General features: G+C 36.9%; 1 protein-coding gene across 2 annotated transcripts; it reads right to left on the minus strand.

Annotated features, from left to right (window-relative positions):
- Window positions 1–21,356: 21,356 nt before the first annotated feature.
- Window positions 21,357–139,860, minus strand: TRPC6 (transient receptor potential cation channel subfamily C member 6). 2 transcript variants are annotated; one of them, XM_028517535.2, is made up of 13 exons: window positions 139,691–139,860; window positions 62,972–63,746; window positions 55,646–55,831; window positions 52,827–52,991; window positions 46,667–46,883; window positions 40,321–40,554; window positions 37,895–38,159; window positions 36,347–36,542; window positions 35,411–35,614; window positions 33,669–33,743; window positions 26,198–26,281; window positions 23,737–23,812; window positions 21,357–23,192 (listed from the first exon to the last, which is right to left on the minus strand). In XM_028517535.2, the coding sequence occupies exons 1-13, from the start codon at window positions 139,858–139,860 to the stop codon at window positions 23,041–23,043; spliced, it is 2,799 nt and encodes a 932-aa protein (XP_028373336.1). In that variant the 3' UTR covers window positions 21,357–23,040. The 2 variants fall into 2 exon arrangements, with proteins under 2 accessions (XP_028373336.1, XP_035884558.1); XM_036028665.1 differs by lacking the exon at window positions 139,691–139,860 and adding an exon at window positions 69,193–69,388 and having other exon boundaries at window positions 23,041–23,192.
- Between the last annotated feature and the right edge of the window lie 148,498 nt (window positions 139,861–288,358).

Below are 288,358 nucleotides of genomic sequence, written 5' to 3' on the forward strand. Positions count from 1 at the left end.
GTCAATCAACCTAGATGTGGAAAACCCATTAGGGCATCTTGGCCGTACTTCCTCTGCCTCCCTCTTCAGCTCACCACATCCCTGCAAGGAGGCCCCCAGGCCTAACCATTTCTTTTTCTAAGTTAATTAATGTTGGGGACAGCCACTGCTACTGATGGGAGGCGATTACACACGAGCAGATTTTATTATTAATCTCTCCCCCTGAAACTGCTCCATATTCAATTTTCCGTGGCTCGGTTTCACCCATTACTGCTAATTAGGGTCAGTTCCTACTACTCTATTCATCAGGTGTCTATGAAGCATCTTATAAGCGTAAGGCTGTGTCTGTAACCACTGGCAACAAAAGGACAAATCTAAACATCATCTACCCTTGATCTTCAACATAATCACTACTGATGCACTCGAGACTATGGCAGGGGGGTAGCTGGGGAAGGCGACTATCAACTTGTTACTCTTGAGGGTATTTAAACAGAGGTTTTACTAATTCATTCATTCAGTCAGTCAACAAGTAGTTATTAGGTGCTCACGGGGGACAGAAATCCCTTTGTTGTTCCATCTTACTCCCCTGTCAGATAAGGTGGCGGGGTGAGAACTATGAACTGCTGGTGGTGGTGGTGGTTGCGGGGTTGGGAGGTGAGGTTAGAGCTTATTCTATGTCAGTTTAAAGTCTCTGTCTCTCTGATAGAACTGGGCAAAGCTGCTTATTCACAAACTAATCCTCTCCACCAAAAAAAAAAAAAAAAAAAAAGGAAATTAAAGTCATTCCAAGAAGGACAACATGAACTATTACTATTGTTTTCCCTCCTGGGTCTCTTTTATTTATTTTTTTATGTATTTTCTACTAAGTTAAAAAAAAAAGCTTTAAAGACCGTTTTTAAAATATCAGATTAAGTGTATCCACAGCTCCCTCAAAATTTTCTGAGGTAAATTTTCTTAAACATCTGAATTTCGTGGGACACAAATGCAAGGGCCTTATGTCCTCAGAAGTTTGGGAACCTCTCCCTGAACCTCTTCCTTTGGGCAAGCTGGGCACTATTACCACACTACAGAGAGGGGCAATGGTACCCCCTAGTGGCTGACATGTCAAGACGCTTTTTGCTGCTATTCTTGCCTAGTAAATTGAAAGACTGTTTGTTCTTTACCCAACTTCACTGCTGATAGACAGGAGCAACTTGACCTGAGTATGATGATTACTTCAACACTCTTATGTACTTGCACACATAAAGTACTGGCCTTGGCTTTTAAAAAACGGTATTAGAATTAGAATCCTGGATTCAAGCAAGAATAATGGTTGCTACTTCTTTTTTCTAAATCTCAGTATGGGGACTGTTGTAGGGATTAAAATAAGCAAATGTGTTAAGGAAGCACAGGAAGCACATCGAGAGAAAAATAGGACATTAAACAAGTGTTCTCCAAGGGGACTGATGACCTATTTTTTTTTACTCTGCATATCAGAAATTCAACTTTAATAGTCAAATGAGATCCCAATATATGAAAATATAAGGGCACAGTGATTCTTAACAAATATTGTAACCATTTTTATAACTTATTGACTAATTAGACACAAGCTTACTCTACACACTTATTAGAGCCCTCTGTATACAGCTTTTGTATAGAGCCGGGTTTATTTTAACCCACATGATAAGAAAATGGAATAGAATTCAAACTGGATAAGCAGCAAGAGAATCTCACCCAAACAAGTCGCTCTCTATATGTTAGCTTTGTGTTGTGGGCACTGCCGAGCAGAAGCTCTCTCTGTGACCTGGGCTTCTGCTGACCTGAGTGGTCACAACCTCCCTGAGGAACCAGTGTGTTGATGGGCTGTGAGAATGTGTGGGGTGGCAACCGAAGTGGAAGCTGAAACATATTCCTCCATTTGTGGAACACTGTTACAGCCCCTGTGCAGCGCCGCTAAGCGTGCAAACCAGCCTCTGTGCACAAAAGTGGCCGCAGCTATGTGAATAAAGTCATTTTTAACTCCAACACCTGTGCTCTTTCCACTTCACTGTAGTTTTCAAACAGACCTGGGTTTAGTTCCTGACTCTACCACATAGTAACTGTATGGCTTTGGGCAAGTTATTTGATCTAACTGAGCTTGAATGTTTTTATCTCTGAAAAACAGTAATATCTAAATGCATGAAATAATGCATTTGTGTGTAGAATAGATGGCACTGCTGATTAATATCTACAAGAAAAAAAGATTTTGAACAACAAAAAATGTTAAATTATATAATTAAAAAGTTCTCATTAAAATATCTTTGTAATCTTAGATGTATTTTACGTTACATTTGAACAGTTACTTGCAAAATCCGAATATCACAGCACAGTCCCACTCATTGCTGGGGAAGGTGATGTGACGGAAAAACTTGTGCTTGGCCGTAATTGCATTTGCCCTTCATTCTTCGGGCTCCATCCCAAACGCCATGGTTATGAGCAGGGTTAACAGAGCCTACCAGCGACCTCATAAACGCTATCAAGCCAGCCAGCCCCTTGTCGAACTGCCCCGCGCCTCCTGGTAGGCTGCTGCAGAAGCTAGAACACACGCTGCTCCTGGGACCTGCCAGCCTAACGAAGAACTGCATGCGTCGCCCCTTCTCCGCCACAGAGCGGCGCTAGACAGCGACTGGGGAATGTGACTGGCACTGGCCCATGTTTGCCTCGGAGTTAAAAACGCTTTTCGTTTGCTCTGAAATGCTAGCAGAAATCAGAATTTGAAGAAGAAAAAAGAGGAGGTTTTAAAATTTCCTTTTTAAAACTAAATTCATCCCTTGGCCTATTATTCCTGAGGAAAGTACTATGCTGCTTTTATTGCCATTTCTTGATAAAAAACAGAGAGGAGGGCACGGAATCTTCCCACTAATCCCAAGGCAGCTTGGTGTCTGTCACTAGCTGCTCGTAGGTATTTAGAAAACCCTGAGGCTGATGCAAGTTTCAGGGCATGTTACGGGCAAAATAGTCCAATTCAAGGGCATTATGGGGAAAAGGTGGAGAAAAGGGGAGAAAGAAAGATTCACTTAGAAGATTGCAGGAATGAGGCAGAGTAGGGGCAGTGTATGCTGTGATCACAGTGTAAACCCTTGTGACGGATCCAGTTCCATTCCTGTAGGTATGTCAAGAGCAACGATCTGCAGAAACATCACCTTGGGGGTCTTTGACCCAGATGTTCTTATGCTCCCCACATGTCTGCACCAAACTGCCACTCAGGTGATAATGCTAATGGTAAGATCCAGAAAGCCAGGGCTCAGCTGCTGCAAAATGAGGGAAAGAAACAGGCCCAGACAGATAACTGGAAACCAATCTTGCTTTTGCTAACTTCAAGATCCTACTATGACTTCCAGTTTTACTATGAGTGAAAGCCACAGCCTTCTGTGATAAAAGTCAGCTCATATCTCAGCTTGGTCTTCATTGGCCCAGCACCTGGCCAGCACCTGTTTCCTGTCTGATCTCATCTCCCCTTAGTCCCCCTCCCCCTCCCTCTGGCCCAGTCCTACTCTCCTCCCCTTCTCCTCACTATTCCTCAAACACACCGGACACGCTCCTGCCTCAATGTTTTTGTACTCAGGTTCACCCTGCCTAGAATGTTCTCCTCATGCATCTGCTCAGCTCCTTCCCTTATCATCTTCAGGGCTTTTTATTTATTATTTTTTGTGAGGTCTTTTCTGACTACTCTATTTAAAATTGCAACTCCCTCAACTCTTCTTTATTTTTTTTGAGCATATATCACCTTCTTACACACTATATGCTTCACTTATTTATTTTGCTCAGTCTGCTTTCCCGTTCCTGAGTGCAAGTTCCATGAGGAGGCAGAGGTTTGCCCTGGGCTCTTCATCACCCAGAACAGAGCCCAGCACACATTAGGTCATTGGTGCCTATTTGTTGTTACAACAGCAGATGCTGGACTTACTGTTCTCAGCACCATATCTGTGGGCATAGAGGCTCCAGAAAGTCCTAAATCCTGAACACAGGAGGCTCACACATCTAGGTGGAGGTTCTAATCCAGCAGACTTCGGAGTGCCATTGTGTTTAAGATTCAGCAATGGAGTCCTTCTGGTCTGTGGGGTGGTCACCCAATTGACTTTGAAGAATAGCCTTAAGATAGGGAACCAATGGCTAAGCCCCTACCACCAGGACCCTAGGGCTGTCAGAAAATAAAGCCCAGCAGGAAACTCTGTCCCCATGAGAGAGAACAGACATACCGTGAAGCCAACATATGTGTGGTTTGGAGGCAAACCTTACAGTCCAGATTACCTTAGTGTTATAGGTAAGGTTAGTGTGTGTGCCTTGATGTGGCTGTAGACAACTCCTCTCCCCCAAATGGCTGGCAAAAATCAGCTCACATCTCAGCTTGGTCTTCATTGGCCTAGAAACACATCCTGGGGGTTGTTCTGGAATTATTTAACTGGCACAGATGGCCTCTCAAAATTAAGTTGGGTATCCAGGTAGACAAGAGGTAAAAGATATCTAAGGATTGTATCAACCAGTTCCTGAAAGAGATGCTCCTGCTTCTTATACACATTCTTATGTATCCTCACATGGACCCCAATGAGAGAGACATTTTTGAACAGCTGAGGAAAATGGGCTGCAGAAGGTTCTCTTGGGTCCAAGCTCAAATGGAAGGTGGCAAGTGGCAGTATGGGAGTTTTCCTCCAGATCTGTTTCTGAAGCTATGTGCATTTATCTGGACCACATTGCCACATGACATCAGTGCCAGAAAACTGGGCCATTCCTGCCTGACTCCTTGCAGTTCCCGTCATCAGCCTGACTGAACTGTGTCAATGTGACCACCCAGGTCTGGGTGAAATACCATGTGGTTTGGCCAGCAGCCAGGATAATGCAAACAAAAAAGCCCAAGTCCATTTTAATGTACAGCATGATGACTATAGTTAATAAGACTGCATTGTATATTTGAAAGCTGCTGAGAGTAGACTCTAAAAGTTTTCATAAGAAAAAAAGAATTTGTAACTGTATATGGTGATAGAGGTTAATTAGACTTATTGTGTGACCATTTCACCATATATACAAATATCAAATCATTATGTTGTATAATTGAAATTAATATAGGTCAATTATAATCTCAATTTTTTTTAAAAAATGAAGGAGGAATAATGAGAGGAAGAAGCCAAAGTGGTTGGAGGACCCAAAGAATATCTCTTTCCAGGAAGCCAGTCAAAGTCTGGGTTGATATGTGCTCTCCTTCCATTAGTTGTAAATGAGACTTTGGTAGATGAAAATCTTAGTTATTCCAGCAAGTGACAACCCTTAAGTGGTAGAATAATGTCACTTGAATTCCATGGCTGGATTTGTGTACAGGGAGCTGCCTGGCTCTGTGGAGCAATTTTATAACCCTTTAGAGACATCATTTTTGCACCATAATCTTGGGATGTCAAGTGCACAGCACAGACGACTCCCCCCTTCTTATGTTGACGGGAAACCCGGTAGTGGAGACAGAGGCTACTTCCTGCTGCCTCTTCCTTTCCAGCAGTTCAGATCATGCTGTATTGCCTGGGATGCCCTCTTCTCGTCCCTCCCCTGTGTTCCGGTGACGATCAAAGGTGATACCCAGATGGCAGAGACCAGAATAAAGTCCTCACAAAGTGAAAAAAAGGAACACAAGTTAAGCCAGATTGGTGTGTTCTTTCTACCTGTGGGTAGAGCCTACGGTAGATGGACAGAAAGAGCTTCCCCAAGCATTAAAGATCTGTGCTCTTCATTAGGTCTTGAAGCTGACTGAGCCTGAAGAAGGCTACTAAGACACCCACATCCAAGTGTTTGGCCACCAAGACTTGAAATGGTTTTCCTCAGGAGTTTCTCTGCCTGGGATCTGTCCTATTTTTCCTCTCCCAGAATTCAGCTGCAAGCCCTGTGGAGGAAGCAAGTGGCATCAAATGCAGAATTCATCCAACAAATGTATTCATCCAGCAAATACTTTTTGAGAATTCAGTGTGCTCTTGGAACTTTGAAAATGAGTGTGAAATAAATTTCTGGGTTATAGGTCTCCAGGAGTCATGGAAAGACCTTTTTGTTTCTGGTGTAAAAGGAATATGAGTATTGTGAACTGGGCCATGTATGAGAAAATTAGTCATTGGTGCTCCTTAATGCATTTTATTAAGGCTGCCTTTGCCTTCTGCAATCCCCATAGCTATCTACTACATTTCTGCTAGGCCCAGAACACTGCTGTGGTTATAAAGCAGCCTAATTGAATGGCTCCATGTTCTAGAATTTTTCTTAGACTCACCTAATCTAAAGTTACCAATTCTGGGTCTCATTATTTAGAGGTCCAGATAAATCTATTCAAGATAAAATTCATAATTGATTACTGTATGACTCTTATTAAGATTACTTTTCAAAGCAATATATTATACCCCCACTTAAAGAAATGACAGCTGATGGACAATGTGAAGGGCTTTGCTGCCTCATGAGGTATATTGGTCCAGGATGTGTAACTCCCAATGCATATCATTTAGTTTAATGGAGTGAGCAGCCACCTGTGAAAACAACCCTGTTTCTAGAGGGTACAGACATCACCTGGTTTAATCCCAAGTGACCCAGATGCTCTTGATTTCAAGAGGATCCCATCCATCTCCTCTACAGACAAAAAAAAGTTACTATTTCTCAAATTTCTCTAAAATGCTATTGGAAAAGCAGGTAGCGTTTTAGAATTCTGACACAATCTGCAGTAGCAATGAATACTGTCCTTGGCACTGGACACTGTGCCATCTGCAGAGTCTGTGACATCTGCAGATACCAGCAACCCCTGGAGAGCGTGTCCCTCCCTGACATCAGCTTGCTTTTGCTGCGAAGTGCCTGCCCCTGCTGCTCTCTTTGGAGGGTGCCCTCAGGCTGCTGGAGCCTTTCCTGAAAGTGCCTGGGAGGTTACATCCCCCCAGGTAGCCCATAGCCAAGGACTGATGAGCAAGGGGTATAAAAGTCCAGCTCAGAGGCAGAACTTCAGAATTCCTCTGCAGGACTTGGTGGAAGTTACCCTTAGCAAGAACCTGCCTGAGTCACACAGTTATTTGACAATCTACGCCACTGTTCTGCTTCTCCCAACTCTTTATCCTTTTCTCCTGGCCTGGGAGCACTTTCTCCATAAATCACCTGCATGTCTTTGTTTTAGGTCTCCTTCTGGGAAACTTTATTTAAGCCAGGGTACATGAAGACAAGCAGCATGCCAAGTCATTGTCCCAGGGAAAAAGTAACAATGCTTCAGTCTAAGTGCAGGCTTCTCCAAAATGCATGTTACTTCCAACCAGAAGCCTCTTTGACCTGCAGTTCATGTGCACCCTCCTCCAGATGCCCATCCTGGGGGCTTTAATAGCATTTAACAGGCTACATGGCCGACTCCTGTGCCTGACTCAAAACTTCTTGAGGGTAGGAACTGTGTTCTGAATATTGTTTGAATTTTAAGTGAAATGATTGAATAAAGCATGCATTGCTGAGTACCCACAAAGTCCCAGGAGCTCCCTTGGGCATGGAAAAGCCATTAGGATGAAAGTAACATTGAATACTCCTCTCATAAAACACAGGTCAAAACACACTGAATACTGCATTAATTTTCTGATAATGCATTTCATATGAATATTCTTTCCAATTTTGATGAGGTATTGTAAGATGCTAGCAGGTGACAGGCCTGGTCCCTGCTTGGAGGAGGAGGAGCAATGAGACGTTGCAGATTATCTCCTTGATTGCAACCAGCAGATAGGTTATAGTTAATGTCTAGATTATTTCTCTAACACTGGGCATTAGTGAATTGCTGGAAGAAATCATTACTTTCCCATAATGTCAAGCCTCAACCCACTGCTTATGGGATTTTCTGATCCTGTGACATATTAAATGCTCTTACCAACCACAAACAAGACTTCAGGACTTTTGATTTTTCCCAAGAGATGGTCTTTCAAAAGACTACAGAGCACCTTAATTGCCTCTCACACCAAGGTTTTCTTCATAAAAACTCTCTGAGCTCTTAAGTCATTGGTTTAAGAGAGAAAATCTTATATGTACCTCAGGGTCAGGACTGACTTGAGGATTTGTGAGAAAAATAATTAGGCCTCAGATTGGACAGCATCAGGTAGAATCAAGAGACTGAGTCAGTCACCTTATGTCTTTCTCAATGAGGCTAAATGAACTTATACTACCAGACAAAGGTTAACTCTAGCCTATCAGTCAGTCATGAAAGATGACTGGATCATGTCGGTGAGGCAACTTGATACGCTAAGCCAGAAATTTTCAACCTTTCCATCTCATGGCACACATAAACTAATTACTACAATCCTGTGGCACACCAAAATATATATTTTTTGCTTATCTCACCAAAAATAGGTAAATTTTGATTCATTCACACTGTCTAGCTATTATTATGTTGGCTTTTCTCATTTTTTTTATTTGACAATTTCAGGGAAAAGAGGTCAGTGCCCCTGACTCAATAGTCAGATATAGCATGTTAAAAATTCTTGCAGAGACTCCTGGCCAAGATGGAGGCATAGGTAAATACACTTTGCTTCCTTGCACAACCAAAAGAGAGACAACAACAAATTTAAAAACAAAAAATAACCAGACTTTCCAGAAAATCAAACTGTATGGAAGTTTGACAACCAAAGAGTTATAGAAGAAACATTCATCCAGATCAGTAGGAGGGGCAGAGATAGACAGTTGAGGTAGAAAGGACTCTCAAGCTAGAGGACTGGGCAGGCAATGCAGGGCTGGCAGAGGCAGGTGGTCCCACATTTGCATGCAGATAAACTAGGAAGAAAAAATGGGGAACAAGACAATGGGAAAGAAAACACCAAGGTTTTCTTCATAAAAACTCTCTGAGCTCTTAAGTCATTGATTTAAGAGAGAAAATCTTATATGTACCTCAGGGTCAGGACTGACTTGAGGATTTGTGAGAAAAATAATTAGGCCTATCAGATGCAAAGTTCAAATCAACCCAGACCAATCAACCCAGGGTTCCAGCATGGGAAAATAAAGCCTCAGAACTTCTGACTGAGAAAACCTATGGGGGTTGAGGCACTGGGAGAGACTCCCAGCCTCACAGGAGATTTCATTGGAGAGAACCACAGGGTCCTAGAATGTACACAAAACCACCCACCTGGGAATCAGCACCAGAAGGGCCCGCTTTGCTTATGGGTAGCAGAGAAAGTTATTGAAAGCCAGTCAGAGCTAAGCAAATGGCATTGTTCCCTTTTGGACCCCTCCCCCACATATAGCACCACAACATAGCAGAGGGTTACCCTGCCCTGGTGAATACCTAAGGCTCCACCCCTTAGTACCTAACAGGCACATTGATACAAAAAAACATGGCCCAAATGAAAGAACAGATCAAAGCTCCAGAAAAAAATACAACTAAGTGATGAAGAGACAACCAACCTATCAGATGCAAAGTTCAAAATATTGGTAATCAGGAAGCTCACAGAAATGGTTGAATATGGTCACAAAATAGAGAAAAAAGTAAACTCAATGAAAAGTGAAATAAAGGAAAATGTATAGGGAACCAACAGTGAAGGGAAGGAAAACAGGACTCAGTCAACAGTGTGGAACAGGTGGAAGAAACAAACATTCAACCAGAACAGAATGAAGAAACAAGAATTCAAAAAAGGAGGAGAGGCTTAGGAACCTCCAGGATATCTTCAAACGTTCCAACATCTGAATCATAGGGGTGTCAGAAGGAGGAGAGGAAGAGCAAGAAGTCGAAAACTTATTTGAAAACATAATGAAAACATAATTTCCCCAGTCTGGGAAAGGAAATAGACTTCCAGGAAGTCCAGGAAGCTCAGAGAGTCCCAGAAACATTGGACTCAAAGAAGCATACACCAAAGCACATTATAATCACATTATCCAAGATTAAAGATTAGGAGAGAATCTTAAAACCAGCAAGAGAAAAGGAGACAGTTACCTACAAAGGAGTTCCCATAAGACTGTCAGCTGATTTCTCAAAAGAAACCCTTCAGGCAAAAATGGGCTGGAAAACAGTATTCAAGATCATGGAAGGCAAGGACCTACATCCAAGGTTACTCTATCCAGCAAAGCTATCATTTAGAATAGAAGGGCAGAAAAAGTGCTCCTCAGATAAGGTCAAGTGAAAGGAGTTCATCACCACCAAGCCCTTATTATATGAAGTGTTAAAGGAAGTTATAAGAAATAGAAGGAGATCAAAAATATGAACTGTAAAATGACAACAAACTCACAGCTATCAACAACTGAACCTAAACAAAGAAACAAACAAACAATAAAAAACAAACTAAGCAAACAACTAGAACAGGAACAGATTCACAGAAATAGAGATCACATGGAGGGTTATCAGCAGGAAGGGGGACGGGGAGGTGGGGTGAATGGGGGAAAAGGTACAGGGAATAAGAAGCATAAAGAGCAGGTATGAAATAGACAGGGGGAGGTTAAGAATAGTATGGGAAATGGAAAAGCCAAATAAGTTATACATATGACCCATGGACATGAACTAAGGTGGGGGAATGATGGTGGGAGGGGGAGTACAGGGCAAAGAGGAATAAAGAGGATAAAAATGGGACAACTGTAATAGCATAATCAATAAAATATATTTTTAAATAACTCTTGCAGAACACTGGTTGAAAATCACTGGACTAGACACATAATTAATAAGAGGAGGCTGGCATGTGGTTAATTCATTACCTACTATTACTTCTTGAGTCAAATGATAAATTTCTTATTAAACACAAGTATGAAGTGAATGATTCAAGTTGCTTATCCTCCAAGAGGGAGATAAAAATTAATCAGAAACTACCCAATGACTAGGCAGTGCCCAGATTTCCTTACACAGGTTTGGTTCATCCTCTAAGAAATAAGATGAAGAGGGGCTAAGATGGTGTCAGAGTAGGAAGGAGCAGATTCAGCTTCCCTCTGCTCAGGGGAGAAAATCCTGACCGATCTATGAAGTAGAGAAGCAAGCAACCAACATACTTCAGCATATGTGAAAATAGGGGACCAAGAATTGTGGCGGAACCAAAAAACCAGACACTAAGAAGAGTGCTACAACAAGGTAGGGTCCCGGGGACCAGGGGACCAGCGTGTGGTCCGTGTGGTCCGGGGGCTGCAGCCCCAGGCCCAGGGTCCGCTGCTGGGTTTGCCACAGAGTCCTTGGGAGAGAGACGGGAAACTGCTCCCTCCCCAGCCAAACAAGGTCTGAGCAGCACTGGGAGGAATCCAGGTGCTAGCAAACACACAAGGGCTGTGAGCACCGTTGGAGCCTGAGGACACTGGAGAGGCTGGGTCGCACAGCAGGCCCCGATCCCCACAGTCACCGGTCTGGCTGGAGAGTTTGGCGGCGGGAGAAGCCAGGCCACTGTGGGGAGAGGCAGGCTTGAACAGGAGGAATTTCTCAAGAGGAAGGAGTGAATAGACAGACACTGTTTGGGGAATTCTCCTAAAGTGATCAGTCGCTCCAGCCTCACTGCCACCCAGCCAAGGGTACGCAGGTGGGTCCACGGAAGAGCATCCCGGCACCCCAGGCCACAGCAGTAACCCTGGGGAAAGACCTGATTCCCACATCCAGGGCGCAAGGCTGAGGAGCCAATGTGAGCTCTGCTGGCCCAGGAAGAAAAGCCATACCAATCACCCCTCAGCCTGCCACAGCCAGCAAGAGCAGAAAAACCAGTTGGGCCACTTTGAAACCAAGAGACTTTTTAATTTGATTCTATTTTTTTAACAATTTTTATTTTTGTAATTTTTATTGCTTTTATTCTCCTTTGATTTCTTTTTCCTCTCTTTCCTGATTCCTTGTTTTATTTCTTCCTCCTTCCTTTCCTCCAATTTTATCTCTTCTTCCTTTGTCTGCCTTTTCTATTTTTACTTTTTTAAATTTTTGCTAAATACCTGCAAGTGAGACAAAATCCTGGATCTGTGAAAAGACCAAAGTTGAACCCAAAGAAGGGGCATCACAACAGCTGGGACAGTGAGATAAATGTCACTCTGCTATTACAGAGAACCTGCAAGTTATTGCATATTTGTATTATTATTATTTTTCCAGTATTCCTACATCTTTTTTAATAGTATTTTTATATCCCTCTTCTTTTTGTATAGTCTGCTTTGCTAGGCTGGCTATATTGTATGACCTGACAGCTTTCCCCTGATATCTCTTTCCATACTGTATTATTAATCTACTGTCCTTTAACTCACCTGTGTCCCATTAGCACACTATTCGAGGTTCTGTACTCCCTATTCTTGTTACCTAGATCTTATACATTCTGTAATATGATTGTTGCCCTAATATTATTGTAAATAATTGCTGTTCCATGCAATTGTAATTACTTCACAACCCCTCCCCCCCAGATCTTAGCCCATTTCAAAGTTTCCTGAACTCTATTACTGTAGTGGTTAACTCTATTCTCTCACACACTACACCTATGTACTATCTTTTACTCTCACCTTACCTCAGAATCTGACCTCCCACAACCTCCCTGCTTTATAGATCCAACTCACAATCCTTCCTTCCACAACAAGAGTCTTACCTTCTCTCCATCCTTTCTAAAAATCAGCTGGCTGGGTGCAGGATCACGGTTAACACTATACATAGTCAAAGGATCTCCTATCTCTTCTCTATCGGCTACTACTGTAAATATAATAGAATTCTCTGTTGCTGTCTTAAACCATTTTTCTTTCCCCCTCCAACTGATGACAAAAAAGAATAGGTGGAGGTGGTGAACACCAGGATACCCACTGGAAGAGGAAACCCAACAACAAAGGAACCACTAACAGATAACAACAGAATAAGGTGAAGCAGGAAGTGGTAACCACACAAACCTCAATCCAGGATCTATCTGGAAATACAACTGAACGGTAGAGATAGTACCCAATACAAACAACTGAACAAGAGCAAGAGGGAATTCTTTAAACATTATACACGCGGAAGAACCAGCTTCAACACAACCTGCCCTCACCAGCACAACAAAATACAGGAGGTGGTAGACAGAGTGACCCACATTTAACCAGCTGGTGGGAAGGAACCACCAAAGAAAGACTCAACAACAATCAAAACACAAAGGCAAACACAAAGCCAACTGAATGACAGGTGAAGACCAGTGAGCTTGGGAGATCAAGGAAACTGCACCACTGAAACTCACTGCTATTCTACTAAAGAAGTTCACACCACAAACCCAGGGAGCCAGAACAGATCAATTTAAGAAGCTGAGGCTAACAAGAAGAGTCTCACAAACAATGGGAAGACAAAGAAACAATCCACAAATGAAAGGAAAGGAGGAAGCCTCAGAAAGAATGCTAAATGAAATAGAGGCAATTCAACTATCAGATATTGAGTTCAAAGAAATGATCGTCAGGAAGCTCAATGAGCTCACAGTGAGCTACCATAAACTACAGGGGAGCTACAATGAACTCATTGAAAACTACATCAGCATGAAAAAGGAAATAGAAACTCTCAACAAGGGCCAAGAGGAAATGAAGAATACAATTTCTGAACTGAAGAACACAGTAGAAGGAATGGAAAGCAGGATTGATGAAGCAGAAGATCAGACCAGTGAGCTAGAGGACAAAGTAGAAGAAATCACCCAGAAAGAGCAAAAAAAGGAAAAGAAGCTCAGAAATAATGAAGATGAATTAAGAGAAATGCAAGACAATATGAAATGTAATAATATCTGTATAATAGGGATACCAGCAGGAGAAGAAGAGCAAGGGATAGAAAACCTATTTGAAAAAGTAGTGATGGAAAACTTCCCTAATTTGATGAGAGAAAAAGTCACACAAATCCAGGAAGAGACCCACCTCAAGACACATTATAATTAAAATGGCAAAATACCAAGACAAAGAGAGAATCTTAAAGGCAGCAAGGGAAAAACAGGAAGTAACATACAAGGGAGCCCCAATAAGGCTAACAGCTGACTTCTCAATGGAAACACTCGAAGCCAGAAGAGAATGGCAAGAAATATTTCAAGTAATGAGAACCAGAGGTCTGAAGCCAAGGCTACTATACCCAGCAAGGCTCTCAATCATGATAGAAGGCCAAATAAGAAGCTTCTCAGACAAAAGAAGTCTAAAAGAATACATCTCCACTAAACGAGCTCTGCAAGAGATGCTAAAGGGACTGCTTTAAGGACAAAAAGGAAAAGAGAGAGTGAGAGAGGAACACCTGTACATAAAAGGCAATGAATAAGTACGTATCAATAATAACCTTAAATATAAATGGATTAAATGCTCCAATCAAAAGACAAAGAATAGCTGATTGGATAAGGAAACATGATCCACACATAGGCTGCCTACAAGATACCCGCCTCAGAATAAAATACGTGCACAGGCTGAAAGTGAAGGGCTGGAAACAAATTTCCCAAGCAAATGGACAGGAAAAAAAAAGCCAGGGTAGCAATACTCATATATGACAAAATAGACTTCCAAAAAAGGACCATAAAGAGACCCAGAAGGTCATTTCATAATACTCAAGAGAAGAATCCACCAAGAATACATAAATATTGTAAATATATATGTACCCAACATAGGAGCACCCAAATACATAAAGAAAATCTTAGAGGACTTCAAGAAAGATATTGACAGCAACACAATTATTGTGGGGGGTTTTAGCACCCCACTATCAAAAAGGGACAGATCTTCCAAACAAAATATCAACAAAGATATTGTGGCATTGAACAATACCCTAGATGAAATGGGCTTTACTAATATATACATAACCCTCCATCCCAAAGAAGCTAAATACATATTCTTTTCAAATGTACACGGAACATTTTCAAAGACTGACCACATGATAGGACACAAAACAAGCATCAACAATTTCAAAAAAATTGAAATCATACCAAGCATTTTCTCGGACCACAAGGGACTGAAGCTAGAAACCAACCCCAAGGAAAAAAACCCAAAACACTCAAAATCATGGAGGTTAAACAGCATGCTATTAAACAATGAATGGGTCAAGAATGATATTAGGGAAGAAATCAAAAGGTTTCTGGAAACAAATGAAAATGAACACACAACACCCCAAAACTTATGGGACACAGCCAAGGCAGTCCTGAGAGGGAAGAGCATAGTGATACAGGCCCACCTAAAAAAGTTAGAAACATTTCAAACAAACAACCTAACCCAACATCCACAAGAACTCGAGGAACAACAACAAAGACAACCCAGAGCAAGCAGAAGGAAGGAATTAACCAAGATCAGAGCAGAATTAAATGACATAGACACTAAAAGCACAATTCTAAGGATCAATGAATCCAAGACCTGGTTCTTTGAAAAAATAAACAAAATAGACAAGCCTTTAAGCAGACTCATCCAGAAAGAAAGAGAGAAAACCCAAATAAACACAATCAGAAATGAAAGAGGAGAGATTACAATGGATACCACAGAAATACAAAGGATTGTAAGAAATTACTATGAAGAACTGTATGCCAAGAAATTTGAAAACCTAGATAAAATGGACAAATTTCTAGAAAAATGTAACCTTCCAAAACTCAATGGAAAAGAAGCTGAAAGCCTGAACAAAGCAATAACAGCAGATGAAATTGAAGCAGTAATAAAAAAACTCCCAACACACAAAAGCCCTGGACCAGATGGTTTCACAGGAGAATTCTACAAAGCATTTAAGGAAGAACTAACCCCTATCCTTCACAGACTATTTCAAAAAATCCAAAAAGATGGAAGACTACCAAAGTCTTTTTATGAGGCCAACATCATCCTAATTCCAAAACAAGATAAAGACACAACAAAGAAAGAAAACTTCAGGCCAATATCACTGATGAACATTGACGCTAAAATCCTCAGCAAAATACTGGCAAACCACATCCAACAGTACATTAAAAAGATCATACACCATGATCAAGTGGGATTGATCCCAGGGATGCAAGGATGGTACAATATTCACAAATCAGTAAATGTAATAAATCACATAAACAAAAGCAAAGACAAAAACCACATGATCATATCAATAGATGCAGAAAAAGCATTTGATAAGGTACAGCACCCATTTGTGATAAAAATACTCAGCAAAGTGGGAATAGAGGGAGCATTCCTCAACATAATAAAGGCCATATATGAGAGACCTAAGGCCAACATCATACTCAATGGGCAAAAATTAAAATCTTTTCCACTAAGATCAAGAACAAGACAAGGATGTTCACTTTCACCACTTCAATTCAATATAGTACTGGGAGTTTTAGCCACAGCGATCAGACAAGAAAAAGAAATAACAGGTATCCAAATCAGAAAGGAGGAAACAAAACTGTCATTGTTTGCAGATGACATGATAGTGTACATAGAAAGTCCTACAGACTCCACCAAAAAACTGCTTCACCTAATAAATGATTTGGCAAAACGGCAGGATACAAAGTCAATATCCAGAAATCAAAGGCATTTCTGTACACCAACAATGAAACAGCAGAAGCAGAAATCAAGAAAAAAAAACCCATTTGAAATAGCAAAAAGAAAAATAAAATATCTAGGAATAAACCTAACCAAAGAAGTAAAAGACCTGTATTCAGAAAACTACATAACACTGAGGAAAGAAATCAAGGAAGACACAAACAAATGAAAACATACCTTGTTCATGGATTGGAAGAATTAATATCATCAAAATGTCCATACTACCAAAAGCAATTTATACATTCAATGCAATACCTATTAAAGTACCAATGGCATATTTCACAGACATAGAACAAACACTTCAAAAACTTATATGGAATTATAAACGATCCCAAATAGCTGCTGCAATTTTGAGAAAGACGAGTAAAGTAGGAGAGATCACAATACCTGACACTAAACTATACTACAAGGCCACTGTAATCAAAACAGCCTGGTACTGGCATAAAAACAGGCACATGGACCAATGGAACAGAACAGAAAGCCCAGAAGTAAACCCAAGCCTCTACAGCCAATTAATATTTGACAAAGGAAGCAGCAACATAAAATGGAATAAAAATAGCCTCTTCAACAAATGGTGTTGGGAGAACTGGATAGCTTTGTGCAAATAAATGAAACTCGAGCACCAACATACACCTTATACAAAAATAAATTCAAGGTGGATAAAAGACTTAAATATAAACCATGACACCATTAAAGTCCTAGAAGAGAACATAGGTAGGAAAATCTCAGATATTTCACGAAGAAACTTTTTTACTGACATGTCTCCTAGAGCAAGGGACATAAAGGAAAGAATAAACAAATGGGACCTCATCAAAATTAAAAGCTTTTACACAGCTAAAGAAAACAGTATCAAAATTAAAAGAGAACCAACTGTATGGGAAAACATATTTGCCAATGATACCTCAGACAAGGGTTTAATCTCCAAAATATATAAGGAACTTACACGACTCCACTCTAAGAAGACAAGTAACCCAATTAAAACATGGGCAAAGGACTTGAACAGACACTTCTCCAAGGAAGACATACAGAAGATCCAAAGACACATGAAACAGTGTTCAATATCGCTAGCTATCAGAGAGATGTGAATTAAAGCCACAATGAGATACCACTTTACACCAGTCAGAATGGCCATCATAAACAAAGCAACAAACAGCAAGTGTTGGAGAGGTTGTGGAGAAAAGGGGACCCTAGTGCACTGTTGGTGGGACTGCAGACTAGTACAATCACTATGGAAAGCAGTATTTCCAGAACTTCCTCAGAAAACTAAAAATGGATCTGCCTTTTGACCCTGCGATTCCACTGCTGGGACTATATCCTAAGAACACTAAAACACCAATACAAAAGAACCTTTGCACCCCGATGTTCATAGCAGCACAATTTACAATAGCCAAGTGTTGGAAGCAACCTAGATGCCCATCAGTAATGAATGGATCAAAAAACTATGGTACATTTACACAATGGAATTCTATGCAGCAGAAAGAAAGAAGGAGCTCCTACCCTTTGCAACAGCATGGATGGAGCTGGAAAGCATCATGCTAAGTGAAACAAGCCAGGCAGTGAAAGACAAATACCATATGATCTCACCTTTAACAGGAACCTAAACAACAAAACAAAGAAACAAGCAAAATATAACCAAAGACACTGAAATAGGGGACAGACTGACAGTGACCAGAGGGGAGAGAAGAGGGAATTTCAGGGGAGAATGGGAAGGGTTTACAGGAACAAAATCAAAGGACACATGGACAAAAGCTGGGGGGAGGGTGGTAATGGGAGGGAAGTGGGGAGGGTTGGGTGGGTGGGCTGGAATGGGAGTAAAAGGGAGAAAACTGTATTTGAACAATGATTAAAATAAAATTAAAAAAAAGAAGAAAGAAGATGAAACTGCAAACCGCATCAGGTAAACTAAATCTAACAAATGAGTCCAGGCTTGACTTTCCACTTCATGAATGTTGAAGAATTCCTTCTTAAGCATTGTATAGCTATCTGGGATGAATAAATTAAAACAGGTCTCATGGAGTCAGCTTGTATGAATTAGGTCTATGACTTATAAATTGACTACTTCTATTCTGTTTCTAGTACTGCTACTGACCTCACCCAGCACACTGCAATAACTATAATAGGCTTTAAATAAACATTTTCTAAGTGAGATCTAATATGTCCTAATCCATCTTATAATACAAAATGATATAAAATTATTACAATCAAAAGTAATAAATGTGTCTTGAAACTCTCCCAATTTTGTTCAAATGATTCATTTTCTTGAAGGATGAAGACTACATGGCCCAATATATTTGTTCACGGCAAGCACTGTTTATTGCCTCTATGTCATTCTTGTCCACTGATCCTGATGGGGGCCTTGGAATCTTTCTTAAAACAGTGGTCCAGACACCATGATCCAATTAATCAGAGAAATATGAGTTGAAGCCTAAATTTCATTAGATTTTATGAGGTTTAAGACAGAGTAGAAAAGGGAATTTGAAAGCCACATCTTTTCTCTACAAATGTTAACTGAGATACTTGTATAATACACACCAAGTGCTATTTTCTGATCCTAAGATGTATAAACTCACTTCATCCTCACAAAAACTCTATGCAGAAGATGACATTAGTTTTTTTTTTTTCCTGTGGAATGTGATCACGAGGCACTGAAATGTTAAGAAACTTAGTGAAGAATGTGCAGCTGGTAGTTGTTAGAGCTGGAACTCAAGCTCCAGATTCTACACTACAAGGCTAAAAAGAACTTAGCAGAAGAGGTGGATATTATATAGCGACTAGAAAAATGTTGAAATCATTGAAATTTTCAAAAACAGAAGGAAAAGGACAAATGAGAAAACCCCCCAAAATATATTCGTAGATTATGTTTTGTCCTTAGTATTATAACAGCGCTTTGAGGAATATCTTTGATTATATATATAACATACATATATGCATATGCATTATATGTCTATGTATTATACATCATGACAAACTATGTATGTATATATGTGTGTATACTTTTACATGTCAACAAATAGCAGCAATTAATAATAACTTTTCTGAAATATAAGGTAACACTAAAATTTGACCTTTCCCAATTATTCTGAGGGATTGTCAATTTTCTGAAAAGGAGTGAAGGGTAAATGTCAGACTGCTGAATCACAGAATACTGAAAAGGTTAAGGCAAAAGCAGAGCCTTGCCATCGTTCCTTTAGTCTGAGACATGATATTACGTAAACTTACTTTGTTCTGAGATTGTTCTTACGGTGCCATGAAAGTCTATTTTTATGGACAATGATTAGGACAAAAATTCTGGGCAGTGAAGTTCAAAACTTACTTCCTGAATGTCATCATCAAGGTTTTCTCTAATGAGTTAGGAAAACAAAATTCATGACGTCCTGTGCTTTTTCCTAGAGGACATGCCTGGCTGTCTACCTGTCACATGCTGTTCTGATAGTTCTTCAGGGGATGATGGGAAAAGCCTACGGCTTACAGCACAGGCATTAGAAAAAGAAAAACAAATGTGAGAAATTCTTGGATTCTATACATACCAATTTTTCTCTGGTATGAGAAAACCATCCTATACAACCTTTGATTAATTTGCCCACTTGGAAAGCTAATTAGATGTTCCCTGTGTGTAATACAGAGGTCTGAGTTGGGAATTCATGTTCTTTTCTGCTCCCTGGTGATTCAGTCTGCACACTGTACATCAAAGGGCAGAGACTCCAATGGCAGCACAGGAATTCATATCCAGCACCATTCAACAGAGTTATAGGGACAACTGGTATGACTCTAATTACCTTCCTGGACTCTGAGGACAAAGGAAGCTTTCAGAGTAAAGAAGGCGGCTGTATCTACTCATTAGAGTCAGAACATATGTAGGCCATTCTTTGAATGTGGCACACGGAGAAACATCTTTTCCTTGGCCTAAAGCTGGAAATTGGTCCTGACAGTGATTCTATTAGGGAACTCCTCAGGCAGTCTGCCTGGCAAATACTACCATATATTGTCCCCATTTTAATGAAGCATTTGGTTTGTTTTTTACTATTTAACATGGAGATAAAATTTTCTCATATTGGAATAATTTTAGATTTTGGGGATAGACTTCTCAAAGAGTTGATCTGTTTTCCTCAATGAGTCAGTCACTGAATATACTGTTGTCTCTGAAAAGTCTCCTTAATCATGCCCAGCTCTTGGCCTGGATTCATTGTATAGTTGCATCTTTCATTCTTTTTTATACCTACAATTCCTTTGAAGCCAGATCTTCTTTACCCATATCCTTGACTAATGCTATTGTTTATGTCTGGACTGGGCATGCAATGGAAATGATGGCTTTCAGATATGGCCCATTTTTTCTCAACTAGGGATTGAACAAGAAGTTTCACAATGAGACAACCACACTCTAGTGTGATCAGTCAAGGCCCCCAGTAAGTGTGAGGTCTCTGTCGTGTGGCAGGTCTGGGGTTTGTTCCTGGCTCTGACAGTTAACTCTTGGTACAAGTGACTTAGCCTCTAAACGCCTGTTTTCTCTATTTACTGAGGGAAATGGTATTTACCCCATTCAGTTGTTATAATTTACTGTAGAGTAAATTGCATAATGCATGGAAAGCATTCTCCATAGTACCTGGGCCAGGGTAGTAAACATTTCTTAGAGTTGTATTAACTCCCATTTCTTTACTTGGTGGCAAGTTCATTGGGGTCAAAAACTCATTTTCTATTCCTTTAAATACCTGGTAAAGTTTTAAGCAGACAATGCAGTCTGGTAATTCATTTTATATGCCTAGTAAAATCATATTGAATGTGTGTCATTTCTCAGTTTCAGAGTAATGAGAACAGCAGAGAGCAAGACTAGGCATTGATGTACAGAAACAGGGAGGTGGGTCTGCCATGAGGATTGAGCAGGGCTTGGCCCATAGGGAGCAGCTGAATGGTCTCCCTGCTAGGGATCTGTTGAGTCCTCCTTATGGTGGCCGAGCCTCCAGAAAGCACGACATCTGAGAGGAAAAATATGACAGAAAGACAGTAGTTTGGATCAATACATTTCAGCTTACTAATCACTTTATTTCGAGAGGTTAAGCTGACTGCGACAGGAATACAGGATTTAAAGTCAGTGGTCTTGAGACTTAGGAAGGTGGTGTTCATGACCATTCTTTGACAATGTGCTTTTAATTAAGCTCTCTAAAAATCTTTCTTAAAAATATGCTTGTTTTCTCTTTTCATCTTTCAATTAAAAAGAAATTGGAAGAGGTGTCAGTCCAACTGCACCCTGAGGAAAATCCAATGACTCCTTGGCACGGAGGCCAATCTTGCACACAGCTTGATGCACAAGCTTTGTGGATGTTCAATTATTTTAATTTGGTGATAATGTGTTTGGTATGAGGTTGATTTTCGCAACTTCTGATTCAAATATTGTCACAAAACATTTGAAAACAGACCTTTTCATGTATCACTAAATAACTTAATAAATAATATCCACAAATACAAGATCACTGAATACAAAATTTCAGCTATATTTTCTGCTGGTTGCATAAAAGTCCTTTCTTTGACTTAAATTCAGTCAAATTTGGTACTAAACAGATTTTCTGTGATCATTTTATCTTTAAAATGAAGTTACATTTTTTGTACTTGGAAACCTTCTTTATTGAATTTAAAGCTTCACTTTCAGTGAATGCTCAACATCAACTACATATCAGTGGTCTTTGGGTTGAACAGATGAAACTTCATTTCTCTTTTACTTGTTTTAGCTACTGACTCACATCAAGAGGTTAGTCGGTAATAATCTCTTGGTGAATTAACACGAATGCAAATTTCTGTTTTCTATATTTTGAGAGGAGAGTAGAACATACTTATAATAAGAGATAAGTATTTGCAAGCTCCTTCAGTACTTTTTTTCTTTATAGTTGATGCCAAATGTGGGAATTCAGCTGTAAAGCCCCTGGGAAATGGCACAAAATTGTGTTATAGTTGGACCAAATGACCACAATTCTTTGTGGCTTTGATTCTTCTCCATAAGGGTTCTTACTTGGTCAATAATTTTTCAGTCACAGTAAAAATTATAACATAAAGAGCTTCTGAGGGTTTATACTGGCTGCAGATAAAATGGGGTGAGCATTTCACATACACACATATACACTCAGAAGCATGTTTTAGGGTTTAGTGGAGAAAGCACTTTTTCACTGGTAGGTAGAATATTTTCAAAGAGATGAATCAAAAGATTTAGGAAAGATTTAACCCCATTTGCACAGACATTATCTGTTATATTCTGCAGGGGCTAAGCAGGATAGATGATTAAATAGCATTCTCTAAATGACCATAGATTTTTTCTTTTTTTTAGATTTCAGGGGATCCACAGAACAGGCAAGAAGGTGCCTGAAATCACCATCACAGAATGGTGTGTGTGTCCCTTGCCAGCTGAGCTGATTCCCAGGCAGATACTACATTGCAATCACACCTCATAATAGATATATCCAAGAAAGCAATCTATAAAACAAGCACCAAACGGGGCATAATTTTTATCATAATCTGAAAACTTTAACCTCAACAGTGAAGTTGGTCCATGAAAAATATTAAATGTTAGGGTTCCAGAAGCTAGTATGACCCAAGTTATCTTTGCACATTTTCTTGTTTAAAAGGTGGTTACATTGGCACTTAAAAAAATAAATCAGAAAATAATATGGTTTCAAGTGGACAAATAAATATGACTTTAGGAGAGTCTTTGCATTATCTGTTGCTTTCCTCTTGGTTTGGCTCCATTGATAATTTCTCCCCAAGTTTTCTAATAAGTTCTGCTAGATCTTCTGAATTCTGAGTTTTTTCTTCCAAGAGTTCATAGCGGAGACTTGAGATGTCCTGTTTAATTTCCTTCAGTTCCCCTTTGAAAAATAAGAGTTATAAGAAGTTAACTATAGATACGTAATGCAGAGAAACTAAGAGATTCTGGGGTAGAGTGAAATCAGTCTTAACTCCACACACATCTGTATTTTAAATTCTTCTGAAGAAAATAACTTCCTAATGAGCAGGTTTCTGTTTTGTCAGCTAAGTATGCTGGTTAATAAAAAAGGTTATAGAAAAAATATAACAACAGTCCTCTGAAAGTAAGTTAAATGAAAATGCAGGTGGCAAATATTTTGAGGGTTGGGAAGAACAGTCCTTCACCTTTCCCACCCACTTTCTCCTCCCTCCAAGCCCCCCATCAAAACAACAGTTACTTTAACTACTGGCATGTGCCCCCAGCTGTGGAGAAATAGCCTATTTCCTGAAAACTTAATGGTACTGAGGATTGGTGAGAACCTGTCTGCTCTTCCCCTTGAAGCTCACAGTTCCCAGCAGGCCCTTCTCTCCAGCTCCCGCTCAGCTCAGCAGCAGGCCCACATCTAGTTCACGCTCAGAGCTGACTTGTTCCCAGGTTCAACTCACCTTCATTCACTTCGTCACTTTCCTTATCCATCTGGGCTTTTAGGACATATCTTTTAATAAGCCTCTTCATTATTTTCTATAGAGAGAAAAAGTCCTCCTCAGTTCATGACAAATGTCATTTGGAACACATTTGAGTCATTCTCTTTTTAGTAAGCATTTTCAAAGTGCTGGCTATCAAAGATTAAGATGATCTACTCAGGGAATGCATACTATCTACAAATTTTAAAAGCAATTTTCACATTACTTGCACTAATGACTCAAAATTAATTCTTCAGAAAGCAGCAAGTTCAGAACAAAAATCTAATCCTTGATTCATTGCTTGTATTTTATTTGAAAAGCATTAGGGCAAGACACAGCATTTCTGTTGGAAAGGTTAAAGGTCTGTAGTACTGTAGCTAGAAATGGAAAATTAGGCAAACAAGCAAAAACTCATTTATATTTTTTCTTCCCATATCAAGAAATGTAGCCAGCTTTGATTTTATGCTTGCTAGTAATTTATAATGGTCAGTTACAATGTAACACAGTTCCTCCTGCACCATAGCTTCTTCCATAAGGATGTGTGTTTATTACATACTTTTCATGAAAAGTAGGAGGCTCAGCACATGTGCAGGAGGTCCTGAATGAAGATATAGCTTAAACAAATCTTATTACCTAAGCCCAAAAGAAATGGTGGACAGTAAAATTCCAATTGCAAGAACTTATTCCAAGGATGTAATTAGGTTCATGGACAAAGGTGTTCATAATAGTACTATACAATAGTAGAAAAATAAACCTTAAATGCCCATCAAGGTATTATTTTAATAAATTATAACATTTATGCAAAGGAATACTATATATCCTTTAATATTAATATTAATATTTTGTGAAAACATTGAATATTTTTATGAAAAATTATTGCTCATTATGTATTATTAATTCATTTATATATTTTATATATATGAGGTCTGTCCAGAAGGCATCCAGTCATGTAATATGAAAGAGACATTTACTGAAGAAGATGCAAGATACAAGAAACATTGTGCATAGGACAATGATGCCTCAGTCCCCTTCAAAGGAGGTACCTTGGGACCTCACTTTACTCAAAGCGAGGTCCCAATAAAGATCAGCTGACCCATCATATTTTCCTGAATCTCATCAATGATCTGAAATCTCTTCCCTTTCAAAAGTGATTTTAGTTTTGGGAAAAGCCAAAAGTCTCAGGGCACCAAATCTGGGCTGTAGGGAAGCTGAGTCACCTGGGGGATTTGATGTTTGCCAAAAACTCCACACGAGATGTGATACATGAGTGGGTATGTTGTTGTGATGAAGCTGCCAATCACCAGTTGCCCATAGCTGGGGACTTCTGAATCACCTGAATAGTTTCTATGGACGAATGTTCAAGCTCAATACAAAATTTGATGCAGATTCGTTGCTCCACTTGCTCAATCATTTTGAATGCGATGGCCACACAGTACACATGCTCACTCAACAGTATATACTGCCCCCAATGACTAGTACTGTGAAGCTGTCATTGTTCATGCATGAGCATTCCAGTTCAGTCTCCTTGGCTACCAGTTTACATAGATGTCATGCAAACCATCCTCGTTATATTAACAATGGCTGGACTTCTTCTGGACAGACCTCATACATTTATATACTAATATTAATATAAGTAAAATTCTATACATATATATATATATATATATAATAACCTGGAAGGATATTCATCAACAGAAGTAGCCTTTATTCCTCAGTGGTAGGGTTTGAGGTAAATTTTACTCTCATCTTTATGTTTTTAGTAAGGATAGACTTTTTACAACAAACATAGAGACTCTAAGTTCCATGATGCCAAGACTTCATCTATTTTGTTTACCTATGTATCTGCAGTACTTACAAAGTGCCTAGCCCAGGCTGGGGTGGCTCAGTTTGTTAGAGTGTCATCCTGTAAACCAAAAGGTTACGTGGTTCAATTCCCCCCTAGGACACATGCCTAGGTTGTGATTTCAGTCCCAGGTCGGGGCTTATACATGAAGCAACTGATCAATATTTTTCTCCCTCTCTCTCTTCCTCCCTTCCCCTCTAAAATTAATAAACATGTCCTCAAGTGAGGATTAAAAAATAGAAAGTGCCTGGTACATGGTAATTAATAAAAATGTGTTAAATTAATGAATTTTGATATTAAAAATGTTTATTTTCATGTACAGAATTGCATAGTTTGAGACTCTATATATTACAAGTAATTAGCCTCATTTCTTCAAATATTCATTATCAATCCTAGCTGGTGTGATTCATTTGGTTGGGTATCATCCTGCAAATGGAAAGGTCTCTGCTTCAGACCACCTGTCTGGGTTGCAGATTTGGTCTCCAGTCGAGGTGTATATGGAAAGTGACCGATCAATATTTCTCTCTCACATAGATGATTCTTTCCCTTTCTTTCTCCCTTCCATCCCCTCTCTTTGTTAAAAAAAAAAGAAATCTTTACCTGATATTGTCTTGGAGGATTATTGAAACTATTTAACTGGAAATCTTCTGAGCTTCTTATACTTGATTGTTTACTATGCCCAAGCTGTAATTTGAAAATAATTAGAAACTGATTTTTATCTAATTTTTTAAGAAATGTGATGAGATTTATTAGTTATATAAATGAAATAAGTCATCTTTTATATAAGTATACAAATTATTATATGTATAATAATATATACATATTATTATGTATAAATAATCTATATATAGCCATTTTAACCTCACTTGCTTAATATTCTGTCTTCCGAGGCAAATCATAGGCACTTTAGGTGCGTTCAGTCTCTCAGGGGCTATTAGAGGTTGCCGAGGAGGCTTTTAGACTTTGTGGCATCAATCATATCGTCACGACAGTCACACTTTAACCTTCCCACAGACAAATCTGTGGTAGAGGAAGACGCAAGCAAGTTGGGAAAATAATGTGATGACCTCAGAAATTCATTGATGATAGATCAACAGGCCAGTATGGTTAACTACATCACTGTAAGATACACCAGGATGAGGCTGCTGTGAGACAGAATTCAGATTCCAAGAGAACACTAATTAATCCATTTGACTTTAAGCATCTGTATAGTATCCAATTTGAGAAGCACTTTTGAAGTAATATATTTGCTTGAACAGGCAAATATTTAACAAAAAATTGAAGCAATCCACAATACATGTTTTAACATATCATTTAACATGCTAAGACAATAACTGCAAAAGACTTCAAGTCATTTTCTAAAGGGGAAAAGGACAACCTGAGTGAAACAGAGCAGCTCCAAATTTATATGTTTGGGTACACAACTGTTTACAGGGGATGAGAAACTTTAAGACTATTTCTTAAAATTCAAAGATATTTCCTGATGACATCTAAGTTGCTATAAGTACAGCTCAGTGAGACTCAATTAAAACCCTTGGCTTCAATATTTTGATCTTTAAATGCCTACATGCTGAATTAAAACACTTACATACACATTCATGCATTGAATTAGTATGTATTGAGGGTCTTCTATAAGTAAGGTGTGGTGCTAGGTTATGAGTACTAATGCAGGATATAAACAATTATGGTCTAGCTGATTTACAATAATAGGAAAATATGGTAAGGCTGACAAAATCCATAAAAGGATATAATTTTGGTGATATTGTTCAGAGAGCATCCTTTTTCACATAGCTAATTTCCCTTTTTCTTTCACCCTCCATAAGAATACCAGTAAAATGTACACTAATTTATTTTATATTAACTTCAAACAACATTAAGATGAAATTATACAATTGACCAAATTTACCAAAGAGTGGCGCTTAGATTTTTAAGAGCACTTGACAGAAGCCTGAAGACTCAAATCTGGTTCTGCCACAGGTTAGCTGAAGAACACTAGGCTAGATGTTAAAACTGGCTATTATCTCTTCTAAAAATGAAGAGAGTGCTCTAGTTGACCTCTATAATCCTTCAACTTCTTCTAATGTATGAACTTGTGAAATTAATGCACACTTAAACATATTTTAATAGTATAATTTATTTTAAAATGCTATAATTATTCATTTAGTTTTATAATGCTATAATTATTTCTCTTTCAAATTGTAATTTATACCTTAAGGACATCATTAAATGTCATGGCCAGGTTCAAGCTCACTTTCCTCCCCATCTGTTATGATAAAGCAAGGAGGGAGAGAACAGGTTCATAATCAGAGGGAGAAGATCCAGACAAATGGAATCTTTGCACACCCTGTACTACCCATTCATGAATCCACAAGCTCATGGCTGCAAATCGTTAGTATGATGTCTCATTATTATATTAGAGGCTACTGGTACATCCAAAGGTGTTCATAAAAATAGAAAGCGAATATGTTTACTTCCTAGAGGTTTTCTGAAGACAAATGTGTGGTACTTGATACCCAATAAGTATAACTACCCATCCCCTAAGCTTTAAATATTATTCATATTGTAAGTGGAATTCCCTTGACTTTCCAGTCTATTTTAGTAGTGTACATAGAAATAGCTATATATTAACCCAATCTTCCCCAGTTAAAGAAGCTCCATGATACACCATGCCTGTAGAGATAATTCTTTCTTTTTTGAAACAGCATTATAGCAATGTCACACAGGGATCTTTCCTAATTTAAGGTCTTTGTGTTTGCCATTTCCAATTCCTGAAACCCTCTTTTCCTGGCTTTTGCCTAAATGACTAACTCTGTCTCATCCTTCTGGATTTTTGCTTAAAACATAAGCTTCTCAATGAAGTTATTCCTGCCCACTCCATGAAAAAATAGCTCTTGAGCAAGCTAGGCCTTTTGTTTCCTTTATAACATACTTCACAACTGGCAATTATTATATTCACTACCTTAGTTACATGTTTATTGTCTACATTCTCTGGGCTGTGTGGAAGGATGCACTTCATTTAGTTCATCTCAATGTCCCTAGTTCCAGCATTGCCCAGCATGTAGCAACTGCTCAGAATTGTTGGCTGGTGAACTAAGTGCTGGGAAAAGTGCTCTTGGGTCACTAATGGACCTCAGTTGACTTCTGGACACCTTGCTACACAAGACATGTGCAATCTAGGTTCATGAACCAGTTGGTTGCCTCTCAGCTACATGATAAAGATCCATCTGAAACATGGTGAATTGGTTTTAGGGCATCAGGCAGATGCCTTAAAAGGACCATACTGGGTGACACAGAAGAAGTAACAGTGCTAAGAAAGCAGGAAATGATATTTTGTTCATTTGAGAAGGGGTATGATTGTGGGTTTTCCACAGTGTAGCTCTTAAAGTGCTAATGACTATAGCTATAGTTCATACAGTTTCAGCCCAACATGCAGCGCTCCTGCTTGTATACTCAATGGACTGAGTTGAAGTTTTCTCAATCAGGCTAGATAATTCTTTATTGTGGGGGGTTTTCTGTGTATTATAGAATATTAACACCACCATGCCCTCTACTCACTGGACACCAGTAACAGCCATTCTCTCTGGTTGTGACAACCAAAACTGTCTCCTGCTATTACAAATGCACCCTGGGGATGCTGGTGGGGGTGGGGGAGGGCAGAACAACCTCTGGCTGAGAACTACTGGTATAGTTAAATGGTATATAACTAAACAGTTGTAAAGTTATTTGGAACATTTTTTGCGTGACTAGTTCTGCTCTAAATCTGAGATACAAATTTAGAGGCAAATACATTTTTTAAGAAAAATTTCTAGTCATTTTCAAATATATAATAGGTATGCAATAAATACATGCTGAAATTGATTACTGCAAAAATAGTATGTAAGGAGAAACTTACCCAATGGTGCAAAGAAGCATTATTACCACTTGGTGGCAGAAAATTCTAATATATAGTTGTTTCTACATACACTACTAAAATAGACTGGAAAGTCAAGGGGATTCCACTTACAATATGAATAATATTTAAACCTTAGGAGATGGGTAGTTATAGATTGTATCAACAAGTATTAATAGAATGCAGTGGAAGTGGGAAGGGGAAGCTGGTTGAGGAGAAGCAGGAAGAATTAGGTATATGCTTTGTTCCTGATCAATGCATGAATATACACTCCAATTCTGAATGATCCATTGCCTATCCTCATTTTTAATATACTTTCTACCCCCATTCCTTCATTCTTTAGGTTTTTTTCTGTTTCATTCTCTAATAATTACTTTATTAACATTTCTCATCTCTTTGTAGCTTCATTCTAGAAATTAGAATGAGGAATACTAACTTGTTTGTTATTCATTCAGAGGAATAAGTAAGCTTCTTCAGCCTTTGGAATTTATTATGTTGTTCTGAACAATGGTTCTAAGAGTCTCCCATTCTCCACAGTATTAAAGACCCTGAGGCTGGGAGTGAAACCATGAACTGAAAAGGTGTAGCAGCATATTGAGGCAGCAGGAAATGCAGACATGAAATGAAGCCATGTGATGCAGGGCTCGTAAACCTCCTGCTTGGGAATCAACTAGGTGGGAATTGGAATTCGGGTTTTGTCACTTCTCTGAAAAGCAACTTTGAGCAAGTCATTTCACCTCTATTAATCCTCACATTCCTCATGTATAAAAGAGGGAAAATGGCATTACCAATCTCCTACAGCTAATGTGAGGATTAAAGTGACAAGGTTTGAAGAATATGTAACTTGGCGTACAGCAGGTATTCTACAAGGGTCAGTAGCTGTTATTATTATACAAAAGTTATAAATATCTACTATGTGGCCTTAGGTCTATTTCATGGTTTGTTTTAATCTAGTTTATTTATTCTAGAGATACTTTGCAAATATTGCTTTTTACTGATATGTCCAAACTCATGGTTAAGTTATTCAGGGAATGAAATATTCAGTGATTCCCACACCCAGATGAGCATAAGATCTCCCAAGATCTTATTAAAATACCCGTTTCCAGGCTTCATTGCCAAAGGCTGTAATTCAATAGGCCTGACGAGGGCTGGGAATTCATACAAAATCACCCAGAGAAGTGATCCTGGTGATAGTGACAAATTGAAACCACTACTTTATGTGATCCTTCCATCAGAGGACTTAAAAGATAGCCTCCAATTTGATTCAAAACTAAAGAATATAGTTCCTGGATATGTACCTCATTTTTAAAAATTACTACATCTCACCCAATCCAGTGTAGAACTGACCAAAAATGCTAAACTAACATGTGTGTGCTCCAGGCTGGCTTACTGTGTAAGGGGCAAACACCTGCTCTCACACTGACCACTTGAGAGGGATCGGTTCTGGAACTGGAACACAGCAGTTATTCAAGAAGTTACTTGGCATTTTCAGATCTACACATGTGATACAGTGTAATCAACTTTTAATGGATGCTGTCCTTTCCAATTGTGTATCTGAAGAGCTAGTGCTAGCAACAACCAAAGTCAGTGACTTCAGGAGGTTATGATTGAAAATAACAAACAGATCTGCTTGCTTTGCTTCGAAAGTATTTCTGTATGGCTCATCCTGCTGGTTTCTATGGTATACCTGAATCAGATGTGAAGGAAGAGTTTGTGCAGCCCAACCACATTAACCTTCAAAGAGTTAGAAGAACAGAGTGAAAGAGAAACTGAACTGTGTTGTTCTAGACATTGACTTAATGAAAAAGAATGAGCAAAAGTCACGTGAATTGGGTAAGGGAGAATGAATCATCAGAGTTTATTTTCTTAGGGCATGTCAGGGCCCTCTCAGTAACAACAGGCAAAAATTTTGGAAATGTAAATGACTGCTTTAAAAACATTTTCTCAGAAATATGTATAGTTGGTATATCACCAACAAAGGAACCTATGTGTCTCAACTTTTTTTCATCTCACCTTACATGGCAAGGGAAAATAAAGTAGACGCTTGTGTTGAGTTGGTCTCCAGGAATCAAACTCCAAGACAAAGTTAAAAGTATAAAATGTATTTAGAATTTTGCCCATGAAAGATAATGGGGAATGGGAGCAGGAGAAGGGCAGAAAAAGCTTCCAGACTATGAGGCTCAGGTTCCCTGTGAAAGAGGGAAAGATAACAAGATTGTTGGAGGAAGACAGACAGCCCAATGGGGAGCTCCAGTTCAAAGACTGCCCCAAGGGGTCCTGTGATGGCTAGAAATATCCAGGGCCTGAAGAGCATGGCCACTGTAGGAAAGCTGAGGGGGATCCTAAAGGTGCTGCAGCTGGAGGCTCTCAGCTGACCACACCTGGAGCAGGCTCTCTTCTGAAAGAAGGTGTGAATGGCACATCTCCAATGGTGCCACAATAAACAGTTACACAGACAGGTCTCCACATGATTAAACTGATATTGGAATCAACATTTTGTTGATCTACAACCAGGGAAACCACATGCTTGGTATTGCCTTAAAGAGATTGTTTTAATTTAGGATTATAGTATGTGCTATTGGAAAGTATAAGGTGATCCAAGCTTTGTTTAAGAGGTATAAAATGTATTTTCTCAGATGATTAAAACAAATTTTAATCTTGTTCATTTTTAGAGAAACTACAAAGAAAATAATATTATTTGAGAGGTACCACAGTTTCTATCATTTTAAAAAAGGCACTCAATTCTCCTACAATTTTTCTCATATTTGTCTAATGATTTTTGGTGTCATGCATTCATTCATCACAATTTCAGCACAAGTAGTTTCTTATTAGAAAATTATAAAATCCAACTTACACTGACCTATTTTTGCTAAATTTTATTGAGTTATTTATACCCAAATAACAAAAAGAGCCACTTCTCTATCACAAGTACTTATATTTGTACAGTGTTTATAATTTACAAAGCACCAATTTAGTCCACCCAACTGTCCTGTGTGATGGGTTGTATAACTTGTTCATCCCTATTTTATAGATGAGGAAATTGAAGTTCAAATAAGTTAAACAAATTGCTCAAAGGGAAGAGATGAGATGAGATCCCAATCTTCTGAGAACTCAGTTCAATGTTCTTACCATCAATATATCAATGTTTATGAGAATTCTTATTGCATTGAAGGAGGTAAGACAGCTTAAAAACAAAACAAAAAAGCATCCCTCCTCTGAATTTGAGTCCCACGAAGTGACTTTATAGCATAGTTCTGGCTAATGAGATACAACAGCAGCAATAGCTGGGGAGCAGTTCTCAGAGTGATGACAGATTCAGATGACATGTCCCACTTTTTTTTGCCCTTATTCTTCTTCATGTCTATAAATAGTAGGTGTGATGGCTGGAGATGAAGTTGTCTGTCATTGTACATCTACTATCACAAAAAAATTCCAAGGAAATCACAGAGACCCACCCCACACCACAGTTCTGGAGTGCCTAACTCTAGAGAGGTAAACAGAAAGGGGAAAAACAACTGTCTTGTAAAACTCCACGATTTGTTTTTTTTATGTGCAACTGAATGCAAGTCCTACCTGATACATTGGCCTTCTCATAGTTAACTAATATATAATTTCCCTTTATCAAAAAGCATTCCCTGTGCCTCTACATGCATTCTACAAGAAGGAAGCAAATGTCCTCATCATTAGGGATCCTGCCACTCCAAATTAGGCAGCTGATACATTTCCGAGGAACACTGCTCATTATGAACTATGCCAACTACAATAGCCATTGAATTCTCATGGTGCCCTGACAGCTTCTTGACTACTGACAAATGAGGAGGCTCTGCTAGATGCGCATACTCTCCACTTGAGCTGCCAATAGTTGAATCATATCTCCATCAATCTCTGACAAGCTCCCCTAGTATTTTAATTTTTCCTTTTAACATATTATTTCTATATTCTATCACTCATAAGTTTTCAAAAATATGTATTTAATGTCTTAAATATACACATAATTCCTTTTGCTGATTATTTGAATATACATTTATTTCCACCTCTCAGTAATATATTCTTTGAGTGTTGTTACAGTCTTTGATGTGTCTGATTTCTGTTTCTTGAAATTGCTTCTGAACATTCATTCTTTTCTCTGATAAGACAAGCCTGATCACGCATGTGATGTCATATTTTCAAAGGTGATCTTACCTGTTTTCTGTCAAATGATAATTTTGAAAGGTCTTCCTGACTTCCCAGAATTCCAAATTTCTTTTCTTCATTTCTCTTTCAAAGATAAATAGTAAAATTAGTAAAATTGCCAATTGTACAGTTGCAATTACAAAACCAATTTTACTTTTTTCTTTATTCCATATTTTAAAAGCCATCAGGTCTAACTCTCCAGCAAATCTCAGTAAGAGAAAGTACTCTTACTGGGGTCTTACCTTTGGAAGGTGCTTAGACATTTCCTTTGGACATTTAATTCTCTCAGACTGGAGTTCCAATCACAACTTAGTTTTATTAAGTAAACTATACACTTACTTTTATTAAGTAAAGTAAGGGCAATCTTTGCTACTCAACCCATTGAGTCCTCTATTATATATCTAGAATAATGCTGTAAATGGCATATTTTTCTCAAAATTCCAACACAAAATACTCATAATAATAATGATATTTAAAGAGGGCTTTGGAATTCACAACGCACTTTTCATATTTATTTGGTTTTATCTTCAAGATGTAAATCTAATTTTTATTCCCTTAATGCAGCTGACAAAACTAGAGCTCAGAGAATTTATCACTCACTTGAGAACCCCAAGTAGTAAGGGACAAATGGAGCAGAAATTAGAATACCAGGGTATAGAATCTTATAATCAATTGCAAGGAACTTTTACAATCATTTGGCTTAATTGCCCACCCAGTATAGGAAGATCTATATGTATTTCAATGTTCAATATTGGTCATCCAGCATATTGATTATTTTCAATAATGGGGAGCTTATTACTTCATAAGACAGCCCACCACCCTGCTGGCAGACTTTGTTACAAGTTGGTTTTTATGTAGAACTAAAATTGAACTATTTGCAACATTCACCCACTGCCTCTCTTCCTGTCTCTGAAAGAATAAAAACACTTGTACTTCTTAATCAAAAGTGGGAATGATAAAGATATTCATGTTTCCCTTCAATCCGCCTTCTTCAGGTGAAACCTTCAATTCCCCATCGTGTGACAGACATCTTATCTGTACCTGTTCCCATCAGAATACTTCTCTGGACGCATCTACTCCTCCTTGGTGTGGAGTTCAGCATCCAGCAGGGTTTTTTTACATAGAAGCACCCCACATACACAGTTATATTCAGCATTTCATGTGTGCTCTAAATATCTCTGAACATAACTGTGATCATTGTATGGTCTTCATCTATGCAAAATGCCTCTTTTATGGTTTTTTGAGATTGCACTGCCTCATCGGATTATTGTTTCCAATTAGTACCTAGATACTTTTTTGTTGAACTACATACTGCCAGACCTAAATTCCCATAATGCAGGTAAGCAGTTGATTTCTGAACTTTTCAATATAGAAAGTTACCTACGAGTCAAATTCCCCTGTCATGACCAGCTACTAATGCTTTGCCAAGGTGTATAAATCGAAGGTGAGGTGAGACATGTAGCCACAACAGCAAAAAATAAGTCCCAGAATAGCTCTCCTTTTCAGTATCTGCTCCAAATAGTGTATTATACTAGCTACATTTCATAATTTTTTCTTATATTCTTGTAAGTAGGACATGTCCAATGCGCTCCTGTTAAACAGACATAAGCCAAAGGCCCGTGCTGAGCTGACTACATAAGGAATAAACGGACATGTCATAATGAGCTGCTTCTTTTTAAAGGGGGGTAGTACAGTAGTTATAACAGCCACATCATTTAAAAATATAATTAAAAAGTATCAAGTCAAATTACCTTGTTCATCTCTGCATCCTCCTGGAAACCTTTTTTATGACCCCGGAACAGCTCAGAAGTCCATTTTTTAAGCTTCAGTATGAGATAGAACAGGGACTTTGGACTTGGCACCAGGTTGAAGGGAACAGGAAGAGTTCTTCCCTCCTCGAAGTATGAAAACCAAAGTTTGGCCCTTGCAAATTTCCATTCCACATCAGCATCACCCTATACAAATATGCATGACAGTTCAGCAAGTAAATGCATAAACAAAATTACTGGAATCTACCAACACTGTGTGCCTGAATGAAAGTAATGATGCAAACACTCTCAAAATGCCTAAGACTGCTCCAAGATTTTTCAGAATGTTGGTTCTACTCATACACTCTTTCCTAAATCTGTCTAAAATTTTATCAGGCTTACAGAACTACAGATCTCAAAACTTCCCTGTGTTGATAAACACACTGAAAGATACAGATGTATTTTCCTGCATTCTGAAAACAAATTATATGCAAAGTATTCATTCCTTTATTCTGCAACAAATCACTTATTTGATTAATTTAGAACAAAGGCCAAGGTTTCTGGAATAAACATTTATAATCACTCTAAATTTGAGAAAAGGTTAATGTTGAAAATCACTCAAAAATATTTGGAAAACAGCCATATTCATAAGAAATATTTTTGGATAAAATGAATTAAAACTGATATAATATTTCTAATTTTTTTACCAATAAAAAATTAGCATTTCTCCTCCTCATGCCTCACTCTCCCACCACACCCATCAACATTACATTTGGAAGCAAGAGTTAAAATTCTCTAGGCTACTGTCAAACAATTATATAAAACTGGGAAGGAACAAAGGAGGGAAAGCAGTCTGCATTTTCATCCCCACTACTGAGCTGATCCCTAGAAAAGTTAAAACATGTAGGCACAGAGTACACAAAAATATAGAGATTATACCTCAATTTCCTGGAATGAACTGTTGATCATTGCAATTAACATGTTTAGCAAAACAATGACCATTGTAACATTATAGACTCCATAAAGAACATAACCAATGTTTTCAATAAATTTATGATTACAGTTGATGACCACTGATTTCACTTCAGAAAGTCCAAATATAGCCCAGAACAGTGTCTTAAAACTCTCCTCAACTCTGGGAAAAAAGAAAGAGAGAAAAGAAATAATGAAGTGCCTAAATAAATAATGGTGGTACCATAGTAAAAGTGAGTTAATTTAATATTTTTGCAAATTACTAGGTATTCATGAGAAAATTCTCTAAAAAACCCTATACCTCAGGGTTTTTTTCCCTACAAAATAGGTACTTTTAATTCCAGGATTGTTGCAAGAATGCGCTAATATTGTGCATATAAAGCACATAGCTCAATATCTGGCACATAATAAGCACTCAATAAATGTTATTAACATAGCTTCATAACTATAGTGTTAACCTTTAAATAATCCATAGCTTTGGCAATAGAAATGTTAAATGTATTACTTAATTAAAATAATATAATTTGTTAGGGTCCCTTTAGGTGTCCTGCTCATCTATATGTACTTCCACTTACAGGCAATAGGTAATACTAGTATGTGTCTTAACCAAAATATGACAATATAAACATGTACTGTTATATATATATATATATATATAAACTGTTCCTAAAATCACTGATGCATCTTGGTAGCTATTTCAATGCTTTACACATAATCAATGACCAAAGCTAAGCCTCTCTGCTTAACCCAGGTGCTTTCGTCTCTCTAATAAACTGCACTTGACAAGAAAATACGGGTAGCAGTAAGTTATGCTTCAACAACGCTTCTGATTATGACACTGAAGACCTAATATTTGAGTAACCAATTACAAATATACTTTATCAAAAAACGTGTGTCTCCAATAAACATAAGTTGAAACTTCTGTCACTGTTGATAACTCATACCTTCTCAATAAGATCTGACAAACTGAATTAGGGAAGCAGCTCTTCCCACAGCACCCAGGCAGCTTAGAAGCAGAAGGTGCCGCAGTTCATGCCACAGATACTGAAGTCCATGGACAAGGGGCTATGTCCCAACTTTTCCAAATGCTCACAGCATGGTATTTAACTGTTCTAAACTTCAGTTTCCTCTTTTTGTGAAATGGAGGTAATAAAATAATTCATGTTAGTGATTTATTACAGTACCTGGCTCTAAAAATGTTAGCTATTATTACTTTATATTAGGAAGGTGCCTATATTTTTGAGTTCTTGCAACTCATTAAAAAATCCTGTCATTTTTTCTAAAAAAGAGCTGCAGACAAATCTTTATCAAAACATTATTTATCCTATGGACATATACAAACATTGTTAAGCCAACATTTATTTGATCTGCAATCTTCACCACCAAAATTTCTGAGAGCACCTATACCATGAAGGTCTTACTTTGTTTTACACAACAATATTAAATCTGTCATCATTTAAGCTCATATTTATTTAATCTGCAATCACCATCATCAAAACATCAGAGATCACATACGTTGTGAAGGCTTCATTTTGTTTTGCACCAATGTAGTAAGAGTAGAGGTTGAACATGCCAATCATGAAGGCCACAAACACCATGATGAATATGACCATGAACTTAAAGATGTCTTTTACTGTTCTTCCAAGTGATATCTGCAGAGGTCCAAAGCTTTCATTTGCTGGTAAAATATAAGCTATTCTGGAGAAACTTAAAACTACAGCAATTGCATAAAGACCTTCAGATATAATTTGAGGATCAGCAGGGTCCCAATTTATCCTGGCTAGGAAAAAGCAAAGACAAGAGTTATGATGAGTTTCTTTAAGTTGATGATTTAGGGAATGTCTTCTGGTTAAGAATGTAAATTATATTAGCAATCTAGTTCCCAATGGAACTCCCTGATCTTAAAGGGTTCTTTAAGTGTAGGTGTATTTATGCTTGTGAATTTATTGAGAAAATTACCCTTCTGGTTTGCTCAAACTATGGACTCAATATATATAAAAATTGCAGTAGATAGACTGGAAAAACTGGCTCAAATTGTGTAATTTCTCCTAGCCTTATTTTCCCATCCTTGAAAATGAGATAATATCACTTCTACCTCTCTTATCTGCTGTGAAAATTTAATAAGCCAACATACATTCTGTGGTTAGAAAGTGCTTGACCCTAAATAAATGGTATCATTTATTATTCCATTTTAAACTATAATTACACTATAATATAATTTTGGGCTTATGAAATACTTGCAGTTATTTAAATTTACTGAAGTAATTTTATGGGTCACTTAAGTCTACTTTTATTATAAAAATGAGCAATTACTCATTTATTAATTTTCTATCAGGTCAGAATTACTATATTATGCCAGATATAATAATTCTATCAGGTCATCAAAAACCCAATTAAAAAATATCATGAAGAAAATTTCAAAAACAATGTGTGTGAAAAAGGAAAAATATTATAAATTTGTCTTTGCTTATTTACTGAAAAGTGGAATTAGGAAAGGATACAAGGAACTAGTGAAAGCAACTAATCTTTTTTACAGTGCTTTGAATATAAGTACTACATATACACAGATAACTTTGACTTTATAAAATATAGTATATTTTTAAAGCTTTGATTAAATATTAAAATAAATACTAAAAATTAATAAGAGAAAAATAAATTCATATGTGATACAGCAAATAAACCTGTAGAGATGTCAGTTGAATGTGTTACCTGATTTCTTTTTTTCTTAAAGTGTACATTTTTTATTGTTGATCAATCACAGTTGTCCCCATTTTTCCCCCATTACTCTGCCCTGCCCTACCCACCCCCACCTCCCACATTAAACTCACCCCCCTACCCCATGGTGTTTGTCCACAAGTCCTTCATACATGTTCCTCAACTTGACCCTTCCCCTTCTTTCCCCTGTTATCCGCCCCCAACCCCAGTTACTGTCAGTTTGTTCTTTATTTCAAGGTCTCTGGATATATTTTGCTTGCCTATTTGTTCTGTTGATCAGGTTCCACTTATAAGTGAGATCATATGGTATTTGTTATTCACCATTAACTGATTTATTATCAGAGCATTTAAAATAAGCATTCAGAAGGAATCTAGTTTTCCCACCCTAGGTTTCTACAAGAAGGAATTTTTCCCTAGGCAAAGAGCTGAATCTATTTCCATCCTTTAGTCATTCTCCTCTTGGGGAGGTGGAACGACTTATCAGGCTGCTAAATTGCTACAGATAACTGAACATACCTGATTCAGCTCTGCCCTCTTGTGAATTCTCCTCTTTCCCTCCATGGAGGAGTCTCACATGGTCAGGCATGTGCTGCCATACCCCTCTTAGGGGGTAACTGTCCTGTCCTCTGCTGTGTGGAAATTGGAGGATTTATCTGCCTACTTCTGGGGTTCAGTACTGCTGAGCCCATTGAGTAATGACTCAGAACTATGTCATCTACCCTGAACTTAACAGGATAGACTAGAGGTGATGATCTGGTCTCCATACTAACTTTTGCTTTATTTCTGAACTAGTTCAAAGCCTGAGTGGGAAACAGTGGTGTTATTTACTGGGGGCCCATTCAGAGATTTCAACAATTCCCTTGCTTTCAAATAATTTATATGTCTTAAATGGAAATGGTACTCAAATGTGTACTTTTAATAGACAACAGGAAAAAAATAAATCTAAGACATAAAACAGGCATTCTCGATGGAGTTTGGTAGTCAGCCAATTGATCCAAGAGATAAGTGAGATAACTCTTGTGATTAAGAGAGGTTTCTAGCCAGAAGAAAAATAAAAGGAAGAAGCAAAACAATGCGCTTGTTCAGATACAGAGACTCTGAAGAAGCTGGAAACTTGCCAATAATTCAGTGAGAATCGATAGTAGAACCAAACTACTATTGACATATATTTATAAGAAAATTCTATATTTTTATTACCTTGTATTCACTGTGTACTGTAAACTCACCCAAATTGTAGTATTTCACATTGTCTCCCAGTGTGACTTTTGTTAAGTCCTTCAAAGTATCATTTGCATCAATGATGCTCTGAGCTTTGGAAGCATGCCAAAATGCCATGAATCTGGCAATGAATGATGCTGCAAAGATCGCTAACATACCAAAATCAAGCATATTCCACAATTCAAACAAATATTCCTTGGGGCCTTGAGTCCAAATTTCTTTACATTCAGCCCATATCATGCCTGCATTGGAAAGGGGTTAAAATATCAGTTCAATTTCATTCCAGCCTTAGCCATTCAATAAAACAAAATAAATGTGAAAGGTCTCATCCTGATATTCAAAGCCCCTCAACATTTGGTCCCATATCAACCATCCTCCATAATTCCCATGTCCCCCCAAATCCCATTGTCCAGCAATATCAGTGCATTATGCGAAAGCAATTTGACAAAGTTCATCAAGATGGTTAAAAAACATTCTTTAATCCATTAATTCTACACATAAAAATATATTAAGGAGATGTTCACTGTAGGATTCTTTATGACCCAAACATGCACATACACACACACTCAAAATACAAGTAATTATGGGACTTCCAGAAACCGAGTGGGATGCAGACATTTGGTATGATATTTTAATTGCCACGGAGTAGCGGCCACAAGAATGTAACTCCTAGACCTCCAACTACAGAATTGTAATCACCCATGGGCCTCAGCTCCTGCATTTGGAAAACAATGTTCACTTTTCCCGCAACCATGCTTCCCATAGGCAGCTCCCAGCCAATGCCTGAGGACACCGCTTTTTGGGAGACATGGTAGTCTTTGAATGGCTGATTCTGAATCAAGGATTTCCTGACAGCCTTACCAAACTTTCCTTGGACTGCATGGAGATCAAGGATACTTCTTTCAACTTTTCTTCCCTCTCTCCTTCCCTCATGGTCAGACTTGCAGCCCAGCAACAGCCCTGGCACCCTTCCTTAGCTCCCTTCCCATTTTTCTCTCACATGGAATTTCCTTTAATAGAGTTTCAACTTCCTTTAATAAAACTGTCATATATTTAATCCGGTCTTTGCACATGCATCTTGGAAGACCTAGGCTACCATGGTGGCAGATGTTTGTCATCAGCATTTAAACATGTTCAGTAAAAAGTGAAATATGCCATGTGTTGTCTGACTTTACATTTAAAACAAGCACAGGAAAAGACCAGAATGAATCTGGGATCTTTAATAGTTGTCTCCTTCTGGTAGAATTATTAATAATATTGCACATTCTTCCTAAAACTTAGTGTAACACTCAGGAACATAGGTTTTGGGATCAGACTGACATGAATTTGAGAACTTCTGTCTCTACTTGTTAATCATATAATCTTTTGCCAGTTGCTTAAATCTTCTAAAACTCAATTTGTGAAATGGGTATGATAGTAGTTTGCACCTATTTCATAGAGTTGTCATGAAACAAAAAAAATCATATTTTTAAATTGTATAGCACAGTATCTGGCAATTGGGAAAAATAATGACAAACATTTATTGAGCACTTACTATTTTTAAATTTCTATGATTGGCACATATATTCTTCCTTAATTTGAAGAATGTTACTGTATTATAAAGAGTGATTTTGCCCCTACTACCTTTAAGATACCCTATTCTCTGACATCCTGATTTCTCCAAGAGCCATGTGGAGGAATATAACCTTTGGATTCCAGCAATTGATCAAAATTTACCTCCATCAAGAAGTCCTTCATAGTCCCTTAGTTGAAATAATCTTCTCCCCTTCCTCACAGCAATACCTGCCCCAAATTCTCACATTTCTCATGAACCTCTAACAGAGAACCTGAATGTGAACGGTCTCTGCCAGCTAATTTACTATGTGCTTTTCTCAAAACTAGCATTCAGTGAAGCATAGAGTACATGGTTTTATAAGAAGACAACTTCATCACTCTTATTTGGAATTTTCCCACGTTAAGAGGATGCTAGGATTAAATTCATACATATTTTAGTGGATCAAATTAAAAACAGGAAATACTGAATTTGCACATTCAAACACACACCTCCTCCCCCACCCCCCAAAACTATGAGCAGGGATGAAAATACCTAAGGCAGCCTTTGTTTTGTGGCTCCTAGGTTCCTGCCTGCCTCCTCAATAGGAGACAAGGATAGTTTAGAGAACAGAAGCATAGGGGTTAATGGGACATTTGAATCCATCTAGTTGTTTTCAAAGTTTCCCCTCCTTCGTCCTCTCATTTCTCCACCTTCTCTTTCTCTTTCTCTCATAAAATTATTTGTAAAAATATCTTACCAAAGCTTAAAAAATAAAACAAATACAGTGAACTATTCTGCCTGAAGAAACAGTCCCTGTTTTATTTCCCCTGAGAGCCCTCAGGAGCTGCCAAGTGTAATTCGACATCCCCCCCCCCCCCCCCCCCCCCCGTCTAGTCCAACTTCTCTTGCAAGCAAGGGGCTTCTCCACAGGGACCAAGCCTCTGACTGAACATGCCTGGAGATGAGGTGCTCACTACATCTGAAGGCTGCTCACCCCAGTCCTGGATTTGCAGGACGTATCCTCCCCGAGTGGACCTGTTGGTCCTAATTCTGCTCTCTAGGGCAGTAGAGAAAAAGTCTGCTCCCCCTGCTTTAATTTTTTTAATAAAATAAAACAAAAATAGCAGTGTGCTCATTAAATCTATTCTTCTCCAGCAGAGACAGGTTTACCCCGAAGCTAGTGAAATTTAAGTTTCAACATGCCTTATGTGCCCAGGCTCCTCCTGAAGCTGAGTATTGTCTTCTTTTCCTCTAAGTGGGGCCCTCCAAACAAATGATCTTCAGGCCCCACAACCTCTGGATTCCACTCCTCCCCCATCATCCCAAGTAAGCCTCCTCACTCCCCCCGGGTGCAGACCTGTGGAGGGTCACTCACTCTTATGGATGCTTTCCCTGGGATGCTCCCCTGCATGTGTGGCCCAGTCAGAGCATGGATCAGCGGGCTAATGACAGCCCTTGATTGCAGTCCTGTCCTTTAAAGAGTCAAAACAACATTGCACTTGCTTCCTCGGCAGCTCACACTGAACACTAAGTAAAAAGTGCTCCTTTGGACCCTTTCATGTGAAGTGGCACCAAGCATGTCCCTTCCATGTCCCTGCCTCACCTCCTCTCACTGGTCTGAGCTCACCATTTAGCTTTGTCAAGATCTCCTGGAATCTCAAGTCTGCTGTCAGCCTTTTTACTTTTATCAATGAAAAAATTAGATAAATTAGCTTTCTGTGACCAATAATGAGAATCTTTTTCCCTCAAGACACTGGCATCTGACCTAAGAAGATCACTTATTAATATTTCCAGAAGGTACAACAGCTTTCTTTTAAGAATAACTTCAAAAAGAAAAATACCAGTGTCAGAAACTGAACCAGACATCTAATATATGCGATAAAATATCAGTCATCTATTCTGAGTTGTTAATTGTTTTCCCTTTAAGTAAACACTGTAAGAAAATCTCTCCAATCAAATACAAAGGTGAGCAACCAATAATTTGAATAATAATGTGTTTATTCATAAAATTGCAAGTTATTCCAGTATTCTTAGTTTAGGTTTCTATGTAAAAAAGGAAAAACACCTAATATTTATAATAAAATATCAGTATAAGGAGAATGAATTATCTGTGATAAAGAATAAAATGGACATTCATTATATCTAATCTTATATAAAGTATAATTTTTCAATGTTTCACATTAAAGAAGGAACTATCATTCCTATATAAAAGTAAAATATGAATTCTTAGTAAAGAGTTTAATAATAATTATCTGAAATTTATTGAAATTTTCCTGTGTGCTTTACATATCATATACTTTACGTATACTAGTACATAAAAAGATAAACTATAACACATAAGTTTTTAGTCTAATAGGATCAAGGCAATGTCTAAATGATTGTTTATTCTTTTTTATTTATTTTTTATTTTTAAAGATTTTATTTATTAATTTTAGAGAGAGAATGGGGGGAGATAGAAAGAGAGAGAAACATCAATGTGTGATTGCTAGGGGCCGTGGCCTGCAACCCAGGCATGTACCCTGACTGGGAACTGAACCTGCAACACTTTGGTTCGCAGCCCACTCTCAATCCACTGAGCTATGCCAGCCAGGCCTTGTTTATTCTTATTTTAAATCAAGTATTGGAGATGAAGGGTAATTTCTGTTACAGTTTAATGGTGGGAGGTAAATATTAATTAAATTAGAAAATAGTGTAAATTCCCAGCCCCTCTTTATCTAAGATACAATTTACAGTGTAAGCCACTATCCATTTGTCTCTTTGAAACATAGTCAAGGAATAAGATGATTCAAAAGTATTGAACAACAATGCTGTTGAATCACCTCAGGTGCATTTAAAATGATTACATGGTAATCTGCATAGTGCTTTGTAATTTTTTAATTGATCATACTATTGGGCTCCATTGTGAGGAAGCCAAGAAGACATGCCATGCCCTATCAGTAGACCCCCAGTTTTTTGGCACCAGGGACCGGTTTTGTGGAAGACAACTTTTCCACAGGCCAGGGTGGGAGGGGGATGGTTTGGGGATGATTCAAGTACATTACATTCAAGCTCATCTCCTGTCACATGGCCCGGTTCCTAGCAGGCCCAACTGGCACCGGTCCAAGGCTCAGAGGTTGGGGAGCCCTGTGTAAGTGATACAAAAACTGACTATAGATGTTTCTCCAGACCACTGGGGGAGAACCCAGCTCATGGTTTAATTAACTGAAGGTTTTGAATGAAGATTCCTTGAGCCCTCTTCTCTTTATACCCTGTATATTTCCACCATAGGCCATACCATGCACAATCAGGGCCTTACGTACCATCTAGGAAGTCAAGTTCCTGAAACTTTATCCACAACCCAGGCTTCTCCCAGGGGCAGTATTTTTTATTATTTAGTAGCCATCTTCACATGGAAATTCCATGGGCACTTCAATGTCAATCACGACCCAAACTAAATAGCGTTTTTTTACTCCCAGACCCAAGCATGATCTTCCCTCTACATTCCCCCTCAGAGAATGGTAGTCACCGACTAGTAATCCAAGGCAGAATCCACAGTTCTCCCTTTCCACTGAGTTTTCTGGAGGGTATCTTTTAAGGAGCTCTCAAGTCCTGTTGCCCATCCACTCAATTCCAGCCCTCATCCTCCTCACAAGAATCCAATTATCTCTCCCCTCCTCTAAGCCACCCTCTACCTCACAACCACTGTGACCTTTCTAAAATGTGAGTGACCTGGCCACATCACAAATGCCGGAAATCATCCTCTGGCCATTGCACCACTCTTCTCTCCCACCCTCCATGGCCGCAAAAGCGCCTGTGCCTCAGCTGGGCCTACCTCGGGACAGTTCAACTGTGCCAGGTGTGGCCCTAGACCCACATCTTCACGTCTAACATTTGCGTGCCTGCAGTGTCTTTACTCTCCCCCAGACACTAGACTTGGTTAACATTTCCTTATCTTCAAAGTCTCAGATAGAAGTACTGTCTAAGGAGGCCTTTCATACCCCTTCCACATTCCACCTCACTCAGCTTGAGATGCTCAACCTGTGTACATTCACAGCTTCCAAACTGTTCCTCGGTTATAGTATTCATCATGTTTTATTATTGACTTACTTATTGATCAGCCCTCTGATTTAACTTCCTTGAGTGCAAGGACTGTGTTTCATTCATCTCAGTATCCCCACTACTTAAAAAAAGACACTTAATAGCTATTGAATTTATTCATTCATAAATATCAAGTTGAATTATCTTCCATGTGTATTCTATGTAATGACAAGTCATAAGTATGACTGATTAAATAGTGTGGTAGTTAACACCGCATTCCCTCTGTTTCACCTGGGAGCACTAAAGCAAATTACTTAATCCTTACATAAATGGTGAAAGGTAGATATGATAATCATGTCACAGAGAAGAAAACAGAAACAGAGAGACTGTGTGATTTGATGTATAAAAAGTTCCTTGAACAATTTCATATACATAATGTTCCAAAAATGAGTGATTATTAGTTTCAATTCTTATTAAATTGTAACGTAAAATTACATGGTTGTTTTTAAGCTTTAAGTAACAGTGCTCCCAAAATATAAATAGTGTTTTCTTTAACCACTGATGGTATTTGATTAATACCTTCCTGTTTATTTTCTTCCTGGGTTTTTCCTGGAGCATGTGAAAAGACTAGGCACTGATGTTGAACCCAAGACAACTCTGCTTTAAAAACACAAAGAAAATCATGGTGTGTGGTGCATTGTATCATGCTATACACATTTGTATAACTGATTTGTGAAGAAATCTGTGTCATTCATTCCAACTGCCAAGGCTGCAAAAATACATGACAGAAAATCAGTCTTTACCTATTACCCAGGATATAATGAGCATCTCCATCCATGAGAAGCAGGATGTTTTCATCCTGAACAGCTGTTTTGCATTATCTGTGCTGGTTTCATTAGGAAGGAGTTTGGTGCCTTCAAATCTGTCAGCTGCGTTCATGACTAACAGTCCCAGAAAAATGGTGAAAGAGGCCGCATGCGCTACAAACTTCATGAATGGTCCACGCATTATCTTCCCCATCTGCCGCAACACACACCAAAGGAAGATTTCAGCTTTGTTTTGTATGCTTTGCAAAACCACAAGCATATACACAAGAATAAGCACATGAGGACTCCAATATTCTCCTAAGGTGATGGTGTATAATTACATGACTAGTAATAAAATAATTCTGTATGCTGTTATAAAATTTTCGTCACATTCCTCATTGACATATATTGATGTTCTAGATTGATAAATTAACCTTTCTATTAAATGATATTTAAATTCTTATAACATTACATAGCACTGACAAAATAATATTTTATTAATATAATAATGACAAAAGGCAGAGCATAGTATCATCATTATTCATAAAGAGCAAATTAATTTAGTGGGCATGAAGTATTGAGGAAGCAGCAATAAAAGTATTAAACTGAGTCTGCTTTGCAATGCGTAGATCCTTGGCTGGACGTCCGCCTTGCTTGTTGTCCTCGTGTATATTTCACTGCCTTGAGGACAATCAGGCCTGAGTGATGTCACTATTTTGGTGATGTTGTAAATAGGGCACAATTCATGGGCACCAAGCAAAGAACTTCCAGTTGAGGAGAGGACAGCAGGGCTGTTCCCATGATGTATTGGAACAATGTCCTGGAATGACACTGGACTTAAAGTCCAACATTTTAGGTTCAAGTTCCAGTTTCATTCCTTCATTAGTTAAGTGGAAATGAGTGAATTTCCTAAATTATGTGAAAATCAAATTTTTCCTATGAAATATGGAGAAATAAAAGCTCTTATGCCTCTGTAGTACAGGAGTCATTTCCATCTGGGACACACAGACTCTAGCTGGGGCAGAAGGATGGTGCATGCCCAGAGTATGTCTCAAGGGCTCTGGGCATCCCTGAATTCGAAGCAAAACTGTGTGTGTGTGTGTGTGTGTGCGCAGTGTTTTTCTTAGAAGAGGGCCCATAGCTTTCAACAGCCTTTCAAAAGAATTTATGATTACAGAAAAATTCATAAATTAATAAAAATACCAACACAGTATTTGTTATGTGCCAAGTATTATTTTGAGTGTTTTATTGTTAACTCATGTAATCATTATAATCCAAAAAGGTAGGTGAGAGTAAAATGCCTCTTTTACAGATTAAAAAACTGAGAAAGTGAAGTCCAGAAACTTGCTTAAAGGTCACACAACTCATAAATGGTCAAGCTGAAATTTGAACCCAGGCATTTTTGTTTCAGAGTTAATTTGTTTTGCAAAATAATTTATTATTTTATCACTAAAGTACATATATAGATGTATGTAAACTCTTAGAGAAAACAAAGAAGGCCTTTTTAAGTGAATAATAACTATGTATGGTGCCGGGGGGATACTAGACTTATTGGAGGGATCACTTTGTAAGTTATATAAATGTCTAACCAGTATGCTGTGCACCTGAAACTAATAAAATACTGAACGTCAACAGTAGTTGAAAAATTAAAAAATAAAAAAAAATTTAAGACGACTGAAAAACTAAACGCTATTATGGAAGGAATGCAATCAATGTTCTCTGTTCCTGTAAGTTTTATTTGTCTATATAATTTTCAAAATCTTGAAAGTTAAGTCTAGAATAAATCATATAGTTCAGTTCCTTGTCTCTTGAATTTAGAATCTCAGGCCAGACAGGACATCAGGCTATCTGCACAAGAGGATGTCCGTGTGTATATCTATATCTTTCCACATAGTCTTAAGCCAATGTCTCCATATATATATATATATATATATATATTTTTGAACCAATCCAAAATTGCTTTGTGAAAATTCACTATAAAAACCACATCTAAAAACCATACTTCCATAAGAATACTTGTTATTTGATTCAAAGAGTGTTTCTTGTTTTGTTTTGTGTTTTAGACCCTGTTTAAATATAACTCTCAAAAAAATCAAACGAAGGCAGGGTGAAAACAAATGGGAAACAAAGTAGGCTTCATGTTCCTTTGCACATTGTCCCTAGCTGTGCTTTCTTTAAAACACAGACTGTTAACAAATGAACATTAACATTACTATATTTTTAATGTCTTTTTCCATGGTGTATAGCATGTATGATTTTAATTCCACAATGTTTTAGATATGATTTATTTTAATCAAGTATTATAACAAATTAAAAATGTAGCACAAAATTTAATAAGTTCCTCATGGAAAAACTATTATAAAACTTTTTCATTTTTAAATTATTTATTTTTTAATTACAGTTGACATACAATATTATATTAGCTGGAGCTCAGAGGGAGTGAGTTTGAGTAAGTCTGTGCATGGGCCCTTTAAGAAGAAAGCCTCAGATTCCAGAAGCCCTCTGTCTCACTCAGCAACAATCCTTGCTAGTTTATATAGTCAGAGGTTTTTCTTTCTGGGATGGGGGGCTGGTGTGAGGCTGGAACCCCTTGTTGCTCAGCCAAGATATCCCTCCCAATTTTTAGCCACCACATGTGGGTGTAAGACCAGCTCATTCCACGTCTCCATTCCTCCTAATGATCTCAATGTGGCTTCTTTAATTCCCTAGTTGTAGGAATTCCAGTAAGCCAGACTTCCGGGCAGTACTGAATGATGTTATTCTGTAATTTAGTTATAATTTTGATGTGGTTGTGGGAGGAGGTGAGTATGGTCTTTACCTATGCTGCCATCTCACCCAGCTTTTATAAATCTGAAACCAATTTTTTAAACTTCTCAATTTATTTGACTGGAAAATTGTGATTGGAGCAATGACTGTTAGTAGTAAAATCTATGGAAAATTTATTTTCTTCCCTGTTCCAGAAAGAATCAGAGACAGCCTTCAAAATATTGTACAAAGTTACCCAAAACACAAGAGAGCACAAATCAAATAGGAGAAGGGGAAGGCAAAAGAGAAGCAGAAAAGAAAAGGTTGGGGACATAGAACAGGGCTGAGAATAAAGCTATCGACATTAGAGTGCACCACAAGCCTGAGAATGAAACTTGAGTTTTGCTATCCTGGATACATCCAGAGTGGATGTTCACTTATTCAGGGCATGGTCTCTGATCTGTGCCTCACTCCCAACCCGGCTGGCCAGCCTTCTTCATTGAGTTACTGGCCTTTATGTAACATTACTCCTTTATTTTATTGAGAAGAAAAAAAGGAGAATCAAACCAGGTGTTTTTGCTGCCAATTAAACATTCTAGTTCAAAAGAAATGCAAACAAATAAAAAAGAAAAAGTTTGCCTTGGCTGGTGTGGCTAAGTTGGTTGGAGTGTTGTCCCAAAGACCAACCTCATCAGGGCACATGATGTAGATTCAATTGCCAGCCAGGCATGTCAGAGAGGCAACCAGCTGATGTTTCTCCCTCCCATCAATATTTCTCTCTCTCCCTCCCTCCCCCCATCCCCCTAATCTTCTATGGCTCTCTTCTTCTACCTTTGTGATGTTCCTAAATAAACTTTCTCTTATGTGTGAATCTTCACTCTGATTCTTCTCTTAGCCAGAACTCAAGACCTGAGGTTGCTGAACTGAGGTTAACACCTGGTACCATCTTTCCACTAACAAAATCACTGACAGTAGTGCTTTTTCTTTAAACAAAGGCAGATTTTGGCATCATTTCATGGACTTTAGGAATTTAAATGCTTTTCCATTTTAGTAAAATTTGTCAATTATATCTTCTGAGATGAAACAAATATCTGAAAAATAACTCTAAAGGAGGGAATTTGTCAATTGAACAAGGTGAACAATTAATATACCTGGCAAACTATTGAGTGGAAGCATTGAAAGAAATATTTGCCTTTAAATATTGTATATAATATTCTTTGAAGTATTTATTGATGACCAAGTACCTAACTACAAAACACCAAAATAGAAAAATGCTGACACTAACTTAAACTAAAATAATTTTAAATCACAGCATGACCTATTTTATTGTAATGAGCATAAAGTAATTGATATTTGGGATAGACTGGGAAAAGAAAACAAGTTAAGACAAAAAGAGGGTTTCTGAAAGGAGAAGAAAGCAAATTTGAAAAAAGAAAACCAACTGCAAACAGAAACAAGCTTCTGTCAGTGTGCATAGGCCTCCAGTTTGATCTGACTAAACTTGAATGGATGTATTAGAAATTTTTAAATATTTAAAATAGTACTTTCAGTAAAAGCATCAAAGTACCTTAAGCAATCTTCTCCCATAAAAAATCAATTTTGTAGCCTATAAATAATGTTTATATTCATTGCTAAATGGAAAAACTATAAAATGGATTTTACCATCATGCTTCAAAGGCTAAATAACAGTCAGTAAAATAGATTTTACTATGAGAAGAAAATACCTCAACGGTGCCCTTTTAATTTGATTATTTGCCTCAGTGTTCATAAACGAGGATGGAAAACAGATGCCAGAAAGAAACATGGCCAGGGAAGAAGAAATATTGAAGGAAATCAGGTTAATTGGGATTCAATCAAAATTTAGGAAACGTGTAACTCTAAGGACTGCTAAAAATAATCTCCATCAAAACACCAAACACTCTGGAAGACATTATGCTTTTGAACTCACTGGATAAAGGAAAGAACAATTATTCGGTCTAGAAAACATAATGTACTTCATCACAGAATGATATAATTCAGTAACTCCTCCCCTTTGAATTCATCTTCTCTGAAGACTCAGGAAATGTTAGTAGAAGCAGAACAGAGACTATACACATAGATGCCTTTATTCCAATAAGAACAATTTAGAATTTTTTCAAATGGAATCTGTGATTCCTATGAAAGATGGAAAAAAAATTGTAACTTTCTAGAATAAAGTTTACACTACAAATTTCTCATTTAGCAAATCTCACTATTTTCATCATTTATATTTTATTTATAAGAGATGAATTTTGGGCCTTATATAGTTTAAGGGGAAAAATGTAGTGATAGGTTCTATACTCATAATTAAATGCCCAGTTTCCAGCAGTTTCTATCATACTCACTGGAAGTAATTATGAAGTCCACACTATATTTTTTTAAAAAAAGATTTTGCATCAGCTTTTTACCCAAAGCTGATGAGAAAGGTTCCTATAAGGCTAAAACACAAAATATGTGACTGAGTAATAAAACAGTATGTTAGTAATGGTGATATTTGTGTTTGTACCCACACACTTACAAATGTTTGAAAATGTGTCATGCCCATGGTTAAGAACAGCAAGTGTTCAGCTCAGAAATAGATGGTCCAACAGACATTTTGCCATATAACTTTAGAATTATTTCAGTCTGACCCTCAGAATTGTCACTTAAATAGGTCCAGAAATGCGGCTTCAGAAGCATGGAAAATAAGATTGTTGGCAATGCAGGACAGACAAACGTCTGTGCCTGTCAACAGAATTCAAACATCTGAACATTTTCAAACTTGTTCTGTCACACTAATGAAAGGCTAGGTCCATTTGAACATATTTTCACCAAGCCTGGGCAGATAGATTTTGGGGGGAAAAACAAGCTGTATTTGCTGTCAAGTTGCATTGTATGCCATTCCTAAAATAAATATTCTCCACTGAAACAACTATTACATTGGTTTTGATATGACTGCACCTTATTTAAATTAAGATTTATCTGGTCATACTAGCTATAAAAATTTTCATCTCAAATTTTGCCAGAGGAAAAATAAAGAGAGAAACCATGTTTATCTTTTAGGATGTTATTTGAAATATCTGCTCAATACATGTGGTAACCTCATTTAAACATATAAAAATGTATGCATAGAGGGAAGACAAAAAGAAAATACACTAACATAGTAACTGAGGCTTCCTTTTACATATTAACAACGATGGTATTATAGGCGAATTTTCCCTTCTTTCCATTTCTTTCTATATTTCCTAGCTAACATGTTATTTTTGCAACATTAAAAATAATATTATATAAGTTGAATGTGACTTTCATAAAATTTTCATTTGGGAAATATAATTTTCCATGCATAACTGGCTCTGATGCATGCAACTAGACATACTTCCAGCAGATAATAGAGGCCCAGATTTCACAGACATACCTTGCTGCATGGAGCAAACCAGTAAACGAGAGCCAGGAAGGGCAGTCCTACGGCAACGGCGAGCACCACAAGGAACTTGACTGCCATTGTCTGCTGCCGCAAACCCGAAAGGTTCTCATACCATATGGAGAGAAGCTGCTGTTGACAGTTTGGATGAGCTACAAACTAGCAAGAAAATGACAAAACATTTAACATCTTAATTAACGAAAAGTTCAACATAAGCTATTTTCTTTTATTCTGATATTTTGTTCTGTGCTTTCCCATGAAAAATATTGTCAGAATTAAGGTACAAGCATAACACATCTAGCTGACAGGCTCCAACCAGGGTGGCAGAATGTTCTAAAATGTATTATATAAATTTGATTCCAATTTATTAAGCTTTTCCTTTATAACAAATGGGCTTTCTTTCAAAGCATAGAACACTTTTTGAAATTTAATATTATAAAAATATTCATCAGTGTTTTACACAAGGACTTTTATAATTATGTTTTTTTCATCTAGAAAGAACAATGCAAAGACCCTGCTAGTCCAGATGTTTAAATACTTTTCACATGGAGGGTTATCACTGGGAGGGGAGGGGAAAGTGGGGGGAAAAATACAGGGAATAAGTAGCATAAATGGTAGGTAGAAAATAGATAGGGAGAGGTTAAGAATAGTATCGGAAATGGAGAAGCCAAAGAACATATATGTATGGCCCATGGACATGAACTAAGGTAGGGGGAATGTGGGTGGGAGGGGTGTGCAGGGCAGAGGGGAATAAAGGGGGAAAATTGGACAACTATAATAGTATAATCAGTAAAATATATTTTTAAAAAAGAAGTATACCAGTTTTCCTGTATAGTTTACATTCATTTGGCTGCCATCCCCAGGCAGGGCAAGAGTGACTCCATGATCCAGGGGGAGCCCACAGGAGGCTTCAGGTCAGGATTTAAACAAACCATGGAGAGCCATGAGGGATTCAGGCATGTGGCTTGAAAGGGAATAGAAGGAGTCATGCTGCGGGTAATGAAGTAGCAGCTCTACAGTTTGTAGGGTTTTGGCCATGTGGCTTGGAAGGGAGTAGAAGAGCCACAAGAGAGCCATGATGCAGCTGGTAGTGAAGGTAGATTCTGGCAGGCTGCTAGTAGTGAGATAGGAGCCATGCAGGTTGTAGGAGCTGGTCTGTCATGGGCTAGTAGAAAAGCAGGCAAGCTACTTTGGTTGTGCCCACTCTAGAAGACTTCAAAGCCATCAAGAATGCTTCCTTGCAAGATGCTGATCCACTGCCTTGCAGACCTGGACTCTTATCTGGACTCTTAAGGTTTGTGCCTTTCCTGGACTTCGCCATGATCCAGCATACCATGACGCATGCTTTCCTGGACTATTACATGAAGGCTGAAAACAACATACTCCAGATCCTGAAGGAGAGATCTGCTGCATGAGGATGGCAACTTTGGAACTTCCCAGAGAGACTGGGGAACTATTTGTGCAGCTGGTTTAAGATAAGAATATGGGGATCTATTGGGTTTGCTTTTGGCATGTAGCCTTTTGGGGAACAAAGGAAGTGCTGGACCTTGTGAGAAAGAAGGGCTCCAATCTGAAGTGCTCTGAGCACCTGCCCCAAGGCTGGAATATTGTAAATAAAAACCTGTTCCTTCCACACACAAAAAAGTGTACTATCTTTCCTGTACTGACATAAAACACTAAACTTATTTTATACTAAATTCTCATTTATATACATGGGTCTGTTTATGGACTGCCTATCCTATTTCTGTGCCATAAACTCTTCCAATAAAAAAAGCTTTTTTCTGATTTTTTAAATTCTTATATATTTAACTGATCAAATTAAATTTATTGTGGCGGTGCTGGTTAATGACATTATATGCTTCAGATGTATGATTCTTTAACACATCGTCTGTATGCTGCACTGTGCACTCACCACCCACAGTCTAGACTCCTCCCATCACCATGTATTTGACCCTTTTATCTTCTTCATCTTCCCCTGACCCCTTTCCCTTCTGGCATCCACCATACTGTTATCTATGTCCGTGAATGTGTTTCACATAATTATTTTAAAAAATGATCTCTACATAGGACAGATGACATTATTTAATACACAAAATGCAACAATGTAATTTTTTTAAATGATAAAGAATATTGAAAGATTAATAAAGGACAAGTTATATACAGAAACTACAAATGATTCCTAAGGATAGTTAATCTTGAAGATGAAACAAGATCCATTGTTTTCTTCTCAGAATGGTAAAGTTTAAGAATACCCGTTGTGAGTGGGAGAAATATGCCCTGTCATATGCCATTATTGGCCTGTGTAAACTGGCACATCTTTTTTGAAGGAAAAAACTTAGCTTCAAGAAAACATTTTCAAAGATATCATACATAACCTAAGAGAGCAGCCAAGGATTTGAGGAGAGGGGTACTATATAGAGACAGGGTAAAAATCTTCCACAAATAAAGATACAGTTGGAGGAGATTCAATTGCACTGAAGAAGAAATTGTAATGTAACAACAAACAAAGATGGGTCTTCAGTAATTATGTTCCCATCATATAACAAATGCCTTGTGATTTGTATGCACAAAAGTCATGGTTATGTCATTAGTTAAGTACAGGAAAGTGACATCACTGCATAAGGAAATCAAGATTTTAAAGACTGGTGTTTGGTGTAGGTCAGACACCTCATAACTAGGCTCTTAGGATTCATCTGCCTAATGCAACTGTTAATTAGAAACACCCAACTCATTTAGCTATGCCAACCCTTCATCCTTATTTAGCACCAATGCAAACTGAAGTAACATGAAATGGGCTTCATGCCTGACCTTACTTTTTTTACTTCATATTTAATGGCAAGTTTTAAACGGCTGAGATTTGGACGACTGTGATCTCCACCACCGTGGTGTGTTTCAACATCCCCATTCAGAATGGCCTCGACTTCCTCGGTATTTCTGCACAGATCAAGGAGTCCGACCACAAAATCTTTGCACTGCATTGACAGTTTCTTGTAGTCATTCTAGGAAACAGAAAGAACCAAAATAATAATGATAATGATAATGATAATAATAATAATAATAATAAAGAAGTAGCACCTTTTACTATGATACTCAATGGAATTTATCAGTACCTTGGTTTGCAGAGAAAACAAAGAGAAAAATAATTTTTTAGGTTTTAATATGTTTTCATTGCTATCCTTCTGAGTGATCTCTGAACTATCTTAGTACCTTAGTACCATAAGGATTTCCTTCATATTCTAAAAAAGGAAATTTGTCTACAGCATGATCAAATTCACCTGTTGATTCAGGAGAAATATAAAATAAGCAACTTTTCTCACTACTTTGCATACATCATATCTCTTATGTTCATAACTTCATCAGCTAGGCACTTAATAGGTACTTGGTAGGCCTTTGGTAGACTGTGTAAACAGTGTTGGTTAACTTGAGAAACAGGACATTTGGAGAGGTCCTGGAGAAATGCAAACACATATCATTTATATATTTAATAAATAGTTATTGAGGAACTCTACGTGCCAAACACGGGGTCAAAAAGCAAGTCTAATATAAAGTCTATAGACTCTTTTCTCCAGAGAAAGAAAAGTTTAATGAAAACACTTTCATTGTAATTTATTGCTGATGATCTAGTATATGCTGGCAAGATTTAGAGAATGCAGGTCTTATTTAAACACCAAAACTGACATACAGCATGAATTCACATGTTCACCCGGGTCTTTCTAATATTTCCTTTCTCCTTATTCTCTTACATTAAAATAACACCATTTGCAAGCCAATATTAACTGAGACAACCAACTAGCTGTCACTTGTTGCATTGCAAGTAGATTATACTATCTTATTCAACCTTCACAATCTCTTGCTCTGTTGGGTTAAATAATTTGCCCAACACCCTGCAGCCACTAAGCATCAAAATCAGGCTTTAACCCTAATTCTTTCTGGACCCAAACCCTTTGCCTTAAAGAATCATGCCACTTTGTCTCTGCTTTGTAAAATACTTTCTATTTTTATCTTGAAAAACCGGGAGGCAAGCAGGGCAAATGATATTCCCATTTTGCACATGAGAAAACTAAGGCCCCCGGAGCTTTACAGTTTCAGTGGCAGAGTGTTCTCTTAAGGCCAGCTTTGCAGATTCACAGTTAGCTGTTTCTTCTATCCTAAAGCCACCAATATATTTTGGAATGAAAAAAATCCCTTGGAGAGATCAAGAGAGAAATATGTTGGAGAAATATGATAAGCTCTGGGTGTCAGTCAATAGGGTAATATTTTGGAGAAGTCTGTGAGAACATAACCATATACTGGGTATGTGTACATCACCTCTCTGTAAATCATGACAAGTGACCTTTCAACCTGTTTAGGAACTTATAAACAGGCTATACTTTGCTAACTGCAAGCCCAAACAGTTTCTATAAAAGCAAATTGATAAAACAAATTATGTCTTAGCTGAGAATGGCTCAAACCAGTTTTAAAAAGGTATCTGGTCAGATAGTATAAGCAGAGTTACAAGGAAGCAGCTTCACCCTTTTCCCATAAAAGAGTCAGTTACGGTCGTGGGGACCAACATTGAGGAGTGGATGTTGTGCACCCATTGTATTCCAGTCAGAAACTTGGACGTTTAGAGCTAAGTATACCTTTCATTATATCCCAGATATTCCATTTTTTAGCCATGCAATCTTCAATATGTTAAAACTACTCTATGAGGCAGGAGCTATTATTGGTCTCATTTTAAGATGAGAAAACTGAAGCTTAGTGAAATTAAATAAGTGTAATGAATGACACATGCAAAGTCCACAGCATGATGATGAGCATTTAGCGAGCACTCAATAAAAGGTACTTATTTTATTTTATATCACCAAAGGCAAGATCTGAAAGGAGGCCATTTCCTGACATTCATAAGAACCCATGGAGCTATGACAAAATCTAAGGCACCTAATCTCTCTTCCATGTAGTGCTCAATCCTGGATCATTTTGAAGTAAAAGATGTAACAGTTGAAATCAATACTCTCTAAAATTGTAGAAAGGCTCATGGTGAAATTAGACATTGAAAAAGAGAGTATGACCCATCAACTGTGGAGTTATGCTTTTTAGGAGAAACCACATGGACTGAAACATTAAGTACAGGAGTTTTGTGCTGTTTAATACCATGTTTCCAATTTACTGCTAATTCTCAAGGAAATTAAAAACCTGAAACCCATTTTAATAAAAAAAAGGAAAGAGTAAGACTCTGTTTTTAGAAATATATGCCTTTTGCACATTTGGAATCCATTTACAAAGGTTTTCATATTTTAAGGTCTCTCAAATGGACATGGAAACCCATTTACAATGAAATGTTGGCAGAGGTTCATTAGCCAGATGCAGCAGTGATTTTGGTTCCTTGGAAAGAGAAGCGAAGCTGGTGTCTTGATTTAGTTCTGGGTCATGTCTCTGGTCACACACCCACACTATACTCTATAAAATCAGAAGTGGGTGCTTGCCTATTAACCTTAGAGTTGAAAAGATATGGCTGATAATGGGCTTAAAGGACAGAGTTTAGAAATTATAAGACATAAAAATGTCCTTGTTAAAATTATCTTTTCAAAGAGTTGTCTTAGCTGCACATTACACAGTAGAAGAGATGTTAAGATCTGTGACTGTAATGTCTGGCTTCTTTGTGTACAAAGAATGAAATTTGCTTCATAGAAATTACCAGGGAAAAAGGCATGCCTTACTTCTTTCACTAATCAACAGTCTGAGCTTTGGAGAAGGGCAGACCTGTATTCAAAATTAGGAGCAACCACTGTGAAACTAGTTGCATGGCTTTGGGCAAATGACTTAACCCCTTAAAAGCCACAAAATCCTTATGTGTAAAATGAGGATAATACCAGTACCCATTTCTGGGGTTGCTGTGAAGATTATACCATATATGAATGCCAACTTCCTGGTAATAATTAGGGTTATTGTTTTCATAAACGATATTCAGGTGCTCTCATTCCCTCAGCACAAAGCCGTGCTCACAAATATATTCCTGGGCAGCATCTTCATGCGTTCTTTACCAAATATTCTATGCACCAACTGTGTGACAGATACCATAGTCTTACTAAGACAGGTGTTACTAAGACATTATGTGCTTGAAGATTAAGGTAAATATTGAATATTACTACCTGTTAGCCAGCCACACTTCTTAAGACCACATGTAACACTGGGTCTTTCCTGTTCTTGGAATTATTGTCACTAAGTGTCATATTGATCACTGAGCTCTGTTACAGCAGATGTGAAGATTAGCAAGTATTTATGCAGAACCCAGTAGGTAGGGTTGTAAGGGGTATAAAAGTTACATGACGCTACAGAAAAGGTAAAGAGATGAGATGCAATTTCAAATGTGAACTAAAGATATTTTCTTAGATACAGTGGATGCTACTGACTTTCATGTTGATTGTTGGCCATCATCAGTAGCTATATATTTAATTTAACACAGTGTTTGACAACCAGCTTTTATTGTTCCCTTTCTGTAGAAATCCTCAGGTCCCACTGACCTGGCAGAGCAGCAATGAAGTAAACAAGGGATGTCAGGGGCTGAGGCCACTTACAGTGTAAATTGCTGCACTTAACTTCCGTCCCTAAGTGCTGACTTGCCTTAGATTTAAAATTCTGCCAGAAGGAGATTTTCTCTGTCCATTTATTTCAAATTAGGATAGGAAATTCAATGGTAACGACATACATGCACCCCCATACATTTTAGTCCATTTATTTGTTTGTGTATCTGCCTCTCTTGAGTAGATTCAAATATCCTTCAGAGCAAAGACTACTACAGATCTTACTCATCTCTGAGTCCTTACAGCCTAGCACAGGTGTGGCACATGGTAGACAATCAAAAACGTGTTGAGTGAAGTAAAGACAGGAACATGGCTGGAAACAAAACACACCTGGATTTTAATTTTTGCTTCGCTATTTAGTATTTCTATAATCTTAGAAAGGTCACTATATTTTCTAGCTTTCGGCTAATTTCTCCTAATTATGGAGAACTTAAATGTTGCTATATCTTAAAGTTAGAGTGTAAATCACTTAGAATAATCCATAAAGCTCAATAATGGTACATATCCTCCTTCTTCTTTGGTCTGGTTCCCAGCCCTGTGCTTCTGATGCTGTGATTTGCCTTGTCGCTACTTAGCACTGTCGCTACAAGGTGACACCCTTTGTCACTTTGCCTAGGTCTAACAACAGTCACACTGCCTTTCTGCAACAAAAATGATTTTTCAGCTCAATCAGTTTCTTAAAGGATATTTCTTTCAAACAAAGCCAGACATTTTTGAACATCTCAACACCAGAGCACAGCAACAGTTTAAAAACAGATGAAGCAGTAGTTGCTCTACCTTCCCCTTTCTCAAAGTCAACGGCAGAGGCATCCGGAGGGCCCTGTGCATGTTTGGGCACAGGTTCCTGGGAAGACATGAAGGACCTGCAAAAGCTCCAGAAAAGCTGCTTTTCCTGAGTGACAGGGAAGATGACAGTCCCTGAGGTATAAAAGAGGTGACTTTAGGGTAAAGAAAACATTGTTGCCACAAGCAACCTAAAAGTTCAAAAAGGGCTTAGGGACATAAGTTTAAGTACATAATGAGATGTTAGAAGGAAATTAGAAATTTGGGAGACTACATTTGCTGACAAAACCATCCCTGGTATTGATCTCCTTGTCTGTAAGATTATTCTACCTTATCTGAGCCTCATCTTCAGTCAAGGAGAGGAGCCAGCAGTCTTGTTCTCTTGATATCGAAAAGATAAGTTCTGGGTGTTCCATATTTTTTGCTGACTTGGTATATGTTGCAAAAATTAGGCTTAGTGAAAGTTTAAGGTGGCTGAAAAAGTTCAGTACAAAAATTGGACTTGAATGGGTGAAAATTTTTGAATCTGGTTTCTCCCCATTCTCTTTAAAGACATGAAATTCCTCAGGCCTATTTGTTTTCTTTTTATTCCTGTGGCTTTATCTAGCTATTAGATTTTTCTGCCGTGGTCTGGTTGTACCTCTACATGGAACCAGCTACAGACCTGATAAGTGCAATTTGTTTGGCCAAGGAGATTCGAGGAGTAAAATTAAAATTGCCCATAGAACTCAGTAGCAACTCATCTGGCTTCTTATTAATGGAAGGGGAGAAGCTGGGAGAAGCTTAGAGAAGCTATATGTTACATATTACAGAAGTCTTCATGAAGGGTCACATTCTCTGACTCACAAAATAGATTAGTTGCCTTCAGATATGCAAAGACTTTCCAAAGGACCATAGAATATAGATAGCATTAAGGGAATCGATTTCCAGATCCTCAACTTTCCTAAAACTGATTTCCTTAAAAATACATCTTTTGCCCTTTTATAAAAGAATTCCCCACTTCACCCATGTAGCCAGCAATAAGGAATCTCCCTTTAATGATTAATCCCAGTACCACACACTCTGAGGGGTCCCTAAATTTCCCTTCTCTCATATACGTTTCTGGCGAAGATAAAGCTTAGTGGTAGAAATACAATGTGCTGGTTCATGTTAGGATGTTCTGAATTTAGAAATATGGTACAGTGTGGTGATAGGAACCATGATAACTTTTGTTTAATATACTCTCCTCTTCATTATCCAACAGTCATTGCCAAAAAATGCATCCTTCTTGAGTGAGAGTGACAGAAAAGGAAAAGAAGGCTTCAGTAGAGAATACTAAATACAAAAATAAAATTTTCATGTACTTCAATGTGTGATTCTTTTAAACTAGTCTGAATACTCCTCTTTAGGATATATCATTAGTTAAAATGAAAGGCATCTCAAATGACCAAGGTACAAAAAAACTAGTGAGGATGATTCTTTTTTATGTGGCTTGGGATGTTTTGTAGGACTCAAAATTTTCATAGGACATTGGCTGACATACATACATAAAACTTTTATGTGATTTTTTTCAGATATAGTATGTGTAATTTACTAAGGTAGTTATCAAATCATATCAAAAAAATATTTATTCCACCTATAGTCAACCCTCTTAATTTTATTCCATAAAATTTTTAACGATTTATACAGCTTATTAACAAAAACTAAAGTATCATTCTGGCTTCCTTACCAAGATATTTTTAGCAGGACATACCTTTTTCTTTCATTAAATGTATAACAAAGGTGTAGACATGATTAATCCCACTAAGAACTTATTTCCAATAAGGATTATGTCATATGGTCAAATTTATTTTCAAAATTTGTATATATTTGTTATATTAAACAATAGTGTTTATGTTGCTTTGTTCAAATGCAAAAATAATAGATGTAAAGTTAACTTTTTCAGAATATTTTAATACCTAGAGTCTTAAGATCATAGGTAATTAAAAAGTCAAAAATTTCATATATATTTTTCATATATAAACATACATGAAATGTATGTATAGGTATATATATATATAATTGTGCATACATAGTGATTAAGAGAGACTACAATAAAAGCTATTACATTAGGAATCACATTTCTGGAGGAAATTGGACTGAAAAAGGAAAGATATAGCTATTCTGAATGTTAAAGATGGCATTGTTCACTTATTTTTAAAATAGGCATTAGGGGCATCACATCATTATAGCATTTAGAGGCCTGGATACACCTGACAAAGCAATTTAAGAATTCTATCTTTAAATGTTAATATTTACACCAAGCAGAAAGTATGCATACACCTCTCTCTCAAGTCAAACCATGACTTCCCTCAGCTTGTCCACCTTTCTGACCTCAACAGCATGGGTCACCATGCTCTGAATACAAAATCTATGCTTTATAGAAGAAAGAGCCTGGGTCTGAGGGTGCAGCATACCTGGATTCTGATCCCAGCTCTGTCATTTACCAGTTGTTGATCTCAGATTTTACTTAACCTTTCTATACCTCCATTTCTTCACCTGAAAAGGAACTAATATCTTCTCAAGGTTGTGATAAAGGTTAGACTAACCTTTTGTGATAATAACTGTAAAATATCTGGTACATAGCAGAATATCTCTAAGTGGTAGCAATCATAACTTACTACATATAATTAGAACAAAGAGCTTGTTGGGGAAAAAACATTAAACTACTTACTGACTACAGTAACTAGTACAATGCTGAGCACATAGTGGAAGCTTGCGAATATACCTTGACTTTGACTTATGAAGGATGAAGACCTTATATTAAAGACCTACCTTGAACTCTTTCTCAATGTTGGCCAGCACTGCTAGCTCATTACTGAGTTCTAAAGCTGTCATGACTGGATCTTCACTAGACAATGACAGATAAGCTGGACTTGCCAGACCTTTATAGGCATTGATCCTAGATCTGGAGTGGCTAAAGGAATCATGTTTCTGTTTCTGGTTGCATTCATTGCATTTGCAGAAATAATCATGAGGCCGTTCAATCCGAGCACCCTTCCGCAAGAGGGTGTGCACAATTTCATATTCCTGGCAGTGGGCAGCCAGAATGATTGGAGTCACATCATGGGAGAACCGTGTGCCATCCTCATCATAGGCATAAAAATCATCTTGCTGGAGTTCAGACTGGCTGGGGCTGGTTGCTAACCTCTTTCCTTCAGCAAAAGCTGGATGATTGAGAATGGCTTCCACAATCCGAACATAACCTTTACTAATAGCTAGAAGTAATGCATCCCCAACACGAGAGAGATTTTCTTTCTTGAGTAGAAGTTCTGTAATTTCCAGGTGCTCATTGGCCACTGCCAACTGCAGGGCATTCTGGCCCATGTAATCTACACAGTTAACATTGAGTGACAGGCATTCTTCCAACATCTTTCTCACCACTGGGATGTTGCCATATTCAGCTGCATCTAAAAAGCGCTCCTCTTCAGCAGATAGGCTTGTTGAGTGATCATTAAACATGTATGCTGGTCCTCGGTTAGCTAACCTTCTCCCTTTCTCACGGAGAATTGTCTGCCGCCGGTGGGCCAGTCTGTTGTCGGTGCCTCGGCTGTAATAAAATAGAAAAATTGTTAACAAATCATATTAAGAGCAATTTAGTGTGCCAAATGACTTACCATCTAATTGCAATCTTCCAATATATTAGATGTTGTCTCATTGTCTCTAGACCAACTCTAATATAAAATGAAGATGCATTTATTTGTTAATGGATTCCTAGAACTTTTCCTTTAAGAAAGCCAAGTACTTTGCATATTTTAACATTCCAGTTTAAGAGGAAGACTGGCAATTCCCCTAATCTCTCTGTGCCATTCACATAGAGATTAATATGTGTTTCTCAATCACAGATGGTATAAGACATAAGAAAGACCCAGGATCAGTCACCATTACGATATGGAGTATGAAAATACTTTTTAAATAGTAGAAAAATAGCAAATCCATTCATATCAACACATACTTATTGAGTCCAGGGCCAGATATTATATAAGGCCCAGAATAACCAATATCATTAGTTTAAAAAAAAAAACACACAAAAAACCTTTTCTGCCTTTATAACTCTTGTAGTCTAAAGGGAAAATGGACAATTACCACAATACCTTGTTATCGGCTGTTTAATTGTCATGATAAACCTATAGCAGGGTCAGCTAGCTTAGCTTGTAGGAGAAGCTGACTTGTCAAAAATAAAAGGATGAGTAGGAGTCAGGTGAGAGTGTGTGTGGGAAGGTGAAACAGGGGTCAGATGCAGGTGGAGAGCTTTCTCCAGGAGAGGGATCAACTATATGCTATGACATAGATTTCATTAACAGGAAACGTTAATGCTTCAACTCTGCTAGGCATTGTTCTAAACATTATTGGAAATTTAAAACAATTGTGATCAGCACTGTAGGTAGGAAGGGATTCTGCTGTGATGGAGACAGTTTTCCAAGTGTGGCCAGCCTTCAGTGTGGCCTCTAGTCTGTGATATGACAAGAAAGTGATTCCTCCTCTGATCAAAATTCCACAATGTTTTTTTTTTCCTTATTGAGTCATAACTTTATGTCTTAGCATCTTTTTGAGCTTGAAGGGCTCAAGGCTTATTATTACCATTAACTGGAAACCCAAAGAGGACAAGCTCCTATAGAATAGAAAACAGTCCAGTTATAGGACTGTTTTCCTTCTTTTTTAAAAGAAGGAACAACTGTGATTGATTATTGATGTGATTGATGCACCCTCTCTTTACAAGAGCCCTCTCACTTTAACAATAATCACAAGCTCCCCAGCATGAAAAGACTTTAGTTGACCCACAGACTCCATAAACCAGAACCCCCTACAATATGGCCAGGCCTGGAGAACCTAACTCTCTTTTTCTCCTAGCCCTGATCCATCCTGATACCAAATCACCAGGCAATGCTGTCTATGGTACAGTGATGCCCAAATAAATTAGCAAAATTTCAGCAACTCAGAAGTAGGTTATGGTACACCAAGGAGCTTGAAGAGTGTGCTGCCATATTCACAAATGTTTTCTGTAGATTTTCATTCAACATTGAATCCTTTAGCCATCCAAGGTCTCTTCAAAACCAACCAGGCTTTTAAAAAAGACAACTTTATAAATGACATGAAGAGCTAACAGCCAGACAATAATTTCTAAGGTGAGTCTTTAGATAATGTATATTTAACTTTTACTAAGGAAAAAGGCAATCATTTCTACAACTATTTTTTCTCTAGCCACTCTTTGTTTTTCAATTCCATTTTTAATTTTATCAGTTATGCATGTCCTTATTTTAAGGACTCTATAAGCTTGCTACAAAATCCAAGAGTACTTTGTTCTTCATTTCTCTATTTCCAGATGCCTGGTGACAATACATTTGAACTACTTTAGCTGATTATTTGATCATTTAAACCCTTATATCAATATGACTTGCTAATATTGCTATTTCTTAATTTTTCCAGGTTTGGCATTATATATGGACTTCCTACTACAAGAGTTCAGAATTCAGCTCGCTTTCCCAGTCTTTCACCATGCCTTCACACTCACAGAGACACATACAAATCAGCTGCACGGTCCCTTATCATTCCAGTATAATTACATTATAACTTTTATTAGATAACTATTTACATTATGACAATGCAAGTGCTCATCATAGCAAGTAGTATACCATTATGTCTTTTCGGGTATAGCTTCCCTATGTCCTGAAACCCAGTAATTAAAAATTCTCTTTCTATATTCATACACTTAATGTTCTAGATATTTACAACTAATTAAACAAAATTCTCTCCTTCAATGTAAATCTTCCCTTAATACATTCAATATACTATGTGTTTTTTCAGTTTTAGCTTCTTGAAGAATCTCTTCTGTAATCTTCTGATGCACTGCCAATCTGGACTAGTTGCTATCTACATTTGAGGAATGTATGTTCTCTTTGAATCTTCCTTTTAGCTTCATCCCAAGGATTCTCTTTGTTTTGCTTTTATGTTGGGTTTCTTGTTTTCTGTATCCCAGATCCTCTTTTTTTCTTAGTTTATTCTTGTGTCTAGTATAGCATGTCCTCCAGGAGCTGACTGAGAAATATACATGGGAGGTAAATTTCTTGAGATTTTGCATGTCCAAAAATGACTTTGTACTATTGCCAACCTTAATTAGTAATTTGCCTGGGTAGAGAATTCTAGGTTGACAATAACTTCAAAAGTCTTGTTCTGCTGGATTCTAGTTTTTGTAGTTGCTATTGAGAAGTATGATACTGGATATTTTCTTTGTGTTGATCTAAAACTACATGATTTTTTATCGGAGGGAATCTCTTTTCCTCCATAGTTCTGCACATTAAAAGTAAACCTTTTAGTCTGGGAAAATGTGTTCTTTTCTGTGAAACATTATTTGCTTATTTTCTGATAATTTTGTGTCTGCTTTCAGTGTTGTTTCTGGAACTCTCTTTTGGATGTTGGATATTCTGGATTTATTTTTTAATTTTTTATCTTTTTTCCTATTTTCTAATGATGTATTGCTTTGCATTATATTCTGGGGTATTGCTTTAATTTGATGCTCTAATATATCTTTTGAATTTTTTCTGCTATTATGATTTTAATTTTCAAGAACATATTTTTGTTCTTCAAATATTTCTTTATATAACACCAGAAACAAGTGTTATACAAAGAAAATATATAGCAGAAGAAAAGCAGAAAAGCCTTCAAAACATAGTATCTTGTTTTATCTAATTCAGGAGATATTGTGATACAGACTATACAGATCAGAACACTTCAGAGAATTTACTCCTAAGTTGCTTTTCTGTTTGCTTGCTTTGTTCTGTATATCATTCTTTCCATTTATAAAAAATAATTATTCATTCTAATATTTTTCAAAGACAGTGGAATTTTCCCTCAGAATTAGCCAGACTCTAATGTTGACTTTAGCAGGTGATATTAGAGTTGACTTTCCAGAACAGCAGCATTATTTCTGAGTTAGCTGGATGAATGGGGTAGAAGAAACGAGAGGTCCCCCAATATTTGTTATATAAGCAACTATCCATCATCTTCCTCCTGAGGAATTCTGAGCTGTCTTCCTTTTTCTCTGTCAATCACTTTTCTAATAACCTCTTTAGCCTTTCACTTCCTTTTGTCTCCTTTCATATTACATTCTATAGTCTGAGTTGTACACAAGAGGAAGTTCAATAATTAGTGGGAGGGGAAGTGTCTGGTGAACATAGATAAGGCTTTGAAAAAAAACATTAAAAATTAAGGGAGAAAAGAGCAAGTATTAGGGGATTTATAAAAGTGAGATGAAAGTGCTAAGAATGAGAACTTGCAAGAAAAGTTCTCATGTAACTAAAAAAAAAAGACATAAAATTGACACAAAGTAGTACCAAGTACCAGAAGACCAAGAAGCAACCCTTTTTTTTGCTCTCTTTCTTCCTGAAAAATAGAAGGAATAATTTTTCCAGCCTATGTCACAGGATTATTTCCAGGGTCAACTGAAATTATAATATGGAAAGTGCTTAAATTTAGGTTTCATTGTTTTTTTTATAGCTAAGAGAATGTGCATTTACATAAACAAGAAGACACTGACTTTATCATTTTTAGCTGTTATTCAATTGGAAACCGGATAAAAAGGCAAGAATTGCAATTATGTGTAAACATAATTAGTGTAAATGATTTTTGTCTTTTTATAGAGAGAACAAATATAATCAGTAGCTTTACTCATTTCTCAATTTTTAATCTGGTTTCCAAAGTTTTATTTGTTTATATAACACCTCAAATTTTATACTGAGGTAGAATAAGCCTGAATTGTGACATCTTTAATTCTAAAATCTTAAAGTAACAATTTATGATTTAAATGCCTATTTATTTGAATAATGGCAAGTTCTCTTTTAGCAAGCCATTAATCTTAATGGTCTTTCCTATTTCCTTTTAAACTATCATGGCTTTCATATCAATAATTTCCATCCTTTTGAAGAAACAACAAAGACATTTCCATAGAAAATGTTATCCTCAGTTTTAAAGCATCTCTTGCCTTTCTCATTGGGACCACAATATTTATCATATGCAGGGACATCAGCATTTTTTTTCAAAAGGACCAGATTATCATCCTCTCTTTAGCACTGTCAACAGTAAAGCAAGATGCAGAGTGTTCATGGAGGTGGTTACAGTTGCATTAGGAAGACGACTAAGGCTTGCACAATGACGGCGGTACCAAGAGAACAGCAAGGCTGCTTGCCTGTTGACAGAATGAAATGCATGCTTGGCCGCCTCCTTGTCTTCCCTTAGAAGAGCAAAAGGCTCCATGTATTCACAGGACCCAGTGAATGTTTTATTCAGTTTTTAACTTATATTTGTACTTTAGAATAGTTTAGTATAAAATCTATAGATTTGTTTTAAAGTTTAGAGTGTTTATACTATGATGAAGTTTTAAATAATCGAGTTTCAGAATAGTCAAACTATAGTTCTAAAATATTTTCTTACTGAATTTGTTAGACTAGTACTGTAGCCCTATAATCTGTACAATTTTAGGCATTAATTACTTAATCCCCAACTTTCAGATGCAAAAGCAAAATATGTAAAACAACTTCATAAGTAACAAATACGTGAAAACTTTCAAGAAAAATACTAGATGTTGCTAGGTTATATTACCTCTCTGAGAATGGATTTCATAAGTCTATGTATTATAGCATTCTACATTAACTGCCTATGTAACCTAGAAAAATCATCTGTTCTAGATGAGCACTAGAAAGAATACACAAAGCACTATGTCAATAAAAGAGCTAGTACCATTCCAGCTCAAGGCACATTTTCGCAAAGTCAGCTCTTGTATTTAAGAAAAATATTTACTAAGCATGTTTCCTCATCCATTTAGCCATATTCAGCAAGGTTGAATGTTTAGTTACTCACATTTAGATGTGTGTATTTTTAAAATTTGTTTAATCACACACAAAATACATATCAATACCAGTTCTAGAACAGAGAGTAACTAGCTACTGCCCCCATGGTACTCAAATATTGATGAGGTCATGAAATCAACAGTTTTTACATACCTCATTTTCCTGAATCTTTTTGCCAGCAAAATAGTAGTGCCTGCTGTCCCAGAGAGTGAGAGATGGAATAATCCATCTCTATTAAAAATGCCAGCAACACCAATTAGCTTTTGAGTCGAATAGACTGTGTGCTTGAGTCCAGAATGTGTGCAGTAATTTCCTGTACTTCCTGTTCAAAATATGAGGCATCTTTACCAAATGGAGCTGCTCCTATACAAGCTAAAGTCTTTATGAACCATCCAGTTTAATTTTTGTTCTTTCCCTTAAGAATACTTGAAAATATTTCAATCAAACCACAATTCTACTAAAGCAGAGTGTTAGATATATGGCATATACTTATTCTAGACAGCATGGAAGAGCCAGAAGAGTAGGCTTTTAAATTCATCCTAGGAAGGTGAAATATAAAGGAAGTCCCAGAATGTGTATTTTATTATATACACAATTATCCATGGGAAAAATGGACTTGGGTATTTAGAAATTAACAATCACAATGGCTAGCAATTACGTAGACTACTTTAGGGGGATGAATGATAAATGGAGTTTTACTCTGATTTCATAAAAATGAAACCATTATTACTGTCTACTTAATCTCTGATCACATACCCATCTCCCTTCCTCCACAGCTGAGGAAGCACTAACCAATATAGTGTTTTTCATTCGCCTCATGAGAGCAAGGACTGTTTTTGCTTTATTCACCACTGGATCCTCAGGGCTCTGCAGAAAGGCACATTGCAAGCACTTTGAACATACCTGTCAAATGCATGAACACCTCTTGTCAAAGGAATAAAGTTCACTAGTAAGCCAACAGGAAATCACTACAATGTACAACCATACAAACAAAAAGAAACAAAACATAAAATTTGAACCATAGTGTTCCTTGTAGTAAACATAGTATTTTATATTCATTTCAAGTTAAGTAGCAAGCTCAACAGGGCATGAAGAAAGTTAAAAGGTGTATTTTTTAACGACATCCTTGTGAGTTGTCTTTGATCCAGAAGTGGAGATTTTCTTGTCCTTAAAGGCAGAACTAGTATTTTCTCATCTCTCCTGCTCTCTCTGCCTTCCCTTGACATTGTATATACAGCATTATCGCCCATCTTCACAATGCATTACTAAACCCCTTTAACTCCAGATAGTTTTCTTGATAGCAATCATTTATTTTGACTCAGTCAGCTCTGATTTTGCCCAATGGACTCCTCTCATTCCATCATTCCATTTGATCCATTGCACATCACACCGCTGCCTCTTTACTTCACAAGAGAAGTAGCCTGAACTGTTTGTCACCTTTAGCTGGAAACCAGCAGAAGTGTAACTGGAAAATGTCTTATGTATGTTACATGTTTTTTCCTTGTTTATTTTTATCTCCAGTTTGTGCATAAACTAGAAACCTAACTATGTGGAAGAATAAAAACATGAGTAAGTAATGGAATGGTTATAGAAACGTGACTTTTTATAAAGCAACTAAGTCTGAGATATCATTTTTTCTTTTCAGGCTGCTGTTTGTGGTTTAATTTCACAAGTTGCACCTTACTTCTTTGAGATGCCCTTGAGTAGATCTCCAGGTGCATGCATTTATTTTAATCTACTTTAATTGAGTACTCAGGAATATTAAAAAGTTTGTGTGTAATACAAGGAAAATGTATCCCAATTATGTCATCAGAGAAAGAAGTTTAAACCCTTTGCTTCTATTGTCAACAGCCATCATAAAGCATATTTTCCTACTCCACAAATAATTTATGTGTAAGACAGATTCCAGGCAAGAAAAAGATAGCATACTTAAATTAGGTAATCTAAGAAGTTTAATGACGAGGTTCTAGGAAATGTGGGCAGGAGTTAGGGAAATTCAACATGGTAGCCTGCAAGACCCAGGTCTAGGCCAGTATGAGCTTAGACCTAAAGAGGCATATGGAGGTAGCAGTTACCAGAAGTTAAACAGGGTAACTGTAAGGCGAGGGCCACTTGACAGAGTGTCTGGCATTTAATAGAGGGAAACAGCCAACGCTCAAGGAGAGAACCAGGGGAACCGGCACCCTGACCTCATTCTCCTGTCCTCTGCTATCCCACAGTGGCTCCCGTGAACTGCGTGCACCTAACCAAAAGCTGGGGACAGAGGAGCATATTCACCTAGTCCACAAAGGTCTAAAAGGTATATTTTTAATAACTTCTTTGCAACTTGTCTTTGATCCAAAAATGAAGATTTTCTTGTCCTTAAAGGCAGAACTAATGCCCAGGCAGAGGACAGTATGCAAATGGTGGAGACTGGACCAGGAAGCCAAGAAAAGAACACCCAGCACACATTCTATCAATGAATTTGTCTGCCATGATGAATCCCTTCAAAATCGCTGATGAAACAGTTACACAGAGAAAATGGTAAGTATATAATTTTTTTATTATGAGTCACTGATGCATCACCAGTTCTCACCTTTCTGAGCTTATTTTTCCCTTCTCTAAGCTGTCAAGAAAGACACCCACATTCAATTTCAGGCAGTCCATTATCTTTAAATAATGCACCTTTAAAATTCATCTATCTGCATTTTATGTTGCAACTCATGTGAGACTTAGAATGAACAACACTGATTCTGAGGGTGAGAAGGAGGGTGTGATGTCACAGAAACATTCAGAATTACTAAAATTGTGCATATAGCACAAGCCAAAGCTGCTGACTATTAGAGATAATGTTGCTAAAAGAATGGATTTAAATAATGGCTCTGGAACATGCTCTCAACTTCTAACACAGGCACTAGATCCAACTGTTCACAGTGCAGGTTTCAGTCTATACGAGCCTGGCATGTTTAAGAGAGTACAGATGTAAAGAAAGAGAAGGTTTGGAAATGCAGGGCATTGTTTAATTAATTAATTTGAAAGATTTTATTTATTTATTTTTAGAGAGAGAGGAAGAAAGGAAGAGAGGAAGAGAAACATGAGTGTGTGGTTGCCTCTCACGTAGTCCCACTGGGGACCTAGCCCGAAACCCAGGCATGTGCCCTGACTGGGAATCAAACCGGTGACCCTTTGCTTTTCAGCCTGCACTCAATCCACTGAGCTATACCAGCCAGGGCTGTTTAACTTAATTAGAAATAAAAGTTGTGGCATGCCTTTCTTTTCTGATGAGGTATGACTTTAGAAACCACTATCAAACCTCACATCCACCATCAGAATCTTAACAGTTCATTCATTCATTCAATCTTTTGTGTATTTATTCATTAATTTATTAGTTCAAACATTTACAGTTCTAAGCACTGTGCTAGGCATGTGATGAATACAGTGGGAAAAGACACTTAAGTATGGCAGAAAAGAGAAAAGTAATCAAAAGAATGCAGGGCAATAAATGTTATCAAAGGAAAGGTGTCATACACTACATAAATGAATAACAAATACTTTTCAATACAGTCTACGGGTCAGGGAAAGCCTTCTGAATGGATGTTTCTTATTCCAAGAAGGAGGGAGAAGTTAGCAGAGAGGAAAGAGAAGTGGCCCTCTAGGCAGAGAGAACCACACTTGTATAAATCAATAATCTAGAGAACACAGAAAAATGTCCATTACAGCAGGAATGTACAGGAGTTCTCTCCCACAAGGGCCTTTGGATTCCTGGTTCAGTTTAACTGAAGGTTGAAGGCTCAGGATTAGACACTGGAGTCTGGATTCTACTGTTCTTAGTTCAGCACTTATGACTTACACCTATGGCTGAAATGGAAAAATTTAGGTAACTCTCAAAGAGATAAAGATTCCAGTTTAGGAGATTCAAACTTCAGGAGTCAAGTATTGGGACTTCAGCTCAAGGAGTTCTGTTCTGAGGCTTTGGGGCTTATATAATTCAAAGTCCTGAGTTTAGAAAAATTAAAAATAAATTTAGGGTTGCTGAGAACTGAGTCCTTAGGGATCTGGACTTGAGGCAACTCTGGGGAGCCACAGGAAATACTGAGAGGAATGTAGCTTTGAAGAAAGACAAACTTCACTGGGAATCCTGACTCAGCCATGAACAAGCTGTGTCATCTCTCTGAGCTGCAGATTTCTTAGTTATAAATGTATGGGTGAGGCAGGGAAGGGATAGTAGTTAGTTACTTTGCAGGGTTACTATGAAATGGGTGAGTTGTGAAATTCAGCTTAAAGTAATTTGATCCCTTATCTATTACGGATTTCAAATCCTTCTTAATCATAATTGTTCACTGCTCTCCAGTTTGAAGATGTTCTGCTTAATAAACAAAATGAAAGCTAAGTAGCTATTAAATAGATTCTCTTTCCCCAATACCATCTCTTGCATTTGTACCATGTGCCCAAAACAACAGATTGGCTTTCTTTCTTTTTTTTTTCTTTCTTGCTCTGTACATCAATATGGCTAAAAAGGAATTTTCATTGCCTTAGTGTTTTTTTTATCTTCAGCATACTCTGTGTTTCAGCCTTGCTAGCATTATTCTTAAACCTTGTTCTACTCTTTTCTCTTCATCCCCCAACTGGGTATTAATATTTCTGTGACACTTCCTGTATACATGGGCTTTTCAAATCTGAACTTTTTTCTTCATATGCCAGTACCAAGTACAAGACCAGGTATCAAATGTCTTAGGAATCTGAACATGGATGAAAAGTAATAGAAAGAAAAGGGTTTGAAAAGGAAAATGAGAGATCTTGTGTTTGACATTTTTAGGAGTTTCCCAAACTAGTGTTTCCTGTATCAAGAACTTATTTTTTAAAGATTTTATTTACTTATTTTTAGAGCAGGGAAGGGAGGGAGAAAGAAAGGGAGAGAAACAGCAATGTGTGGTTACCTCTTGTGTGCCCACAACTGAGGCATGTACTCCAACAGGAAGTCAAACTGGCAACACTTTGGTTCATAGTCTGGTGCTCAATCCATTGAGCCACACCATCCAAGGCTCAAGAACCTATTTTTTTACTGTACAGTTAGAACATCACTTACCATCAATAACTAATGTGTACCAACCATAATACACAAATATCTCTGCTATCAGAGAGTTAAATTTTGGGGGGAAAGTGTATCTTGTATTTATGAAGTATAGGGGGCAGGATGTGCCTTAGTGGAGTGATGGTTATTTTGAACTAACGGCAAATGAGACCTGAGGGGTTCAAGAGAAACATGTGCCCCCTACCTTATCTAGAAGAATTAAATTAGAAGGCTGGCCTTCTCATTTAAATTAGAAGGCCAGCCCATGATAAGAGTTATAACCAAAAATGACTTTTAATCTATCTGTATGGCAGGGCCAACTAATAATTTCTGAACATGTGCCCTCCCTGCAGTGACCTTCTGAAATCCCAAGACACCTTACCTCATTCCTTATGCAGAATGTCTCATATGCCCACGTTCCTTTTTGTTTCTGAACTTTTTAGGTATGTGGGGTCTCTGACTCTTGTACTAGGGTTTACTAGGGTAAACCTGTTGGATTGTTCCCTTTATCATTAAGTAGTGTCCTTCTTTGTCTAATAATACCACCTTGGTTTTAAAGCCTATTTTTTCAGATATAAGTACTGCTACCCCAGCCTTTTTTCTTTTCCATTTGCATGAAATACCTTTTTCCAACCCTTTACTTTAGTCTTGTGTGTATCTTTCTATCTGAGATGGGTCTCTTGGAGGCAGCATATATATGGATCTTGTTTTCTTATCCATTTAGCTCCCCTACATCTTTTGGTTGGAGCATTTAAGCCATTTACAGTTAAGGTGATTATTGATAGATATATATGTAAAGCCATTCTATTGTTAGACTGTTTTCCTCAGTTTTTTTTTCTTTCTCTTGTTCTTCTCTTTCTTAAAGCAAGCCCTTTAATATTTGTAGCAGAACTGGTTTGGTGTTAACAAACTCTTTTTGCTTCTTCTTGTCTGGAAGCTCCTTATTTCTCCTTCAGTTTTAAACGATAGCCTTGCTGGATAAAGTAGCCTTGGTTGAATATCCTTGCTTTTCATCACCTTGAATATTTCGCACCACTCCCTTCTGGCCTGAAATGTTTCTGATGAGTAATCACATGACAGTCTAATTGGTGTGTCCTTGTAGGTAATTACCTACCTTTCTCTTGTGCCTGTTAGGATTCTCTCCCTGTCTTTTAGCCTTGTCATTTTAATTTTGATCTATCTCAGAGTAGGCCTCTTAGGGTCTCACTTGCTTGGGATTCTCTGAGTTTCCTCAATTTGTATGTATTTTTCCTTCACCAGATTAGGGAACTTTTCAGTCATTATTTCTTCAAATAGGTTCTTCATTGCTTGCTCACTCTTCTCTCCTTCTGCTGTTCCCACGGTGTGAATGTTGTTTTCCTTCATGTTGTCCAAAGTGTTTCTTAAACTAGCCTCATTTTTTTTATTTGTTTTCTTTTTGCTGCTCTGCCTGGGTGTTTTCTTCTACATGGTCTTCCAAATCACTGATGTGATCCTCTGCTTTCTCTAACCTACTGTTTATTCCTTCCAGTGTATTATTTATTTCAGATATTGCATTCTTTATTTCTGACTGGTCCTTTTTTATGGTTTCAATGTCTTTTTTCATATTTTTGAGTACCCTTATAGTCATTACTCCAAACTCTCCATCTGATGAATTGCTTACTTCCATTTCATCTAGTTCTTCTAGAAAATTCTCTTGTTCATTCATTTGGGGTCTATTTCTTTGTCTTCCCATTTTGGGTGTTGGCTGCTTCTTTGTATTTTTTACTTTAGTCGTTCAAGTAATCAACTTTTAAACTGATCAGCTGTTAAACTAATCAAGCTATAATCAGCAGTCAGGCTTAACCTCCACAGGGTGGGGCAGAATAATTTCTTTGAGAGCGGCTCTTGCTTCCCCTCAGGTGGGTGCCATTCAGAGAGGAGTGCTCTGCCTGAGACAGTGGCTCCAGCAGTATAGTGAATGACTCATTACATGGATCCTGGCGGCTGTTCCTTCGGTTCTCTCCCCTGAGCCACCAACTCCAGACTTTCCTCAAGAGTCTCTAGTACACTCTGCCTTTCCTCTTCTGGCACCCAAGGTAAGTGTCTGCCAACAAAATTTTGTGTGTTGGCCTCTAAGAGGGTCTCTGCTTCTCTAGTCTTTTCTCCTTGGCAGACAGAACCCCTGCTGCTTTTCACAGCTGGAAGTTATCTGGGTTCCTTTCTGGCTCTGGTGCTGTAAGCTGGGGAGTGCAGCTTGGTGTTCAGTCTCCACACTGCTCAGTGGGAACCCCTGTGCTGCTGAAATATCCCTCAGGCACTTCAGCTGCTTCCCCATGGGAGTCCAGCCAGCCCTCTTGCATCTCCCTGCACGCCTTACCAAACTCGTTGTGGTGAAGTGTTTTCTTCTGTCTGACCACGCTTGTAAGGCTTCTCTTCATCTAAAGCTGTTGGTCATTCAGGATGCTTTCACTACAATTTAGTTGTAATTCCAGATTGGTCCTGGGAGGAGGTTAGTATAATTCCACTTACTCCTCTGCCATTTAGGATTCTCTGAAGCCTTTTGGCTTTTTATCATTTTATGTTCATAATAACTGGACTGAGAAAGAAAGTGTTCTTCTATAACATTGAGAAAAAACATGGATTTCACAATTTACATTTTTTTCTGACAGAGTCCCAGAGCTACATATTAAGGCAGACAAAACTACATGCATTTGTGAAGTGCAGTATGTGTGTGTGTGTGTGTGTGTGTATGAGTGTGTGTGCACATGTAATACTTTATTGATTGTTTGATGGACACTCTGCAGCTTTTATAAGAATAATGGTACACAATTTGAAATTTTAATTAACAAACTTGATGAAATTATTTATTTACAAAAGAGTATGTTTTAAAATGAAGTAACTAAACAGTTACTCCTTTTATGTTGTTTTTAGTTCTTTGTTCAAATTACTGTCACTCCAAATCCTTTCTTAAAGGCTATGGAACATAAAATATTTTTATCTATGTCTGGTTATATGTGTATCTATAGCCGGATTTATATCTGTTTGAATAAGTAAATTTGTTAAATTATGTATTCTTTATTATTTTAAGCATGTTTGATGGAAAAGGTGAAATTCAGATTCATGAAGTATTATCCAAATGTTAGATCCTGAGATATGGAAATGCAAAGATGTCAACCATATATGACCTGCAAAATAATGCAGTTCATAGAGAAGCATATGCAATATGATTTTTTAAATTTTAATTGTTGTTCAAGTATAGTTTTCTGTCTTTTACTCCCATCCTACCCCCCTCCCATTTCCATGCCCCCCTAGTTTTTGTCCACGTGTCCTTTATACGTGTTCCTGTAAACCCTTCCCCTTTTCCCCTGAAATTCCTCCCCTCTCTCCTCTGGTCACTGTCTTATTTACTAATATAACATTACTGTGCAATACTTTGATTAAAAGTTATCTTTAAAATTCAGATATTACCTTAGAGTGTTGTTTTGACCTCTATATAAATAACACATCACAAAGAAATGCTTAGTTTGGCACTTGCCACATCAGGCATGCAGTTGATGCTGTTATTATTATTTTATGATTGCTATTAACTCTCATATGTAGTCTGTTTTCTCTTATCATAGACATACATCCATGAGTTTGAAGGACCACTGCCTTTGCCTCATGGTGCTTTCTTAGCCTGTACATATTAGAAAAATATTAACATACTTAGGAATGTGAGATCATAAGCAAATGTGTCAATAAAAATTATTTAAACCAAACAGAATTTTGACAAACAGAAAAGTTTCTTAGATGTTTTCTGAAAGGCTACGTTGCCCTAAGAATGCATATAAAGATAATTTACAAAGTAATACCACAAGCCAATTGGTATCTAGAATCTTGCAAGTACTAAATATTCTTTCTAAGCTATACACCCTGGAATTTCCAACAAATGAGTCAACAGCCCTTTTAGTAAGCAGGAGGCATGAACCATGGACAGATACCATTTTCCTCTGATTAATTATTAAGGAATTTCAGTTGAAAGCAAAGAATAGTAAGTACATTTTCTAAGGAATTCTCATGTGCTTTGACTACCAGACTTATGGATTCACAAAACTTTATTTTGTGACACAGAGATATATAGATCAAATGGTTAGAAAAGGCTTCAAACTTCACCAAAAGCCTAGAAAAATCAGGAAGGATTAAAGGAGTTCACATACTGCTGAGGATGGGATTAGGGGAGGATGGAGTGACATGGAGATGACTTTCTAGGCTAAACACCAGGGCAGGGCAGGACAGCATCCTGACCTGAAAGCACAGTCCTCAAGGAGCCCCACATGCTGCTGCCTCCTTAAAGGAATTAAGTGGCCTGGGTGGAAGCATGAGTGAGCACTAAGCAGTTTTGTCCTTTAGTAAGGTCCTCTGACATACATGGTGTTTTTCAAATTGTTTGTCGTAATACAGAATTATATGAAGGCAAAAATAATACAATGCTGAAGACTGGGAAGAAGAGATTATTCTATAGAATTGAGTAATCTCACAGTTAGGAGGGATCTTAGAAAACTTATTTGTGTAATAGTTAGATACCACTTATTCTGTACATGATAGGTGCAATTCTAAACATTATTTTATAAACAGTAACACAATCCTCAGAACAACACTATGAGGAATACAATATTTGCACAGATGGGAAAACTGAGAAATAAGAACATAAATAACTTGCTCTTGGTCACACAACTCCTAAGTGGCAGAGCAGGGATCTGACTTCAGGAAGTCTGCCCCAGAGTGTGCACCCTTTACACCTTTAATGCGTTGCCTTTTATCTAGGTAGGCACTCAGTGTTACTTTTTCTAGCTTGAAAGGTTGTGACAGTGATGGGCAACATGCCCAGCTTCTGTTCTAAGAAATATTTTGATTATAATCTTGATTCTAAAAAAAAAAAATCTGTTTGGTTGTACTTCAGGAAGATTATTTTCCAATAAATCTTCCTGAATCCCATAGATATAATGAATAAGGTGAACAGAATTTGAGGCTTTTCATACTTAACACAATTTAACTGTCTGTCATATTTTCAATGAGTCTAAATATGCAGGACCAAATCAGCAACTTTTCCACATTAATTGGTATTGACATTATGAATTATTTTTCTTTTTCCATCCTTTGTAACCAAACTAGTTCCTTCTCATTTCTCCCCAGTCTCTCTGTTCCACTGCAATTCAAACTCACATCACCCAAATTATTGCAGAAGTGTCCTAAGGGATCTCTCCTGCTCCTCTCTGCCTGTTTGAAGCATACTGAAAGAGAGCCAGTTGGGGGTACCTGAGAAGGAAACAGCTCTGCAGGCTGGATTGAGGCAAACTCTATCCTAACATAGAGGCATAGTTGGATGGACAAGAACTAGTATCAGACAAATCACTCATGGTGCTAAGGCAAAAGCAAGGTCAAAAGTCACATCAAGCAACCACACAGTACAGTTGAACCCACAGCATGTTCATCCCAAAGCTGAGCTACACTCACTGGATTCCTTGAGGCTGGACTCCACATACCTATCTGCTCTTCCATTCCATCTAGTCCAAGAGGCTGCTCTTTCACAACAGTCTGCCTTCAGGAAGTTCCCTGCATCCCTGTCCTTCCCTAGTGTTGCCTTCTGTACTCAGCCCTAGCTCCTTTTCACTTCTTCTATAATCTGTGATCAAGTTAACATTACAAGGTAAAACAGTAAGGATTTGGTGTTAAGTTATTTAAACCAGTTTATCCAAAAGCAAACAAATTCATCAAGGGTTATAATTGATAAATGTCAAAGAAGCTTTAAAAAATAGGTGGCCAAACTTAGGCAAAAGATAATAATTGCTAACATTCCTAATCTAACTGAAGGAAAGGTTAAATAACAACCAATATATATTTAGCAAGAGATGGATCACATCTTTTAAACACACCTACTTCACAGCAAAGTGAATTTTAATCCTATATGATTTTTCAGAAATTAAATCAGTGGTTCATTAAGAAATCCTGACTTGGATGGCAGAAACCATGGATAGTTCACACCTCACTATAAGATTTATATGAGAAAATAAATGCATATAAATCATTTAGCATGATTTCAAGCTCCCGGGGTGCTCAGAAGTAACATGTTCTTATTGTTATAGTTACCATAGTTACTAGCCAAATAATTAATTTATTTCATTTTGCGGTTTGCTTTAACCTTTGTTGTTAGAAGTCTTCCTAAAAGATATTTATCCACTTCTTGGTCAAGATAATTAAATCCATTTTTTCCATGATTTGGGACTTCAGAGGACTATAAGGTCATTATTCTGAATATTTATGTTCACCTTAAATATAGGAAATGTAGAGAACTAGACTGACTCTGAGATATAACTTAGTAGTTTTGCTTATATTTTAGTGAAATCCGTGATAGTAGGCTTTTTCTCGACTGTGGTTTGACTAGTCTGTTCAAAACAGAGCATAAAAGCATTACTAATTGGGGGAACAAGATAATCAGCTTTTGACCCAGACTTCCAGCCAAGATGGAGGTGTAGGTAGACATACTGTGCCTCCTCACACAACCAAAATGAGGACAACAACAATTTAGAAACAAAATAACAACCAGAATGGACAGAAAATTGAAATGAATGGAAGTCTAACAACCAAGGAGTTAAAATAAACACATTCATCCAAACTGGTAGGTGGGGTAGAGTTGGGTGGTCAGATGGAAAGGGGTCACAGCACAAAAAGCAGTGGCACTGGGCACACAAGGCACCTCCGGCATGTAAGATGGCAGCAGGTGAACCCTGGGCCCACAGGCAGCAGCTGGCAGACCTTGGGCGTGAGGTGGGAATAGACAGACCAAGGGGGCAACTGTGAAGTGAGTCACTGCGAGCAAGGCAGCTGGCTGACCAGGCAGTCCTACATTCATGCATAGATAAACCAGGCGAAACTGGGAAGTGAGACAGACCGCACAACATAGGGTCCCTGTGCTGGGAAATAAAGCCTCAAAACATGGATTGAAAACACCTGTGGGGGTTGAGGCACAGGCAGAGACTCCCAACCTCACAAGAGAGTTCATTGGAAAGACCCACAGGGTCCTAGAATGTACACAAGCCCATTCACACAGGAATCAGCACCAGAAAGGCCCAGTTTGCTTGGGGGAAGCAGCAGAAGGGACTGAAATCTGACAGAGAGCGAAGTAAGCACCATTGTTCCCTCTTGGACGCTGCCCCCACATACAGTGTCACAACCCAGCAACTGGGTTGCCCCACCCTGGTGCACACCTGTAGACAGTAGCCTACAAAGGAGTTCCCATCAGACTGTCAGTGACTTCTCAAAAGAGACCTTACAGGCAAGAAGGGGCTGGAAAGAAGTATTCCAAGTCATGAAAGACAAGGACCTACATCCAAGATTGCTCTATGCAGCAAAGCTTTCATTTGGAATGGAAGGGCAAATAAAGTGCTTCTCAGATAAGGTCAAGTTAAAGGAGTTCATCATCACCAAGCCCTTATTTTATGAACTGTTAAAGGGACTTATCTAAGAAAAAGAAGATAAAAAATATGAACAGTAAAATGAAATGACAGCAAACTCACAATTATTAACAACCACACCTAAAACGAAAACAAAAGCAAACTAAGCAAACGACTAGAATAGGAACAGAACCACAGAAATGGAGATCACATGGAGGGTTATCAACAGGGGAGTGGGAGGGGAGAGAGGGGGGAAAGGAACAGAGAATAAGTAGCATAGATGGTAGGTAGAAAATAGACAGGGGGAGGGTAAGAATAGTATGGGAAATGTAGAAGTGAAAGAACTTATGACACATGGAAATGAACTAAAGGCGGGGAATGTGGGTGGGAGAGGGTGTCCAGGGTGGAGGGGAATGAATGGGGGAAATGGAACAATGAATAGCATAATCAATAAAATATATTTTAAAGATAATCAGCTTTTATTGTATTTATAGTTAAGATTGAAAGAAAGAAATATTTTGCATGTAAATAACCTGCGGAAAAGTTTTAATTAAATAGTGATAGATTAATGGCCGTGGACCATGAGAATATCCTTTAAATAATATTCCTAGAAATATAAAAACAGATGACATCACACTTGGCTTTAATAAACTCAAAGATTAGAGCAAGTAATATAGCATCCTCTTTTATGTTCCAACTCAGGCTATTTAAACATTCTCTTATCTACTGGATAAATATTTAATCAATATTTGCTACATGCTAGGAATTGGGGATGATGTAGGAAAATAGGTAGATTTCTCTCTTCATGGAGCTTCCATGTTGATGGAGAAAAATGGCATTGAAATTGTGAGTACAAATGCTCAGAGTGTTACTAAGAAGTATGGCTGTGTATGCACTTGAGGGTTCATTCTCCAGTCTGGGGTAGGGATCAGGAATATTTTCCTGGAAAAGGTGATATTGAAGCTGAAACATGATGGAAGAATACAGTGTAAGAGGAAGAGGAAAATGATTTTTAGGAAGAGAACACAAAGTGATGACCCTTAGGACTCTGGCCTGTTTCAGTAGTCAAAAGAACGCCAGGAGGGCAAGAGGAGCAGGGAGCTGGAAGGAGAATGGCACCCTTCAGAGCTCAAGCCTTAGCTGAAGGCTCTAACTTGCAGGCTACTGCAGCCTTTCTTAGGGCCCTAGGAAGCCACTGAAGTGATGTGATGACACGAGTTTATAGAGATGACTTGACAGTGTAAGGAATGGATTAGAGAGTAGCAAGGAGACCACTTAGGAGGTTATTGCAGTACTCCAGGTGAGAGACGACGACAGCCATTGTGGAGATGGAGAGAAGATGGATTTGAGAAACTCTTGAAAGGTAGAATTAATAGGATTTACAGACTGAATGGCTTAACAGTGTGGTTGAGGAAGGAATAGAGGATTTTAAGGGATAAGTATGCTTATCGAGTCTCGGGACTGAATATCCAGAGCTATAATGCTACAATCTACACTTGGAAAAGCAGGACTTGGGATATCGTAAGGCAACCATTGAGTGTCTCTTCTTTTAGGAAATCTTTTGAGATAACTGCATGTTTTAAGATAAAATCATATTGATATTTCCCATTCAAATTCATATTCAGAACTACAGAGTTTTCCACTTAACCTCTCAAATTATATCCATATCTCTTTCATCTGTACCAATGATCCTATGTCTCAAGGACACAAGAAATGACAGACTATCCCATATACACCCATTTTACTATAGCCACATTATACAAAAAAAGTGGTCTCAGAATAACAATATTACTACTATTATCTCTTATGTAGTAATTACTGGGAATGGCTTAATTGTTTGTGTATATGCTTTTCATTCTATTTCTATTTTGTAGTAGTTGGACTGTATTTTTTTTTCTGAACAAATAGCCATTATATACCATACTCTCTCCACTTCAATATTCCCTGGTCTGAGTTCTTTAAGTAACTATACATTTAACACCACCACATGGCCTTATAGTGATATTTCTCTGTCATTTGGTAGTTAAAAACATATTCAGGGATTAAAAACATACTTGGGGAGGAATCTTGAGAACTATTTCCCTGAGTTCTTGTATATTATTCACAGTTTATCTATACTCTTTGTATTTGATGCTTAATTTACTAAATATAAAATCCCTGGCTAAAATTTCTTTCCTCAAGTATCTTAAATATGTTACTCCATTTTCTGCTAGCATAAAATACTGCTATAAAAAGAGGTCAGATAGTAATGTCATTTTCTTCCCCTTATTAATAACCACTTGCTGGTTTTACCCAGATGCTCAATTAGTTTTTATTTACAGTCCAGTAATTTTACTAGAATATATCTTAATGTTGGTCATTCTTGGTTGATATTCTTAAGTATGTAGAGTGCTCTCAAAATATAATTTTAAATATTCATATTTTTAGAAAATTTGTCTCATTACTGTTGTTAGTAGTGTTTTTTGTTTCTTTGCTTTGTTTTTTGTTTTTTTCCAGAAACCTTAATTAACTTATGTTGAATCTTCATGACCTACTCTCAATGTTTTTAAATTTCTCTCTAATCCTTCTTTAAATTTCTTCACTTTTTATATTCACTATGTTATCCTTTTCTACCTTTCATTATCTCAAAGCACTTATGTATGTTTACTCTCATGTGGATTTTTTTCTTTTATTCCTAATACCTCAGTTCTGTTACCTCTTTTCTGAATTTTTCTCATTTTGATGAATATTGTTCTTTCACATGTTGTGTCATACTTTTAAGTCTTGAAACTTGTTTTTAAATAAAGGACTATGTCTATGCTTTGCTGTGGCCTGTTTTTGTATAAAGTTGGTTTCTTTGTGCTTTCAGGAGGAATAGTTGAGGGTAACTTTTCTAGTGTCACAGAGCTCCCTCTTTTGTCATTTCTGTGCAGCACCTTGCTTCCTGGTAGTTCCCAGCTCTGAGTCCCTCTTCCAGTGGGGAGGCTAAATGGTCCTCTAAAATGTCTTCATCCTAATTCCTGGAACCTGTGACCATGTATGTTACATAGCAAAAGGGACTCAACAGATATAATCAAGGTTATGGACCATAATATAAAATCCAAGGAGATATCCTGGGTTATCTCTATAAACCTAATCTAAACCTGTGAGCCCATAAAAGTAAAGGACTTTCTCCAGCTGGAGGCAGGAGAGATACAGCAGAACCAGAGCTCAGAAAAATGCAAGACAGATGAAGGACTCAACCCTCATGAAAAGACCACTGTTACTGGCTCCAGCTCATGTGGCTCAGTGGATTGAGCACCAGCTTGTGAACCAAAAGGTTGCCAGTTCGATTCCTAGTCAGGGCACATCCCAGTGAGGAGGGGAGGAGGAGAGGCAACCACATATTGACATTTCTCTCCCTCTCTTCCTCCCTCCCTCCTATCTACTAATAAATAAATAAATCTTAAATGGCATAGATGCATTTAAGATGAAGAGGGCCCTAAACTAGGGAAAACTAGGGAATGTAGGCAGGCTCTACAAGCTGAAAATGATTCTGGGAATAGAATGGCAAGGATATGGGAACCTCAGTCCTACTACCACATGGTACTGAGCACTGCCCACAGCCTGAATGAACACGAAAGTGAATTCTCCCTAGAATCTCCCAATGAAAGTCCAGACAGGTATCAGGCTCAGAACAGAGAACCAGACAAGATTGTCCAGAATTCTGACAGGATTCTGCCAGAATTCTGCCTTATAGAACCATTGTTTTAAATCACTATTTTGGCCATGTTTTACAGTAGTAATTGAAAACAAGCAAATCTACTTTTTAAATGAACTTCTTTTTAGCAGTTTTAGATTCACAACAAAACTGAATTGGGGGTACAGAAATTTCCCATGTATTCTCTGCCCCCATTCATGCATAGCCTCCACAATTACCAACATTCTCCACCAGAGCCATAAGATTATTATAATAGATGAACCTACACTGACACACAAAGACCATACTTACATTAGCGTTCACTCTTGGTGTTGTACATTCTATGAGCTTAAATAAATGTATAATGACATATATCCATCATTATAATATCATACAGAGTAGTTTCACTGCCTTAAAATTCTTCTGCGCTCTTCATCTTCATCCCTCACTGTACCCTAGCCCCCTGCAACTACTGGTCTTTTTACCATCTCCATAGTTTTGTCTTTTCCAGAATATCATAATGCTGGAATCATTTCAGGTTGTCTTCTTTCACTTAGTAATATGCATTTAACTGTCATCCATGTCTTTCATGGCTCACCCACTCTTATTTGAACTTTCTTTTCCCTTTCTCTCTGTCATCCTTACCATTCTTAGTGTTGGCCCTACAGCTTATTTTTGAAATCTGCTCCCAGAAAGAAGCTCAGTTTTAATATTTTGCAAGGGTTAGATTGCTCTCATGTTTAGGATTTACCATAAGCCTCTAGCTCTCTTGCTACCGGAATGAGCAAAACCCTCCCAGTTTCAGCTGCTGTTCTTCAATTGGCTGGGGCCTGCTAATGCATACCTATTGGCTGCTGTGAGCTAATCTATTCTGTTTCTCAGATGCTACACTGAGCATCCCTCTGCTTTCTGCGGTTCAGACACTGATAGCAAGCAGGGCTTGTGACTATTGCTGGTTTATCCCGTTAGACAGCATTTGGGGTTTTTGTGGTAATACTCTGTCACCAGTTTTGTTATAAATATTGTCCACTGGTTTTGGTTTTGTTAAATAATTGCCTTAGTTGTTTGTATGTGGGAATTTGAAGACATTTAAAAAACTATGCTACTTCTGCTGTCGCCATCTTTCCAGAATTCCGGACCTGATTTAGGCATACTTTAAAAAAATTGCTTGCAAATATCATTGTTAAAAATTGGATCACAGTTCAATAACCTAATGGCAGTGCCTCTTGTAAGTGAATTTAGTGATAAGTTTCTCTTTAAAGAAAATTGTCTAAACTATATGACATCCTAGGCTGTCTGTTGTATGAATTTGGGGTATTTGAAAGTGAGGCCAACCTGTATAATACAGACGAGATGCATCAATGCTGAGAAACTGGCAGGTGGTGAAGCAATAGCCATTTGGAGTCAATCATGGATCCATTTCAATAAGATCATTTATTTTTTCTGTGATTAGTTACAGATTTGAAATATAAAATCACTTTTTAAGCTTTCAGTTATATCAAAATGAAGCAAGAAATTGAATGAGTTATATAAGATTAAAAAGTTATTCAAAACTTTTTTAGTTCCTCCTAGCACTGGGGAACAAATATCTGTAAAACTTTCTATTTTCTAGGAAGTGCCAAAATAATTGTCAGCAGTGGAAATGAGGTAACCCATGGCGGTAGACACAGCAAAGGCTGCATAAAGGCCTCTGCAAAACAGCTGCGGTCAGAAGAGTACCAGCGATCAACTGCAGATGAGGAAATAGAGAACAATGCAGAGTGTAAGGAATAATTTGAGAAGTGAGTAGATTTAGGCATTCAAAACAGTTATCATTTTAACCTTTATTACTCTTAAAGACATGAAAGGAAAAGTGGTATTACAGTACATATATTTAAAAAAATTATAATATGAATTTTCCCAGGCTTGTGTAGTGTTAAATGTCTGCATTTATCATACATGCTTGGAATATATTGAAATTCATTTTTTGTTTAACTGAGTTGCCACATATAAAAATGACTATTTCTGAGCCCTGGCTGGCGTAGCTCAGTGGATTGAGTGCGGGCTGTGAACCAAAGTGTCGCAGGTTCGATTCCCAGTCAGGGTACATGCCTGGGTTGCAGGCCATGACCCCCAGCAACCGCACATTGATGTTTCTCTTTCTCTCTCTCTCTATCTCCCTCCCTTCCCTCTCTAAAAATAAATAAATAAAATCTTTAAAAAAAAATGACTATTTCTCATAGTTTCTATGAAACAGAAAGCTGTGGCCAGGTCAGGCTGAATGGATGGCATATGATGAGGGAATTCACACACAGTTTCTGAAGAGAGGTTCCACTCATACCTACTTTGCCAAGGACTATAAAATAAACCACCTTGAAGGATGTTGGACTAAAAGGTACTGTTTGCATCTGTCACTCAGTGATGAAGAAAATCAGCACTACCCTATTAGCATCTCAATAATTTGAGAATTAAATCTCAGAAAGTACTAACATATATGCATGTTTATCATTGTTAATGACAATGTGTTCTCAATGGATGTAAAGCAGAACTCCAACCAGTAACTATCCGTGAAGTTTCTTTTATCTTGAAAGTATATACTCTGTCTGGAAGTCTGGAGCACCTGAAAATATCAGGCCACTCTTAGACTATTCAGGTTAGGACAAGCAATTGTCAGGTCTAAAGTGTTACCGGTAAACCGGCTGTGGATGCTGTTATTAAAAGAGAAGACAAAGCCCTAGATCAACTCTTAAAATGATTAAAATTGGAAACATTATTGTCTTTAATTTATTGATTTTTTCTAGTGTCTAGTGTCTTGGTCTCTAGTGTCCTGACCATTGTAATTCAAGGACACAGTCTGAGATACAGAGTCAATTAGAGGTGCAGGGTCTTTTTGGCACTCCTCTGAGATACCCATCTAAGTCGGTAATAATTTAATGCTAAAATCAATCATAAATAGGGTGCCAAATAGCTCCTCATGACTGAAAAAATGTAAACTGGTCACTTATTCGATCCCATTAATGAAGATAGTGCTTTTACATGACAATCGGAAAACACGTCTTACTGGGATGGACCTAACTCCATTAGGCAGTTTTGCCAGTTTGTCTCGTGTGAACACCTGGCTCGGCTGGCTAGTAATCACTACTAAAGTCAGCAGTCCAACCAGCTGATCTTCAGAAACCAAATGAAACCTGTATCATAAGTTTTACTGTGGGTGAGTGTTTCATTATCTAAAATTTAAACCCTTTGGGATGAGTCCTAAAAAGCACACTATTCAGAAAACACAAAATAAAACTGAAGAGAGAATAGTATCTACTAAAAAGTAAAAATATTTTGCCATTGAGGCCATAAAATAAGGTATCTAAACAAATTTTGAGCAAGTCTTTATAGCTAGATTTGGATAAGCAACCATTATGCTTACTCAGTGTGATATAGGTATAATTCTAAATGATAAAAATGGAAATTAAATATGAATCTAAATAGATTAACATGCTGTAGGTATTAGACCCCAATGTGAGGGATAAAAATTTAGAAGTAAGCATATGAGAAAATCTTTACAACTTCAGATTAGACAAAGATTTTTTAAATAGCTTGAAACCACTAAAAATAAATAAGCTATACTTCATCAAATTTGAAAAACTTCTGCCCTTTCCATTTTCTTTGATAAACACTAAGAAAATGGAAAGACAAACAGCATACAGGGATAAAATATTTATAGAACACATATGTGATAAAGGCCTTGTATCCAGGATATACGTATATAGAACTCTTATAACTCAGTAAGACAATTTAAAAACAAAAGTGCAAAAGATTTAAAAAGACACTTCAACAAAGCAAATATACAAATGGCCAATAAACACATGAAAAGAAGCTCAACTTAATTAATCATCAAATGAACAATTTAAAAAACTGACAATACCAAGTTTGTCAAGGGTGTGGAGAACCTGGAGCTCATACATTGTTGTTGGGAATGCAAAACTGTACAGCAACTGTACTCAAACAATAATAAAAAATAAATAAACTAAAAAACAAAGAAAAGAAAAGCACTTTGGCAGTTTCTGATAAAGTTAAACCTATATGTACCCTATGATCATACTCCAAGATAAATGAAAACATATGTTTATGCAAATATCTGTATGCAAATGTTCATAGAAACTTTATTAACAATCAAAAAAAACCTGGGAAAAATCCATGTGTCCATTAACTTGTGAGTGAATAAATAAATTACAGTAACCCATCCAATAAAATAGTATTCATCAATAAAAATGAATAAGCTGTTGAGACATGCAATAACATGGATATACCTCAAAAGCATTCTGTTAAGCTAAAGAATCTACAAACCAAACACATGTACATTTCCATTTGTATGACATTCTAGGAAAGGCAAAATTATAGGGACAAAAAAAGTAAGCCAGTGATTACAGAGGAATAGGATCAAGAGAGGAAACATTGGGGGTGATAAAAAGATCTATATTTTTATTTTTGTGGTAGTTTCATGAATGTATGCATTTGCCAAAACTAGCTGAACTATATGCTTAAGAGGGTTGGATTTTATTGTATATAATTTATTGCTAAGTACAAGTTTTTCAAAAATTAGGTTTCATGCTGAGTCATTTAGATTTTTTAAATGCTGTGGGAATTTACTTTGTTCAAATGCTGCTGTAAATTAACATGTACCCAATGAGCCATACACAGTTCTTTTCAGTAAATGACATGTTTAGATTTAAGAAGAGCAATTTTTGAAGTAAAGTCAAATTATTAGCTTGTCTATATCTCACATATCAATGCCCAGTTCTGTAAAATACTATAAAAAAACAATATTTTCCTGGATCTTCAAATTGCTTCATACTTGTGAACTCTCAAGGAATAGAGTGGGAGCACCAGTTATATTCTGAGTGTGAAATCTCTGCCCTATCAGCATCTGAGTATTTGTTGGGTTTGATTCATGAGGATGACCTTTATGTATATGACTGCAGAAGTTGTGCTTCTGAGTGAGAAATAGGTCTGTCCTAGTCTTTATACACATCCATATCATGTACATGTACCCATAACATTGCTACCATATTTGGCAGAAAACAAAATTAATATGTTTACAAGGCAGATTGGCCTCTGTCTATAATCCATAAAATAGCTTTCTTGGATCATAGTGTTTAATAGTTGCCTGGCTCTTTCGACTGCTAACCTAACTCTGTTAACCATCACAGTTTCCTCATGAAAAGTCAACCTTTGGATAAAGCACTTATTTAGCTTTATTTATTTAGCTTTGTTTATTCAGCACTCATTCAGCCCTGATACCTTTCTTATAATTTAGCTAACACTTTAGAAGTAATAAGCAATGTTTAAGCAGATGCTGGAGGCCTTTATCATCTTTTCTTCCTTTGACTACCCCATTCCTCCATTTTCCTTATGCTACTGAGATAAACTTTATTTTTCACATCAGCTACTAAACATAGACATCAATTTTACCTGACCCATTTGTCCTTGTAAAATCCCCAGTGCTACCTAGTTTCCACAGAGAAGGGCCCTCCCTTTATGTTTTGCATAGGACTACTCACTTGTGCCAATCTATGAATACACCAATAAAGAAGAGAAGAAAGTAAAGATGAATTATTTCAGTTCACAAGAAATAGAAAAGTGATAGATTTAGGGTCACAGTTTAGAGCCCTTTATATTCAGACTCAGGTAATAAGAAGAGAATGGTACAAAGTACAAAGATTTCAATGGAACATAAAGGCTCCTTGATAACAATTTATTGAATGAATACAGGTATAAATTAACGAATGAATAAATGAAGTGGCCAGAGAAACCTGAATTTGAATCCTAGCTCTTCCACTGAGTACCTAAAAATTTGGGCAGGCTACTTAGCCTTTCTGACCTTTGCTTTATTCATTTATAAGATGGAAATAATAATACTCACTTTGCAAAACTGATCTGCAGATTAGATATGATATATATGAAGCATCCAGCACATCATTTGGGAAGTATGGGATTTTCAAAAAAGTTCAGTACAGCTGCAGGAAAAATGTTTGACCAAATTCAACTTCTATTTATGATTTAAAAAAAGAAGTCTCAGCAAACCAGGAATAGAAGGGAACTTAGTCTGACAAAACAGAGCTATAAACAAAATAGGAAATGTGAAGAGCCAATTGTAGCTTAGAAATTCTTAAAGAAAGAGAACCAGTAAAAAAGACTTGCCCTATTAGATTAATGACTTATTGCAAGGCATTGGAAATAAAGTATAATATTGGCATAGTGGTAGGTAAACAGAACAAAATTTAAAAATAAGGTAGCATTAACAGACCTATGGACACTTTTTTAAAATAGCCAGGATGATATTACAGATTTATAAAGAAAGAATAAAACTTTCAATAAATGATACTGAGAAAATTGGTTTTCTTTACTGAAAAAAAAATAGTTTACCCCTACCTAACATAAACAAAAAATAATCCCAGGTAGAAAAATGATCTAAATGAGAAAAACAAAAATACAAGGCTATTGAAAGATGATATAGAAAAATCTTCATACCTTCAGGATAAGGAAGGATTTTTTAAGAAAATACAAAGTACCAGTCATAAAGAAAATGCTTATTAAATTAGATATATTAAACTTAAGAACTATTAATAAAAAATAAATAAGAAGCACCCTGGCTGGGTGGCTCAGTGGGTTGGAGCATCTTCCCATACACCAAAAGGTCAAGCGTTCTGTCCTTGGATGGTGGGGAACATGTAGGGGGCAACTGACTGCTGTGTGTGTGTGTGTGTGTGTGTGTGTATGTGTCTCCCCCCTCCCTCTCTCTCTCAAAAAACAATAAATATATCTTCAGATGAGGATAAAAAAATAAGTTAAAGGCAAACCACAGAATAGAACATAATTGCAACATTTATAATAAAAAAAACACCAGTGTCCAGAATAGCCAAAGAACTTCTATAAAGCAATATGACAAAAGTAGGCAGCCTAATAGAAAAGAAGAGGTAGAAGAAACCTTGGCCAGGCACTTAAAAAAAGAGAACTACCAAATGGGCAAAAAGTATACAAAAAATATGTTCCACCTCTTTAATAATTAAAAGAAAAAATAAAATTAAATTAATGTTACAATGAAACACTATTATACTTCTAGCAGATTCACAAATATTAAGACATCTAAAATATCTGTTATTGGCTGGATCGTACCCCTGCCTTCCAAATTCATATGTTGAGATTCAAAACTCCAGGACCTCGGAATGCAGTGTTATTTGGAGACAGGTAACCAAGTCAAAATGATGTCATTAGGGTGGGCTCTAATCTGAATATGATGCTATTATTATCAAAAGGGAAAATTTGGACCAAAAAACACAAACAAATGGAAAACAATGTGAAGACACCATTGACAAGCCAAGGAGAGAAGCCTGGAACAGATCCTTCCTCTACAACTCTGTGAAACAAGTAGCCTGCTGATGATCTGATCTCAGACTTTTAGCCTCTAGAACTGTGAGACAATAAATTTCTATTGTGCCCTGGCTGGTGTAGCTCAGTGGATTGAGCATAGGCTGTGAACCAAAGCATCGCAGGTTTGATTCCCAGTCAGGGCACATGCCTGGGTTGCAGGCCACAGCCCTCAGCAACCACACACTGATGTTTCTCTCTCTCTTTCTCCCTCCCTTCCCTCTCTAAAGATAAATAAATGAAATCTTTTAAAAAATAAAATAAATTTCTATTGTTTCCACAGCTCAGTCTGTGGTACTTTGTTATAGCAACCCTGGCTAACTAATACAATGCCTAAGCCAAGTGTTGTTGAGGATGCAGAAGACTTAGGAGCAGGATTCTCAAGTCCTGTTGAATGGAATATAAACTAGTACAACCACTTTGAAAACCAGTTTGGCCTTATCTGGTAAGGTTGAAGATAAGTTTATATCAGGTCCTAACAATTCTACTCACCTATGTACCCTAAGGCCGGGCTGTTCAATAGAACTTTCTGGAGAGATGGAAATGTTCTATAATTGGTGCTGTCCAATACTGTCACTACAAGACACATGTGGCTGTTGAACCCTTGAAATGTCATTGACACAAGTGAGGAACCAAATTTTTTATTTTATTTAACCTTGACTAGGTAATTAAATTTAAATAGTCACTGTCTAGTTCTTGCAATGGTTGATGGTGCAGCCCTATAGCAACTCAAATAAATATGCACATAGGGATGTTTATAGTAGCACTGAGTATAATAGTGCAAACCTAGAAAGAACACAAATGTCTATCGATAGTATAATAGTAAGATAAATTATGGCACATTTATACAGTGAGACTGTACAGTAATGAAAACTAATGGTGTAGAACTACACATCAAATTGATGAATCTCAAAATTATAATATGATTAAATAAAGCAAGAAATAAAAGAATACAAATGGAATAATCCATTTACATAAAGTTCCCACAGTATGTTGTTCAAGGACAAACACATAGGTGGTGAACAATAAAGAGAAACAAAGAAATGATCATTACAAAAGTCAGGTTGGAAAGAGGCCCATGGGAGTCTTCTGGGTTTTGCAAATGTGTTTTTGACCTTTGTATTGGTTATATAGAGTTCATTTTACAATTATTAGTTAAGTTGCATGTGTATGTTTTATTTACTTTTCTGTAAATCTGATATGTCTCTCAAAAAAGGATGAGAACAAAATTAGTTTTCATTACTCTTCGACATTGTTTTAAATTAATGTTGCTTTTCCTTCACAAACATGAAACCATAGTCATATTTTTAGTAGAAATCCAAATCCTTAAGTTCTTGAACATATCAGAATCCTTCAATTTAAAGGCACAATACAACAACCATATACAACACACTTTCTTTACATGTCTCCTCTTATCTAAACCGTAGATGAGCCAATGTGGTGGTATATTGGGAAAGCAAACTCCCTGATACTCTTACCACAGTGAATGCTTGTGGCTAATATACATGACACTGCTGTTCCAACAGCTCCAGCAAAAATCAGATATGTATTTTTATTAATAGAGTAGGATTGTAAAATGAAATTTGTCAATCTTATGAAGAGTAATTTGCAGTCTTTGGGAAACTTGATAAGGAAGAGTCTATTAAGAAAAAATACTCTATAATTAGATTGAGCAAAGCAACTATAAAGATGGAATCTTAAAAAATTTATAATCCAATTGTTTTGGAGTTTTTACCTTATCATTCTATGTTTAAACATGATACTGTAAATGAAAATGTATGCACTTTACTGTGGTTGATAGGAGAAAGACATGAAGCATCAATCATCGGCCCTAAGTCTTGAACATGCTCAAAGAAAATCCTCAGCACTACATCAAAATATTGGTGACTGTACAATCCTAAGGTAAGCTTTACCTGAAAGTATTAAGCTATAGGTAAAACATTTTTCATAATTCTGTGCTTCAATTCATTCTTTTAATTAAACTATTAACTACTGGTCCCAACGAGATCAGATAAGAGGGCATTTGTATTGTATTTTCAACAGATTAGTGTATGGAAAACAGGGCAAGAGAAGGGCACTGGAAGTTTGCTTCAGAAAACTCCCAGATTGCAACTGTTTTCAAAAGTTTTGTGTAGGTCTATTGCCTCCATCTTCTCAACCCTATATTTTCCTCAACATATTCTAAGCAGGATTTTATATCCAGTGTTCTTTATATCCCCAAAGTATCTTTATACCTAGGAGATAGGTGGACCCTAAAATTCTCTGGTGCTTACAAATATTAATACAGTACAATTTTTCTTTTTTATATGGTAAATAACAAAGCAGCTCAAGTTTTCCAAAGTGTGCATAGGAAGAATGGCATAGAGAAAAAACCTTTGCTGCCCAGAACATTTTTTTGAATTCTAGTACATGATTTAGAAATCCCCAAAGCCTCCTTGATTCAAGTGTATCCTGGAGGAACCATCAATTTGTGTTATAGCTCAGTCTTCAGATTGTCTCTTCCTGTGTGTCATTTAGGAAGTGGTGAGTTTTTACTGAAACTTTGCTCAGAAAACAGACCATCCTACCAGGCATCCAGGTGGTGATCTTTGTGTTCCAGACTTGTGTCCTAAGAGACTCCCCAAAGGCCAGAAGTACACTAACAGAGGGATGTGGAGAATGAAACAGGCAGCCACAGTTACATTTCCTTTGGTCTCAGTAGGCACTGTACAGTTCTAGCTGGCTGCCTTTCTTCTCCTACCCATTAATTTTCATCACTCAGGATTACAAACAAACTAAGGAACACTAAAAGGAGCCTATTAGCCAGTTCAGATACCAAACTAACTGTTATGTCAGTAAGTATGCTACATTCAAATATATTCACACATACTTCTCAAAAATAAACTGTCTTTAGCACCTGGCTAGTGTGCCTCAGTGGTTTGAGTTTGGCCCTGTGAACCAAAGGGCTACCAGTTCAATTCCCAGTCAGGGCACATGCCTAGGTTGTGGGCCAGGTCCCCAATAGAGGGTACACGAGAGGCAACCACACATTGATGTTTCTCTCCCTTTCTCCCTCCCTTCTCCTCTCTAAATATAAATAAATAAAATATTTTTTAAAATAAAATAAACTGTCTTTAAGAGATGCCCATTATGACTTCAAGATTCCTTAAAGTCTTGCCATAGAAGCAATGGCAATAGCTTGCCATTGAAGCTATTTTTTCAATAATGGGGCTAATATGGGATTTCTATAAAACCAACCATCATCCAAGTAAATTTCAACAAAGTAAGCTTTCTGTAATATAGCTTTCTCCTATCTTGTACTATATACCAGACATTTAAAATTTACCACCTCCTTTAATCTTCTCAACAGCCTAAAAAATAGGTATTATACTTATGTCACAAATAAGAAAAGTGAAATTTAAATAAGTCAAGTAGTTTGACCCAGGATTAGACAAGCCATTTAATCAATGTTAGACTTCAATTCTATGACAGCAAAGCCAATATACCCTTTCTTTTGCAGGAGATGCTGCATCTGCCAATAGTCAGGCTTATTTATAAAAAGAAGACTGAAATGAAAGAACTATTCAAACTTTTTAGAAATCATTTCCATACAATGGAATACAATGCAGCTACGTAAGAATGGCATAAATCTAAAGTTGCTAAAATATAAGATTCTACAAATTACACAAGCGATTGTAAAATAATATGGTGTAGAGAGGTATAAAAATAATCTGATTTTGGTTTGTAAAATGTATATATTTGTTTTGATATTATACATGTAAAATACATGCACATGCAAGGTTGCATATGTATAGGCATTTTCTGAAAATATGTGTAAGAAAATTTCAGTGGGTATCTGCATAGTAGTGCTGAGGCTCGGGCTTATACACGAAGATTTAAATTTCACCTTTCTATAGTTTCTGTTTGTTTCAGGCTCAAATATCACTTTTTTGTTAAAGAACAATGTAGTTGTATTTTTCTTAATGGTCTATGTTCATATCAAGAGATAGGTCTACTACTAGGAGGAACTGTTACTATATATGACTGCTTTAATCACCTGAACTGATTTAAGAGCAAGTAAGATAAAAAGTTAAATACCAATGTTAGATGAAAACTCAAGCCTAGAAAACCAACTGATTTATCTTACAGTTTGATTTAAAAAGGATATACCATAAAACAAAAGAATTATTTATTGAAATTATGTGAGGATATTTTATTTCCTCCCTTCCAATTTGGATGCCTTTTACATTTTTTTCTTGTCTGATTGCTGTCACTAGGACTTCCAGAACTATGTCAAATAGAAGTGATAAGAACAGGCATCCTTGTCTTGTTCTTGTCCTTAAAAAAAAAAAAAAGACTTTCAGCTTTTTGATGTAACTGGATTTGTAGTGTATGGTGTTTATTATGTTGAGGTACATTCTTTCTATACCTAATTTGCTAAGAGTTTTAAGTCATGAATGCATGTTCAATTTTGTCAAATGCTTTTTCTGTATCTATTGTTATGGTCATATGACTTTTCTTCATTTTGTTAATGTGACGTATCACGATTATTGATTTGCATATGTTGAACCATCTTTGCATCCCAGGGATAAATCCCACTTAATCATGATGTATGATCTTTTGATGATGTATGATGTATGAAATTTATTGTTGAATTCACTGTATAATAATCATTAAAAATTTTTGAATCAATGTTCAAAAGGGATAGTGGCCTATAATTTTCTTTCCTTGTAGTGTCCTTGTCTGGGTTTTGTATCAGGGTAATTCTGCCTCAAAATGTGAATCTGAAAGTGTTTCTTAACATTTTTTGAAAGAGGTCAAGAAGTATTCTCATGGATTCTTCTTTAAATGTTTTCACCAGTGAAGCCATCTTATACTGGACTTTTCTTTGTTGAGAGATTTTTAATTTTTGAATCAATCTCATAACTTCTTATAGGTAATGTTTAGATTTTCTATTTCTTCATGATTTAGACTTGGTATGTGGTATATTTGCAGGAATTCATCTATTTCTTCTGTATTATCCTACTTGCTGGCATATAATTGTTTATAGTAGTGCCTTATGATCCTTTGCATATCTGTGGTGTCTTGTAATGTCTCATCTTTTATTTATAATTTTATTTATTTCAGTCTTCTCTTTTTTCTTCATCAAGATAAACATAATCTTATATTTAGAAAACCATAAAGACTCAACCAGAAAGAATAAAATACTTTGGAAACTTTTTAACCAAGGATGTAAAAGATATAAACTGAAAACTATAAAGCATTAATGAAAGATATTGAAGACAACACAATTAGAAAATATCCTATATTCAAAGGTTTGAAGAATTTTATTATTTAAATGTACATAGTACCCAAAGTGACCTACAGATTCAATTCAATTGAAGGCAGTCCTGAGAAGGAAGTTCATAGCAATATAGTCCTGCCAAAAAAAGATAGAAAATTTTCAAATAAATGACCTAACCCTACATCTACAAGAACTACAGGAATGACAACAAATAAAGCCCAGAGCAAGTAGAAGGAAGGAAATAATCAAAATCAGAGTAGAATTAAATGACATAGAGACTGAAAAAAAATAAAGGATCAATAAATTCAGGAGCTGCTTCTATGAAAAGATAAACAAAATCAACAAGCTTTTAACCAGATTCACCAAGAAATAAAGAGAGATGACTCAAACAAATAAAATCAGAAATGAAAGAGAAGAAATTACAACTGATACCACAGAAATATAAAGGATCTTAAGAAATTACTATGAAATATATGCCAAGAAATTTGAAAACCTTGTCCAAATGGACAAATTTATAGAAACATATAATCCTCCAAAATGGAGTCAAGAAGAAGCAGAAAGCCTGAGTAGACTGATATCAGCTAGTGAAACTGAAACAGTAATCAAAAAACTCCCAGCACATAAAACCCTGGACCAGATGGATTCCCAGGAGAATTTTACCAAACATTTAAAGAAGAGCTAACCCGAATTTTTCTCACACTATTCCAAAAAATCCAAGAGGGAAGACTCCCAAACTCTTTCATTAGACCAGTATCATCCTAATTCCAAAACTATGTAAAGACATGCACACACACACACACACACACAAAAAGCTATAGGCCAATATCTCTGATGAACATAGATGCTAAAATCCTCAACAAAATACTGGAAAATTGAATCCAGCAATATATTAAAAATATCATACACCATGACCAAGTGGGATTCAGCCCAGTGATGCAAGGATTGTACAATATATTCAAATCAATAAATGTAATACATCACATAAACAGTACAAAAGATGAAAACCATATGATCATATCAACAGATACTGAAAAAAACATTTGATAAGGTACAGCACCCATTTATGATAAAAAACACTCAGCAAAGTGGGAAAAGAGGGAGCATTCCTCAACATATTAAAGGCCATGTATGAGAAACCTACAGCCAACATCATACTCAATGGGCAAAAACTAAAAGCTTTCCCACTGAGATCAGAAACAAGACAAAAATCTCTGCTTTCACCTCTTCGATTGAACATAGTATTGGAAGTTCTAGCCACAGTGATCAGATAAGAAAAAGAAATAAAAGGCATCCAAATTGAAAGGAGGAAGTAAAGCTGTCACTATTTGCAGATGACATGATAGTGTTCATAGAAAACCCCATTGACACCACTAAAAAACTACTAGACCTAATAAATGAATTTGGTGCAGCCAGATAAACAGTAGGAAGTTTCCTCAAAAAATTAAGAATAGACCTACCATATGACCTCTCAACCCTTACTGGGTTTTCACCAAAAAATCTGAAAATTTTTATACATAAAGATATATGTAATCCCTATGGTTCTTGCAGCATTATTCACAAAAGCCAAGATATTAAAAAAAAACTAAGTGTCTTCTGATGGATGACTAGATAAAGAAGTGTGGTATAAATATACAATGGAATGTTAGTCAGCCATAAAAACATGAAATATTGAAATTTACAACATGAATGGATCTTGAAAGCATCATTCTAAGAGAAATCAGTCAGACAGAAAAGGAGTGAGATTTTACTCATACGTATGATATAAAACAAACAAACAAAAAAAACAAACCCATAGATACAGAGAACAGAATGGTGGATATTGGAGGTTGTTATATACATATTGGAGGATGAAGAAGATAAGAGGTCAGATATATGGTGAGCACACAATGGAGTATATATAGATGTCATATTATTAAGTTGTACACCTGAAATTTATAGTGTTATTAACTGATGTAAGCCCAATAAATTTAATTTTTTAAGGAAGTAGAAATGTGATTGCCAGGGACTTGGGGGAAAGGGTCATGGGAGCTATTGTTTAAAGGTATAGAGATTCAGTTCTGAAAGATAAAAAAAGTTCTGGAGGTGGTGATGGTTGCACCACAGTATGAATATACTTATAATACTGAACTCTACACTTAAAAACGCTTAAGATACTAAGTTTTGTGTTATGTGTATTTTAACACACTAAAAATTTTTAATTAAAAAAATTATGTGAGAATAATAAGTTGACTATATAGAAGGATAATTATTTATATTATTTACACCTCATATTATACCACATAGCTAAACAAACACATGTAAATAACATAGTTATGTGTTTTATTTAGTTAACTAAATAAAAACAAACCCAAGAAAGTTAAAAAATGCATTCAGTATTTATCAGATCTTATATTAGTAATTATAAACTTTGATGAAATAAAAAAAACCATAATGAAAAAAAGGTTTTAAATGTTTACAATAGAAAAAGTTCAATAATGAGAAAATGGCAGAGAGAAAAACATGATTTTGAATAAGACGGCAAAGGATTAGTTACTGTATTTTGAGAAGAGCTTATATAAAAGTTTGAGAAAAATATTATGGCCCTAATAGATAAAAAATCAAAGTTCATGGAAATATAATTCACACAATATAAAATATAATTAGCAAGGTAACACTTGAAAAAATAGCCCATTGACTAATAAAGAAAAGGAAATTAAAACTAACATGACATATCATTTTTCATAACTTAATTAGCAATATAAAGAACATCACCAAAGTTATACAAGCCTGAAGCGAAATTTATATCTTCCATTTTTACTAATGACAAAGACATTAGAACAGCTTTTAATGGAAAGTATTATAATTTAATAATATGGTCTAATTATGAGGATATATTGTTTTTGTGCTTTAGAAATTCTCCTTTTTGGAATTTGGTCAGAAAATCTAAAGGAAAAATATTTATGTAAGATATTCTTTCCAACATTATGTATAAGAACAAAATTTTAGAATCAGCTTACACATGTTCATCAATAAAGAAATTATTACTCACATAATAATAAATTCCTTTATAAAAAGTTCTTCAATAGAATTGTAGATGACATGATAGTGTGGATTTTAACATTATTATAGAGAATATGCCCTGGTTGGTGTGGCTCAGTTGACTGAGGACCGGCCTGCAAACCAAAGGGTTGCTGGTTCGCTTCCCAGTCTAGGACACATGCTTGGATGCTTGCAACATGCTGGTTGCAGACCAGGTCCCCAGTAAGAGGTGCTCAAGATGCAACCACACATTGATGTTTCTCTCCCTCCCTTTCTCCCTCCCTTCTCCTCTCTAAAAATAAATAAATAAAATCCACAAAAAAGTATAGTTAATTATACACATGAAAAGGCAGGTATAATAGTTTATAACATTTAAAAAATACAGAGAGAAATACAGAGATATATGCTATAATGTAAAATAACAGAGTAACAGTGAAATGCAATTGTATTTGTTTAGAGTTCAAGTTTATTGATACTTTTTAAATTTTAAATGAATTTCTGTTAATGCTGTTATGAAAATATTTGTGCAACTAATAACAATAATTTTTATAACCCTGAAACACAATATAATGTTTTAAAGCAACAAGAAGGAAAAAGAAAATTTAATTTCCATTAAAAATTTTGTATTTGTCATAAACATTAATAAATAGGGACAAAGAGCAGTTGAATACATTATTATTTATATGCAAATGCCTCTTAGAGGCTTTAGAAGATATCAGAAAGCACACAGATTAAGCAAAAATATATCATACATACAGATGAGATATAACTGCTGTATATTTGAAAAAATGTGTTCATGTCAAATGTAATCATTTTTAATACTGCATAGAAGTGTATTTCATTTTTATGTAGAAAATAACATACATTCTAAATTATGTTCATTAGAGTCACTCAATATTATTATGGGATAAGAGATGATCCCTACATTTCATCCAATTGTAATATTTAAATGAAATTGAACTATGTGATTCAATAATAAAACATTTTATTTGGCTGCTGCATTAACCAAACTTAAAATAATCATTTCCATTCAGAGCAGTTATATGATTACACATATATAAATATTTAGGACAAAGTCTGATCTATAGTCTAGTTTGCTTGAAAAAAATGCTTCCGTATTTTTTTAAAGATTTTATTTATTCATTTTTAGAGAGAGGGGAAGAGAAGGAGAGAAATATCAATGTGCGGTTTTCTCTCCCATGCCCAATACTGGACACCTGACCCACAAACCAGGCATGTGCCCTGGCAACCCAGGGCTACCCTTTTGTTTGCAGCCCGTGCTCAATCCACTGAGCTACACCAGCCAGGGCCTGTATTTTAGTAATCAGAAAATAGTTTCTCCGTATAGAAACATTTTCATGTTAACATCTTTAAAACATATATTTCAATTTTAAATTTCCTGGAAAGAGCACTTAGCACTTAATCAGTAAACACATTCAGCAAAATTACTAAATGAATGAAAAAGACTAAATGAAAATCATGAATTGACACTTGATAAACATAACATACTTGAAAGCAGTAAAGGGTAAACTGGTATCCAAGATGGTGGAAGAGTAAGTGAAAGTTGCAATAACCTCCTCTCAGGACCAATCTGGAATTACACCTAAACTGTAGAGAAATCATTTTGAATAGCCAGTGGAACACTAGCTGAGAGAAGCCTTACAACCATGGACAGCAGAAGAAAACACTTCACCACAACATGACCCGTAGGAGACGCAAGAGGGCTGGCTGGGGTCCCACAGGGAAGCAGCTGAAGTGCCAGAGGGATATTTCAGCAGCACAGGGGTTCCCACTGAGCAGTGTGGGGACTGAACCCCAAACTGCACTCTCCAGCCTACAGCAGCAGGGCCAGAAGGAACCCAGATAACTTCCAACTGTGAAAAGCAGCAGGGGTTCTGTCTGCCAGGGAGATATGGCTGGAGATGCAGACAGCCTCTTAATGGGCCAACACACAAAATTTTGTTGGCAGCCACTTACCCTGGGTGCCAGAAGAGGAAGGGCAGAGTGTACTAGGGATGCTTGAGGAGAGTCTGGGATTGGTGGCTCAGGGGAGAGAACTGAAGGAACATCCACCAGGATCCATGTGCTGAGTCATTCCCTATACTGCAAAGCCATCTCTCTTAGGCAGAGCACTCCTCTCTGAATGGCACCAGCCTGAGGGGAAGCACGAGCCCCCCCACAGGAATTACTCTGCTCTACCCTTTGGTGCTGAAGCCAGATGGCTGATCACTGCTTACTTCGATAAAAAAAAATTGATCAGTTTAATGACTGATTAAACATCTAAGGTGGAAAATACAAAGAAGCAGCCAAAATGAAAAGACAAAAAAATAGACCCCAAATGAAAAAACAACAGAATTTTTCAGAAGAACTAGATGAAATGGAAGTAAGCAATTCACCAGATATAAAGTTTAGAGTAATGGTTATAAGGATACTCAAAACATGAAAAAAGGTAGAATATAAAAAAAGGATCAGTCAGAAATAAAGAATGCAATATCTGAGATAAATAATACACTAGAAATATTAAAACATAGGTTTAGACAAAGCATAGGATCAAATCAGTGTTTTGGAAGACAAGGTAGAAAAAACAATCAGACAAAGCAGCAAAAGGAAAAAGAATTTTAAAAAATGAAAGAGCTTAAGAAACATCCTGGACAACATGAAGCAGAACAATATCCATATCATGGGAATACGAGGAGAAGACTGAAGAAGGGATTGAGGACCTATCTGAAGAAATAATAACTGAAAACTTTGCTAATCTGGTGACAGAAAAGTCACACAAGTCCAGAAAGCTCAGGGAGTCCCAAACAAGTTCAACTGAAAGAGGCCTACACTGAGACACATCATAATTAAAATGGCAAGGCTTAAAAATAATGAGGGAACACTACCAGTCACCAGAGAAAAGCAGGTACAGTATTTTGCCATGTATAATGTATAATTTTTGTCCAAATTTTTTAGGGAAAATTAAGAATGTGCATTATACATGGGTAGTACTAATTCCAAATCTATATAAATGTTTTTAATTCTTTTATTTATGCTTATGTATTAAAGGTATAACTCTAGAAAGCAGTAATGATATCCATATGCAAAATAATACCCTTTATAATACAAAAAACAGGTATCTAAATATAAAAAAATAAATTGAATCAAAAATTAAAACAAAATATTTTTTTCATCAAAGTTTAGTACAAAAACATGGGTGTACATTATACACAGCAAAATACAGTAGTTAACCACAAGGGAGCACCAGTTAGACTGTCATGTGATTACTCATCAGAAATATTTCAGGCCAGAGGGAGTGGCATGAAATATTCAAGGTGTTAAAAAGCAAGGACTTATACCAAAGCCACTTTACCCAGCAAGGTTATCATTTAAAACTGAAAGAGAAATAAGGAGCTTCCAGACAAGAAAAAGCAAAAGGAGTTTGTTAACACCAAACCAGTACTGCAACAAATATTAAAGGGCTTGCTTTAAGAAAGAGAAGAAAAAGAGAAAGAAAAAAAACAGGAAAACAGTCTAACAATAAAATGGCTCTACATATGTACCTATCAGTAATCACCTTAACTGTAAATGGCTTAAATACTCCAACCAAAAGACAAAGGGGAACTGAATGGATAAGAAAATGAGACCCATATATATGCTGCCTCCAAGAGACCATTTCAGATTCAGGGATATACACAAACTAAAGTAAAGGGATGGAAAAAGATATTTCATGCAAATGGAAATGAAAAAAAGCTAGGGTAGCAGTAGTTATATCTGGCAAAATAGACTTTAATACCTAGGCTATAGTAAGAGACAAAGAAGGACACTACTTAATGATAAAGGGAACATTCCAACAAGAGTATATAAATCTAGTAAATATTTACACAATCAATAGGAACACCTAAATGTGTAAAGTAAATCTTGAAGCACATAAAAGGAGAGATAGACATAAATACTGTCATAGTTGGGGATTTTAACACCCCATTGACTTCAATGGATAGACCTTACAGGTAGAAAATCAACAAGGAGACAGTGGCTTTATAAACCAAATGGATTTAATTGATATCTTTAGAGCACTTCATCCCAAAGTAGCAGAATATATGCACTTGTCAATTACACATGGAATGTTTTCTAGGATAGACCACATACTAGGACACAAAACAAGTTCAATAAATTTAAGAATATTGAAATCATATCAGGCATCTTCTCTGACCACAATGCTCTGAAACTAGAAATCAGTCACAAGAACACTGAAAAACATGCAACCTGGAATCTAAATAACATGTTATTAAACAATGAATTGATCAACAACGAAACCAAGGAAGAAATCAAAACATACCTTGAAACAAATGAAAATGAGGACACAACAATCCAAAATCTGTGGGAGACTGGGAAAGCAATCCTAAGAGGGAAATTCATACCATTATAGGCCTATCTCAAAAAAACAAAAAAAAAAAGCATAAATAAATCATCCAACTTCACACTTAAGGAACTTGAAAAGTAACAAAAACAAAGCCCAATGTGAGTAGGAGGAAGGAAATAATTAACATCAGAGCAGAAATAAGTGAAATAGAGTGTAAAAAATGATACAAATGATCAGTGAATCCAAGAGCTGGTTCTTTGAAAAGATAAATAAGATTGATGAACCTTTAACCAGACTCATCAAGAAAAAGAAAAGAAAAGATCCAAATAAATAAACTCAGAAATGAAAGGAGATAACAACTGACACCACAGAAATACAAGAGACTGTAAGAAAATATTATGAACAACAATACTCCAATAAACTGGACAACCTGGACAAGAAGGATAAATTTCTAAAAACATACAATCCTCCAAAACTAAATCTGGAAAAGTCAGAGAAACTGAATATTCAGACTACACCCAATGAAATTGAAGTAGTAATCAAAAAACTCCCAACGAACAGCTCTGGACCAGATGGCTTCACAGGTAAATTTTACCAAACATTCCAAGAAGAATAACACCCTTGCTTTTCAAACTATTTCATAAAATTCAAGAGGAGGGACAGTTTCCAAACTCATATTACAAAGCCAGCATTATCCTAATTCTAAAACCAGATAAAGACACTACAAAGAAAAATATAGGCCAATATCACTGATAAATATAGATGCTAAAATCCTAAACAAAGTATTAGCAAACTGAATACAGCAATGCATCAAAAAGATCATACACCATGCTCAAGTGGTATTTGTTTTGGGAATTCAAGGATAGTAGAACATTCACAAATCAATAAATGTGATTTACCACATAAACAAAATGAAGAATAAAAACCACATGATTGTATCAATAGATGCAGAAAAAGCTTTTGATAAAATCCAGCACCCATTTATGATGAAAACTCTCAGCAATGCAGGAATAGATGGAACATACCAAAACATAATAGAGGCCATATATGACAAATGCACTGCAAGCATCATACTCAAGGAACAAAAACAACAAGCATTTCCCTTAAGATCAGGAAAAACACTGAGATATCTGCTTTTGCCTGTCTTATTCAACATCGTGCTGAAAGTCCTAGCCACAACGAACAAGAAGAAGAAATAAAAGGCATCCAAATTGGAAAGAAAGTAAAACTGTCTTTATTTGCAGATGACATGATGCTGTGCATAGAGAACCCCAAAGACTCCACCAAGAAGCTACTAGAACTGATAAATGAATTCAGTGAACTATCAGGATATAAAATTAATATCTAGAAATCAGTTGCATTTTTATATGCCAATAATGAACAACAGAAAGGGAAATTAAGAAAGCAATCCCACTCACAACTGCTTCAAAAAGAATAAAATACCTAGGAATAAACCTAAGTGAGAATGTAAAAGACCTATACTTGAAAAATTACAAGACACTGAAGCAAGAAATTGAGGAAGATACAAATAAGTAGAAGCACATGCCATGTTCATGGACAGGATGAATTAACAACATTAAAATTTCCATACCTCCCAAAGCAATCTAGAGATTCAATGCAATTTCTATCAAGATTCTGATGATGTATTTCACTGAACTAGAACAAACATTTCAAAAATGTATATGGAACCACAAAAGGTCCCACAAAACAACAGTGGTCCTGAGAAAGAAAAATAAAGCTGGAGGAATCATGCTACATAATATCAAACTATACTTCAAGGCCATTGCAATTAAAACAGCCTGAGACTGGCATAAAAACAGACACACAGATCAAGGGAACAGAATAGAGAACCCAGAAGATAGTTTGGGCCAAAGATAGTTTATTCAATAAATGGTGTTGGGAAAATTGGGCATATATGTGCAAAAAAAAAATGAAATTAGATCACCTTCTTACACCATACAGAAGAATAAATTCAAAATGAATCAAAGACTTAAATGTTAGACCCAAAACCATAAAAATTCTAGAAGAAAACATAGGCAGCAAAATCTTGGACATTGCTCATAGAAATTTATTATCAAATATACCTCCCCAGGCAAGGGAACAACAACAACAACAAACAAACAAAAAAAAACAAATAAATGGGGCTGTGTAAAAAGTTTTTTCACAGCAAAGGAAATGATCAACAAAATAAAAAGCCAACCCACAGAATTGGGAGAACATATTCACTCATCCATCTGATAAGGGGTTAATATTCAAAACTGATAAAGTACTTACAAAACTCAACACCAAAAAAACCAAACAACCCAATTAAAAAATGGGCAAAGAACCTGAATAGACACTTCTCCAAAGAGGACATATGGATGGCCCATAGACATATGAAAAGATGCTCAACATCACTAATCATCAGAGAAATGTAAATGAAAACCACAGTAAAATACCATCTCACACCTATCACAATGGCTATCTTCAATAAATCAACAAATAAGTGCTGGTGAGGATGTGGAGAATGTGGAACACTTTTGCGCTGTTGTTAGTGGGAGTACAGACTGGTGCAGCCACTGTGGAAAGCAGTATGAAGATACACCAAAAAATTAAAAACAGATCTGTCTTTTGACCCAGCAATCCTACTTCTGGGAATACATCTGAAGGAACCCAAAACTAATTTGAAAGGACATAAGCACCCCTATGTTCATTATAGTGTTCTTCACAATCACCAAGATATGGAAGCAGTCAAAGTGTCCATCCATAGATGAGATGGATAAAACAACTATAGGACATTTACACAATGGAATTCTACTCAGCCATAAAGAAGTAGTAAACTTTACCATAAGCAACAGTACGGATGGACGTGTAGAACATTATGCTAAATGAAGTAAGCCAGTCAGAATAAGACAACTACTATATGATTTCACTGATATGTGGAATCTAACAAACAAACTAAACTTACAAGCAAAACAGAGACAGGCTCATAGATGGAGAACAGAAGACAGCTAGTGGGAGGGGGGAGGTTAGGGAGTGGAAGGAATGAGCAAAAAGGAACGGATTACAGTGTGGTGACTGCAGAGGAGGTATAAGTGGACTAAATGGTAATGGAAAAAATAAAGATTACTGAATTGAGTATAAATAAATTATGCCCAATTGTGGCAACTTTAACAAACTAATATTTTTATAAACATTCTATCAAAAAAAGCCAAAAATATGTTAGACATCACCATTTACACTTTTTCTTTTGTCATAACTTCTCTTTTTTAAAACTAAGTAATGTTATTCAAATTACTCTCCCAAGAAATAGCATTTAATAGTCTCATTGTGGTCTTAATTTGCATCTCTCTGATAGCTAGTGATGCTAAGCATCTTTTCACATGTCTCTGGGCCCTCTGTATGTCCTCCTTGGAGAAGTGTCTGTTCAGGTCCTTTCCCCATTTTTTAAATTAGATTGTTTGTCTTCCTGGAGTGGAGTCATGTGAATTCTTCATACACTTTGGAGATCAAATCCTTGTCTGAGGTATCAGTGGCAAATATATTTTTCCATACGATTGGTTCCCTTTTCATTTTGCTGATATTTTCTTTTGTCATAGAGAAGCTTTTTATTTTGATGAAGCCCCATTTATTTATTCTTTCTTTTATGTCCCTTGCTCTAGGGCACATATCAATGCCAATACTGCTGCATGGAATGTCTGAGATTTTTCTGCCTATGTTCTTCTCTAGGATGTTTATGGTATCACAACTTATATTTAAGTCTTTTGTTCATCTTGAGTTTATTTTTGTGTATGGTGTAAGTTGGTGGTTGAGTTTAATTATTTTGCATGTAGATGTCCAGATTTCCCAACACTATCTGTTGAAGAGACTATTTTTACTCCATTTTATGTTTCTGCCCCCTTTGTTGAATATTAATTGATGGTGGAGACATGGGTTAGAATGGCCATTATAGACAAATCAACAAACAGTAAGTACTGGTGAGGTTGCAGAGAAAAGGGAACCCTAGTGCACTGTTAGTGGTGCAGCCACTGTGGAAAATGGTATGGAATTTCCTCAAAAAATTAAAAGTGGCCCCTGGCTGGTGTAGCTCAGTGGATTGAACGTGGGCTGTGAACCAAAGTGTCGCAGGTTCGATTCCCAGTCAGGGCACATGCCTGGGTTGCAGGCCCCAGCCCCCAGCAACCGCACATTGATGTTTCTCTCTCTCTTCTTTCTTTCTCCCTCCCTTCCCTCTCTAAAAAGAAATAAATTTAAAAAAATTAAAAGTGGAACTGCCTTTTGACCCAGCAATTCCACTTTTGGTATTATATCCTAAGAATTCTGAAGCACCAATTCAAAAGAACCTATGCACCCTAATGTTCACAGTAGCACAATTTAAAATAGTCAACTGTGGGAAACAGTCTAAGTGCCCATCAGTAAATGAATGGATCAGAAAACTACAGTACATTTACACAGTAGAATACCATGCAGCAGGAAGAAAAAAAGAGCTCCTACCCTTGGCAATAGCATGGATGGATCTGGAGAGCATCATGCTAAGTGAAATAAGTCAGGCACTGAAAGACAAATACCATATGATCTCATCTATAAGTGGAACCTAGTCAACAAATAAATATAACCAGAGACGTTGAAGTAAAGGGCAAAATGACAGTAACCTGAGGGGAAGAGAGGCATAATGAAAGAAAGAAGGGGAAGGGCCATCATGGAACAAGTATAAAGGACCCATAGAGAAAGCCAAAGGTGGAAAGAGTGGGAGGTAAGGTGGATAGGGCAGGGGAAAGTGGTAGTGGGAAAATGGAGACAACTGTACTTGAACAACAACAATAAATAAACAAATAAATAAATAAGAAAGAAAGAAATGCCTTTAGAAAAATCTGATTTACCATTTTCAAACCTAATATAAACTGCTGTTCATTACTTCCTCATACAGTCATATTCTGCAGTTTTTCTGTAGTGGTAAATAATTTTTAAAGCAAATTTTCCTTCAGTATATTGTCTCTACCAATTACTGACACGGAAACACTTCTAAAATCAAATTATTCACAGATGAATCTAAAGCTTCCTATGTGCAATGTAATGACTGTTCTTTTTCCAACCTATAATTTCGAGGATGTTGGTATAGCAAACAACCTTGGAAGACAGAGGTGGTGTCTCCCTCCAGAGCACAGGGGCAGCATGGTTATTACCCTTCACAAAAGATTTAGGTTCCCTAAACTCAGAGTTTGTCTCCTATAACACAATTCACTGTGAGTGCACTGCCATCTTATCCTTTCGCGTCTCCTTGTGAAAACTCTGGACTAGGGAACTGATCCAAAAATAAGAACACACTGGCTTCTAGGGTAATAAACTGTCCTTTGACTCTCACCCAGGAGGTTTATGTCTCCCACCAGTATCCATGAAGCTGTAACAGGCTATCTTGTAAGTTACAAGTAAAGTAAAATATTAGACCCTTCACAGTTCTGGACATCAATAACATCTTATGATTTGTTTACAATTTGTAATTTCCAGGCCCTAGGGTTAAATTTTCTTTAACTAAGTAAAGCCAAGGCCACTCAGTGCACATTTTCTATCATGTAGCTGTAAGAGACAAGAGAAATGGCCAATGAAGAGAAATCAACATAACCCACATTTGAAACACAAAATGACCTATATTTGAAAAAAAATTACAAAGCTACATGAGGCAGAATTTTCTAAGTATCCAAAATTGCTTGGCTCTAAACATTTTTATCACCTTCTGGCTCTGTGGTTTACATATCAAGAACCAAGATTGCCCAGGAAGCCTTCAGACCAAATAATAAAACTTTAGTCAACCCATTCTAGCACAAAACAGGAACTAAGGAGTTGAGCTACACCAAGTTTTGCTTTTGAGACATCTTCTCTTCTTTCCATTTAGGTCTGTTTATTTGTTGTTCCACACAAAATGAGAATAATGGTCAATACTCCAACAACTTCTAAAACAAATTCAGTTTTAGCTATCAGATTACCTAATTTTTAAAAATCTGTCTAAGGTTATAAATTTCTCAAACACTGCAAACTTCTATAATTCCTGCATTCTTATTTTTCTACTAGTATTGAGTGTGTAGTTTACCCCAGTGAATGAAGATCAGGTCTAATTTTGGGTTCTGAGAGGTGCCTGGAAAAACATGTAAATGCCATGGTGTAAACATGAATGATAGTTACAAATATTGTTGAACTGTATATAGTGTATTATTTCTATTTTGAGTAACAAAAATGAAATGAAAATATCAGGACTAGGAAATTACTCTTTTCTCCAAAAATGAAAAATAAACTAAGTTGTATTCAGTTAATGTGAAAAGAGAAGCTTCCTTAAAGTCTGAGTTTGCAGAAATTCAGGAAGTATGGTGTTAATGGGAAGTAAGATAGGTCATAGGGTTAAGCATAATCAAAAAGAGGCAGGCGGTCCATTCTTCTTGTGCCTGAGTCAGCAGCTGGAGCTCAAGACTAGCACCCTAAGCTAGTCTTGACCAATGCAATTATGCCAGATTGAGGAGTTCAGAATTGAAACAGGCCTAGTGCAGAAACCAAATCCTCCCAAGCTGTACTCTTCCCTATAACCTATCTCTCACCTGCCAACTCAGATACCAGTCTTTTATTTTTTTGCTTTTGTTCCTCCCTGACTAGGCTTTGTAATCCTCTGCCTGAAAATTTATTATATATAGTTGGTATCCTATTTCAAACTGGATAAATAAAAAATAATTCAGATTACACCATAAGATGAATCCAAGCATCTCATGACCAGTTAATTCCTGCTGACTTGCCACCCATCAGGTCAGATCTTGTGCATGTCAGTGTTAGCCTAAACCAAGTAATGTCAGTCTCATGCCTTTGGACTTTATAATCTAGACTGCTGATCAACAGTTTAGAATCCCCTAGATCATGTTCCTAATAGTTTCCAGCTTTCTTCCCTTCTCAAACAACTCAACTGCTGAGCTCTCAGCTTACAGTGTATCAGGTCCACTAAGGATTATAAAACAGTCTACCACATGTGTATGAAAAAGCTCCTTCATTTTATTTCTATCTCCTTTGGCTCCTACAATGATATCTAACAGAGTATATGCACCTATACATCAGTCTCTCCATAAAAACATTTATCATGTTTGACATGCCAACCCCAAAGCAGTAGGACATATACAAAGGAAAATAAGGCACTTGCAGAAAGAAGCATTTTGTAAATCCCTGCCCTATACCAGATGCTGTTGTAAGCATTCATAGTTTGGCAGGAGAAATGTTCATATGAACACCACACATTTGGTTTAAATGCCATATTAGAGGTTTGCATAATACACATGAAAATATAAAAACAGACACACTGAACTGGGTCTGCGTGGGATCTACATTCACAAGGTGATTTTAAAGTACATTGATAGGATGCAAAGAGGTTCCATAAGTGTAGAGGAAGGAAGAATCTGCATTCCAGGCAGACAGACCACTATGTGCAATGAAAAGGATGTATGAGACTGTAGACTGTGTCATTTCAACAGGAAGGACTAGAAGTGGAAATTGTTCCTTTTTACTTCTGCTTTTTTATTATGGGACCAGTTTCACAGATTCAATACAGAAAAGTTTTTATTTGGGATGCCAATGCACACCAGCACACTGGAGGGAAGGAATACAGCAGGTGGAAAACTTGGAAGAAAAGAGCTGTGATCCCTTCCACCAAGAATGTACTTTCCTCATAGGAACCACAATTGTGTGAATGTGGGCAGACTTTTTACACTGGGACGAGCTATTCCAGCATTTTACCAGCATGTTCCAAGTCAGTTGAGTGCATCAGTCCTTTCAGCACCAAACCTGCCTCAGCACTTAACCTTTTGAGGCTCAGGCATGCCAAGACAAAAAAAAAAAAAATGGCACAAATGAAAGAACAGATCAAAGCTCCAGAAAAAATACAACTAAGCGACCAAGAGATAGCCAACCTATCAGATGCACAATTCAAAACACTGGTAATCATGATGCTCACAGAATTGGTTGGATATGGTCGCAAATTAGATGAAAAAATGAAGGCTATGCTGAGTGAAGTAAAGGAAAATGTACAGGGAATCAACAGTGAAGGGAAGGAAACTGGGACTCAAATCAATGGTTGGACCAGAAGGAACAAGTATACATTCAACCAGAACAGAATGAAGAAACAAGAATTTGAAAACATGAGAAGAGGCATAGGAACCTCTGGGGCAACTTCAAACATTCTAATGTCGCCCTGGCTGGCGTAGCTCAGTGGATTGAGCGGGGGCTGTGAACCAAAGTGTCGCAGGTTTGATTCCCAGCCAGGGTACATTCCTGGGTTGCAGGCCATAACCCCCAGAAACCACACATTGATGTTTCTCTCTCTCTCTCTCTCTCTCTCTCTCACTTTCCCTCCCTTCTCTCTCTAAAAATAAATAAACATTCCAATGTCTTAATCATAGGCATTGATTCCTCTTCTCCTGGAGAAGAGCAAGAAATTAGAAGAGCAAGAAATTAAAAACTTATTTGAAAACATAGTGAAGGAGAACTTCCCCATTCTGGCAAAGAAAATAGACTTCCAGGACATCCAAGAAGCTCAGAGAGTCTCAAAGAAGTTGGACCCAAGAGGGAACACACCAAGGCACACCATAATTTACATTACCTAAGATTAAAGATAAGGAAAGAATCTTAAAAGCAGGAAGAGAAAGGAGACAGTTACCTATAAAGGAGTTCCCATCAGACTGTCAGCTGATTTCTCAAAAGAGACCTTGCAGGCAAGAAGGGGCTGGAAAGAAGTATTCCAAGTCATGAAAGACAAGGACCTACATCCAAGATTACTCTCTCCAGCAAAGCTTTCATTTAGAATAGAAGGGCAAATATAGTGCTTCTCAGATAAGGTCAAGTTAAAGGAGTTCATCATCACCAAGCCCTTATTATATGAAATGTTAAAGAGACTTATCTAAGAAAAAAATAGAAAATATGAACCATAAAATGACAACAAACTTACAGTTACTAACAACCACACATAAAACAAAAACAAAACCAAACTCAGCAAACAACTAGAATAAGAACAGAATCACAGAAATAGAGATCCCATGGGGGGTTATCAGCAGGGGAGTGGGAGAGAGGGGGAAAAGGAACAGAGAATAAGTAGCATAGATGGTAGGTAGAAAATAGACAGGGGGAGGTTAAGAATAGTATGGGAAATGTAGAAGCCAAAGAACTTATATGTATGATCTATGGACATGAACTAAAGGGGTGGGAGGGGACAGTGGGTGGGAGGAGGTGTGCAGGGCAGAAGGGAATAAAGGGAGGGAATGGGACAACTGTAATAGCATAATCAATAATATATATTATTAAAAAGAAAGTTTTTATTTGCATATATTTATGTTTTTAAACTCTTATTTGCATTATGTTCCAATCTTTTAACTAGGTACTCCAATCTTTTTCAAAAGTTGAGCAATAAAGCAATAAAAACATTAACCTATTATTCTGAAATTTTTCATGTTTCCCATGCCTGCATGACTCTGTACAAAATACATATGGATTGGGGATATGGTGAACTTCTTGGTTTCCAGGAGAGACACGGACCTCTACAGTACCCCTCAGAGTCCTGGCCAGTTTCAGCCAATGGCTGGCTGCCTACGGCCAGGCAACAAGAGGCAAGTTATCCAACTCACTACATCCCTTTTTCTGTTTTATGCAAGTAATGAGGGGAAAAGTTCAAAACAAAAATGAAATACAACCAATCAACAAAATTCTTTATTAACTAAAAATTAGAGAGTTGCTCTACTCTCCAAGGTAAGACAGCAGCTCTCAGAGTTGGATGCTCCCTCCCTACATCCCAGGTCTATTTCCCCATCCCACATGTGGGCAATAGTCCCCTTGACCCTCCCCTCACCATTCTCCCTAAGTCTGCCATGTTCTCTGTACTTCAGAGTCTTAAAACAGACCATTGACATTCTATTCCCCACGTTCAGGTTGCTCCAGGCTGTATTACTGATTACTTCCTCTCATTTCCTATTGCTTATGATTTTATTGCCGGGATAGTGTGGCCTGATATTTACTGAGTCCCCACTTTGTACCAACCCCTATGCTAGGCCATAGAGATACTGCTGAGTTCAGGTTTGGGGCTTATTCTCTGACTTGTTATGGATGTGAAGTGTGCATTCACTGGCTGACTGTTTTTCATGGAGTCAGCTTTCTTCACCAATTATTCAAAGGTGAGATTCTTTAGACTCAGTGTCACCTGGTCATGGAACACATTGGGGGGCTCCCACTCATGTCTTCCGTTCCCAATACCTCTCTTTTCATCACTGCTACTTGGCATCCTACTCTTTCACCGTGTTGAAATGAACCTTCCTTTTAGCCTATTGTTCTAAAAAAATCCTCCTCTTGTTTCTCCTAACTACCTCTTCCTTCCTAGGAAGGACCCATATGCTCAGTGTATTTGCTCATGACCTGAGTTTGAGGAGTGGTTGAGTCAATATTTTCTGCTCATAATCATTGATGTGAATCAGCTTTTCCCCATCCTGTTATGAGTACCCCTAAGAATGTGGTGAGACCTAATGGCAATGGCATACAAAATTATGAGTAAACATATTACATATTTATGGGGAAAGGGTGGTGGGAAACTATTTTCTTTTTAGATAGACATGGGAACATTGTGGAATAGGATGCAAACTTTTAACATAAAACAGATGTGAAAGAATACTTTTGTTTACAGATGGCTGTATCAGAATTCTATAAGAACCAGTAGTTTATCTTCCTGTGATCATGTAAAGCAATGCTAAAAGTTTTATATAAGTAAAATTTTATTTGTAAAACTGTGAGGAGCACTATGTCAGCTTCCTAATCCCTAGAAAGTTATCTCTATAAATTTTTAATTAAGCAAATACTTTAAGCCTTAATAATAATGACATGTCATGGGCATGCCTCTAAGTAAAGGTGAACTGCTTTTTACGAGAATCAACAGAATATTTTGATAATTTGAAAGGATTTTTACTGCAGTGATTTTTTCAAAATTCATTTCTCTATAAACATGAACATGTTTACTATCAACTTAATGTTTTTGTTACAGTTCTTTTATAAAGCAATAACTGACCATCTTGTGAAAAAGTAACACCTACCAGCCCAAGTTGAGAAATAAGATACCTGTTTGACAAATGTATACACACACACACACACACACACACACACACATAATTATTAGAGTGGTAGGTTCCATTATAATGGTATATTAGTGAGCAAAATTTGTTCAACCTGTAACTAATGTGTCATGGAAACTGACTTCTTTATGTATTCTAAATCTTTAAAAATCTTTAAAAATTCTAAGTCTGAGATTTAGATCTGGTCTATAGTCTTTTCAGACTACCTGATGCTTTTAAAATCAGAACATTTCATATATAAAATCTTTCTTCTGGCTTTTCTTTAAAAATCAGATTTTGGACCACAGCCATGTAGTGACTCCTGGTAATAACTGACTGGGGCTAAGTGGAGACTGCCATTGTTTTGTAAGGCATCCTCTCAAGTTCACTACATGCCAACTCACCTGCCTGTATATCAGACTTCCTTTACTTGTTTTTATTTCCTGCCTAAGCATTTGAGTTGGCAAGACTGATTCACTCAGCCATCCCTCCATGCATCAGGCATTTTTAGATATTGTGTATGACACACTGTTCTCCAACTAACAAGTACGTTACTAAGCCTTGGCCCCTGCCCTGGAACACCCAAAAGCCCCACAGAGCAGACACATAAATGAATCATTGAATGACAGTGTTGTTCACAGCAATGAAAGAAATCTACGCAGAACATGGTGAGAGCTCTAAGGTGAAGTAACTCCAGCCTGGAGTCGTGGGGTGGGTCAGGAAAGGATTCTCTGAATGAGTGTGTCAGATACAAAAGGAGGCAGTGGTAATCAAGACAGAGTGAACAGTCTAAAGAATGGGACTGAGTCAAAAGCATCAGCATGTTTATTATGAGAACACAAAGATCAGGATGAAGGTGAAAAGAGCTGATGTTGGAGAAGGAAGTCAGACTGTAGAAGACAGTATACTCAGTAGGGTCTCAGATTGTATTTGATTGTTGGTAATGAGCTAATCCACATAAAGGGATATTCCAGTTTACTATCATGCCTTTCATTAATTAAGCTGGATTTAAAATTGTTCTAAAATGCATTGTATAAATCTCTTTTGATGACTCAAGGGCACCATAATGTTAAACCTTATACCATGTTGCCAATGCAGTAGCAATGCTACAAGTGAGTTTGAGGGTTACAGGACATTTCCTCTTATACGAATATTATTCTATTTGAGCAACTCATCATTTTTATATAAAGCCACTAGCCAAACTGAGAGCAATTGACAGAAAAGTAAGACATCTCAAGTACTCTCTGCCACTTATTTGTTGTTTCTGATACACTGTAAGTTAAAAGTAAAGGATCAAGCTCATTAGGTATACACAATAATTCTTTAATTTAGGTTGGTATGAGCACTCATAAATTGTATTCATGAGCTTCACACCAACTCAGGAGCACCCCCAGACCCCACCCACACATACAAACACCCTTTTTATAAAACTTAGATGAAGGCTCTTGAGTACTTTTGAGAACAGTGTCCATCATCTGTTTTATCATTCTATTCTGCATCTGACCTGGGGGATATCAAAATGGAGAGAAGCACCCTGAGGCTCAGTATAGATGGTATAGGCTGGGTTACACACAAGCCCCACTCATCTCTCTCTTCCACTCGGGAAAACATGTAGAAAGGCATGTCAATATCAGGGGTTTCTAGGGGTTATATTGAATTGTCTAAACTTAATTTTTAAAATTTTTTTATTTTTAAAGATTTCTTATTTATTTTTAGACACAGGGGAAAGGAAGGAGAAAGAGAGGGAGAGAAACATCAATGTGTGGTTGCTTCTCACATACCCGCCACTGACCCAGCCCGCAACCCAGGCATGTGCCCGACTGGGAATCTAACCAGTGACCCTTTGGTTCGCAGGCTGGCACTCAGTCCACTGAGCCACACCAACCAGGGCCTAGACTTAATTTTTTAAAAAAGCAAATTCCTTTCAGAGTTTGGTCCTTTCTCTCTAGCTATTAATAAATTGCCTGGGGCACACTTCACAAATGCCTAAGATACACCACAGCATCACAAAAAGATGATCTCAGTTGCTGGAATGAATGAAGTAAACCTGTGGTAAAATAAATATTTTGATATACTAAAAATCCAAACCTGTTTTGCCTGTGGCCGGTTCCTAATTCTGATTTCTATTCCTCCTCTGGACCTTCTGAAAATGGACAGTCCCAGTCATAAAAGGGAAAAAACACAAACTCTAAAAATAAAGATTGTAACTGAAAAAAGAAAGGGGTGCACAGGGGAAAGAAAACAGGGGACATCACCCAATTTCAATGGGACTTGCCGGGATTTGAATGAGTAGTTATATATTTAGAGCCCATCAATTTGGGGCAGTCCCTAAATTTAAGAAGCTTATGACCTCATCCCAAGTTCCAAAATACTGCAGGGTAAATCCATTTGCAAATCACATCTTTAAAATTCCTTCTCTGTTGTATTTCCTTTTTACCCCTTTCATTATAGAAAACACTACTTTCTGTACAACCAGAAATCTTAGAATAAGTGACTTAAATTTTGTTCTAGATAGTCCTACCAAAAATCCTTATTTACACATTAAATAAGATTCATACTCACACGTAGGCACCCACCTAGTTGTGAGTTAAAATATAACAGGAAAAGTTCCTTTGTCTCTGTCCCTTTGGAATATGATGCTGGAATTGAGTATTAAAATGCCTTACCTAAGAGGGTATAGATTAGGGATTTAGGATATAAACTCTGGAGTCCAACTGCTTGGGTCTGCAGCCCTGCCCTGCCAATTACCTGTTAGACTTTGTGAAAGTTACTTTAGATGCTGGGTTCACATCTCCTAATCTGGAAAACAGAGATAATGGTCCACGTGGGTGGAGTGTGGGGTTTCCCAGGATGTCAAACAGGGCACAGTTGGAGGCTGCTGGGTAACTATGTGACTTCCAGTGAGTTGGAGTTGGTGGAGTAGGCGTGGGTCCTCATGGAATGGCAAGGATGGGCAAGATGGTGCTGAGCATATCATGGGTAGCACAGAGGGAAAATAATAAAAATAAAAATAGGCTGTTCCTCCTGGGTATTTATGTTAAAAGAGGGAAGAGAAAATTAAAAACCCAGAGAACATACAATAAACAAAGCAGCCCAACATTGTGCACTCAGCAAGTACTTACTCAACACCTCACACCCAGCTAAACACCGAAAGGTGAGAGGAACACAGTGGTGAGAAGCCCTATCTTTGACATTAGGGAGGCCCAGTCTTGTGTAGGCAAGGAGAGTATGTATCTCTTTCAATGGAAAACACCCATCTTTTTACATTTAAATACCTTTAAAACTGGACTTTATTTAACGATGATGCCTTTGATTGATTGGATAAACTATAGTAACCATAGCACAAAGGAGTGTCATGCTCTGAGAGCTAGGCCCATGGCAGTTAGGCCAGTGGCTCAAAGTCAAGCTGCTCATTAAAAAAAGAAAAGAAGAGAAAGAAACAGGCCGCTGGACTTCACCCTCTGAGTTTCTGACTCAGTAGGTCTGGAGCAGGGCCCAGTGATTTGGATTCCTAACAAGTTCCCAGATGATGCTGGGGCACACCCCTTGAAAAATCCTGTTGTAGGGAAACTGTCTTTAAACTGGAGAATCCATATGTGTGGAACACACATACCTTTGCAAGAAGTACATGGACAGAAACTGTTTCACTGAAATCTCTGTTGAAGTCCTCCATGGCCATATGTATTCTCTAAAACTTCCCTTCGGTTCCCCTTAGATCACTCATGTAGTCAATTAGTCTAACTGGTTCCCCTTTTTGACGTTCCATTTCGCAATCTCCCTTCCCTCACTTTGCAAAGGAAAAGTATAACCCTCACCCATTCCTAACACTGCTCTAATGTGTAAAAGCCTCTTGAACATCAAACTAACATCCCAAAGTTCAAACTAGGTATCCTTTAATCAAGGCACTAAGTCTCCCCATCCCTCCTTTTAAGAAATGTATTTGTATTAATTATTAAACAAAAAAATAAATTATCACTGACCAAAATGTGTGAGATTTTGATCCAAAAAAGTCTCAAATCTGGAGTCATCATGTTTAGGATCCAATCTTGATTCCACTACTTACTAGCTGTGAAATCTTGAGAAAGTTACTGAATCTCCCTGGGCCTCAAATTCCTCTTCTGTAAAATTCAGATAATGATATTAAGGTCCTTTAGAATTATTATTAGCACTAAATGAGTTAATACATGTGAAGTGCTTAAAATTGTTCCTGGCACATAGAAAATGCTCTATGTGTTAAGTATTATTGTTATTGTTGTAATTATATTAATTGTAATAATAACTCAGAAGGATTTTTTTTTTACTTTTTAAGTTTTATATAGGTTTTTATTTGTTTCAGGAAACTTATATAGGGTCATCAATAGAAAGCTTTCAAGAAAAATAATGTGTAACATGATATTTAAGTTATATGAAAATATGATTTCAAGTAAAAGTAAAATATATTAAAAAGGAATTTATGTATTTTTAAATTAATGATGATGAATATTATATTGCTAGCTCTTAGATCAAATGAAATATAATTTGTAAAATGATGGATCAACTTTATTTGAAAATATTGATTTTCACAAAATATTGTCATTCTTTGCAACTGTTTAAACTTAGGATGAAAAATTTTAGATAGTAAGTTAAAGATGGTAGTAGGTTTGGTAGTAGGTATTTCATAAGAATTTTCTTTATTAAAATACACTATTCCTCAATTTATCTGATTATATCACCCTAAAAATATGAGGTTTTTTTAAGATTTTATCTATTTATTTTTAGAGAGAAGGAAGGAGAAAGAGAGGAGAAAAACATCAATGTGTGGTTGCCTCTCATGTTCCCCCTACAGGGGACCTGGCCTGCAACCAAGACATGTGCCCTGACTGGGAATTGAAAAGGCAACCCATGCAAAGGCCCATGGGCAATCCACTGAGCCACACCAGCCAGGGCAAAATTTGAGGTTTTTAATTTGAGGTTTAAACTTCAGATTAAAAATTTAATCTAAAATTTGATAGAGAATAAAGTTTAAGTCTCTTAAATTCTAGACAGATCATAAAAGATATTGTACCAAATCTAAAATTTGAGGTTTAAACGTCAAAATTTGAGGTTTAATCAACATAATGTAACTTTTAGACCATTTTCACTTAACATTCTTTTCTCACTTTCTTGGCTTTAAGCTGAATTATTTCATTTAAATATTTAAGACTTTCATGGATGTAATGAGCTTTTACAAATTCTTTCAACTTATTAAATAAAAAGTACTTTTCTTTTTGTAATTTTAGTAAAAACAACAACAAGAAAAGATAAATCTCCCTGAGTGTTAGGTCAACACAGTGTAAATGAAGAAAGAATTTATGTTCATATATCCTTGTTTGTACAATTATTTTCTTATTGTTGTACAATTACAGTTGCCCCCATTTTTCCCCCAATACACTCTCCCACCCCACCCACCTCCCCCATTCAATCTTTTCCCCCTCCCATTGCCTTTGGCCATGGGTCCTTTATACACGTTCCTTGACAACCCTTCCACTTCTTCACCCCATTATTCCCCTTCCCGTTCCCTTCTGGTTATTGTCAGTTTGTTCTTTATTTCAGTGTCTCTGGTTCTATTTTGCTCACTTGTTTGTGTTGCTGATCAGGTTCTACTTAGAGGTGAGAATATATGGTATTTGCCTTTCACCACCTGGCTTATTTCACTGAGCATAATGCTTTCCACTTCCATCCATGCTGTTGAGAAGCATAGGAGCTCCTTCTTTCTTTCTGCTGCATAATATTCCATTGTGTAAATGTACCACAATTTTTTTATCCATTCATTTACTGATGGACACCTAGGTTGCTTCCAGCACTTGGCTATTGTAAATTGTGCTATGAACATTGGGGTGCATAGGTTCTTTTTGATTGGTGTTTCAGGATTCTCAATGTATGGTCCCAGCAGTGGAATTGCTGGGTCAAAAGGAAGTTCCACTGTTCATTTTCTGAGTAAATTCCATACTGTTTTCTACAGTGGCTGCACCAGTCTGCATTCCCACCGAGTGTTCCCTTTTCTACAGTTCCCTTTTCTCCACAGCCATGCCAGTACTTGTTTTTTGACTTATTACAGCCACTCTGACCAGTGTGAAGTGGTATCTCATTGTGGTTTTTATCTGCATCTCTCTGATCACTAGTGATGCTGTGCATCCTCTCATATATCTCTGGGTCCTCTGTATGTCCTTCTTGGTGAAGTGACTGTTCAGGCCCTTTGCTCATTTTTAATTGAACTGTTTATCTTCTTGGTGTGGAGTCGTTTGAGCTCTTTATATATTTTGGAAATCAAACCCTTGTCTGAGGTACCATTGGCAAATACATTTTCCCATATGGTCAGTTCCTTTTTCATTTTGCTGATGTTTTCTCTAGCTGTACAGAAGCTTTTAATTTGATACAGTCCTATTTGTTTATTCTGTCATTTATGTCCCTTGATCTAGGGGCATATTGGTGAAAATATTGCTGTGTGGAATTTCTGAAATTTTCCTTCCTATGTTCTCATCTAGGACTTTTATGGTAGTTATTTAAAAATATTTAACAGGCATAATTTTAGGAATTAAGTCTGTACACACACCTCTTAAAATTCATTAAATTCCCTAAGCTGAAAGAATATAAAACCCCAATATTGTAGTGTTTCTGAAAAGGCAATGATAAAAGCATGGTAAAGGTAAAGTCTAGCAATACTGTATGAGGCCCAGAGTGGAAAGATTTTAGAGATAAGTCCAATCCACTGAAATCACTTTTTATAAGGGAGACATTGATCCATTTATCCAACAGACATTTACTGAATCACATTACATGCTAGTCATTGTTTACAGATTAGCTGTTTGCCCTTGTGAAGTTGCCATTCCACTGAAGGGGAGAAAGTACAGACAGTGAAGGTAAAAAACAAAAAAAGCAAGCAAAAAAAAAACAAAAAACAAAGTCAAATGTGTTCAAGCACTGCTTGAGATGCTCGAGAACCATAAATTTTTAGGCAAGTTACTTTGTGTTTCAGAACTTCTGTTTCCTCATTTATAAGCAAAAATAATATTACCTATCACACAGGTTTTCTGTGAGGATGAAATCAGCTAATATAAATAAAGCAAAAGACTGTCAGTCTTATCTGTGTTTTAAAGTCAGCTACAGAATAAAGTTTAAGCCTCTTAAATTCTAGACAGATTATAGAAGATATTGTATGCCTTATCATCTTTCACATCACATCTTCTCTTTCATTCACCTTACCTCTAGCACACCAAACACCATATTTCATTGATTTTAAGCACATATCTCTCCCACTGTAACTTGCCTGGAATAGACTGCATGTTGCCATCTAGGGCTTCTTGGAATTGCTGCTGCCAGGTGTCAGTCATTACCATAACGTGTTTTTCATTGCCAGTGTGTGAGCAAGCAGTAAAAGCAATGGCATCCAAAGTGTCAGACTGGATGACAAAGGGGGGAAAATAAATCCTGGAAACAGTAGCTGAGCATTCCTTTCAAGCCTAAAAAACTAATACTTGTGTGTATGTGCATGTGTATGTGCATCTCTGTGTTGGGGAGGGTGGGATGTATGTGAGACAGTGATGAATCATTTGTTTAGCAACATTTGGGAACTGATAATCAAAATAGTCTAGCTCTACATAATTGCAAAGTCAGTTTAATTACCTAGCACCAAAAGCTTTGTGTCTGTCATGGGTTCTTCAAAGAAATGCTGCATCACCACTGTTCATTTTGGCATGGAGGACAATGCTGTGTGGGAAAACAGGAGCATTTAACATTCTGAGTTGAAAAAGGACCAGAAAACTCCATCTCTAAATGTGAAGGAGCTCAGGAATACCTTAACCAAATTTGTTTAGATTTTCATTTTTCATATGTGCATAAGAGTTATATATGGCCCAAATCTATATCTAATTATCTATAAAGAGCTGCCTCAATAGGTATAAAATAAAAATCAAAGGTATCACTTAATTGACAACATTTTTGCTTGTTTTTTTTTGAAGGTATATCTAATGTCAGAGCAGGTTACAATTGATAGAACCTTAGATTTGATCAAACACAGTGTTTGTGGTTCCCAAATACGGTGTGTGGCATATCAAAGGAGCTTAAGCAGATATTGTTGAAAGAAATAAATGCATCCCTCAAGATGAAATACAGTGCCTGGCCCTGAATGCCCCTCAAAGAAAAGGGATCCTGCAGAAAACCTTTTCCTGGGCAGTAGTGGAGATCCTCACATTGCTCAGGGATTGGCTTTCCACAGTTACCACTGCCACCTCCACCTGTTCAATGCAAAATTCTGTTTCAAGGAGATTAACATAGTAATAATAAAAATGAGTTTATCTATAACAGCTTATCAGCCAAAAGAATTTTCAAAAGAGCTTCATAATCATGTATTTTCCAATTCTTATTATAACTCTCAAGATAATTTTGTTAGTAATTCCCATGAAGAAGAAAACACTTCCCAATTTTGTGTGAGGATTTTGTGCTGACCTACTACACGTCATGTCAAAATGCTCTCTGTGCTGCAAAACCAGAGCTGCTGTGATTGAAACATGAGATCTGCCATGAATAGTCAAGATTAACATGAATAGCCACATGGTAAGTGATGTGGGGCAATATACACTTTCAGATCAGTGTCATGTAAAATGCTTTTAAAAATTATGCAGATCCTCCAGTTTCACACTACCATTTTTCTAATACAACTGCATGAGAGCATAGAAGCAATTTCATCCACATGCTAGAAATCAACAGTAAAAGAAAGGTTCATCATTTGTAATCTTTAGTCATAAAAGTCCTCTTGATAAAATGATCTACAGATTACCTAGTTTTGGTACATTCATAATCTTCTTTTGGTGACAAAGATCGGAAGTTTTTCAAAAACCTATCACTGTTTAGATAAGTGATAAAACAGAATCATCTGCTTCTTCCTCTCTGTCTTCCCGTTTCTGTCAACTACCAGTTGTGTAATCTTTGGGAAGTCACTTAACCTCACATTGCTGTGGTATTTTTTCTTCCTTATCAGTAAAATGGGGTATAAAATTGCATACTTCATTGGTCTACTATAAATATTAAATGAGTTAATACTTATGAAAACACTTAGAGGAGGGCCTAGTACATAGAGGCCCCTAATAACTCCAGCTATTCATTTTATTATTACTAGACATAATCATGTAGTAGATGAATGAATATATAGTTTAATGAGTTAATGAAAGAAGTGTATTATAAAGCTTGACCTTCAAATATAGTTAAGATTTCAATAGAAAGAGAAGATGGAGGTTAAACATATTTATCACTACTATTCAGAACCTTTCTTCCTGTCTTCTCCCCTCAACCAGAGTATAACTTAGTTACAATGAGCACAGAACAAAAAAACTTGGTTCAGTAGATCAGACCCAAACTGTGGCTTCTCAATAAGCTATGAAAAGAGAGAAAAAGGAATGATGAATATGCTCTCCAAGAGCACAACCCGCAAGGTAGTCAGCTGTGCCAAGGACAAGTACGGAATGCTGAAAGAATAGGGCACTCTGCAACCTGCCAGCCCTTCTGCCCACGTGTTCCAACCTGTGCTATCTAAGATGCATTGGCTTTTGTCCACTTGACAATACCAGTTGTGTAATTTTCTGCATATTGTTTAACATCTTTAAATTTCAGTATTATCATTTATGAAATGGACATTTAACAGAATCAAGTGCCTGCTCTAAAGAGCAAATTACATTTGTATGACAACCAGAAAAGGACCTGCTACGGAGTAGGTATTCAAAAGGTGTTAGTGACACCAAATATATGTAAAGAGTTTAGATTAGTCCTGTACAGAAACAACAACTTGCATTGAACCATAACTCTTGTAATTAACATCATCTCTACTCTTGGTCCCAGCTGAGTTATCTGAATCAGGCAGAAAACAGTTATACAGTTATAGCACACTCATATACATTGTATGGGTATTGGTTACACTCATTTCTATAGTCTGTTCTAAACAGACATTCTATAAGAAATGTGATTCAATCATTTCCAATGGCTTAAGAGTCTTGAATGGCATGTCAAATTTTATGTGCCAAAGTTTAATTGAAACTTGGCATATAGATGAGCACTTCTCCATGTACTGAGAGCAAGCGGAAGATTCCTAAACAAAGAGCAGTCACAGATGGTAATTTTACCCAACTGGATCCACTTATAGCCATATTTAGCATGTTTTTATGGAAGAGGGAAAAAAACAAGAACGGACTTTAAGAAAATGTTTTCCTTTTATGATTTACTTTCTAAAAAAAAACAAAGATTAATTGCCTTATGAAGTTACTTCTTATAACTCAAGGAATGTAGCTAACTGTCCAGAGGAAAAAAAATATGCAATGTCTTCCTAGAGGTAAACCAACATTCTATTAAAGAATGTATGTAGACATTTCAGCATATCTGGCAATAACTCCACAACCTGCAGTGTCTATCCCCTTAAAAACATGTTTTCTGATAATAATTTGTTATCAGTGGATGTTGATTGCTTCAAGGCAAGTGAGGTTTGGAAACAAAATAGGTGGTTTCTGTCATGCAGAACACAGATCACCAAAGTGGTTAATTAAAGGGACCCATCATTAACCCAAGTGGCTAGGGGAGATGTTGGTTCTTAATTGAAGAAGGGGAAGCAGATTTAAAGGTGATTGTTATACTTGCTTCTCCCCTGAGAGCAGCTTTGAAAATGCAAACTCTTAACCAATGGCCAGGTCTTTGCTTTATGGTTATAAATATTACTTCAAAGGACATTATAATGGAATTCTCTCTACATTCTAAACCATTCCATATATATATATATAAGAAATCATGATATTACATATTTTCCTTTGATAGATTTTAATTATATTTTTCATTTATTTATTATTTTTAATCCTCACCTGAGGATATGTTTATTGATTTTAGAGAGATAGAGAGAGAGAAGGAAACATCTATGTGAGAGAGAAACATCCATCGGTTGCCTCCCATAAGTGCCCCGACCGGAGATTGACCCCCAGCTTTTTGGTGTACTAGAAGATGCTCCAACAAACTGAGCACCCAGGCAGGGATGATTTTATTTATCTCTTGATAAATATGTTTTTGTAAGGAAAAAAGCTGCTTGAGTTTATCCTTATACTGCTGCTGGGTATTGTGTTCTGACGTGTCTGTCCCTTTGTGGGTCAGGGAGTGAAGCCATACCTCTGTGGGTAGCTAGTGGGATCTTTGCTTAAATGGGTGAATGTACCTAATATCAGTGATTCAGGAAAAGAGGGATCCTAGAAAAACAAATGGAGTTTGAAAGGCATATCTTACACTGGATTAAAAAGATGGTAAGGGCTGGGGGGTTGTCTGTCTGGACTAGGACTTATTAAGGGCTAGATTGTTTGAGGATGGTCTAGGAAGAGGAAGAATGCTCTGCTCTCTGCCAATTGAATAAAACTTGGTACTAGGCAAGGTGAGTCCTTTGGAGACATTGTATATGAGCGGGAAGAGCAGCTATAACCAGCAGAGTCCTCTGTTTGTTAATTCTCTTTGGTTATACCCGAACATCTGACAGGTCCTGATAAAGACACAGCCTCATCTCAGGTGAGCAGAAGAAACTTGAAGAGAAGAGCCTGAGGCTAGAGAGCTAAAAGGAGAGCAGTGTGGTGGTGGCAGTAATGATCAGTAGTAACCAATCCCCCAGAAGAAGGTGAATTTCAGTGTACTGGCAGCTGGAATATAAGATAAGTATCACCTTGTATGTGGAAATTCATTCTTCTGCCTAACCTAGAGGACTTAGACGTTATTTTGTGAAAATACCCAGCCCTGGCTGCTGTGGCTCAGTGGATTGAGTGCGGGCCTGCTACCCAAAGGGTCTCTGGTTCAATTCCCAGACAGGGCATCGTGCTTGAGTTGCAGGCCAGGTCCCCAGTAGGGAGCATGTAAGAAGCAACCACACATTGATGTTTCTCTCCCTCTCTTTCTCTCTCCCTCCCCCTGTTTCTAAAAATACATGAATAAAGTCTTTAAAAAAGAGCCAATATTACTTTATTCCTTATTACAACAAATAGAGGGGTGGGCAAAAGTAGGTTTACAGTTGTGAGTACACAAAACACAGAGTTTATTTTTGCATATTTATTTATTTATTTATTTATTTATTTATTTATTGTATTATTTATTATTTCACCTACTTCTGCCCAACCCTGTATCGAGGACAGGATCATATCTTTGTTAAGGAACAAATTAATTTGTTCCTTCTCTTTGTTATACACTGCTAAACATCAAGAGATAGAGGATCACCTCATGTCTACAGGCTTACAGTCTAGTAGTAGAGGAAAAGAGATAGATGAAAAAATAAGTGTAAAGACATAACAGATGTTTGAACAGACATATGGAGGCAAAATGAGGGAAAAACATAAAAATTCAATGATTCATAGACCTGAGTCCATATGCTAACTTTAGTCTTAAACTTCTTTAAGAGAGTAAGTATGCCCTATCAGTAATTCATGTCACAAAACATTTTTAACCTGCAATCTGAATTTTTCATTCACTTATTTACACACAAATGTGTTGAAGACACGTTTTATTTTGCCTGGAGAAAAGAAGACTGTGTTTGGGGATTCTATTCATCTGTGGTCTCTGACATTAGGTGACTTCTCTTAAATCAGGAATTAAAAGTCTGGGTCCTGATATTCACACATAAGTTTCATCCAAAACCATCCGGAAGTCAAAAACATTTTAAAGAATCCATGACCCATAAAATGTCATTCTTGACTATAACTGAAAAAAGTTTTTAAAAAAGATGAGGTGACATATATTAAAGAAATTTTTCATTTATCTTTATTTAATAATAGGTTCTCCATAATGTAAAATTTTAAATAATAGTATGACCTTCAAGTAAACACCAGAGAAACATTATTGTGACAATGTTTATAATTCAATATCATGCTTATGGCACATTATTCAAGTTCTTTGATCATTAATAAAATAATATACTTTGAGTTTAAACAACTACTATGCTGTAATAGTCTCTTTCTTCAGTGTGCATTCTTTATTGCTTAACCATGTACATGAAATAACTTTGTCTCCCAAATAAACAATAAAAATAATATTAAAATCTTTGTTCAAAGAATGTCTAGCATTTTTTAAATTTTTTTATTATTGTTCAAGTACAGTTGTCTCTATTCCCACCCATAATTCCACTCCCACCCCAGCTACACCAACTTCCCACCCTTGAAGCATTTTAAAATCATTGGATAATTACAATTACTATTTAATTTAAACTACTTCACAAAACAAAAAAGGTGTTATGGAACTCATAGGTTAAATACAAAATAAATATAAGTGTCAAAAAGTCTTTGTTTTTACCATGTGAAATGAATAGAATTAAGAATCTGGGTATTTCTTACAATTTTGACTCATGATAAGTCAACCTTTAAAGAGGAATCTCTTTTTGTCTGTATCCTTGTTTAAAAAAGATACTATCAGCAATGGAGCACTAACTTTGTACATTTATGTAAAACAAAAAACATTGTTTTTACAAGCTACACATTATATAGCCTAGGTTTCAAGATACATTATGAGTACACTTTCATTGTATATATTTTCAATTTTTAAAACTTACTGAAATACATTCTTTTCAAGTGCAAATGAAAAGTTTTCTAGGATAGACCACATGTTAGGACACAAAATAAGTCTCAATAAATTTAAGAGTGAAGTCATATCAAGCATCTTTTCTGACCATAACAGTATGAAAATAGAAATCAATCACAAGAAAAAAAACACACAAACATAGTTAGTTAACCCAATGATGGGTTAACAATGAGATAAAGAAAGAAATCAAAAGATACCTGGAGACTTCTGGCCAAGATGGACACATAGGTAAACATGCTTCACCTCCACACACAACTATAGCAAAAATTACAACTAGACTACAAAACAAGTATTACCCAAATTCATCAGAAAATCAAGCTGCCTGGAATTTTAACAACCAGGGATTTAAGGACGCCACATTCATCCAGAGAGGTACAAGGGATAGAGACACAAAGGCAAGGAGAGGCACAGAGAGGTGGTGGATGGGCAGTCCCACATTCACATGAATAAAACTTGGGAGGGATACCTTGAGAGTGAACAATCCCAGCCCAAGACCAGACCACCTAGCCCAGGGTTCCAGTGTCAGGAAAATAAGTCTCCATGATTTCTAGCTGCAAAAACTAGTAGTGGTTGAGGCAGTGGGAGAAACTGCAAGATTCTCAACAGACTTTACTTAAAGGGCCTACAATGGACTCAGGACTCACACAGGCCAACCCCCTCTGGGACTCAGCACCAGGGCAACAGCTGCAGGGCATGAATGGCATACAGGGAAAAAGGGAGAAAGTAAAGTGACTGGCAAGGAGGTGAGTGCCAGGAAGACAGCTTCCTCTCAGTCAATATCCAGAGGCCAGGCAGCAGCACTGTCCCCTCTCTGAGCCCTCCCTGACAGAGCCACAGAGTGGTAAAATGGGTTTCTCTGCCCTGGTGACTACCTATGGCTCAGCTCCACACAATTTACAGGTGTCTTTTCTATAAAAGCCATGTTACTGAGACAGGGAGTCAAATTAGTGATTCATTTAGTTCTAAACTAAATGACAGGGATTCATTTAGTTCTAAACAAACTATCAGATGCAGAGTTCAAAACACTGGCTATCAAGATGCTAAAAGAAATCATTGGGTACTGCAACACCATAAAAAAAACCCAGAAAGGAATGACAGTTGCATTAAGTGAAATAAAGAAAAATCCACAGGGAACCAACAGTTGAGGGGGTTGAAGTCAGATTCAAATAAACAATTTGGAACATAAGGAAGAAAAAAGAATCCAATCAGAATAGCAAAAAGAAAAAAAAAATTTAAAGTGGGAATAGAATAAGGAACTTCTGAGACATCTCCTAATATACCAACATCTGAATCATAGGGGTGCCAGAAGGAGAAGAGGAAGAGCAAGAAATTGAAAACTTATTTGAAAAAATAATGAAAGAAGACTTCCCTAATTTGGTGAAGAAATAGACATAAGGTCCAAGAAACACAGAGAGTCCCAAATAAGTTGAACCAAAAGAGGACACAGAGACACATCATAATTAAAATGCCAAAGGTTAAAGACAAAGAGAGAATTTAAAAGCAGCAACAGAAAAGCAGAGAATTACCTACAAAGGAGTTCCCATAAGACTATCAGCTGATTTCTCAAAAGAAACTTTGCAGGCAAGAAGGGGATGGAAAGAAGTATTCAAACTCATGAAAGGCAAGGACCTACAACCTAGATTACTCTATCCAGCAAAGCTATGATTTAGAATCGAAAGGCAGCAAAAGAGCATCCCAGACAAGGTAAAACTAAAGATCATCACCACCAAGCCATTATTATGTAAAATGTTAAAAGGAACTGTATCGGGAAAAGGAGATCGAAACTATGAACATTAAAGTGGCAACAAATGCACAATTTTCAACAACTAAATCTAAAAAACAAATTAAGCAAACAAGCAGAACAGGAACAGAATCATAGATATGGAGATCATTTAGAGAATTATCAGCTGAGGGGGAAGATAGAGATTTGGGGGAAAGGTGTAGGTATTATGAAGTACAAATTGGTAGGTACAAAATAGACAGGGGGATGTTTAAAACAGTACAAGAAATAGAATAGCTAAAGAACTTATATGCATGATTCATGGACATGAACTAAGGGTGGGGATTGTTGGTGGGAATGGGGATACAGGGCAGAGGAGGGTAAAGGGATAAAAACTGGGACAACTGTAATAACATAATCAATCAAATATTTTTTTTAAAAAAGATACCTTGAAACACAACACAAAACCTATGGGACATAACAAAAGTAGTCCTAAGCAGGAAATTAACAGCAATAGGCCTACCTCAAGAAACAAGAAAAATCTCAAATAAGCAATCTAACCTTACAGTTAAAGCTACTATAAAAAGAAAAAAGGCCAAAAGTGAGTAGAAGGAATTAATAAAGGTCAGAGCAGAAATAAACAAAACAGAGTCTGAAAAACAGTACAAAAGATCAATGAAACCAAGAGCTGGTTCTTTGAAGAGATAAACAAGATTGATAAAGCTTTAACCAGACTCATTGAGAAAAAAGAGAGAGGACCCAAATAAATAAAATCAGAAGTAAAAGAGAAGTAACAACTGACACCACACAAAATCAAAGGATTATAAGAAAATATTACAAACAACAATATGCTGACAAACTGGACAATATGAAAGAAATACATAAATTCCTAGAAAAAATGCAATAACCCAAAACTGAATCAAGAAGAAACATAAAATCTGAACAGACAAATTAGAACTAATGAAATTAAAGCAGTAATCAAAAAACTTCCAACAAACAAAAGTCCTAGACTGGATGGATTCACAGGTGACTTTTACCAAACATTCAAAAATGAACTAACACCCACCCAAACTATTCCAAAAAATTCAAGAGAGTAGACTCCCATGATTATTTCAGGAGGCCAACACATCCTACTTTCAAAACCAGGTAAAGACACTACAAAGAAAAAATTATAGGCCAGTATCCCTGATAAACATGTAAAAATCCTAACAAAATATTAGCAAACCAGATCCTGCAATACTTTATAAAGGTCATACACCATAATAAAGTAGGATTTATTTCTGGGCTGCAAGGTTTGTATAGTATCCACATGTCAATCAATGTGACACACAACATAGATAAAATGAAAGATAAAAATCAGATGATCATAGCAAGAGATGTAGAAAAAAGCTTTTGATGAAATCCAGCACCCATTTATTATCAAAACCCCCAGTAAAGTAAGAATAGGGACAACATATCTCAATATAATTAAAGCCATATATGACAAACCCACAGCTAACATCATACTCAATGGGCAAGAACTAAAACTGTTTCCCTTAAGATCGGGAATAACACAGGGATGTCCATTTTCACTACCCTCATTCAAAATAGTACTGGTAGTCCTAGCCATAAAAATCAGACAAGAAATAAAAGGCATACGAATTGGAAAGATAAAAGTAAAACTTTGTAGATGGTATGATACTGTATATAGAGAACCTTAAAGGTTCCACCAAAAAGTTATTGGAAATGATAAATGAATTCAGTAAAGTAGCAGGACACAAAATCAATATTCAGAAATCAGTAATGTTTCTATACACCAATATGAACTATCAAAAAGGGAAACTAAGAAAATACTCCCATTTATATCAAAAAATAATAACATACCTAGGAATAAATTTAACCAAGGATGTAAAACATCTGTACTCAGAAAATTATAATACACTGAAGAAAGAAACTGAAGAAGATACAAATTAAGGGAAGCATATACTGTGCTTATGGATACGAAGAAATAACTTTATTAAAATGTTCATCCTATCCAAACCAATCTATAGGTTCAATGCAATTCCTATCAAATTTCTGATGTTGTATTTCACAGAACTAGAACAAATATTCCAAAAATTTATATGGAACCACAAAAGATCCTGAATAGCCACAGCAACCTTGAGAAAAAAAAACAAAATTGAAAGTACCTGGTATTAAACTATACTATAAGACCATAGTATTCAAAACACAATGGTACTGGCATAAATACAGGCATATAGATCAATGGTAAAAAATAGGGAGCCATGAACCAAACTCACACCTATATGGTTAATTACTATTTGGCAAAAGAGGCAAGAACATACAATAGGGTAAAGGAAATATTCAATAAATGGTGTTGGGAAAATTGGACAGATACGTGTCTGAAAATGAAACTAGACCACCTTCATATACCATATACAAGAACAAACTTAAAATGAATTAAAGATTTAAATGTAAGACTCAATGCCATAAAAATCCCTGATGAAAACATAGGCAGTAAAATTTCAGACATTGCTTTTAGTAATATTTTTTCTGATAATATCTTCTCAAGAAAGGGAAACAAAAAAATATATAAATAAATGGGAATACATCAAAATAAAGTTTTTGTACAACAAAGGAAACTATCAACTAAATGAGAAGAAAACCCACAGAATGTGAGAATATATTCACCAATGATACATCTGATAAGGGGTTAATAGCCAAAATATATCAAGAACTCATGCTACTGAATGCCAAAAGAACCCCACAAACAATCCAATTAAAAAATGGTCAAACAACCTGAATAGAGACTTCTCAAAGACAACTTACAGATAACCAATAGACATATAAAAAGATGCTCAACTTCACTAATCATAAGAGAAATATAAATTAAAACCACTTTGAGATATCACCTCACACCTATCAGAATGGCCACCATCAATAATCAACAAACAAGTGTTGGCAAGGATGTAGAGAAAAGGGAACCCTTGTGTACTGGTGGTAGGAGTGCAGACTGGTGCAGCCACTGTGAAAAATAGTATGGGGGTTCCCCCAAAATTTAAAAATGGAATGCCTTATGACCAGCAATTCCACTTCTGACTATATATCCAAAGAAACTCAAAACACTAATTTGAAAGAATATATTCACCCCTATGTTCATTGCAACATTATTTAGAATACCCAAGCTATGGAAGCAACCCAAGTGCTTATCAATAGACAATCAGATAAAAAAAATATGTAATGCGCATATATACAATGGAATATTACTTGGCCATAAAAAAGAATGAAATCTTACCTTTTGTGACAACATGGATGGGTATTAAGATAAGTGAAATAAGTCATGCAGAGAAAGACAAATACCATAATGACTTTACTTATATGTAAAATCTAAAGAACAATGTAAACAAAGAAAACAGAAATGGACTCATAGATAGAGAAAACAGACTGACCGCTGCCAGAGGGGAGGGGAGACTGGGTGAAAAAAGATGAAGGGATTAAGCAATACAGATTGGTGGTTACAAAATAGTCATGAGGATATAAACTACAGCATAGGAAATATAGTCAAAAATATTATAATACCTATGTATGGCACTATTTGGGTACTGGAAATATCAGTTGGAACATTTTGCAAAGTATATGATTGTCTAACCACTATGCTGTACACCTGAAACTAATACAACTAATATTGAATGCAAACTGTAATTTTAAAAAATACTTTTTTAATTTTTAAACTTATTCAAATCCCTTGTATTTTGGTTCATTTTAATATTTCCTTTTGTCTTTAGTGTTCTGCAGTTTCAGTATGATATGTTTAAATGGTTTATTTTTATTTATTATATAATATTACTGTACTTTTTAAACATGAGAACTTAGCATTTCTGGAAAATTATCACCCCATCATCTATTCAAATACTACCTCCCCCCTATTCTCTGTATTTTCTCCTTCTGTAACTCCTATCTTCTTGTTCCATGACTCAGTCATGTTTATATTTTTAATTTCTTTATGTCTCTGTATGCTGGATATTATCAATTATGCTATGGCTAATTTGCACTTTAACCCTTCCATTGACATTTTATTTCAAAATTGTATTTTCATTTACATATTTTCTATTTTTTTGAAGTAAGTCTTACTCTTTCCTTCTAATTTGATTTCTTTGTATACATTGTCAACATGTTATTTCATATTCTGCACTTTGTATTCTCTTTCATGTTTAGACATTACCTTAAACTCCTAAGGATCCAGTAGGGCTGTTAGACAGCATGCTGACTCTGCCTCACTGATTGTACCCTCTGCTGACACTCATTCTTGGTTGACTATTTCCTTGTGTGCTTGGTCACATATTACAGTGAGCATATCTTTAGCCGTGCTTTTTTCTCTTTTCCCATTTTCTTGAAAATCCTTGCAGTTGAGATGGTTGGTACTATTCTTTCGAAATAGTTTTGTGATTTACGCTTTTAGGAGCCTCAAGAACTTTTTTACCTTGAAGATTTCCAGGTCAGCTAAGCAGTGTAAAGAAATAAAAGGTAAAACAAAAACTCATAATATGCAAGCCCAAAGAATGAGATTTTTAAGGGAAGATTTCTTTTCCTCTTACTAATAAAGTTTCTTGTTCTCACTGTTCTTGTTCTCACTCTAGCCTAACTTCTCACACAAATAAAGATCCTGAATTTGTGCAGGGCACAGATGTCTCAGTCCCAGCTCTCTGCTTCATCTGGAACCAAGGCCTGAGCTTCTCTCCATTTCACATGGGCACTGGACTCCAGCATCCTGGCCACTCAGATCCATAAACCCCAAGAGAGCCACAGTACCAGCTCTCCTCTGGCTATTAATTTCTTTGTTTTTGGCACATGGTAAACCATTTTACTTTTTGCAAAACTAATGTTTTAAAATTATTTTAAATACTTTATCCAGTATTTCTAGATAATAGTAACCATAATATGTTTACATTATCTCAGTCTATTCTATCACCAGAGCTTTAGTTTACGAAGAGCTTACTGTGTCTTATTTTTAATTATTTAGTCAGTGTTTCCCAAATAGAATGTTTAGTTTGACTATGTTTCAGGTCTTGAGAATTTAGAAACCCTTAACATTATTTTTTTATGTCCAGAGTTCCTCCCCATGTTGAGAAGTGATGAACAAGAAACATAATTTTAATTTCTAAATGATACACCTTCTAAAACTCTGACAGAACATGAACCCTTTCTGGCTATTCACCTTTACAAATAGATCAAAACACAGTGTATTGATTGATTCCTGACTAAAAGTTGGAAAAAGGAAAAATTTAAATCTTTTTCTTCCAGACACAATTTCAAAATGTTACTACTAACACCATTAAAGTCTGCAAATATGTTATTGTTCCCAAACAAGGTAATATGTCACAATTTTCAGTAGTAAAAGCCTCATAAATATATGCAAAAACTCTTTCTGCATAAGTGAACTATGAAACAATTTTTTTTAGCAAGAGTCATGAACTTCTGGGATGGGAGTAAAAGACAGAAAACTGTACTTGAACAACAATTAAAAATTTTTTTTAAATTTTATCCAAAAAAAAAAAGAGTCATGAACTTATCCCACAAAGATGACAACTTGCAAAAATTTGTGATCTTATAAGGGAAATATCTCAGTGATTTGAGAAACCACTTTCACAAATAGTATGTCTCCCACTCTGGAAAAATACATGAAATTGTTTAAATCACAAATCAAAAGTATATGGGAGGGTTTATTTGTACTCTCTACCAGAGGAAAGTAATTTTCTTTAGCTCTTTCTTTTATATCATAGGTGTGAAGAACTGTTGTTTATTGATTAAAAGTTTTCAATTACTTGATTTTTTTAACTGTGGGAAATAAAAACCTTGCCAGATAAATAATGATAAAAACTATAAAAACTATAAATGCTTCTGGAAATAACAGATTTAGACAAGTCTAGAGTCTATTTCTAGAACAAGGCTCACTCTTAAATTTATTACATAGTACCTCTGACATAGCATGAGGGGGTGCTCCTTATGAATAGAAGAACATTCAAATATTTCTGTCATCTCTCTGCCACACAGGTAAAGCCATTAAGAGTGATCTGGAATTCCAGAACTAAAGGAGAAAAATGTTCTCTAAATAGTAGATAATGAAACAACTAGAAAAATAAATAAGGCAGTAAACCACATTTGAAGAAAGCATTGAGGAAAGATTTCAGTACATGACCTTATTTAGTATTTAGTTTTTCTCACTAACATATTACCATAAGTTTTTTAAATCAAATTCTTTCTCTCACAAACAAAACAAGTGATGATAGACTAATCAGGTGGTAAAAAGAAAACAGACAAGACTGTCTATGAGACAGCCTAACTTTTAAAAAGCAATATAACTTTTTCAAGTTGCTTAAACTTAGCCACAGGTAATGTTACCCTCTTAGTAAATCTCATGTCTAGGCCAATACAAAAAAAGTTTATGTTTTAAACATATACTCTCAAATACAATTTGAAAATAGCTGTATTCATAATATCCAAGACTGATTTATTTTTTTCTTGGCGGTATGTGCTCTTGCTACTCAGAGTGTGGTCCGTGGACGGGCAGTGTCCACACTGCTCAGATACTGTTAGAAATGCAGCATCTTGGGCTGCACCTGGAGCCTACTGAATTAGAATATTCATTTTAACAAGATCCATAGGTAATTCATATGTTCATTAAAGCCTGAGAAGCTTTGTACTGTAAAACAAAAGAATACTCTGTAATTTACAATCAAATACAAGATTTCTTTTGGGGCTGATGACAATGTCCAGGAATTAGATGTGATGGCTTCACAACTTTGTGGATATACTAAACCACTGAATTGTACAACTTAAAATGAATTGTATGTGATGTGAAGTCTACTTTAATTTAAAAAAAGAAAAAAAAGATAAGTAATAGTAAGTGCTTTCAAATTGTTCAGCACATAGATAAATGGAACCAGTTCCAACCTTTTCTTTTCATCTTAGGAAAAAATTAGATTCTGCTTCCTAGGGTTAACGTTTACTGTGAAAGGGAATCACAGCAGGGCCTGACTGTGGGCAATCCTGCCAAAGATTGGAGGGTTAACCCCCATCAACCACGAGGGTCTGCCTGGAGCCCATGGAAGCAGAAATTTGGAAATGCCCCGCTCTACACACACACACACACACACACACACACACACACACAGAGTTGCTCACAGAACTGCTACAGAGAACTGCTTTCCTCAGGAGGAAAACCGCATCTGGATGGATGTGACATGTCAGGAAACCACACTGCCCAATCAAGTAAGGGAGCAATGAGGCGGAGACGCTATCTACCAGCTGCACGTGTGGGCCCAATCGTATGGGGGAGGGGAGACTTCTCCATTTCGTCCTCTACCCGCCTGTGCTAACGACCCCACCCCCAAATTCTTAAATAAAATCTCTTAATTAGTCACAATGCACTACAAATGACCTGTCCTCCTCGCTTCTACAGTTCACTGTCTCCTGGCCCACACGCTATCCGGAGGCTTAAGGTAAAAGCTTCGTGCTGTGGATGGGAAAGCCTAGAAGTTCTATTTCCCAGATTTAACCTGGTGACCCGGAGAAGGAGAAGAGGATGTCCCCAGGGCAAGTCCACACCTTCCCGTGCACATTTGTGAACTCCCCGCTGTCTGGGGTCCGAAGGACCTGTGCGCGCCACCTGAAGGGCTAAGGCAGGCAGAGTGTGGAGAAAACACCAGACAAACTACTTCCTGAGTTCCCCGGACGCACCGAGGAGGCTCCGAGGACCTTTAGTGTGGTACTCATCTCTCCCACACAGGCTGAGTCACAGGGGGCAAATTTGAATCAGTCCCCTGCCCAGAACCTGCCTTTGGCGCAGCGACCCTGGGTGTCTTTGAGGGCGCGGGGTGGCACCCGAACCGAAGACATTGACAAGATACCGGATCGCCCTTAGTGGTGTAGATGGCCCGCGGTCCCACTCTGGCGGGCAAACGTACCCGCGGTTGCTCACCCGAAGCAACCTAGATCCGCACGTGCCCCTCAGTTCCCAGGGGTCCCAGCACAGACTCGCGCGGCCCTCGGGGGAACACGCGTGTTCAGACGCACACGGCTACGGATCGCACGCTCCTGCGCTCCTGCAAGCGCACAGCCCGCGCCCCGCCCGCCGGTCCGCGGCCCTCGCACTTACTGGCAGGGGTAGTAGCCGTAGGGAGGCAGTGGCGACTGCGAGCAGCCTTCGTCTCCCAGCTCGGGGTCCATGAGCAGGTAGTCCTGGCTCTCGTTGCGCCGCGCGCCGGCCCTAGCCATGACCCGGGGAGAGCTGCCCCTCCGAGGCCCGAACGCTGGGCTCTGGTTCATAATGGGGACGCCGGACTGGACCCAGGTCCAGCTCCTAGGGGAGACGCCTGGACAGTTCCAGTGGGACCCCTACGCACCGTCCGCGCTACTCGCCCGACTGTCCCGGGGCACACAGGTGCCCAGGACTCCAGGGTGAGGCAGGGGTTGCAGATGCGTGGCGTTCTGAGCTCAGAGAGCTTTTTGCTGTTAATTCAGAGATAAGTCACCACTTAGGGGGCCACAAAGGGGACCCAGCAAAAAGGAGGAGGTCCTGGCTCCCGGGCCGAGTGAGTAAAGGCGGGGCGGATGATGGCAGCGGAGCCGGAGAGCCCCGAGCAAGGGAAGTGCAGCTGAAGAGTTACTATGTCAACCGAGATTCTCCAGCCTTCCGCAAGCTCCCGCCTTCTCCCTCCACATCCTCCGTCAGGATCCCCACCTTTAAAGGGATCAGAACGACGTTCTAGAAAGCAGCAGCCAAAGCCTGCCCGGTAAACTCAACTTTCTGGGCCGGAATGAACCTCAACTAGGCGGAGCGACACACGCTGCCCCTCCCTCCTTCCCCCTACCCCAGGAGTCTGCTCATTCAGAAACCAAACATTAGGAACTTTCTAGGAAGCTTTCTTTAAGTAAGACTCTTGAAGAACCAAGGAAACCTATTTATTTTTTAACGCATACGATATTATAACTATGTAACTATGTACTGGTGCCAGGTGGGTATCTGAAATATTGTGGGACCATTTTGTAAAGTATATGATTGTCTAACTACTATGCTGTACACCTGAAACTAATACAAATAACATTGCATATAAACTGTAATTTAAAAATAAATTTTAAAAAATTTAAAAAGTAAAAGAAACATGAGTTTCTCCTTTCTCTAGACTGCTTTCATTTTCTTAGGGCATTTTCTCTGCCATTCCCAACCTCCAAAGTTCTTATAACTCTTCACTTTGAAATTAACAACTTCAATGATCCCAGTGCCAGATGTTCCTAGTTCCTGAACAAACCAACCAAAACAGGCAAGCATTTTCCAATAATACTGATAGAGGCCAACAACCTCTATCGGAAGAAAAACTTTCCTTCCATCACTGCAAATGCCAAAATTATTTTTCTGCTAGAAGTTTCCCACAGTTCCAAACTGTTTTTAATTTTAAGACTTAGTTTTAAATTCTGATTTAATCTTCATAAACATGAGATTAAAAAACGCCTCAACAGAGATGAATCCATATCTGTAGTACAAGCAGTAGTCAATTAGGAATCCATTCACTAGTTCAACAAATATTCAATCAATGCCAGCTGTGTGCCAAGCACCATTTTTAGGATTCAGAGGCAAACTAGCCAGATAAGGCTCCTGTCTGCCTTCAGTCTTCAAGAGGAAGACAGAGATTTAACAGTCAAATATCAGAAAATATGATATTATCAGAGAAAATATCAGAGACAAAAGGTACAGTGAAAATAAGACAGTAACTGGGGCCTGACTACTTAAGATGAGGTGTTTTTAAGAGGCCTTTCCCAGGAGGTGCTAGTTAAGTGATATTAGTTGGCAAAGGGCCAGGCAGAAACCCTGTGGCAAATGGACTGGAGATAGCCAGACTGTCCAAAATCCTATACCTAAGGTACCTTTGCTTGGGTGGACAGTAACATGGATGTTAGAAATGTGAGCAACAGCAATCAACTAGATAGAGAGGGAAAAGAGGTCACAAATTTAGAGCTTTGACTTAGCCAGTGCACTGAGAACAAAAGCTCAGAGAAGACAGAAACCATTGTATTCTGAGAGCCTAGTTCTATATTTGGCACAGGTATGTGAAAGGAATGAGTGGACTGAAGGGTGGATGAAGTATAAAAAAGAGAGAGGAAATATTCTTGGCCACTAAAAGAACACCCCTGAAAAACTAAAATTGATCATTCTGAAGTATGTTATCCCTGTTTTAAGAATCTCCTTTTTTAATCTCAACATGTGGAGCCATGTTTTAAAAATCTTATTATTTCCTGGTGATTATACATAGCAATAAGATACTGTGCTTGAAATTTGTTTAGGCAATATCTGTCAGACTCAACAGCTTTCATGCTTGAATGAATCAGTTAATACATGTTTAATTTAAGTAGTGCCAAGTTAATCATTTTGGGAAAATCAAGTATAGGAAACAAAATAGTGGAGAAAGTAACAATTCAGATGTTTTGACCTGACTCAAATTCTATGAGTTAAAACTGTTAGAAAGGACCTGTGATGTGAGCTGACATGTTATTCTGTCACTTAAATAACAAAAATCAAGACAACTTATTTTATTGTTACAGTTAATTGCACTGTTTGCACTCTTTCTCATAACACTTTTTTATACTCATGTAGCAACATTTACACTGAAAAAATTATTATAGCAAACTTATCATGTGACATCAGTTTATCATCTTGCAAGATAAGACTTTTTTTCTATTATTTGAAATATAGTTAGTACGGAACCAATAAATCCCAGGGACATTTCCCCCAAGAGGGAAAAGGCAGAATACAAATGGCTAGAGGATTCTGAAGGCTCATGATATGATGAAGTGGAAAGAGCATTAGGTCGGAAATCTGAAAGCCTGAATTCTTGTTCTGACCTTAAGAAAGGACATTTAATCTCCCTCCCCTCATTTATCCACCAGTAGGAAGATGTATAATATTAGGATCCCTCTTTTTCTACCTTTCTGCATTTTATGATTATGTAATTTTATCTTTTCAATTATGTTTAAAAACACAATGAAACAAGACGACAACTTTTCAACTGTTTAACATTTTAAATCAAGTACAGCAGTGTGACTAGATCTGGAGTAATAAAGAATGTTAGGTGAATGAAGAAGTGATAATTCTCAAAGTAAAAAACCATAGATGACTAAAGAAATTATAATTTTCACAGAATCAAAAATTGTTATGTAATTTAATGTTATTTGTGTTTGTGTAGTATGTTTATGGTACTGAATTACAAAAGAGCCTCAGTTGTAACTTTGAGGTGTGGGGATGAAGGTGGGCTGTGGGTCTTTTCAGAGGGAGGAAGGGAGGCCATTAAGAGAAGACTTTGCCTCATTATATATGTCTGCATTGTTTGATTTTACAAAAACTGGTTTATTATTATAACACAGTATTTTGAAAAGTCAGTTGCAGCAAAATAATTAAAGAGTAAGTCTTGGCCTCTAGAAGGTCTCACACTAGTGGAAAAGAAAATGAAATTGCTACTGACATGAGGGTCAAAAGGTTGAGAAAACATTATTAGGTGCTTGATGACTCAAGAGGAAGCTAAAAAGGTGTTACATGGGGGACTTAGGGCAGCTGACGTTTATGAGATGACGTTGATGATGGGAAACCAGTGGCACAGGGCTTTTCCCGGAAATGCAGTCTGGGGCTAGCTGGCTGACAGCTACAAATAGTTTAGTCAGGAATTCATCTGGATAATTTAAAGCATGGAGACCCCAAGCACTGACTCCTAACACATGTACTGTAGAATCCACAAGGCAGGAAAAAGTAAGAAGACCCCAGAGCTTTAGAAGGCCCAATGCTTGAATGAATGAAGAAATTCCATAATTCTGTCTTGAGTGAAATAGTTGCCAGTGCTACTAGAACTTTGAACCTAAAGTTCTTAATTTTTGAAGTAAAAGGATTGTAATAATTGTAGTTAATATCTCTGTTGCAGCTGAAACTTTGTTAAATACTAGAAATATAAAATTTAAATAGTAACTATTTTAATGATTTGCAATAATTTGAACTTAGCATAGATGTCCAAAATTCTAACATTATCATATGGGTATTTTGTAAGCACTCATGACTACCATGGTTTCACTTAGAATAAGTCCTCTCAGAATAAATGAATCTCTTTTGATAGAATTATTAGAATGCTTTCAGTAAACAATTGGCCAAGGGCATCATTTAATAGTTTGTCAGCAAGATTGAAAAATATAGACTGGGTAACAGAGGGTCAATTCATAAATAGTCAGAACACTGTTGAGAAGCCTGCTGATGTAGGGATCAGTGTCATCCAAGCTCAGTAAGTAGAGACATCAAGAATGGATGGAGCTGCTTATGGGTAGTTTCCTACCACTAGACATATTTAAAGGCAGGCTGACCTCAATTTTCTATGTATGATGTAAAGCAAATGAATGTTTTAGTGGTAAATTAAATGAACATAAGATCTTTTAAGACAAAGTCAAAAATTCGTCATCATTTCCATGGATCCAAAATGCACTGTTAATAAATTTAAATATCCACTCCTGACTTATCTTTTGAAAAACTTAGTAAACTAAGAATAACAGACACATCTTTAACATAGTGAAGTAGACCTATTTCAGGTATAATCAACATGGAGAATATTACAGATCCTTCCATCAATGTAAAAATAAAATGAAAATGTTACTATCATTACTGTTAATCATTAGCTAAGAACTTCTACAGTAACCTAAATAAAATATGATAGAGGAAAAAGTGAGTAGTTTACAGATGATATAGTTGTCTATTATAAAAAATCCAGGATTTTAAACTGAAAATTATTAGAATGAGGAGTAAAAAATCTGTTTGGAACAGTGCTAGATTATAAAAGTAAATGGAAAATTCAGTAGTTTTTCTATATACTAGCAATAGCCAATTAAAATACAATAAAAGCTATAAAATATAAAATAAATAGAAACAAATTGAACCAAGCCCTGGCCAGTATGGCTCAGCTGGTTATAGCATCATCCCATCACTGAAAGGTAAAGGGTTCAATTCCCCAACAGAGCAAAAATGATACCTGGTCGATGTGCATATGGGAGGCAACCAATCAATGTTTCTCTCTCTAAGAGCAGTGAAAAAGATGTCCACAGATGAGGAAAAAAAAATTTAAACAAAATAAATTGAACCTAGAATTATAAGATCTATGTAAATAAAATTATAAAGCTTTACTAAGACCTAATTTAGAGTCAAAGGCCTACATCACATTGTTCAATACATTTTATTGATAGTTTGATGAAATAGGTATTAAATTTATAGACTAATTTGGGCCCTGGCTGATGTAGCTCAGTGGATTGAGCTCAGGCATGTGAACCAAAGCATCTCTGGTTTGATTCACAGTCAGTGCACATGCCTGGGTTGCAGGCCACATCTCCAGTATGGGGTGTGCTAGAGACAACCACACATTGATGTTTCACTCCCTCTCTTTTTCCCTCCCTTCCCCATGTCTCTAAAATAAATAAATAAAATCTTTAAACAAACAAATAAATAAAAAAATAGATAAAGTTATACACTAATTTGGGCAGACTGTAGTATTTTTAATATTGTCTTCCCCTATATTGATAGGTTTACTATTTATTTTTTCTAAGAAAAAGTGTGACAAAGGCAAAAATGTTTAAATCATTTTTAAAAATCAGTGAATGGAACTTCCTTTATAAAATATTAAATGTTTTAGTAAAACCACAATAAATAGATTGGTGTTAACAAAATAGAAACATTAAAAGAATACAATAGAAAGATCAAGCAAAGACTTCAGGCCATAAAAGACTTTATAGTATGATAAAGAATACATCTTAAGCCCTGGTCAGTGTGGCTCAGTTGGTTGGAATGTCCTCCCTATACACCAAAAGATTGAGGGTTCGATTCCTGGTCAGGGCACATAGCTAGGTTGCAGGTTCAATTCCAAGTTGGGGCACATATGGTTTTGCACAATGAAAAGTTAATTGAATACCAAAAGGAGACTGTTGACCCCGTGATTCCACTTCTGGGGATATATCTCAAGAATACTGAAACACCAGTTCAAAGAATATATGCACCCCTGTTTTTATAGCAATATTATTTACAATAGCCAAGATGTGGAAACAGCCCAAGTGTCAATCAATAGGTGAGTGGATAAAAAAACTGTGGTACATTTACACAATGGAATACTACACAGCAGTAAAAAAGAAGGAACTCTTACCTTTTGCAACAGCATAGATGGACCTGGAGATTATTATGCTAAATGAAGTAAGCCAGTCAGTAAAAGACAGATAATATATGATCTTACATGTAAAATCTAATTAACAAAATAAAATAAGGAGCAAAACAGAATCAAAGGCATAGAAACATGGAACAAACTGACAGCTGTCAGAGGAGATGGGGAGGGGGAGGGGGAGGAAGAGTGGATGAAAGAAGGTGTAGCGATTTAGCCAAGAAACATATTTGTATGACCCATGGACTGGAACAATGGTGTGGGGTTGCCTAAGGGAATGGGGGTGGGTGCTGGGTAGAGGGGGACAAAGTGGGGAAAACTGGGATAACTGTAATAGCATAAATAATAAAATATAATTAAAAGTAAAAGGAAACTTTTAAAAGAATACATCTTAATTCAGTAGGGGAAATGAAGGAATATTAAATAAATGGAATTGGGTAAGAGATTTCTGCCTCCATCATTGTCACAATAAATAGAATGCATTAAAACATTGAGCCCTGGCTGGTGTGGTTCAGTGGATTGAGCTCTGGCCTGGGAATCAAAAGGTCACTGGTTTGATTCCCAGTCAGGGCACATGCCTAGGATGCCGGCCAGCTCCCCTGTAGGGGGTGCTCAAGAGGCAACCACACATTGATGTTTCTCTCCCTCTCTTTCTTCCTCCCTTCCCCTCTGTCTAAAAATAAGTAAATAAAATATTTTTAAAGAGAAGATGCATTAAAATATTAAACGTAATTTTTAAAACCATAAAACCTACTAGAGAAAGATAGAGGTAGATATTTTTAATTTTCAGGTGGATAACACCATTCTAAGCATTCACCAAAAGCTGAAACAATAAAGGAAAACATTTATAGAGTTGACTAATAAAAATAAATATATATATAGATAGCCCAGAGAGTTGAAGCAGTGCCACCCACCTAAAGCAGTTTGTCCTTAGAGGTCTTCAAAGAAGAAAAAGCTGAAAGTTCAAGCTTTACTGTGGGATTATGGTTCCTTTTGACAGGAAGACACTCTTCTTGAAATTCAGAAAATTTCTTTCTATTTCACTCCAGTCAGCTTCATGTGCCAATGATTATGCACATTTTTCGAATCACGTATCTTAGATTTGCCGTGTTTCAGTAGTACCTCACCCCTGTGACTCTTTTTTACTCTCTCACTACATCTTGCAGGTGCAGACACCTTGCCCACATCAGGCTACAGTGGGAGCTCCGCACCCTTAGCCATTTCCTTCACTTAAAGGGATGTGTGCTGTGCACCTAAATTTATTAGGATTTTAATGGTAAGCATCATGGCCACATCTTTGATTTGACCTTTGATGTCAGACTGAGATTTATAGGTGTTTGTGCCTTAAATGATTTCACAGTTTTATATTTTACCATTTAGGAATGAAAAACAGCAACCTATTCAACCCTTAAAGGTCTTTGAATTTGAGAATTCTCTATTGTCTTGCATTTTGCTTGCAAACTTTCCACACTATCTGGAGCCCATCTCTTTCTTGTATTAAATTACCAAATACAGCCAACAGCAACCAACATTTGCTATAAACATTCGTTTTTTTTTTTTAGTCCTTCCCTTCACTTAAAAAGTACATTGTCATCCAAGTAATTGAAGGTGACAGTTTTTGCCATTTTTTTCTACAATATGATGCCAGGTAACGTGAACTGTCCTCTTTCCAGGATCTGATAACAGATTCCTTTCAATCACCACCTGGCATCTGAGAAAATGCCACACATTTTAGTTCCATTAATGTATTAGTTAGTTTTGTTTACAAAACCACCACACTTCTGATTACTGATTTTTGTGACAGAAATAAAAAGCATTGCTTCTGTTGGAGGAGGTAATCTGGAGTCCTAGTTGTTACAAATGGCATGTTTGAGTCTTATAGGAATTTAATTTGTGATATAGAAGCAGACACATCATAATTTAACTGCTGAAAAGCAAAGATAATGAGACAATTTTGAAAGAAGCCATTGGAAAAAGACACATTATACACAAGAAAACTAGAGTTCAATTAACCAATTATTTCTCCTTAGGGAACCAGAAGCATGCTCTTTTATGTGTATGGTGTGCAATATGGACTTACTTTTATCTTCTTTCACATGCCTATTTGCTTATGCCAACATCATTTATTAAAAACTTCACTCTGTCCTAGTGTTTTTATATATCATTATCCTATATTAAATTTGCATGTGTACTATTGGGTCTATTTCCAGAGTTGCTATTCTTTTCCATTAGTATTTGAGTTATAACACTTTTAATTATAGAGTTATAATATATGTTAATATATTGTAAGACTAGTCCCTTCTTTTAGCTTTTCTTTTCTATATTTTCCTAGTCATTTTGTATGCTTATTTTTACATATTAACTTTGGCATCAACTTTTCTAACTCCAAAATAAATGTTTGCTGGTATTTTTATTGGGATCACATTAAACTTATAAATTAATTTAAGCAAAACTGAAATCTTTATTACTGTAAATTATCATATCCAAATACAAGGGATGACCTTTTTATTTGCTTATATCAATTTTTGTGTCTTGCAAAACTGTTTTCAAGTTTTTATATAGTTTTTACATTTTTTTTGCTAAGTATATGCCCAAGTTTTAAAACTTTATCACCCTATTTTAAACATAGTGTATCTTCCATTATATTGTCTAAATAATTATTCTTGCTTTCATGAAGTCCATTAATTTCTATGTTATTTTATACCTGATACCCCACTGAATTCTTTTATTGTTTTAGCTTATCATCAACTCTTTAGAGTTTCCTAGAATACCATTATATCATTTAAACTTAAGACAGTTTTTTATTTTTTCAAATTCCTATGACTCTAGTTGTTTCCTATTGTCTAATTGCATTGATTAACACCCCCACACACTGTTAAATATTGGTGTTGATTAATATATATACACAGTGCATATAATATTTAAATACACACAAATGTGTGTGCACATGTGTGTACAAGAGTAAAATATCCATCATTTCCTATTTTCTTGACATTTTTAATTCTTTTTTTTAAAGAGGTTTTCCAAACAACTATGGAAATAATCATGATTTTTCTCCTTAGGTTTATTAATATAGCCCATTATTTTAATGGATTATAAATCCTACTTTATCACTATATATTATTTTCTAAATATGGCACAGCATTTGGCTTGCTGATATTTTGTTCAGGGTTTTTGCACCAATATTCACAGGAGATGGTGATTTTAATATAGTACTAAAAAGTATTATAAAAGTAGGTGTCTTGAAAAACTTTCAGGGTGTCAACAAAGGGGATGTTTATCTGAGATATTGTTGATGCTAAAACAGGCTATGTTACTTCATATAAAGTGGATATCAGTTAACAAATAAAAATTGTTCGATGAGTAGGAAATGATGTTTCAAACATTTTTTATCCTAACTTGTTAGTTTATAAACATATAAGCAGCTACAAATAAGTTCTCTACTGTGTTTTAGTAACATTTTAGGAGATTGGTTGAGGGTTTGGCATTGACATAAATGCACCATAGCTTTTTCCATTTAAAATAATGATAAATAGGCTCCTCATTAGTGTTTTTTGGATATAATGTCATCTTTTATGGATCTATTACTGATGTTAAGCAGAAACTACTTCTATGAAAGTTCTCAACTAGAGCTCAAAATTTATAAAGTAAAATCTAATAGATCTATAAGTAGAAATAAATCCACAATCAGAGATTTTAACATGCCTCCTTCTATATGATATGGGAAATCTTTCTGAATTGAGAGATATAAAAGATTTGAATGCAATTGGCAAACTTGACCTAATAGTCATATATAGAACAATTCATTGGAACAGGGGCCAGCAAACTGGGCCAGATTCTACCTGTGGCCTGTTTTTGGATGAAATATTAGCTAAGAATGGTTTTTATATTTTAAAAGAGTTATGAAAAAATAAAGACAAATGTGCTACAAGGATCATATTGTAGTCCACTAAGCCTAAAGTATTTACTATTTGGTTCTTCATAAAGCTTACTGACCCCTTAACTACACAAACTGTACAAAACACCCTTTATAAGCATAGTTGGAATGTTAAAATGCAAAAGAACAACCCATAATGAAATCTAGAATAGGCTTTTAAATAAATGACAAAAATTCTGCTGTTTCTACTTGTAATGTGTTAATCAAGCTCTGTTTCATTTTCCTCTTCCTGTGCATGTAAGAAAGTAACATTTGTTTGTGTTGGGAAAACTGGGAAGATATATGCAAAAAAAATGAAACTAGACCAAATTCTTACACCATATACAAGAATAAACTTGAAATGGATTAGAGTTAAATGTAAATCTCAATACCATGTATAAAGGAGCCATGGACAAAGATAATCAGGGAGGAGGATTGGAAATGGGAGTGGGGGTGCATAGGACAGCGGAGAGTAATGGGGGAAAATGGGGACAACTATAATTGAACAACAATGACAAAATATTTTAAAAATAAAAGAAACCCTAAGAGTAAATATAAGACAGTAAAATCTTGGACATTACTTTTAGTAACATTATTTTCTGATATATCTCTTCAGACAAGGGGAACAAAAGGATAAGTAAACAAATGGGACTACATCAAAATAAAAAAAATGCTTTTGCACAGCAAAGGAAACCATCAACAAAATGAAAACACAACCCACTGAATGGGAGAACATGTTTGTCACTGATATGTCTGATAAGGGGTTAATATCCCAAATTTATATAGAACTCACAACTCAATGCCAGAAAATATATAATAATAATCCAATTTAAAAAATGGGCAAAGGACCTGAAAAGACACTCTGCAAAGAAGACATACAGATTGGCCAATAGATTTAAAAAATGCTCAAATGCTAATCATCAGAGAGATGTAAAATAAAACCAAAATAAGACATGCCTTCACACTTGTCAGAATGGTATTGTTAATTAATCAACAAACTAGTGCTGGCTGTGATGTAGAGAAAAGGGGACCCTTTTGTACTGCTGGTAAGAATGAAAATAGGTGCAGCCACTGTGGAAAACAATATGGGAGTTCTTCAAAAAATGAAAAATGGAACTGTCTTTTTACCCAACAATTCCACTTCTGTGTATATATCTGAAGAAACCCAAAATACTAAGATGAGAGAATATATGCACCCCTATGTTCATTGCAGCATCATTTACAATAGACAAGCTCTGGAAGAAGCCCAAGTGCCCATCAATAGACAAATGGGTAAAAAAATGGTGGTACACATTTACAATGGGATATTACTTGGCCACAAAAGATGACAAAATTTAACCATTTGTGACAGCATGGATGGACCTAGAAGGTACTATGATAAGTGAAATAAGTCATTCAGAGAAAGACAAATGCCATATGATTCCATTTATATGTGGAATAAATAAACAAACAAAACAGAAACAGACTAACAGATGCAGAAAACAGATTGATATTTGCCGGAGTGGAGGGAGCTGGGGGGATTGGGTGAAAAAAGGAAAGGGAGTGAGAAGTACTGTTTGGTAGTTACAAAATAGTCATGAGGATATTAAGTACAACATAGAAAATAGTCAATAATATTATAATAACTATGTATGGTGCTGATTGAATACTAGAAATATCAGAGGGAATACTTGTAAACCATATGATAGTCTAACCACTATGCTGTATACCTGAAATTAATACAAAATAATACTGAATGGAAACTGTACTTCAAAAAATTTTTAAATTAAGGCCCTGGCTGGCGTAGCTCAGTGGATTGAGCACTGGCTGGGAACCAAAGTGTCCCAGGTTCGATTCCCAGCCAGGGTACATTCCTGGGTTGCAGGCCATAACCCCAGCAACCGCACATTGATGTTTCTCTCTCTCTCTATCTCCCTCTCTTCCCTCTCTAAAAATAAATAAATAAAATCTTTTAAAAAAAGAAAAAAATTTTAAATTAAAAATACTTGCAACATCATTGTCACACCTAAAAAGCAACAATAACAACAACAACAAAAAAAACATTTGCCAGATTCATCTGCAATTAGGGTGAGCCCATATAACTGGCTATGACCAATTATAAACATTTCTGCACAATAATTAACACTCTTCTAATTGACATACAGGGTCTATGTTTTTCTCCCCTTGAACTGGGACCAACTTTAATGAGTCACTTATAACAATTAAAATGCAGCAGAAACAATGTGTAACTTCCAAGGCAAAGTTAGAACAGCCTTACTGTTTCCACTTAGATCTCTTGAGTCACTTGTAGTTGGAACCACTTTATAAGAACTCCAAATACCTTGAGACCTTCATGCTGTAAAGAACACAGACCATGAAAAGGCTACATGTTGCTATTCTGGCTGACAGTCCCAGCTGAAATTCCAGCTGACAACCAGCACCAACAGCCAGACATATGTGTGAATGCACTCATGAAATCAGCCCTTAGTCTTAAAGTGACTCTCAGCCATCAAGTCTTACCAACTGAGGCCTCAGGCATGTGGGACAGAAACAAGATTATCTGTGGTATATCCTATCTGAATACCTAACCCACAGAATCTGTGAATATAATAAAATGGTGATTCCATGCCACTAAGTTTTGGGGTAGCATGTTATGCAGCAATGGTAATTAGAACACTAACCAATGGAATAGGGGTGGGAATTATACATGCCACTTCTAGACCTAGCCATATAACCCTCTTACTCTTAAGTTCTCTTCCATAGTGAGTCTCTTAGAACAGAAGGTTTGGGTGGCATTGTTGGGAACCCCCTGCCTGGTTTCAGGAGCTGTAACCCCCCGTGGCTAAGGCTGAGTGAGAGACCTTGGCACCCTAAGACACTAAGGAGACAAAGCTTATCTCCCTGGCAAGGGTGCTGCCTCTGACCCCTTTACTTCACCCTGCGTAGCCCCAAGCCTGACAGGTTAGCCAATGATGAGTAAGATTCCTCAAGGAAGGGATGACCTAAGACAGGCACAGTCACAAGGGGGCCCTCAGGGAAGGACTTGAGGGGGCTATAGAAAAAAGGGGTGATGGACTCTCACCCCTTGGCTTTGACATAGCCTGAGTCCTCATTCTGTCTGCAAGAAGCCTCCTAATCTCTTGGCTGCCTTACTTCCCCTGCCTGACTTAAGCCTGAAACAATGACAGAGGGCAGTACAGTCCTGTGCTGGAAAGGGCAGGCTCCCTGGGGTGATCAAGCCTAAGAAAGAATACATAAAATCCTGTGAAACCTGCTTTGCTAAGAATACTCTCAATTTTCTGATAAGGGTCTGAGCAGGAAATGTGTTTGTCTCCCAAAGTTTTATAGCCCCTTAGCTAACTGACACTGACTCAGAATAAGCCTTCATAGTTCTTCATGTGTTATCTATTGTTTGATCCTTACTGCCTGACAATGATAAATGAACTTTACCTGTATTCCTATGTAAATTGAACCCAATAAAAGTCCATTGTGGAACAGTTCCTGGCCCTTCTCCTTTGAGAGATTGGCTACCTTTCCTCCTCAAGCAGATCATGTCTTCGTAGCCTTATTCTCATCCATGGCAGCTGGGGGAGGGGGGCCACCCTGCGAGCAGAGCCCCCCCCCCCACACGTGGCATCATTATAAGATCAAAGAAACCTAGATTTTTGGAAACCACCTATAGAAGTTCTTTGGCTAGAGAACTACTTGACCCATATTAGACTTATAGTACATAAGTAAAAAATCTGTATTATGCTGAGTCACTGATATTCAGATTAATTGTCCATTGTGTTCAACTATCATAAATATGTTTTGTCATTTTAGGAATAAACCTGAAGCAGAATTTGGAAAAGAATTAGCTTTAATTTCATATATCACAAAAGGAGAATGTTGAAAAATTAATGATCCAAGCATCTGTTTCAAGATGCAATAAAAATGAAAGCAAAATAAATCCAAAGAATATAGAAGAAAAATAATAAGAGCAGGAAATAAAAATATAATTCAACATTAAAATTTATTTGTTTAAATTAACAGAATTAATAGAATTAATAAACCTAACACAAGATTTATCAAGAACCGCAGAGGTGAAAGTAAGCAATTTCCAGAACGGTAAAAATGAATATCACTGCACATCTAACAGACATTGAGAGATAATTGACAAATATTATAAATAAAGTTATACCCATATAAAAGCTAAAAATCCTAGAAAAAAATACATATTATCAAAACACAAGAAGAAGTAGTATATCTTAGTAATCCTATATTATTAAGGTAGAGAATCAGCATTTAAAACTATGCCATAAAGAAAACAGCACCAAAGAGATTCACTGGAAAATTCTACCAAGCATCTCAAGAAGTGGAGTACAATTTTACACCAAATTATCCATGGAGTATTAAAAGAGGGTATTTTTTCCAATTACTTTCATAATCAACATAGTCTTAGTATCAAACAAACTAGACGATGTAAGAAAAGAAAAATAAGGGCCAGTCTCACTCATTACTATGCACTCATGAATCTCTAAACATCTATCCAGAAGCCCAAACATATATGAGCAAGCCAAATACATAAATATCTAAAAACCATGCATAGCATGAAGAAATTCACTTTATCCTGGGCATATAAGGGAAATTTAACTAAAAAATTCCAACAAGTTCTTTGCTACATTAATAGTTTAAAGAAGAAAACTCAAAAGATGATTTGTCTCTTAATTCCTGTTTTTTGTTTGTATTACAAGTGAATAATCTAGGATAAAGATTTTTTTTAAGTAGTCCCAATTTTTCACCCATTTCTCTGTGCATGCCCTTTGCCATGTGACTTCACAGTTCCTCACCCTTTGATTTGGAGACTAGCTATGTGACTAGCTTTGGCCAGTGGATATAACAGATGTGATCCCCCCAGAGACTTGCAAATACTACCCTACCTGTCTACTTCCTCTCTTGCTGTTCCTCAAAGATACCAAGAGTGCTTCTGCCTTCAGGCCTTTGTCCTTTCTTCTCTCTCCATCTGTAATGATCTTCCCTGTACATTATCCACACAGCCAACTCCTTGACTTCATTCATGTCTGCTTGTTACCCCATCAGAGCAGCCTTCCCTGAATACCCATGTGAAAGTAGTATACCTGTGAAAAAGAAATTCATAGTACCTAATGCTAATTCGCTCACTGGTTGTCTCCCTTGACTGGGTTATGAGATCCACGAGTTCAGGGACTTTATCTTACCACTGAATAACGCCTAGAATAGTGCCTAGCATATCATTAGTATTCAAAGATTATCTGTAACATTAAAAATACACCTTGGTACGAACCAAAGTCTCGCAGGTTCAATTCCCAGTCAGGGTACATGCCTGGGTTGCAGGCCATGACCCCAGCAACCACACATTGAAGTTTCTCTCTCTCTCTTTCTCCCTCCCTTCCATCTCTAAAAAATAAATAAATAAAATCTTTAAAAAAATACACTTTGGGTCTTACTGATTCAACCACTCTAACCTTTATTAATTTAGCAAAATATATAATGCACCTGAACCTGACACTTGTTGGGGAAGTGAATGATGGAGTGAGGTGGGAGTTAAAAGTTGCTCAAAAATGAAAGATTTACTTAAAATATAGTTAAGAGAGAACCTGATTTTCTTTAGTTACAACCATAATGTTGCATAACTGAATATGCTGTTCAGTAATTAGGCAGATGATAAAGAATTTCTGTTTATAATTAGTAACAGCATGTAATAAAATGTGAGTAGAGTGACAAACCATAGATGCTCAATAAAAGCTGAATTCTCGGAATTATTTTCAAGCAAGTGACTCAGGATGTAGAGCAAGCGGTCTTGTTCATACTACATAGATGCTTCCATTGCATTGATGGTGTGACTAGATGTTTGAGAAGGAAAAAAACTATGTGCAATGGGGTAAATAGCTTGTCTAACCCAGACTAAATTAGTCTAGGCTATTTTTAGCTCATGATTCTGTCCTAAAAGGCCCCTGGGAATTGAAGGGAAAATATAAAGAGAGAAAATTTGTTTTTTTCCCAGCTGAATGATACCAAGATATTCTTGAAATACATTTTAAAAGGCTTTACGTTCCAAAGATAACTCAATTTCTGTCAGTCATAGAAAAAATGAAAATGTGGAAAGTTTATTTTCATAATACATTTCCTGCCCTCTCCAGTGTGACTACTGCCTCTTGCTATAGGCAGTACAAATATATAGAAATGTCAATATAAATGAAGTATCTGTGTTAGACAAAGAATCTGGTTTGGTTCAGTTTGGGAAAAATTGTTTTGAATTTTATCTGCCTGTCTAACTCCAATTACTTTCTCAAATTCAAGTTCAGGTGGTTTTTAGTCCAACATTACTTATCCAATACATATTTTTCAGTGTGTTGAGACTCCCAGTTTCTGGCCCAGCATGTAAAAAGCTTGGAAGTTACCACTTCTTCCTAACAAGTAAGTTTGAGCAAGCTGAAAAATCAACAACTTTTCTTTGATCCATCATAGAAGTGAGGTGTGAGAACAAATCACCAGAGGTTCACAACTCACTGGAGCAGAAAACTTCATGGGAACCAGTGCTGAGGTAGGAAAATCTGAACGGCAACAAACAAATTGCTGGAGGCACAATGCTGGCCAATCTGAGAGATAAAAGCTCCAGGGACACAGTCACCAGTGGGCCCCCACACCTTTGCAAATTTTACCTCCTGAAAGTCTACCAGGCTCTCACAGTGAATATAAGAGAAAAACAACCCAGTGCTTCCTGTAGGGGGAGAAGCAAAGGAACCATTTTGAAATATGCCAGAACCTTCTGTTCTTCCTCATAAGGTCTGTGCTCAGGAGAATCTAGTTAACCAGAGCTTAACTTGCTGCTGTTTCATCAGAGCCTAACTATGCTGGGGGGGAAGAAAATACCTGACTCCAAGCCACACTAGAACCTCCTGTCTTAGGCAACCATCTTCACCATCCATTTCCAGAACTGTTCATCCTGCAAAACTGAAACTCCACACCCATTAAAAATACTCCCCATTCCTTAGCCCCTGCTCCTGACAGCCACCCTTCTAATTCCTGTCTCTATAAGTTTGATGACTCTAGATAGCTCATATAACTAGCATCATTTAATTTTTGTTCTTTTTGTGTCTGGCTTATTTCACTCAGCACAATGTCATTAAGGTTTACCCAATTTGTGGCATGTGTCAAAATTTCTTTTTGACACATGCTGAATAACATTCCACTGTACGTATGCTGGTCTTTTGTTGAGAATGTTTGCATCTATATCCATGGGGGATATTGGCCTGTAGTCTTTATTTCTTTTTGTGTCATCATCTGGTGTTAGCATTAGGGTAACTGGTAATAGTATTGGGGCAACCATGGCCTCATAAAACAAGTTCAGGAGTGTTTTGGGAGAGTTTGAGAAACACTGACATTAATTCATCTTGAAATGTCTTGTAGAATTTTACTGTAAAGCCATCTGGTTTTCATCTTTTCTTCCTTGAGAAGTTTTTCTAGTTATTATTGCTGTTACTGAATCAATCTTCAAACTCATTGATCTGTTCAGATTTTCTATTTCTTCATGATCCAGAGTTGGTAGGTAGTATGTTTCTAGGAATTTACTGATTTCTTCTAGATTGTCTAATTTGTTGGTGTAAAATTATCTATAGCAGTCTTGTGATCCTTTCTATTTCTGTGATGTCAAGTATAATGTCTCCTCTTTCATTTACAATTTTATTTATATGAGTCTTCTCTTTTTTCTTGGTTAGTCTAGCTAAAGTTTTGTTAATTTTATCTTTTCAAAAACACCCATTCTAGTTTTATTGACCTTTTCTATTGTTTTTCTATTCTCTATTTCATTTATTTATGCCCTAATCTTTATTATTTCCTTCCTTCTTTTAATGTTGGGCTTAGTTTGTTATTTTTCTATTTATTTGAAAGATAAAGTTGTTTATTTGAAATCTTTTTATCTTAATGTAGACATTTATAGCTATAAATTGTCCTGTTATAATTGCTTTTGCTGCATCCCTTCAGTTTTGGTGTGTTGTGTTTCCATTTTCATTTGTCGTAAGATTTTTTTAAATTTTCTTTTTTATTTCTTTTTTGACTCATTGGTCATTTAAGAGCATGTTGTTCAATTTCCATATATTTAACAAAATTTTCAGTTTTTCTCCAGTTATTGATCTCTATTTCATACCATTGTGGTCAGAAAACATGTTTGATAATATTTCAATATTCCTTATTTCATTAAGACTTGTTTTTGGTCTAACATATGATCTATCCTGGGAATGTTCTGTGTGTATTGGAAAAGATGTATATTCTGATGATATTGGATGGAATGTTGTATTATGTGTTTGTTGGGCTGTTTTGTCTATAGTGTTATTCTGGTCTATTGTTTCCTTACTGATTTTCTCTCTGGATGATATAGCCAATATTTAAAATGAAATATTGAGATCTCTTGCTATTATAGTGCTGCTATTGTTTTCTCCCTTTATAATTCAGTTAATGTTTGCTTAAATATTTTGGTCCTCCAATTATTACATCCTCTTGATGAACTGACACTTTGATCATTGTGTAATGGCATTCTTTGTCTCTTCTGACAATTTTTATTTATTTTTAAAGAGAGGAAGGGAGGGGGGAGAAAGAGAGGGAGAGAAACATCAATGTGTGGTTGCCTCTCAAGCACCCTCTACTGGGAACCTGGCCTGCAACCCAGGCATGAATCTTGACTAGGAATCAAACCAGCAACTCTTTGTTTGCAGACCAGCACTCAATCCACTGAGCCACACCAGCAAGGGCACAATTTGTTACTGAAAGTCTATTTTTGTATGATACAAGACAGGCTCTCTGGTTCTTGTTTGGTTGCCATTTGCTTGGAATATCTTTTTCCATCCCTTCATTTTCAACATATGTTTGTCCTTAAAGCTAAAGTGAGTCTCCTGAGACTTGTTTTTTGTACTTGGCAGCTTTCCTACTGGTGACAGAATTAGCCACCAACATCTCTCTTACCATCCAGTCTTCACCATCAGGCACTTGATAATGTACGGGACATACATTCACATTTAAAGAAATATGCTATTATGTAAATCTGAAGTTACATAGTGGACAAATTTGTGCTTGATCAATTATATCAGATCAAGCTTCTTCATACCAAAATATTTAAAATAGAAATTTAATGCTATGTTTCAATGTGTTCAAAATTTGCTTTCTTAGGTTTTGCATCAAAGGGCCATATATTCACAGATTTTTCAGGAAAAGTTTAAACCAGCTTTATGAGGTGCCAGACTCAGGATGTTCCTTGTTTTGTGACATTTACAGATGATATTTACATATGCCAGGTCATAAACCCTGCATATAAGCTTTTTAAATTTTCATTTGTTTTTTATAAATCTTTATGATTCTGTGTCTGTGTGTTTCCTCAGTGTGGGTTCTGAACACCTCACACAGATGGACTCTGTTTAAAATCCAGCAGAACTGAGAAGTGCCAGTGGTCAGATAACCCAGACAGTCTCAACTTCATTCTGTTTTAAGCCCTTAACTATATTTAAGTCTGTCTCTCTTCTTTGCTCTAAGCAGAAAAAAATAAGCAAGGGTGACCTTTACTATTTAGCTCAAGCAGAACCTGTTTCCTCTGAGCCTCCCTCTAAGGACTTATTGGATGTTTCCCCACTAGTCCTGTGATCCTTATCTCATTCCCGCTTCCATCCTCCTTGGTTTGTCTTTTCATATCCATGGCATCAATAGTTAAGAGAGGATTTTTAGTTTAATTATTGTTTATCTGAAATGATGTGGCATACAGGGCATGGCAAAAGTAGATTTACAGTTGTGAGTATGTGAAATAGAGTTTATTTTTGTATTTTTATTTATTAATTATTGTATTAGTTTCTATATGAACAACCATAAACCTATTTTTGTTCCACCCTGCATTCAATTAACAAGTCAGAGCTCTAATGACATAGACATTAGAAAAAAATCAGAACACATTTTCTATATATTGATAAGAGGACATACAATTTCTGCTCTGTACAATAGTAGACAGAGACACAACAAAATGGTTCAAGAGAAAGAAAGTAAATGAGGTGACTCAGAATCTTTAATTCTATTTTGTTCATGGCTAAGCACTTCCAAAAAGCTTTGAAACAACACTTTTCCCTTTTATGTTCCTGTTCTCATGTCCTAAAATAAAATCATAACACAAGATCTGCCAATTATTGAGCAATTGGGTATATCAGGAACTCTGTGTACTAGACATTTTTACCCTGATATTTTAAGAAATTGCCTATCAGACAGGTAAGCAGCAGAGCTGAGATTTCTAGCACAGAGCTACTTGGGTTGAAATCCCATGATTTGGGATACATGCCTCTTACATATTTGTTTACCCTAATCCAAGTGATGGGTTAAGCAAGGTGTGTGTGATCAGGGACAGTGAGAGATGGGGATCTTCCCAACAGCAGTGGGTGAGTGGCACAATGAAACTTTTCATCAGATTAGAGAGGTAGGAGGAGGGAGATGACAAAGAGACTGGTGTAGTGGAGTTTACAGGCAAGATGGTTTCCTTTGCTTCTTCTGCCTTCCCTTCCTCTTTCTCAACTACTTCCTGGGGCTTGGTTTTAGAAAATGCTCTTGTGTCCAAACCCCTTTTCAGAGATGTATAGTATAATATTTCTGATTACTGATCTATGGTAAAAATTTCAATGATCCCAGTTAGGAAATAAGAATAAGGAGATTAATGAATTTTACATTAAACTAAAAGTATTGGATTGATGTAATATCCTATATTCTGAGTGATGTCTATTCTGCTATTTTCGAAAATCACACATAAAATGTTAAATCAAAAAGCAAAAATAATTTTTAGCTTTGTTTGTTTGTTCATTTGTTTGTTTTTGAGGCTCAGTGGAAATACTCTTTGAAATCCTAAAGTTTCATAACCATAATTCTAAGCAAAAGCTGGGGAGAAGAGGATTCAGTGAGATAACTCGAGCAGGTGTGTAAGTAAACAGAAGGACAGAAATACTGGTGTTGGAGAGATGGTGAAAAGTTGTCGCAGTATCCAGCATGGGGTTCAGGGCTTATAGCTACATGGTGGCAAAGGGAATACAAAGAAGGGATGAGGGGTAGGGTGTATTTCAGTAGCTTCAAATTCAGTGAGACAGACCTCCACATAACCATGAGGAAACCTATTCAAAGTGTAGCCCCAATGAGAATAACCAGTGTTATAGCAGACTAATGGCTAAGTAACAGTGCCAGGTTCATAGTAAGTGCTTAAAAATTATTAATTCACATTTAGCGATGTGATTTCTTCCACTTTCACAGTTCTCTGAATGTAGCTATGGGTAGCTCCCTTTATAAATGTGAAAGCTGAGGTTCAGAGAAGATAATTTCACATGACCAGAGACTAATTTCACAACATATAGCAGAAGTCTGAACACAGGTCAAAGAGCGTGAGAGGACACATGACACTGCCTTTGCCAGAAGTACTGCTTTGAGTCCCATTCAGATAATCACCAGAGGAAAAGAAGAGAGAGAAACAGAACCCCCTCATGGCCTCACTGGTAAGGACATTCTGCAGGTAATTTAATGACAGCAATTCGGCAAGCACGCATTGGCCCCTACTGCGTGCCAGACATGTGCTAGGTCCTGGGCATCGGAAGATAAATTAGACACATCCTGTCCCCGAGGAGCTCAGCATTGAGTGGATGAGTACCACACATGCTAAAGAAACAACACTGTAGAGCTGTGATTTATAGCCATTTTCATCTCATGGCACACATAAGCTAATTACTAAAATTCTGCAGCACACCAAAAAATTTTTTTTTTTGCTGATCTGACAAAAATAGGTATAATTTTGATTTATTCACACAGGACAGCTATTATTGCATTGGCTGTTGTCATTTTTTATTTGACAATCTAAGGAAAAAGAGGCAGTGTCCCAGACTAAATAGTCAGGTATTGCATGTTTTTAAAATTCTGCAGTACGCCAGTGTGCCTATCACAACACACTAGTTGAAAATTGCTGCTATAGAGTAACAGAAACTCTTCAGTATGAATCACACCACCACCAATATACTGTGTGGCAAGAAATGTGTGTTTTTCTGCTTTATACTCTGCCATGTGAGATATAAGATATACATCAGAGGCATCTAAGAAAACTCATTAAAAATAGAGTTGAATTTTATAAACTGTAAATTTTCAAAGAAGCTGTGTAAAAGTTCTATAAATTATCTTTTAATTGAAATGATAATTAATCCTTTCCTATATTTACTGAGTAAAGGCAGTATATTTTAATAATAGCTAAATCATGAAAATTCTTGAGAGTCTCCTTTGCATTCACATATTTTTCCCATATAAAGTATATGATTTTGAACCTGAAACTGCTCTTAAAAAGTTGACTTTAAAAAAAAGTATGGGTTTTAGTTTTTTACTACCCAGAGAAGACCAGCAGACAGATTATTAAGAATAGGCATCATTTAAATTTTAAGTACCAAATGTGGTTGGCTCTAAAATGCAATCAGTGCTTGACAGGCCCTGGCATAGACACTATACTTATCCTGGCTCTGCTCTTGCTTAACAATCAACATCCCTTCGATCTGGTGTCCTTACACATGACCACTGGCTACTAGCCTAGATTTACTCTCCCTGGGGCTCCCACAGGACTTTTGTGCCCCTAGCCATTTCATTCCTCTCTCCAGCACACACTGCCTCTCCCTGCCTTACTGCCCACCCCACACACATACTCACAGCAAGTGCTTAGGCCAAAGCAGGCCTGCTCGCCCTTAAATCTTTTTCTAACCCTTCTTCTTATGTTCCCATATTTCCAGGGAGAGCTGAGGAATAGAAATGAACCTTTCCAGATACTCTTCCCAATCTCGAATAAGCTGGCTTTCAGCTCGATTCAGCTAAAGGAAGGCATTCCCTAAAAATGGGGCATGGGCAGAGGAAAGGAGAAACCAAGGTATTTTTCTCCCTGTCTCCATCCCAAAGGCTCCTTCTCCGGTATAATGGGCAGCTTCTCTTTGGCTCCAGTTCCTGCTTCCTGTGCCCACTGTGGTTCCATCTTTCACTGGGTGGCCCTGATGGTATCTCAGACTCTTTTGTCCTCCCTCCAGCCTAAGGATGGTAGTGGCTTCCTGCTGCTGCTAATCTTTGTGGTGCCTTGACCCTGTCCTCTGTAGTCTTTGCAGGTTTTCTACCCACTTGGTTAACTAATTGTGAGCATTACATTTCCTATTCCAAAATCTCAAAGTGGTTTCTGTTTATATAGTTGAACCCTTATTGTGCTCTAATAGCAGTTGTTTTCCACTATGTGTCTGTCAGGCACCCTACTTTTTATATTCACATTCTTATTTAATCCTCACAATAATCCAAAGGGGTGGGTTTTATATTTGCATGCTATAGGAAAGGAAAGTGCTCATCTCTCTAAGCCTCACAGTCACACAGTCAGTGACAGAGTCTAAATTGGAACTAAGGTGTAATTACTTTTCACTCATTTTTACTTGTTTATACATCTATTCATTAGATCATAAACTGTTTGAAATCTGAGTCTGAGTGTCCTTCTTGTATCTCCCCTATGGTATTTGGCACAGTGTGAATAGAGGCTCAATAATAATAATTAACTAAGTAATCACATGAAAAGTATTCAGCCATAGGAAACCCATATGCTAAGAGCATGCTTTAACCATTTCAGTTGCTTGCTCCCATCTGTGTTCTCTCATCCCAAGAAGACTTATTAGAAAGAAGAGAATTAGCAGAAATGAGTAGGCAACACCAGGGGTAGAAATGTTTGATGCTAAGAAAGAGTGGCCACCAGGATTTACATCAAGTAGCAAAGCTTTAAGTTCAACAAACAAAACAAAAGTTTGATGCCGAGAGGTCAGAACAATGAAAGACAAAGGCAACCAGGCAGCAGAGACATGCCCTGGATAATCTCTCTCTGAGATGAACCATGGAATACTCAAAATAGAGCTGAGTCCAAGGAAACAAAACTGGGCAGGAATGAGACAAGAATGCAAGTCCCAGCCAATTTGGCTTAGGTATAGCACAAGATGCCTGATGAAGTCCAAAGATATAGCAGAGAGAGAAAGTACGGAACCCAAAAGACTAAGCAGGCTGACCTCATGGAAGTGGCCAACTGTTAGTGTCACTAAAACTTGCGTTAAGAACTTAATTTCTTCCAATATTCTAACCCTTTGGTATGAAGCTATATAAGACCTTTTAAAACTACTAGGAGGGGGCAACATCATGCCCAGCTCAGCTCCCACTGCATTATGAGGAAGCTAGAATAATGGTAGCTGGTTTGTAGCCAAGCCTGAGGGTAGGAGCTGACAGCATCCATTCTACTGGGAACTGTATGATCCTTTGTAAAGTAAGGATTCTATTTCATTCTTTTGCATGTAGTTACTTAGATTCTCCAACATCATTCATGAAAGAGACCTTCTTTTATTGAGTATTCTTGGATCTCTTGTTAAATGTAAGTTGACTGCATATGCATGGGTTTATTTAGGGGCTCTCTATTATTTTACATTGGCCTATGTGTCCATTTTTATGTCACTATCATATTGTTTTGATTACTATAACTTTGTAATGTAGTTTGAGATCAGGAAGTATGACATTTCCACTTTTGTTCTTTTTCTCTCAGAATCGTTTTGGCTCTTTTGGGTGTTTTGTAGTTCTACATAAATTTTAGGATATATTACTATTTCCTTCCTTCTGGGAAGTGTGAGCTTAATTTTTTGTTGTTGTGTTTTGTTTACTAATTTCTTGAGGTTTAAAGTTAAGTTGTTTATTTGAGATTTTTTTCTTAATGTAGGCATTAATCATTATAAATTTTACTCTCAGAATTCTTCTTGCTGTACCCCATAAATATTGGTACATTATATTTTCTTTTTTCTTTCTTTACATTTTGGTCTCAAAATACTTCAAATTACCCTTTTGATTTATTCTTGGCCGATTAGTTATTTAGGAGCATGTTGTTCAATCTCCATGTGTTTGCGAATATTCCAGTTTTCCTCCTATTACTGGTTTGCAGTTTTATTCCTTTGTGGCCAGAAAAAAAAATGCTTAGTATGATTTCAATCTTTTTAATTTTTTAAAGATGTGCTTTTTGGCTCAACGTATCATCTATCCTGGAGAATATTCTATGAGCATTTGAGAAAAATGTGTATTTTGGTGCTGTTGGATGGAATATTTGTTTATGTCTGTTAGATTGGTTCTTCAGTCTACTGTTTCCTTATTGATTTTTTTTGTCTGGGTGATCTGTCCAATGTTGAAAATAGAGTACTGAAGTCCCCTACTATTGTCATATTGCTGTTTATTTCTATTTTTGGCTCTGTTAGTGTTTTCTTTAATTTAGTTGCTCTGATGTTGGATACATAAATACTTATAATCTTGGCTTGAAAAAAGAGAAAACAGAAAGGTGTTAGAGGAAGATAAAAGAGTTATTGTATGGAATATAAATATAGTAGGATGACAACTGAGCACAGGTATATTTATTAAACTTGGATTAAGGAAGGACAGCCTTTCTTTAAGTAAGGAAGTAAAAGCATGAGGACTCATGTGATAAAAACAGAGTTTGGTAGGGTGGTAAAGAAGAATGGGAAAGTTCATGACTAGGCCCCCTATAAACACTTTTCATTAAATTCATGTCTTCTTCACCTCTTATTAGCTCAAATACAAATTATTGAAATGGTATTTATGCAGGTCAACACTCCATTTTCTCTCAAATACATTTCTTACCCTTTTCTATGCTCTATCCTATGCCTTGTATATTAGCTATAGTTACTAGGATCTTTTCCTTCTGTCTTCATGGTACTTTGACTAATTGGCATCACTGGTGGAAGAATGGAGGTCAGAAGGAAGGGATAAACCAGGGTATTTTTTCCCTCCCTCCTTCTGTCTGTTTCTTATGGTGTTTTGCAGCAATTACACCTTAACCATGTCTCAAAATCTTAGAAAACTGTGTTCTCAGCTCTCAACTAGCAACTCTCATCTTCTTCTGGCACCTTGCAGACAGCACGGCTTCTTGAGACTGGCATCATTTCTTCTGTTATCTTCCTAAAGTTGCTAATCTTTAAATTGTCTCACCACTTCTTATCGGCTTTTTATCATTTCTACTTCTGTATAACAAATTTCTTATATTAAATTTACTCCATATGAAAGAGCTAAAGCGTTTCTCTTTTCCCAGCTGGATCTGAACTGATCAAGTATTCATTCTATCTAAGTTATTTTATGACAACATATAAGGTGTAATTCCAATGCCAAAATAGAATAAACTTAATCAAATATCTTCTTTCTGAGAAATATATTCAACTATAGCTAAATGTTTATAAAATATAGACCACCATTAGAAGTATTTTTGCTTATCCCATAAATTTTGGTATGTTTCCCAAATTTTGGTATATATTTGGTATGTGCTTGGAATCATTATTGATGATAAATGATCTATAGTAGATTTTTTATTATTTTTCAATTATTGATTATAATCAACCAGTCCTTTCACAAAAGAGTATAGAGTACTATTTCTAGATAGCTCTCTAATCTATAAATAATGGAAGTTTGCAATTTTCATTATTTTAAAGATTTTATCTATTTTTAGAGAGTGGGGGAGAGGGAGAGTAAGAGGAGAAAAACATCAATGTGAGAGAGAAACATGGATTATTTACCTCTTGCATGAGCCCCATCTGGGGACCAAATCTGGGATGGAAACCAAAACCTGGGCATGTGCCCTGACTGGGAATCTAACTTGAGACCTTTTTGTTTGCAGGACAATGCCCATCCAACTGAGCCACACTAGCCAGGGATACTGTGATTTTAAATTGTTCTAAATGTTTAAACAAAACATTCTATAGCATATGTTATTGCATGCCCACATGACAATAAGAATACTCTCCATGCTGTTACATAATAAGTACTAGTAATATTTGTCTCTTAAGACCTAGTATAAAAATTCTTCACATAACAAGGTTAGCTTTTATTGACAATCTGCTTATAAGTTTCTTGAGATGTAAAATAAATTCTCTAGAAGGACTGGGATATTTTAAATTCCTGAAAGAAAATCTGGGAGGAAGGGAATAAACATCAATAAAGAGCCAATGATGTTACTTGAAAGAAAGAGAGAAAATATTCGTTTTCCTTCTAGCCCCAGGTTCCTGACCAAGAGAGAACTTTTTTAAAAAAATCAGTTGCCATTGCTTCTAAATTGTTGGCTGTTGGGTGTGTGAGGTAAATCTGTTCTGTCTCCTCTATGAAGTCTTTAGAAAATTGCATAATTTTAGTCGCATTTTTATGTAAGTGAATTCAAAGAATTCAAAATGAATTCAAGCTGATAGAAACAAGCTGATAAACAGAAGAACAGCTTATAAGAAAAAAATGTGTCTAACTGAGCTTCCATGAGTAGATTATCTATTCTGTACTCTTCTGAATTTGAAGATATGGAATGCTATGTAAATAGAAAACACTCATTTTCCAGATGGTCATCTCTTCTCCTGAGCTGTGGTGTGAATCTGTGTGCATTGAGCACATGTTCAGCCACTTCTAGAGTTAGAAAATGATTAAATCAAACTAAAATATTCAGGTGAATTTTTAATTTTATGCTATGAAATTTTATTGCAACACTGGGATTGTCTGATTCACATAGATCTGAGGAATCAGGAAGTGGAACTAAGGTCACAGAAGGGATAATGGAAGTAATAGTATAGGTCACTTTTCCTATGGCCTGCCCAGAGCAGCAAAATATAAAAAACATATTTTCTCATCAATTTCTGGTCATTTACATGCCGAACATAGTGTCCAAGATTCCTTTCCATGCCACCCAAGTAGTTCTCCAAGTGCACATCTTTTATCCAAAATGTGCATGTTCTATGTTTGAGAGATTATACTGATGTATGCAGGGAGGTAGTGCCATCTGAAAAATTACCACTGGATATAGCCCTCTTCTTTGAAGGCTCAGAGACAGGGTTGGACTAAAGTCTCAAATCCATCAGACCCTGGGAATCTGACACATGCTTACTAAAACACACGTGGAACTAGTGTTACCCAGTGGAAAACAACCGCCACACTGACAGATGATGTAGTGCCCTCACATTCCCTTCCAGGGCTAGCAACATGGGAAACTGTTGAAAAACCATGAAAAGTGTCTGGCTCAGCGGCTTGATGTTGATGTGGTTCAGTGGACTTGATGTGGTTCAGTGGACTGAGTGCCAGCCTGTGAACCAAATCACTGGTTCCATTCCTGGTCAGGGCACCCATGAGCAGGTTGCAACCCATGCACCCTAGTCACCAGTTCCATTCCTGGTCAGGTTGCAACCCATGCCTGGGTAGTGGGCCAGGTCCCCAACTAGGGGCGTGTGAGAGCCAACTTATCCATGTCTCTCTTGCCGATTAATGTTTCTCTCCCATCCTTCTCCTTTCTCTGAAAATAAATACATAAATAAAATCAATTTTTAAGAAAAGGAAGAAGAGCCACAGAGATCAAAAACTGAAAATATCTGAAGACCTATTGTCAACACACATTTTCCCTGCAAGCAGACCTGTGGGTGAATTGAGATGTTCCCTTGTGAAACTTGACTCAGGGCAAGGAGAGAGAGCCTGATTCTAGTATTGCATTAAGGCTCCTTCTAAAAAGACTCTCTCTTCTCCATTGCACTTGTGAGGTAGCAGTAAGGTCATGCAAAACTGATTTGGGTTATTATATACTAATGTATTGATGAAGCAAAAAAATGATAACTGCACCGATATATATATACACACACATACAAACAAGGAAACTTGTCATATTATGTCTCATCCCCAAAAATTAAACACATCTCAAATATACCACACTTGGTAGGGACTATTAACTAACCAATATTGTTGTCACAATCTTCAGATTACAACATGTAAGTGATTGGGTTTTCCCTTTCATGTCAGCTCTTCTGCCTTTCATGAAACATGTTCCAGTTCAGTTTGGGTATTTGGATGATAGGGTGGCCCACCCTGATGACTGATGACTTTAATGACATTTTCCTGGTGAAGGTTTGCAGACATGCTCTGGTCTTCTATTTACTTTCTTGGAAATCTCCTAGCTTATGAGTCCCTATTTACACAAGCAGGTTAATGAAATCATGACATAATGACAATTTCCCTCCTACTCTCTTAGCAATGGCCCTCTTATCCTTCCAGGATGGAAGGTGATGGGACTCTTAACTACCCATAGGTCCTGTTAATTCAGAGGAAAGAAAATTCTTGAGAAAAATGCCTACATATCTGCTTCAGAGTATTAAACACTCTGTTACATGATGCAGTTAACTTCTGCCATCATGTCATGTCTCTGCTGGCAAACTATTTTACATAGTGCCTTTCTGGACCAAGTGACTCTACCATTTGATAGCTATGTTACATTAAGAAGGTGGTTTCTTAGCCCTGGCTGGTGTGGCTCAGTGGATTGAGCACCAGCCTGCAAAACAAAGTGCCAAGCATTCCATTCCCCATCAGGGCACATGCCTGGGTTGCAGGCCAGGTCCCCAGTAGGGGGTGCACGTGAGAGGCAACCACACACTGATATTTTTCTCCCTCTCCTTCTTTCTCCCTTCCCCTCTGCCTTAAAATAAATAAATAAAATCTTTTTAAAAGAACGAAAGTGATTTCTACTCCTTAAGCTTCAATATCTTCATCTGTAAATATTGAATAGTAAAAGTCATTATATCAAGGATGTTGTGAGGTCTAAATGAGATAGTGTAGAAAAAGCTCTTGATAGAAGTGCAAGTACTAGACACAGAAGTAGTGATAGCAAAAACAATGTTTTATCTCCATTAAGGGAAGATTTGAGCAACATCAGCATAGAAGAAGGGCACAGGATGAATCTGGGTCCCGTCAGATCTCATAGTTAATTTCTCTTTACTTGCAAAACTTAAAACAAAGCTTTGAAATCTAAAGATAATTCTCTTTTAAAAAAATGCCTTCCTTGGATGTGAGGGCGATCTGGCTGTGACATCTGTCACCCTATTAATCGCCAGGGTTGATTCGGCTGATCTGGCTGGCTAGGCAGGTGTCCCCTTCCTCCCTCAAGAATCCATGTGTCTCCCTCCCAAAGCTGCATGCTTGGTTGAAGAGGATAACCTTCTCAACTAGAGGAGAGGACCAGTCTTTGGTCAAGGGTATACAAGTAGCTGCACTCCCCTGCTAGAACCTCCAAAAAATACTTTCCTTGATGTATAATGCCTTTGTCAGTCCAGTGCTAATATCACTCATGCTAATGTTGCAATATTCTCTCAGAAATGGTTTGTGATGTATCAATGCCTAAGAAATTGTAATAAGAGGATAAATACAATTTCAAGACTCCTGAATGCTTGTGTAAGTTACTAAAAATTATTATATTTGTCTATTATCATTAAATCTTTACACAATGAATGTTGTCTAGTTTCAGAACTTTATTTTCAAGTTCAGAAAATATTGGGTAGAGGAACATTTCTACAGTGACAAATGTTAAAAAGAAATTGATATCTTTCAAGTGTTTATTAAGCAACTGCTTTATGTAAGTTACTAAGCAAGGTTATATGCCTGCAGACATTAAATAAAAGCACAATACCAGTCTTCAAGATGTGCATGATTTAGTTGTGTGAGATAAAATAAACCCACTATTACTTTGCAGAATGTGAAGAGTCATGTAGAAAGCTAAGGAAAAGAGCATATGGGAGAAGCATTTTCAAAAAAGCTTAGGGATGAAGACATTCAAAGGGCTTCCTAGAGAAGCCAATATTGAACTAACTTTCAAATATGGAATGACTTTTTCCAAGCCAAAAAAACATAGAGAGAGAAGCATATACTAGGTGAAAGGAGGAGCTTATGCGAGGATACTGGAAGGCAATATTAGGACAGAATTGATGAATGATTAAAATAATTAAGCTTGGGATCAGGGTTGGATAAGATGAATTTTACAGCTTGGGGAAGGATAAGGATTTAAGTTACTGGAAGTCTTTTTTTTTTAAAAAAGATTTCATTTATTTATTTTTAGGGAAGGAAGGAATGGAGAGAGAGAGAGAGAGAGAGAGAGAGAGAGAGAAACATCAATGTGCGGTTGCTGGGGGTTATGGCCTGCAACCCAGGCATGTACCCTGGCTGGGAATCGAACCTGGGACACTTTGGTTCCCAGCCCGCACTCAATCCACTGAGCTATGCCAGCCAGGGCTTGGAAGTCTTAATGAAGTGCCACAATCTATAGTGTGTGAATAAGGTTTATAACAAGGTTCATGAGATATCCATGGAGAGAGTAAAGTGCAGTGGCAAAAAAGGTAACTGGAATAGAGAAGGTCAAGGAATTTTGATGGTGGGCATTCTATGGGCCATCGTGTGGATGTCCTTCAGTATGCTGGACATTCTTAGAGATGCAGAGAAACATGAGAACCCAATGCCAATGCCAGGTGTTCACCTCCCTCAATTTTAGAAGCTAATCCATGCTGAACGGCTGCTTAGAGCTAGTGAAAATGTATAATTTTAAATGTCAGTTGGTTCCTCAGAGAAACTCAGAAAGCCTCCTGTGATTTCTAGTTAGAGTACATTTTCAGACCCTTCCATTGTGGCTCAGTTGGTCCCTAACTGAAAGGTCATTTGGTTGACTCTGGTTGGGGCACATGCCTAGGTTGTGGGCTCATCCTGCATATGACAGACAACCAATCACTGTATCTTCCCTCTCTCTAAAAATCAATTAGCATGCCCTGGGGTGAGGATGAAAAATAATAATAATAATAAAACAAATAAAAATAAATCCAACTCTAGTTCTTTACTGTATCATTTCCTCCTCATTCTCTGCAGATTTCTTCACCTGCTTCATAGGACCAAATGGAGGTTCCCAATAGTAAACACCTCAATTTCTTTCCTCACCTAAAAAGCTGTCCACAACTATACTACTATTTTTTAGTGTCTCACTTTTATCAGCTATAAAAATGAAGTAATAATTACACACATCTAATAATGCTTTGGGTATAACATATGCAATACTTATATAGGTGTTGCACTTAGTGATCAATACTTATTAGTTTTCATCATTGCAATTATGGTGTTGTCCAAACCTGATCCCAATGCCAGGCCTTAGTCTCATCTCAGGTTGCTTCCTGAGGGGACCTCACTTCATCATTTGTCCCACCTGTCTCCTGTACTTTCTGCATTTTCCTCTCTAGCAGTTCCTTTATTTCAGTGCATGAGATCAATTCTCTCACATCTGGGGGGAAAAAATCCTTCCTTCTCAGCTTTGGTTCCTCTCCCGAAGTCATCCACCTGCATCACGCTCCCTGGAAGCTGCTCAGAATCTGCTGAATCCACTTCCTTTTTAAAATATGAAACCACCATAGTCTGGTCTCTACCATGCAAATACTGCTTTTTAAAAGTTACTTATAATGTGCAAGATGCTAAATCTAAAGGATGCTATTGGTTCTTATCATATTTGGACCTCAGGAATGTTGGCACTGTCAAGAATTCCTTCCTTTAAGACATTTTCCTCTTTTCCTCCTTCCCTACCTCCCTCTTCCTCACTTTCTCCTGGACTGATTTTATTCTTTCATAAACTCACATATTGTTGCTTAGCATGGTATTTGGTACGTGTATAGTATTCAATGAATATTTGTGTAATTAATTTAAAAAGCCTTGATAATAATAACATATTAAGCAAAAATGAATTTTCTTTGGGTATTAAGTATACTTAGTGTCTAAAGACTATTATGCCTGAGCTATGGACATACTCAGCACAGAAAGCTGCCTGTATCACTGTAGAAATTAGACCATTCTCTGACCTATCTTTTTTTAATAGAATAAAATGCTGGTTAGTCAGAATAGCTAACAATATTTATAATTATCTAGGGGGGGTTTTTTGCCATCTTTAGTAGAAGAAGAGAAATTACAAAAGAGAAAGCTCACTTACTAAAAATTCTGTTTATTTTATTTTATTTTACTAGCTCATAAAATAAAAACATTGATTTTAAAAATGCCTGGCTGCTTCACAGTTACAAATATTTCAGTCTGCTTAGGTGATGCTTCAGTGCACCTTTTTATAAAGCTGATGCCTTAAATGGGAAACAAAGGGCCACTTTAGGTTCCCCAGCTGGCTGTGGCCTGTGGTAGGATGTACATATTTAGGGTATCTCAGATCCCCAGTTAGCATTCACAGAGCTTGCAGTTTAGCACAGTAAATATCTCATTGAAAATGCTCTGCACTGCTGTTCTCATCACAGTCTTTGTGTAGTTAACTACAGCAGAATCAGATGTGATGACAAAGACAGCAGTCAGCTTCTCTGTGGCTTATTACCACAGCCCTATTAACAGTAGAATCTGTATTTCCGGACCCACTTTATTCATGGAACTATAAACAGACTTACCACGACTATTTCACTTGTTAATTTATTCATTAATTTATTCACTCATTCATGTTTCCACACATGCTTTGAATGGACAAGTCTGTATCATTTTTGCAGTCACATAGACTTGGTCCTAGTGAATCCTAATCGCAGAATCCCAATGATGTCTACATAATATCAAAACCATTCCATGGATGAGCTGACTCCTTTATGTGTGACCTTTCTATTTCAAATGATGCTACCCTAATTAGGTACTATTGCCTATCATCTAGACTAGTATAATATGTTCTGACTAATGTTGCATATTAGGTTCCTGGGAAAATGGACTCTGAGATGAAGTTTAGGATGTAGAATATTTATTAAGAAGTACCCCTGTGATCAATACCTGAAGAAGGTGGAGAAAGAAGCAGGGGTGGACAGAGAGAGAAGTAAAGCTACACTCAGGTCGCAGGACAGCCTAAGCCCACCCCCTATCCCCACCCCATTGGAAGCTCAGAAACCAGAATGACACTTCAGAGTTTTTCCAAGTTCTGACAAGATGTCTAGGTCATTACAGGCCTGCATAGAGCAGTGATTGGATGTGAGTTACCCCTGCAAGGGGCTTGACCTTGACTGAGGTAGCTCTCTGCAGATGAGCCAATCCCCAGCAAACCTAACAACTACAAACTGTCTGTGAACAACACTCCCAGCAAGACTTCCCCAACTGCCATTTGGAGAACATACCCAGTTTTTCACAACCAGTTTTCCTTCCTTCAACTTCTCTCCATTGTAATCTAGCACTCTCACTATCCCCACATTAATGTATTCTAACACCCAAACCAACTAAATTTCATCCACAGTTCTCACTTATGCATCTTCAGTTTAGCCAAACCACCTTTCTTAAACCAGTTCAGGCCCCAGTATGTATGGCCAGATAAACAGTGTGTAAGTAAGAATAGTGGTAGACAATCTGTAAACACATTGTTGTGGGAGATCTTTGTTAATGTCTCACCCCCTTACCATTGCTTCTGATGGTTCCTCTCTAAATGCCCTTCTACCTAATTTCTAAATACAAATCTTATTGTGTTTCAAAGCCCAGCTCATTTTTACTATTTCTTCCACATAATTACACATGGATTTCCATGGAAGTGTAATTATGTGGAATTTCCAAAGGATTTTGATGAACCACAATATTTAATATTAAATTTTCTGTGATTTCATATGCTGTAGTGTGTCTCTCTCTTACCTTCAAAACTACTGACTGCTTGTGCGGGTGCTGCTTCCGAGACCCCACAGATGGGGCACTATTCTCCATGTCTTAATTATCTCAGATACAGAGGATGGAATGGTTGCAGGAGGGAAGGTTTGCATAAGACCCAAGGTTCTTAAAAACTTGAAACTGAAGTGGAACAGGGCTATAAAAAAGGAAATCTCTGCCCTGGCCCTGTGGCTCAGTTGGTTGGAGCATTGTCCTGTGCACCAAAATGTTGCAAGTTTGATTCCTGGTCAGGGCACATACCTAGGTTGCAGGTTGGATCCCCTGTTGGGGTGCATACAGGAGGCAACTGAATTGATGTTTTTCTCTCACATCGGTGTTTCTCTCTCTGTGTGTGTCTCTTTCTTTTCCTCCCCCTCTCTTTAAAATCAATAAACATAACCTTGGATGAGGATTTAAAAACCATAAATCTCTAAGAAATTGCATATGTTGGGCAAGACACACTACTTCCCCAATACAAGGGAAGAGGACATCTAGTCATTTAAGTTTTAAATATTAAGCTAAATAGCCTATGAATTCAGAACATCTGGGAACTGTGTGTGCCATTGATAGTTTAATGTACAAGATTAGATGGTTCCAAGGATCCTTCATGAATTACAATCAAGGGACCTAAGTGACACTATATTTGCATGATCACTTGGTAATGTTCACAGTGGCGAGCTCTTTGAGGGCACTGGCTCTATCTTGTCCATCTTTCCATCACTGAAAGAACAGCATCTTACACATAGCAGAGCCCCAGTGAATGTTCAGTAAATAAACATTAGTTGAAAGCCTTCCTTCATCACAAGTCAGTCACCATGAGAAAATATGTCTATGTACACTGTTTCAGGTCATGGATTTCATTAGACAAATAAAATATTCCCAATAAATAAGCTTTAAACATTTCTTTGTGCCCTTTCTGTGTTCTCATTCTCATCTCAGCTGTCAATGGAAAGGGTCACACATTACAGCACACAGTTGTATGCTCAGATGAGATAAAAATCCTCGGAATCTGGGGTGAACTGTCATTATCCTTTTTGGGAAGAATAAAGAAGGGAGTCATAATTAAATGAAATAGTAAGTATAAAATCATTATCCCCACATATAATAAGCATTTGATAAGTGCCAGCTATTATTTACTATAATATTTGTGTACAGAGGTTTGACCTTAAATGATACGGTTCAAATCCAACTCTTTATAAAAGCTCAAGCTGTAAAACAAATTAACGTGGAGCAGCTTCATGAAAAGGGGTTTCAAGGGATGCTGGGGTCTTGTCTGTTCAGCTCCTCCATCAGTTCCACAGCCTGGGCTCCTACCTGGTTCCAATGAATATAGCTGACAGTCTGTACTATATTCGCACTGAAGCCCCTTCTAGTTCTGATTCCATGGTCTGCAATCCAAATCTCCTATGAACATGGAACCTAAAGCTGCAGGCTGAGTAAATCTCAGTTCAATAAAAGGTAGGAAGAGTTCCACAAGGCATCCAGGCTTCTGCTGCACTCTACACCCGCATCTTCTAGAAGTACAACCAGGATAAATTAGTTTAAAACTGAGGAAAATAACCCATGTTCTCTGAGATGGTTAGATATTCAAGCCTCTTTTTTGTTTGCTTTATTTTAAGCAGGTGTATTAATCAGGATATTGGGATCTGGCACACCCAAAGATGAAAGCAAAGTGAATTTTATGAAGAGATGATTTGAGATGCTAGGGGCAAGTTACAGAAACTTCCAAAGAATGGTGAAGCATCCAGTGACTAGAAACAATAGGAAACTTCTATCCTCCTTTTGTTTGAGGATACACAGGGTAAAGGAAAGTAGCTTTTAACAGAACTCAGCACATATAGTTGTGACAAAAACAATAGCTTTAGGTAAAGAAATGCAGCCACTGCAATATCCACCAAATAAATACCCGATCTGTGTGTTGTCCCACTTACAAATACCTGGCCATTGAAATTTATCTGCAAATCCAACCAGACTACAGTGAAAGAATATGAGAGGTACAGTTAAACCCATCAGCTTCCTGAGGTACAAAGCCCAGCAACAAAAGTGGAGAGTATACTTGAAAACACAAACATATACCCAGAATATTAGGTGGTCCTATATTTATACCATCTGCAAAGACAATAGGTACCTATTAAGGACAGAAAACTAGACAAATCCAGGAAGGCTGAGTAAAAAGACACAAGTAGAACATGCGACACGAAGTCATTATCTTAAATTGTAGAGAGGATAATGAGAAAAAATGACAGAAAAAAAAGTCTGGAAAACAATATTAAGAGAACTTAAAGAGGATACTTGTAAAGAAGTATATAGTATAGGAAAGGGGTTTAATATCGAGTCATAATGTGTGCTTAGTTGGGTCAGTCAGTCAAAGGCCTCTTAGCCTGGATGCTATAATTGAAAGTAGAATCAAATGATAATATGGGGAAAATGTTGTCATGCTTCTTCATTATATGTTCTTCACTCTCCATGAGAATGTTCAAGGTCTTAAATCATGGTGTGACTCTGGGAATTAAAAAACAGAGGGTGAATATGAGAGATGCAGTAGGAAGGAAAATGGTAATTTAAAACCATAAAGAAGAATATGAAACATACAGAGGATCATTTATAAATATGTTCTATTTTTGTTGCTATCCAAGATAAGAATTTGTGCAACTTATTTAGGATGTTAAGCTGTTCATCTCATGGAACCAGGTGAAAGTTTATCTTGTTATTAAAGTTTGCAACTTCTGTCCACAGTAGGATATAGTCTATTTGCAATACTCTTACATTAGGTCAGTTTCTGTTCATAGAGTAGAAATCATGGCTTATACTTTTGGCTTGAAATACTAAATAGAAATTGTGCTGTTTCTTTAACATATTTAATTACTGTTTTAAAACAGTATGCAACATTAATAAGTGTTTGTAATCAACTGACATAAATGTAGTTCTAAAGAAACAAATGTATTACAGCCATTGTTAAATAATAATTCTTGTATGTTAAATAGTTTTCTATTTTTAATGTATTTTTTCTTTTTTAAAGTCACAACTCTTAATTTCATATTTCAGTGTATTTTATATATATCCATGTAATAACCACTATAATTTAAAAATTACATAGAATATTTTTATCACTTTCTGTGCACCATCCCAATCAATAATTACAACAGACTAATTTTTTTCTATTCTTCACCTTCATATAAAAAAATCACAGACTGTATGCTCTTTTGGCTTCTTTCAGTCAACATAATGTTTTAAGATTCATGTCATTGTGTATATATAAGCTTTTAGTATAGTCACACTATTAACCATTTTCCTGTTGATGAATATTTAGGAATGTCTCCAGTTTGGACTATTGTTTAGAAGAAACTCTTGGGGATTTCCAGTCAGGATGGCAGCATAGGTAAACATGGCTCACATCCTTACACAACCACATCAAAATCACAACTAAACTATACAACAACGGCCACTCAGAATTGTCTGAAATTGAGCTGAATGGAAATCCTACAACTACAGAATTAAATAAGAGAGCACATCGAGACTGGTAGAAGGAGTGGAGATGCAGAATGGGATGGTCCCACACCCACATGTGATAGATAAAAATTGGAAGGAATATCTCAGGATTGAGGGGTCCTAGCCACACCAGACCCCCCAAGCCCAGGGTTCCATCTCCAGGAAGATAAGTCTCCATAACATCTAGCTTTAAAAACCAGTGGGGATTGAAGCTGTAGAAGACAGAAACTGCTGGTATCCCAGGCAGTTCCTCTTAAAGGGCCCAAGCACAGACTTGCTCAGACTCACTCCAGTTGTCCAGCACCAGGGTAAGAGCTGAAGGGTAGCATTCTCCCAGACAAAAGTGTTTTCAGAAAACATTGTTTCTTTTCTGAGACCTCTCCCCACAGAACTGGTAGGCAGGTGTCATATCTGAGACTCCATCAACATGGCTCACACTGTTTGCCCCACTCTGGTGATTCCCTAAGGCCCTGCCTCACCCAAGTTTTAGGCCCACACAAGCCGTTTCCAGTGGCTTTTCCATACAAATGGTTTGTCTTAGCCCGTGCTACAGATTTTATTAAATTCTTGCAAACAAGCAGCACCTGGCTTCAATGATACCCATCCCTCTTGCTAAGTGGCCCCAGGCCCCACACTAGCAGCAGCCAACCTAGTTTTACTGCTTGGCCTCTCCTGGACACCTCTAAGCCCAGCACAAATAACAGCTATCTGCAGATTGCTTTGTAGCTAATGCTGTGTGACTTCAGAAAGAACACAGGAGATGGCTGATCATGGCTGTGCCAATAGTAATCAAGGCTCAACTACAAGAGAAAGGTGTACACAGAGCACACAGTGGGCACACCTTGAATACCCAGCTTAGGTAATTGGGGAGGGTTTGCCACTGGACCCTAAAGGATACCTACTACATTAAACTATTCTCTCAAGCCTGGAAAACATAGCAGGTCTACTTAATATACAGAAACAAACATGAGGAGACTGCTAAAATAAGGAGGTAAGAAACATGGCCCAAATAAAAGAACAGAATAAAACTCCAGAAAAAGAACTAAACCAAATGGAGAAAAGCAATCTATCAGATGCAGAGTTCAAAACACTGTTTATAAAGATGTTCAAGGAACTTAGTGAGGACCTCAACAGCATGAAAAAGATCCAGTCAGAAATGAAACATACACTAATTGAAATAAAGAACAATTTAGAGGGAAACAATAGTGAAGTTGATGAATCCAAGAATCAAATAAGTGATTTGGAACATAAGGAAGCAAAAACAACCAATAATAACATCAAGAAAGAAAAAGAACCCCCCTGCCAAAAATGAAGATAGTATAAGGAGCCTCTGGAAAACTTCAAGCATACCAACATTTGCATATAAGGGTGCTGGAAGGAGAAGAGAAAGAGCAAGAAATTGGAAACCTATTTGAAAAAATAATGACAGAAAACTTCCCTAACTTGGTAAAGGAACTAGACATATAAGTCCAGGAAGTACAGAGAGACCTACACAAGATGGCCCCAAAGAAGGCCACACCAAGACACATCATAAATAAAATTCAAAAGGTTAAGACAAAGAGAGGATCTTAAAAGCAGCAAAAGAAAAGCAGTTAGTTACCTACAAGGAAGCCCCCATAAGACTGTCAGCTGATTTCTCAATATGACAATAGTACCCACAGTCTGGAAGTAGCACACTAGAGTTGGAAGACTTAAACTCCCATGTATCAAGATTTATTAAAAGGCTGCCATAATGAAGACTGTATGGTGTTGGTGCTAAGATAGAGAAATAACCCAATGAAATAAATTACCAAGGCCAAAATCAAACCTACACATAAATATGGTGACTTGATTTATGATGTTAAATGGCATTTTAAAGCAAAGGAAAAAGGATGTAGTTGTCAATAAATGATGCCACATATTTATTGACTTTTATATAAATATGTAGAAAAGATTCATAAAAATAATATGAATCTTGACCCCAACCTGGTGCTAAATTCATTTCCAAATGGACTGTAGATCTAAATGTTAAGGGGAACACTATAAAACTTTTGGAGAAAAACAATAGAAGTCTTCATGATTCCAGAGATAAGCAAATGTTTCTGAGAGGGAAAAGAAAAATAATTAATTTTGAGTGAAAATTTAATATATTCTATTAAATTAAATTTAATAACTTGAGCTCTTCAGAAGACAATATTAAGAAACTAAAAAAGACAAGTCATAAGAGTGGTCTTACTTGTGCAGTAAATGATCATCCAGCATGATTGAAGACCCACCCAGAAAAGCAAAGATCCCTCACATTAATTAAAGGTGAGAAAAAATATTGATTGCTGGCATTTCAGGACAATTCCTGACAGCCTTAGAAAGTGATAAGTACAGCCACCTCTGGAGGAGTGCTTCCTGGCATGTGTCATGGAGACTGCAGAGCAAGTGGGTGATCACCCTGGGTTCCAGCAGTGGGACACACAGAGTAAAGGATGGCTGCCTCCATCCCTGTCATTTTCAAGTACTATACACCAGAGGTGTCACCTTGCTCAGAACACAGATGGCAAGAGCCTACACAAACTACAACATATTTCAAACCCTGAACTTGTCTTGTATCCAACATGAGTGGTAGTTGCTCCAAGTCAATGTCAGCTTGATTCTGATGGTCCATTACAAAAAGGCCGGTGGGACAGATCTGCTCAGCAGAATGCAGTCAGAGATGGCCTACTGGAATCAGGCCATCACTGTGGGTCCTGGGATAACTCCACAGGTTACTTACATCACTTACTTATAGATTGGGTATAAGAGGTAAAAAAAAAAAAAACAAACAAAACAAAACAAAACAAAAAAACCATGTTTTGGTTTGTTTGAAATGGATAGTCATTCATTGAGATGGGAAGCCTGGGAGAGAAACAGATTTGCTAATCCTTAGCACTTAGGGAAGTGCTAAGAATTTTATGTGTGAGAAGAAAACAGGAGAGGTTAGAATGGTGTGCAAACTAGAGCTATAAGATATACACATACATCAGTGGAAGACTGTAGAGAGCCGAGAAATAAGCCAAAGTCTCTATTTGAGCCAAAGTCTCAATTAATATTCGACAAAGTGGGCAGGAACATAAAATGGAGTAAAAATAGCCTCTTCAACAAACAGTTTTAGGAGATCTGGACAGCCACGTACAAAGAAAGAAAAGAAAGAAAGAAAAGAAAGAAAAGGCAGGAAGGAAGGAAGGAAGGAAGGAAGGAAGGAAGGAAGGAAGGAAAGAAGAAGGGAAGGAAGGCGGAAGGAAGGAAGGAAGGAAGGAAGGAAGGAGGAAGGAAGGCAGGAGGACGGAAGAAGGCAGGGAGGAAGGAGAAAGGAAGGAAGGAAGGGAGGAAGGAAGGAAGGAAGGAAGGAGGAAGGAAGGCAGGAGGACGGAAGAAGGCAGGGAGGAAGGAGAAAGGAAGGAAGGAGGAAGGAAGGAAGAAGGGAAGGAAGGCGGAAGGAAGGAAGGAAGGAAGGAAGGAAGAAGGAAGGCAGGAGGACGGAAGAAGGCAGGGAGGAAGGAGAAAGGAAGGAGGAAGGAAGGAAGGAAGGAAGGAAGGAAGGAAGAAGGAAGGAAGAAAAGAAGAAGGGAAGGAAGGAAGGAGGGAGGGAGGGAGGAAGGAAGAAGGAAGGAAGAAAGGAAGGAAGGAAGAAGGAAGGAAGGAAGGAAGGAAGGAAGGAAGATGGAAGGAAGGAGGATGGAAGAAGGAAGGAAGGAAGGAAGAAGGAAGAAGGAAGGAAGGAAGAAGGAAGGGAGGAGGGCGGAAGAAGGAAGGAAGAAGAAAGGAAGGAAGAAGGAGGAAGGAAGGAAGGAAGGAAGAAGGAAGGAAGGAAGGAAAAAGGGAAGGAAGGAAGGAGGAAGAAGGAAAGGAAGAATGGAAGGAAGAAGGAAGGAAGGAAGGAAGGAAGGAAGGAAGGAGGAAGGAAGGAAGGAAGGAGGATGGAAGGAAGGAGGACGGGAGGAAGGAAGGAGGAAGGAAGGAAGGAAGGAAGGAGGATGGAAGGAAGGAGGACGGAAGAAGGAAGGAAGAAGGGAAGGAAGGAAGGAAGGAAGGAAGGAGGACGGGAGGAAGGAAGAAGGAAGGAAGGAAGGACGGAGGAAGGGAAGGAAGGAAGGAAAGAAGGAAGGAGGAAGAAAGAAAGGAAGGAGGAAGGAAGGAAGAAGGGAAGGAAGGAAGGAAGGAGGAGGGAAGGAAGGAAAGAAAGAAGGAAGGAGGAAGAAAGAAAGGAAGGAGGAATGAAGGAAGGAAGGAGGAAGAAAGGAAGAAGGAAGGGAGGACGGAAGAAGGAAGGAAGGAAGGAATGAGGAAGGAAGGAAGGAAGGAAGGAAGGAAGGAAGGAAGGAAGGAAGGAAGGAAGGAGGAGGGAGGGAGGGAGGGAGGGAGGGAGGGAGGGAGGAAGGAAGGAAGGAAGGAAGGAAGGAAGGAAGGAGGAAGGAAGGAAGGAAGGAAGGAAGGAAGGAAGGAAGGAAGGAACTAGACCACCAACTTACACCATACATAAAAATAAAATCAACATGGATAAAAGACTTAAATATAAGTCATGACACCATAAAAGTCCTAGAGGAGAACATAGGCAGGGAAATTTCAGACATTCCATGCAGCAATATTTTCACCTATATGTCCCCTAGGGCAAAGGGTATTGAGGAGAGAATAAACAAATGGCATTATATCAAACTAAAAAGCTTCTGCACAGCTAAATAAAACATCAGCAAAATGAAAAGGGAACCAACTGTATGGGAAAATATATTTGCAAATGATACCTCAGACAAGGGATTGATCTCCAAAATATATAAAGAACTCACACAACTCCACATCCAGAAGACAAACAATCCAATTTTTGTTTTAAAAATTTGCAAAGGACCTGAACAGACACTTCCCCAAGGAGAACATACAGAGGGCCCAGAGACATATGAAAGGATGCTCAGCATCACTAGCCATCAGACAGATGCAAATTAAAACCATAGTGTGATTCAACTTCACACTGGTCAGAATGGCCATCATAAACAAATCAACAAACAATTGCTGGCAAAGTAGTAGAGAAAAAGGAACCCTAGCACACTGTTGGTGGGAATAAAGACTGGTGCAGCCACTGTGGAAAACAGTATGGAATTTCCTCAAAACACTAAAAATGGAACTCCATTCTGACCTAGCAATTCCACTTCTGGAATTATACCCTAAGAATCCTGAAGCACCAATCAAAAGAACCTGTGCACCTCAATGTTCATAGCAGTGTTATTTACAATAGCTGAATGCTCAAAGCAACCTAAGTGCCCATCAGTAAATGAGTGAATCAAAAAACTGTGGTACCTTTACACAATGGAATACTACAGAGCATAAAGGAGGAGCTCCTACCCTTCACAACAGCACTAATGGAATTGGAGAGCATTATGCTACGTGAAATAAACCAGGTGGTGGAAGACAAATACTATATGATCTCACCTATAAGAGGAACTTAATCAACAAAATAGACAAGTCAACAAAACATAACTAGAGACATGGAAATAAAGAACAAACTGACAGTAACCAGAAGGGAGTGGCAAGGGGAATAACAGGGCAAAAAAAGGGGAAGGGGCAAGTCAAGGAACATGTATAAAGGACCCATGGATGAAGACCATGTGGTGGGGGGAGTGAATTTAATGTGGGGGGTGGGGGTGGATAGGGCAGGGTAGAGTATTGGGAGAAAAATAGGGACAACTGTAATTGAACAACAATAAAAAAAGGATATACAAAGCCTGAGGATGTAATGTAAAATGTAATGATAGCACTGTACTCTATAATTGAAAGGTTAAGAGACTAGAACATGTGTTACCAACAATGACAAACAAGATAAATATGTGAGGTAATGAATATGTTAATAAATAGATAGAGGGAATCCTTTCACAATGTATACATATATCAAATTATTATGAAGTATACTTCAAAAACCTTATAACTTTATATGTGAATTATAACTCAATAAAGCTGAAATTTAAAATTTGAGTTTTATGTTGATCATTTAAATTTGACACTCCTGTTATATATAGAAATAGAAATGTTGGGTGGGATATTATACACACAATCTAAAATTTAAGAGAGTTGTCTGGTGTGGGAATCTAATTTAGAAGTCATCAGAATACTTAAAGGATATTTAAAGTAATGAGATTTAGTAAGACTGATTCTGGAGAGGACATAAAGAGGGAAAGAAGGCTCCTGACCCAACACTGAGTATTACAATATTTAATGAGAGAAGGGGCCAGCATATAAATCCAAAAAAGATTCCTTGTTGTAGAAAAGCTGTAGAAAACCAGAGCTAGACTCTGTCTATTCTCCCTGACTGGTTTCCTCCTCTGATAGAACTTGACCTAACTTGATATCCGATGCTGACAAGTCCAACACTCCACACAGTCTTCTAATACCATACCTTGCCCTGTTCATCACCCCAGGCTTAGATATCCATGACCAACCTAGAAAAAAACTGATTTTGTGATAACTTGTTTAAGCTTGATGTCTAATTGTTGCTGTCCTCTCCACTTCTCTTTACTTACTTCAAAGTTATCATCTTATTGTGAACTAAAAGCATTTCTCATTGCTTGTATAATCGAACTGCTTCCTAAACATAGTCACTGACATTATAACATGAAATTAATAGGTATGAGAGTTTATTTTAGTGGTTTGGGGCCTAAGGACACTGAGATAGTACGTACTAAGCTGATACTAACTTAAAAGGTTGAGGCTTAAAAGGCTCCCCTTGAGTTTGGTTGGTTTAGTGACTTCCTTCTAAGAATACAACAGAAGTGATGGTTTATCAGAGCTTCAGCTAGGCAAAGCCTGTGACTTCCATCTTGGGAACTCTGTCATGCACTCTCTTGCTCTCTCTTGTTCACTCTAGGGGAAGCCATATGACATTTATGAGGACACTTGAGCAGCCTAAGGAGAGGTAAGGAGCTGGCCAATGGCCAGTGAGGAACTGAGGCCTGTCAACAACCCCATAAGGGATCTTTCAGGTCCAGTTAATTCCTGAGATGACTGAAGTCATCAAAACAAAATATAACTAGAGATATGGAAATAAAGAACAAACTGACAGTGACCAGAGGGGAGTGGTGAGGGGACTAACAGGGCAAAGAAGGGGAAGGGGCAAGTCAAGGAACATGTATAAAGGACCCATGGATGAAGACCACATGGTGGGGGGAGTGAATTTAATGTGGGGGGTGGGGGTGGATAGGGCAGGGTCGAGTATTGGGAGAAAAGTAGGGACAACTGTAAGAGTTTGACTGTAACTTCATGAGAAAACTGAAAACAAAGACACCTAATTTAAGTCATACCAAGATTTCTAACCAATAGGAACTGTAAGATAATAAAAGCTTATTGTTTTCAGCCACATAAGTTTTGGGGTATTTTGTTGCACATATACAGATAACTAATACAATGAGTAAACATAACAACACTAAATTGTTAATGAGTTCCTTCTAAAGCCTTCCAGAGTACTTAATTTCTTAAGGATTTATGAGAGCACAATGCTTAACCCTAAGTAAATCGTCTCTGATGGTTGTGTTTAATATTATTCAATATTGTTTGGGCACAGTCACCTTCCTGAATGCCTGCAGTTGTGCCGTTTCTGCTTTGAAGAATTACTCTGAGACTGGTAAGGTATAGGTGACACAATTTTCTACTGGCAAATTCCTATTTTAAACATCTAATGACTTCAATAAATCATATTCAATGTAAATATGCACATATCACTCACTGTCTCCCATTGTAGTTGTCCAATCATTTGGAGGTGGTGATGAACTGTAAGTGTGGTAGTTTCTTCTTGGTCTCATGATAGTGCTTATATTTTGGTCTCTTAACATAATTGATGCAGACTAGGTCACAAAGCACTAAGATACTAGTCGGGTTTTGGTTTTACTGTCCTACAGTCCTGACTTCATTTAATTTTCATACATATGATTCTTATTATCAGTAAACTGTTGAATGCCCCCTTAGGGGCTATTTAAACCTGGTCTTTGGCCTGGAACAATTAAGGAGCTCTGGTTCTTGCTCAAGTGGCACAGCATCAAGGTGCTCATGCTGCTGGTGTTTCTGAAATGGTTCTCCTATTTAGATAAAAGCTTTTTTAAAAAAAAGATTTTATTTATTTATTTTTAGAGAGGGAAGGGAGGGAGAAAGAGAGGGAGAGAAACATCAATGTGCAGTTGCTGGGGGTCATGGTCTGCAACCCAGGCATGTACCCTGACTGGGAATCAAACCTGCAACACTTTGGTTCGCAGCCTGCACAAGCTTTTTTTTTTACCTTGTAATATTTAAAGACAATCATGCTACTTTTAGCCCAGTTCTTGTGCCAATAACTGCATGGAACCTCAGGTTCTTTTACACTTGATCTGCCTTGCTGTTTATTAGGCTCACCGGGTTTGGATCTCAGTCCAACCTTCTACGGTGGAATCTGCTAAATTTTACCACTCAATTTGATACTTCGTGTAGGTGGCCAGGATTTACATGTATGCAGTTCTTGGACTCACTGATCAGTAGCCTCTCCGGAAATTCTATGGGTTATCCTGGGTGAAAAAAATATGTGTTCTGTGAATCTGTAACTGTCAGTTGGTCTATAAATGTTGATTGGTCAAGTGGTTGACAATGTTGTTAAACATACTCTACAGTCTTAGTGATTCATTATCAACTTTCCCTATTATTAAAGAGTGAAGAATGGGAAAAGCCCCAATGTAATTTTGGATTTGTCTCTATCTCTTTTTGGTTGTTTCAGTTTAGCTTCATATATTTTGAAGCTCTGTTTTTGTGTTTTGTGTTTATTATGTCTTCCTAATAAATACTCCTTTTTATCATTATGATGTAAACTTTGTAAATATCTTAATGTTTCTTCTCTTGAAATCTGCTTTGTTTATAAGATAGCCACACCAGCTTTCAAATGTGTATTTTAGAATGATGTACTTTTTTCAATTCTTTTATCTTCTGTACACCTGTGTATTTATATTGATAGTGTATCTCTTATCTATACTTATCTTATAGTATATGTCAGATATTATACTATATGTCAGATATTACCTTTATGTGTTCTAAAAAGGCAGTCTGATAACCTCTGCCTTTTAATTGGAGCATTTAGTCCATTTACACTTAATGTAATTATTTACGTGTCTGCACTTAAATCTACAATTTTATGATGTGTTTTCTATTTATCCCTCTGTTTTCTTCCCCTTAGTTCCTCCTTACTTAGGGTTGATTACATCACTGTATTACTGAATTTTCTTTCCTTCTGACTATTTGGGTATACCCCTATCTTCTTTTCAAATTGGGGATCTAGGAGTTACCCCATGCACCTTTAACTTGTCACATTCTACTTAAAATTAAGGTTGTACTGCTTCATATAAAATACAATAATCTTATAACATTATAATTTGATTTATTCCTTCTCTTGTGTTATTGTTTTCACATATTTTATATCTGAATATATTATAAATTTTGTTTTGTTTTACTTAATAGTATATATTTTACAAAAGTTAAGAGAAAAGACAGTTTCTATCATATTTACTCACATACTTAAAGTTTCTAGTGCTCTCCATTCCCAATCATAAACATGATTTTCTATGTAGTGTAACTGCCTTCTGCCTGAAGAAATTCCTTTAGTATTTCTTATAGTGCAGGTCTGCTGGTGAGGAATTTCCTTAGTTTTACTTATCTGAGAAAATTCTTATCTGTTTTTTTCTTATCTTTATTTTTGAAGAACATTTATTACTGGGTATAGAATTCAGAATTGAATTTTTTCTTCCTTCAACATTTTAAAGATGGTGTTCCTGGTAGTCTCCATTAGTTCTAATGAGAGTTCAGCACCATTCACATTATTGTTACTTTCTATGGAATTATATTTTTGTCTTATTTGCTTGCAAGATTTTCTGTCTTCAATTTTCAGCAATTAGACTATATTGTGCCTATTCTTTACATTTATCTTCTTTAGACTTCGCTGAACTTCTTAAATATATATATTCCCAAGTTAGGAATTTTTTAGCCATTATTTTAAAAAATATTTTTCTGTTCCATTTTCTCTTTCTGAGACTATAATTACATGTATGTTATATTTTTATGACAATATTTCATGGATCTATAAATCTATGTTTTCAATTCTTTAAAAAAGTACATAGACATTATTCAAACTTGAAGTTCAGACTTGTTCTTTGTTATTTTCAATCAGCTATTAAGTCCATGCCATGAATTTTCATTTTAGATATTTCATATTTTATTTACATTTTTAAATTATATTTATTTTATATTTCAATCAGTTTATTTTTAACTTTAGAATCTCTACTGAGATTTTCTACTCATTTTTAACATATATGTTGACATTTTTATATTTGTTTTAAATATATTTTGTAGTTCATGGGTCAGTCAGGAGCTGAAAAATGACACAAATAATTTGAATAAGAAAATGTAGTATAAATAATTATGAACTGGTTCCAGGAGATGAAGAGAACTCTAAAGAATATGAGTATATAAATAGCAGATACAGGGTACAGACATTGCCTGTGGGGCTGAGGCAACAATAGACATGGAAAAAGTCACCTCCACCCACAAGACTGAGATTCAAACATCATTGGAGACAGTATTGCTATGACCCACTGGATGGCAGGAAAGTTCCTGTGTTTCAGGCTAGGGATGGCAAGCAGAAAATCACATGCTTGGTGGCCCAGCCCAATGGCAAAACTAGTGGGAAGCTGACCGCTGAGTGTCAACTCATGGGAAAACCACCCTGTGAGTGTCACACACAGTCTGTCTACTGATTGTCTCATGCTGTGGGGGCCAGAATTTATCAATAAAATAATAATAATAATAATAGTAGTAGTAGTAGTAGTAGTAGTAATAGTAATAATAGCACACCAGACCCAGGAAGAGAAGCTCCTTCCTCTTGCACTGTCCTAATCAGTACCTTTCATTAACAAAGCTTAACATTGCCAGAGGGCAAAAGCAAAGTGCTTATAGACTAGCTCCAGTGTCACACCGCAAGGCAAATAAAGGTAGAGGTAGAGTTGAGAAACAAATTGATAACCGCCAATTTGAACACAGTTAAAAATGATGTTTTAAAATTCTTGTCTGCTTGGTCCAACATCTACGTCATCTTAGATTTGATTTCTTTTGACTCATTTATCTTTCGACTATGAGTCACATTTCCCTGTATCTTTGCATTCCTATCGATTTTTCATATGTGCTAGACATTGTGGATGATATACTGCAGAGAGTACATTCTGTTATCCTCTGGAATGTGCTGACTTTTGTTCTAACAGTCAGTGGAACTATTGATTGTCACACTGAACTTGTGTAGGCTTGGTTTTATACTTTTTGGCCTGAGTCTTATGGTTTATGCTTAGATCTATGATGGATCCTTTAAATACAGGACATAGTCTTTATGCTTACAACATGAAACTTTTAAAGTTTCGGTGAATAGCTTGAGTTTACCAACATGACCAGATTGAAATTCCAAACTCCACTTTCCTTATGGAGAGCAGCAATTGAAATCTCTTTCCACCTTTCAGCTGTTGCTTTCTGCTGGGCTCTGTGGAGCCTCCACCATGTGTATGCATATCAGAGGTTAACCAAGGATTTGAGGGGAATTTATACACAGATTTTAAGGCTCTTTCTGTGGCAACCTTCTTGCCAGGATTCCTCCACTCAATTTCCAGACCCCCTAACAACCCTCAACTCTGTCCTCGGACATCTCAAGTCAGTAACACAACAGCTTTCTGCTTATTTCCAGGTACTCTTTATCCTTCACAATAGAGTTCCCTCAGAGAAACACCACATTCAAGTGTACCCCATTCAGTGAAGTTTTCTTTCTTTCAGGGTCATATCCTTTACAGTCTATTTCAGGGTCATATCCTTTACAGTCTACACCTTGCTTTTTGTGGGTCTCAGGTTCCTGAGATAAACTACTCTGCCAGTACTGGAATCAGTACTAGACAAGATGATTTCTAGGGATATTTGTACTCTAAGGGCTTTGAATCAAACTTCAAGCAGTAAGTAAATACCAACACACATAGAAAAAGACCTCTGTGCTTATTTAAAGAGTTATAAATTGCACTTATAAAGTACAATGTGTATTGCACTTTAAAATATACTGACTGCAGGCCTAGGCCTGATATTAATTATCCCAGATTATAATAAAATGGAAAATAGGACAAATGTGTCTATACAATAATTTATCTGACTCCCTCTTTCAGAATCAGCATTAATACATCTTCCTAATAAATGACTTTGCTTATTTGAGCATACTTATGTGTATGTACATAAAAAAGAGATCAGCCTGGTATAAGACTTCATATTGTTTTTGAACTTGCATAACCCTCTTGTTTGGAAATGTACAAATGCTTCTGCATGGGTGAATTATTGCTTCACCACAATCCATTAAACATGGAAGGTCTCTTGGGCAAAGCATCAGTTCACATAGCACAGCTGGCAGAAGAGAAGTAATTGGAGAAAGAATTTATAGCTCAGTGACAAGCAGACATCTTCAGTGGCCTGTTTCTTTCTTCTCTCATTAGCTTGTCTTAAGTTCAATTTCCCTGCAACTGTAAGCTGCACATGGCTCCATCTTTGTTCTGACAGACCTCAGATAAATTGAGTCTTCTGTAATACTTAATTCTATTCCCCAAAAAACGGTTAATAAGAAGAGCAGCTCCTCCTTAATAAAAGGGGTATTGACCGCTGTCTGCAGAGGGGAGATGAATAGAGGCAAGCTGTCTGCATTCCTTTTTCTTTATTTTATTAAGTACTTACTTCTGTTGTTTTCCTTTTCTTATTGTAGGAGAAAATCTTACACACTGTAAAAAATTCCAGAAAACACATGAAGAGCAAAATTTAAAAGATCACTCTTAACCTCACTACTCAGTTATTCTAAACATTTTTCTGTGTAAACTCATACACACATTCAAACACACATAGAGTTCTTTACCTGAATATACATCATCAGTTTTAGGGGCAGCATATTGTATAGAAGCATTAAACATTATGCTATCAATTCTCCAAAGAGAGATGTTTTTTTTTAGAACCAAGCAAATATTATTTTATTTTTTAACTTTAATTTTTTATTGAGATATAATTGACAAACTATAATACAGTGTCTGGCAGAAGTAACGCCTGTTTGAGTGTGGATGGTAGGTTATGTGAGTGTCTTGCATGACAAGGACAACAATTTGAACACTTCACATAAAATGTCATATGGTCTGCTTGAGTGTGATATTGTTATGTTACAGAATTACATGTTTCTGATTTTGTAATAAAATATTTTGTGACAAAAATGGACATTATTTGTGCCAGACTCTGTATATTTAAAGTGAAAATTATCATGATTTGATATACATATACATAGTGAAATGATTTCCACAATAAAGCTAATTAACACATCCATAGCCTCATATAGGTACCTTTTTTATTTTGGTGAGAATGTTTAAGATCTACTCTCTGCAAATTTCAAGTATACAATACAGTATTAATGACTATGCCCACCATGCTATACATTAGATTTTAAGAATTTATTCTTTTTATAACTGAAAGTTTATGCTCTCTGAACAACCTCTTTTTATTTCCACCTTCTCCTTAAAGCAGTTCCTGGCAGTCACCATTCTACTCTGTTTCTATGAGTTTAACTTTTTCTTCTTAAGATTCCACATATAAATGATCCCATACGGTACTTTTCTTTGTTTTTCTCTCTCTGGCCTATTTAATTTATCATTAGGCCCTCCAGGTTAACCACATTGTCACATTTGGTAGGATATCCTCGTTTTTAAGCCTGTCCATGGACACTTAGGTTGTTTCCATAGCTTGGTTATTGTGAATAATTTCCAGCATGTATGTTTAATTCTTCAGAGACCTTGCTCAATTAGTTGAACCTAAGTCACTCGCTAATACAATAGCTTTAAGATTTTATTTAATTTATTTATTTTAGAGAGGGGGAGGAAGAGAGAAAGAGAAGGAAAGAAACATCAGTGTGTGGTTGCCTCTCGCACACCCCTTACTGGGGACCTGGCCCACAACCCAGGCATGTGCCCTACACCGGGAATGGAACTGGCGACCCCTTAATTCGCAGGCCAGCACTCAGCCACTGAGCCACACCAGCCAGGGCTACAATAGCTTATTTTAATTCCATAAAATGCATTTATCATTACTTGATGTTTTTGTGTTTGTTCATTCATTTATGTGGTCATTGTCTGTATCTTCTTCTAAATTATAAATTGCATGAGATTCAGAACATTTTCCTGTTTGGCCCTGTATCACAATACCGAGAATAGTGTGTTACACAAAGAAAGGTTTCATAAATATTAGTACTGTGAATAAAAGCTGAGACTATAATGTCCTAATTGTTTTCAGTGATGAGGGTAAGCATGTTGGCCAGTATGCTTACAAATTCATATTAGGAACCTTCAGGTCAGTGTAGGGCAGACATTAAGGCAGAAAGATGAGCTTGTAGTATAGGATAGGCTACAGCACCCATGTCATGAAAGAAGTGTGATTCCAGGGAAATAAAACATGATCTCCAGCAAGAGTAAGGAGGAGGGAGATTTTAGGCGATAATAGCAAGTATAAAGAGGGCAGCGGAAGCCCCAGGCAGCTCAGCAGACTTCTGATCTACTTTTCCTTCCCCTGACAATCCCAACCTCAGTTACCATCTCACCAGGGCCTCAAATATTCCCCAAATATTTCACCACTGATTGAGATTCCCACCCAAATTACTTTTTGCATTTACAAGGTTGGGTCTCAAGACCATTGCCTGAGATATAAATGGTCTTGGACTTGTACAAGAATTTTCTTGGAGAAGAAAATAGCATAACTTGAGTATGTAAGGGAGGCTGACATTAGTAAAATCAACAAACCTTCTCCTAAAATGCGGATTCACTAAACCCAGTTCAAACATTCACCAAGTGCCTATTATGCACCTACACTAGTACTGCCAGCTGTTTGACCTCTGGCATGGCCTGGGTAATTGCTATAAGGGTGACAGGGTGAAGCTACAGATAGATGAAATGTGAACTAGACAATGAGACCTGAAAGGCACTGGGGTCAGCTCCAGCTGTAGGTGACAGAACAGAATGGTAAATAGGAGCATGGGGACAGAGAACAGGACGTGCCCAAATAAAGACCTGGCATTAAAGATGCAAAAGGAAGTGGTCTGTGTCCTGAAATGGAGCCAACACACAGTGATGGGGATTCCAGAGGAGGCAATAAATCACCACGTACAAGGGAGGCAGGCACTGAGCCAGTACTCTGACCCAAGAATTTTGGGATCTAAGGGGTGGAGATGAAGGATGGAATTAGTCAAAACAAGGCACAGCTCAAATACTACTCGTTGATTCATTGTACATGGTACCAAATGCAGGAACTCTGGCAAGAATGGGGAAATCAACATATGAAACTTTCCACAGAAGACATCTGGACCAGCACAAGTAAGTATCAACATATTTTCTTTGTTCAGGGGTGCCTGGAGCCAAACGTAGGAGTGTGGTTTCCATATGAGGTCAGCACTAGACATGAGCTTCAACATTTAGTCAGAGCAGGCTTGTAAGAAGCCCTCACTGCCAACATGACAGAAACAGTAAGTTATAACCTGATAGCTATTCTAGCTGTATTTTAGTAAAAGAGCCCTGATTTTATTTGGTTCAAAAATAGCTCCAGTTAAAAATGGCATTTCTCAGCCTCCCCTTCAGCTACATGTAACTAAGATGTTTGTAGCCCTCAGCTACATGTAGGATTTGGCCAAACTGATGGAGTGGCCTTTGGATATCCAGGAAAGCTATGGGGCTGCTTTGGATGAGTGGAATGTTTATTCTGTTTACCTTTTCTCCTTTGTGTTGGAGATGACTATAAGTATTAACAGCTATGGTGGACCATGAGGCAACCTTGAGACTAGAAGCTGTGAATGGAAGACATCTAAGAATTGCACAGAATGAAGAAACAGAGTGTAGGCCCAGGTGAACGGGTGGACCTACCCCACCAGTCATGATGTGCCTTCCTCTGAAATTACCTTCTTCTTTTACACGAAAGAGAAGTCAAGTTCTGTTTTGCTTTAATTTTTGTTAACATGGTTTTTCCACTATATGTAGGTTTCCTTAGTCTCAATCAATACACAGATTAAGGAGTAGGATGAGCAGACTCTAGGGTGATCCTCATAATCTCCACCTCCTACTGCCTTTCCTTGAGTGTTGGCAAAACCTGTCAGTTGCTTATTGTAATAGAAAAGGGCCAAAATGTTCACACTGCATTTATAAAACTGAGTCTTGCTAACAGATCCACACTAGAGACCGTGTCTCCCTAGTGGCTGTGTTGGAAATTCAGCTGGCAAGGAGGTTGTACGGTGGGCTCTAGGATCTGAAAGAGGTCTCCATCCAACAGCTAGCAATAAGCTGAGGTCCTCAATCCTACAACCAAAGAGAATGAATTCTGACAACCTGAATAAGCTTACAAGTTAATTCTCCACTCAGGCTGCAGGTGTGAACACAGCACAGCTAACATTTTGATTGCAGTTTTCTGACATAGTAAAAAGAGAACTCAGTTAAGCTGTTCTCTTTAAACCCAGACTTCAGAATCTAAAGAAACTGTAAGATAACAAATATGTATTGTTTTAAGGGCCAGAGTTTGTGGCAATTTGTTATGCAGCAATAAATTGCTAACACAAGAAATCTAGACTTAATTTGTGGTTCCCAAAACTTTCTATGGATATAATTCATCTTAGCCTAAAAATTTGTCATTCCATGATCCAGCAGAATGAGTACATATGGACCTCACAGTCACTTGGCTTCACCTATAATGTGACAAAAAATATAGAAAAAAGTAGAGGTGTGATCCGTACCTGCAAAAAGTCTGTGAAATGCTTTTGCATGCTTACTAATACCTTCTCTTGCACCCTCACTAAATGCAGGCAGGCATATAGTTAAGGCCCATTCAGGCTCCTTGAGAACAACATCAGAATGAGACCCTCCTTTGATTTGCCACACAAATGTAATGCTGGAAAAAAGTGGTTAGTTTGAATTAATACACTTTTATATTTTAAAAAGAAGCAGAAAACAGTCACAGATTCACATCTCCCAGAAGATTTGATGATTGTATTATGTAAACATTGAAATTCTCAGACAAAAGGGTGCCATGGGACTGAAAAACATTATTATTAATTAACATAGTTGTAAAATTTCAGATTCCAAGGAGAGAAAAATCTTGGAAGCAATTATGAAAGTCCTTGTATAACATTTAGATTAAATAAGTACTTCTTTTAAGGAAAATAAAACACTAAATATATCCTTTGATTTTTCCAAATATGAATAATTCAATTCACTAGCCCTCACATATTAGCAGTATGCAAAAAATTGCAGATGACTTACATAGATAGCTTCTACCAATGTCATTCCAACCAAATGCATGATATTATATCAAACATAATTTTCTCTATCATAATAATTAGATAATGTAAATGTCATAGAAAGGCAAAGGAGATGCATTTATTTCCTTTTGTGTTAATAAACAGTAAATAAATTCCAGATAATAAAGCAATTTATGAGCCAATGTTTTCTTATAATGAATATTTTAGGGGGTGGGGCATGGATGAGAATGATGAGTGCATGTATTTATTTATTTTTTAATTTTAAAAGGTAAAGGTTCTAAGTATGTCAATTACACCCACTGTATCCCAACTAGAGACAAAATAGGTTCAGTCCAATACATACAAACAAAATAAACCTTTTGACATGCAACTTAATTATCTGGGTTAAAATATTTTCCAACCAGGAATTTTATTAACTACAAGCTTGCCTCAAACATCTGACATATATAAGTCTTTGCCCTTCCTTCATCCCCCACCATACTGAAATAAAATAGTGAATGGAAAAGTATTTCAATAGAATCTTAATTCTGTTCCATATGCCTTGTGGTTAGTGAAAAATTTCTCCATATTCTAGCAATGAGTTTACCACCACTCTTAGTTGTCAGAGATGGTATGAGTTGTTAAGATTTTGTATCTTTGAAGAAAATTATGGAATCAGGTTACCTCATACCAACACACCAAGGGAGGTAAGATTAATAGTATTAATAAAAAATTAGATATCTACATGCTTCTGAATTTCTTATAAGTTAAAATGTACAATCTCTATGTATTTTGTGCAGATTACTCCTATTCCTGAGCTTGAGGATAGGATCACTTTGGGGATGATTGTATTAATTATCAATGTTAATGATAACAGTAAGTTATTTTCTTAATAAAGGTTTCTCTTAAAAAATATCATGCTCACTCTTCTAGAATAAGTAAAATTGCTCAGGAGTTCTAAAGTGGGGCAAAAAATGAAAACACATCAAAAAAGAAATTAAAAATGTAGGTTTAAGGGCATGTCCTCATGATAAAAAGAGGTTAGCTAAGTGGAAGCTGAAGACCAAAAGGAATATTCAGGTTGCATACTCATCACATAGATTACTATGAAGTTGTATACTCTCCGTGAAAATTTTTCCTCAAAATACAGGTAACTTTGGTTTGTATATTACTTGATAATTCACATCCTTATCTTTAATTTGAACCTCATTATATTCCTGTGAAGCTGACATTAATTATTCCCAACATAGAGGAGTTTATGGTCAAACACTCATAAATAGTCACAAAGGGGCTTAAATCCAAGCGCTCTATTTTAAAAAATTGAATGCTTTTTATTGTATGCAAATGATACCTTGATCAAATTTATTTTAAAATGCTAGATTATGGAGTTTTTAATGCCTTTTTTAAAATTGTTTTTGAGGGTGTCCTCTAACATTGTATTGTTTTATTTTTACATATTTTTGGTAGGTCTTTTCCCTACAGTTATTCCATAGAGACCTTTGAGGAGAGAGACGATGTCATTTATCATTGAATCTCCCATAACATTTAACACAAAGCCTGGCACACTGGAAGTAGTCTATACTATTGCTTCTAAATTTTAATCATTTTTATTTTTTAATTAATTGACACAACATTGTATTAAGTTTCAAGTGTACACCCCAGTGATTAGACATTATATAACACACTAAGTGATCATCCAAATAAATATTGTATCCATTCAACACTATACATAGTTATTAGAATATTATTGACTATGTCCCTTATGCGGTACTTTATATCCCCATGACTATTCTGTAACCACCAATTTGTACTTTTGAATCCCTTCACCTTTTTCAGCCATCCCCCTAACTTCACTTCCCATCTGGTAACCATCAAAATGTTCTCTGTATCTATGATGCTGTTTCTGTTCTTCTTGTTTTTTTATTTTGCTTTTTAGATTCAATTGTTGATAGATATGTATTTGTTGCTATTTTATTGTTCAGATTTTCCTCCTTCTCCTCCTCCTCCTTCTTCTGTGGCGATGCACTCCTTTAGCTTTTTTTGATCTGAGAAACTCTTTATCTGTCCTTTGATTCTAAATAATAGCTTTTCTGGGTAGAGGAATCTTGGTTGTAGGTCCTTGCTTTTCATCACTTTGAATATTTCATGCCACTCCCTTCTAGCCTGCAAAGTTTCTGTTGAGAAATCAGCTGACAGTCTTATGAGAACTCCCTCATAGGTAACTAACTGCTTTTCTCTTTCTTCTTTTAAGACTCTGTCTCTGTCTTTGACCTTTTTCTTTTAATTATGATGCATCTTGGGCTTAGTTGACTATTTTCCTTCACCAGGTTAGAGAAGCTTTCAGTCATTCTTTTCAAATAGATTTTCAATTTCATGCTCTCTCTCACTCTTTCTGGCATCCTCATGATGCAAATGTTGGTATGCTTGAAGTTTTCCATCAGGCTCCTTACACTATCCGAGTTTTATTGAACTTTTTATTCTTCTTGCTGTTCTGACTGGGTGTGTTTTCCTTCATATATTCCCCAAATCACTGTTTTTGATTCTTTGCTTCATCTACTCTCTGCTTCATCTACTCTACCATTGATACCCTGTAAATTATTCTTCATTTCAGGTAGTGTACCCTTTATTTATGACTGGTTCTTTTCTATGGTTTCCATGTCCTTTTTATGCTATTTAAGTTTTCTCTTAGTTTATCTACTCTTCCCCTAAGTTCATTCAGCATCTTTATAGCCAGTGTTTTAGACTCTGTACCTAGTACATTGCTTACCTCCATTTTGTTTAGTTCCTTCCCTAGAGTTTTAGTCTGTCCTTTCATTTGGGATATGTGTCTTTGTATCTTCATTTTGTGTTTATTTCTATTTATTAGGTAGAGCTCCTATATCTCCTGGGCTTGGTAGAGTGGCCTAATGTAGCAGGTGTCCTATAGGGTCCAATGGAACTGCCTCCTATTCACCCAAACTGGACACTCCATGTGTCCCCTTGTGTGGGCTGTGTATACCCTCCTACTGTATTTTAGCTTTGATTGCTGTTGGCACATCAATGAGAGAGATTTATCCCCAGGCTGATTGGCTGCAAGGACTAGCTGTGACAAACATGCAGGGGTTCACCCCATGGCACATGACTTGCTTCAGTGCAGCTCTGGTCCCCACTGAGTCTGCCCCTTGAGTGTGTATTTTGTGGAGGTGGTTGGGTGTAGCTTTGACATGGTCTGCAGCTGTCCACTGGGTGCACTGGCTCTAGGGCCTCCAAGGAGGCTCAGGCCAAGGTCAACTGCCACCTGTGCTCTGCCCAGGGCCACCTGGCATGAGCTGCAAAGCCATATGCAGATGGCTGCCTCTTGTGTTGGGCTTTGAGGTACCCAGGTGAAGCCAAGCTGTGAACTAAAACCAGCTTCTACTAGTTCTGGGCCTGAGGTCCCTTAGTGAAAGGTAGGAGACACAGAGGCCAGGTGCTACTTGTCTAAGAGACTTTAGAAAAGTCTGAAACATGAACCATGACAGGCCATTCGTAAAAAGGAAAAACCAATGGAAACAGCTTGGGTGGGCCCACAGGTTGATAGGGTAAGGTCTCAGGGAATCACCAGGGTGAACAGTGTGAGCCATGTTGATGGAGACTCAGATATGGTGCCTACTTGCTGACTCTGCAGGGGTGGGGGAAGGCTCAGAAAAGAAATAATGATTTCTGCCAGCACTTCTGTCTGGGGGAAAGCTGCCCCTCAGTTCTCACCCTAATGCCAAACACTTTGGTTTCTTTTGATATATTCCTGGTGCCTTCCAAGATGCTGCCCCCGCAATGGAGCCCAGAGGAGTAAGCCCAAGTAAGCCTGTGTGTGGGCCCTTTAAGAGGAATGCCTGGGACTCCAGGCATCCCTCCATCTCACTCAGCCACAATCTCCACTGGCTTTTACAGCCAGAAGTTGTGGGGACCACTTTTGGGGGCATTGGAACCCTGGGCTGGGCTGCCTCATGCAGGGCTGGGACCCCTCGTTCCTCAGTGGGGACTTCTGCAACTGAAATATCCTTCATATGAAACCAGCCTGTTCCACATCTCCACCCGCCATGAATCTCATGTGGCTTCTTCTTTGTGTCCTTAGTGGTAGGACTTCTGTTTACCTAGATTTCAGGCAATTCTGAATGATGGTTGTTCTGCAGTTTAGTTGTATTTTTATGTCTCTATACTACTGCTTTTAGCAGTGGGACTAAGGGCCCAGAAAATATAGATACACTTCTGTGTGTCTGTGCACATGTGTGTATCTGTGCACATGTATGCACATGTGCACATGCACATAAAGAAGTGAGTGTGAGGCAAAATATAAACAAAATTCAACAAAGGCACCCCTGCATTATTACCAACTTCTTTAGCATATCAATGCTCATGATCATCCAAGTTTATATAATAAGAAATGCAAGAAGGACTTAGAGAATTCAGTTTCACAATTTGGGAGACAAAATCTCATAAACTAAACATGTAAGTAAAATAATTAGCATATCCTAACCTAAGTGTTTTTGAGCAGAGCTTCTCAAAGTTTAGTTGAATATTGATTAAAATGCAGACTCTACTATCACACTTACAACAGCAAAGTTTTAGACTAGATATAGTGGTCTTCCCATTACATTATACACTTACTTCTCACTCCTCTTCCATAGCTATTGATACTGGTACCAAATATTTTATCACTTAAATATGTCATGTTCTGTGTGCATTTTTCTATTTTCTCATATATAAATACATCACTCTTCAATAAAGTACATAGTAAAGTTTTTTAACCTAATTTTTATCAGATTCAACAGAGAAAATTGCATTCCAATAAATATAATCATAACAAAGATAACAGGAAAAATAATATCATTGCAAAATCTGTGTGTGTTGTTCATTGAATGTGCATGTTCTAGGTGGTTAATACAAAAAAAAATGCTATTCTAACAACTTTTTATTGTTCTGCAATCATGCCTAAACAAAAATTCTAAGTAAACTATAGTGTTTCTTTATTTCGAATGAACATGATATAAATTAACTAACGGTTTTAATAAGAAAATGCACATGTTGATGGCTTGTTAGCCTATCTAATTAATCCAGGCAGAATGGACGAGAAGGCCACTCAAAAGGTACAATGTCTGTCGAAACTGTTTCTATGTCTGTTTTAATAAGAGCTGTAGTGGAGAAGCCATCCTCACAGAGGTTTGTTGATGGAATGAAAGAAATTTTAATTCAATTTCAGGAAGCTCAGAATTTTCTTGTTTTACTTGTATCCAAAATAAAGCAAATTATTCTAATTTTCAAAATTCATCTTCAATTCTCCATCAATATTTCCTGTTCCACCAATTTATCCTGTAACATTATATAAATCAAACCATCTTTCAATTAGAGCAATGGTTTCTGGATCTGTGAATTTCCCATGCATAGATCTTTCGATGGAAATAAAATGTAAACAATTTTGTCAAATCTGTAAGACATTTGGCCATACTATTTCACAGACTGAAATATCAAGATCATTAAGTATTTTATTGATAATTGTTAAATTATGGAGCATGTTATCAAATTTATGGAAACTGTTCTTATTTTTTAAAATATATTTTACTGATTATGCTATTACATTTGTCCCATTCCCCCCCTTCATTCCCCTCCACCCTGCACACCCTCTCCCACCCATATTCCCCATTTTAGTTCTTGTCCAAGTGTCATAAGATCTTTCTACTTTTCCCATACTATTCTTTTCCTCCCCATCTATTTTCTATCTACCATCTCTGCTACTTATTCTTTGTACCTTTTCCCCTCTCTCCTCCTCCCACCCCCCTGTTGATAAACCTCCATGTGATCTCCATTTCTGTGGTTCTGTTCCTATTCTAGTTGTTTGCTTAGTTTCTTTTTGTTTTTGTTTTAGGTGAGGTTGTTAATAATTGTGAGTTTGCTGTCATTTTACTGTTCATATTTTGATCTTCCTTTTCTTAGATAAATCCCTTTAACATTTCATATAATAAGGGCTTGGTGATGAGGAACTCCTTTAACTTGACCTTATCTGGGAAGCACTTTATCTGCCCTTCCATTCTAAATGAAAGCTTTGCTGGATAGAGTAATCTTGGATGTAGGTCCTTGCCTTTCATGACTTCAAATACTTCTTTCCAGCCCCTTCTTGCCTGCAAGGTCTCTTTTTAGAAATCAGCTGACAGTTTGATGGAAACTCCTTTGTAGGTGACTGTCTCCTTATCTCTTGCTTCTTCTAGGATTCTCTCCTTCACTTTTATCTTAGCAAATGTAATTATGATGTGCCTTGGTGTGTTCCTCCTTGGGTCCAACTTCTTTAGGACTCCCTGAGCTTCCTGGACTTCCTGGGAGTCTATTTCCTTTGCCAGATTGGGGAAGTTCTCCTTCATTATTTGTTCAAATAACTTTTCCACTTGTTGCTCTTCCTCTTCTCCTTCTGGTACCCCTATAATTGGGATGTTGGAACATTCAAAGATGTCCTGGAGGTTCCTCAGCCTCTCCTCATTTTTTTGAATTCTTGTTTCTTCATTCTTTTCTGTTTGGTTGTTTCTTTCTTCCTTCTGGTCCACTCTATTGATCTGAGTCCCAGTTTCCTTCCCATGACCATTGGTTCCCTATGCATTTGCTTTCATTTCACTTAGTGTAGCCTTCACTTTTTCATGTAATTTGCAACCAAAATCAATCAATTCTGTGAGCAGCCTGATCACCAATGCTTTTGAATTATGCACTGGTTGCATAGATTGGCTATCTCTTAGTCACTTAGTTGTATTCGCTGTGGAGCTTTGATCTGTTTTTCCGTTTGGACCATTTTTTTTGTCTTGTTGCACCTGTTAACATATGAGGGGTGGAGCCTTAGGTGTTCACCAGGGCGGGAAAACTCAGTTGCTGGGTTGTGATGTTGTATGTGGGGGCAGGATCTGAGAGGGAACAATGGCACTTGCTCCGCTGTCGGACTTCAGTCCCTTCTGCCACTTTCCCCAAGCAAACTGGGACCTTCTGGTGCTGCTTCCCTTATTGGTGGGCTTGTGTATGTTCTAGGACCCTGTGAGTCTCTACAACAAACTCTCCTGTGAGGCTGGGAGTCTCTTGCTGCACCTCAACCTCCACAGGTGTTTTCAGTCAGTGATTTGAGGCTTTATTTCCCGGCGCTGGAACCCTGGGTTGTGCGGTCTATCTCGCTCCCCAGTTTTATGTGGTTTATGTGTGTGTAAATGTGGGACTGCCCAGTCAGCCAGCCACGTGGTGTGCAGTGCCTCACTTCACAATCGCTGCCTTGCTGGGTCTACCGGTTGCCACCGCGTGCCCGGGGTCTGCCAGTCCCCGCCTGCACACCCAGGGTTTGCCTACTGCCATCTTGCATGTCCAGGGTGCCTTGCTTGCCCAGTGCCACTGCGTTTTGTGCTGTGACCCCTCTCTGCCTGGAAGCCCGACTCTGCCCCTCCTACCGGTCTGGATGAATGTGTCTATTTTAACTCCTTAGTTGTCAGACTTCCATACAGTTCAGTTTTCTGTCAGTTTTGGTTGTTATTTTGTTTCTAAATTGTTGTTGTCCTTATTTTGGTTGTGCAAGGAGGCACAGTGTGTCTACCTATGCCTCCATCTTGGCCAGAAGTCCCCATGGTTAAGTTTTGTTGGATAAATAAACAAGCTATATGGTAAGAACCTGAAGGGCATAGTCTACATCATATGAGCATTTAATTTGTCAAATAGCTGGGAAAACAGAATATATTGAATCTGAAAATTGAAATAAAATTCTTTTTAATTAAATAAAAACCTGAATTAAAAATTGAGGTAATCACGTTGGCTATCCAGAGAATATGACAATATCTATCCTACACCAAAGTGAAGAAATAAGATGGAATTCAGGCAAATAGCAAGAATCCAGGCCTAAAAAGAGGCTAGAGTTTGAGGCTTAGAGTTGTCTAAGCCAAACGCAAGATTCATGAGACACATGATGCTGAAACTATCTTTCATTGCTTACGTGCTATAGTTTGTCACCTTTATTAGTCCTGACAGCTATAGTAAAACAGTGAATATAGGATGTTAGCATCAAGGATCCCACCAAGAAACCATGATACACTAGAAGATACTTGCCTAAGTGAAGAACCAAAGCACAACACACAGTTTCATTACCCCGACCTCTTCACCCAGGGTTCCTGACACCACTTCAAGAATCCAAAGCAGTATGAGGCCTGCCTGAGGCAATGATTTCATCCAAGAATGAACACAAAATTCACCCTGCTGTTCATTCATCAAATCAAATAATGAGAGACACAAATGTTTTTTTGCTGTAACTTATCAATCATATTTGTTTAAGATACCCTTTATGTAGTCTGGTAGTTTGGGTTGAATTTGAAGACTGTCTTGAAAGCATGGTGGACTACTCACAGTGAGAACAAACTGGAAAGAAAGGGTAGAACTGGAATGGCATGATAACAGGCCCAGGAAGGGCTCCATGTCTTCGGGCAATCAGGAAACCAGGTCGTACTGCCATCCTGTCCCACCGCGGATGCGGAAAACTGGGACGGGAGCCCATGGCTGTTGCCTTTCGGTGCACTGGGCTGACACTACTCAGAAGTTTGGTTGTAAAATATTCTAAAGCCTAATAATTTTTAAGTTTATAACAGTTTTTCTACTTAGAGTGGAAATCTTGCTTGTTTCAAATGAATGTACCCTTAAACCAACAAGATAAATTAGTCTTAGAAAGATATGTTGCCTAAAATGGAGAAAGGCTAAAAATGTTTACATGTTATGTTCCTATAATCTATTAGGTGCATTGTACAGAAAGACATTTTTCTTTCTCTCGGGACAGAACAATGAAATATCTTCAAAGAAAAACAATAATAAATAGTTATTTAACAAGACAATATTGAAAAAAATAAATGAGTCCATTATTTCAGACTTTTTTGGACAAACCCAACTGCTCCTTTCAGTGGTTCCAAGGTGCTGCCTGAAATATTTATATATTTATCAACTTGGATTTAGAAGTAAATCCAAGTTGATAAATTTAGAAGTAAATCCAAGTTGATAAATTTCCTTTTAAGCTTTTTCTTTTTTCAATTTTATTTTATTCTTGTTTATTCTATCACAGTTGTCCCAATTTTCCCCCTTTGCCCTCCTCCATCCCACCTATCTCCTCCTCCCACAGTCCATCCCCACCCCATTGTTCATGTCCATGGGTCACTCCAACACGTTCCTTGACTAATCCCTTCCCCTTCTTTTCCCCTCCCCCCACCTTCTTTCCTCTTGCCTGTCGGTCTGTACCCTGTTTCCATGTCTCTGATTCTGTTTTGTTCATTAGCTTATTTTGTTCATCAGATTCCTCTTACCAGTGAGATCATATGGTATTTGTCTTTTGATGCCTGGATTATTTCACTTAGCATAATAGTCTCCAGTTCCATCCATGCTGTCACAAAGAATAGGAATCCTTTCTTCTTTCTTTCTGCTGAATAGTGTTCAACTGTGTAGATGAACCACAGTCTTTAAATCCATCCATCTACTGATGGGCATTTAGGCTGTCTGTAACACTTGGCTATGGTAAATTGTGCTGCTATGAACATTGGGGTGCATAAGTTCTTTCAAGCTTCTATTTTCATACAGATATAATAAAAATGCAAGTGTTCAAGCAAAGAAGTATCACCTTCCTAAAGTGGATTTCTCTCATACATTTAAGGTGCCAGCAAAATGATAAAATATAATAGATCAAATTTTCACTTTAGGAGAAAATTTGACCATTAGTAATATTTTTTACAATAGGGAAAATTAACTAGGAATAGCACCTTTTCTAGTTTTTAGTTATTTGGAATAGTAATATTAGTGCAAAGTGGTTTTACTATATGTAATATTTTATGAATTAGATCAGATAATTGAAGACAACACTTGTGGATAGCTTCATTTGAAATTGTCTCCTATGAAAGAAAAATAACAATATGAGATTTTAGTTGACTTTTTTCATGAAGGAAGTTGAAATTTTAATTCATTTTAGTTAAAAGAGGTACTTGTAAATTTCTTTATTTCATACTCTGCTAGATATCAGACATTCATAAAAAGCATCTGACATATTGATATCAAGATAACTATCTATAAGAGAAATAAGGTTAACATAAGAAACTATAATCAAAATGCTGAAGTCCATAATGCAGATTCAATAATTAATATGGAAAACAAGAAAGGAGAAATACTAGTATGGGCTGGTTTGATCAAAAAGAGCTTCCTATATTGCTTATGAAATAAATATGCCCAAACCAAAAAAAAAAAAAAGAGCTTCCTTATAGATTAGTGCACAAATCACTGAATTTTTCTACCTTGGATCTGTTATTTTTATAGATATGAATACTATATTAAAACTATATTAAGTTAATGTTGTCTTTCAGAGCTAAAGCTATTCTACCTTTATCTAAATCATAAAACAGCACAAAGTGAATCTTTTGTACAGGCACTACCTACTTATGTGAGAGTTTAGACTTAATCAAACTACAGATGCCTCTCTAGATATTGCTTTTCTAATGTATTATTTCAAGCTTCACCATGACAAAGAAAATTCTGTACTTCATCATCCATTTTAATTTACTGGATTATGTTACTTTTGATTTGCTCCTGGGAAATGCAATAAAAGAAAAAGTCTATGAAAGAAACATAAAGTACCTCTTGGGTACCACACTTGGTAAAGGACACCTTCAGTATATTAACTCAGCTCCCACCAGGACCTTAATTGCTATTCTTACATTATATTATTAACACCTTCCTTCCTTCCTTCTTTCTTTCTTTCTTTCTTTCTTTCTTTCTTTCTTTCTTTCTTTCTTTCTTTCTTTCGCTTACTTGTGTCCTCTCTCCATATCTTCTTTTCTTTCCTCCCTCTCTCCCTTCCTTGCTTGCTTGATTCCTTCCTTCTTTGCTTTTTTCCAAATCAAATATATGACTGGGCACTTTCAGAAACTTGGTTTTTGAAATTGGAAGGCAAAAGAAAAGGTCTTATGAAAAGAACATTGGGTTTGAAAATCACAAGTAGCCGCCTACCAACTGAGATTCTATCACTTACTAGCTGTGCGACTCTGCCTGGACCTCTGTTTCTTCCTCTGTAAAATAATGAAAAGGATAAAAGTTTTGTATAGGTTTGATGCTAATATGCAATGATAAAATGTACCCTCAAGAAACTCTGAAATTTTATGTAAATTAAGAATTACTTTAAATTGTATATGCACCCAAATCAGATATTAATTGGCCCTAAATGGCAATATGTTTTTTATGATGCAACATTTGCTTAGCAAAATGCCTGGAGTTTCATTCTTAATGTTTATTTTTAAATGAAAGCTAGAGGGGAAAATGTTTTTTAAGATTCATAACTAACTCAAAAATTTTTAACAATATTGTCTAAAAAGTTTAACCTATTCACTTACATATTAGAACTGTTTTTTAATCAATTTATAATAAAAAGCAGGACACTAGAAGGAATAAAATGAAAACAGGTGTCAGTGGAAGAGTGGGAAAGATGGAAAAGACAAGGGAAAGAAATTAAACCAAGGAGAGAAATCTGAGCACCAGGAGAAGACTCAAGATTAAGGAAACGTGAGAAGGAAAGGAAGGTCCCAAAGACTCAGGCTTTGATTACATGCCACCTACCACAATGTTGTCATTTCTTGCTCACTTATCTGTCTCCCTAATTAAAATATAAGCACCTTGCTTTCCAGAACTATATTTTCTAGCCTTGTTTTACTGTGTATAATTAGCGAGGAACAACTAAATAAATATGAAAAATCTGTTTTTATTTTCTCGAGACCCATCTTTTATCCATTTGTCCATTGTTTTGTCTTTCTTCCCTTGTTGCCATTAGGCACTTATTGAGTAAATATTGGGAGGAGGCACTGTAGGGGGTGCTGTCAATTAAGGGGAAAAAAATTCAGGGGAATTTCAGGGGAAAGGGGGAAGAAGGGTTTACAGGAACAAGTATAAAGGTCACACACATAGACAAAAACTAGGGGAGGTGGAAATGGGAGGGAGGTGGGGAGGTCTGGGTGGGTGGGCTGGGATAGGAGTAAAAGATAGAAAACTATACTTGAACAACAATTAAAATGAAATTTAAAAAATAAGGGGGGAAAGAAAGGAAGTCCTATATAAATTTGAAATTTCCAAATATCAGATAACACCATTTTATATAGGTGTTATTGAAATACAGTCCATTAATATGAAATACATAGGGAATTGTTATCCATTATGTAAAGTTGAAGGTATGACACACAAGAAGAAAATCACTCCCACAAGTCAAATGATTGTAGATAAATAGTGACGATGTCTTGAGAGACTGGCAGTTTTTCTTTTCCAGTTAAGAGTTTCAATAGCACTCATCTCAGGGATTATTTCACGAAGCCATTGGGGTATGTGTTACGTCTGGCTTACTTAGTAGAAGGGGGGTTGAAATTCTTGGCTGCTTAATACAGCTCTTTGGATGGTATTTGAGTGTGGTTAGCAGCCTTTTACAGTGAAATTCATATCCAGCGACTATGATAGATGGAAAAAATGTTTACAGCTTGGACAAATGCCAACAGCGTGTCCTTCCTAGGGACAGCAATGAATGACTCTGGCCCTGACTCAGCTTAACTGGTATGCCTGGGAAAATGCTAGAACAAATATGATAAAATCAGTTTGCAAAGGTTTCTAAAGACTATGGCTCTGCAAAGAACAAAGCCTGGAAAATTAATCTCTTAAGCCAAACTTCAGAGTGACATGAGTTTAGCAGATTAAAAGGATGTGTGGAATTTAACTTTATAAGAATTTTGAATCTTCCTCCATGCAAAATAAACAACAACAGGGTTCATGGATTTTGCTGATGGACCAGTGAGCCAACATTGAGGCTGTGTCAAATACACAAATAAGTCAGTATCAAAAGGAAAATGGTGTCAGAGTAGGAAGGAGCAGATTCAGCTTCCCTCTGCACAGGGGAAAGAATCCTGGCCAATCTATGGAGTAGAGGAGCAAGCAACCAACACACCTCAGCATATGTGAAAATAGGGGACCAAGGACTGTGGCAGAACTGAAAAACCAGTCAGTGAGAGGAGTGCTGCAACACAGTAGGGTCCAAGAGACCAGTGCAGGGTCAGGGGGCTGCAGCCCCAGGCCCAGCGCCCGTTGCCAGGTTTGCCACAGAGTCCTTGGGAGAGAGCCAGGACAACTGTTCCCTCCCCAGCCAGACAGGGTCTGAGTGGTACCGAAAGGAACCCAGTTGCTAGCAAACACACAAGGGCTGTGAGCACCCTCAGAGTGTGGACACCGGCAGGGTTGGGTCACACAACAGGCCCTGACCCCCACGGTCACTGGCCTGGCTGGAGAGTTGGGCTGCAAGAGAAGCCAGGCCAGGTGTGGAGGGCAGGCTTGAATGGGAGGAATTTCTCAAGAGGAAGGAGTGAAAAGACAGACAGTGTTTGGGGAATTCTCCTACAGCAATCCCCGGCCTCCCTGCCACCCAGCCAGACAGCAATCCCGAGTTTGCACAGGGAGCTGTGCTTGTGTGGAGGACCCTGCGCACCCCCATAGTGCTGGGAAGGGTGAGGCGGTTGGCTGAGGGTGTGGGTGTGCACTGGCACGTGGGAGCGCATCACCACACCCCATTGCACAGCAGTAACCCTGCAGAAAGACCTGATTCCCACACCCAGGGCACAGGGCCCAGGAGCCATGATAGCTCTCCAGAGAGTGTGCACTGCTGACCAAGTACAGATTCCAAAGGAATAAAAGCCATACCAATCACCCTTCAGCCAGCTGCAAGACCAGAAAAACCGGTTTGGCCACTTTGAAACCAAGAGGCTTTTTAATTTTACTCTATTCTTTTAAACAATTCTTAATTTTTTAATTTTTATTATTTTTATTCTCTTTTAATTTCTTTTTCCTCTCTTTCCTGCTTTCTTGTTTTATTCCTTCGTCCTTTCTTTCCTCCAATTTTATCTTTTTCCTTCCTTTGTCTGCCTTTTTTATTTTTATTTTTTAAATTTCTACAAGTGAGACAAAAACCTGGATCTGTGAAAAGACCAGAGTTGAACCCAAAGAAGGAGAATCACAACAGCTGTGACAGTGAGACAAATTTCAATCTGCTATTAGAGAACCTTAAAGTTATTGCATATTCATATTATTATTATTTTTCTATTATTCTTACATCTTTTTAATAGTATTTTTGTATCCCTCTTCTTTCTGTACAGTATGCTTTACTAGGCTAGTATATTGTATCACCTGACAGGTTTCGCCTGATATCTCTTTTATAGTGTATTGCTAATATACTGTCCTTCGCCTCACCTGTGTCCCATTAGCACACTACTCGAGGTTCTATGCTCCCTATTCTTGTTATCTAGATCTCATAGATTCTGTCATATGATTGTTGCCCTAATATTACTGTAAATAATTGCTGTTCCATGCAATGGTAAATACTTCACAACACCCCTCCCAGATCTTAGGCCACTTCAAAATTTCCTGAATTCTGTTACTGTAGTGGTTAACTCTACTCTCTCACATACTACATCTATTTACTATCCTTTACTCTCACCTTACCTCAGAATCTGACCTCCCACAACCTCCCTGCTTTATAGATCCAACTCACAATCCTTCCTTCCACAACAAGAGTCTTATCTTCTTTCCATCCTTTCTAAAAATCATCTAGCTGGGTGGAAAATCACAGTTAATACTATACATAGCCAAAGGATCTCCTATTTCTTCTCTTCTGGCTGCTACTGTAAATATCATAGAATACTCTCTTGCTGTCTTAAACCATTTTGCCTTCCCCATCCAATGGATTACAAAAAAGTGTAGGTGGAAGTAGTGAACACCAGGATACCCACTGGAAGAGGAAACCCAACAACAAAGGAACCAATAACAGATAACAACAGAAGAAGGTGAAGGAGGGAGTGGAAACCACACAAACCTCAATCCAAGACCTATCTGGAAATACAACTAAACAGTAGAGACAGTACCCAGTACAAACAACTGAACAAGAACAAGAGAGAATTCTCAAAACCTTATACACACGGAAGAACCAGCTTCAACACAACCTGCCCTCACCAGCACAACAAAATACAAGAGGTGGTGGACAGAGTGACCCTCATTTAACCAGCTGGCGGGAAGGAACCACCAAAGAAAAAACCAACAACAAATAAAACCCAAAGACAAACACAGAGCCAACTTAAATGACAGCCCAAGACCAACCAGTGAGCTTGGGAGATCAAGGAAACTGCACCACTGAATCTCACAGGTATTCTACCACAGAAGTTCACACCACAAACCCAGGGAGCCAGAACACATCAATTTAAGAAGCTGAGGCTAACGAGAACAGTCTCACAAACAATGGGAAGACAAAGAAACAATCCCCAAATGAAAGGAAAGGAGGAAGCCTCAGAAAGAATGCTAAATGAAATAGAGGCAACACAACTATCAGATATTGAGTTCAAAACAATGGTTATCAGGAAGCTCAATGAGCTCACAATCAGCTACCAGAAACTACAGGGAACCTACAATGAGCTCACTGCAAACTATATCAACATGAAAAAGAAAATAGAAACTACCAACAAGGGCCAAGAGGAAATGAAGAATACAATTTCTGAACTGAAGAACACAGTAGAAGGAATGAAAAGCAGGATTGATGAAGCAGAAGATTGAATTAGTGAGCTATAGGACAAAGCAGAAGAAGTCACCCAGAAGGAGTGACAAAAGGAAAAGAGGCTCAAAAAGAATGATGAGGGATTAAGAGAAATGCAAGACAATATGAAACATAATAATATCTGTATAATGGGGATACCAGAAGGAGAAGGGGAAGAACAAGAGATAGAAAACCTATTTGAAAAAGTAATGATGGAAAACTTCCCTAATTTGATGAGAGAAAAAGTCACACAAATCCAGGAAACACAAAGAGTTCCTATCAAGAGGAACCCAAAGAGGGTCACTTCAAGACATAACATAATTAAAATGTCAAAATACCAGGACAAAGAGAGAATCTTAAAAGCAGCAAGGGAGAAACAGGAAGTAACAACAAGGGAGCCCCAATAAGGTTAGCAGCTGACTTCTCAATGAAAAAACTCCAATCCAGAAGAGAATGGCAAGAAATATTCCAAGTAATGAGAACCAGATGTCTCCAACCAAGGCTACTTTACCCAGCAAGGCTCTCAATCAAGATAGAAGGCCAATTAAGAAGCTTCCCAGATAAAAGAAGTTTAAAAGAATACACCTCCACCAAACCAGCTCTGCAAGAGATGCTAAAGGGCCTGCTTTAAGGAAAAGAAGAGAGAGAGAGAGGAGAGAGAGAGAGAGAGAGAGAGAGAGAAAGACAGGTATGAAAATGGCAATGAATAAGTACCTATCACTAATAACCTTAAATGTAAATGGATTAAATGCTCCAATCAAAAGACATAGAATAGCTGAATGGATAAGAAAGCATGACCCAAACATATGTTGCCTACAAGAGACCCACCTCAGGACAAAAGATATACACAGGCTAAAACTGAAGGGCTGGAAACAAATTTTCCAAGAAAATGGACAGGAAAAAAAAGCCGGGGTAGCAATACTCATATCAGACAAAATAGATTTAAAAAAAAAGGGGGCCATAAAGAGAGACCCAGAAGGTCACTTTATAGTACTCAAGGGAAGACTCCACCAAGAAGACTTAAACGTTATAAATATATATGCTCCCAACATAGGAGCACCCAAATACATAAAGAAAATCTTAGAGTACTTCAACAAGATATTGACAGCAACACAATTATAGTAGGGGATTTTAACACCCCACTGTCAAAAATGGACAGATATTCCAAACAAAATATCAACAAAGATATTGTGGCATTGAACAATGACCTAGAGGGAATGAATTTAACTGATACATATAGAACTCTTCACCCCAAGGAAGCAAAATACACATTCTTTTCAAATGCACATGGAACATTTTCAAAGATAGACCACATGATAGGACACAAAGCAAGCCTCAACAAATTCAAGAAAGTTGAAATTATACCAAGCATTTTCTCTGACCACAAAGGACTGAAACTAGAAACCAACCCCAAGGGAAGAAACCCGAAACACTCAAAATCATGGAGATTGTATAGCATGCTATTAAATAATGAATGGGTAAAGAATGAAATAAGGGAAGAAATCAAAAAGTTTCTGGAAACAAATGAAAATGATCTCACGACAACCCAAAACTTATGGGACACAGTCAAGGCAGTCCTGAGAGGGAAGTTCATAGCGATACAGACCTACCTAAAAAAGATAGAAGCATTTCAAACAAACAACCTAACCCTACATCCACAAGAACTCGAGGAACAACAACAAACACAGCCCAGAGCAAGCAGAAGAAAGGAAATAACCAAGATCAGAGCAGAATTAAATGACATAGAGACTAAAAGCACAATTCTAAGGATCAATGAATCCAGGAGCTGGTTCTTTGAAAAGATAAACAAAATGGACAAGCCTTTCAGCAGGCTCATCAAGAAAAAAAAGAGAAAGAATCCAAATAAACACAATCAGAAATGAAAGAGGAGAGATTACAACTGACACCACAGAAATACAAAGGATTGTAAGAAATTACTATGAAGAACTGTATGCCAAGAAATTTGAAAACCTAGGTGAAATGGACAAATTTCTAGAAAAATATAATCTTCCAAAACTCAATGAAAAAGAAGCAGAAAGCCTGAACACACCAATAACAGCAGATGAAATTGAAGCAGTAATCAAAAAACTCCCAACACACAAAAGTCCAGGTCCGGATGCTTTCACAGGAGAATTCTACAAAGCATTTAAGGAAGAGCTAACCCTTATCCTCCACAGACTGTTCCAAAAAATCCAGAATGATGCAAGACTTCCAAATTCTTTTTATGAAGCCAGCATCATCCTAAATCCAAAACCAGATAAAGACACAACAAAGAAAGAAAACTTCAGGCCAATATCACTGATGAACATAGATGCTAACATCCTCAACAAAATATTGGCAAACCCCATCTAAAAACACATTAAAAAGATCATACACCATCATCAAGTGGGATTGATCCCAGGGATGCAAGGATGGTTCAATATTCACAAACTAGTAAATGTAACACATCACATAAACAAAAGCAAAGACAAAAACCACATGATCATATCAATAGATGCGGAAAAAAGCATTTGATAAGGTACAGCACCCATTTATGATAAAAACACTCAGCAAAGTGGGAATAGAGGGAGCATTCCTCAACATAATAAAGGCCATATATGAGAGGCCCACAGCCAACATCATACTCAATGGGCAAAAATCAAAATCTTTTCCACTAAGATCAGGAAAAAGACAAGGCTGTCCACTTTCACCACTTTTATTCAATATAGTATTGGAAGTTTTAGCCACAGTGATCAGACAAGAAAAGGAAATAAAAGGCATCCAAATCGGAAAGAAGGAAACAAAACTGTCATTGTTTGCAGATAACATGATAGTGTACCTAGAAAATCCTATAGACTCTACCAAAAAACTGCTTGACCTAGTAAACGAATTGGGCAAAACTGCAAGATACAAAGTCAATATCCAAAAATCAAAGGCATTTTTGTATGCCAACAATGAAACAACAGAAGCAGAAATCAAGAAAAAAATCCCACTTGATATAGCAAAAAGAAAAATAAAATACCTTTGAATAAATCTAACCAAGGAAGTAAAAGATCTGTATACAGAAAACTACACAACACTGAAAAAAGAAATTAAGGAAGACACAAACAAGTGGAAACATACCATGTTCATGGATTGGAAGAATTAACATTATCAAAATTTCCATACTACCCAAAGCAATTTACAGATTCAATACAATACCTATTAAAGTACCAATGACATATTTCACAGACATAGAACAAACATTTCAAAAATTTATATGGAACCATAAATGACCCCGAATAGCTGCTGCAATTTTGAGAAAGAAAAGCAAACTAGGAGGGATCACAATACCTGATATCAAACTGTATTACAAGGCCACTGTAATCAAAACAGCCTGATACTGGCATAAGAACAGACATATAGACCGATGGAACAGAACAGAGAGCCCAGAAATAAGCCCAAGTCTCTACAGCCAATTAATATTTGACAAAGGGGGCAGCAACATAAAATGGAGTAAAAACAGTATCTTCAACAAATGGTATTGGGAGAACTAGACAGCTATGTGCAAAACAATGAAACTCAAGCACCAACTTACACCATACACAAAAATAAATTCAAGGTGGATAAAAGGCTTAAATATAAGCCATGTCACCATTAAAGTCCTAGAGGAGAACATAGGCAGGAAAATCTCAGATATTTCACACAGAAATTTTTTACTGATATGTCCCCCAGAGCAAGGGACATAAAAGAAAGAATAAACAAATGGGATCTCATCAAAATAAAAAGCTTCTGCACAGCCAAAGAAAACAGTATTAAAATAAAAAGAGAACCAACTGTATGGGAAAACATATTTGTCAATGATACCTCAGACAAGGGTTTAATTTCCAAAATATATAAAGAACTTACACGACTCCACTCTAAGAAGACAAGCAACCCAATTAACAAATGGGCAAAGGACTTGAACAGACACTTCTCCAAGGAGGACATATAGAGGATACAGAGACACATGAAAAGATGCTCAATATTGCTAGCTATCAGAAAGATGCAAATTAAAATCACAATGAGATACCACTTCACACCAGTCAGAATGGCCATCATAAACAAAGCAACAAACAACAAATGTTGGAGAGGTTGTGGAGAAAACGGGACCCTAGTGCACTGTTGATGGGATTGCAGACTGGTACAACCACTATGGAAAAGAGTATGGAATTTTCTCAAAAAACTAAAAATGGATCTGCCTTTTGACCCAGCAATTCCACTGCTAGGATTATATCCTAAGAACCCTGAAACACCAATCCAAAAGAACCTTTGCACTCCTATGTTCATAGCAGCACAATTTACAATAGCCAAGTGTTGGAAGCAACCTAGATGCCCATCAGTAAATGAATGGATCAAAAAACTATGGCACATTTACACAATGGAATTCTTAGCAGCAGAAAGAAAGAAGGAGCTCCTACCCTTTGCAACAGCATGGATGCAACTGGAAAGCATTATGCTAAGTGAAATAATCCAGGCAGTGAAAAGACAAATACCATATGATCTCACCTTTAACAGGAACCTAAAGAACAAAACAAAGAAACAAGCAAAATATAACCAAAGACACTGAAATAGAGAACTGTCTGACAGTATTCAGAGGGGAGAAGAGAGGGAATTTCAGGGGAATTTCAAGGAAAAAGGGGAACGGTTTGCAGGAAGAAGTATAAAGGACACATGGATAAAAACTAGGGGTGGGTGGAAATGGGAGGGAGAAGGGGAGGGCTGGGTGGGTGGGTTGGGATGGGAATAAAAGATAGAAAATTATACTGCAACAACAGTTAAAATTTAAAAATATTTTAAAAAATAAATAAACAACAACCACTGGAAAAATAATGGAGGTGGACCAGGAAAACAATGGTGTGGCCTCCTACACAGGGCTCTAGTGAATTCATGCTGTGAACTCACCTAAAACCACATGTGGGACATCTTGTAATAAGGAGAACTGCCCCTGGTCAGTCCTGACTCTATTGCTGCAGAGGAAGCTGCAGACTAGAAAGCTACCATCTTACATTTAAAAACTATCCCTTGGTTCCACTTCTTTCTCTGACTGCATTTTCTGATCTAATTTACATAAAATTTCTTGAAAGAATTGACCATAGCCCTTGATTCCAATTCTTCTTCCATTATAGGACTAGCTACATATTTGCTGGGTCTAGTGCAAAGAATGTGAGACCCTTTCTAAATATTATTAAGAATTTCATAACAATGATAGCAGAGTGTTGATCCAAGTGTAGAGCTCTTATAAAAGCATGGCATTGTGTGGCCTGTACAGATCATACACCCCTGAAACAGACCACTCTCCAATGTCATCTGAACCAGTCAGGCTGTCATGCTCCACAAATTCAACAAAATCTGTTTCAATTTTCTCTATACCCACCCTTTTATCCATTTGTCCATTGTCTCACCCTTCTTCCCTTAACACTCTTAGGCACTTATTGAGTAAATATTGAGAGGAGGACAAGAAATATGAACTGAGATGGGAGTAAAAGATAGAAAATTGTACTTGAACAATAATTAAAATGAAATTATTTTTTAAAAGAAATATTGACATAGTTCTTGTCAATGTCAACCATGATTTCCATTGGCTTACCTCTAACAGTCAATTCTCATCTTCATCTTATTGGATCCGTGAGTGAACCTTAACAGAGTGATCACTGCCTTCCTCTGGAAGCATTTGTCATACCTGGTTTCAGAACACACTCTCTCTACTCACTGTCTACAGCAGTGGGTGCTGCTTTCTTCAGTTTTATCTTCAGGTTCCTTCTTGTGGTAGGCTGAATATTGGTCCCCCAAAGGTATCCATGCTTCAATAGTGCGAACCTATTACTATGTTACCCTCCATTGTAAAAGAGCTTTGTACTTGTGATTCAGTTTAAGATCTGGAGATTGAGTATCATAGATTACTCAAGTGGGTCCAATGTAATAAGATGAACCCTTATAAGAGGGAGGCAGGAGAATCAGAATCAATAGTAAGTGATATGATGATGGATGCAAGGGGTTGGAGTAATGTGAGGAAGGAGCATGAGCCAAGCAGGAAAACAGGAAGCTGCTATAAGCTAAAAAAAAAAAAAAAGAAAAGAAAAGAAAAAAAGAAGAAAGAAACAGATCCTTCCCGAAGCCTCCAAAAGGAACACCATTCTGAAGCCCTGACAAAAACTTGATTTTAGACTTTTGACCTCCAGAACTATAAGAAAATAAGTTGATGTTGTTTTAAGCCACTAAATTTGTGGTAATTTGTTATAGCAATAATGTTATACCAATAGGCTCCTCATCGATCCAGCCCTTCTATGTTGGCCTGCCCCAGTGCCATCCCTAGAACCTCTTGCCTTCTCTATGTAAACTCATCCCATATTAGCTTTAAAGTAGCCTGTGTCGAGGATTGAAACCAGCTATCAAAAATGCAAGTTAAAACCACAAGATACCGCTTTATTCTTATTGGAATGGCTATCATCAAAAAGACAAGGGATAACAAGTATTGGCTAGAATGTGGAGAGAAGGGAATCCACTGGTGGAAATGTGAATTGGAGTAGCCACTACAGAAAAAAGTGTAGATATTTCTCAAAAAATTAAGACTATAAGTACCATATGACCCAGCAATTTCACTTCTGAATATATATATGAAGAAAATGAAATTATTACCTCAAAAAGTTATTTGCATCTCCACATTCATTGCAGCATAATATATAACCAAAACATGAAAACAACTTAAGTGTTCATATGTGTATATGTATGTGTATATATACATTCCATTATTATGTCCATTATATATGTACATGTGTATTTTATTTTATATGAATATAATGGAATGCTATTCAACCATGAAAAGGAAGAAAATTTTACCATTTGTGACAACATAAATGAAACTTGCAGTCATTATGCTAAGTAAAATAAGCCATACAGAGAAGGGCAAATACGATATGATCTCACTTACAGTAGAATCTAAAACATCTAAACTCATTGAAACAGAGAGCAGATTGGCGGTTGCCAGAGGTGGGGAGCGAGAGGTAGAGAAAATAGGTGAAGGGGGTCAAAAGGCACAAACTCTAGCTGTAGGCTATAAAAGTTCTGGGATGCAGCATGGTGACTATAATGAACACTATCACACTGCATATTTGAAAATTGCTGAGAGTAGATATTAAAGGTTCTCATCACAAGAAAAAAAATACAACTATGTGAGGTGACAGATGTTAACTGAACTGATTATGGTGATCATTTTGCAATGTATTATCAAATCATCACGTTGTACATGTTAAAGTAATGCAGTGTTATATATCAATTATATCTCAATAAACTAGAAAAGAAATAAAGTAAAATACCAACTAAGCATTGGTGACTACCACAGTTACCCCTCTGGATCAGACTTCTTCCCTAAACTCCAGATTATTGTAGCCAATGGTTCCTTTGATATTTTCACTTGCGTCTGAAAGGCATCTCAAATCTAACATGTCCCCAAAATGTATGGTCCCTCTGCCACCTCTACATCAGTTAATGACAGCATTAGCTCAATTCTTCCAGTTTCATAGGCCAAAAATCTTTCCTCTCATACCCCACACCCTATCTGTTAGGAAATCCTGTTTCTGGGCCTTCAAACTAAATCCAAAGTCTAATACCTCTTCCCACCTTCTTTGCTTCCACTCTGGATAGAGTCACCATCATGGCCCAACTGGACTATTGCAACAGCCTCCTACCTGGTCTTGCAGTTTCTAAACTTGTCCCCTACAATCTAGGCTTAATCCAACTACCAAAGTGATTATCTTACAGTACTTGTAATGTCACATCACTTTTCTTAGATCCCTCTAATCGCTCTCCATTTTACTCAACAAGCTTACTGTGACCTTATGAAGACCAGGAAGCTCTTTGTGATCTTGCCCCTCTGCGGCTTCCCTAACCACCTCTCCTCCTACTCTTACTTACTCATTCTGCTCCATCCTACAACACTATTAAGCAAGCCCTTGCTTCAAGTCCTTTGTGATTTTCCCTTCTTCCTGAAACAGAAAGGCAGGTATCACTATCTTACTTCTTTCAGGTCATCCACTCAACTATCATGTTATTACTGCCACTGTCCCTGAACACTTTCCCCACCTCAACTCCCTGTCTTTCCTATCCTGCTTTATCTCCATAGCCATATGGCCATGCATACCATACGTGTGCTTATTTATGTGTTTAATTCCTGCTGCCAGAATGTGAGCTCTATTTAGGGGAGAGCATTGCCTTGTTTTTTAATATATTATTCCCAATGCTAGAACTAGCTGATGGCAGGTACTTGATTGAATTCAATAAATGAATAGTGGCACAAAACTAGGAATGCTGGGTTTACCATTTGCCAATTTCTAAGTAACATAACAATAAAGATGTATAAACAAACCATAACATGAGTCCACATTTTGAAATGAAAAAGAGATTATAGGAAGGCCTACTAATTTCATCAAGACACTGTGTGATGTGACTTCTGTGGCCCATGGGCTGCCCCTGTCAGAAAAGCAATTAGTCTTCCCCCCCAAACACACACTTCATGGCAGAGTTATCTTCTAAACCAGGAATTTTCAATTGGGGCTGGTTTTGCCCCTCAAGGAGCATTTGGTAATGTCTGGAAACATTTTTGTTTTTATAACTAGGGGAAAGGTGCTCCTAGCATCTAGTGGGTAATGGCCAACGATGCTGCTAAACATCCTACAATTCACGAGACAGGATGCCACAAATAATCATTCAGCCCAAAACGTCAGTAGTGCCAAGGCTGAGAAGTGTGCTCTGAGGTTGTTGGGTAGGGTGCTTTCAAAATGCCAGTCAGGTTACATTGATCAATAGTGTTGTTCACAGCTTCTTCTATATGCTTAGGTTTTCTTTTCACTTATACCATCAGTTGAGAAATATGTGTTGAATTCTTCAACTATAATTGGAGATCTATTTCTCCTTTCATTTCTAGTTTTGCTTCATATATTCTGAAACTTTGTTATTAACATAAACATTTAGGATTATATACCCTGAGTCAAGTTTCTGTTTTGTCCTTATCAAAGTATCCTATTTATTGTTACCAAGATTCTGAAATTTACTTTTTATAAACACAGCCACTTCAGCTTTCCTTTGGTTACAGTGTTAACATCATTTATTATTTTCTATCTAAGCTTGATCTACTTGTGTCATTATATTTAAAGTGGGTTTTCTTATAAACAGCATATAGTTGGACTTGTTTCCTTGTCTAACCTAACCATCACTGCTGTGTAATTGTGGTATTCAGATCATTTGATTTCAATATGATTATTGATAAGGTTGGGTTTAAATCCATCATCTACTATTTGTTTCATATTTGTCCATTCTCTTCTTTGTTCACTTTTTCTACCTTCTGTACTCACTCAGTCTTGTTTGTAATTCTGTGTGGTAGGTACAATTCTAAGATGACCCCTAAGATTGCTAACCCCTCGTTACACACTGTATATTCCTTTTCCTCTGACTGTGAGCAGGACTTCTGAATGGGATGGAATTTCACTACCATGATTAGGTTTATAGCTTATATTAGTTTTGAAAACTTCAGCCATTATTTCTTCCATTGTTGTGGGGCTTTTGTCTGCCACTCTTCAAACTCTCCTCTTCTGGGGCTCTCTAGTTACATATATCTTAGACAACTTAAAGTCGTCCACAGCTTCCTGATGCTCTATTTATTCTCAGTCCTTTTTCTTTCTCTGCTTAATTTGAGGCCATTTCTATCACTATGAATTAAAATACACTAGTATTTTCTTCTAAACTGTCTGATCTGCTATGAATATCATGCAGTGTATTTTTCTGCTCAGATATTACATGCATCATCCATAAAAGCTTGATTTGGTCTTTTTTATGGTATCTTCTATGTCTTTCATTAACATGATCATGCTACCTTATTGATATAGTGTGGATATTTGTAATAGCTTTTTTAATGTCCTTATCTAAGAATTCTATCATCTACATTATTGATGAGTCTATTTTGATTGCTTTAAATTTCTTCTCATGGATAGCATTTTCCTGCTTCTCTGCATACATGATAATTCTTACTGAATGGCAGACCTTCTGAATTTTACAATATTAGATACAAAATTTTTTATTTCTTGAAATACTTTTTAGCTTTCTTCTGGGGCCCCGTAAAATAATTTGGAAACAAATTTCAAATCTACTTTTAAACTTTGTTAGGTGGGACCAGAGCAGGCCTAAGTCTAAAGGTTATTTGGATCTTACCGAAGTAAAATACCTCTGAGCATTTAATCCTACACCAGATGTATTAACGAGATTTCTCCACTCTAGCTATTGGGAACATGAGCCTACACTAGCCTTGTGGGAGCTCTGGGAATTTCTCACCTGCCCATTTACAGTGCTTCCTTTCCTCCTCTGCATGCATTGATCAGTACTTAGCTAAAGACAGAGAAACCCTTCACATATCTCCAGTTCTATCTTTCCAGCTCTCCCCTCCCTTATATTCTGTCCCAACAATTCCAGCCCTCTTGACCTCCCTGAATTCTCAGCTCTGTCTCCACCACTCATGGAGGCTGGGAGGCCGTACACTTTGTTTGCTTTCTTCCTTCTTGCAATGAGGCTTTGGAAACTCCCTCCAGACAGTAAACTGAGGCAATCATAGAACGTACTTCTTGTGTTCCCCTTCTCTCGGGGATCCCTGTCCTGTGCTGCCTGTTACCCAATGTCTACAAACCATTGTTTCATACATTTTAATTGTTTAGGGCAGGAAGGCAACCCTACAGACAAAAGCACAATTCTGCATCTAAGTCAATATTCCAAAAGAAGAACAGGATGGGCAACTGGCTTTACCACACACCTAGCTTTCTAACAGAGTCTTTGTAATGCTGTAGTAATTTAAAGAATGCAATATTAACAAAAAGCTAAGTAAATAATAATAGGAAACACTAAGAATAGTACCCAATGTTTACCATACAATTTATTTGTATATTTATATATGTGCTTTACAAATGTTTATTTAAGCATCACAGTTATGTCATAAAATAGGGACCATTAGTATTTCTCTTATACTGATGGTAAAGAAACTGAGGCACAGACTAGCTGAGTTAGTTGCTCCCGTTCACATAGGTTGTAAAGACATAGTTGGAATTGAAATCCAGGAAATCTGTCTCCAGAGACCCTATCCTTAACCATTAAAGTGCATTATCTTTTCTTATTAGAAGTTAATAGATTTCTGCAACTTCATAGAGAGCCCAGAAATATAACTAAGCAGTATACAGCATTATATTATATTGTAGAAGTGGCTTTGAATTACTGGGTTATAAACTTGTCATCTTTTGTCCAATCAAAAGATAAGACCCTCTCTTTCTCAAACAAATTTAAAATAGAAATACCATGTAATCCAACAATCCCATGTCTAGGCATTTACCCAAAAGAGCTGAAATCAGTGTCTTGCAGAGATATGTGCACAGTCATGTTCATTACAGTTTTATTCACAGTTGCCTAGATACAGAAACAACCTAAATGCCCATCGATGGATGAATGGATAAAGAAAATGTTAACATATACAAACAATGGAATATTTTCAGCCCTAAGACAGAAGGAAATCCTGCCACATGTGACAATACAGATGAACCTTGAGGATATGAAATGAAATAAGTCAGTCACAGAAGGACAAATACTATGTGATTCCACTCATATGAGGTGCCCAGAGGAGTCAAACACATAGGAGGAGCACAGAGTAGAATGGTGCTTGCAGGGTGGGGCATAGCATTTCAGTCATGCAAGGTGATTAAGTCTTAGAGGTCTACTGTACAACCTGTGTCTGTAGTTAACATTATTGTATGTAATTCAAAAAATTGTTAAAAGGGTTGATTTCACATTAAGTGTTCTTGCCACAATTCTTCAAAGGAAAACTTTGGCTTTATCTCCTGTGTAATGTAATTGATCCACTTGTATCTGACTTTTCTGATATGCTTTCTGAAAGTCCGAGTCTAAAACAACTCCTAGGTCATATTCCTCAACCTTGGGTGAATATTACCTGTATGCTGTTTTTGAGCTTTCTATCCTCAGTATCATGGCCATGTGCCAAAAATCCGGTTGCTGCGTGCATCCCCTATTGTAGAACAGGCTATTTGGACTCTCTGGCTGCTCAGACCCTCAAAGGCAGAAGCCACATCTTTGTACCCAAAGTGCAAGAGATAATGCACATGCTCACAAGCAAGTATTAAATAACGGAATTAGTGCCTTAAAATTTTTAATTTCTCCAGAAGTCAGAAATGCTACTGTAGACACTGCACTAGCTTAGAAGAATGTCACCTTTACCCCATGAACCATGGGTGACTGCCCCTCAGGGATGATACAAAGGAGGCTTTTTTGACACAAACATGAAAGGCTGTCATCTTTAGGTATCTTGGTTTCACATCATGAATTGCTAATTCATTAAAAAACTATAATGCACATTTGAATTTTTTATATTTTTCTTCTACACCCTGTAAATTCATACAGAGGAAGAATTGCATATGGTAAATGTTGACGGATGAAATCTTATCAGTTTCAAGCAGGAACGGTGCTTATACTCAGAATACAGTTTTAATATCCAGGTTTTCAAGCATTTGTCCCTATACTCTTAGGATGATAACAGAGGATTGGTGAAAATGGAAACATATTACTTTGTCCTTATTCTAAGAGGCAAGTAATATTATATATTCTAAATTCATATCATTTTTGAGGATTAAATTAAAAAATATTTCCAAAGCTCTATAGAGACTACTTTGTAAGGTAAAACAATCCATTAGCATTTTACAGATAAGGAAGTCTAGTTTTATAAAAGAGGTGTGACCTGTCCAAAATCACACAGGAAACAGCAGAATTGGGACTAGAACCTAGATATAACATCACATCTATGATTTATTTCAATTTAGCGATGCCAAATGCCCTCATCAAGAAGTAGGAGCTCTGGACCTGGGTCTGGGGTACAGGACTGTCCTCTAGGGAACCTGGTGGAGCATGGTGATAGGATATCTTTGCACAGCTCTCCACTCCAACCCAAAGTTCATTCAGCATCTGAGAGATCGAATTAAAAGATCATCAATAAGAGAATCTGAGATTGAAAGCCAGGCAGAATATCCAACCAAGCTGCTGGTCTGAAATGGCTCAGCAAAAAGAGGAAATAGGGTGGATGCTGGAGAAATGAGATAAATGGAAAAGCCAAGCATAGCATGTGAGGCGGGTCCTGGAGAACATCTTTGACCAGGAGTCCGTGGCATTTTTTAATTTTTGAATTTATTAGGGTGACATTAGTTAATGAAATTATATAGGTTTCAGGTGTACAAGTCTATAATACATCACCTGTATATTGTGTAGCGTATTTGCCACCCAAAGTCAAGTCTCCTTCCATCACCATTTATCCCCTGTTTGCCCTCCTCTATCTCCTCCCACCCCTTCTTACCTGTGATAATCACCACGTTGTTGTCAGTGTCTATGAGGCTTTCTTTCCTTAATCTCTTTGTTTTGTTACAGGGAGTGAGGAGGTGATTGTCAAGGACCACGTGAAGCTCATATAAGCTGCTTCCTCACTCTGCTGTGTTACCTCACACAGGAGCTTTAGGGGAAAAAAACATTCCTCTTCACAGTCTTGAGACTCTCACACTCCCCAAAACAGGGAAACCAGAAAGTTGGATTTTTTTTTTCTGCTTGGCTGTCCTACAGTGCAAAGGTAAAAATTATAGCCTGAGAAAGGAGGGAGAGTAATACTCTCAAGACGTACTTACTAGAAATATTTAAGGGAACAGTTAGCGAACTCAGCAACACAAGTAATTACAGTTCTTACTCTTGGGTAAATTTTCTGCCCTAAATTACCCTCATAACTCATCACATATTATAGCCTTCTACCTAGTAAACTTGAACTCATCAAGAATGAATTCAAATATTTTAAAGACAATAAAAAATTATTTGCAACAGTCAATTAGCATAAGATTTTATTGCATGGCCATCACTCAATTCTGATTTGGGTATTATTGGCCTGAGACCAGCTTCAATTCTAAACATGGTTTGAAACTAGGTCAGATGAGGTTTCATGGTGGTAGGGTTGGTCTCTCCTTGTCTGTTTTAGGTTTTGTGAAAAGTTGGCATGTGCTTTATGTCCAGTGTATCTGACAGTCACCCTTTTGCATAATTTACAGGGTTCCAAGTCAGAACAACACGGCACTGTCTGTGTGCTAGGCAGGTTACATAACCATTAATATTTTATTTTGTGTAAAAATTGTGCTAACATTCTAACTCAATAAGCACTTCAACACTCAGTACAAAGAAAATGAAGGGGGATGGTATATAGTAGGGTTGGAAGAGCTTTAACAATGTGTTTCTCAAGAAAAATCTTTGCCAGCATAGCAATGAATAAAATATGTAGAATTTGAGTGCTTTTACCAGGGATGGGAGTTGACAGGTTAAGAAAGTGAAAAGGTAAAAACTAAATTGAGAACTTGCTATGGCCAGAATTCTATAAATCTTTTTTGTTTCATGATTATTACTATTCTCATTTAACAATTTCAATAACCTTAAAAGATAGTTATACTTCTGTCTAGTTTAGATATTTTAAAAAATCTAGTCTAGAAAAAATTGAGGGTTTTGATCAAGGTCCCCTGCAGAGAGCAAAGTTCACTGAGGGCAAGAATCCAGGTCTGCTTGACTCCACAGTCCAGGGCTTGTTCATGCATGACGAAGCGGTACATAGTAACATGCAAGCCACTGCTGGTTGCCAACCCAGCATCCGTTTTATCTTCTTCCTTCTTAACGAAGCCCACATGTCATTACGGTGTCCACCCGCCCTCGTGCCACCATGCATTTCAGAGGCACACCTCATCCCCTACTCCAGGGGTGCCTGATGGAACGGTCATCGCTATTCTCCTTGCAATGCCTATGTGTAGGCTGGGACTAAAACTCAATTCTTTTTTTTTTTTTAGGGCTGAGCGGAATCACTGGAAACAATTTATTTTTTTTATTTTATTTTAATCATTGTTCAAGTACAGTTTTCTGTCCTTTACTCCCATCCCAGCCCACCCACCCATCCCTTCCCACCTCCCTCCCATTTCCACCCCCCTAGTGTTTGTCCATGTGTCCTTTATATTTGTTCCTGTAAACCCTTCCCATTCTCCCCTGAAATCCCCCTGAAATTCCCTCCCCTCTCCCCTCTGGTCAATTCTGGCCCATGGCACATTAGAGGAAATCTTCCAGTAGAAGAGTAAGTGGTAGGAAATGCTTTGGAGGAAAAAAATTGCTTTAGAGCAAACCAAATAAGGAACAATTGTCTCCATCTTTGGAATATGGTTATGTCTGGAAATGATGACTAGAGTTGCTTCCAACACTCAGGCCTGACCTGGGAAAAAGCCTCTGCCAATGAAGGCAGAGCAGAAGAACAAAGAACCTTAGAACTGATCAATTGAGTAACCCTCGAGTCTGCTGTATCCCTGGACTTCCCCTTATCACGTGACACATGCTGTATTTACCCCAGTTTAAATTCTGGTTTCTGTTAACTGGACCCTAAACCACCTGAATAAAATGACTAGACACCAAGACTACATGCAGCAAGAGATGACTGAGTTACTCTTTGTAGATTTCCAGGCAAGTGTAACAGCAGGTCGCAAACTGAAAAAATTCATCAAAGTAGGGCAGATGAAGGGTTCAAAGAGGCTTACTAGGGCTTGTGAGGAAGAAAGTTTAGGAAATCAAGGGCCAGCTGGTACAGAGGCAGGATCATTTTCAGGAATGAAGCCTGGGACTCCAGGCAAAGCAACCTGGCTGGCTTTCATAAGCTGAAGCTGGGCCCTATTACAGACACACAGAACAGGTGGTCTGGTCCTGGCAAGCTGAGGTTATTTATGAGGGAAGTAGAAAGAAATTGCATGTCAAGAGCCAAGTTAATTAAATTGATCTCCTAAGAATGTTTTCTGGGCAGGTATCTTTTCATCTAAATAAAAATTTGAAAACTAATTACTCCTCCAATTACTTTCAATTCGTTGGCTTAGGGAGTTAAATTTAATGTATTAAAATTTTTGTTTAATATTTAAAACATAATGAATTAGCAGCAGTTTTAATATATTTAATATCTCAATGAAGAGTCTAAGTATATGAGCTATTTAAGTTCTTAACACAATATCTGTATTTATCAGAGAGGGTTGGGAAGAGAACTATTGAGAGAAGAGAGAAATTCTGTACCAGGGTTATCATTCTTGTTATTAGTCATATTCCTTGTTTTCTCCATAACAAAGAAGGTCTTTTGCTGTATCTTCTGATTCACTGCATTTTACTTGTGAGAATTAATGAAAATGCCTCCCAAAGAACCACATGTATAAAAGCTGTGAAATAGCTTCCCTGGAGATATTGAGGATGGTAACCACTTATGTATAGAATTATACAAACAAATAAGCACAAAATTACTACTTTTCTTCCACACTCCTGTTCTGCTTTTCAATTTTTTTGTCTGAGATATACTTCACACAACACAAAGTTTACCACTTTAGCCATTTAAAGGTGTATGATACAGCAGCTCTCAGCACATGTGCAATGTTTGCAACCAGAAACCACTGTCTTCCAGAACACGTGTATCACTCCCAAAGGAATCCCTGTACACTTTAGCAGGCATTCCCAAAGCCTGTCCCCACCATTCCCTACCAAATATTAATAAACTCTCTGTCTTTATGAATTTGCATATCTTTGACATTACTGGCAAATAAAAGAATATAAGGAATTTTCTGTCTGGCTTCTTTGGAGTGACATTTCAAGTTTCGTCCATTTGTACATGTTTCAGCACTTCATTCTTTTTATGGCTTCATATTACCTTATATGGATAAACCAATGTTGTTTGGTTCAGCAGTTGATGGGTATTTGTATTGTTTCTACTTTGGGGCTATTATGTTTTGTTTTGTTTTGTTTTGTTTTGTTTTGTTTTTTCTAGTGAGGTTGACCATAAAAACAGGCCAGCTTCACAGCAGACCTAAGAGTAATAGGGGAGATGTTGCATCCTGACTTAAGAAAGTCGTCTGATCAAATGTGATTTCCTATATTTTCTAGACGTAACAAAGGCAAACAAATATATTTTACTTAAACATTTCATCGGGTAATGGAAACTGCGAGGTCGTGGGGGTTCTGATTGAATGAGGGAATGAAGCTTTCACCTAGGCTCTTCTTGTAATCTCTGATAAACTCAGTAATAAAATTCCTGGTTAAAAAAGAAAAGAGAAAAAAACATTTACATAAATAAAACAATTATAGAGGGAAACAGCCGCTCTCATAATAAGGTACCAACATAATTATACCTTCCATTGTGCTAGATATTATTTTTTAACCTATTGTAACTGAAAATTAGCATTCTTTTTATTAGGACCTTTGACTCAGAGGCAGTGGAAGTTGTTGTGACTTTGTACTGTGTCAATTTAGCTGAGTTGAACCACGTTTCCCAGAATTCTTTTCTTTGTTTGGATCCCTGTCAGGATTAGCATTGAGAGAAATCATCATGAGATTTGAGAGGCAGAAGGAAAAAGCAGTCGTTCTACACTGTGAAAGTAGATCTAGGGCCAGGGATGTTGTAGCTCAAATATGTGTTGCTCATCTGCTGGCTCATCTGTTAGCACCTCGGAGCACAGCCCCTCCAGGTTCCACCAGATTTGCTTTCTCAGTCCAGAGGATACACAGTCTACCAAAGCAATAACATATGCACTAGTGAGAAGGGTGCCAGCATCACTAAGAGGTTCAATGGTGGCTCTTCTCTATAGGGCAGGGCTCTATAGAGAAGAAAAGGCCATTAGAGATATAAGCTCACTGACAGCACGGGGGATGATAGGGTCCAGGACAATAATCGTAGATGATGACACTTAATAATCATAAGATAGGCAGATGCAATTATCCTAATGAGTGGCAAAGTTAGAAGGGGCATGTAGGGGTAACTGAGCTACAGAGAATTACAGATGTAGATAGTAAAATACAGCATTCCTATGGGCAAAATAAGTAGCCAGGAAGGGTAATACTTAATCTGTAAAATCAAAATAAATTTTCAGAATGCTGAGAAAAGTCATCACAATTAAAAGTCACATAGCTTCTAGAACTGAGCTATTTTTCAGAAACAATTGACTGAAAGAGAGCCTGCATTTCCAGAAGCAATGACCCATTAACACCATGTCAAGCATACAGTTATGTTCCTCACCGTTATCACCAGGGAATCCATAGCCATATACTTGGGTAACTGTACTTTAAGACTTTGGACAGGAAAAGCATTGTCATATATCTAGGTACACTTTTTTCAAGGTCCCCACTCTCACCCTCACACAGTTCTCTTTTCAGTACTTTCAAATCCTCCCACTGTTAGAATGGGAGCATCTGGAGACCAGATAATAAAACCTCTAGGTCTATGGACCCATAAGTGGTCATTTGACTGGTTACCAAATATATATTGTAATTAAAACAGTCATAGTTGGGAATTGACACAGACCCTACATTAGTCCCTTGATCTATGCAGTATCATACAGGGAAAAAACAATTAGATAACACTACTACTCCCTCCTCATCCAAGCTAATAAACCATACTTAGAAGTCAGTAATGTTGTCTTTAGTGCTATTTTTAAAAGTAAGCCATATTTAAAGGTGAGCAATGGTGTCCTGGCATGCCTGCAAGCTTGGAAGTACAAGGAAGTTTATACTTGCAATCATGAGTGAAAGTTCAGATCTTTAATGTTAACATTCTCTTCTTTTCTAATAGATACATTTAAGTTATACATTTCCTTCCAAGGTGAGTCAACAATTTAAACTTAGGACAGCTTCAACATCACAAGATGAAACACTTGTCATAAGCAACATTGATTTAAGTCACATTCATGCTAAGAAGTCAATAATTGCACAACATTTCACTTTCAGGTTTCATTTCTGTAAGTGTTTACTGATTGCCTACCACATGCCAACATTATGGTAGGTACTAGGTACATGATGATAAACTACACAAACCTAATTAAACTTCCAATTTGGGGAAAAGTAGTAAGGAATACAGATAAGTAGTTAGAATCCAGCAGAATGTGCTATGACAGAGACCCCAGGGACACAAGCCCCAGAGCTGGATGGAGTAAGAAGCTGATGGTGAGGGCTCGGAGGAAAATTTGGTAGTAGACATTCCAGGGAAGAAGGCAGGGGAAAAAAAACAGTTTCAGGACACAGAGGTACAGTGTGGTGGATGTTAGAAACAGTTAGGGGCAACTATTTTCCTGCCCTCAAGCTACTAAGAGTAGTTTTCTACTACAGGAGGACTTCCATGATTGTTTTTTTATGTTTCACTTAAGGGAAGGGGAAGAAGAAAGGCTTGTCTGATGAGTAACTTTGGAAAAAAGAGTGAGCATGCAAAGGTCAGTTCTCAGCGTGCATGCATGTGTGTGTGTGTGTGTGTGTGTGTGTGTGTGTCTTTCTTTCTCTCTCTCTTTCTCCCTGTCATCCTCCTTTCAGGAACAGGCATCTGCTTTTTCTCTGTGGTAAACAGATTAGAGCCCAGACAGGCTTTTTAGAGTCAGGTTTAAAGGCTCATGTCTCTCTCTCTCTCTCTCTGTCAACTGTATCTGCTGTGCAGGCCTAACTCTCCATCAGGTTGGTAATCCCAAAATCAAAACTTGTGGGGAAAAGGTTTTAAGGAGTATAATGGGGATTTGGTGACAAAAAATCCATTTAGTTTTTTCCAAAATTAAAGAAATACTTTAATCTATCTCAAACTTTTGTGTATTTTTTTTTAGCCTTCACAAGGGTAAACAGGAGTTAAAACTTGATGAACCATAACTTCTGCAAACCTCTTCAAGTGTTAGTAGAGTGTAAACTCTGAGGGGAGGGTTTTGAGAAATGGCGTTGCCAAGGTCAGGTAGAAACTTGCCATCACAGATACTAAGAGAATTATTGTTGAACATGGAGAGGAATATCTTCAGTGACAGAGTCCTGGCCCCTCACAATAACCTACCCCAGTTTCACTAACATTTAATCATCAAATTGTCAAATCTCAGTTGATGCTAACTACTAGGTACACTTTTTTCAAGGTCCCCACTCTCACCCTCACACAGTTCTCTTTTCAGCACTTTCAAATCCTCCATATTTAGAAGAGTAGATGGTATATTTAAAGCAACCAGTAGCAAAATATGACCAAAATGGTGACATAAGAAACCCCATCCTTGTGCATCCACAAATATCAAACGATTAGACAGAAATCCATGAACAAAACAACTCTGGTAGAACTCTGAAGTCCACTTAAGAAACTTCAGCAACACAATGAGACAACTTGAGAATAACCACACACAAAGAGAAGGAAGACAGCTTCCATTTTCCTGCATCATCCCACCAGCATTGCTCCATGCAGAGAAGGAAACCTGCAGACAAAAAGAGCTCCCTCACCAGCAAAGAGTAGGATGAGTGACCAGCTTCCCCAGCCTTTCAGGGCACCACACAAAGGTCTTACTTCAGTTTTGGGCCAGACAAGCAAAAGTGAAACAGAGAGAGGAAGCTGGGAACAAGGAAGAAAAGCAGAAGTTACCACAGCAACCACACAGCAGGAACAGTGGTGATTCACAGTAACCTGCACTGCAGATACACCAAGCAGTTTTCATCACTGGAAAACTAAGGGACAGCACAGCCATGCCTTAGCTCTGGAAATCCTAACTAGATCAATCAGGAAAAAGAAAAAGGCATCCAAACAGTAAAATGATCTCTGTTTGCAGATGACCTGATTTTATGTTTGTATAAACATATATGTACCTATATACATATATGTGTGTACATGTATATGTTTTATATCATGTATATATGTAGAAAAATCTAAATACTACACCAAAACACTGTTGAAACTAATCAATAAATTCAGTAAAGTTAAAGGATACAAAATCACACACAGAAATCAGCTGAATTTTTGTACACGAACAATGAAATACCTAAAAAAGAAATAAAGAAAACTATCCCATTCACAATACCATTAAGAATAATAAAATACATATAAATAAAGTTAGCTTAGGAAGCAAAATACATCTACAAAGAAAACTGTAAAACTTTAATGAAAGAAATGGAAAATAACACAAATAAATGGAAAGATATTTCATGTTCATGAATAGAAAGAATAAACATTGTGTGACCCTAGGCCTGAAGTCGGAAGGCAAAGAAGGCCAAGTTCACTTATAAGAGTAACATACCATATTTTGCCATGTATAATGTGCACTTTTTTGCCCAAATTTTTGAGGGAAAAAATAATGATGATCATTATACATGGTTAGTAATAGTTCTGTATCTATATAAATATTTTTAATTCTTTTATTAATGCTTATGGGTTAAAAGTGTAACTCTAGAAAACAGTAGAGATATCTGTATGCAGAATAATACCCTGGAATGTGATAACTGGTTTTGTTCCTAAGTACAAAAAAATAAATAATTGAATTTAAAAGCTAAAACAAAAGATTTTTTACCTGAAAGTTTGGGTCAAAAAAGTCTGTACGCATTATACACAGTACCATAATACAGTACTTCCTATTTTTTCCACTTTAAAATCTGTAACAAGTTTCTGCCTTTTATTTCATTTTTTTCTCTTTCTCTACATACAAACTAATTGTCAGTTATTCAACTCTAGTATTTATTCTCTTTTCCTCCTGCATTTAATGCTTTTCCATTTCCTTGAGCTGCTTTGGTATGGTTTCCAATCTTTTTATTCTCTTACATTCTTATTAATTTTTATAAGTAAAGGAAAGAATATGACAGCTTCATTGTAGTTCAGGTCTGTCTAAATATAGAGAGATATTTTTTTAAAGATTTTATTTATTTATTTTTAGAGAGGGAAGGGAGAGAGAAAGAGAGAAACATCAATGTGCGGTTGCTGGGGGCCGTGGCCTGCAACCCAGGCATGTGCCCTGACTGGGAATCGAACCTGCGACACTTTGGTTCACAGCCCGAGCTCAATCCACCGAGCTATGCCAGCCAGAGAGAGATATTTCTAAATATATTACAGTCATAGGTACATGATTTTCACTTCAAGACTAAAGATTTTCTTTATTATACCTGGCTGGCGTAGCTCAGTGGATTGAGCGCGGGCTGCGAACCAAAGTGTCACAGGTTTGATTCCCAGCAAGGGTACATGCCTGGGTTGCAGGCCACAACCCCCAGCAACCGCACATTGATGTTTCTCTCTCTCTCTATCTCCCTCCCTTCCCTCTCTAAAAATAAAAAATAAATAAAATCTTTTTTTTATTATAAAAGAGGCAGTACTAGTCTGGCAGTGTTGTTATGATCCATCGAAAGTCAGTTACAGTGTGGCTAAAAGATTATGAGGTGATTATGAAAACGTACACAACTTTAAATTATTTAGGAAAATGAACTCAGTATAAGCAGGGATGTCTTTTAATAAATTTGCATGGTTTGGACACTTTTTCTTTTGTTTTTGGGTGTTTTGTTAGTTCCCATACAATTGAAATAACCAATTTTGTTAAATAGGCCATAAAACCAACAAATTAACTAAGAAACTCTTAAAAACCAAGAACAGAGTTCAACAGCTTACAATTCACCAAATTAGAATGTAACAGTAAAAAAATTCTCTTTATAACAATCATAAGAATATTATACTGAGAAATAAATGTAAGAAGAAATATCCATCACCTATATCAAAGAAATTTAATAAAGTAACCTAAAGCAAACCAAACAGGTGAAAAGATAACATGTTCCTTGATGATAAGACTCAACATAACAATACATCTGAGATTATATTACATCCTGTCAAATTCACTTATAAGAATAGTAAAAATCTCTTCCGGCAAGATGGAGGAATAGGTGGTCGCACCGTACCTCCTCGTACAACCAAGATTAGAAAACCAATAATTTACAACAATAATTTACAGTCAGAATAACACCCAGATCCAGCAGAGGATTTATCTGAATGGAAGTCGGGCAGCCAAGAAGTTGAAGTAGACGCGTTCGTCCGGACTGGTAGGAGAAGACAAGCCGGCGGGCGCTGGGCTGGCTCGGGTCAGCAGCACGCGGAGGTCGGGGGAAGGTTTGGCGCGAAATCGGCGCAAAAGCCATCGGGCGCGTAAGAAGGCAGCGGTGATCCCTGAGTACGCAAGCTGCGGCTGGCAGACCCAGAGGGGCAGCGATTGTGGACCAGGGCAGAACTCGCGGCCCGGAAGCCCAGACAAGGGTCTGAGTCCAGGGGAACGGAACTACCGCCATTGTTTTCCCCCGCCCCGCCCCGCCCCGCCCCGCCCCGCCCCCACATATAACGTCACAATCTAGCGACTGGGGTGCCCAGCCCCGGTGAGCACCTAAGGCTCCGCCCCCCACCGTAACAAGAGCAACCAGACCGGGAAAAAAAAAAAAAAGGAGAGACAGGGGGGAAAAAAACAAACAAACCATGTTTTCAACAGAGCAAATCAGTCCCCCAGGACTCATCCTTTTGAGCGACCAAGAATTAGCCAATCTATCAGATGCTCAGTTCAAAACACTGGTGATCAGAAAGCTCACAGAACTGGTGGATTTTGGACGAAATTTAGATGAAAGAATGCAGAGTACCATAAAACAGATGCAGGAAGACACGCGGAGAAGAGCCAATAGTGAAAGGAAGGAATATGAGTCTCAAAACAATACAGTGGACCAGAAGGAAGATAGAATCAACCAAGCAGGAAAGCATGATGAAATAAGAATTCAAAAAATTGAGGAAAAGATTAAGAGCATCCAAGACACCTTTAAACGTTCCAATATCCGAATTATAGGGGTACCAGAATCGGAAGGGGAAAAGCAACAGATTGAGCACGTATTTGAACAAATAATAAAGGAGAACTTCCCCAATCTGGCAAAGGGAACAGTCTTCCAAGAAATCCAAGAAGCTCAGAGAGCCCCAAAGAAGTTGGACCCAAGAAGAAACACACCAAGGCACATCATCATTACATTAGCCAAGGTAAAAACGAAGGAGAGAATCCTAGAAGCAGCAAGAGGTAAGGGGACAGTAACCTACAAAGGAGTTCCCATCAGACTGTCAGCTGATTTCTCCAAAGAGACCTTACAGGCAAGAAGGGGCTGGAAAGAAATATTCCAAGTCATGAAAGACAAGGACCTACATCCCAGATTGCTCTATCCAGCAAAGCTCTCATTTAGAATGGAAGGGCAGATAAAGTGCTTCTCAGATAAGGTCAAGTTAAAGGAGTTCATCATCACCAAGCCCTTATTTTATGAAATGCTAAAGGGACTTATCTAAGAAAAGAAGATAAAGAAAAGACATGTATAGTAAAAGGACAGCAAACTCACAAATATCAGCAACCATACCTAAAGCAAAACCAAAAGAAACTAAGTAAACAATTAGAACAGGAACAGAACCACAGAAATGGAGGGCACATGGAGGGTTAGCAGCAGAAGGGTGGGAGGAGGAGAGAGGGGGAAAAGGTATAGAGAATAAGTAGCATAGAATGTAGGTTGAAAATAGATAGGGGGAGGGCAAGAATAGTACGGGAAATGTAGAAACTAAAGAACTCATAAATATGACACATGGACATGAACTAAAGGGGGAAATGTGGGTGGGAGGGGGTACAGGGTGGAGGGGAGAGAAGGGGGGAAATGGGACAACTGTAATAGCATAATCAATAAAATATATTAAAAAAAAAGAAATAAAAAAAAGAAAAAAAAAGAAAGTACATTTTAAAACAAAAAAAAAACAAAAAAAAAAAAAATAGTAAAAATCTAATCATGACCCAAAGTGTATGGTTAGAATACATATATTTCATATATATATATGAAAAAATATATATGTATATATATTTGCATGTACCACTAATATATTAGGCACTTTTTCCATGTGCCATATTCTAAATTAGTAGGTGCTGGCTGTAAAGCCCATGTTTTTTTCACTCTAGTGTGTTACTTCTCCCTTAAAAGTTAAGTCTTAAAAATAATTAAACAGACAATAATGTTAAGAAAGGAAAATGATGTTTGTGAAATCATTAAAAATGTACAATTTCATATGTCTCTGGGCCCTCTGTATGTCCTCCTTGGAGAAGTGTCTGTTCAGGTCCTTTGCCCATTTTTTAATTGGGTTGTTGTCTTCCTGGAGTGGAGTCGTGTGAGTTCTTTATATATTTTGGAGATCAAACCCTTATCTGAGATATCATTGGCAAATATATTTTCCCATACTATTGGTTCCCTTTTCATTTTGCTGATGTTTTCTTTAGCCATGCAGAAACTTTATAACAGGAAAGGATGCTCAGCATCATTAGCCATCAGAGAGATGCAAATTAAACAATAATGAGCTTCACAACTTCACAACAGTCAGAATGGCCATCATAAACAAATCAACAAACAACAAATGTTGGAGAGGATGTGGAGAAAAGGGAACCCCAGTGCACTGTTGGTGGGATTGCAGACTGATGCAGGCACTGTGGAAAACAGTATGAAATTTCCTCAGAAAACTACAAATGGAACTGCCTTTGACCCAGCAATTCCACTGCTGGGATTATACCTTAATTCAAATGCCAATTGAAAAGAACCTATGCACCCCAATATTCATAGCAGCACAATTAACTATAGCCAAATGCTGGAAACAGCCTAAGTGCCCATCAGTAAATGAGTGTATCAAAAAAGTATGGTTCATTTACACAATGGAATACTACCCTTTGCAATAGCATGGATGGAACTGGAGAACATTATGCTAAGTGAAATAAGCCAGGTAGTGAAAGGCAAATACCATATGATCTCACCTATAAGTGGAACCTAATCAATAAAACAAACAAGCAAGCAAAACAATACCAGAGCCACTGAAATAAAGAACAAACTGACAGTAGCCAGGGGGGAGGGATAATAGGGGGGAAAGGGGTAGGGTTGTCAAGGAACATGTATAAAGGGCCCATGGACCAAGCCAAAGGAGGATAGGATACAGGATGGAAGGTGGGGATGGCTGGGGTGGGTAGGAGTGGTGGGGGGAAAATGGAGACTGTGGTACTTGAACAAAAAATTAAAAAATGAGAAAAATAAGAAAATATATAAGCAAACTCTAAATTTCTCATATATTGTCAATAGCTTTTTGAAAATTATAGAAGGACTTAGTCCATTAATAATACCAAATCAACAGTGGAAAAATACATGTATCTGTGCAACATTTGTTAACTATTAGAAAGAAATCTTAGCAACACAGATTTAGAATCTTTATGAAGAAAATTATAATACCTCACTAAAAGAGTCAAGTAGTAAATGTTCAAGAAGTGAATAGAAAGTATAATAAGGAACAAACTGCCATATGAGATGTCAAAATGTGTGTAACTATGTGATTTATTACTAGGCCACATTTAGTATTTATTACATTTACTTATTTAAATATAACTAAGACAGATATATACTGAAGTATATATGAAAATTAAATATGTGGAAAAGGTAGTAACATTAGTAAAGTAAAAATAGATTCTCCATTAATGTTGTTGGGCCTCTCTATTTTGACCTTTATAAAAGGTCCAAAATCCAAATCTGTTGAGACATGAACAGAGGTCTTACACAAGAGAAAAAATACATTTATAAAAAATTATATAGTAAAATATTATTTTCCTTAGTTACCAAAACATGAATAATAAGATACTACTTCTCAATTGCCAATTTGCAAAATTAAACATATATATAGTACTGTGCATGCACAAGCATGTCTGTGTATAAAATGCAGTAATAATTGGGGGAAATTAAGCTTTATTATACACTCAGTGACTCTTAAATTTTTACAACCTACTTGAAAAGCAATATATATATATATATATATATATATATATATATATCAACAATCACTTTAGAAATGCCCATGGCTAATCATCTTAGGAAACAGGTTATTTATTATGAACACTGTATGCAGTGTTTTTTTTAACCTATCACATATTAGAAAACAATATCTAAATTTTTTAAAGTTCATGATAGTAACAAACTGCTTAGTCAGTGTTATTTCCTCAGTCCCTGGCACATTATAAGGGCTTAATAAATATTTATAAATGAATAGAATAAATTATTTGCATCTCTTCGATAAAATATTATGCAAATATTTATGGTAATAATGTAAATAGCAACATGAATATATACTGTAATAAGTAAACAGGATGCAAACTTTCAGGTAGCTTTTATACATATTGTGATTAAACTAAGTAAACATATATACACATAAAAATAATGGAAGAGCACTGACTGGTGTGGCTCAGTAGATTGAGTGCCAGCCTTCAAACCAAAGGGTCACTGGTTCAATTCCCAGTCTAGGGCACATGCCTGGGTTGCAGGTCAGGTCTTCAGTAGGGGATGGACAAGAGGCAACCGTACATTGATGTTTCTCTCCCTCTCTCCCTTCCTCCCTTCCCCTCTCTAAAATAAATAAATAAAATCTTTTAAAAAAATAATAGAAGTAACAATATTAAGATCAGTTCAACTCTAAAAAGTCAATGGCAAGTTATTAATAATGAAACCCTGGGGAAGGGTTTCAACCCTTCCTGGGGAAGTCACAACCAAAATGAACCTGTTTCCTTATCTGTTACACTTGTATAACTTTATAATCATATAGTCATATAGGGGAGGTTGAATGAGAATTATATATGTGTGTAATATGTGTGTGTATTTATACAAATTTATAATTACATAAACTATTTACATATATTATGTAAATAATATAAATTTTTACAATTTATAAAATGTTGTATATAAAGACCTCCACAAAGTTATGTAGAAATTTTCATTGTTCACCATGAATTTTGATCTCTATTAATTACTGATATTTATATGTTGTGAATGAGTGAATAATTCTTTGGTTTAATAATTTTTCTGGAAAATCATGAACCAATATTTCTAAGATAGATAGATGATAGATAGATAGACAGACAGACAGATTTATTTATTTTCTTTTCATTTACCATCTTCTGTTTTGCTCTTTTTTATTGAGGTATAGTTGACATATAATATTATAATTTACATATAACATTATATTACTTTTAGTTATACAACATCATTCAACATTTGTATACATTGAAAAATGATCATTAAGTAAGTCTGGTTACATCCATCACCACACATAGTTAAAAAATTTTTTTATTGTAATGAGTTCTTTTAAGATCTCCCTTAGCAACGTTCAAATATGCAATGCAGTATTATTGACTACTCAACATGCTGTACATTAGATGCTCATGACTTACTTATTTTACAACTGGAAGTTTATAGTTTTTGACTCCCTTCACCCATGTCACCCACAACCTGTTTTGCTCTTTTAAGAAATTTAGTACAAATTAGGCATGAATGTATACAACAATAAATTTAAAATTTGGGTCAAAGTTTAATCATAACCTTGCTAACAAGTAGAAATATAGCAGATTGTTTTAAGGAAAACCCAATAATAACTCAAATGAACCAATGAAATTAATCCAGTGTCATAATCTGCATGTCATTAAATTCTTATTTTGAATATTATTTAGAGCCCATAGTTTACAATAAAATATCTTGAGCATGGTTAGAATAAATACATTATTAGAGGTATTAGCCTCTATCAGCTAAATTTTTGGTGATTACATAAGCAGTGTTTTCAGACATTGGTTAAGCTTTTCCCATTTAGTGTGGGCACTAGATATTGACTTTCTTGTACTGAGTTAATATATGTTACAACTGTTTTATAGCTGTTATTTTCCACAATGGTAGTTCATAGAATAAATATTAGTTGGGCAGTTACTGTGTGCTTAACACTTTTATAACCAATAAGGATAAGGTGTAAAACAAACCAAAAAAAAGTTCTACTAATTACAGACCTACATATGAATACATTTAATATTAGCAAATCTAACTATTCAAAACAAGAAACTGCAAAATGAAAGAAACCTTTGAATCTTCTATTTACACTTACAAATACATAAATGTTATTCAACAGATGGCTCTCTCCCCAAAATTATTACAGTTTTCACTTAGCATTTAATGTTCTACTCTGTAGAGTTCATTATTTATTGCAATATAATTTCATCCTCTGCTCCACCAGACAGAGTTGGGCTACACAATTTGTGGCTAGCTCCTACAATGTCTGGTGCAGAACATGGCACATCAGTCTGTGCTCCATAACATTGCTTTGCAAAATAGATTAACTGTCACTTATTTAGCCCTCTTACCTATTTTAAATGAAGAAGATATAAAATTTAGTGACAAATTTCAAGTAAAAGGCTAATGATTTGATCAATTCAAAAGCATAGACACAACACATCAGGAAGTAGTAGTCTCTGCAAATGCCCTGTAGTTTCTTACACAGTAGGTCTATTTTCAAGTAACATTTACACCACGTTGTTTTTTGTGTAAATATGAGCAATATAGTCAATTTAAGAGCCTTGATTACAAATGGAATCCATTGGGAAATAATCTTTCAAATGAATCAGAATACTTTAAGGTCCAATGAAAGCTTACTTAAAATACATGGATTCTTCTCTAGTCAGAAATTTCCAATTTGTAGCAGATGTATAAAGATGCCTGATAAAGATAGGACCATATGTATATAATTAACTGTATGAGCACTTTTTTTTTAGAGCAAATGTGGATAAATACTCTTTTGGCAATCAATTATACTGAACTGAGATTTCTTTAATATTTTTACAGTATAATTATAGACTTACCTACCACTTGAAAAGGATGATGGATTATTTTTTTTAAATCCCTAGAAATAACTGAGTGCATGCAGTCCATCCTGAATAAAGGTGTTTTCCACATAAGCAAGAGTGGAAATACTATTGTCATTTTATTTTCTCAGAATAATGCTTCTGCTCTCAAAGGGTTTTAGATGAAGAGTAGCTTCTCAAGAATAACACAATCTTCTGGATGAATCTAATTCTAACATTCTATATTTCTGCAACCACCATAGAGGTTAGACTTTTAGTTTACAGAGACATCACTCAAAGACCCTACCAAATAAGTATCCTTGTTAGACAATACACGGTCGTCAGGGATACTCAATTCTGGACCGTGAAAAATTATCTTAACTAGAATTTGCTCTTTAAAAAGATACATGCTTTCTGAGACATAACTCTAAATAGAAAACTAGGTAAATAGTTTGAAATTAATTCTGAATTCTCAGTTATGGTTCACTCAAGAAAATAAGGTGATGACCTTCTTAAATCACTTGGTCTTATCTTGTAATGTTAACAATCACAGCAATTCATCCCAGTAATTTTAGTTATATGTATATGTCTGGAGGAAATTCTAGCTCATGTGCAAGAAGATATGTCCAAGAATGTTGATAGCTTCACTTTTTTTACTAGCAAAAGATGAAAAACCAAGCCCCAAAAGTCCATTGACAAGAGAAGTTGTGTTTTGTTTGTACAGTGGAATATTATATAGCAGTAAAAATGAGTGGCATGCAGCTGCATGCAGCAACATAGATGAATCCTAGGAGCAAAATGCTAAGTGGGGGGAAAAGCATGCTTCTGCAGGCTTCATATGATATGATACTATATTTTATAAAGCTCAAAAACAAGTCGATTCAAACTATGTATTCTTTAGACAATATATGTTTGTAATAAAAATAAAAGAATAAAAATGATGGAGTGAGAAACCAAAATTTTAGAACAGTCATTACTTATGATGAGGTTAGATGAGGGGAGGAAGTAGATAAGTAGATAAGAGTTACTGATAATAAGATAGAATCTGATTGGAATTTTGTGCTGTGATTAGTGATTTTTTTCAGGCTTATTTTGTGGATATGTTCTTTAGATATATCAAATATTATATTTTTAAAAGTAAAATAAATATAAATATTTTTAAATAGGATTTAAAATGACTAAATACTATGAATAAGACAGTAATATTATTCTCCTCCAACATTTTAAGTAAAGAAGTTATTTATTTATTCCCCACTTACTGAAGAAATACAATGTGTCAGGCACTATGTTAGGTCCTAGGAATTCAGTGTCCTTGAAGATCTTATAGTCTGGTAAAAGAACTTCAACAACATGATTCCAGTACTCCATGAATAGGAAGGATAAATAAAATGCTGCATTAAAATACCTATTACATAGCAAGTGCTTAAAACTATCATCTATAACTCTTATTATTACTGTTACTATTGTTATTTGACCTGGAAAAAAAAAGAGCCTTGAAGACATAGACACTGAGCACTTGATATTCTTCAAGAGGGACACTCTTTCTTACTAACCCAGCATGTCCACAATAAGGGATGTTTCTGATTCATACAGAGCCTCAGAGTAAACAGAATTTGAAAGGTAAGAGACAAAGCAAACCAAATATTATTTAACCTAAGCTCGATGCCACAATGTCTGTTCCTTTAATATTTACTGTCTTTATAAATGTTTACCCTTAGCTTTAGTCTAATAATTCCAAGAATACAATTTCCTCAGAGTTTTAGTTATCTCTAGAAAATCAAAAGAAGGAATAGTTTATTTGCCAGATAGGAGAACTAAAATGCAATACATAACAGCCTTGCTGCTTACTGAGTCAAATGGCTTTGAAATCTAGCAGCCTGACTCTTGAAGCTCTTGGGGCAACCACCATAGGCAAGTAAAATGCCTTGTCAGATGAAGGGGCCCAACCACATATCAACTAATGATGCTTCCACTGGGATTAAAATAGGAAGTATAAGTACAATCTATAAACTAAGGAGTACTAAGGTGAAAGAGAAATTAAATGTTTTGGTACATACTTCAGCAGAATAATTACTATCATTGTAGAGAAAAACTTCAAAGTAACTTATGGAATCTTTATTCATGGCCAAAATTATTTTATTCAGGTCTCAGTGGGCAACAATACACAAGGCCTAAAACCATATAAAAGCAGGAGCTTAAATGCTAAATGTACCACACCAGTCACACAGGTTTCAAATCAAATTTTAAATCTAGTAATGTCCACCACCGGAAATTCCAAAAATGCTTCCACCAGATGAGTAATTAGAAAAGAGAAACAAACACAGCCAATGGCATAATTTCCCCACAAACAGAGCTCTGTGGACACACTCCTCCACACCAGGCCATCTGTTGTTTCATGGTAGTAAGTTACAAGCCAGTTGAAACAATGACTAATTTCACTGCCAGAGCAACACATTATCCAAAGCTCCTCGCACAATAGCGTTCTAATTGAACTACATGTGCTTTATATTCTGTTTCATTAGAGTCAGGGGAAAGAATGGGCTCTTATTTAATCATTCTGATCTTTTGGCTTTACTTTCTACAAATAGCCAAAAACAAAAGTGAAATAATCCCTCTAGTACTAAAATTAAACCAAGAGCAAAGCACCAGCCAAGGTGGCTCAGCTAGAGTAGCCTGATTTTGATTTGGAAAGGGTTGAAACGTTCACAACTGCAAGAAAGACAGATAGGAAGTTCATGCTAGTATTTGTAGTCATCAAATAAGATACAGATGTCTGGTTAAATTTGAACTGATGAATATTTTTTAGTGTATCACCCATGCAATATTTGGGATATACTCATACTAAAATATTAGTTGTTTATCTAAAACTGAAATTTAACTGAGCATCCTGTATTTTATCTGCTAAATCTGGCAACATTACAATTAATGGAGTGCAACAATTATGGCGGCAAAGTCTGGCTGAGCTCAACATCAGAAAACCCATGATCACCACATGGTGACATTGTATTCACTGAAAAATGGTACAATGCACAGTATATAGTGAATATGGCCACCCTGACATAATACAAATTCACAAAATATTAGAATTAATTTAGTTTTAAAATATAGTGAAGTTTAGAAGTTTACAGAGTATGGTTGCATACTGAAATATCTCATCATTTCTATTGTTAACATATTTAGATAATTTTTCTTTTTCTGTCAAAATTTTTGTTTTGCAAAATTAACAGAGAACTACATGTACATTATTGGAAAAGAAAGACGTAAAGCACTAGCAGCAATAAGAATGGATCCTAGTGTTATTTGCAGACAAGAAGGACCTTTCTAGGACTGAATTGACCAACTTGGCCGAAACTGGGGGAAACGAGCAATGCCCACACTTTTGAAAACCTGGGCCATCTTAATGAGTTTGTCTAGTGATTTCTTTTAAGCAGAAATGAAATGACACCAGTGTTGACAAAGAGCATAAACAGGCTGAACATTTTCACACAGAGTCATAAGACTTTCTCAACTAAAACAACAGACACCTTTTGCTTATTCATATCGAGTACACCTTTTCTGACACTCACCTCTCCTCATGAGAAAGTCTCGGTTATCGCCGGGTCATAGCTGATGCCATGGTGGTCATGGCAGTAGTGATGTGTCAAAATTTGCACACTAGAGCTCAGATGCTTAACAAAAGCAAGTGTCTTCATTTTTCTACAAATGTGCTAAGTTATTCTGCCATATGGCTGGGGGTGGGATGGGGGCAGAGTATTAAAATACCAATTAGAGGTGAATCATTCTTTTCTGGTATAAAACGGTCTTTTTTATTTAAAAATCCCTGTCAGGAAAATATTTAGCTAATTCAAAGTTCAAACTATCCATCAGGTGTGATTACCCTTTCGAAAGGACTGTCTGTTTTCCTCCTTCACAAGACAGTTTCTGGGAACAGAGCAAAGCCTATGTCTGCCCTGGGCGTTGGAGGGGTGGGGGTTCTGATCCATCTCTGGTTGAGGTCCAGATGGAGAGGAGGTGTAGGATATATACCACAGCAACTTAATCTTGCCAGGTCTGTCAGCTTCTGTCATTACTACATATGTTTCCAAAACGTTCAGCTTGTGTAACTCGTGGTCTATTCTTTCTTTCATCATCTTAGGTGCTTCCTGAACCTTACCTCTCAGCCTCCCAACCTCAGCTCCTGCGGGTGCTTTGGATTCCTTGGATCTCTTCCACTTTCTACATCTGGCCTTTTTCTCAGCTGGTCATGCTCTGGCCTTTGCTATGTGGCAAACAGTCCTTACCACAGAGCAACGCTGTTGATCCTTGATCAACTACTTTCCGTGTCCTCCATAAGAGCACATGAGAAATTCTGGCTCTTTCTCCATGCCGCCCCCCTAAGGCAGTTTTTAAGAGGTAGGAGCAATCTCCAGCACTCTGTCTGCCCCAACAGGCCCAGTAATCATTTCTCCTCTGTTGTGGCCCCTCTGTGTTGGCCCAGGGGCTTCATGTGAAGTGGTCTCCTTCCTAACAGCAAATGAAATTTCAAGCTCTTTTTGTTTTCACATCCCCCCTCAATCTGTTTGAGATTTCTCCCATCCTTTATTTTTTTATTGTTATTCAAGTACAGTTGTCTCCGTTTCCAACCCCCCCAGCCATCCCCACCCCCCACCTTCGACCCTACCCCCTTTCTCCCATTCTTTAATAACCACTTCCTGACTTTAGTGTGGTATAATTTACATGCCATAAAACTTGGCCATTGTAAGTATAAAGATCAATACATTTTAGTAAATTTATACAGTTTTATAGCCATTGCCACAATGCAATCTTAGAACACCGGTATTACCCTAAAATATTCCCTTATATAATCATTTAAAATCAGTCCTGGGTTTCAGCAACCACTGGTCTCTTTTCTGTTCTGGGAGAAAGGACTTACACTTCTAGTACACTGGACCACATAATTAAGACCAATTTTACTGGGGACAGCTAAAATTCAGCTTATGAGTGTAATGTGTGATTTACAAATAAATGAAAATTTATATGAAGTTTACCATACCAATATTTTGGAAAATGTAGGAACCCAATAAAATAATAACAGCTCATAAAACTGCTTTTACCCTGAGGGCATTTGATCATAAAAAAAGATAGCTGGAAATAGAACTGGAGTTCTAGTGGCTTCTTTAGAATAAGGGTAACTAAAGGAAAAGCCTACCTAAGTAGGAAGCCTGATGAATGACACCATCCACTCTTTAAACTGGGGCCCTCAGAGTAAGAGTAAACCGGAAGTGAGCTAACACTTTTTCAGATTTGCAGCCCAACTATTACAAGGGAGCTTAATCTTTGAACTTGGATAATCAGACATATAAGATCACCAACATACAAGGAAACAAGACAATATGAACAAAAAAACAGAAGGAAAAAAGAGACAATCGAAGCAGACTAACAAAGACTTCACATATGGAATTATCATACATATACTGTGAAACTAGGCTAAATATGTTTAAAGGAATTTTTTAGATCTTGAAAATACCAAAGGGAATTGAAATCAATTAAAAAGTGATAAGACAAATTATAAAAAGAACTAGCTAGCACTTCTAAAGCTCAAAAACAGTAACCGAAATTTAAATCCCTACTATTCGTTTTATCTACTGTTTTTGGTAACCTTTCACAAATTTGTATTCTTTCTTTCTCCTAGTTATTCTATCCACTAATCCCCCTCCCCCAACTTTACTAAACTGTGGAACCTGGAAACAAACTGAACAGGGTATTGATGTCTCATCAGTCAGTTTGTCTGCACATAGCTTCTTATTTGGTGGTTTGTTAATGTCCTTCCTAGGAATTTACATCCAAATTATTTATTGGAAAAAAATAAAATAACCTACATCAAAACTGGACAGGGATTCTGCATTCATTAGGATGCTTTCTATTGCATGTCAAATACACACACACAAAATACCATCTTGAGCTAGCTTAACCATAAAAGAAAATCATCCTAACAACACTGTGTTATAGGATCCAAGTACACAATTGGTACATGACTTCTACAACAAAACTTGAAAAATTGACTCAAATATTATTCCTTCTCTAAATCTCCCTTCTTTCTTGTGTTTGTTTCACTCAGGTTCTTGGCTTCATTTTCAGTCAGAGAGAGAGAATGACCTCATCTTCTCCTATCTCAGATCTATCTCCCTTATCCTCCGTGTCCAGAGGGCAGCATTTTTTTACTGCTCCCAGGAGGCATGGGAACCAGGGGAAAAATATATTAGCTAATATCCACTTCTGAGACAACAGTGCTTACTCATGTGTTTCATCTGTATATTTTGTAGGTTCTGACAAAACATATAAAGAAAACTATGTATATAAATAAAAATGCATAAAAATATATAATCAGTTCTACAGAAATATATAAAACTATTGGAAAAAGGTTATAAAAGATTTCTGGTTCTAGCAAACTAACTGATTTAGATTAACTCTTACAATTCAGAAAACTAAAAAAGCAAGAGAAATTTTTTTAATATTAAAAGACATGTTTTGACCTGAGTAGATAAATGATCGTTTAGTAGTAGCTTGAAATAAATTTTTTTGTGTATGATTATAGCATACAACAAAAGGGGAGTTTAAAATACCAAAACAAAAAATAAATTCCTTAATATATAATAAACTTTTATACATAACTTTCAAAAATGTAAAATGAGCAATAAATTTTAACAGGCCATGAAAGAAAAGAAACAAAGTCAACAAACAGATGAAAATATGATCACTTTCACTAATAATCAAAAGATGCAGTTTTCAAAGAGGAGTTTTTTCATCATCCAGACAGTAACAATTAAGGAAACTGATTGTATCTGGAGTCAATAGAGATGTGAAGAAACAGACAATCTTAAATATGGTTGGTAAAATATAAAGTAATATAGTCACATTAGTGGACAATTTGGCATTGTTGGTTAAAAGTAAATATTAAAATTTCAAAAATATATACCCTCTGACCCAGCAATTTAAATTGATGTATCCATTCCATAGTGTTATATTTTTAACACATGAACAAAAATGTATGTTTAAGGGTTTTTCACTATAGCATTGTCTGTGATAACAATAAATAGAAACCTGCTAATTTACCCACCAATAGGAGAATAGTTTAATAAATTCTATGATGTCATACTGAGAGGCTACTCTGCAGCAATTCAAAATAATGAAATATATTTATATGCATGGGCTGAAAAGTTCAAGAAATGATACCGTTAGGTATAAAACAAATTGGCAAACAATACTTTTCCATTTGTATTGAAAACAAAACTACATTAAGATAGGGCAAGCAGAAAGAAGGGACCCATGAAACAAGAGTTATACTCAGCTGATAGTGGGGTAGATAATAAGGTTCTGGACAAGTATGAGAATTAGAAACATCTCAGTGAGCCGCTACCTATAAAAAGCCAAACACCTGGAAGCCATGAGCACAAGACAGTACTGAGGAATCAGGAGTTTGCCATCAGTGAGGATATATTGAAGGTCTGGGAGCCTAGATAACACAACTAGGAGCATGAAACTGAGAAAACCTATTGTATCTGAAATTGCATTTGAGGCAGCAGCTCAGAAATAAAAAGCTAAGTCTTGCACAGAAATTTGCAAAAGTTATTCTAACAAAAGGACTTAGGAATACATTTGTGCTTTGATCCTAGTGAAGATAGGAAAAGGGCAGTTAGCACACAGGAAAAAAAAACATATTCCGAGTGTATTCATGACAAAGCAATGCAGCTCAGCTACATGGGATGATGACATGCCATGCTGTGCTATCTCTGTGACCCCTTACGGAAGACTAAACTCTTGAGTTTTTGGCTTTCTCTTTGCTGACCACAATTGCACATGAGAAAAAAACAGTTGTACTAAGCATATGCTTCACATATTAAAGTTTAAGAAATGCAAGGACTTTCAAAATGTACTTAATTCAATGGAAACATCCTCGGTAATCAGATGAAACAGCAGTTAAAATGCCCAACAAAAACTGATATAACAACTTTACTTGAAATAGAGGAAAAAAATGCAGTTCCTACTCCATTTAATCACCATTGCTTTCTCACATTAGCTGAGTTGTAAATTCTAATTCGTCAATGCCAATAACTTAACAGCCTATAAAATTGAATCTTTTAGATATTGTGAGAGAATAGAAAATACATACTGGTCTCTGCCCCTGGTTTCTGGGACACAGTTCATAAAACCCTTGTAATTGCCTAAGTGATAAGAACACTAGGAGCATCTTCTATGTTTTAATATTGGAAATGTATCCTTGTAATTTCCTGGGACTGAGCCCTGATCTAAAGCTATCTCCAGGTAGGTAGTGTCAGAACTAAGTGTAGAACACCCAGCAGGCATCACAGGGAATTACTTGGCATAGGGGAAAGCTTCCATGTCTTTGGTGACCAGAAGTAAAGTGCTGTGTGAGGAGAAAGAGATTCATAGGATAAGGACCCACAGTAGGAAAGAACTAGTTTTTTTTCTATACAGAAGAGAAAAAAACTGAGGTCTTTCCCTCACAGATACAAGAATGTAAACTATATCAGGATAAAAATATAAAGAGCCCTCTGTAAAATACTAATTATAATTTGTCACCATTGCATTTTGGTGCAAATATACAGAAAAAATAAAATGTTCTTTTCATTTTTACTAAAAGAATAGATTATTTTTACCCATGCATAGCTGATGACACAAACAACCATCACACATCACAACAATACGTTTAAGTGAAGCATCAAACCCACATAATTACCTGTTATTCTTCTATTTTCTTTTTCATTCCCTTCTTCTACCACTGAAACATGGGGCAAGGCATTTTTTGAAACTACAAAGCAAAAAAAAAAAATATTTTGCATTCTCTCTTATCTATCCCTACTGCATTTCCCCCTCCACACCTTCTCTTTAACCAAAAATAAAATTCTAACTGATACACTTAAAAGTGCTTTTTACAAAATTATTACATTAGTAGATGGGTATTACAAATTACAAAAATATAGAAGTGAGTATGGTAAGTGTAGCATAGCAAACATTGTATTATAGGAAAAACATAGATAAAAATAAGCTCATCCATAATCTCCGTACCCAAAAGCATCACTATTTATATTTCATGTTTTCCTCATTTTTTGTAATTTACACATATAAAATGGAAGTGTACTGTAAATATGTTAAAACTTTCTATTCTGTAAAAGTACACTATTTTTGTCTATTAAATTGAAGAGATGGCATATTTCATCATATACATATATCCTAATTAATTGATCATTACCCTGTTATTAGATTCCAAATCAATTATATAATAGGCAATGCCCACTTAAACACTATTTTAACTAAATATTGTATATATTTCTGATTATTTCTTAAATACAATTTCCTAAAGTGAAATTACTGGATCAAAGTTATGAATATTTTTTAGATTTCCAAAACTTGTTACCCTATTGCCTTATAAAAGTCATGTATTCATGTAAGCTGACCCAAACAGTTCACAGACTACAAACCTTACTTCATCTTCCCAGCACTGAGCATCATATTTTTTCAAGCTTTATACCAATTCAATAATAAAAATTTGGTGACATTATTTAAAGTACTGTAGCTTCAATTATTAATAAATTAGAATTATATTTTGAACCCTTTTATAGTGAGATAGTAAAGATTTTTCTGTATAAGAATACATTACAGGCACAACCAAGAATAGAATAACAATAATTTACAGGCATAATTTCACTCAGAACTGTCAGAGGATTTATCTGAATGGAAGTCGGACAGCCAAGAAGTTGAAGTAGACCCGTACATCTGGACTGGTAGGGGACGACGAGCCAGGCGGGCCCAGGGCTGGCACGTGGAGGTCGGGGGAAATTTGGCGCAAAATCGGCGCAACAGCCATCTGGGGCGCAAGAACGCAGCAGTGATCCCTGAGTACACAAGCTGCGGCTGGGGGAATCAGTGGGGCAGAGATTGTGGACCAGGGCAGAGCTCACGGCCCAGGATCCCAAGCAAGGAAGTGTCTGAGCCCAGAAGAACGGAACTGCCGCCATCGTTCCCTCTCATCCCCGCTCCGCCCCTGCCCCCGCCCCCACATATAACATCACAATCTAGCGACTGGGGTGCCCAGCCCCGGTGAACACCTAAGGCTCCGCCCCCCACCGTAACAAGAGCAACCAGACCGGGAAAAAAAAAAAAATAATAATAATAATAGGAGAGATAGGGAAAGACATAAGACATGTTTCCAGCAGAACAGATGAGTCTCCCAGGACTCATCCTTTTGAGCAACCAAGAAATAGCCAATCTATCCGATGCACAGTTCAAAACACTGGTGATCAGAAAGCTCACGGAATCGGTTGACTTTAGGTGCAATTTAGATGAAAGGATGCAGGTTACCATAAAAGAGATGCAGGAAGATACGCGGAGGAAAGCCAATAGTGAAAGGAAGGAATCTGAGTCTCAAAACAATACAGTGGACCAGAAGGAAGATAGAATCAACCAAGCAGGAAAGCATGATGAAATAAGAATTCAAAAAATCGAGGAAAAGCTTAAGACCATCGAGGACACCTTTAAACGTTCCAACATCCGAATTATAGGGGTACCAGAATGGGAGGAGCAACAAGTGGAAAAGTTATTTGAACAAATAATAAAGGAGAACTTCCCCAATCTGGCAAAGGGAACAGTCTTCCAAGAAGTCCAAGAAGCTCAGAGAGCCCCAAAGAAGTTGGACCCAAGAAGAAACACACCAAGGCACATCATAATTACATTAGCCAAGGTAAAAACGAAGGAGAGAATCCTAGAAGCAGCAAGAGGTAAGGGGACAGTAACCTACAAAGGAGTTCCCATCAGACTGTCAGCTGATTTCTCCAAAGAGACCTTACAGGCAAGAAGAGGCTGGAAAGAAATATTCCAAGTCATGAAAGACAAGGACCTACATCCCAGATTGCTCTATCCAGCAAAGTTCTCATTTAGAATGGAAGGGAAGATAAAGTGCTTTTCAGATAAGGTCAAATTAAAGGAGTTCATCATCACCAAGCCCTTATTTTATGAAATGCTAAAGGGACTTATCTAAGAAAAGAAGATAAAGAAAAGACATGTATAGTAAAAGGACAGCAAACTCATAATTATTAACAACCACACCTAAAGCAAAACCAAAAGAAACTAAGTAAACAACTAGAATAGGAACAGAACCACAGAAATGGAGGGCACATGGAGGGCTAGCAGTGGGGGGGGGGGGGAGGAGAGAGGGGGAAAAGGTATAGAGAATAAATAGCATAGAATGTAGGTTGAAAATAGATAGGGGGAGGGCAAGAATAGTATGGGAAATGTAGAAGCTAAAGAACTCATAAGTATGACACAGGGACATGAACTAAAGGGGGGGAATGTGGGTGGGAGAGGGGGTACAGGGTGGAGGGGAGTGAAGGGGGAAATGGGACAACTGTAATAGCATAATCAATAAAATATATTAAATAAATAAATAAATGAATAAATCCTTTTTAAAAAGAAAAAAAAAGAATACATTACATATTTGCCTTAGTTTTTGTTGTAATTTGTTCTTCTCATAATTGGTCATTCATATTTTGATTGAACACAGTGCTTTTTATGTACAGAAATATTTATGAAGTCAACACAAATGTTCTTTAATGTTTTTCTATTATCTCAATAATATTTCCCCACCCCATATCAAATTAATATACACTATTGTGAAACTTGTATTATTTTAAGCATATGTTAATAATTATCTGAAACCCATAAGAAATTTATTTGGGTCAAAGGACTTTGGCTCAACTATTGGGCAAAGCCTAAATGCTTTACTATATCATTTTAATTTCTTTTTAAACAAAAATTATCATTTATTTTTAATTACACATTGTACAAAACTTGAAGAAGTACCATTTAGAAAACACAATATATTCTATCTCAGAAACTGTAGTAAGTTTACCTGACAGCTCTAGGAGATTTCAATTATCTCAAAATTCAGCAGCATTAAACTCAACTTGTTTTATCCCTACCAACTTCAATTGCCATTTTGTAGAGAGGAACAATTACAATCAGGTTAATATGAGGAATATTTTATTGTCTGATGATTGCTGCATATGAACAATGTCAAATAAGATATCAATCAGGAAATATATTTATTACACTGACACAAAGAAGATTTAGGAGAAACATGCTGGAAAACATGTAAAGAAAAGGCTGAAGCAAAATACAGAAACATTTTCTTAATGGAAATTGAGATATATAGTTTAGCTATAGATGTATTCTAGTTAGACATATGCTTCATTCTCATTTTTTATGTTCCTAAAAATTATCAGTCCAGTTTCCGTCAATATGATGAACTTGATACACTGGCAACTCTACCACAATATAACAAAGTTCCTTCCCTGGGTGAATTACAACAACATGCTTGTGGATACATTACTGAGATCCTAAGAAAGTAAGTAAAATCTCCAAGGGCAACTGAGAAAAACAAAACAAACCCAGTGAGGTGAAACCCAAAAAACATAAAGACAAGTCTGCATTTTCCTGGGCAAATGACAACATGTATACATATGATCTGTGGCTTAAACACCTGGGTCTCCAAACCTCACACTCCCAAACACGGCCAGGGCCCTGGGAAGAGGTCAAGGGGGCTCTGGTCAACAGCAACCCCTGACTACTGACAGAAATTCACATACACATTTCACTCTGCTGCCTTTGCTTTGCCTTTCACAGGCTCTGGCTCAAAAACTGCGTATTTGCAGCTTCTTTTCTTTCCCTCCTTTTAAAATAAAGACTGGGAAATATTCATGGTGGGCAGAAAGTTCTAGATATGCCCTTTAAATTCAGTTCTTCATCTTTCAAAATATAGTCCACTTCGCCAGCAAGATCTCTAACTTTTTTCACTAAAACAATTCCATGTCTTTGGGGTATACTTTTGAATCAATAGAGCTCCTTGGATATCTTTTCCTTTTTCATGAGACATTTTTTAACTTACTTTGTACACTATTAACCATGATAGATCTGAGATTATTGTCCGGCCCACACGTGGAAGCATGCCACACAGGACTCTTTTCTTCACAGGTAGCCTGGCTGTTTTATGAGTAAAATGCCAAAGTTGTGCAGCTATTGAAGGTCAGAAAACTGATGCTGCTTAGTGTTTCTTGGAGTTCTTTTAAAAATTGAATAAGGCCCTGGCTGGCATAGTTCAGTGGATTGAGCGCAGGCTGCGAACCAAAGCATCTCAGGTTCGATTCCCAGTCAGGGCACATGCCTGGGTTACAGGCCATGGCCCCCAGCAACCACACATTGATGTTTCTCTCTCTCTCTCTCTCTCTCTCTCTCTCTCTCTCTCTCTTTCTCCCTCCCTTCCCTCTCTAAAAATAAATAAATAAAATCTTTTTAAAAAATTGAATAAGTATTTACTGAGGACCTAAAATGAAGTAGCATATTCAAAAAATAGGAACATTCAGATGGAAACTAATATAGTCAATCATTAAAATCATGTCTTTACAAACTAAAACATCTGGATGGCTGATGTTAATTTACAATTTTGTTCCGAATGTTTAGTATTGCACAAAAGTAGCCACATACCATGTTTATATTCACTTTATATTTTCTGCAAGAGAAAGCCATGGAGTAGTCTATAATTCAGTTTGTATAAGCTCTTTTAATCAACTTCAACTCAATTGGCTCACTGGACTAATCAAAAGTTTGCTTTCCTGCTTTAAAACTAATTGATGCCAGCTGTGGCGGTGAGTGTCTCCCGACACGTGCCAGCTCTTCTGTCCCACTCCAGCTCTGTGCCAAACAAGAATAAATTGTGTTTCTTCCCAAAACTCTTTATGCCAGTTACATTTATTACATAAGTAACATGTCATTTGATTAAATATTATGAAAACTGAAGAAATATCCATGTGAAATTTTTTTCTCTAAACAACTCATTGACTACTTTGGGAAAACACTATAAAATCAAGTATAAAATTGCTGTTGATTTGGTCATGGAAAGACAACTTTGAAAGATAGGGGGAGAAGTCATAAAAATCTCAGAAAATTTAGCCTTCAAAATGCATTGCTAAATGTTTACTTTGCTGATACAAAAGCAGAAGCAAGAGATGCAACTATTGCGTGATGGGTGAGATTTATGCAAGAAGTCGCAGAGAGGACTTCAGTCAGCCAAAACGTGCATGCTCTCTTCCACTGGACCTAGAAGAAGCTGGCAAACTCCTCATCACCTCTCCACCATACCAGTAACCTGAAATTCACTTACCATCCTTAGTCCACGTTGCCTATTAGAAGGCAGTGTTAGGCCATCCCTAAACAACTACTCTGCTTCTCTGTTTGAAGAACACTGTTCTACACAGAAAGGGGAAGAGGAATAAGAAGCCAAAATTAACTATTTTTTTTCTTTTTTGAGAGCCATGAAAGTGTCAGACATTGCTAAATTTCTGGCATCTCTAATCCCATTTAATCCTCACAAGAGTGCTAGCATAAGAGAATTACCCTCATTTTACAAGTGACTTTAAAAAAAAAAAAGGCCTGGCAAAAATATGCAACATAACCAATGGTCTCTGGCTGAGAACAGGCAGGGTCTGGATGTCAGCTGTTTTTCTGACCCCAGAGCCTGTCTCTCTCCACTCTCCCATTTCTTTAACAATCAAATACTAGCTCCTTAAAATACAAATTTACGAATAAAATACAAATTTAGGGAAAATTTCATTTCTCTCAAACCTAATTCCTCAAAGTGGTATAATGAATTTTATGGAAGGTCATTAGTTCATAAAATATAATGAGAGTTTTTAATAAATCAATTAAAAGAAATACTTTAATAACATATATCTTTAAAATCTACATTTTAAATCTCCAAAATTCACAAGGGTAGGCTTATAAACATTTTATTTTTAAAGATTTAAAGTAAAAGATTTTAAATAATGCAGAAAAACAATAACTTTTATAGCTAAAATCATTTTCAATAACCCATTCCAATAAAAAGATAGTTTTTTAAAATTCTGTATGCTATAATATTGAATGCATAGCATCACTATATTTTCTGAGACTTTGTTCTCCAAATAAGTATACATTTAAAAGGGTCTTCAAAAAGTCTGACCAAAGAAATATCTGCTCTGGAACTTAGGTCTTGCCTTTAGTTAAATTTGTCAACATTTACTTTAAATTCACACTATAAATCTAAGTGCTTCTTGACATGATTTTTCCTACTGTACTAATATGGATTGATTGGTTCATTCATTCATCCACACACTCATTAACTCATTAAAGCAGTCATTCAGCAAATATTTATTGAGTTCTTACTATATGCATAGAGTCTAGACTGTGAGAAGATAGTGACAAATGAGCCACTCTATGCTTTCCTGGGCAGTGTATTTTCTAGCCCCCTTGAAATTACAAGATAGAGGGTGGATATATATCCAAAGGACAATAAGACTGAAAGATATTTTTCAGTTCAATCTCTTTCCTCTTGAGGTCCTGAAAAAAGCTTATTCATTAGGCATGGAGTATTCTAGGCATAGGCTTTTAAATTGTTGACTTAAACTTTGACCTATTTCATTTTATTATTTCCCAATCAAAAAGTTAACATAATTTCTTTAAAATAATTATCCCCATTCTCTTTATTTGTTCACTAAAGGAATATATTACTTTCCTCTGAGTGAAGCTACACTTTGGGGCTCCAAAACCTAAAGCCATGATTAGAGAGAATGTAATTAACTATAGTTGCATCTAACTGGAGACCAAATAGCTGAGAGTGACTCCTGAAACTGGACAGACACATGAATTCCAGAGGTTAGCAGGCCCCTCCAATGGCCCTGAAAGCAAGTAATCACTTTTGAGCAAACTAACTTAGCACTGACTAGAACTACCAACTTTTTAAAATTTTATTTTCAGCTACATTTTACATTCAATATCATTTTGAATTAGTGTTAGATGTACAGCATAGTGGGTAGACAACCATACTTTACAAAGTATTCCCCTGATATTTCCAGCACCACCTGACACCATATGTAGTTATTACAATGTTATGGACTGTACTTCCTGTGTTGTGCTTTACATATACATGACTACTTTGTAACTGCCAATCTGTACTTCTTAATCCCTTCACTTTCTCCGCCCCGTCCCTCAACCCCTCTCTCCATTTGGCAACCATCATTTCTCTGTTCTCTATATCTATGAGTCTGTTCCAATTTTGTTTGCTCATTTGTTCTGTAAAACTATAATTTAAATAAGAGTAGCACAGGGTATAAGATCCCTATATGTATACATTTTGAACATGTCTATTCCAAGTAGTATTTCTTGATGTGAAAATTTTGTGTCAAAAGGCATATACTTTTCTAAAAATATTATCAAAATGCCATTAAGAAGAATTAACCCAACTTAAATTCCAACCAATAGTATACAAAAGGGGTAGTTTCTATAAACCTTGTCCAATGCTAAAAATTTTGATATCCTCCTTACCTTTAACAAGATGCTGAGTACCATACTATCTCATTTAAGCTTTATTCTAATGATTTTGAGTAGATTTATAGCTTTATTATTCAGGTACAGTGCATGTGTGTGTCTGTGTATAAATTGGTGAGAAGTCTCCATGTACAGAATTAAGCTATCAGCTGTTAGTCATATTATAAATATTTCCTAAACTCTTCTATTTGTCTTTGAAATTTCTTTATATTACAGCATACCAAAGAAATACAAGAATAGAGTCAAGTATATACATTTTAAAATAATTTTTCTAGTTATCTTGTGTTTGAAAATGGGTTGTATTTCATGATTTTAAGTTCAAAATTCCTTCCATCTCTAAATCAGAAATATATACTTAGGGTTTCTTCTAGATTTATTGACTTTACATTTAATACCTTAGTATGCATAACATTTATTTTAACATATAGATATGATATTTTTTCAAATTGTTATTTGATTGTCCCTAAAATGCTGGTTGACTACCTACTTCTCCCAGATGCTTGCAGTGTATTACTTAATAAAGTCAAATATATGCACATAAGGATACCTTGTAGGTTACTTTGTCTCATTCATCTCTAAATCTTATGTTAATATCACGTTGTTTTGTTAAATATCTGGTGTATTAAAAAGTCCCACATTTAAATCCATTTACAAAAGTTTATCAGCTATCTTATTTGCTTATTTTCAAATGAACTTCAAAATTTTATTAGCTATACTTACTTATTTATTCTTCAAGAGAACTTTAAATTACTACCAAGTTCCGAAAGTATTATAATGAGATTTTAAGCAGTGCATTATAAATTATTTTATAAATAATACTTAGCCTTTTTATTCAGTAATGTGTATGCTGCATAATTAGTGGTTTCTAATTTTTATGACCCATTATATATATGCATATATTTTTTCAAATAAAATATTAAGGAATATAATATAGAAAGCCAACGCACAAAAGGAAATAGGTGTGCATAAAAATACAAACACAATACACAACGTACACACTCTTGCATAACAAAGATATTCTCCTGTATGAGAAATGTCTTTCTATACCACTTGCTAGTCATTCCTGGTATATTGCAAACAAATTGGTTTATGTATATTTATTTATAACCAGTTTCCATAACTGGGATCATGGCAGAAAAACAGATGATGTATTCAAATGAATAACTGGTAAGAATTTCAAGAAGTCTATTGACAGAGCTGAGAGCAAGATTAGAAATCCATCAAGGGGTAATGAAGCACCAGGAACAGGCAATGATGGGAAGCCATTACCTTGCGCAACCTGCAGGGACAAGGAAAGGGTATTGTGCTGTGTTTCTAGAACTTAGTGAGAGCTGTAGCTATGAGGAAAGACCACCTAAACAAACCCATGGCCGAACAGGAAGTAAACAGTAAAATGCTACCATGATTTCATTCTGCTTCTACACATTGCCCTCCAGCTGGTGCCTCCTATGTGCTGAATCCAACCAAAAGGCATAGATCAGAGGAACTCAATGACATATGTAAAACTCAATCTCTCTAACAGGAAGAAAGTGCAGAAAGGACAAAGAAGGGCTATCAAGAATCAAATAGATAAGAGGGATAGACAAAGTGTGACTTTTTATTGATTTAAGAGAGAGAGAAAAAGAAAGAGAGAAACATCTATTTGTTGCTCTTCTTATTCATGCACTCATTGGTTGCTCTTTGTATATGCCCTGATTGGGCATTGAGCCCACAACTTTGGCATATTGGGACAATGCTCCAACCAACTGAGCTACTCAGCCATAGAAAAGCATGGCTTTTTAATAGAATTGAAACCTTTACATCAGTAAAGAGGAAATAAAGATTTACACATGTTGACAAGGATAAATACTAAAAATATTGATCAACTAAAAACAGGTTGAAAAATACAAGTTCAGAATGATTCAAGTCATATATGTTTATTGGAAATAGCAAGAATATGTATTTTATGTACATAAAACAATAAAAACAATGCCTAGAACAAAAACATTCAAACAAAAAATATATACTAGTTTCAGAATTACCTCTGGAAAGGGAAAGAGTAAAACCTATGGGAATAAGATGGCTTCCACTTCTATTTTATTTTTGTTAAATTAAAAAATTTATAATTTCCAAATTTTAGGTTGTGGGTACATAAATTTCTGCTATATTTTCTCTTTTCTGTATATTTGAATTTTTTTATAATGAACTAAAAAATAAAAATCAGGGTCTCCCAGTCAAGATGGTGGAGTAGGTAACAAGAAATAGGAAACAGAAAAATGGAGATAGAAAAAATAAAGTAGAACCAGTCAGAAATAAAGAATACAATAACTGAAATAAAGTATATATTATAGGTAGTCAATAGTAGAGTAGATGAAGCAGAGGACCGAATCAGCAATTTGAAAGTTAAAGTAGCAGAAAACTCCCAATCAGAACAGCAAAAAGAAAAAAGAACCCAAAAAAGATGAGGATACTTTAAGGGGACAACTTCAAGCACACCAGCATTCACACAATAGGGGTACCAGAAGGAGAAGAAAGAAGCAAGGGATTGAAAATTTATTTGAAAAAATAAGGACTGAAAATTTCCCTAACCTGATAAAGGAAATAGACTACAAACTCAGGAAATGCAAGAGTCCCAAACAAAATAAACCCAAAAAGACCCACACCAAGATACATCAGAATGAAAATGCAAAAGTTTACGGACAAAGAGAGAATCTTAAAAGCAGCAAGAGAGAAGCAGTTAGAAGTTACCTATAAGAGAGCTCCCATAAGACTGTCAGTTGGTTTCTCAATAGGAACTTTGTAGGCCAGAAGAAATTGGCAAGAAATATGTAAGCAAGATTATTCTACCCAGAAAAGCTATCATTTAGAATTGAAGGACAAAAAAAGACCTTCCCAGGCAAGAAAAAGCTAGAGTTCATCACCACCAAACTAGTATTACAAGAAATGTTAGTCTTCTTTAAGAAGAAAAAAGGAAAAAGAAACATAGTTACAAAAAATAAAATGGTTACTGTATTTAAAAAAAGAAGTTAAGCCCAGGGTAGGAACCAAAGCTTAGTCCTGACAGACTACTGAGTAGTTTTGTTACCATAAATAATACCTTTAACCATTTATTTTCTTGGTTTTCTCATCTGAAAAGGGGAGACATACTTTTCTCACTGTTAATAAAAGTTCCCAGTTTGAGTGCACAAAAGGAGAGCTAGTAGCCCTACGTGGTTGTAAGCACTTTTAATTTGGCAGTCTGAACTGAAATGTCTTGTAAGTATATCTTGGACACTAAATTCATAAAACTTAGCATGAAAAAAGTAAAATATTTCATCAGTAATTTTTATATTTGATAATGCTGAAATAATTAGGTTAAATAAAAATAAATTATTAAAATTTTAAAAAGAATAAAATGACAATAACTACATACCTATCAACAATTACTTGAAATACAAATAGATTAAATGCTCCAATCAAAATACACGGGGTGGCTGAATGGATAAGAAAACAAAACATTTACATATGCTGTCCACAAGAGACTCACTTCAGATCAAAAGACACACAAGGACTGAAAGTAAAGAAATGGAAAAAGATATTCATAAAAATGAAAACAAAAAATGTTGGGGTAGCAATATTTATACCAGCCAAAATAGACTTTAAAACAAAGTCTATCAACAGACAAAGAAGGACGAGAAATTCCAGTTCTGGGTATTTATTCAAAGAAACCCAAAACACTAATGCAACAGGACATATTCATCCACATGTTCATTGCAACATTATTTACAAAAACCAAGATATGAAATCAACCTAAGTGCCTATCAGTAGATGAATGGATATAGAAGTAGTGCATATGTACGACATGATGTTACTCAACCATAAAAAAATGAGTAAAATCTTGCCATCTGCAGCCACATGGATGGACCTAGACAGAGGTCCCGTGCTGAATTAAATAAGTGAGACAGACATAGACAATGCCACATAATTTCACATATAAGTGGTATCTAAAAAACAAAGTAAATGAACAGAAACAGACTCAGATACAGAGAACATTCTCATGGTTGCCAGATAGAAGGGAGGTTAGAAGGATGAGGGAAAAGGGAAGGGATTTAGAGTTACAAATTGGTAGTTACAAAATAGTCATGAGGATGTAAAGTACAGCATAAGGGATACAGTCAATAATATTCTTATAACTATGTATGGTGTCAGATGCATACTAGATTTATCCAGATCACATTGTAAGTTACATAGATGTCTAATCACTATGTTGTAGACCTGAAACTAATATAATATCGTATGCTAAATGTAACTGAAAAACAAAACTTACATTTAAAAAATTAAAAATCAGTGTGAGAATGAGGAAAGAAAAAGAGTGGTTCAGCCTCTTAGAGAAGGCAGCTGCCATGTTTTCTCACTGGTACAAATCAAGATCACTGAGTGAAGATGCATAAATCCAAGGGGAAGAAAATGTCTTTCTGAATTCTCCCAGCATCTTCTGCTCCAAAAGCCAAGCCTCTGTGTACCTTTCTCTGTCCAGTGCCTTCTCCCTCAGTGAAACTTGCAACCAAATTCTGCCATTAGGTTTTTTTCTAAGCCTTAGTTTTAAGTGGTATGACCAGTTTTTCTCCTTTACTGTTACCTGATTTTAGAAGGGTTCTAAGATAACCAACATTGGCTGCTGGTAATGTTGGCAGGCATCATTTGAAACTGGAGCTTACAAGTATAAATCAGTATAAATGAATCCATTTGTGTTAAGGTTTTTAAGACATTGTATTGTAATTTATCTGTTTTCTGTTTTCTTCCTTTGTAGCCTATAAGTTCTTCTCAAAAAAAATTTTTTTTTACCTATTTATGTCTATGTCTTCAGCACCTAGCACAATGCCTGATGTCAATTAAAACAAACATCTGTGTTCAAGGTGTACCAAAAATCGAGAAGTATAGAGCATTGCACAATAAGAAGACTACAGGAAAAAGAATTTTGAGAAAGGCTGTATCTAATCATGAAACATGTTTACTGCAAATTAGGATATTTTTGACAATACATGTATTTCTGTATATGGATTAATAATAAGATGCAAGTATTTTCTATAATTCATGCATGTATAAAGTTTATAAATTATGTGTTATAGATGAACTATATTATGTCCATTGACTCCCTCTTTCCCACTGAAGCAATTCTAATTATTACTTCAATAATAATTCTAATTTTAATCATTCTAATTATTTTATGTGCTTTTGTTTTAGTTTTTCCACTTACCTAAATTTCAAACTGACAGAAAACTTGATAAAATAATCCCTGTATAACATTTGCTTAGACAGATTTTTTTGTAGCCATTTTTCCCCATTCAGGATTCTGTCAGTGAATTGTGTGTTGCATTTTGTTGTCACGCCCCCTTAGTCTCCTTTAATCTAGAAGTGATTCTCCTCTCAGCACACTTTGTTCTTCATGACATCATCATTTTTGAAGAGTCCAGGTGATTTGTCTTATAAAATATATCTTCATCTGGATTTGTCTGGTGGCTTCCTCACTTTTAAATGAATTTTTGGCAAAAATACTACTTAGGTGATGTTGTATGTCCCAAAAGATGTGTGCATCACTGCAGGAAGTATATACTACCAGTTTGTTCCAATATTAATGATGCTAAATTTATCACTTGGTTAAGGTCAAATCACCACTCCTGTAAAGATACTGTTTTCTCTTTGTAACTAAAAAATAATCTCTGGGGTGATGTTGAGATTGAATATTCTGTTATCCCAGTGAATTTAGAATCCAATGATGGATCTCACTTCAATCATTAAGCAGCTCTTACAAAATAATGATGTTCTATCATTCATTCTACATTAGCTGACATCCTTTTGTAAAGAGCTTTCCCTCAATAAATACATTTATTTTACCACGTATACTCACAGATTCTATTTTTGTCTTCAACATGTTATAATCTATTGCCATTATTAATATTTTGATGTTCAAATGATCCTTCCTTGGCTTCTGAATTATTTTAATGTACCTCCTCCATCATTTTTTTAGCACTTCTTTGATTTTGACCCAACAATATAATCACAGGCTCTCCTTTCACTTTCCTTTTGCCAGACCTAGAAACAGACTTTATTCTAAAGACTCTGACCCCTTTTACTGGCAAAGATACTCAGATTGTAAGACATGAGTGCAACAGATGTTCGCATTGCTTCTGAGATGTAGTCTGCATAGGTCTCTGAGCCATCTCCTCTCCACTGCCCTCACTCTACTCCACCGCGATAACCTCCACGTGGTCTTCTGATAGGCAATTTGTTTTTTCTTCAAACAGTTCTTCCTACTTCAGCCTGGATGATCTTTCCAAAATCTGTCATAATCAGCAAAAAGCACGTGTGTACATGCACACATTTGTGCAGTTCATGGGACACTTAAAACCACTTGGTGGTTACCCTTTGGTTGTAGGATAAACACCAAAACCATTAGTATGATCAAAAAGACTTCACATAACTTGTTCTCTCTCTAGACCCTAATCATATTTTACCCTATCTTTAAACCAATGTGGCTTGTGCATTTATAAGAAGAAATTTAGACACGTGTGTACAAAGGAAAGATGATTGGGAAACAAGGGAGAAGATGACCATGTATAAACCAAGGAGTAAGGTCTGGAACAGATCATTCCCTCACAGCCTTCAGAAGAAACCTTGCTGATACCTTGATCTCAGATTTCCAGCTTCTGGAACTATGAGAAAATAAATTCCAATTGTTCAAGCCACATGGTCTGTGGTACTTCGTTACAGCAGCCTTAACAGATTAATACACTGTCTTTGTGCCTTTTTAGCCCACTGGCATTTAGCACACAAAATTGCACATCACAGACAATGATTGTTTTTTATGTGAATTGAATTAATCACAATATTATAGTTTATGCCTTCCCAACTAGAATGAAAAGAATTTCAGCTTTGGACTCAGAACTGAATTCAAATTCTACCACCTTACTAGTTGAGCAACTTTGCAGGGGAAAAGCAAATCTTCATCCACCTTGAATCTTTTATCTTCAGTTAAAGATGGGTGTAATAATAATCTATATCCTGTAAGTAGTTTGATCATTAAATGAGACACTTTGTATAAAGTATTCCACATAGTACCTGAAAAATACTAAGCTCTCAATAAATATTAACTTTTATTGCTGCTATAGTTGCTGTGTTATGTGGGACAAGGAAGGGCCAACTGTAAACTGAGGTAATGAAGAGTGGACTCAGCCATGTTCTGTGGCAAGCTGAGGTTGAATTTCAAAAACAAAATCTGCCCGCTTAACAAATTTCAAGTATGCAATATAGCACTGTTAATTATCTCATCACTGTACTGTATATTCATTAGATGTCTAGAACTCAATTATTTTGTATAACTGAAATTTTGTACCCTTTGACCATCTCCTCATTTCACTCTTCCCCGCCTCTCCAGTCCTAGCAACCACCCTACTATTCTTGATTTCTATGAGTTTGACTATTTTAGATTCTACACGTAAGTGAGAGCATCTCAATAAAGTAATTTTTTAAAAAGGAAGCACAATCTGATCTTATCGTCTTGGTTTGAGAAAATAGGCATTGCTAACTGATAATCTCTTCTCCTTTATCCTTTTAGGATGTATTAGGATGCTTCAGTGTTACTATGACTCCACCTGGTCCTAACTAGCTAAATTTTTCTATAATTAATCAAGAAAATTTTCTAAATTCAATTAGGACAATATGTATTGTCATGCTGCTCTCACAACATTCCTGGAGGGATGAGCTCTACTTGAAATACTACAAATGAAAATTAGTCTTACTCTTAGAAGTGAAACATCTCCCCATCTCAAGGCAGTCTTCCAGTCTGCACAGCCTATAGGTGCAAATCTGCAGAGACTCCCCAAACCACTGCCCAAATTATCTGACTCTCTCAACATTGCCACACCCTATCCCCAAACTACCCCCATGATTTTCATCCCCAACTCAGACAACTCCCCACCCACTCCTGTAGCTCATGATACATTTTCCCCCTCATGAACCACCGGCACACCTTCCTCCATTATTTCCAATGAAGCTCCTCTGAAATTTGGAAAAAGGAGTAAGAGAGATCTTCAGGGATCTTTCTACTGGAAATTTCATTACTTTGTACTTGTTATGTTCAGAGAACAGTAGTCTGTGATGAAAAATAAATGAAATATGGCTAATGTTTTCAAAATAGAGATAATTTTACATCTGCATTAACATGCTCTTTGATAAAGATGTGCATTCATTTTCTTTTAATAACTCCACATCTTATGACTGATTTCAGAGAAAATGCTGTATTACAAACTCCAGGTGGGTCACAGGCCCACTAATGATATCAGAGTATAAATTAGTCATAATCCGTCCATTAAAATTGAAGCAATCACAACACCCACCACTGATGATTCTGAAAGAAAAACATTTTTTCTAGAGAAGCAAAGACCATTTATAGAAATGTTTGTATTGTTGTTCAGTAAACACAGACACTTGAAAAGAGAGCCATAAATGGAAAAGCTGGAGTATGAGAGTGGGTAGAAAAGGACAGCAAATAACAGAAGGGTTTTAACCTAAGAGTAAACAGTTTATATATATCGTGTCTATTATCATAAATATTTCTATAATCCATTGAGGCAATCTCATTTCTGAAATTGAACACTGACTTGTAGATATTTAACAACTCAATTTGTAATAGTTATAATTGTGCACTTAATTTATGGCATTTCCCTTGATCATCATTTAGAAATTATTTACTAAATTAAAAGTTATATTCATCAGGTGTAGCAAATACTTTTGCTGGCCTGCCTTTCATCCCCACAGCCCACCTCTGCTTCCAGCTTCATTTGGGTTGGGCTGGTCTGTTTAAGCATGCACATTTCTAATCAAGGCTTTTTCAAAATCAAGGAACTGATTCAGCCCTGCAAACACGCAGCCCAGAAGCATGGGGGAGTTAAAAGTCCAGAGGCACACCATCTGTGGGGCAAAGGAGGTGGCAGGGGAGTGCCCTGACATCTTGTCCCTTATATCAACAGTTCTAAGAAGCATTCCAATATTTCTCAGATGTTCTTGCAAAATTTCTCCAGCCTTAACTTCAATGATTCATCATAATGTACATTCCTGTTTTCCTCGATCATTTCCTGTGCCTCTTCATTACTGCTTGCTCTGCTCCCAACTTCTAATCTGAGGCTTTGCCTTTAGAAAAAAACCCAAAAAAGATATAAAAGAGCTTGAAACCCAGTAAAATCAAGATAGTCCAAATTTATCCAGCAGTGAGAGCAATTTAGGAAAACTATTATCTAATCATTAAATAAGTCTCTATTTAGCAATTGCTAAGTGTCAAGTATTGTTTGAGGCACTGACTATTAAAACCAGCAATTTACTGTTAATATTTGTAAAACACTTAGGGAAGTGCCTGATATATGTTAAGAGGTATGTGTTGATTAAACAAATGGAAAATAGATAAATTTATTAAGTCCTAAGTATCTTAATGGTTATATCTCAACATTTAAACCATCTCTCAGCTTTGCAATAAAAGCTGATAGTTTTTTAATTAAACTTCTATTTTGAGATTACTGTAGACTCAGTGCAGTTTTATGAAATAATAACAGAAAGATCCCATGTATCCTACATCTGAGTATCTTAATTTTAATTCTAGTGCTAATTAAAATAATTCAAATCAATTTTTATGTCTTTTTTGGCCTAAAAAACAGTGTCTAGTGCTTTTTTATTGAGGTGAAATTTTTATAACATAAAATTAAGCATTTTAAAGTGTACAATGGAATATTCATAATATTGTACAACTACCACCCATATCAAGTTCCAAAACATTTCACTAACCCAAAATAAAACCCCAGCCAGTAAGTAGGCACTCCTTCTCCAGCCCCCTGGCAATCAATCAGCAAGCCAAACACTTTATGTCTCTATAGATTTACCTATTCTAGATATTTCATATAAATGGAATCATATATTACCTTCTGTTTCTGGCTTCTTTCATTTAGCATAATGTTTTTGAGATTCATTTACATTATAGTAGATATAGATACCTCACTCCTTTTTATTGCTGAATAATAACACATTAGACGTATAAACCACTGTTGGGGCCCACCCTGCTTGGTCTCAGGAAGCTGTAACCCCCTGTGACTTAGGCTGAGTAAGAGACCTCTGAACCAGGAGTCACTAAGGAGACAAAATTTATTTCCCCGGCATGAACACTGCCTGTTCTGTGCCTGACCTCCAATGCTTGATCAGTTAGCCAATGATGGGTAAGGTTTCCCACGGGGGGAATCGCCTAAAACAGGCATGATCATGTGGAAGCCTCAGGAAAGAGACTCAGGGGGCTGTGGAAATGAAGGGGTGATCAACATCGACCCTTGCCCCCTCGGCTTTATCAAAGCCTCAGTCCTTGTTCTTAATTGTGAGAATTCCAAGTCTCCTGACTGCCTTTGTCTCCTCTGCCCAATTTAGGCCTGTGGAAACAGCAGGGGCGGTGCAATCCAGACCAGAGTCTGCAGGCCCCGGGGTAATCAGGCCTGGGACATAGAATATGCAAGATCCTGTGAGATCTGCTTGCTGGAGGATGCTATTGAATTAGAACATGAAGGCATGGGCAGGAAACGAGACTAGCCTTTTAGGTCCTGTAGTCTTTTTAAGTGATAAAACACAACTCTCAGCCCAGAATCCCAGCGGGAGTTCTGTCAGACTCTTTGAAAATACCTATTCCTTTTTTATCTTCCCTGCTAGACTGGAATCCACAAACCATGTCTGTATTCTTAATAAAAGCCTATTCAGGTGGGGGCTCGGGGTGCTCTCCACTAGAGAGAGTGGCCATTTCGTCCCTATTTCCCCACAGAACTTGGTTGTCACTGTGTATGTTTTTCTCATGTTTCGATGAGCATCCGCAGCAGGGATGGATACTGCTGGCCAGTATCCTCCACAAACCACATTTCATTATCCATTCATCCATTAATGGGCATTTTGATTGTTTCCACTTTTTGGCTACTATGCATAGTACAGTGTGAAGATTACTGTACAAGTATTTGTTTGAGCACTTGTTTTCAGCTTTGGGAGGCACGAGTAGCTATACCAAAGAATGGAATTGCTGGATCATATGGTAATTCCACTTCTAACTATTCGAGAAACTACCCAGTGATTTTCCACAGTGGCTGCACCATTTTACATTCCTACTAGCAATATACAAGGGTTTCAATTTCTCCACATCTTTGTCAACACTTATTATTTCATTTTTGTGTTATTATTAGAGGCATTCTAGTGGATCTGAAGTGATACTTAATCATGGTTTTGAATGGCATTTACCTAATAATGTTAAGCATATTGTCATGTGCTCATTGTCCATTTTGTGTATCTTTCTTAGAAATATGTTTATTCAAGGCATCCAAATCAGAAGGGAGAAAGTAAAATTGGCATTGTTTGCAGATACATGATAGCATACATAAAAAAGTCTACAGACTCCACCAAAAATCTACTTGACCTAATAAGTGAATTTGACAAAGCAGCAGGATACAAAGTCAATATTCAGAAATCAAAGGCATTTTTGTACACCAACAATAAAATATCAAAAACAGAAATCAGGAAAAAAAAACCCATTTGCTATAGCAAGAAGAAAAGTAAAGTACCTAGGAGTAAACCTCACCAAGGAGGTAAAAGACCTTTACTCAGAAAACTATAGAATACTGAAGAAAGAAATAAAGACACAAATAAATGGAAGCATATACCATCTTCATGGAATGGGAGAATTAACATCATCTAAATGTCCCAAAGCAATTTATAGATTCAACACAATACCTATCAAAATACCAATGATATATTTTACAGATATACAACAAACATTTCAAAAATTTACATGGATCCATAAACAACCCCGAATGTCCTCAGCAATTTTGAGAAAAAAGAACAAAGTAAGAGAGATCACAATACCTGATATTAAACTGTATTATAAGGCCATTGTAATCAAAACAGCCTGGTACTGGCATAAGAACAGACACATAGATCAATGGAACAGAATAGAGAGCCCAGGAATAAACCCAAGTGTCTATAGTCAATTAATATTCAACAAAGGGGACAAAAGCATAAAATGGAGTAAAAATAGCCTCTTCAACAAATGGTGTTGAAAGATCTGGAGAGCTACATGCAAAAAAAAAAATGAAACTAGATCAGCAACTTACACCATACACAAAAATAAACTCAAGATGGATAAAAGATTTAAATATAAGTTGCAACACCATAAAAGTCCCAAAGAAGAACATAGGCAGGAAAATCTCAGCTATTTCATGCAGCAATATTTTCACTGATATGTTCCCTAGAGCAAGGGACATAAAGGAAAAATAAACAAATGGGACTTCATCAAAATAAAAAGCTTCTGCATAACTGAAGAAAATATCAGCAAAATGAAAAGGGAACCAACTGTATGGGAAAATATATTTGCCAATGATACCTCAGACAAGGGTTTGATCTCCAAAATATATAAAGAGCTCACACAACTCTACACCAGGAAGACAACCAACCCAATTAAAATCTGAGCAAAGGACCTGAACAGACACCTCTCCAAGAAAGACATACAGAGGGCTCAGAGACATGTGAAAGGATGCTCAGCATCACTAGCCATGAGAGATGCAAATTAAAACCACAATGAGGCACCACTTCACACCAGTCAGAAAGGCCATCATTAGCAAATCCACAGACAACAGGTGCTGGTGAGGCTGTGGAGAAAAGAAAACACTAGTACACTCTTGTGGGAATGCAGGCTGGTGAAGCCATTGTGGAAAACAGTATGGAATTTTCTAAAAAAAAACAAGCTAAAAATGGAAAAGCCTTTTGACTCAGCAATTCCACTGCTGCAATCAGACCCTAAGAATCCTGAAACACCAATTCAAAAGAACATATGCACCCCAATGTTCATAGTAGCATTACGTACAATCAGTACCCATCAGTAAAGGACTGGATCAAAAAACTGTGGTACATGACACAACGGGTTACTATGCAGCAGCAAGGAAGAAGGAACTCCTACCCTTCACAACAGCATGGATTGGACCTGGAGAGTATTATGCTAAGTGAAATAAGCCAGGAGGTAAAAGACGCATACCATATGATCTCACTTATAAGTGGAACCTAATCAACAAAACAAACAAGTGAGAAGTATATAACTAGCGATATGGAAATGAAGAATAAACTGACAGTAACCAGAGAGGAGAGGGGAGGGGAATGATAGAGCAGGCAAGGGGAAGGTTGTCAAGGAACATGTAAAAAGGACCCATGGACAATGACAATGGGGAGGGGAGGATTTAATATGGGAAGTGGGGGTGGGTAGGGCAGGGAAGAGTAATGGGGGGGGGGGTAAATGGGGACAATTGTAATTGCACAACAATAAAAAAAGGAAAAAAAGAAATTCTAAATTTCATATTCTTTTATTTCTTTCAATAATGCCTTGTAGTTTTCAGTGTACAAGTCTTTCATCTTCTTGCTTAAATTTATTCATATGTATTTCATTCTTTTGGATGCCATTTTAAATGAACTAATTTTCTTAATTTTGTTTTTACACAGTATATGGAAATAAAACTGATTTTGCATTTTGATCTTCTATCCTGCAATTTTACTAATTTCATTTATAGGTTCTAATTGGGATTTTCTGGATTATTTTGGAGTTTCTATATATAACAGTGTGTCATCTATAGATAAAGATAAATTTACTTCTTTCTTTTCCATTTGGATGCCTTTGTTTCTTTTCCTTGCCTAATTGCTCTGCTTATAAATTTCAGTATAATGTTGAACAGAAGTGGCAAAGTGAGTATTCTTGTCTTGTTCCTGATTTTATGGAGAAGGCTTTCCTTTCCTAACCATGAATATGATGTTAGCTATGGGTTTCTCATAAATACTCTTTGTGAAGAAAGTGTCCTTCAGCCCCGGCTGGTGTGGCTCAGTGGACTGAGTACTGGCCTACAAAGTAGAAGAAAGTGTCATTCCTCCTAGTCTGTTAAGCATTTTTTATCATGAAATGTGTAAACTTTTGTCAGATGTTTTTCTGCATAAATTGAGATGACTATGTGATGTTTTCTGTCTTCATTGTATTAATATGGTATATTACATTGATTTTCATATATTGAGCCACACTTGAATCCTGAGAATAAATCACATTTGGTCATGTGTAAAATCCTTTTAATATGCTGCTTGACTCAACTGTGTTGAGGATTTTTGCATATATATTGATAAAGGGTGTTGTTAGCCCTGGCTGGCGTCGCTCAGTGGATTGAGCACGGGCTGCGAACCAAAGTGTCGCAGGTTCGATTCCCAGTCAGGGTACATGCCTGTGTGGCAGGCCATGACCTCCAGCAACCGCACATTGATGTTTCTCTCTCTCTTTCTCTCTCTTTCTCTCTCTCTCCCTCCCTTCCCTCTCTAAAAATAAATAAATAAACAAATAAACAAACAAATAAATCTTTTTAAAAAAGGGTGTTGGTCTATAGTTTTCTTGTGATGTCATTATGTGGCTTTGGTATCAGTAATTTTGTATCTATAGTGAGCCTTTTTTAGAGAGCATAAGTTGGATAGTTTTTTTATTCATTCTACCAATCTTTGCCTTTTAATTGGAGACTTAACCCATTTATATGTAAAGCAATAACTAATAAAGGACTTCTGTTGGTTTGCTATTTCTCTTCTATATTTCATTCCTTTTATGTCCTTCAATTTCTACATTATTGCCCTCTGTTGTGTTTGAGGGTTTTTTATAGTGTATCATCTTGACTCCTTTCTCCTTTTATTTTTTGTATTTTTTTTATTTTCTTACTGTTTATACTCTGTTCAAATAACCATGCTCCTCTACAGCTCTACCCCTCTCCCTATTGTGACATTGTCATCACAAATTATATCTTTATATGTGTGTACACACTTACATAGATTTGCAATTTTAGTTACATGCATTTTTAAGTCATACGTGGTCTGTCCAGAAGGTATCCAGTCATGAAAAATAGAGATATTTAATGAAGAGGATACAAGATGCAAGATACATTGTACACAGTACAATGTTCCTCCTCCCCCCCTTAAAATAGACCCCTGGGACCTCACAGAGCTCTCCCAGTAGCCATCAGCTGCCCCGTCATATTTCCTTGAATCTCATCAAAGTTCTGAAAATCTCTTCCTCTTCAAAGGTGATTTTAGTTTTGGGAAAAGCCAGAAGTCACAGGGTGTCAAATCTGGGCTATAAGGGGGCTGAGTCTCCTGGGTAATTTGATGTTTCACCAAAAACTCTGCACAAGACATGATGCATGAACAGGCATGTTGTCATGATGAAGCTGCCAATTACCAGTTGCCCATAGCTGCAGCTTTTTGAATCATCTGAATAGTTTTCTTGGAGCAATGTTCAAGCTTAACACAAAATTTGATGCAGATTCATTATTCTACTTGCTCAGTCATTTTGAATACAACAGCCACACAGTACACATATTTACTCAACAGTGTCAACTGTCCCCACTGACAAATACAGTGAAGTCATTGTTCACACATGTGCCTTCCAGTCCTTTCTCCCTAGCTGCTAGCTTACATTGATGTTGCTTAAACCGTTCTCATTATATTAACAATGGCTGGAATTTTTCCGTACAGACCTCAGTAGAGGGAAAAAAAGAGTTACAAACCAAATATACAATAAAATATTTGTGTTATCTCTTGAATTTACTTACATAATTAACTCTACCAGTGTTCCTTTTTTTTTTCTTTTTCCTTGTGGCTTCAAGTTACTGTCAAGTGTTCTTTAATTTCCACCTTTAGCATTTCTGTAGGGCAAATCTAGTAGTGATAAATTACCTTAGCTTTTGTTTATCTGGGAATGTCTTAGTTTCCCTGTCATTTATGAGAGATAGCTTTGCCAGATATACAATTCTTGGTTGACAGATTTCTTTCAGCACTTTAAATATGTCGTCCTGCTGCTTTTGGGATTCCATGGTTTCTGCTGAGAAATTAGCTGTTAAATTTATTGAGCAATTTACATAATAAGTTGCTTATCTCACTTCTTTCAAGATTCTTCTTTTTGACTTTCAACATTTTGATTATATCTCAGTATAGTTCTTTTTGTGCTGATTCTGTTTGGAGTTTGCTGAACTTATTGTATTTGTAGATTCACATATTTAATCAAATTTGAGAAGTTTCTGGCCATTATAACTTTGAGTAATTTTTCTGTCCCTTTCTCTATATCCCCTCTTCTTTTGGAACTCTCATGATGTACATGTCAGAAGACTTGATGGGCCCACCAGTTCTTTTTCTTCATTCTTTTTCCTTTCTTCTCCTGAACCTGAATAATTTCAACTGACATATCTTTAAGGTTGCTGATTCTTTTTTCTTCCTGCTCAAATATGCTATTGAAACCTACTACTGAATTCTTCATTTCTGCTACCGCACTTTAGAGCCCCAGATTTTCTCTTGGGTTTATATTTATAATTTCTACATCTTTGTTAATATTTTCTGTTTGTCGAGATGTCATTTTACTGGTTTCCTTTGTCTTTGTTCATGGCTTTCTTTAGCTATTTGAACATATTTAGGAGAGTTGATTTAAAATCTTTGTCTTATAATTTCAATATCTGTGCTTCCTAAAGGAGAGTTTCTGTTCATTTCTTTTGTGAATCAGCCATACTTTCTTATTTATTTGCAAATTTCATATTTGTTTAAAACTGGACATTTGAATACTGTAACTTTGAAATCAGATTTTACCCCTTCTCAAGAACTTTTATTTTGTTTTTGCTTACTGTAAGTTTTAGTGATTTGTTTATTTTGTTGTGTATCTAAATTATTTTCATAATTTCTGTATTCTATATTGGGTATAGTCTCCGAAGTCTCTGTCCCTTTGGCCTGTAGTCAGCTAGTGTTGACAAAGATTACCTAAATGACTAGATAAATAAAGGACAGGAGAGGAAAGATGAAAAAAATTTCTGCCCCAGTGTTTGAAAATCGGTACCTCGTGCTTTAAGTGAGCCTGTAGAACAGCCAGAAATGAAATATTTGGTCTTTCTGAGCATGCCTCCTGCTCTGGGCATGCACATGGCTTTCTAGATTCCCTGGTATAGGCAGGTACTTATCAATGTCCTAATTGCCCAAAGAATCTTGCTCTCCAACTTTGCCTCCCAGGCAAGAGAGTGTCATTTTGCCTCAACTATATTTTTCCCCAGGCAGAAGCAGGTTGTTATTTGCCTTACAATTTGCCCTCTGCACAGCCACACTTCCACCCTGAGAGAGTTCCAAGTTACGTGAAACAAAAATAAGCTCCTTATATCATTCCTTCTGGTAACCCCCCGATAGGTCAAAACAGACAAAACACAATTCTCTGAGGGTCTCACACTGGAAATACGGGCTGAAATCCTCAAGACCACCTCCAGACCAGGGAGGAAATCAGACAAAAGCAAAACACCACAAAGATATCTAATTATTTTTAAAAGTTGCCATTTTTAACACATCATTTGCCTATTTTCTATAAAGTTTTAGCTATTTTCCAGAGTTCTGACAAAATTGCTTTGAACGGTTTTTGCTTTATATTTTGGTGTTTCTGTGGAGGGATGGGCCTTTGGATTTATCCACTCCACCTTGTTTGTTGACATCACTTTTTGTGGTAATTTTTTAATTTTACTTTCAACTCACAGGAATTTTCAAAGGTGAGAAAACTCATAAGAAGTATAATTACTAGCCACTAGATAATAACTTTTGTGAGGATTTCTTAACCATATATATATTTATTTATTGGTAAGTATAAATATACCAACATATATTTATGTTGGCAATAAATATTTATTACCAACATAAATATATACACATAGAAATGTCAGCAGCACTTGTAAAAATAGTAAACACCTGAAAAGCAAAAGAAATTTTACTACAATGAGTTTCCACCTCTTTTATACCATCTCTTTGTATATAGGCTTGCATCTGTTTCAGGGTCAAAATCCCACCACATTCTTAGAATAAATATTTACAGTCAGGGTTTGGGATGATGGTGGAAAGATACTTTCTCCACTTTAATTTGACAGGACTGTTACCAGCTGCCCGTCTTTGACAGCCATGAGTCAAAGATGAGCCATGAGTCAGCAGCTCCTGTGTTTTAAACTCGATGTGCCCTACCTTCCTTCTCACTACTACATCATTCTATTTATCCTCCTGGAATCTAGATCCAAATCAAGGTCAGCCATGTTAATGAAATATGGGAAACACTGCCATGTCCACTTATCTCTCATCTCTCAACTATTACAGTACTTCTTTCTTTTTAAAAAATACATCCTTTATGTCTAACATATTTTTTTACTAAAATAACAAATACCTAAAACTCTTAAATGGTAGTAGGATAATACACTTTAAAGAATTAAAGTCATTGGAAGCAAAAGAGAAATCTATTTGAACATTTTATTTTTGTGCCTATCTCAACGCTGGATAATTGGGATGCATTCCAAACACATACTGACATTATCTTCCTTGTCAGACAGGCCCACAGAACACTACCTCAGTCATGAGCCTGCATATTTTTAATATTTTCCCAACTCCAACTGTTTTCTAAAAATAAATAAATAACAAAATGATAAGTATTTAATCCAAGTCAAAAGACATCAATTTCATAAAAAGGTGAGTTCATACTACATATCTTTTTTTCTCCATTTTAAGCAATTAAAAATTCCAAGCATCTTAGGGTAGCATACCTAGACCTGAGAAAACAACATGTTTTTCAATCTTCCTTCAAATAGCTGAAATATTTTCAAAATATACCATATGATCTCACCTATAAGTGGAACCCAATCAACAAAACCAACAAGCAAACAAAATACAATCAGAGACATTGAAGTAAAGAACAATCTGACAGTAACCAGAGGGAAGGGGGAAAAAGGTAATGAGGGGGCCATCAAGGAGCAGGTATGAAGGACACATGGACAAAGTCAAAGGGGGTGGGTTCAAGGGTGGGAGGTGGTGATGGGCGAGGTGCAGAGCACGGTGTGGTGAAAATGGAGACAATTGTACCTGAACAACAATAAAAAAAGAAACAAACAGAAAAACATATGTATGAAGAAAATGTTATTTAGGAAGGGCATTACAAACTTCTTTTGGTTTTTGCTTTGTTCTTAAGTCATGCTCTATTAATAATCTGTAAAATTGTCCTTTTTCATCTGAACCACATGTTCAGGGGTCACAGTGGTGTGAAGGTAGGCAAGTTTCCTAGTACGCAGGAGATGCTGGCCAGGGGAGTAAACCTCTACAATGCGCATAATAAAAAAGTATGGGATATAATTAAAATGAGTAAAATTTATTCACTTTAGAAAGCCTCCTTGGTTTACATTTTTAACAAGGAAAGGATAAGAAGCAATTAGTACATCTTCGAAGCAAGAGTCAAGGAGTTAATGAAATGCTAAATTTGAGATTCTTAGCTATTTAGCAAAAGTTTTCCAATCCAAAGAGATTAGAACATGTTAGCTAAATTAAGAAATTAAAGTGATTCACACTTTGAAGAATGGAATCAAAGGCCTCATGAGTCTACACTTTGTAATAAAATTCCTGTGGGCTCATGTACCTTAAAATTGCACATTAGTTTTCAATCTGACAGTTTGAATTCACATGAAAAATACTATTCCTGTTTTTGTGTGACTTGTGTAGAACGAAAGAGCTCCACAGCTCTCCTTCAGAACCACTATGTTAGCAAAATGGTATTCTTCCCATGAGAAAATATACAGAAACTTAAAACAATATTCACAAAAACTGAGCCACTAGCAGGCATGAAATGGTTAACTAGCTTTATGGGTTATTTGGGGAGCTTTTGTGACTTTTTTCTGGCAAAGATTTATAACTAGTTCACCTTCTCTATAGACTTTATTGCATGGGTTCTTCAGTAGGCTTTTAGTATTTTTGGAGATTCATGTGTTTTATGACTATATTTTATAAACATAGCCATGTGCTTAAGGTATAGTTTAATGAAAGAGACTGCAGATTTATTAACTCTAAACGGAAACATACAATCCTCTGTTGCGTAAAACTGCCATCTAAGATCACCAAAGACTTTTTAATTATCATATATGAGGTTTTTCAATGGCAGTTACATTGGCAGTATTGACCAGTCAAAAAAAATTTTCTTAGCTTCTCCACAATGTTCTCTACCAGTTCTTTACTGGCTTCTGCTCCTTTTTCTGTCCAATTGACTTCAGAGATTACTCTTTCTCCCTCTATTCCTTACATGTTATTGCCCACATTTGAAATGGAGTTAAATTTAAAAATGGTCTATAAATGTGTGTCAAGGGGGGAATGCAAGAAGAATCTATTTTTTTAAAAAAACTGTTTTAATAATGGTTGGGTTTAAGGTGGTGGATATATAAGTAATTTTTCTACCTCAATTTCCATATTTTCTTTACAGAAAAAATAAAATAACTAAGCTGAAAAGTGTTTTAAGAATATAATGTAATTCCCCAAGTTCCATTCTTAATGCTCTTCTCTTCCTATTTTATATATACTCCTCTGGTAAATCCACTTTTCCTTTTGCTTTAGTCAGCAAGTCCACATGAGTTGTCTCCTTTTCAAAAGTTTGCTCCAAAGTTGAATTGTGAAAGGCAATTAAAAGATATACATATGTTAAGGGAAGTTTACATTTCCAAAGAGCTGAAATTTGTTAAGCAAACTCTATATTATACCTTTTGGATCCGCAATTTATCCAAAGAACTAAGGAAATCAAGCCAGGCATTCCCCCTTCCCTTATATGGGTCTGGATGTGGATGTTAGGGCCCCAAGGAGAATATCTCTACCCTAATGTTGCATAGAAACCTTAAAGAATCCAAACTGCATTCATCTTTATTCACCCCTTACAAAAACACTTTCTCATAATTTTATTCTCATTAAATGATATCTACTCTGGTGATTTTGGAATAAAAGAAGAGCCTAGAATAATTCTCAGATCTCATATTTATGTAAGATTTTAATTATATTTCCTAAACATTTTGATCCACCACTCACAGATTTACCTTCGTTCAGACATTCATCAGTTCCTAATCAGGCCCACCAAAATTTTAGTCTTGCTGAGCTAACTCCAGCCAATCAGTCCTCAACAATAATAATAGGCTTTTAGGATTATATTCCTATAATATAAATTAGCACTCATTAAATATTGTTGAGTCTAGAATGATAAAAATTGGGTAAATCACTATCCTTAATCTCAAAATGCTTAAAATATGCCTGGAGAAACAAATAGACACTAGCAAACTAATCTAATTTTTCACCCATACCACTATACATTTACAAAAAAATTTTACTTGGAAAAGTAATTCTATTGCAGTAAGACATTTCAGATTGAAATATTTTAAAATAATAATTTAAGATAAATTTATACTTTAAATAGAAAATAACATGTATATCATGGTACTCCATTTAATTAATTGTTCTGGTCTAACAAGGAAAGAAATTGGCAAACAATATGTTATTGAGGAGTTGGTGCCAAGTAAAGACTAAATTATCTTACAGGGCATGGACAAAAGTTCACTGTGATTCAGTTACAGAAAGTCTTAGAACTGAGTTACCCTGTGGCCTGCGGTAGTAGATATTTTTAAACACAACGTACCTGCCCCATAGTACTCACTGAGATCTATTGACTTAGAGCAGCTGCTTGTGCAAATCCTATCTTGTCCAAAATAACTCATGGTTAAATGTGCAAAAAAAAAAAAAAAAGGTTCTCTAATAATTTAAATGGTAATTTAAATTATTTTTGTTAATATTTTATTTATTTTATTTTTAGAGAGGGAAGGTAGGGAGAAAGAGATGGAGGGAAACACCGGTGTGTGGTTGCCTCTGGCACACCCCCTACTGGGGACATGGCCCACAATCCAGGCATGTGCCCTGACTGGGAATGAAAGAGGCTGCAGATTTATTAACTCTAAATGGAAACATACAATCCTCTGTTGCATAAAACTGCCATCTAAGATCACCAAAGACTTTTTAACTGGCCGCCCTTTGGTTCCCAGGCCAGCATTCAATCCACTGAGCCACACCAGCCAAGGCTAAATTATTTTTTTTTTATTTTCTTTTTTATTGGTTTGGGGTTTTTTATTGTGGACTATTCAACTGATTGAGCCAACAAAACAATGTATCAGTAGCCAAAGCCTTGCTAAAAAGGATATTAATGACACCAATAATGATAGTAACTTTAAGGATGGTTCATTGAGATTCAAATAAAAAGAATGAATAGATGATGAATGGATGGATAGGTAAATAATAGATAGCTACCAGCAAATACATCTTTCTACTATTAAGCTGAAAAGCAATTTAATTTTACCAACAACCACCTATTACTTTAAATTCCTATCATTATTTTGACTTTAATGAGGCTTATAGTTTTTTATTTAATTTATAATATTTTGTTTGACAGTCATGAAAGAGCTCAAGTATAAAGGAATTATAACTAGTTTGATGTCTGTACACATTTAAGAAATATCACAATAATAGTATTTAAAACAACACTGGAAATCCTTAAAAAAGATTTAAGGAATTTTAAAGCAACACTGGAAATCCATTAAAAAACATAAGTGGAATTTCTGTATTACTTAAGATTAAGAAACATAGCTGAAAATAATGGGTGAAATATTACTTTTAAGTACAAAAGAGTCAAAGTGTTTGGCATGGCATAAATAATCACAAAATCAAGTTCACCTTTACTTATCATTTCCCCAACCTAGACTACTACAGAGAGCTACTCGCAATTCTTGGAATATGTCTATTCTCTCATTACAGTAGTTCCCCCTTATCTGTGGGGGATGCATTCCAAGAACCCGCAGTGGATATCCAAAGTCACAAATAGTATTGAACCTCATTTATACTATGCTTTTTCCTACGCATACATAACTAGGATAAAATTTATTTCATAAATTAAGCACAGTAACAACAATAACTAATAACAAAATAGAACTGTAACAATATAAAATAAATCTTCACTTTTCTTCAGTAGTGTTGGGAACCACCCTGCCTGGTATCAGAAGCTATAACCCCCACCTAGGCTAAGGCTAAGGGAACACCCTTGGAACCATAAGCCAGCAAGAAGACAAAAGCTTATCTCCCTAGCAGGAGCGCTGCTTCTGCTGCTTCATTTATAACTGAACCCCAAAGCTTGGTCGGTTAGCCAAAGACAGGTAAGATTCGCCAAGGGAGGGATGACCTAAGACAGGCATGATCATGTGGGAGGCCCCCAAAAGAAGGACTTTGGGGGTTACAGCAAAAGGGGGTGATGGACCCTCGTTCCTCAGCTTTGACATAGCCTGAGTCCTCAGCGTCTGGGAGAAAATCTCCTTATCTCTTGGTTGCTTTAGTTCCCTTGCTCCACCTAAGCCTGAAATAATGACAGGGTGGTACAGCTCTGTGCTGAAAAGGGCAAGTTCCCCGGGTGATCAGGCCTAAGAAAGAACATGTAAAATCCTGTGAAACCTTCTTTGTTTAGAATGCTCTCAGTTGAATGAGAAGGGTCCAAGGAGGAAGCTAGTTTGTTCCTCAAAGTTTTACAGCTCTTTGACCCTGACTCAAAATAGGCCCTCAGACTTCCTTGTTATCTATTGTTTGATCCTTACTTCCTAGCAACGAGTAATGAGCTTTTACCTGAATTCTTATTCAAATGAAACCAATAAACAGCCTCTCCAAAGGGGGAACGGGCACTCTTCCCACCAGGGAGGGTGGCCAAGCAGCGCCCTCCAGGAGAGAGGATGGCCAAGGTGCTCCCCACGTGAGGAGTGGCCCAGCTGTTCCTATTCCCCCACAGGACCTGGTTGTCTCTGTGTATGTTTTTCTCACGTTTCGACAAGCCATCTGCAGTGTTCTGTGATCACTGCTGGCCGGTGACCCATGCATCACAGTAGGGTCTTGGAAACTGTGACTTTAAGCAAAACAACACAACAAAACCATTATAGGCTAATGGATATAAACAAAAGCTAAGTTTCTCCTGCATATTTCTGGTCAAAAAATATCACCAACCTTCTAAACAAAGATCTCCAAAACAATGCTAATATTGAATATTGAAATGAATGTGAATTGTGCATTTATTTAAGAAGGATTAATGAAACAAGATAATTATTTTAACCTCTTGTTCCAGTTTGGTCATGGGAGCCTGTCCCAGCAGCACACAGTGAAAGATGGGAACCCACCCTGCACAGGAGGCCTTTCCACTGCAGGATCCATCCCCATGCACCCCTGCTCACCCCTGCCGACTGTAGCGATTCAGACATGCCAGTTCACCTCACCTGCACATCTTTGGGATGTGGAAAGAACATGGAGTACCCAGAGAAAAGCACATGAACATGGGGAGAATGTGGAAACGCCACACAGACAGCGACCCTGGATGGGAATGGATTCTTTTTTCTTATCAATCTTGTAACAAATGACGTTGAACAAAGTCACATAATTCAAGGTCTGTTGCATGTAATAAAAGTGATGTAAATGTGGTCTCTCTCTCTCTCTCTCTCTCTTTCTGTCTCTCTCTGTCTCTCTCTCCCTGTCTCAAAATATCTTATGATCCTGTACTGTACTCAACCTTCTTTTGTTTGTGATGATATGTCAAGATAACATACTTTATTACATCAAGAACTTCATATTTTCAATTAAGGAAAGCACTGAACAGCTTTTCTTTGGCCCATCCAAACTGCCAGCATCACTACTCTTGCACTTCCAGGTCACTATTAAGTAAAATAGGTGTTACAGGAATGCAGGCATTGCAGCACCACAACAGGTGATCTGATAACCAGACCCACTACTAAGTCCAGGAGGTGGGGAGTGTGGAAATGCTGGACAAAGGGATGATTCACCACCGCAGTGGGATGGAACGGGACTCTGGAGATTTCATCATGTCACTCAGAACAGCGTGCAATTTAAAACTTATAAATTGTTTATTTCTGGAATTTCTATTTAATATATTCAGACAGCATTTGACTACTGGTAAATGAAGCCATGGAAGGCGAAACTGCAGGTAAGGAGGGACTACTGTCGTTTGAAAGACTCAGTGAACAGCAGAGTTTTCAATTCGGGAAAAGACTGTCAAAAGAACAGAGTTCAGTTTTGCCCCACCTCATTGCTAGTGAGTTTAATTTGTCTTCAATTTCCTCAGCCTCAGTACAGAGCACCCTATATTTACTGTTTCAGAACACTTAATACATTTTCCTGTGGTTATTTATTTACATAACATGTCTTCCCATCCTCACTATATCTAGGTCTCTGAAGGTGAGAAAGAATCAACCTTTTACTCAAGTTGTGCCAGAGACCACACAGCTGGTTTAAGCAGGAGTAGAATTGATGAGGAAAAGAGGGAGGGGGAAGGAGAGAGCAAAGGGACAAGTGCAAAACACTGGTGGGGTTTGCACAAGTATCATAGCTTCTGTTTCGAGGTTTATTGACCATATCGACTTGGATTACTTAGACTGTAGTTTCAGCATACATTCTCATTAATGTTTGAGTAACTCTGAAGATATGTCTGGTTTTCTGGAAAGCCAAAAACCTAGAATTCCTGACCTTGTGGAATGCATTTGTGTGGCACCTCCAGTTGATAGGGGACTCAAAACTTGGAAATTTTAGCTTAAGGTAAATAGCCATAAATCTAGCAAGTAATGTGTATGTTAAGCTTTTTGTTTCAGAAACTACAGATAAGGCCCATCTGGTGCCTGAGGAAAAAAAAACTGACCTTCTGGAGTGCTGGCTAAAGATACCACCTGGAGACGTCCCTACCAGGCGACTACCCCTCCCCTTGGAATTTCAAAGACTCTCACTAACTCCTATTTGCCCTCCCCCAACCCCTTTATAAAAGATCTGGCCAGGAAAGAGAGGGCAAGATAGTTTGTTAGGGTATGAACCTGCCATCTTCTCTGATCGCTGGCATCTGAATAAAGCGCCTATAAAAGATTCAATCACTGTCATTGCTTATTGGATTTGGTAGTGACAGGCAGCTCAAACGCCGGTGTCTTCTCCGGGTACACAATGAGTTTTGTTGTTTTGTTTTCTTATGTTTTATGCCTGGAAGGTTTTTACTCCTACAGTTATTTGAAGATAACTGGTAATGACTTCTGGAAACCAGGGGACTTAGAAAGGGACCACAGAATTGGTGACAGAGCATTAGCTTTGCCTAGTGATGACACTTAAAAGTAAAAACATTTAGCAACAAAAGATTCATGGCTTAACCTATAACATAAGGATTATTTACAAAGGTTCACACTCACTAATTATTATTTTTATTATAAAGAGGAAGGAAAACAATTACCAGACTTGACTATCATAGAAAGGTTATCTCTAATCCCGGCCACACTGAATGACTTCTGTATCAAGATGACAGCAGAAAATGATAAAAGGAAGTCATGCCGGAAGAACAGTCTCACCAGATGGCATGTGGCCTTTAAAATGACTCATCCATTTGGGCCTGAAAGAGTCTGAATCAGTTGACCCACAAAGCAAAGTACAGAACTTACATTTCAGATCAACCATTGCCAGAAGCTTGTGAACTGGATGTCTTTTACCTTCTTACACTTGCTCCTCTAAATAAAACATAATAGAAGTATCAAGGACAAAACAAACATGAATTGACATCCTGGGGTATAAAGATTACAGGAGGAATCCTCATGATGTTAATCATTCTTGCCACATTTCAGACCAGATGATAGTACTTCACTCTTGGCCTTGAAACCAGTGCTTAAATATCTAAATATCTACTTGCATTTATTGTAGCAAATAGGAGAAGCTGAACATTATGAAAAAATTGTCAATTTGCAAATTTGAATTTGCAAACAGAAGAAAGTGTGAAAATAGGCAAAAGTTCCTAGAGCTAAGAAGACAGATACTTTGAAAAATAAAAAAAGGGAAGATAGAAAATAAGATGAATGGTCATTGTGAACAGTTGGCAATTACAGATGAAAAATGAGAGGGAAATATTTACATGATTGTCTTGCACTGCTATAAGTAACTTTTAGACTTTAAGATAAGGAATTCAGTATGTAAGAATTAAATGTCATTGAGAGAGGGTTCATTCTCTAAACTTTTTAGTAGCCCCACTACATGTAGACTGCTTATGAGTTTATATTCATATTAATTTAATTTCAGATATTCAAACTCTCATTTAGTCCCTTGTTTTCCATAGCCAGGTTTTTGTTGCCTCATCCATTCCCAAATGACTATATTATCGGTTTGCTTTTAAATAATTGTAAATTCCTAAAATAGTACACATCACTTGCTATATAGCTTATCACATCTCACATCTAGCAATAGAAAAGACATTTTATATGGCACAAGGCAAGCAATCAGCAACCTATTATTTTTCAAGGTCTTGTTCATCCATTTTCCAGAAAATGATCATTATTATCTATTCAGGAGGGTTGGAGGTACTAAAGCCCTTGAGGCTCTATCCTGCAAGCACTTTTACTAGATGTAAAAATAAAACATGTCATCATTCGTCTTTCAGTTTGTGGTTTTAAATCACATAATTTTTATGAGAATCACACAGGTGTTCGGTGACACTGGTTCCACCTGTCTTCCTGGATTGTTGACTTCTCCCATTTTGTTGTTTTTTTTCTCTAAATATAGATTGCTCAAGATTATGACTTCTTAAATCATCTGTCTGCATGCACATGCACACACACTCCCTTGGCCTAATTACCAAATTAAAACTGTTTAGGTCATAACTTTTGTATCTTCACAACTTAGCCTGAGTCTGTGTGTGCTCTCTGATTTTGTTTACAAAAATATCCCAAAGTTCTAACTTTTTCTGCATATTACTTTTTTATATATTAATTTATAGAATGTTATGAAATCAAACTGACAAAAATGTACACAAGAGGAGATTAAAGAACTGAAAGGTGATGTAATACAGAAAAGTAGTGACTATTATTTTCAAGCCATATTATTTTAACATCATATGTATCCCATAGTGAGAAATACACTGTCATCAAAAATATTCAGCACAACTCATAAAATTCAGGGAGTGATTTGCCAACTGTATTTTCTCAAAATTATTTATAAACAAGTCCTGGAAGAGTACAAAATAATATATGTTGTGCCATTCCTGGTGTGAAGCTGTTTAATATAAAGTAATTAAACAGTTGTTAAAATAAAGTTTTGAAAAATAATAACATATATTGATGTAGTGTTATATTAATAAATGTAAATAATCAAAACAATAGACAAGCCCTGGCTGGCGTAGCTCAGTGGATTGAGTGCGGGCTGGGAACCAAAGTGTCCCAGGTTTGATTCCCAGCCAGGGTACATTCCTGGGTTGCAGGCCATGGCCCCCAGCAACCGCACATTGATGTTCCTCTCTCTCTCTCTCTCCCTTCCTTTCCTCCCTACAAATAAATAAATAAAATCTTAAAAAAAAAAAACAATAGACAAAACATTAATTGTTTAATCTTGATTAAATCATAAGCCAAATTTCTATTAACTCTTGGACAATCAACTACTATATTAAATAGCATTACAAATAGGTAAAAAATATATATCACATGATTATTACATAATTTGCAAGCCACATTACTTGTTACTTAATCTCTCTGTTCCTTAGTTTTCTCATCTGTGAAACAGGAATTCATAGGCTTATGTTTAGGATTCACTAAGTAACATATGTGAACCTCTAAGGACAGTGGCTATCACATAAAAAGTACACAACAAATGTCAGCTATTATTATTTTGTTCTTGCTGAAAGTAAAGACACATTCAGAGATGCTTGAAGAAAGAATTGTGGCAATTCATCTTCAACACTAACATTGTATGTCTCATGCGGAAGCCATGATTTGCCAACAACTAATGTGACTATCACAACTGACTCCTTAAGATAAACCAGTGCCTAATGTTTCTATCTTTGTTCTTATGGGAAAAAAGTATGATAAAAGAAAATTTTCAATCATGTTTGTATTATGATTTGATAAATTTTAGAATAGATTATTAAATCTGCCAGAATCTTGCTACCATTTTAAATGATTTCCTTTTTCTGTTCCTCTTACAGTTACCCATTTATGGATACAATCTCATCATGAAATCACAAACTCAGACTTTAGAGTTGAAAAAGAGCATTCATGGTCAGTATTTCAAGTTTCATTCAGGGCAGAAGTGACTCTACATTGTGAAGTCTATAATATCTATGGCAGATTCAGCCTCAGTTTAAATAATTCCTGTGTGATGGACACTTGCTATTTTGCCTGCTGAGCATGTAACTTCCCTTGTCTGGCAAGAGTACTGCCCTAGGGACAGGATAAATAACCTAGGACTAGTTTGTCTGGATATCAAATACCCTTAGCCACACTATCAGTAATTGACTTGTTCAAGAATACTGGCAAGGGGGTGCCCCTTTTCTATCTGCTTATACCTGAAAGGATTTAGATCTGGGCTACTGATGGCTGTTTTGTAGCCTTCTTTGTATACTGCAGAACAAAGAATAAAGCCAATAAATTGGAAAGCAGAAATGACAGAAAAAAAAGATTTTCAAGGACATAATTTGAGCCCTTGAATTATACTGCACCTGGAATTTTCAGTTGAGCGAGCCCATAAATTTCCTATTTTTAATTGTGGTTTTGTTTTTGTTTTGGCTTTAGTTAGTGAGTTTTGGGTCTTCTGTAACTTGACAATAGAAGTAAGCTAACTGACACATCAAACAGATGCGATTATGAATGCTTCCTACTTTTAGGTTGCCATTGACATGAAGGAAGAACTTTTCATCAATCTCTCTGTATTCTGCACCCATCAACTCATCTTGAACTTGGACTAAATTTTACTCTCCACTGCTAAACTAACAATGTCTCTCTACCGTGTGCATAACCATGTTTAGCACACAAAGAACACTCAGTGAAAGTTGATTTACATACACAAAAATGTCTATGTACAAAGATATACTGAAGTTAAAATTAATAGTCAAATTGTATTACTTAATAGCATTAATAGAAATCCCTTTTGCAAGCTTAACTGCACTTTGTCTTTTTTCTTCACAAGTCTATAAAAATACTTAACATATAGTAGGTCTTCATTTGAATCAGAGCCCTTAAGCCATTAAAACATTTTAAAAAGTTACAAAAGTTTAGATTTTAAAACTCACTGTTCATAATCTTTAAAATGGTATGTGAGCCAAAGTATAGTATGGTAATAAAATCAGCATCTGGCAAGGAACCAACTAAGTTATAACTAAATGTAAACGATTAAGAATAATGTCATCATCACCAAACATCTATATATGCTTATTAAGGTGTAGGTACTATGCTAAGTGCTTTACATGCATTATTTTATTTGCTTCTCCTAACAGCCTATAAAGTAGGTACCGAAAATGATCTCTCTGAGCCTCAGTCTTTTCATCTGCAAAATAGAGGTAAGCAATTTTCCAAGATCACATAACCACTAAATGTTGAAATCCAAGCAGGCTGACCTCAAAGTCCATGCTCTTAATCTGAAACTTTTACCAACAAGCTTATCAAAGGTAGGCAATTGTGGTTTTTTTCCTTTTTTCTATTTATTTAATATTTTTTATTGTTGTTCAAGTACAGTTGTCTCCATTTCCCCCCCTACCACTCCTGCTTCTTCACCCATCCTCAGTGCCCACCCTCCATCTGGCCTGCCTTTGGCTTTGTCCTTTATACATGTTTCTTGATGACCCTTGCCCCTTTGCCCCCCATTATCCCCTCCAACCTCCCCTCTGGTTACCGTCAGTTTGTTCTTTATTTCAGTGTCTCTGGATATATTTTGTGTGTTTGTTTTTTTTATTAGGTTCCACTTATAGGTGAGATCATATGGTATTTGTCTTTCACCACCTGGCTTATTTCACTTAATTTTTCTAAATGGCAAAATTTTTAAAGAAAAATTTTTAATTTTTTATTTAATTATCTCAGTACTCTTATTTTGCCCAAAGACATTCAGCTTCTCTTAGTGACATTCAAAAGTGTATATAAGGCATTTTCATCCCATAAATATTTTTATGCTCTCTTCAATGTTTCAGCATCATTTTGAGGTGCTATAATGAATACCAAAAATGATGTCTAAAAGTACTAGAAAGGAGCCCTGGCTGGCATAGCTCAGTGGATTGAGCATGGGCTGAGAACCAGGCATTGCAAGTTCGATTCCCAGTCAGGGCACATGCAAAGGTTGCAGGCCATGGCCCCCAGCAACCACACATTGATGTTTCTCTCTCTCTTCCTCCCTCCCTTCCCTCTCTAAAAATAAATAAATAAAATATTTCAAAAAAATAGAAGTACTAGAAAGGCCTCCACAGGTCAAGAGGCCATGGGAAAAGAATGTTACTATACCCAACTTTTAGAAAACTATGTTAGACTTCTTATTAAAGCATAGGTATATTTATATATAGATTTTCCAGCAATTATGATAATTTTTGAAATGTTTACTATATTTTCCCTTTAAAAAAAAAGTTAGCCACAATATAAGCTATAAAGTTATAAGTAATGTAATATAGGAAACCAGTACCAGAGGTAAAGAATTAGAGTGGACATGGGAATCAAGCCATAATTTTCTTATAGAAAAATAAAAGCTTATGTTTAAAAATCAGTGACTTCCATTCTTCCCCTGAATATCAGGATGTTTCAATTTTGGATGGTGGGGAGATTTCTGGCTTCCTTCCATATGTGTTTGCATTCATGTTCCTCATCCATCAATCCCAAGGGCACAGCTGCTGCCATTAGTGAGTTACCTACTTACACCAACTTCAGAGGACAGTACCTTCAAAGTGCTATTCCTGATGCTAGACAATCTGACAGGTGTGAGGTATATCTCATTAAGGTTTTAGTTTGCATTTTTCTGATGATTAGGGATGTAGAAGAAAAAAAAACCCTTGGTATAGCTGGTGAGAATGCGGATTGGTGCAGCCACTATTGGAGTTTCCTCAAAAAATTTAAAATGGAACTGCCTTATGACCCAGTGAGTCCACTTCTGGGT

This window comes from Phyllostomus discolor, chromosome 6 (genome assembly GCF_004126475.2).
Source record: "Phyllostomus discolor isolate MPI-MPIP mPhyDis1 chromosome 6, mPhyDis1.pri.v3, whole genome shotgun sequence".
NCBI lineage: Eukaryota > Metazoa > Chordata > Mammalia > Chiroptera > Phyllostomidae > Phyllostomus > Phyllostomus discolor.

Excerpts from the sequence above, each read along its gene's own strand:
- TRPC6 (XM_028517535.2), bottom strand. The coding sequence starts at position 139,860 with ATGAACCAGAGCCCAGCGTTCGGGCCTCGGAGGGGCAGCTCTCCCCGG. Across the intron at positions 40,555-46,666 it reads CATTATATCCTGGGTAATAG|GCATGATATGGGCTGAATGT; the intron begins GTAAAGACTGAT and ends TTTCCAATGCAG. Across the intron at positions 35,615-36,346 it reads GTTCATTCCAGGAAATTGAG|GGTGATGCTGATGTGGAATG; the intron begins GTATAATCTCTA and ends ATATTTGTATAG.